The 236471-nt window shown below is 38.9% G+C and overlaps 21 protein-coding genes across 29 annotated transcripts; 11 read left to right on the top strand and 10 right to left on the bottom strand.

The window, feature by feature from the left end:
- Nucleotides 1–2253: 2253 nt before the first annotated feature.
- snrnp35 (small nuclear ribonucleoprotein 35 (U11/U12)) lies at nt 2254–3548 on the bottom strand. The gene has a single exon (XM_014992871.2). It carries the CDS (start codon nt 3378–3380, stop codon nt 2712–2714), a length of 669 nt encoding a protein of 222 aa, XP_014848357.1. The 5' UTR covers nt 3381–3548; the 3' UTR covers nt 2254–2711.
- Nucleotides 3549–4496: 948 nt separating this feature from the next.
- Nucleotides 4497–8918, bottom strand: bud13 (BUD13 homolog). The gene is made up of 10 exons (XM_014992885.2): nt 8735–8918; nt 8509–8596; nt 8200–8284; nt 7788–8120; nt 6468–6757; nt 6270–6378; nt 6034–6172; nt 5772–5953; nt 5584–5665; nt 4497–4813 (listed from the first exon to the last, which is right to left on the bottom strand). The coding sequence occupies exons 1-10, from the start codon at nt 8872–8874 to the stop codon at nt 4720–4722; spliced, it is 1542 nt and encodes a 513-aa protein (XP_014848371.2). The 5' UTR covers nt 8875–8918; the 3' UTR covers nt 4497–4719.
- A 1492-nt stretch (nt 8919–10410) lies between these two features.
- On the bottom strand, nt 10411–12531 carry LOC106921296 (thy-1 membrane glycoprotein). Its single transcript, XM_014992898.2, has 4 exons — nt 12398–12531; nt 11883–11940; nt 10870–11196; nt 10411–10792 (listed from the first exon to the last, which is right to left on the bottom strand). Exons 2-4 carry the CDS (start codon nt 11917–11919, stop codon nt 10695–10697), a joined length of 462 nt encoding a protein of 153 aa, XP_014848384.1. The 5' UTR covers nt 11920–11940; nt 12398–12531; the 3' UTR covers nt 10411–10694.
- A 1628-nt stretch (nt 12532–14159) lies between these two features.
- Nucleotides 14160–44094, top strand: nectin1a (nectin cell adhesion molecule 1a). The gene is made up of 10 exons (XM_014992909.2): nt 14160–14765; nt 37573–37685; nt 38149–38407; nt 38620–38737; nt 39018–39199; nt 39884–40001; nt 41679–41830; nt 42125–42257; nt 42360–42420; nt 43167–44094. The coding sequence occupies exons 1-10, from the start codon at nt 14714–14716 to the stop codon at nt 43482–43484; spliced, it is 1506 nt and encodes a 501-aa protein (XP_014848395.2). The 5' UTR covers nt 14160–14713; the 3' UTR covers nt 43485–44094.
- Nucleotides 44095–47483: 3389 nt separating this feature from the next.
- Nucleotides 47484–58913, top strand: LOC106921098 (V-set and immunoglobulin domain containing 10 like 2). Its single transcript, XM_088012679.1, has 18 exons — nt 47484–47730; nt 48037–48312; nt 48511–48798; nt 48875–49132; nt 49380–49655; nt 50011–50286; nt 51283–51543; nt 51619–51876; nt 52534–52812; nt 53223–53498; nt 54898–55170; nt 55254–55511; nt 55598–55888; nt 55981–56337; nt 57107–57229; nt 57961–57985; nt 58086–58180; nt 58306–58913. The coding sequence occupies exons 1-18, from the start codon at nt 47484–47486 to the stop codon at nt 58380–58382; spliced, it is 4194 nt and encodes a 1397-aa protein (XP_087868805.1). The 3' UTR covers nt 58383–58913.
- Nucleotides 58914–63114: 4201 nt separating this feature from the next.
- On the top strand, nt 63115–71349 carry vsig10l2 (V-set and immunoglobulin domain containing 10 like 2). The gene is made up of 12 exons (XM_088012681.1): nt 63115–63276; nt 63881–64264; nt 65247–65522; nt 66150–66425; nt 66911–67195; nt 67286–67543; nt 67630–67920; nt 68013–68369; nt 68951–69073; nt 69174–69198; nt 69293–69393; nt 70647–71349. The coding sequence occupies exons 1-12, from the start codon at nt 63207–63209 to the stop codon at nt 70793–70795; spliced, it is 2595 nt and encodes an 864-aa protein (XP_087868807.1). The 5' UTR covers nt 63115–63206; the 3' UTR covers nt 70796–71349.
- chek1 (checkpoint kinase 1) lies at nt 71092–76768 on the bottom strand. The gene is made up of 14 exons (XM_088012680.1): nt 76350–76768; nt 76099–76164; nt 75701–75815; nt 75527–75635; nt 75161–75225; nt 75014–75083; nt 74752–74940; nt 73884–73988; nt 73149–73232; nt 72802–72868; nt 72552–72720; nt 72328–72459; nt 72105–72206; nt 71092–71412 (listed from the first exon to the last, which is right to left on the bottom strand). The coding sequence occupies exons 2-14, from the start codon at nt 76161–76163 to the stop codon at nt 71317–71319; spliced, it is 1368 nt and encodes a 455-aa protein (XP_087868806.1). The 5' UTR covers nt 76164; nt 76350–76768; the 3' UTR covers nt 71092–71316.
- Nucleotides 76769–77499: 731 nt separating this feature from the next.
- Nucleotides 77500–87747, top strand: LOC106921330 (complement factor B-like). The gene is made up of 18 exons (XM_014992943.2): nt 77500–77588; nt 78363–78569; nt 78659–78844; nt 79211–79387; nt 80535–80621; nt 80829–80968; nt 82124–82268; nt 82364–82492; nt 83319–83429; nt 84148–84282; nt 84755–84864; nt 85053–85185; nt 85339–85477; nt 85585–85661; nt 86724–86824; nt 86898–87027; nt 87113–87162; nt 87279–87747. Exons 1-18 carry the CDS (start codon nt 77531–77533, stop codon nt 87453–87455), a joined length of 2292 nt encoding a protein of 763 aa, XP_014848429.2. The 5' UTR covers nt 77500–77530; the 3' UTR covers nt 87456–87747.
- A 5449-nt stretch (nt 87748–93196) lies between these two features.
- On the top strand, nt 93197–101319 carry layna (layilin a). Its single transcript, XM_088012678.1, has 9 exons — nt 93197–93635; nt 93743–93763; nt 93882–94179; nt 96419–96576; nt 96652–96696; nt 96790–96852; nt 96936–97032; nt 98124–98780; nt 101110–101319. The coding sequence occupies exons 1-9, from the start codon at nt 93554–93556 to the stop codon at nt 101180–101182; spliced, it is 1494 nt and encodes a 497-aa protein (XP_087868804.1). The 5' UTR covers nt 93197–93553; the 3' UTR covers nt 101183–101319.
- A 55-nt stretch (nt 101320–101374) lies between these two features.
- On the bottom strand, nt 101375–109912 carry alg9 (ALG9 alpha-1,2-mannosyltransferase). The gene is made up of 15 exons (XM_014992999.2): nt 109727–109912; nt 108183–108318; nt 107921–108055; nt 107590–107660; nt 107155–107243; nt 106017–106152; nt 105844–105931; nt 105530–105635; nt 104424–104546; nt 104020–104174; nt 103803–103932; nt 103574–103721; nt 102582–102711; nt 102371–102501; nt 101375–102230 (listed from the first exon to the last, which is right to left on the bottom strand). Exons 1-15 carry the CDS (start codon nt 109864–109866, stop codon nt 102107–102109), a joined length of 1842 nt encoding a protein of 613 aa, XP_014848485.1. The 5' UTR covers nt 109867–109912; the 3' UTR covers nt 101375–102106.
- An 899-nt stretch (nt 109913–110811) lies between these two features.
- Nucleotides 110812–114168, bottom strand: fdxacb1 (ferredoxin-fold anticodon binding domain containing 1). The gene is made up of 5 exons (XM_014993012.2): nt 113679–114168; nt 113439–113595; nt 112555–112758; nt 112290–112448; nt 110812–112215 (listed from the first exon to the last, which is right to left on the bottom strand). Exons 1-5 carry the CDS (start codon nt 113854–113856, stop codon nt 111015–111017), a joined length of 1899 nt encoding a protein of 632 aa, XP_014848498.2. The 5' UTR covers nt 113857–114168; the 3' UTR covers nt 110812–111014.
- Nucleotides 114169–114378: 210 nt separating this feature from the next.
- On the top strand, nt 114379–119090 carry LOC106921376 (mitochondrial import receptor subunit TOM40B). Its single transcript, XM_014993046.2, has 10 exons — nt 114379–114547; nt 114936–115135; nt 115687–115754; nt 115831–115923; nt 116292–116393; nt 116536–116641; nt 116795–116917; nt 117682–117758; nt 117836–117938; nt 118021–119090. Exons 2-10 carry the CDS (start codon nt 114952–114954, stop codon nt 118158–118160), a joined length of 996 nt encoding a protein of 331 aa, XP_014848532.1. The 5' UTR covers nt 114379–114547; nt 114936–114951; the 3' UTR covers nt 118161–119090.
- Nucleotides 119091–119621: 531 nt separating this feature from the next.
- Nucleotides 119622–126075, bottom strand: bicdl2 (BICD family like cargo adaptor 2). Of its 2 annotated transcripts, XM_014993024.2 has the most exons (10): nt 125970–126075; nt 125042–125461; nt 123045–123260; nt 122825–122941; nt 122098–122244; nt 121788–121934; nt 121499–121573; nt 121076–121155; nt 120856–120970; nt 119622–119967 (listed from the first exon to the last, which is right to left on the bottom strand). In XM_014993024.2, exons 2-10 carry the CDS (start codon nt 125282–125284, stop codon nt 119791–119793), a joined length of 1317 nt encoding a protein of 438 aa, XP_014848510.2. In that variant the 5' UTR covers nt 125285–125461; nt 125970–126075; the 3' UTR covers nt 119622–119790. The 2 variants fall into 2 exon arrangements, with proteins under 2 accessions (XP_014848510.2, XP_014848519.2); XM_014993033.2 differs by lacking the exon at nt 121788–121934.
- An 888-nt stretch (nt 126076–126963) lies between these two features.
- On the top strand, nt 126964–131617 carry mia (MIA SH3 domain containing). The gene is made up of 4 exons (XM_014993070.2): nt 126964–129450; nt 129767–129900; nt 130628–130738; nt 130848–131617. Exons 1-4 carry the CDS (start codon nt 129333–129335, stop codon nt 130869–130871), a joined length of 387 nt encoding a protein of 128 aa, XP_014848556.1. The 5' UTR covers nt 126964–129332; the 3' UTR covers nt 130872–131617.
- A 155-nt stretch (nt 131618–131772) lies between these two features.
- On the bottom strand, nt 131773–133467 carry LOC106921386 (alpha-crystallin B chain-like). Its single transcript, XM_014993058.2, has 3 exons — nt 133184–133467; nt 132858–132980; nt 131773–132783 (listed from the first exon to the last, which is right to left on the bottom strand). The coding sequence occupies exons 1-3, from the start codon at nt 133361–133363 to the stop codon at nt 132592–132594; spliced, it is 495 nt and encodes a 164-aa protein (XP_014848544.1). The 5' UTR covers nt 133364–133467; the 3' UTR covers nt 131773–132591.
- Nucleotides 133468–134916: 1449 nt separating this feature from the next.
- Nucleotides 134917–158151, top strand: cfap54 (cilia and flagella associated 54). Its single transcript, XM_088012677.1, has 57 exons — nt 134917–135062; nt 135258–135363; nt 135609–135758; nt 135837–136002; nt 136705–136763; nt 137057–137200; nt 137407–137517; nt 138468–138566; nt 138849–139041; nt 139195–139299; nt 139884–139996; nt 140267–140378; nt 140872–140957; nt 141082–141219; nt 141361–141508; nt 141614–141663; nt 142537–142665; nt 142779–143013; nt 143169–143302; nt 144143–144337; nt 144413–144505; nt 144594–144782; nt 144880–144998; nt 145088–145235; nt 145359–145514; nt 145597–145719; nt 146424–146546; nt 146660–146780; nt 147149–147232; nt 147485–147611; nt 147822–147924; nt 148732–148814; nt 148903–149100; nt 149260–149420; nt 149504–149652; nt 149737–149946; nt 150045–150244; nt 150442–150577; nt 150887–151016; nt 151196–151357; nt 151433–151645; nt 151801–151888; nt 152008–152178; nt 152279–152345; nt 152487–152672; nt 152754–152840; nt 153274–153393; nt 153553–153600; nt 154004–154145; nt 154313–154482; nt 154633–154787; nt 154889–154970; nt 155302–155461; nt 155713–155870; nt 156541–156687; nt 156785–156905; nt 157553–158151. Exons 1-57 carry the CDS (start codon nt 134917–134919, stop codon nt 157678–157680), a joined length of 7677 nt encoding a protein of 2558 aa, XP_087868803.1. The 3' UTR covers nt 157681–158151.
- A 416-nt stretch (nt 158152–158567) lies between these two features.
- On the top strand, nt 158568–171638 carry LOC106921413 (dixin-like). Of its 6 annotated transcripts, none has more exons than XM_014993130.2 (21): nt 158568–158809; nt 159549–159678; nt 160650–160775; nt 161166–161397; nt 162236–162337; nt 164501–164595; nt 164675–164778; nt 166022–166105; nt 166349–166402; nt 166537–166587; nt 166671–166775; nt 166936–166989; nt 167099–167173; nt 167554–167625; nt 167740–167805; nt 168272–168421; nt 169544–169607; nt 169699–169795; nt 169995–170103; nt 170366–170445; nt 170525–171638. In XM_014993130.2, exons 1-21 carry the CDS (start codon nt 158747–158749, stop codon nt 170532–170534), a joined length of 1923 nt encoding a protein of 640 aa, XP_014848616.2. In that variant the 5' UTR covers nt 158568–158746; the 3' UTR covers nt 170535–171638. The 6 variants fall into 6 exon arrangements, with proteins under 6 accessions (XP_014848616.2, XP_014848601.2, XP_014848610.2 ...); XM_014993115.2 differs by having other exon boundaries at nt 164495–164595; nt 167102–167173; XM_014993124.2 differs by having other exon boundaries at nt 164495–164595; nt 168275–168421.
- Nucleotides 171639–172832: 1194 nt separating this feature from the next.
- On the top strand, nt 172833–181982 carry dlat (dihydrolipoamide S-acetyltransferase (E2 component of pyruvate dehydrogenase complex)). The gene is made up of 14 exons (XM_014993148.2): nt 172833–173242; nt 174762–174863; nt 174962–175086; nt 175183–175339; nt 176207–176333; nt 176443–176636; nt 177448–177577; nt 177674–177741; nt 178774–178890; nt 179205–179312; nt 179417–179535; nt 180554–180716; nt 180803–180939; nt 181028–181982. The coding sequence occupies exons 1-14, from the start codon at nt 172988–172990 to the stop codon at nt 181155–181157; spliced, it is 1932 nt and encodes a 643-aa protein (XP_014848634.2). The 5' UTR covers nt 172833–172987; the 3' UTR covers nt 181158–181982.
- A 3417-nt stretch (nt 181983–185399) lies between these two features.
- LOC106921446 (immunoglobulin superfamily member 11) lies at nt 185400–188892 on the top strand. The gene is made up of 7 exons (XM_014993161.2): nt 185400–185594; nt 186284–186438; nt 186883–186949; nt 187055–187186; nt 187681–187836; nt 188355–188483; nt 188564–188892. Exons 1-7 carry the CDS (start codon nt 185531–185533, stop codon nt 188779–188781), a joined length of 921 nt encoding a protein of 306 aa, XP_014848647.2. The 5' UTR covers nt 185400–185530; the 3' UTR covers nt 188782–188892.
- Nucleotides 188893–189484: 592 nt separating this feature from the next.
- Nucleotides 189485–215522, bottom strand: LOC106921468 (pecanex 3). 3 transcript variants are annotated; one of them, XM_014993183.2, is made up of 36 exons: nt 214539–215522; nt 213290–213769; nt 211517–211725; nt 211337–211442; nt 211106–211145; nt 210909–211004; nt 208429–210168; nt 206008–206137; nt 205625–205794; nt 205113–205170; nt 204855–204996; nt 204588–204745; nt 204262–204415; nt 204034–204066; nt 203231–203402; nt 202993–203103; nt 202651–202742; nt 202462–202571; nt 201776–201881; nt 201596–201688; nt 201345–201495; nt 200414–200558; nt 200107–200284; nt 199898–200006; nt 199636–199765; nt 199476–199534; nt 198500–198715; nt 197895–198148; nt 197027–197257; nt 196823–196926; nt 196025–196172; nt 195687–195917; nt 194789–195063; nt 194533–194702; nt 193612–194000; nt 189485–193211 (listed from the first exon to the last, which is right to left on the bottom strand). In XM_014993183.2, the coding sequence occupies exons 2-36, from the start codon at nt 213440–213442 to the stop codon at nt 193056–193058; spliced, it is 6819 nt and encodes a 2272-aa protein (XP_014848669.2). In that variant the 5' UTR covers nt 213443–213769; nt 214539–215522; the 3' UTR covers nt 189485–193055. The 3 variants fall into 3 exon arrangements, with proteins under 3 accessions (XP_014848669.2, XP_014848686.2, XP_014848675.2); XM_014993200.2 differs by having other exon boundaries at nt 200107–200281; XM_014993189.2 differs by having other exon boundaries at nt 214657–215522.
- A 7799-nt stretch (nt 215523–223321) lies between these two features.
- Nucleotides 223322–230368, bottom strand: LOC148155437 (neurexin-2-beta-like). The gene is made up of 3 exons (XM_088012672.1): nt 229545–230368; nt 227627–227711; nt 223322–225804 (listed from the first exon to the last, which is right to left on the bottom strand). Exons 1-3 carry the CDS (start codon nt 229926–229928, stop codon nt 225002–225004), a joined length of 1272 nt encoding a protein of 423 aa, XP_087868798.1. The 5' UTR covers nt 229929–230368; the 3' UTR covers nt 223322–225001.
- Between the last annotated feature and the right edge of the window lie 6103 nt (nt 230369–236471).

Below are 236471 nucleotides of genomic sequence, written 5' to 3'. Positions count from 1 at the left end.
CTGTTTTATTGTTGGGTTACTAGTATGCGATGTAAAAGACTGGAACACCATGGCTACTGGAGTCAACAGGCTTAAAAGTACTTTTGACACAGCCAGCTTAGGTAGAGTCAGTAAAGACAAGACTTTTTTAAGGTAAGCTGTATACTCAAAAGTATTTTGTACAGCATTTGTTTGAATTCATGGGAAATTGTGAACTATTTTTATATTTGCTGAAAGGTAATATATAAAAGCAAAGGTTTTGAAGTGCCAGGCACAGAAGAATTAAAGCTTTTGTTGATGTCTTTCATTTGAGACCCTTGAGACCCTTCAGACAGGGGTGTCGTATGCGGGCATTTGAAAATGCCCACATACGACACTCCTGCCACTACCATGAATTATTTCTGCACAGTCCACCCTACAAAGGAGAGCCTCCAACCGTAATGGTTAAAACTTCACTCATTTGGGGCAATGCAACAGATGAAGTTAGCGCTCTTTTACAATCAGTCAGTCTGGACTTGAACAGACTGTCTTATTACATTTTTGGTAATTAAAATAATCTATTTAAAACAGGTTACCTACATTATCAGGAAAAACTATTAATACCACTTACCTTTTCTTCATAGTGGGAGCATCAAGAAAGGAAGAAACAAAGAAGACATAAACAAAAAGAAAATATACTGAAATGATGCTGGTGATTGTAACAGAAAATGTAAAGAAGTTTAAAGCACTTTTTCAACAAAGTGTTGAGTAAGATGTGCCATTTATAACTGTAACATTTTCCTAACCACACATATGATGAATAAAGCAGAAGACAACTAAAAAAAAGATTTGTATTTGCTTTTTATAATCAGGATCTTAATAAAAAAGGGTCTTACTGCTGTTTTCCCAGGCTTTTTCATGTAACCGAGCGCAGCTACCAAGATGGAGACCAAATCCAAAGGTGCTACGTATATTTTAAAATAAGCTGTGAGTTTATAGGTCTTAGCGGAGACATTTGTACTTTGTTCTTTATAGACCTCTCAGTTAGTGTGAGGGTTGTGGGTAATTGTTTGTTTATTAGGCTATTCTCTCCATGTAGTGAAATACAAACAATGCAACAAATGAACATGTCTGAAAAAGACAAAGTATTAGAAACGAAATCCACTTAATCAAATCTGAGCTCTTGAACATTTTTCAAACTTTTCAGCTGTTGCTATGCGTGTTTAGGGTCAATATCTGGCTGAACAGTGAACATCTCCTCCTGTCTGAAGTCTTGGAGCTTCTAACAGGCTTTTTTCTTTATCCAAGATTGCTCTATATTTAGGTCCATTCATCTTCCTATCAAAACTTATCAGCTTCCATGTCCCTGATAAGAAAATTATCCCCACAACACAATGCTGCCACTATGATGTTCTTTTTCAACCACATTAGCATTTTGCATGTAGTTCCATTTTAGTTTCTTCTGACCAAACCCCTATCTTCATGTTCAATGGTCTCCTGTGGCTAATGACAAACTTCTTATAGCTTTCCCCCTGCCCTCCTTCATAGAGGCCACATTTGAGGAGAGCATAGTAACTAAAGATGGATTCTATACCTGAGCTGTGGATCTCTGCAGCTCCTTCAGAGTTAATATGAAACTTTTCTTCTGTGGTTAATGCTCCAACACCTTAGTTTGTATTTGTGCCACTGATTTTGAAATGATGGACTGTTCATTTAGCACAGCTCATCTGTCTGTGTTCTGACTTTGCAGGAATGAAATTTAACACTTTGCAAAAAGAGGCATACCCAAGCTGGCTCATCATGAAGCTCAGGGAAGCTGACAAGCAGAAACTGGCTTCATCCAGACAACAAGGCCTCTGAGTTCTAACCTGCACAAGTTTAGTCATGTTGGAAATAAAATATTCTGCTATTTTAATCCTGAGGCAGGGAACAGCTACTGTAACATCTTTGACAACTATAAAACTTTTGACAAGTAGGCCAAATATTCTTACTACAGTCTTATTTGCCAGTCCTATATAACAAAAAATAGATTTCTAAAAGAGGCCTATTTGCAAAACATCTCAAAACTTTTTTCTTTTAATAATTTTGCACTTTAACCAATCATCAAGGTCGTTAGATTGTAACAATACACTCCTGTACCAGATCTAACAGTCATTTCCCCCCTTATGTTATTCACAGACCCTCTCCATAAAATCTGACAGAACTTTAACTTCTAGATCTGCAAAGCTGGTAGAGACATAATCACAAAAAGTCTGTAGCTGCGATTGCTCAGGGGGTGTTAAATACAAATAAACCTTTGTTTACTTGTTTTATTTTATTTGGATCTCTGGGGGGCTTTATACTCTTGTGTCATACAATCATGGTTTAAAACACTTTACGATCCTTGTTAGCAAAAATCAAAACATTTGTGTCAACGTTAGCAAACTGGCACATATAAGAACTGAAATAAACGGTCTTATTGAAACAGGAATGGAGAAAAACTAATTCTGACTTGCAGAATTGAAAAAGAAATTTTTACTTCTTTGCATGTGGACAACTTGGATGTAATGTACAAGGTGCTATTATACAATAAATATAATTGGACTCCTATTGAGTTTGAAGAGCCCAATAAGTATTTTTAACAACAAAAAAATGTTTTTAAAAGGGAAAATTGAAATTATTGCACATCACGTAAAGCAATCTGTTCTTTAAAGACCACCTGGCATTTTACAGTCTGGTATTTTAGTCTAAAATGCCTATAAACAGCATAATCATCATCTCCAGTCTCTGTGTCTGCGATCACTCCTGTCTCTCTCCCGGTAATCTCTTCTGTCTCTACTGCCCCAGTCGCTCTCTCCGTACCGGCGTCTGTCCCCCCTGGCTCTCGGCTCTCCTCGGTCTCTATCCCCCAGTCCACGCTCCTGCGTGGCCCCGGGACCCAGGTTTATCGGTTTGCGGAAGGGTCTGTCCCTGCCGCCGAAACGCAGCTGTCCGGACTCCTTTTTGCCGCCCAACCCGCCCCCGAGACGCCGCGGTACCCATCCTCTGAGAGTCCTCTCCTGCTCGAAGTCCACGAACACTTCGTGCTGGTCCACCACCAGCTTGTCGGCGTCCCGACGGGCCCGACTCACGGACCGCTCCTCCTTGTATTCTATGAAGGCGTATCCTTTGGAGAAACCCGTAACGATGTCCCGAACAAGCCGGAGCCGCCGTATGTCTCCATATTTTGAGAACACTGTCTGCAGCTTGTCTTCAGTTGTCTGGGGGTTCAAGCGGGCCACAAACAATGTGAGCAGCGGGTCGCCAACGACGCCCTTGTTGGGCTTATAGCGGGCAGACATGGCCCTCCATACCGCCCGGTCATGGGGCTCCACGTCTGTCCCGTCGATGCTGCCAGCTTTCAGGGGGTTATAGTCTTTCGCTATTGGACACCAGTCAGACATTTTAGCTGTGGTGGTTTTTCAGGCTTCAAATGCAACAGTAGCAGCTACTCAGACTGATATAACTTGGCAACACGGACATTTACCGTTAAAAACAGTTACTTCTGTTCGTTATAACGCTGAAGTATCGAAGCGCATCAACAAAAATAATCCGTGAGGAAACGAGGTCTTCTACGTCACATTTTATTGGTTCCTACTTGAGGACGTCTCCTCTTCTCCAGGCTTTCCAATGAGACGCGCAATAACAGGATGGATAATTATTGCACAATTAATTATCGTGAATAACAATATTTCCCCCCAAAAATAGGATGTTTTATTTACTGCACCAATAATAAACTAATTATGTTTACAAATATCCACCCAAACTGCTAGCTTCTTTGGGATCGTTACCTTTGCTGCTTGAATTGTTTTTTTAATGTTGGTTTCACGAAATTATAATTAAATCATTTAAATAGGCGGTATTACACATTTGCCAGGCACACTGTGCTAAAAAATTGCACTTTCAAGTAACTGTTACCTTCAGTTACAAAAATGTACGTCACGTATAACAAAAGACATTTGACTCATTGAAATTGGGCCTGTCTCTAAAAATTCCAACTCTAACCCCCTATCTTCAGCACGTCACCAAAACAAGGCGTTTACGTTCTGCACTTAGTTTTTTAAATATTTCCCTTATGACAATAAATGACAATTACAAATTCTTTTGAACATATTGCCTACGTCGGACCTCCCAAAATGTCCCACTTTTTGTTATGGCGTTTGCAGAATATTTTTTCCATTTTAGTAAAGTTAAACTCAGTGAGTTGTAGTTAATATATAATTAAAGAATATGATAGGGAGTTCAGTTGCTTTTTATCATAGGGACAGTGGGTCTTGAAAAGATTTATTCCCAGAATAAATGAAAACATCTAAAAACTTTGATCTTCGACTTTCTTTGATGATCTGAAATATGTGACACACAAACCAAATACCTTTTCACAGTTCTGCAAATACCTCGTCTTACTACTGCAACACTTAAAAGTGCATTCCACCGCTTTAACATGGCTTGGTTTCAGTATAATTGCATGAATAACAAAGAATTAACTTTGAATTTAGGGATGAAAACACACTACACAAAGCTTTACAAAAACATTATTTAATGAGAACAGTGAAAACTAATTTTTTTACTTTGGCTCTGTTATAACAAAAATCATCAAAATGATTCTACTTTACTACTATTTACACTGTCACGCTGCCTTTGATACATTAATGAACTGGATCAGACAGAGCAAAAACCTTTTCAGCCCATTAGAAAATACATTTCCACATTGCATTTGTTTCATCAGAACAAGGGGATTTAAATTTACATGTCCTCCACGCTCCACTTGTACGCTTCCTCCTGGAGAGCTTTTTTATCAGCTATCCGTGTGTAGCGCTTCTGTTCAAATCCATTGGATCTATAAAACGGCGCAAACAGAAACATTGTCACAACAGTCTTATAAGTTTACTAAATAAACTTTAGTTAATAAAGTAAACCATACTTTCAACACTTTTTTGACAAGAGACTTTAGGTTGAGATCTGCTTAGGGTCAATATCCTGTTTGAAGGTCTATTGATGCCCAAGCACCAGCGAACAAAAATCTCTTTATTGTTACAGTGGAAATTGAAACCTCAGTGGCTGCAGGTCTTTTTTAAGTCACTTGAGGGTTTTTGACCTCCAACCTCCTGGTGTCTCTTCTAATTATCAGGGTATTTTGTAACTTTTTGCACCTCTTCCCCTTTCCACTTTAGGTAAAGGCAATGATTTCTTCTCTCAGGTTTTTGGACTATTCCTTTCCACTATACAATGAAAAGCTTCCATCAACAGCCCAAAACCATCTGCAAATGTGAGCTTTTAGGAAGAACTCCATCCAGTTATATCCATTAGACACACAAATAGTCACTGAATGCAGGACGTATACGTCCTGCATTCAGTGACTATTTGCAAAAACTGTTTGAATTTAGATAAAAATAATTTTGATATTAGTGCTATTTAACTATTGAAGTTGTTTTTGTCTCATTTGCTCATGGCAACCAGGTGAACAACATAGAATTTTGCCAATAAATGTAATTCCTGTTGGTATTAGGGTAGGCTTTGAATACTTTTAGGTGCAACGGTGGAAGAGCTACACAATGATTTCACCATCTGTTCTTCTGTGATTTCATATGAACCATCTACAAGCCTTACCTGTCGACTCCATCCCACCGATAACCTGGTTGAATGTTAAACCGATTTGGAGGCGGCGGAGGCCCTTGGTAGCGAGGTTTCGCTGCAAATCAGATCACAAAAACAAACCTGTTGACTTGGTATCTCTTTGGAAAACAGCTAACTGCAGAGACTTTATTGAGGTAAATGAAAGTGAGAGACATTCAAACCTGGTGTTTTTGTGCTGCGCTCCTTTTTGCGCCTGAGCATCCCAGCCATAGGATCCCCTTCCCTTTCCTGCTCTCTCAACATTCGGTCAAGATCCTCGTCGTCATAGTGACGTGCCAGCGGCTTTTGGGCTTCATGCAGCGCATCTTCTAGTTTCTGCTGTTGCATCTGTCCCTGGGCCAACCTGCAAATATTTTCATTTAATGAATCATATTACACATTTTGATGTCTTCTCAGATGTTAAATAATGCTTAACAGATTTACCCTCTTCCCCACTGAGCATATTTCTCATCCTTTGCAGCTTTTTCTCCAGCTTTTTTTCTCTGTTCTTCTCTTTCTGAATCCAAATCCCTCTTTTTACCACTCTTGTCTCGGAATACCGTCTGGGCATTCCGGGATTCATCTAGTCAAGGTATGAATCATGCAATGAAACACCCTGTATATTTTACAATATTCAGTCAAACAGAAACAAAGTGAAGGAAGAAAAAGACGAAACTAACCTTCTAGCGGCTGATTATTTTTTTCCCGTCGTCGGTTTTCTTCCTGTTCTTTTTTTAAGACATCAATAGAAACCAGACCTGCTTTTCCCCCTGAAAGCATCCTTGGGCCCTGTAAAAATAGACAAGAAAATTTTAAATTTCAAAGCAAAACATGTTTTGACATCAGTCATGGATATATACATATATATTTTGGCTTACTTGTGAGGGCCCAGATCTTCGAGGTGGCGACAAGTCGCCATCTGAGTCTTTTCCACTCCGCGGCCGTCTGGGTGGAGACTGGTCAGAATCGGAGCCCTGTCTTCCTTTTGGACGTCTCCTTGGAGGAGACTGATCTGAGTCCGACGCTTCCCGCTTCACAGGCTTTTTTCGAGGAGGTGACTGGTCAGAATCTGAGTCATGCCGATTCTGAGTTCTTTTGGCGTGAGGTGATCGCCGAACGTCCGGTGATCGTCGATTTGAACTGTGCTTGCTTCTGCTAGGAGAGGAATCTAAAAATAATATTTAAATGATCAGTCAACTGTCAGTCAGGATACACAAACTGCTATTCAAATTAGCTCTTCAAAAGTTTCATCATAACATTACAAATGAAAAGTAACAGTGACTGAAATGAAAATACTTAAGACTTTCTATTGCATCTTTACAGCACCTTACTAAAGTATTCATGGCCCTTTTCACCCTTTTCTTAACATTTTATTGCAATGCAGTCACAAACTTTAATGTATTTAGTGAGATTTGATTTGTTGGAGCCCTACAAACTACTGAAGAAATAATGATAAATGGCTACCTCTTCAGAAAGAGAAATCTGAAGGTGGGGCACCTATTTAGCCCTTAAATAAAATCCAGTGCCACTTCATTACTAATTCCAGTCCACCTGTATGTACTTTTATCTCTGTATAAGTACAGCTATTCTATGAAGGGCATGGAAGGTTGTCAGCGACCCTTGGTGAACAAAAAAAAAAAAAAAAACATCACAAAGGCCAAGGAGCACAAGGTCTATGGCAGGGGTGTCAAACTCCAGTCCTCAAGGGCCACTGTCCTGCAGTTTTTAGATGTACCACAGGTACAAAACACTGGAATGGAATGGCTTAATTACCTCCTCCTTGTGTAGGTAAGTTCACCAGAGTCCTGCTAATGACATAATTATTCTATTCAGGTGTGGTGCAGCAGAGGCACATCTAAAAGTTGCAGGACACCGGCCCTCGAGGACTGGAGTTTGACACCTGTGGTCTATGGTATCTCAAGAGGAGCTACTAGTCATCTCACTTTATGGAAGTTTGATAGAATAACAAGTCAAATTTGCAGTTTGCCACATAGAAGTCAAAGCAAAAACAAACAGCACATCATGCTGAACATCCACCATGCTAGTAGTAAATCAAGGTAGTGGTTGTATCAAGCTGTGGGGATAGTTTTCTTTTGCAAGGTGCTGTATGTCAAAAAAGATGGCATAAGTTATACAATATCAGAGACGGAGTCCAGATTATGTTCGAAACAAAAAAGCAATTTACTTTCCCCACCCACCTTTACTTTGCGCCTTTCTTTGCTTTCCTGAATGCTGCCTTGGAGGTGACACATCTGGAGAGTCGTGCCGAGTTTTCCTGGGAGGGGATACATCTGGAGAATCATGGCGGACTTTTCTGGGAGGAGAAGCATCTGGAGAGTCGTGGCGAATTCTCCTGGGAGGAGAAGCATCTGGAGAGTCATGTCTCTTATTTGTGGTAGGAGAACCGTGTTTATTTCCCTTTAGTGAACGTTCTGAGGAGTTAGGCCGTATTTTGCTTGACACAACAGGGTCTGTGTGTTCACTTCCTTTGTCCTCCTCCTCCTCCTCCTCCTCCTCTCTGTCCTCATCAGCTACACAACAGGAGATTTGAAGTAAATATCAATCCAGATTCACACATGAACAAATTCTTTTTATTTGCTTCACTGTTACCTCCAACAACTTTCCATCTGTTGCTGGTCCTAAAGACTTCCAGTTGTTTCACCTCATCTGGTCGCTCATCAATGAATTCAGCAATCTAAGAAAGTACAGAATTCAAAACACAGTAGATTAGTTTTCTTGGAATATTTTTAACGACTATATATGTTTTAATTGTTTTTCTAAACAAATAAACAACATATTTGTCTTAAGAACAAATATTTATTTTAATATTTGATAAGTAAGTAAAACTTAACAGTAAAAGGAGTGAAGGAATGAATGAATTTCGGCTAGCCTGCAAGCTAACGTTAGCTCGGTGCTTACCACTGGAGCCTCCTCTTCATCTTCTTCAACCTCCGTTTGCTCCTTCACCATCTGTCTCCAGTCAATGTCGTCGTCCACTATTTTAAGTCTTCAAATGGAAGAAAGCAAAATAAGACGAATATCGCATCAGCCTACCCGCCAAAGAGTCACCGAGACTCGAAACTAGCTTACGCGCTAGTGTAAATCTAAAACGTGAGCATCGCAGTTGGATTTTTCATTCACTCACCCTCTCTCGGGAACCTTACGTCGCTTCTTTTTTATCTTCCCTTTTGATTTACTAGAATTGTCGTCTGCTGACAAATACCGTTTGAGGTACTCAGCTTTAGAAAGTTCTGCTCCCTTGCTGTTGCTAGTAGAGGCGGCCATAATTAGATGTTTTTGGAAACTACGGATGACAATGAGGATCAAGCTTAAGCTAGCGAACAGAAGACGCGGATCTGCATCATTATGTAAACGGAACGTGGAGGGTGTCCAAATTGGGCGGAGTTTTTGGTTCTTTTTACGAGATCAGAACGAATGATCAGGGCGTGGGGGTATTATTTTTTGTAAATTTTGACGGAAAAAAACACAACATATACTTTTAATGCCAGGTAACTACATATTTCAACTCGAAAAGATAAAGTGAGCGTATATGCTAAAGATGTTTTGTTTGGTGCTGCATTGGTGATTTATTATATTATACTCTGTGCTGAACATGTATCTAAATAGAATTGGAAGTTTTGCTTTTGCTTTTGGGCATGTAAATATCAATTGATTATTCTCCCTATATCTGAAAGGCGTATTACTTTCAGATAACACTCGTTTGCAGTTCGAGCCAGCTTATGCACCGGCAATACTGAGAGGAGCGGACCTCGCCATTCGGAGTCCTTAGCATGGACCGCTGTTATTTGTGAAATTGCATTTCATATCATGTGGCCTCTTTTTTACTGGTGTAGTAGTAGTAGTAGTAGTAGTAGTGGTGGTGGTGGTATTATTATTATTATTATTATTATTATTATTATTATTATTATTATTATTATTAGTAGTAGTAGTAGTAGTAGTAGTAGTAGTATTATCATCATCATCGTCATTATTAAAAACTGATTTTTTCCCAGAATTGATTTCCATTTATAATAGTCTTATTATTTTATAAGAGAAACCTGCATTTCCAGCTAGAAATAAACTCCTAGGTTCAATGCAAATAATTCTACATCTAGATCTACCAGGAGTATAAATTCATTTAAATCTAAAATGATTGTTTTTTGTTGTTGTTGTTGTTGTTTTTTGTTTTTTGCATAGGGCCCAATTGGTTTGTCTCAATTGGACCCATATGCAGCTTCTATGCACCACAAATCTGGAACAAACGTCCTGAAAACTACAATGATACTGAAACATAGTTAATGTAAATCAAAGTTAAAAACCTACCTGTTTAGAGTTTATTTTGATTCATAATAACTTGAACACCTATCAGCATATTTGGTGTATATTTGTTCATGACTTTGATGATGGCATTTGACAAAATGTAATGCTTATTGCTTGTTTCATAGTTGGTTACTGTATAATGTTCTCATGGTATAAAGAACTTTACACCATAACTTTACTTGACTTGATTTGACTCGGTCTAATCTGGGTTTCAAATGTCAAATGAGTGAATCACTTCAAAATAGTTAACGCATTTAGTATTTCATATGAGTTCCAACATTTTACCCAGAGTAATCCTGCTTCAAATCTGCAAAAAAGAAACACTAATCTGCAGACAATCCCATTTTGCTGGGACTTTGGGCAGCAAATGTAAATGTTGGCTGATTGATGGGTGATTGGACCTTTAATGAAATTCTGCTGGCGAACCTCATACTTTGAACTGACTATGCATTTTTATTCATTTCAGGGGTTTTTTATGAGCACCCAGTAACCAGAAAATCATTGTTTGACTATATATTTAGCATTCTTTTATTGAAAACCAGAGCTCCATCACTATATATTCACATATGCAAGTTTTTGCAGTGCATTACATCACAAAAGATTTGTGCAGTTCTGAAGGCAAAAGGTCTCAGAGCGTCTTGAGTCATCTTCCTCGATGAAAGCATTCTAATGCCATAACAGCGATAAAACCTAAAGCTGTTGTGTTGATGGATGTGTATGTAGACAGAAGCAGGGCTGGGTTTGTTTGTGTGTAGATAGGCACAAGCTAGGGTGTCACATTTTATTCAACAGTGTGTATGAAAGAGGAAGATCAGCAGGGGGACGATCCAGGACCACGAGCTCTTCAGAAACAGGCTGACAGCCGAGCAAGGCTGCAGTTGTTCTGCAGGAGAACGGAAAAGTGTTAGTGTTGCTTTCAAAGCACTGAACCACACATTCGTAAATAGCTAATCCACCCACCTTTCTCCACGTTGATACTCTCAACCTGCCCAGATATTTTACACATGTAGGTGGTGTTGTGTGGGAGTGTGTTTGTGAAGCCTTTCAGAGTCATCCTATAGCCGTAGGGATCAAGCTCCACCACTTCGCTTTTGTCTCTGAACTGGGCCTCTGCAGCCGAGCCGGAAACATTCGTGTTGATCAGGGCCTCCTTGGTTCTAGATGACCAGGAGAACTCGTAGCTGTTGATTTTGTTGGGCTTGGGCTCGATCCGGCAGTCAACTCTCAGGTCCTCATCCTCTTCCAAGCACACAGAGATCAGCTGAGGTTGCACTGGGATCAGCAGCACTGGGTAAAATGCAAACAACAATGTGGCGTTGGAGAAAATGGTTGAAGCAGCTAAGTCTCATTTGTAATGACCACAAACACCACAGCCATTTTGTACACATTTAGCTGTCATTAGTGGATGTCCTAGTTTGACTCTTACCGTTAGCCATAGCAACATCTCATCACGTGGTAAAACAGATAGAGCTTGTATCTGTTTTTATGACCCTGAAGTGTTATAATCGAAAGCTGTTTGTTTGAATGCGCATCAGTAAATAATCTGGACAAATGCGGAAAAGCTTTTTGAAATAATCCATGATGAGTTAATAGCGATTAATACCGAAAGTGAGGCTTTTTATTCAACAGGATAATTACATAAAATAAATGCTTGAATATACAGCAAATTCTTCCCTGTAGAAATAGTCCATATTAGAAATGTTGCTTTATTATTTTTGTTTTATTTACTCGACTAAATCAGTAAGAAATAGAAATGGTGATAACTAATAAATCACATCCTTCAAGATGATATTTCAGTAATATACCCAGTTGCTTCATTCCTTCTTTAATATGCGATAAAGCAGCTTCTCCTTTTGGGAACAATCTCCTCCCTCAGATTTTTGTTTTTTTATTAGATACTTCTGATACTTCAAAATAGTTTGACTTAGCTTCTCAGTGCCACACCTTGGAAGTCTTTAGAACTGTACTCTCACCTCCAAGTATCCCACTTAGAAACAGAGATGTGAGCATGTTGAGGAATCACCCATCCAACTGTGGGAAAAATGACAAATGGGTTAATTAGACGGAGGAAGAGATAGGACTTAAACCTTAATACTGATGCATGCAAGTTGTTTTCTTCGGCTCGCTGCCAATAACAGCTGAAAATACTAAAATAGATCCTAATTTAGGTTTTTTGTCACAACAAACAGCTCATAGAGCTTGGAAAGTTCTGGTCAGAACCAACATGGATGTGTCCCGTGTGAAGAGCCTGACCCATCTGCGGTCCAAAGAGATGACGTAGCATAAGTTAGAGCATCATTCTCAACATTAAAGCTATTTTTATATATCTCAAGTTTTTTTTTTGTTATATTAGGTTGAATAAATTGGCCTCTCACTTTTATCCATCATGTCTTTATACCTACATGTTCCTGTATATTCCATCTCATACTCAGTACTTCACATTTACTCTCTAATATACAATTAATTAAAATCCCTGAGGGACTCTTACCTCCTGTCAAAGCTGAATGATGCAGCAGTTCCTTTCTGCTCCGTTAGTAAAAGCTAAGCGGCTGCTGTCGCCTCGGTGTGCAGCACTGCAGAGCATCCCACCACTGAGAAGCAGTGGGAACAGCACAGAGAGGTGGAGGGAGGCAGTGGGAGGGAGGGACGATCCTGGACCAGAAAGAGCGCTGATTCGTCTTTTTCTTCTGCAGTGGCTGACGGAAGCAATGAGCTGGCTGTCTGTGTGTGCTGAGAGGCAAAACTCGGGCATGGTCATCGCTTTTTGCCAGCAAGGAGTTGTCTGACCTTGCCTCTTTCCCTCTTTCGAGTCCTCCCCTGTGTCTCATGTTCTGAGTCATGCTGACCTGATTTGCCTTTCATGTCTCTGTCCAGTAAACGTCTCTCAAGAAGAGGAAGTGCTTTGTGCACCGAGCAGTCTCCTTATGATTTGCAAACACAAGAAAATGATTTCTAATGAGAACATGTGCAATGATTAGCATTTTGTTATGTTGCAAACACAATCCCAATAAAACACCGTGTTTTATTGGTATAGGGATGCTTTTCTTGATAAGTACAAGAAAGCTTGTCAGAAGATCACAGTAGAGATATATATTAGAATCACTTAGCTGAAGTCTACACCTACACCTACACCTAATTACCAGATTTAAAGATTTATGGTTTTAGAAACTCTCCAACCAACCTGGTGGGTGTCTGAGGTTCACCCTCCAGCAGAGAGCGACGCTGTTAATATAGCCAGAGGTTCAGGGTGACTGAATGCATGTGCACTCCACATTTTCAGTATTCAATCTGTAAGATGTTTTAAAAGCCATCAGCTAAAGCAGGTTTTTAGCACAAGAACAGGAGTACTATATGCCTGCCAAATAAAACTAAATACAAGGTGAAATAGAACTAAACAGTTAAACTCCTGCTTTAAGCAATTCTTCAGTCTATGCAGCATATAACGCATTCTTTCCTTTTAGAATGCGTTTTTGGCTTTGTCCCTGAGATAGTCTGCCCAAATAAAAACCCACTGTCATGTTTTCACAGCATCTCTGAATTCCATGACTCATTTGTGCCCCTTCAGAAATTTCCATCACTGTGCCGCTACAAAAAGCTCACTGTCTCCATCTGGAGGTTAGTGATGGTAGGTGTACAAAATGTAAGATAAATGTAAACGTATTTGCAAAACAATTTAAATGTTAGGTTAGGTTAAAATCAGGTATAACAGAAAAATACATGTACGGAAGATTTCTGCTAAATAAATGCCTTTAATATGAAGTTATTATTTTTTAGGTAATTTTCTATTAAATTTGAAAGTAATATTTATTTTTCTCCATTCCCTCCATGACCAAAAGACACTGTTTAGTTTACACTTAAACAAGCAGGATATAATATGAGTGATTTGTTTTGTGTAGAACCCAAACAATTTTAGTGTATTTTGAGAAAACAACTGTAAATGTGAATCCTCCTCAGGTAGTGTAGACATAAGTGTTTATTTTAGAGGGTAAATGTCAAGGTGATTAATTAGCACTTGATTAACAATAGCTTAATATACTGTTAATCAGTACTCCACCAATAAAAGAGTAGAGTAAAAATGTATGGTCCATGCATTGTCTCCGCCATCCACCAGGAGGTGCTGTACCATTCTCCACACTTTTAGATCTCATTGCTTTATTTTGAATCCGCCCAGGTTAGATTAGTAGCATTGAGCATTGATTAAAAATCCAACTGTAATTGTATTTTCATTAATAGGACACAAAATTGCAAAAGTAAATACATAAACAGAAACTATGTATTATGAGATAATGTTTTATTACAGATTAATTTTTGCTAAACATCTAATTGAAGCTCAGGTAAAGGGGGCCCCTTCATTGACAGCCTTACAATCCGTAGCTCCGTCCCTGTCTGGAGTGTTAATTGCGTCCTCGGATCACAGCTCTGAATTTCTCTACACAGGCGCCCTGCGCTGCCCGGGTTGCTCGGCTCAGCCCTCATAGGCTGTTTGTCGGTCGGGGCTGGGGGAAGTCTATCTCGGAAATAATCTGCCCACGCGTGTAAGCGGCTTTATCCCCGCCGAGCCTCAGACCGCTGCAGCTCCGGCTCCACACTCAGCGCCAGAAAGAAAAAGTGACACAGGTCAGACTGACCAGTTGGAGGTTGCGCACGGCTTGTGCCACACATGAACGGACTCTGGTGCTGAAGCTGAGTCTATTTCTTCACTTTAAAAAACAAACAAACAATTATTATTCCAAGAGCCAAGAGGAGTTACAGAAGCTTACTCTAGGGATTTAAACAGAGAGAAACTGGCAACGGTGTTCAGGACATGGAACAGGCTGGACTTTGGATATTCTTTGTGACTACTTGTGTTATTTCAGGTAAGATTGATAAAAAAAAAAAAAAAGAAACAAAAAAGAAGCTCCAAATAAAATTTCTGCAAAGTATTCGCTTCTCAACTTATCCGAGGTTTCATGTATTCACACATTAAATACTTTGTGTGGTAATATTTAAATCATTTTTATTCTCTAATTCAGATTTATTGGACCCCTCTGTTTTAATTCATTCAAAATGTTAATTTTAATTCCTGTGACAACATAGTAGTGACGCCTTGTTTTTTTCTCATAGTCTCCTCTTAATATGGAAAACTCAAATAATAGGCACTATTATAAACATTTTTAAATACATATGTTCAAGTGTAAATGCAATTTAGCTATTTAATTTTATAAATGAAGCTGACGCCTAAGTGGCAACAATGTATACTACTATACTGCATACTGCAGTCCAAAATTAGGCTTCTGTTTTGTATTTTTCTTAAGGAAAAGTACAAGTAATAAAAGAGTAAAACTTAAATAAGGAGATAAAGAAATATGAGTAATTCATCCTCATTATAAAAAAAATGTAGACTTAATATTAAATAAATTGTTCTTACTTGCTACTTTTGACTATAATGATATAACACAGATCAAGCATAACATTAAAACCACTGACAAGTGAAGTGGATATCTTTCTGTCCTTTAGTGGGATAGCTTCAGGAAGCATTCGTTCTCAAAGATGATGTGTTGGAAGCAGGAAAAACTGGCCAAGTAAAAATGGTTTGACTGATGTTGAGAACTTCTGATGACTAGACCACGAGGTGGAAGCATTTTCGAAATTGCAGATGCTGTGGTTTGTTCCCAGTCTGCTGTGGTTTGTTCCCAGTCTGCAGTGGTTTGTTCCCAGTCTGCAGTGGTAAGTATCTATGAACTGGCAACATGATCATTAGCAGCCAAGGCACTGTGGTGCAGGTGTGAGGATGGTGGCTCCTTGGCATAAGGAAAGATAAATATTTGATTATTTGGACATTTCTATATGTTGTGTTAAGTCAACATTGTTTTATGTTTCTTTTAGGTTTCATTTTGTTCAGTTTATGCCAATCATTCCTTGTTTTATTCTGCAGTGTGGTTTTTTGTTGTTGTCAGTTTTCCTTCCTGCCTTTTTGTCTCACTTCTGGCTTTGTTGCCAGCACACCTGTGTGGATTTACAGTCCCGGTTTCCTCTGTGTGTATTTGTCAGATCCACATGTTATTTATCTCTGCTTCATAATGATTTCCTGGTTTCTGTTACAGTTTGCCTTTGCCTCCCTTTGTTCAGGGTTTTGTTAGTGCATTATTCACATTGAATCTGATCCTGTGTCAAACAGAGACTTCCTGTTTCTTTAATGTTGTCTTCATATGCTTATCCTTTCCCCTGTACCATGATAACATGGATCATTTGGGATTGAGCAAAAATACCACAATATTGCTCTGTTTAATACTACTATTAAATAGCTACAGTAGTGCATTTTTGTTCACTGGTAGCAAAATTAAAAAGTGTAAAAAGTGGTGAATTAACCATTTTTGAGGGAGAAAATCAGCTATAAAATACAATTGGGTTTACTCAAAACAGCCTTATTCCTTTTTTGAGATCACCAGAGGCATATGGTGATAAAGTTTATTTGTTGCAGGGGAGATTTCATCTGACTTAAATAGCAACTTACAACAACAAAAAAAAGCAAAACCAAATACAAAACTGACCTTAGGATATACCTAAAATGAGTTTGACTAATTTTAAAGAAAAGCCTGGGTAAAACATTTGAAATAAAAATCTGAAAAATTGCTAACATGACTTATTGGGTCTTTTAGACCTCCATTTCTACTGCTGCTGCTCCATATGCAGAAAACACACTCTTTTCTTGCAGGACCTTCATATTGTCCACCCGAACTTGCGTTGCAGTTAAAGAAAAGCAGAAAAACTAACGCGAGTGCTGTTTGAGATGGCATAGCTGATGTGTGTCTGGAGGTTTATGGTGTGTGTGTGTGTGTGTGTGTGCGTTGGTATATGTGGTTTAGCAGGACATTTCGTCAGAATACACGCAACACTAGCAGGACATTTTGAATTAACGGGACAGGGGCGGTGTCCTGCTAATTTTGACAAAAATCTAAAAGCGTAGAAAGGTTTCTATTGGTCCAATAACCCCAAAAATGCAAAAAAAACGAGATGTCCGTTTAATACACATAAACCAGATTTTGTGTATAATTTGTGTATCGCCACAGTGCCCCCGGTGGCAACTCTGTGTAATAGCAGGACCTTATGAATATTCACACAAGCTCTTGTTCTGATTGGTTGTCTGCCGGAAGGTCCCGCTAATTACTACAGTGTCTTTCTAATTCACGTCGCTGTTTACACACATGAATTGTGTGTAAATTGCCAACTCTTACACTGGGGATGAGTTGGAAATATGATTACTCTGTGCTATAAGACTGAATATTTTATAAAGGTTAGTTGGATGCCTAAACCCAACCTTTTGTCCAACCTTACATTGGACAAAAGGTGTATGTGGCACCTAAAAATATACAGAAATTAATATATATTTTTGATCAAATATTTTTTATTTAAAATATTATGAATAATACGTGTGTGGAATAAGTGTGTGGATTAAAATAAATATAAACCATAAGAGAGCCATTTTTTTCACCAAACTACTGCTAACAGTTTGTTGATTCTGGTCTGCTCTGCATCCTCAGAACCAGAACCAAGCATTTTGAAGCAGAACTTAGCTTCAGTGCACCATAAATCTTGAATAAACTTACAGAAAACTGCAACACAGCTGAATTCCTTTAAATCAAGGCAACACCCCCCCACCCCCACCCCCAAAAAAACAACAATTTACAGTTGTTTCTAAATCTTAATCATTGGTACATGTATCAATATAATTAATGTATATGATTTTAATTTTGATTTTACTTTGAATTTAATTTCTATGTTTTTCTTTTTTTACGGTAAATGTATGTTAATTTTATCACTTTTTAGTCCTTTGATGTAAAGCACTTTGAACTGCCTTGCAGCTGAAATGTGCTATACAAATAAAATTGACTTGACAGCAGTTTTCAGATCTTGCCAAAGATTCTCCACTGAGTTTATGTCTAGACTTTGACTTTGCCATTCTAACACAGAAATATGTTTTTATTTATACCATTCCATTGTAGATCTGGCTTTATGTTTAGGGTAATTGTCCTGCTGGAAGGTGAACCTCTGCCCCAGCCTCAAGTCTTTTGCAGACTCCAGGTTCAGGAGTGTTCAGGTTTTCTTCCAAGATTTCCCTGTATTTGGCTCAATCCATCTTACAATCAACTCTAACAATCTTCCCTGTCCCTGAAGAAAAGAAGCACCCTCAGAGCATGATGCTGCCACCACCATTTTTGTCAGTGGGGAAGGTGTGTTCAGAGTTATGTGCAGTGTTTGTTCTCCACTACAAATAGTGCTCTGCATTTTTCCCAGAAAGTTAAATTTTGGTCTTGTCTTATCGTTTTTGCTGTATCCCAATATGGCTTCTGGCAAACTGCAAATGGGACTTCTTATAGTTTTCTTTATACAATGGCTTTTCTATTGCCACTCTTCCATAAAACCACATTTTTGCAGTGCATGACTAATAGTTATACTATACTGCATTTCAGAAATATCTCTGCATTTCATCCAGAGCCACCATGAACCTCTTGGCTGTATCTCTGATCAGTGCTCTTCTTGTTCAGCCTGTAAGTTTAGGTGGATGGCCTTTTCTTGGTAGGTTCACAGCTGTGCAATTTGCTCTTTCCATTTCCAGATGATTCGTGGAACAGTACTCTGTGAGATGGCCTAAGCCTGCTTTAAGCTTCTCCACAACTTTATCCCTGACCTGTCTGGTGTGTTCCGTGGACTTCATGATGCTGTTTGTTCCCCAATATTCTCTTAGCCAACTTTTGAGGCAGTCATAGAGGAGTTGAATTTTTTTACCATTTGCAGTCATCAGGCAACTTCTGAAGGCAATTGGCTGCATTCAGGGAAAGGGGGCTGAACACTTTTGCACACCGCACTTTTTAGCTTTTATTTGTAAAAACTGTTATGAATCATGTTTAGTTTTGTTTCTACTTCACAAGTATATACCACTTTGTGTTTGTCTTTCCCATAAAATTCTGTGAAAATATATTTCCAGTTGTGACAAAACTGGAAATTCAAGTTCAAGGGCTATGGATACTTTAGAAAGCCACTGTACAAATAGTAAGGCAAGTCCAATGACAGAACCACAACCGCCACAACCAAGTACCCAGTATAGTGTGAAGAAACATCTGAAGGGAATATAACCTTGAACACACCTCGTTAAAATGGGAAATGCCACACAAAGTGGTAGAAAACGAACAAGCTAAGATCCTGTGGGCCTTCCATATACAGGAAGACAAAATGGGAAAAGCAAACCAACTGAACATGGTGATCATTGAGCAGCAGAGCAAAGCAGTTGTTATGATGTAGCTATCCTGAATGAACAGAAGGTACAGAAAAAAACTAGAGAAATACCAAAGGCTAAAAAACCCCATCATCCTCCTAGAACTTGAGTGGTTGACTTATTTTGGGCTGTCTAGTCCACAATACTAAATTTTGCTCTAGATGGGGTCTGGTGTCCACATGTTAGGCCATTATTTTATGACTTGGTGGTGGTGGAAGATTATAACACATTACAGGTTAGACTCAAGATGTTCCGTGTTTCTTTTGTTGTGTAAGTTTACAAAAGTTAGCAACTGCATATATTTACCATGGTGCTAAACATGGTGATTTAAAATGAATAAGTATTTTTCTGAGAAAAATGTTGTCCACATATCATGTAAAACAATAATTCTTTGTTTTTGGAATCATTAGGTCCCAATCAGCCCATAGATGAATTAATAATGCACTCCATGTGAGAGTTTGGGTCTTAGGAGATTACAAAAAATGTGGAAGGTGAAAGCAACAGTAGTGCTTGTGGTCACTGAAACCCTTGGGGTAATGACCCCTAAACTGGAAGACTGGCTCAAACAAATACCTGGAGATAGATCAGACCTCTTGATACAGAGAAGCACACCTTTGGGAACTGCTAATAAACTGTGAAGACCAAGGATCAATGAAGTATTTTTGAATTTGAAAGAAGGGATAACCAGTCATGGAGTAATACAGAATTAGAAATATAAAAATAAAAATCGTTTATTTAAAAAATATTTAAAGTGCCAAAAATATCATGATTATTTATGTTACTGTTAAGACAAAAATTTAAAGATTGATATTTTGTCGTTATCTCAATGTCTCTACTCTGCATACATGCAGATTGTCTAGGTAGTCTAAATTGTCTATTGGCAGGTACATCAGCCAATCTTTTTCTGCAGGTGTTGTGTCTGCCATTAGACAACAGTTTTTGTTTTTATGATATAAAGTGTTTTGAACTGCCCTGCTGCTGAAATGTGCTATACAAATAAACATGATTAATTGATTGAACAGAAATGATTAAAGGAAGTGACAACATTGCTGGTGGGAGATACCATCTAACTGTTGCCTCTTAATTAAAGAAAAATGTATGATAAACTATTTAACTTTGAAATATTGAATGAAAGTTACAAAATATTACTCAAAATTTTCTTGTTCCTGAAAAAAATCAGACCTTGTGTGCTTCAGAAACAAAATGGAATAATCCTTTTGTTGTACCCCTCCTCCTCTGTCAACGTGGTACAATCCGTCAAGTCCAGGTGCAAGCCATTAGTATTAATTGAACTTGTTTCATTTGTTTTGCGTGGAGAAAGAGGTAAGACTCATACAGAATATCTTAAGACATTTAAGTACATATAGTTTTGTAATTTTGCTGAATGTTGTAGGTTACTTGATGCTTGGATACACCAAAGCATTTGATTTGCAGCATTTTAGCTAGTAATTACCAACCATGTTAGTCAGTGTACCAGAGTTTAAAGGGAAGGTGGCTCACTCCAGAATTAGATAAAACTGTATTTGGTCATTTTCTGTATATCAGTGAGTGATATTATTTCACAGGCACAAATGATCCTAGGTAATAATCATTAGTATTAAGATAATGTTTTAATATTTGAAGATTTTGAGAATCTGTCAATAGAAAGTCAATTATGTAGTACTGTGTACTTCAGTACATTTTCACATACAATAACATCAAATCATATTGTGTACAGCAGGGGTGTCAAACTCAAGGTCTTAAGGGCTGGTGTCCAGCAACTTTTAGATGTGTTTCTGATGCCACATGGCTGGATAAAATGGGGTGGTCATCAACTTGATTGCACTGAGAAGCTAATTCAGTCATATACTTAAGGTTTTTTAGACCAGACAAACATCTAAAAGTTGCAGTACCCTGGCCCTCGAGGCCTGGAGTTTGACACCCCTGGTGTACAGTATCATGTTGTATTCTCTGATCTTTGCAGGAGATGTCAACAACAAGGTCTCAGAGAGCAAACATGATTCCAGTTATTGCTCCTTAGGTGAAGATAAAGAAGGATTTGATGTAAAATACCTCAATTCATTTAAAGGTGAGTTGTGACTATATTATGCACAGGATTCCAGAGTTTATTAAATGATCATTTTTTTTCTTTTGTTTTACTTTTTCACTTTTAAACTATTTTTATACTGCACATTATTAGCATAGATCATGATCGATGATCATTATAATCAGAACATCTTTCTTATTCCGAAGGAGACAAGCAACTGCTCAAAATACAATAGAAGCGTATGTATATAAAATTTAAAAAAAAAAATTCCCTTCTCACCCTCTCTTTCATCCTCTGAGCTTGGGTCCTCTACCAGAGGCCTGGGAGCTTGAGGGTTCTGCGCAGTATCTTGGCTGTGCCTAGAACTGCACATTTCTGGACTGAGATGTCTGATGTTGTTCCTGGGATCTGTTTTAGCCACTGCTCCAGTTTGGGGGTGACTGCCCCGAGGGCCCCGATGACCACTGGCACCACTGTGGTCTTCACCTTCCAGGTCTTTTCCAGTTCCTCTCTGAGGCCCTGGTATTTCTCCAGTTTCTCATGCTCCTTTTTCCTGATGTTGTAGTCACTTGGTATTGCTACATCCACCACAACGGCTTTCCTCTGTTCTTTATCCACCGCTACAATGTCCGGTTGGTTCGCCATTACCATCTTGTCTGTCTGGATCTGGAAGTCCCACAGGATCTTAGCTCGGTCATTCTCCACCACCTTTGGGGGTGTTCCACACTTCGATCTCGGGGCTTCCAGTCTGAACAGATGTTTCTGTACACTATGCCCGCCACTTGGTTATGTCGTTCCATGTATGCTTTCCCTGCCAGCATCTTGCACCCTGCTGTTATGTGCTGGACTGTCTCAGAGGCCTCCTTGCACAACCTACACCTTGGGTCTTGTCTGGTGTGGTAGATCTGAGCCTCTATTGCCCTGGTGTTTAGGGCCTGTTCATGGGCAGCCAGGATGAGGGCCTCTGTGCTGTCCTTGAGTCCAGCTTTTTCCAGCCATTGGTAGGATTTCCTGATATCAGCCACTTCAGTTATTTGTCGGTGATACATCCCATGTAGGGGCCTGTCCTCCCATGATGGTTCCTCCAGCACCTCGTCCTCTGTTCCCCATTGCCTGAGACATTCGCTGAGCACATCGTCCGTTGAGGCTTTTTCCCTGATGTATTTATGGATCTTGGATGTTTCATCCTGGACAGTGGTTCTCACACTCACTAGTCCTCTGCCTCCTTCCTTACGGCTTGTGTACAGTCTCAGGGTGCTGGATTTGGGGTGGAACCCTCCATGCATGGTTAGTAGCTTCCAAGTCTTAACATCTGTGGCCTTCATCTCTTCCATTGGCCAGCTAATTATTCCGGCAGGGTATCTGATTACTGGTAAGGCACATATATCCATATATATATCCATATATCCATGAAAACATGGATATATATATATATATATATATATATATATATATATATATATATATATATATATCCTTCTCATCGTCCGTGGGTGGTCTCTTTCATCCTCTGAGCTTGGGTCCTCTACCAGAGACCTGGGAGCTTGAGGGTTCTGCGCAGTATCTTGGCTGTGCCTAGAACTGGACATTTCTGGACTGAGCTGTCTGATGTTGTTCCTGGGATCTGTTTTAGCCACTGCTCCAGTTTGGGGGTGACTGCCCCGAGGGCCCCGATGACCACAGGCACCACTGTGGTCTTCACCTTCCAGGTCTTTTCCAGTTCCTCTCTGAGGCCCTGGTATTTCTCCAGTTTCTCATGCTCCTTTTTCCTGATGTTGTAGTCACTTGGTATTGCTACATCCACCACAACAACTTTCCTCTGTTCTTTATCCACCACCACAATGTCCGGTTGGTTCTCCATTACCATCTTGTCTATCTGGTTCTGGAAGTCCCGCAAGATCTTAGCTCGGTCATTCTCCACCACCTTTGGGGGTGTTCCCCACTTCGATCTTGGGGCTTCCAGTCCATATTCTGCACAGATGTTTCTGTACACTATGCTCGCCACTTGGTTATGTCGTTACATGTATGCTTTCCCTGCCAGCATCTTGCACCCTGCTGTTATGTCCTGGACTGTCTCAGGGGCCTCCTTGCACAACCTACACCTTGGGTCTTGTCTGGTGTGGTAGATCTGAGCCTCTATTGCTCTGGTGTTTAGGGCCTGTTCCTGGGCAGCCAGGATGAGGGCCTCTGTGCTGTCCTTGAGTCCAGCTTTTTCCAGCCATTGGTAGGATTTCCTGATATCAGCCACTTCAGTTATTTGTCGGTGGTACATCCCATGTAGGGGCTTGTCCTCCCATGATGGTACCTCTAGCACCTCGTCCTCTGTTCCCCATTGCCTGAGACATTCGCTGAGCACATCGTCTGTTGAGGCTTTGTCCTTGATGTATTTATGGATCTTGGATGTTTCATCCTGGACAGTGGCTCTCACACTTGCTAGTCCTCTGCATCCTTCCTTACGGCTTGTGTACAGTCTCAGGGTGCTTGATTTGGGGTGGAACCCTCCATGCATGGTTAGTAGCTTCCAAGTCTTAATATCCGTGGCCTTTATCTCTTCCATTGGCCAGCTAATTATTCCAGCAGGGTATCTGATTACTGGTAAGGCATAGGTGTTTATTGCATGGATCTTGTTCTTGCCATTGAGCTGGCTTCTCAGGACTTGCCTTATTCATTGGAGGTATTTGACTGTGGCTCCTTTCCTTGTGACCTCATCGAGGTTGCCATTTGCTTGTGGTATTCCCAGGTACTTGTAACTGTCCTCAACAAATATATGGAGGACTGAGTTTTGAAATTACAAGTACAAAATAATGAGTTGCATTCAGTTGACAAAAAATGTTTAAGTAACCACAGAAAGACATCCAATTAGATCAATTAACTGATTTTGAAAAATGTTAATTTCAATTGCTACTATTTGATATATCTGCATTGTTTAAAGTTTATCCTACTTATTATGTGTACCTACAGGTTGGGGTGTGTTCAAAAAGCAGATTTCCTTATTGAGTACAGAGAAGTCATAAGTAGAAAGGAACAAGAAAACCGACTGAAAGTTTACCATGATACACTCGAGGTTCTTATGTTTGATTTCAACTTCAATGGACAAAAGCTTTGGTATGCGACTGTTTCAAGGTTGTTGTGTTTTTATTTTACATCTAAATACAGTGATGTAAACATTTTCAGCTTCATCAGTAAAAGTAGTTTTAGTTGGTAGAGGAATATCCTTCTGACATGCAAACACCAAATATGCAAAATCCTTTCCCTTGCATGGTATAATTATTCTTATTTTCATACTTAATATTTTAGTGTTGATGTTGCCAGAGAGGATGGATGATTGGGGAGGCTGGTAAATGATCAGATGAACCCAAACAGCAAAATGAAAGTTAAAAGAGTGGATGGAAGACCTCATCTGTTTATTTGCACTCAAATATATTGGTCCAGGGGAAGAAATCACTTATAATTATGGTGATTTTGACTGGCCATGGAGAAGAAAGGTGCTTATAAGTGTGAAAATACTATCAAAAATCATTCAAGTAGCACTGAAGACATATTTGAAGGATATGTCAAGTTGTAGTACAGGGTTTCATTATAGTTGAAAACAAGAAGTGGACAAGCACATACAGTAGGTGGACTTCATTTTTCTATTGAGAAGTATGGACTCATTCAGTGTACATCCCTTCATTTCAGATTTCCAAAGATGAACTGTCAGGTTGGTGATGTGGACGCATGCGGATCCTGTTCAACCAACCCTCCAGAGGTAATTTTGGTCTCCAATGACCAACTTACTCTCTAAAATAAAGTAATTGAAATGATATTAAGTATTGTTCAAACACACATGTGTTGTGTAATATTAGATATGTTAGCTGCATAAAAAGGGAGGACTGCGTTTTGAAATTACAAGTATAGAAGAATGAAAATTACATTTAGAAGCGCACATACACACAGGTCCTGTGTAATACTCAAAATGTAAGGTGCAGGAATAAGGAGGACTGAGTTTTGAAATTACAAGTACAGAAGAATGAAAGTTACATTGAGAAGCACGCATACACACAGGTTCTGTGTAATACTCAAATTGTAAGGTGCAGGAATAGGGAGGACTGTTTTCTATATTGGGAACAAACATTTAGTGAGTGTTCTTTACATTTCAGATTTCCAAAGATGAACTGTGTCAGGCTGGTGACATGGATGCATGTGGATTCTGTTCAACCAACCCTCCTGAGGTAATTTTGGTCTCCAATGACCAACTTATTCTCTAAATTAAAGTAATTGAAATGACATTACGTAGAGTACAAACACATAGGTGTTGTGTAGTACTAGATTTGTTGGTTGCATAAAAAGGGAGGACTGAGTTTTCAAATTACAAGTATAGAAGAATGAAAATTACATTTAGAAGTGCACATTTTGGTCTCCAACGACCAACTTTTTCTCTAAAATAAAGTAATTGAAATGATATGAAGTACTGTTCAAACACACATGTGTTGTATAATCCTACATATGTTGGCTGCATAAAAGAATGAATGAAAGAATGAAAGTTACATTGAGAAGCACGCATACACACAGGTCCTGTGTAATACTCAAAATGTAAGGTGCAGGAATAGGGAGGACTGAGTTTTGAAATTACAAGTACAGCAGAATGAAAGTTACATTGAAAAGCATGCATACACACAGGTCCTGTGTAATACTCAAAATGTAAGGTGCAGGAATAGGGAGGACTGAGTTTTGAAATTACAAGTACAGCAGAATGAAAGTTACATTGAAAAGCATGCATACACACAGGTCCTGTGTAATACTCAAAATGTAATGTGCAGGAATAGGGAGGACTGAGTTTTGAAATTACAAGTACAGAAGAATGAAAGTTACATTGAGAAGCACGCATACACACAGGTCCTGTGTAATACTCAATATGTAAGCTGCAGGAATAGGGAGGACTGCTTTCTACATTGGGAACAAACTCACATTTAGTGAGTGTTCTTTACATTTCAGATTTCAACCAACCCTCCAGAGGTAATTTTGGTCTCCAACGACCAACTTATTTTCTAAGATAAAGTCTTTGAAATTATATTGAGTACCAGTGGTCCCCAACCTTTTTATCACCGCGGACCGGTCAAGACTTGGCAATTTTTCTGAGGCTCGGGTTCTTTTTTTACCCTTAATTTCCCCTTACAGCAATCTTAGAACGTTGCTCAGGATAATTGTAACTGTTCATCCTGCCATCTGTGGCATGATCGCATCCAGTCGTTGGAACATTGGGACTGCTCTGATCTAAAATCAGGCATATTCTAGCAACTTGTAGGGTTTTTACTTGATTGGGAGCTAGAACTCAACCTGTTGAACTTGACAGGTAGCCAATCAGAAAGCGCGGTGACGTAGCTCATGGAGGGGAATCCCAAAGAGCTGAGCAGACATGCACAAATGAGTCCGGTGGACATCGAAGATATGTGGAAATGGCATGAATGTTTATTCAGCATTTCGTACAAAGAATATCCATAGAAATGATGAGGAGTGGAGTTGGAGCAAAATTGCTACCACAGTTGATAAACCCGGTAACTTTTCAGCTATCCATTAAATTAACGTGACATTATTTTGTACTAAAGCCTGCTCACATGGCAAGATTTGCTCCTGTTATGTGGCTGGACACACGAACCTGTTGTACTTTTATCAGCTCTGTGGTCACAGAAGTTTGGAAAATCGTCTGAATCCTAAAATCATGCCGTGTGAACCAGACTTAAGACTTACAAGCTCTATTTCTCTCGTCTCGATAACTGCCATAATGCTCTCAGACTCTGGTCGCTCTGGCAACGTTCACACATCCCTTCAAAATAAGATTTGAATATGCCACAAAAACGAACATTTATTTTCATGAAAATTTTAACTCACAACTATAAATTAATGGGAGTCCTGAGCTTGTTTCTCTGCAATGAGATGATCCCACCTGGGAAACGATGACACCCAATGCAGAGGGTGCTTGGTGTGTAATGGCAAAGCAGTTTGAAGCTTCATTGCCTCATTAGTAAGCCAGTGCATATTATGCAGAGTGGGCTTGGAACATGGGAGTCACCTACAGGTTCAGGATAAATCCACTCTCCTGTCTGTGGTCTTTCTCCGCTTTTCCAAAGAAACTTTCCAAAGACATCGCTTTCTTACTCATTGTGGGCTCAATGTTGCCGCACAAGACGTAACCGAGAGAATCCAGTTAAAGGGTTTTCAAAATAATGGATCCTCCAGACTCAGACAATACGTAACATGTAAATATTTTTCTTGTGCGACCCAGTACCAATTGGTCCACAGACTCGTACTACTCCGCGGTCCTGTGGTTGGGGATGACTGTTAAGTACGGTTCAAACACACAGGTCTTGTGTAATACTTGATATGTAAGCCACATAAAAAGGGAGGACTGAGTTTTGAAATTACATGTACAAAAGAATGAAAGTTACATTTAGAAGCGCTCATACACACAGGTCCTGTGTAATACTCAAAATGTAAGGGGAAGGAATAAGGAGGACTACGTTTTGAAATTACAAGTACAGAAGAATGAAAGTTGCATAAAGAAGCGCTCATACACACAGGTCCTGTGTAATACTCAAAATGTAATGGGCAGGAATAGGGAGGACTGTTTTCTAAATTGGGAACAAACTCATATTCAGTAAGTGTTCTTTACATTTCAGATTTCCAAAGATGAACCGTGTCAGGTTGGTGACGTGAATTCATGCGGATCCTGTTCAACCAACCCTCATGAGGTAATTTTGGTCTCCAACGACCAACTTATTTTCTAAAATAGAGTTTTTGATATGATATTAAGTACTGTTCAAACACACAAGTCTTGTGTAACACTTGATATGTAAGCTGCATAAAAGGGGGGAACTGAGGTTTGAAATTACACATATAAAAGAATGAAAGCTACATTTAGAAGCGCACATACACACAGGTCCTGTGTAATACTCAAAATGTAAGGTGCAGGAATAAGGAGGACTGAGTTTTGAAATTACTAGTACAGAAGAATTAAAGGTACATTGAGAAGCATGCATACAAAAAGGTCTTGTGTAATGCTCATCAGGTATGTTGCAGAAATTTCAAAAACTGAGTTTTGAAATTACAGGTAGAAAAGAATGAAAATTACTTTTAGAAGCGCACATACACACAAGTCCTGTGTAATACTCAAAATGTAAGGTGCAGGAATAGGGAGGACTGAGTATTGAAATTACAAGTAAAGAAGAATGAAAGTCACATTTAGGAGGGCACATACACACAGGTCTTTTGTAATGCTCATCATGTAAGTTGCAGAAATTTGGAAAACTGAGTTTTGACATTACTAGTAGAAAAGATAGAAAATTACACTTAGAAACGCACATACACACAGGTCCTGTGTAATACTCAAAATGTAAGGTGCAGAAATAGGGAGGACTGTTTTCTACATTTTCAACAAACTCACATTTATTGAGTGTTCTTTACATTTCAAATTTCCAAAGATGAACTGTGTCAGGTTGGTGACATGGATGTATGCGGATCCTGTTCAACCAACCCTCCTGAGGTAATTTTGCTCTCCAACAACCAACTTAGATTCTTATATAAAGTCACTAAAATAATATGAAGTACTCTTCAAACACACAGGTCTTGTATAATACTTATCATGTAAGATGTAGAAATGTGGAAGACTGAGTTTTGAAATTAGAGGTAGAAAAGAATGAAAGTTAAATTTAGATGCACACAGACACATGGATCCTGTGTAATACTCAACTTGACAGGTTCATACATTAGGTAGACATTGTTTATTTTAATTTTTTTTTAGAAACAATCATTCAGTATTCATATACTGATATAAATTTGTTATCAAAGAATTACTGATTACACTTTAAAAATTAGGTATCTTCATGTTATTAAAGGTAAGTTTAAACAGTAATGATTTCTTAGTTAATGTCAAGTTGTCATAACAAAGACATTTTGAATAATGTCAACTTTGTATTAAAAGTGTCATAATTTACCGAATGACGCTTTATGACAACAGTCATAAATATTCATGAAGGCTTATTCATGTTCATGACATGTGTTGTCATGTTTATGACAGTGTCATGACAGTCTTATTCACCCCCCTTCAAATAAAGTGTTACCGAAATATTCTTGCTGAAATGCTTTCAATGTATACAAAATATGTTTTTAATCAACAGGTCTGTCCAGAACAAAGTTCAAGTGAGGTGACATCATCAGAAGAGGAGTATGTTCCTGATTCCCTAGATGATTCAGACATCTCATGGGATGACAGATGCACTGCACAGAAATATGGACCAGTTATAGTCCATATTTCCATGTTTGGACTTCTTAATGCACATAAATTGTATGTTTTTTGTATGTGTATGCTGTGGTCCTGATAAATAAAATTGGCCCTGATAATTACTGTTGGTGTCATGGGCGGAGCCAAGCACCTCATTATCTTTTGTCCTTTTAATACAGCATTGCATCAGGTTCTCATATTTTGAGTTCTGATGTGTGTATCTAAATTTTTAAGTGAGATCTATGTTGTGTAGCTCAAACAAGATTTTTGACAACTTACTACGTCTTTCTAGCATAAGTGGAAAGGGGTGTCCGTTTAATGTTGCAAAAAACTGGTTTGAAAAAATTGTCCTGCTAATACATATAAACCCGTATGTGTGTGTGTGTGTGTGTGTGTGTGTGTGTGTGTGTGTGTGTGTGTGTGTGTGTGTGTGTGTGTGTGTGTGTGTGTGTGTGTGTGTGTGAATGAATGAATGGACCAACTCATGGCCACTGTAACAGGTGCAGCAGTGTAATCACTGTTAGCCCACACATTTAACTGGCATTCGATCTGTGGCTGCGTCACACATGGAGGGAGATGTTGCAACATCAGCTCTGATTGCTTTTTCCCCTTTCCTTTCTCAGAATAATAAAAGCTTTCTGTGGAAGCTGGACAGTAGCTTGCTGCTGTGCGTACATATGTTCATACGTATCAGTAGCGTGTACCATATGATTGTCATGTTGAAGGACACAGCGTTGGATTAGAGCTGGAAGTGACAACAAGATTGTTGCCAGGGCCGCTGGCTTCTGCTGGGTTTTTCTGTGGATGTTTTGGAGCGGGTCGGTGTGATCTGGGGCCACCTGGCATCGATTAGTGATGAGTGCAATCACAATCAATTATTTTGTTATTCCTCCTGCGTTAAAACTTTGAAATCCCCAGCAGGGAGGCACGCAGAAAAGGCTGAATGAGACGAACAGACAGGCTCATGCATTTCTGCGTAATCCACTGCCCACAGCTGGAACACACAGACGCTACTCTACAGAAATAATCCTGCACAAACACGCTCCTTCTGTCCGCTCTGCCTTTTGTTTCCCTCTTTTTTGTACTCCACTCTCTCCGGAGTGTGCAGATTGAAACCATCTTTCTGCCTGAGAGCCCCCTCAGTCTGGTGATGTTTCTCCCCGGGTATTTTCTTCGTTTCTCCTCATCCCGTCTGCTTTTTGGCTTTTGAGTTCTCATGTTATGTATCAGCCACACATGCAGCAGTCACCATAATCCTGTGAGCTGCCCGCTGAACGCTGGCCAAGCGTACTCGCCACGTTCCTGCCACAGAGATTACGCACCCACATAAACTCACATACACACGCGTGAAGACACGTGTGTGCACTGACTCCAATAAAAACAAGAGCAGAACTGATTTCAGTGGCAATGCAGCACTGTGAGAAAAATGCTTTACAATACGGTTTTCTTCTGTTTTTGATCTTTTCTTTTTCTTTGTTAAAATTTTCTTTGAATCATCAAGCAAATTTTAATAACAGACCTGAGTTAATGTTTGAGTAATTATTTCATCAGGAGTGATTTTTGCCTGAATGGTAGAATCTGTAAAACTGAGAAATCACTTAATAAATAAAACGTCAAAGATTCTGGCTGTAACTTTGGTCTGGATTTGCTTCTCTACTTACATGGAGACATGGATGACTTTCTGTATTTAATGTTACCATGAATTTTACTCTACCAGAAAATCCTGATTAACTTAAGCTCAAGCACTGTCCAGGTTTAGCTTTTTCCCCCCTCAATGAATGAAATCATGATATGAAAACTGCTGTTTGTATGTATTCAGGTCATCTATATTCAGTATTAAAATTTGTTTTGTGATCTGAAACATTTAAGTCTGGCGAAGATACAAAAATAGAAATAAAACAAAAAGCATAAGGGGGGAAATACTTGTTCACAACGCCATAAATCACCAGAATATATGACAACTTTTGCCAAGGAACTGTAAGTACTATGGGCCTTTGCGGTTTTCAGATTTTTCAGCGTCCCTGATCACAAACCTCAAAACGCAGACGGGGCATGTAATCCCCGATCAATCACCGATTCTATGACAGAAAGATTAAACAGTTAATCTGCCCTCTTCTCTTTCTCTCTCTCTCTTTCTGTGAATTATTTTTATCTTTTGATCCATCACATGTCATCATTGTTTTTGTCTGTTATCCATTTGAGCAAAAGGTTAGCAAAAGTAGAACTACAGACAACATTTTAAAATGAAAACCATTTTGAAGAGGAGAGTATTTTGAGACAAAAAAAGTTTGCAGTTTTGTCAAACAAGCCAAATTTACAACTGTGAGCTATTAGATTTGTGTTTTTCTTTCTGTTTGTGACAAACAAACAAACAAACAAACAAAAACGAGTCGTAGTTTTGTTAAAACAAATATTTCTAAAATCTTGTCTCGTTCTTGTAAACCCAGAGTATCACCTGTCTTCTTATCTTAGGAACCGAGTCACAGTCGGCTTCTTGAGGATAGTTAAGTATGATACAGAACAGCTTACAGAAGTAGACATTACCTGAAAATAGTAATGTGTAAACATTACTAAAATTGCATCTCACCCCTGACCTTAAACAGAGTGTAAGGTGAGTTGTTGTCCTGTTTCAGTCCCATTTACTAACCCATCAATTTCACTCAAAGTGAAGTAATTTGCTAAAACAGGAGATGATTGGAGGACAGGATTAATACTTTTGCAACTCTGCAGCAGATTTTTATGACAGCGTGATCTATACTCTTAAGCTGCAATGTTTGTGGAAGATAGAAAAACACAGAAATATCTCTGATATCTTAATGTAAAACTGAAAGCAGATGAGGCTGAGATACAGAGGTTGCATGTTAGATACCATCTAAAAGAATAAAAGGGAGTGGGATAGTGTTTTATTTTTATTTTTATTTTTTATTTTGACATATTGTATTTTAAGCAATCCACCAAGAAAATAACAATAAAAGTTATTATGGGCTGGCGACCTTCCAGGGTGTACTCCGCCTCTTTTTGTTAGAGTGGATTTTATCCTGTCAAATCTCAATTTACAATAACCCAGCAAAACAAACCTCAGAAATTACTGTCACATCTTGTTTTATAGAAGCTGGACTATATATCAGGTGAGAGATTTTTTTTTACTGCCCAGTAAAGTGACCTTTTTGTTGTATTTTTAACAACTTTCAGCCACAAGACCTGCACTTGCCTCAGTGTTTCATTCATACACACAATGGTAAAATTAGCTTTTAAAATAACAGCAAAGAAAGATGCAGGATATCCGTGCAGGATGTTAACAAAAAGCCCCGCCGTCATGCTGTGTTGCTCTGACTGTTCCTAAATGTTGCCCATTCAGGCGGGAAACAGTATTGCTATTGTTGTGCTTCGTTCCCAAGCCCTTTTCTTGCCAGCATGCTCCTGTTTATGCGTTATTGACATGATGAGGTTATTTCCCATACTAGAAACAATAGAAGAATGCGAGCTGACACAATCGAAACGAGGAAGCTGGGAGCGATGTGGAGAAATGAGGCTTTCTGTACCTATCAGAAAGGTAGTCTTTCTTTGTGTTGGCCTCAGTTTAAGCTCCTAATCAGCTCAATTGCAGAGGTCATCAGGGCGGACTCTCCATCCGGATGTCTGAATGGAGAGTCATGAAAGTCATGAAAAGCAAAGACTATTTTGACATTTTCTTTTCCTCCAGAAAATAAAAAAAATATGTATATTGCTATATTTATATATATTCTTCACAGTTATACATTGATTATTTTTTGACAAATTTTACTTAGTAAGTAATGTTGGGATTTTAGAGACTTCTAGTTTGTTCTATAGTGGAGCGCTAATTTGTTCATCAGTGCCAAACACGACGTAGCGACCTGCAGTCTCCAGATCCACTCTAAGTTTCTAAAGTGAGTTGAGAGACGTCAGTAGAAATTTTGGTACTTTTTTAACAAAAAATAAAATAAAATAATTCACTTCAGATTGATAAGTAGATTATTTATCTAATGGCGAAATATTTTAGTCTGATTTACCAATTATAATGGAATTTAAAATGGTGTGAATTCACACTGGACTACACTGACTGCAGTTTTCTGATCAATCACCAATCTTTAAAAAAAACCAGGCCTGCCGATTCAAATCAGCAGATCATTTTTTATAACTGACACTGCTAGTCCAATCTTATTTTTATTTAAAAAATATTTAGTTTTCTTACCTTCCTTGCGAAAATACTGAATGAAAATTTGAATATTATTTATATTTCATGTATACAATTTGTTTTTCTGTCTCTAAAATATAAGAAAAGTTGGGAAAAATTAATTAATCAAACCTACTTTTTCTTGCTGTGTTTGAGAATGATCCTTAAGGCTAACAATAATTTTGCCTGTTTATATCCACCTTCCAAATACTTTACACATAATTCGTATTTTAACTCCTCTTCTAGCCATTAACAAAATGATGTCGAGCATTTACATTTTATTCAGTAAAGCTAGCGTTCTTGTGAAAAGTTAAGCTATAAACCATTAATATGTAATATATATCGATGCTGTAACCAAGTGTTTTCTCGCAGTAAATAGGTGCTACACTGCATCCGTACTGCCTTTCAGATTTTTTCCGGTCATGCTCACATAGATTTAATGCATTTCCAGAGAAGATTTTATTTACTGGCAACATTTATTTGAAGTGGATTAGGCTGTGATGGATTTTTGTCATGTTTGTTTGGTCTAAATATATAATCTTTTCAGACTGGGAAGGATGAGAAGGATGAAAATGACACTTGATGCAAACACCAGGAAATCTGTTCATTGAATTTTTTGTGTAAGATAACTCACGATGTTTCCTGCAGTCTCCAAAATATTCAAGCACCTCGTAGCACCTTTTTGTTAAAATGAAACTATTAATAAAGGTAAATGAAATAAAGATTTACAGCCTTGTGCAAACACTATTAAACTTGTTTGTCTTTCTTGTCATCTAAAACAAGAAAAAACATTATGCAAAAAAGATCAGAGTTCACAAAGCTCTAGATTTTACTTTCAGTTTGGACTCTGAGATTTTAAGATTGTATTATCTCTGTATCTGTATCACGTACAGAAGGTAAATATTTGAACATATGAGCAACTAACAAGATCATTGATACAACCTAAATAATTCACACATAAACAGAAATTATAGCAAATTATTTCACAGATGATAATATGGGTAAAAAAAATTGAACAAGAAATTCTGATAAAACGTGAAGGAAAAGAAGTATTCAAATCCAGAAAATATTCAGAAAGGATCCTGAGGATTATTAAATCAATATCAGCTGATTTAATAACTTATGGGCTGGAAAACTACCAAAGGGTTGCAGAGAGTGCCACACCTGGAAAAAACAAAGTGACTCCCATAAAAAAAAAGGCTCAGGGTCAAATTGTACTAATAGCAATGGTTTCAGCTGCATTTCTAAACTCCCTCTGCTGCTCTCTCTCTCTCTTTCTCTCTCTTTTTCCGCTATTAAGTTCATGGACTGATTTGATTTCTTTATAAATGTGTGGATCACTTGGGTTTTTGCTGAGATCTGGTGTGCATTTTTAATCCAATAGAAGAAAAACACGATGAGTCCAACACTTATTTTACCTGCTTAACATATATTATAAACCACATACCGTGTCATTTCTGAATAGGAAATGTATCGGACTATCTAAATAACAAAAAGTTGTGGTAGAGTCAGTTCATGGTTTTTAGTGATTTCAGGCTAGATTGCAAAATGAAATTGATTTTAAATGGTTTAAACACTTTAATTGCTATTTTTCTCCGATTTTAAACAATACTAGCATTGTTTAGCTAAACGTAAACATTGGTGGAGTGATGGCAGTAGTTTCCAATTAAGAAGTAGTTAACATAGCCTGCAGATAAGCTAGAAACCGTCGTTAGTTACTCTGAGCTTTAGGCCGAGTCCCGAGGTTCAGTTTCTGGACATCCATATGTCAGATGTAGAGCAGCAGATGGACTGAATTTTCTGATATGCATTTTAATTTCCTAAATCCCACTGCTCCCAGTGCTGCAGACATTTCGATCACTATTGAAATACATTACATTTCAGTACATTTCACTAAATACATTGAGCTTTGATTCCATAAATTAGAATATACTTGAAAAGTTCAGTTATATCCCATTAATTCATTCACTAAGTGAAATAAATTACACATATTAACTACAGACAGACTGATGCTTTCAAGCTTTCATTTCTGTTATGATGATTTTCACCTTACAGCTAATAAATTATATTTAAGATTATCATCTTGCATCAGAACAATTAAGAAAAATCTTTTTAATAAATGCTCGGCTCAATTAAAACTATGTTTAATACTTGCTTTCTGTCTGAAATCAATCTAAGAAATGAGCCTTACATACATTAATTTATTCAATATGACGTGTGTATTTCTGTTCGCTTGTGATTAATCATGGCAGGCTAATCTACTGACGCTCAGAATTATGATGTGTTTGTATCCCAGTTAAAGATGTGCATCAGTACTGAAATCTTTCAAAAGTAGAGAAATTAAATTAACTTACAAAAGCTTTTATCTTCCAATGTGAGCTGAATTTCAACTCGTCAGCTCAACAACAAACAAACAAAAATATGTCATTGTTTTGTGCCATATTGGGGCAACTGTGGCTCTGTGGGTGGAGTAGTCGTCTTGTAATCAGAAGGTTGCCAGTTCAATTTCAGCTTCCTCCTGCCACATGTCAATGTGCCCCTGGGCAAGGCACTTAACCCCAAATTGCCATGTCAGTGAATAAATGTGTGAGTGCAAATGGGTGAATGTGACTCTAGTGTAAAGTGCTTTCAGTGGTCAAAAATGATTGGATAAAGTGCTATATAAGTTCAGTCCATTTACCATTGTTAGAGACTTTAGTCACATTACTTGAGTTTTATTTAATAAAGCAAAGCTTAAGCGGAGCTCTAACAGATACATATATGTGAAAAATAAGTAGTAAAATAGAATATTATCCTTTATGTGTTCAAAATAAAGAGCAATTTATATCCTCCATGAATTCATACTTTTATTACAAAATATCACAGAATTTGTTTGCTGTTGTATTAATGTGACATTTATAACCATGGTGGTTGCATGTACACTTTTGACTGGCACTATGAATACAGATGAAAATATGAAATTCAACTTCATTTTATATGGGTCAAATAAATGCACTTTTTTAATGTACTTGTCAAAAGATTTTCTCAAAACTATCAAAATAAAAAAAACAAAAAACAAACCTAAAATAAAAAGTCCTGATTTGTTACATTAAGAACTAATGGGACATTTATTTGAACACACTGTAACAAGAGTTGAAATGTTTAATTTGTATCTTTATCTGTCTTATTGTGCTTCTCCAAGCTTATACAAATAATTCCCATTTGTATGTTTGTTGATTAAACTATCTAAAAGATACACACACAATGCAATAGTAATAGTAGGGAAATGCGGAGCTTGCTGTTTAGACGTGCGCAGGAAGAGCCCATTAAATGATGGTGTGGATTACATGGATTAAAATAGCTATTTACATCGCAGGTCTTGGCAGACGAGGCACTTTTTGAGGTTAGTTACCTTGCAGGGTGAGAAGAGATCTTTGGGAAACGTTGGGAAAAAAAAGTGGGTTTTATTCAGTAAAAAGTTGTAATTGTGGCCAGGAAATGTTTGTGAGTAATGTGAACATTAAGGCCTGAGAATTAGGGCAGGAATTGTTTCACTGTGTTTTGTTCAACGCTGTTCACTTTGCTGTTTAACCCACATCATAATTAGGACAAATTCCATCCACCATCACAAAAACTGAACAGCGAGCTGTTTCTACTGATTCTGACAGGCACAAGTAAACAAACGTGATGCTTGTACTGTCTCAGTACAGTGGGCGAGGCTCTGCTGTGGATTTGTTAAAGGAGATCAGTAAGTCAGTAGAAGGAGTAACTAAACAAATCCTGCTTATTTATACCTCCAGCTAATCCACAGCCTTTGGGCGCAGTTTACCTGCACCACTGCCAACATGCATCGCCTTTTACAGCTCAGCTCACATGTTAAGCATGCTGTGAATTTTATAGTAATTTATTAGCTAAATCTTCATTTTGTGTTTTGTTTGTTCGTTTGCTTGCAGAGGTAAACGGTCAGAGAGTGGAAATGGATGATGGGAAGTCTGGATATGTCGGCTCGAAGGTGGACCTTCGCTGCCGGTTCATCAACAGTAACCCACCTGTTAAAATCTCCCAGGTATACGTCAACAATGCTGGATTAATGGAGTCACAAACATGTTAAAATGAAATGCCTCAAAAACAGTGTCACGGATTTTCTCTTAAAGTAACATTTTAAATTAATGAGAACATTTAAATAATGTGTTCAGATAATGGATGGAGAACATTTAAAGTACCAGCAGGTAGTGAATTAAATAATGGGTCATCAACACAGATTATGGTAGCTTTCGCTGCTCTGCACCAATGAAATAACATTTTAGTTTTGTTTTCTTTCTAAGGGTCTGTCCAGTTAATACACTCAGCTAAACACACAAACACTGAATGAGAAGCAAACATTTAAATGATTATTCCCTTCAGGTAACAGACATTAAAACCACGAGTCCTTTTCAGAGAAAACCAATCATTTATTATTTACTTTTGTCAAAGAGTTTTTTTGAATTTCTGTTCGACTCTAGTCATTTTTTTTGTCTCAATTTCTCAAGGTAACGTGGCAGAAACTGGCGAACGGCTCCAAGCAGAATGTGGCGATCGCAAATCCATCGCTGGGTGTGTCTGTGGCCCCTCCTTACAGGGACCGCGTTACCTTCAAGAACGCGGCAGTCAGACGGCGAACTCCGACGTTGGAGGACACGACCATCGTCTTTTCTTCGCTCCGCCTTTCTGATGAGGCTACTTACATCTGTGAATACACGACGTTCCCTGCAGGGAACCGAGAGAACACCGTAAACCTCACCGTCTACGGTGAGAGCACGACTGAGTGGCCTTTCAGAGTGTAAAACGCTATTATTTTGAAGGGTATAACTTTGTATTTGGATATTTTTGGTGGATTCTCTAAGCATAAATAGTTATTATTGTATATAATCCTTGTATACTCAACAACTTTTTACTTAAAAGTCGTTGACTGACAGACATGTGTGCACCATTACTGAATATTAACATTTATATTTCTTCAGTTCGCCCAACAACCCAGATGAGTTTGTCCACGCCCACACTCGTGGCTCGTTCATCAAATCTAAAAACTCCAGTGGCCACCTGCATCTCCGCCAATGGAAAGCCACCTGGAACAATTAGGTTTGTCTGTATTTATGTTCAAATTAACCTTTCCTTTTGTAGAAATGCACAGTGTTTCACCAAAGTGTTCATACTCCTAGAACCTTTTCACATTTTCTAAAAAACAAACAAACTATGAACTCCATTTTTTGTCATTGTGATAGACCAACACAAAGTATTGTTTCGAGGTAGTGTCTTAAATATGAAGAGGAAGGGAAATGATACGTGGTTTTCTAAGCAGCTTTACTGCTATTTAAAGGGCAAGTCTTTAGAGGTTTGTCTGTCTTGTGTGCGGGAACAGGTGGGAGACAAGGGTGCCTGGAGAAGTGACCACCCGAGAGTACATCAACTCAGATGGGACGTTCACCGTTCAGAGCGACTACATTTTAGTCCCCAGCAGGGAAACCCACCGGGAGACACTGACCTGCGTCACCACTTACAATGAGGAGGTCTACACAGACAGTGTCACTCTTGATATCCAGTGTAAGTCATTCGTGACAAGCACAAAATATAACTGATATTCTGTTCTGCTCCAGTGTAATTTTCTAAATCTTCACCAAATTGAATCCCAACTAACACTGAATGACTCAAAAAGACCAAACAGAGAATCACTGATTGACGTAATCTTAACAAATTCTTCCTATGTGTATTCTCCTGGCACTTTTTAAAATAATAATAGTGATCATTTTGCATTTTTAAGGGCCATTCTATCAAGTTACTTTATTTATAAGCGTACCACAGTAAAGAATCTGTGGCACGCTTGGACTAAGCTGTAAGACCAAGACCTGGCCTTACAGCTAAGGCAAAAAAAACAAAAAAACAAACAAAAAAACCCCCCAGAAAATCTGAATTATAATGAGACTTTCTTTTCAACAATTTAGAAATAAGGCAACTGAGGCATTATGTCAAGGAGCAACACAGGTGCAATTCAAATTCCCATTTATTCTGGAAAATAGCTAAGCAGTTGGAAAATTAATGACCCACTATTAGCTATCAAATCAGATAATATTGTGGTTACTGACAAACTTCACATGGCAGATCTTCTTAATCAGTATTTCAAAAAGTCAGGGCATTTTGACGTATTTGCAAGCATTGAAACTAATGCAAACTAAGGTTGCGTTACGATAAAAATAAAAAAAACTGATATTGCTTCTTCTTCTTCTCTAGATGAGCCCAATGTGATGATTGATGGTTTTGATGGGAACTGGTATCTGAACAGAGAGAACGTCCAGTTGAGCTGCCAAGCCGACGCCAATCCAGTCGTCTCTCTGTACCAGTGGAGGCTGTAAGTGTTCACTTACACAGATTTAGCTTTTCTTTGAGCAATCAAACTTGTTTCTTTACCAGATTAATGCCAGGATATATTTACCTGACATCACAGGTATAGTGATGCGATGGAAGAAAACAATGTGGAGTATGAGATTAACTTTTCAGAATACTCATGGGTTATTATGGGGAAGTCTATTTATTTTCTCAGCTTCAGTAAAATCAAAATAACCTCAACTAATCTATCTCACAACTTAATTTGGTCATCATGTTGTTGATTAGTTGGACAGATGGAGGAATCTCTTTATTTAAAAATAACAGAATATCCAAAATTACGGCTTTGAGCCTTCCTGCATGTTTTTGCCTTTAAATAAAATTTCCATTAGCATTACCCTGGTTATAGTTTTCTTGACTAAGTCATGTTGAAGACTTCCACTGGAAAATGTAAACACCAAGTGTTGAGAAACGAGATATTTGCTTCCTGTTGCTCATTGTTACCTCGTCTCCCCTGGTCCGTTAATGTTGTGTGTAAAAGTGAAACCGCAAAGACAGCAGTCACTGTTCAACTTCACAATCATCCAGAATGTTATTCAAAACAATCAAGTGCATGAAATCACATCAACAGCTCGACATAATCATCAGAAACCAAAGCCACAAAGAAGAAATTAATTACCTTAGAAAAATACAAAAATACGAAGACGTGCCTTCGGAGACCACTGTGTGTTAAGACGGTTCCACCCCAGTGATCTGATTAGCTGTTTTAGCTCAATTACTTTTATATCCAGGCCTGTTTCTACTTTCTGGTGCGCTCTAATGTAACGTTTAGAGGTGGTCTCCAACAGCTCATAATGTTGCTGTTTGCACGTCAGAGACCATGCAGGTGTTTACCAAGGCCAAGGGATGAATTCATTGCTGCCTAAGCCATCCTCCCTCCGCATTTTCCCAAGGCAGGAACAATAGATGTGTTCATTTTCATACAGAAACATTTTACTCAAGAAAGTGGGACCAAAGTTTACCAGCTATCTGTGTTTCTCATTTCAAACTGCCTCAAACTGGTTCCAGAACCGCACAGAGCTCTCCTGACCTCTCCTCTGACCCAGGGCATCAAACAGCAGATTTTGATTATAAAAATTGGCACACGCTTCATATAATATCTTCAAACTCTTATAAAACAGACATGAGCAGCTTCAATACCAAAACATATGTTACACTCAATATTTTCTAATTAGCTTCCTAGTTCTTTGGTCATAATGAACTAAAACATTTTCAGATGAATATATGACTTATACACTCTTAAGAATGAGATCTAATATAAAAAAATACTGATTAGACTAATTTTAATGAAATTGGGATCAAGAAAAAATGTTCTACTGATTAAGTTATATAGTGATTAAACTATGAGTATAAATCTAACCTAAACTGGGGCCTACTTAATACAATCAGGATCTGTCTAATATTTCAACATGCGCTAAACTTAAAGCTAGCATTAAAACTAGCATAATTAAACTAATATTTCCAACACAAGATAAATAGAAATTTGAATTTGCAGGAGACTCTGGGTCAGATCATTTCCTTATTTATTTAAACTAACACTTTTAAATACTACTCTAAATTGAAACTAAAGGCAACATCGGCTAACTAAAGACCAGCTTTTATGCTCACCTTGCATTTTTTGATATGTTTTTTGCGACTGCAGGGTTAACAACTCCATTCCGAGCAATGTCGAAATCCGAGACAACGTCCTCCTGTTTAAAGGCCCCATCACATACGAGGTCCAAGGGACATACGTGTGTGACGCGACCAACAGCATCGGGACCAGCTCTGCCTTTGTCGAGGTCAGCGTTTTAGGTAAGGTAGCTAGAGTACGTCTCTTATTCAGTTGATTTGTTACTTTTAGGTCCTTTAAAAACTATGATATATTTAAATGTACAAATTCACTGGCAAAAAAGAAAAAAAAAGTTCTTGAAGAAGTTTCAGAGGCACACTGTTTTGGGTTTGCATGAGGCCGGGTGTAAAGATGTTACACTGACTTACTGGAAATGCGTATTTTAATATTAAGTATAAACATTTTTATTTACATTTTTGAATTTTGAATTGGACTTTTATTTTCTAACTTTACTTTTCTACCTGCTGTTCTTGCAGAAAAGCCTCTGCCCCAGATTGCAACAGGAGACGTCATCAGTGTGATCGCCTTATTACTGGCTGCTGGCGTCCTGATGGGCATTACTATCACAGTCCTGGTGCTCAAAATAAGAACTAGAAAAGACAGCTCCTCGTATGTAAACGTAATCTCAGATTATTACATTTTAGTTGTTTTTTCTCAAGGCGATTAATCCCATTCATGTTTTACTTTCTCTCCCAAATGCGTTTTGATCAGAGGTGACTCACCATCCAGAAAACTGTCTCAACCCATCAGAAAAAGACCGGATGATATTCAGGTAACACGTATGTTGTGCTTGAAATTTTCACATTTCAGGGTTTTGAATCAGTCTATGCTATATATTATAACAATACTGTAATGTTACCTTTTTGTGTTGCTCTATGAGGAGAAAAAGGTTAAAGAACACTAAACTCAAATGTTACTAAAAGTTAAATTACGGAAAGCCATTTTGGACATTAATCAAAGCTCTTTCCAGCTGCACGTATTAAACACCTCTTACTAAACTCTAACTATTGTCATGAAGTTGCCTTAAAAAGCACTAGGTAAAAGGTCATACCCTGTTCTAATGCTGCTGAACACTGAATTTTTACATCATTAATCCTAATATACACACACTATACGAAACAGTGGCGCCTCACAAGCAACACACATTGTTTACAGATGTGACAGGACATTATGTTCCATAAAATTCACATTTTTCATTCTGTTGGGAGAAGAAATAATAAGTAAATAGCTTTACCAGCTAGTATTTTTTATTTTATTTTAATGTTTATTTCAATGCTTTAGTTCACTGTGGAGTTGGTCTGTGACAAAATTTCTTGTTTCTTTCCATTAAAGTTTCTGAAGTAGTTTATAAAGTTCTGCAAAAGGATTTTGGAGTCGTGTTTGATATGTCTGGGTTAATTTTTATCTCACATGGGTTAAACTCAAGAATAGCTCTGTTTCCTACAACACCACTATCAATCAAAAGAAAAACAGCACAGATGATGGGTTTTTGACTTTTAACATTTTGTTTCTCTGCAGCATGCTGGACGCTTTTATGAGGAACTTCCAAACACAGCTGACTACGTGAGCTACAGACTCGCCTGTAACAAGGAGGATTATCCAGAACCCTACTCCCCACCGATCAACCCTCCTCTTTCATTTCTACCCCAGCAGCCCTACCACCCTTCACAAACGATGCCTGTTTTGGGCACCAGCAGTGCCAGCACCCCGTCAAAAAACACTTTTGCTCCACCGACACACACCACAGCCGTCTTTAAATACCCCTCTGTGCCGGGTTTGTCATCTCCTCCGCCTGGAGTGGGGCCATATACTTTCCCCAAAGAGCAGTACGTCTGAAGCGACATCTTTAGGAAAGGTTTGGTGAACCTTATTTGAAGCTAGATGGACTATCAGGCAGCAGATCTGCACTGTGGACATCTGAGGACATTGAACATTTTGTTGCTGGACTTCACTCTTGCTATGTCTTTCTTTGTCTTAATTTAATGTTCAAAGGGAATCTTGTGCTCCATATTCAACGTTTAGGCTAGAGAACGCCTGTTTGAAAGAACAATGTTTAAAAAAAAATTTAATCAAGATGAAAGGATTACCTTGATGTTGTTTACTCTCCTTACTTTATCCGCATCTATATGGTTTTTATAAAAAAGAAAGAAAAAGAAAAACATTTATCATCAATTTACATCAATTCCTGTGTTTTCTGGTGACACACTGTTTTCCTGTTGTACTTAGATACAATCCTTTTATGTAAGGTTTTGGCATTGTCTCATGGTCTACCGTACTTCTGTGCTTGTATTTTGTATCTTTTATGGTTTGTTCTTTGTAATGAAGAGAAAAAAAATCTTTATATTCCAAGGGAGTTTATGAAAGTGATGGTCTATTGTTAATACCTGGTGTTGTTGGATGAATGTTGAAAATTTTAGCAAATAAATAAAAATGATCACATGAACAATTTATGGCTTTGGTTTTAGGTGAAACAATCAACTCAATACAATCATCAAACATGCTGTCAACATGCTGTTCAAGCTTGAACAATGTTCTTTAATTGCTGACAGAAACTGAGTTGCGGGCCTTGAGGTCTAATAAGATTACAGGCTGGAGCGTTTCTGCGCAAAGAGAATACGGGTTCCTTTTCTGTCTGAGTGGGAAACTAGAGAGCTTAGATAAATCTCTGCTTATCTTGTAACTCAGATTATTAATAATGTTTGTGTTCAACTTTTTAAACTACCAGGAAGTTTTGCTGCATTTATCATTAACTTTTTTCCTTAGAATATTGATGCGATCATGGTCAGTTTTTTTTTTTGAACGGTTGAACGGATGTAAGGTTTAAAGACCTTGGAAGACTTTCAGAGGGTTTGTGTAAAAATGTCTCCTTTGTTGCTAATGCATAGTTTAACATTGTCACCCAAAGGTTAACCATGCTTTGCAATAATTCCTGAATACCTTGTCACCCTGCATCTGTTGTTAAGGTTTCCTTCTTGTTGGAGCAACATCTGACTTATATGATGTTGTTGGAATCGCTGGTAGAATATCTGACAGGTAACAGAGATGGTAAAAGACTGTTGCATCAAGAACACATCAGAAATGTGGGGAGTTTAATGCTGTCATTACTGTAGCAGGTCTAGAAAGGTTTGTAGTTGTGGTGAACGCTTCACTTACTGATGACGGATTCAACAATGAATTGCAAAACTCCAGTTTGAAAAAAAATTCTGACATGATTTTATAAAATAAATAAGATGTAAGTTTAAGACTGAAGAATAACTCACACAAAAAAGACTATTTATCAAGCTAGATTTTTTTTAGGACTGTCAGAGAAAAGGGTGTTGAAATGCACGTCAAATAAATAGTAACTATTACTAAAATAGTTTGTTTTGTTGAGATTGACTATAGTTTATCATGATCTATTGTATTGTTTTTTGGAAATATCTTTGTAATTTAAACTAAATTTAAGTTTCTTTGTGCATCCTTAAAGAATGTGCCTTTTCAGATGTCTAATTCATGTTTGTATGCCTTTATGAAATAGATTTTAATCCAGTTGGATTCCTAATTATTCAGGTAAAACTTTGAATGTTCGCCCCAAACCACCCTGCTTGTGTTAGGTAATGTGCAGGTATGTGCATTTATGCATGAGTATGTGTGTGTGGAAGTCTGAGCCGCTCACCCATGCAAATGTCTTGCATAATAGATGAGCTTGCAATCCCCGTGTTATTCTAACCCTGAAGGAAAAGAAAGGAGGAAAGACGGGCAGAGTAAAGGAAAACCAAGACTTGACGAGGCAAAATCAAGTTTTTAAATTTAGTCTTTGTGCCTTCAGCAATCATGAAAAATAATTTGGACTGGAGAGACAAAGAAACACAATTCTAGTGCAGAAAGGATGTACTAGAAAGTGGATTTTCTTTTTGGTGTCCGTAAGCTTCAACCTTCAATGTCTTCCCCATGTTTTGGATTAAACTTCTTGCTGGACTAAGAATCATCATGATACAATGGTGGCCCGAGTGCTAGAGGTGGAATTTATATTTCTTTCAACGAGTTTATTAGTTTTAGCAACATGCGGTAAGGGTTTTATTTATCTATATATCTGTCTCTGTCATGTAATTTCACAACTGCAAAAGATCAATTCTGTTTAAGTTCGTATGCTATTCTTTTTTAGTTTACTCATGACTAAAAAGTAATACTATGGTACACATTTGTAGTGTAGGGAACAAAACTAATGCTAAATGTCTGTAGCATATACAGAGACTCAAACCTATAAGCTTATATATATATATATATATATATATATATATATATATATATATATATATATATATATATATATATATATATATATTTATATTTATTTTTTTATTTTTATTTTTTTAAACTAAATTTTGTGTGTGTGTGTGTGTGTAATCAATCCTGGCTTCAGCTGAACATAGGCAAGGCACATGACACCTCCATCTTTGTTTCCTTCACACACATGAACACAAACGCACGCATGGTGTTATCTCTCTCCTTCAGCCCTTCAGATAAATCACACTGGAGAGGTGGTGTATCAGGATGCCAGTGTGTATGGGGTGGTGGACAAAGCTGTGGTTCTGGAATGTGGAGCAGTGTTACCTGATTTATACATATGGAGCTTCACTGAGCCAGGCACAGATGCCATCAAAGCGGTGCTCTACGATTTGGGGAAAGGGCCGAGGATCCAGAAGCTTGCTAAGATGGTCGGACCAGTGACGATCCTCCCAAACACGGCATCGATAAGCATCGAGAAACTGCCTCTGGCTGCACATGGCTTGTTCACCTGTCAGGCTTTCTATGACATTGAAGATGAGCCTATAGTTTACTACTACTACGTACATCTGACTGTCCAAGGTAAGAGTCTCACCTGTAGGTACGACTATGTTTAGAAGTATCATAGTTGAACACTGGAATAACTTCTGAGAACAGACAAAGTCTGCATCAGAGGTGACAGATGAAGACCATGTTTAGTAAAAATCACACATTTTTAACTCCCAACCTGGGAGAACTTGAACAAATTCCAGGAGCAATACTTGAGATTAACTTTTGAGATTAGCAGCTAAAATGGCAATCAGAACCCCTGACCTCAAATGTCTTTTCTGGTAAACATCAGGCCTAAAAAAAAACAAACATGTCAGCCATTTATCCCAATCACTGTCTAAGCAAAGGCAGCTGGTAGTAGAAACGCCCCTTCCAACAAGAAGAAACCAGTTTCATGTTTCCCTGCTGAGGGTATTGAAAGGTTTAAGTTGACTTCATCAAGCACAATCAAGCAATGAAGGCCCGGTTCTGGTAGCGCTCAGTGGGTCATTCCATGTGAAATCAGTTTGGGTTGTTTAGTGTAGACAGTGCCAGCATATAAACATCTTAACAAAGGGACTGAGTCATGACATGAGCCTTTTCAGCAGCATTCAAGTAGATTGTAATCAATTTGTAGTAAGAGATTTGATCAGGTGAATGATTTTGAATAAAATCATGATTAAGTTCAGCAATCCACCTGCCACGTTTTTCCAAAAAGATTTAGACAGTAAGATCTTTAGATGTGTGTGTCTGGTGTTCTCATTGGCAAAAAACAGAGTTAGCACCAAAGACACAATGTTTGAAACCAAAACGTTAAACTTAAAGCACTGACACATGAGTACTAGGCAAGGGAGAAACGTCAAGCTATAGCTCCAAATCCATTAATGATGTTTCCTACAAGTTACTTAGAAATGGACAATTCAGGTTAAAATGACTCTGTATAAAACTTACAAATTAAATTTACAGTGTTGCACTTCTAAAATCACTGCCTTCTGTGATTGTGTTTCCGATACAGTTCCTGTCAGTAAGCCGTATCTCGTGATGAGTGAAGCTTCTCCAATTGAAGGATCTTCAATATGGATGAACTGCAGTGTTGAAAATGGTTCTGAACCGCTTCAGTACAAGTGGCAACATAAAACTCTCAATGAAGACATTTCTGACTTATCGCAGAACAGCAGCATCATCACTGTGACCAGCATCAGCAGAAACTACACTGGCTGGTACCACTGTGAAGTCAGCAACGCTGTCAACAATGACACCTCTAACCGCTTATTGATAAATGTCACATGTAAGTATTTTGGATTTTCCTACTAGGTGCAGATTAGATGCAGATAAAACATAAAATTGCATCAAAATGCTTTCCTCTTGTTTGTTTTTCCACTTTAACTTTTTTCTCTACTTTGACAGTTTTTTTTTTTTTTAGAATAATTCTGAAAACCTTTTAAAATTTATTATCAAGCAAATATAACTTTTTACTCTCAAGACAGTGTAAAAAGACCTCTAAAGTCTTCTAAAGTTTGTTTCAAATTGCTCTGAGTAGACTGTCTATCTCTGACCTACATTTTGGCACTCTGCTCATATCGTTTGTCTTCAGATGGTCCGGATGAACCTCAGATAGGTGTGACTCCATTCCATATAACAAAGCATGGATACTCCGCTCTGGAGAATGAGACTGTTTCCATGTACTGTGAAGCCCAGTCCAATCCAGGCAGCCAGTACATCTGGTTTTACAATGATTCAAAAATTTCCACAAGACCACTCCTCGCTATAGACAAGCTCCTCCGAAGCCACACTGGCAACTACACCTGCGTGGCCCAGAACTCCCACCTCCACACCCAGTCCAGTAAAACCCTCAGCCTGACTGTTTACTGTGAGTGTGACCTATGACTACAACATTTCATTAATCATCACTTTCCCACATTAATCTCTGTTGTCAGTCTCAAGTTCTTCAATGTTAAAATATTTCAATTCAAACATCCTGAAAACTATAACCATACACACAAACCTCTTAATTTAAGCTCTAATTCACTGCAAATTTATTGATAACACATGTTTTTTGGTCCTGCAGACCCTCCAGATGGCTCCCCCATGTGCTCTGTGGAGTCTGCACTCAACCACACTGCTCTCAGGCTCCTCTGCTCCTGGCTCGGAGGATTTCCCTCCCTGTCCCTCAACTGGACCGGAGACCCAATACAGGCAGGCCAAAAACAAGTCGACACAGGGCAACAACAACCTCGTCTAACTACCAACGTCATGATGCTCCCGTCTGAGACGCTGAATCGTAACAGCAGCGTGTTCACGTGCGTCGGCTCCCATCCTGCTCTCCAAAAACCTACACAGTGCAGCGCGCGTAGCTGTGAGAACCAAAATAATCTCTCATAAATAACTGGACAGAAAACTTGCTCTCTTCACCTCTTTTTTCTTCTCACCAGATATCCCTCCTTCAGAGCCGCTGTGTTTCACCAACGTGACCAATGATAGGCAGTATCTGATGCTGTCCTGTGCCTGGAATGGAGGGCTACCCAAAGCACTGGTGTGGTGGGAAGGACCAGGAAACCAAAGCAAGGATGGACAAGAAGACTCAAACATCCTGCTCCTTCCATATGGGACAGCCCACAGTGGGAAACCCTACACCTGCTATGCCAAACACCCACTCCTGACTGCAGCAAAGACCTGCAGAATCACACTGGGTCAGTGCTCATCTTCGCTGTGCAGAACAATCAACTACTACTTCCAATGAATTTGGAAATGTGCAGAGAAACCTGCAAAGCATAAATTAAGTGACAGTTATCTTTTTGTAAATATTTTTTTTGAAGTTTCATTACATGCAACATGCTGGTGTTTCATACACACCATAAATAATTATAAAAACTCTTCACTCAGTGAACACTACATTGTCTTCTGTCTCCCTACATCTGCGTTTCATTTTCTTTGTAGTCTCTGTCAGTAAGCCGATCCTCCTGACGAGCAACGCATCCCCAAATTTAGGATCTTCTATCTGGATGCACTGCAACATTGGGAATGGGACTGAGCCAATACATTACATGTGGCAGCATCAACTGTATAATGAAAACTTCACAACATTTGCACAGGGCAGCACCAGCTTCATTAATATCACAGACATTGTCCGTAACCAGACTGGCTGGTACCGCTGCGCTGCAGGAAACGCCGTCAACAGAGAGAGCTCAGAAAGGTTATGGCTCAACGTCACATGTAAGTAGTAAAGGATCCACTAAATAAATTCCCTGTGCTCTGCATATTGTGTTAAATGTTCTTAAATTGCCTAATTTGCTTTGCACTCCACAACTTAAGTAATTGCTACCCTCTATATAATTTAATATTGGCATAAATGAGGCTGCTTTGTTAAAGCCTCAGAGAAATGGAGGCTTTTCTTCAGCAGGGACAGGAAAACTTGTCAGAATGAACTAAAAACAGGACAGTCATGGAAGGAAAGCTAAAAGATTTGGGACTGGGTTCACCTTCCAGAATGACAGAAACACTCCACCCATTCTGCAGTTAGATGATTGACAGCGCTGATCTTAACAATGTTCATGTTATTTCTGCTCAGTTGGTCCAGATGTTCCTCAGATAGACGTGGCTCCAACCAGTGTTGTACAGCGGGGCTACACCGCGCTAGAGAATGAGACGGTTTCACTGACATGCCGAGTCCAGTCCAATCCAGCCGGTCACTACGTCTGGTTCCACAATGACTCTGAAGTGTATTCTGGACCGCAACTCGTCATCACAAAGATCCACCGTCTGCACACTGGTGACTACACCTGTGTGGGACAAAACTCCTACCTGAACACGCAGTCCAGGAAAACCATCACCCTGACAGTTTACTGTAAGTGGGACTTTAAGATTCAGACCATTTCTCAAAACTGACAGTCTTCAAAGCAAGAAGGTACACTGGCATCTTTCTGTCATCATAAGATGATTTGAATAATAACTAAAATCCCTAATATGTTTTTTTTATCTAACCACTTCATGCAGATTCATACATTTTAGTCACAAATAGTTTTATCAAATGCTTTCTTCATTCTCAATACATTTTCAATCAGGAATATTACTGATGCCTTACCACCTCCCATCTCTGTTTCCTAGGCAAATAAGTGCCCAATGCAAACATGTCAAAAGCTTAAATAATTAATTATTAAATTGCATAGTAACTTGAATATTTTTAGCTGTTTTTAAGACGATGAAAATTCACTCTGGCCTTGGCCCAACTTGGACAAACTGTTACTTTCAGTCTTAAGGTCTACTTAATCCAGATTTACACTCAGATAATACAGTTATCTGCTGCAGACATTAACTGCCTATAAGGACTTAACAAGAAATCACTTCAATACTTAGCTTTCAACAAATCATTGAAAAGGACTCTCTTAGTTTCACAGATGAGTATGAAATCTTAAGAATGAAATGATTATATATTTTTATATATTAGTCCCCACATATTCAATAGCTTTTTCTCTCATTATGACAGATTTGATATAAATTGTGAGACAGCATATGCAACATTTTCTTAGTCACACTTATAACAACTGATTTTATTAATGACAGAATCACCTGCTACTTTATTTTCAATCATGATTCAATAAAATTGTTTTAGACGCAGAGGTATTTTTTTAAATTTCTTTCTAGTTATTGCCACATAAACTTTTAAATGCTCTTATGATGCAGTAGAGAATATGGGATCATGTAGATAGTTGCTGTTCTGACAACCAACAGCTGGAAATTATTAAATGATCTACATCAGCTATGTTAGTGAATCTGCATAAATGTTTAGTACACTTCCCTCCCCAGTAACTCACTTCTTACTGTACATATTTAATCCCTGCAGATCCACCTGACGGCTCCCCCATCTGCTCCGTGCAACCGGTTCTGAATCACACCTCACTGAAGCTGCTCTGTGTCTGGCCCGGTGGACTCCCCTCCCCGTCCCTTCACTGGACTGGAGACCTGATCCCTGCAGGACAAGTAAATCCATTGGGCGCAGACGTTTTGCTGCCCTCTGGAGGTTTAACTGCTAACAGCAGCTTGTTTACCTGTCACGGCTCTCATGCTGCTCTAAAGCAACAGATGAATTGCAGCACTGTCACATGTGAGTCCAGAAAGCTCAATAAAAATGATGAATGAGAGAAAGTCATTCAGTCCTGTGTTACTCCCTCTGCTCCAGATATCCCCTTTGCAGAGCCTGTGTGTTTCGCCAATGTGACGGATGACAAACAGTTTCTGGTGCTGTCCTGCTCCTGGGGTGGAGGGCTCCCGAAGGCGTTGCTGTGGTGGAAAGGTCCAGGTGGTCAGGGCAAAAACGGAGAAGAGAGCTCCAACGTTCTGATTGTTCGTTACAGCACCTTTCAGTTTGGGAAGGCCTACGTGTGCTCTGCTAAACACCCGCTTGTGACTCAAACGAAAACCTGTGGACTTACACTGGGTCAGTTCTCATGGTCACACACAGCAAAAATGATTTGGGAATTAGATATATTTTGCAGATGAAGTCCAATTTTTATGTATCTCTGTAATGGCAAAAACACAGAGCTTGTTATGTGAAGCGTAACGCCATAAATTCTGATTTATATACATGAATTTAGAAGAACCAATCACCTCAATTTAATCGCAAAACATTAGGAACTGCAACAGTATAAAGCATAACAAAGTCAGAGCATTTAAAGCTGCGTTGCCACCTTAAGACTGGCATTCAATGTGCTTGTAACTTCGCACATTCAAGTATTTAATGTTTGTTTAACAATGATGAAAATGGTTGCTGAATTTGAGTTGATACAACGTAAAATTGTCAGTGTGTGGATATTTTTTCACAGGGACATATAATTTCTAGTAAGACATAAAAATACAAATGATCATTTTTTTACTTATTCCACTTAAATAACATTTTATAACCTGTTTGTCATAAATATATCAGTTACAGTCAGTTTAAAAAAAACAAGTCAAAACCTTACCTATAAACAAATGTATGACCACTGTTTTACTCTGTTATGTGAATATTTTGAAATGCAACCAAGTCCACATAAAATATTCACATATATAATGCGAGCCTTTGATTGATTTGATGCTGGATTTGTTTTTTTCACAGTCCCTGTTAGTAAACCATCTGTCCTGATAAGAGACACGCTCCCAGAGGAAGGAGCGACGGTAAAGATGCATTGCAATGTGGAAAATGGGACTGAGCCCATTCAGTATGTGTGGCAGCGTGAAATTGAAAGAGGCAGCATCACAACATTTGCTCAGGGCAGCAACAGCAGCAATATCACCATGAGCAACGTCAACCGGAGCCACACTGGCCGGTACCGCTGTGTAGGCAGCAACTTCCTCAACACTGAAAACTCTGACTGGGTGTTTTTGGACATTATCTGTAAGTAATTGTAAATTATGCTTACATATTAGTAGGAGCTTATGATTTTTCCAAACATTGTTTTTTTTAACCTAAACTTTTACAAAACTTTAATTGGAAGTAAACAGTAAGTTCCATAAAAATTACAAGAAAGTACATGTACCTACCAGGTTTTGAAAAAGAAGCTCTCATAGATTTTTTTCTCATAATTGCGTAACACAGAGCGATAACCCACAGAACAAAATCAAGTTATCATGTAAATTCTGAAAATGTAAAGTTCTACAAAATGCTGCTTAGTAAATTTCATAAAGCTAGCCTCTAGATAACAGATACCAATATCTTTATTATCTTGTGCTTTTTTAGAAGCTAATTTACTATATTGAGCACAGCGTTCAGCAATTGACTGTGTTCACACTCTTTTTTTTTCTCAGTCGGCCCAGATGTTCCTCAGATTGACGTGACTTCATACAGTGTAACAGATCGAGGATTCTCAGCTCTGGAAACTGAGCCGGTTTCTTTGTCATGTCAAGCCCAGTCCAATCCAGCCAGTCAGTACATCTGGTTCTACAACAACTCCCAGGTGTTCACTGGGCCACAGTACACCATTGCCAAGGTCCTCCGTGTGCACACTGGTGACTACACCTGCTTGGCGCAAAACTCCCACCTGAACACGCGCTCCAGGAAAACCGTCGGCCTTGTTGTCTACTGTGAGTGTGACCTCTGACCTTGAACCAGCACTCACATAAATGGAAACCATGGTAACAATTCTGAACAGCCCGAAGTGACCCAATTCTGATTTGTTTGCCTTAAAGCGACCTGTATCTTTTCATGACAGTTTGAACAACACAGGTTGGATTTTTTTTGAAATGCGACCCAGGCTACCTGGATATCCGATAATGCGCGTCTGATCTTTTCAAATGTGACCTGAATCCTAACGGCCAGGTCGCGTTCATCCGACCTGAACGGCATTTATACTCGACAAACATCCCTATTCCGTACAAGCGGGAAGAAAAACAACAACCATGACGGATTACAATGAGGATTAAGTTGTTAATATGCTGACTCTGGTCGGACAACAACTTACATTTTTTAAGTTAAAAATCGTAAGCTATGCTCCACCGTTAGCATCCACGTTTACTTCCGCAAACACTACGTTTTATGGCGGTTGGCAGAACACTGAGCACGCTCTGCGTGTGTGATGTTATTGCGCCCTCTACTGCTTATGCGAGACACTTTCAAGTCGTTTGCATTTCACACTGGCGAACACATAAAGGTTGCACGTATTTGGAAGTGTGAACGAACACGCCATAAAAAAAAAAAATCCTATTGACAAAAAAATCGTAATTTGGGTCACTTCATGCTGCATTGTGAACGTAGTCAAACTGAGGCTTTGGCTGTTTTTATCTATTCCTGTTTAATGTAGCTGGCTCTTGTTTTCACTTTGTGTACTTTCTTAGAACAGTTTATTGAAAGGAAACCCTTTATTCTCGGAATTTTTAAGGATGGTAGTAGGCTGATTTAATAACACTTTCTGCTGAAACTAAAATTTAAATCTGAGACGGTACCAACACCAAAGTTAACCTCTATGAATCTACTTACTTTGGCCTTTCCCACTCGTTAGCATGTTGTACCTACTTAACTGTAAAAAACTGCGGTCATGGAGACACAGAAATATAAAGTCCAAAATTAAAATGTTATCAATATGATAATTTATTAGAAAACTTGCTATTTAACAGTGGTCTGGAAATAGAGCCTTGTGGAACTTAATATTTATAACTGGGAAATGACCCAAAGTGATTTCAGCCTACCAAATAAGATCTGAACCCAGTACTTCAAAATGATGCTGTACATGGAGATGCATCTGTCCATGAACAGTGAGAGGTAAAGTGCAAGTGTAGTGCCACAGAGTTCATCCTCCCCATTTTACCTCCCTGTCTTTTGTGCTTCTCTAATTCATTTCCACTCCCTTTATTCCTCATAAAGTGATTGTTGATCATTTTAAATACATTCATGACATAGATCTCATATAGTTGGTAAAAGAAAACCAACCATGATGTTTTTTCTGACTCACTCATTAATTTACTGATCTATACTAAATTCCCACAGACCCTCCAGCTGGCTCCCCCTCCTGCTCTATGGAAGCGGTTCAGAATCATACGTCTCTTAGTCTTCTCTGCTCATGGTCTGGGGGACTCCCTTCCCCGTCCCTTCGCTGGACTGGGGATGTAATAACAGCGGAAACAGAACTGCAAACAAATCTACAAAACAGTGCTGCCATCTTGCTGCCATCTGAAGGCAGGATTCCTAACAACAGCTTGTTCACTTGCATTGGGGCACATCCGGCCAGAAAACAGCAAGCAGAATGCAGCACGCGTACATGTAGGTTCACACATAAAAAGAAATAGTCAATACTGAAAAGTTGTTGTTAAAATTAAGACCTTACTTTTTTCCGCTCCTTACAGACATTCCCCCTGCAGAACCGGTGTGTTTTGCCTACGTCACAAACACTCAGCAATACCTGATGCTGTCCTGCTCCTGGGATGGAGGGGCCCCAAAGGCCCTAGTATGGTGGGAGGGACCAGGGGGCCAAAGCAAAGGAGGTCAAGAAAACTCCAACATCTTGGTCCTCCGTTATGGGACGGCCCGAAGTGGGACACCGTACACCTGCTACGCTAAACACCCACTTCTGGTGGAAGCAAAGAGTTGCAGACTCACACTAGGTCAGTCCTTACGATCGCTGTGCCAAACAGTAAACAGCAGAAGGGATTTTTGTTTTAAAAAAATACTTAATATCTTTCATTTTCAGAGGCCCCGGTGTTGTTGACACAGCGCAGAGTCATCTCTGTGTTCGAGGGGAGTGACGTTCAGCTCACCTGCAATCTGAGAGCCAATTACCTTCCAGCCAATGAAATCACCTGGTTCAACAATCAGGGCGTGGATGTCCGAGACACTTCGAAGTACATGCTGCTGCGTACGTCTGCCTGGGCCAACCTGACTGTAAGAGAAACCGACGAGTTGCAGGACAGCGGAGAATACAGATGCTCCACTTCAAACGCAGTGGGAGGCGCTGAGATCAACATCACTCTGGTGGTCCAGAGTAAGAATCTCTTTGGATTTTCTAAATTTGGTAACTGATATTATAAGACCAGTTTTGAGGGCACATTTATTTTTGCTTTGCCTCTGAATCAGAATACCCCATGCCGCCCAATGCCACCCTGATCAGAGCAACGTACAACAGCCGACAGCGTACCGAGGTGGAGCTGGAGTGGCAGGTCGACGGTAGGGAGGAGACTGGAGGATGGACTGGTTTCCACCTGGAGCACCAGTGGGTGTCTGAGCGACCAAACAAGAGAGGGAGCAGCAATATTTCACAGCTGCAGATGGAGGAGAGGATTGGTTCCCAAGACTGGTACCGTATCATCATCCAGGATCCAAGCAGCAGGAGTCACACAGTTCGAGGACTGACTCCGACCGTTACCTACCAGTTCCGCATAACACCCATCAACCACCGCACCATCGGACACCCGTCTGTAGCCAGGACTCCAGGTAGCAAAGAGAAAATTTAGAAAGCCTGGTGGTCTTTGAGGGCCAAACATATTTTCTCTCAGAGAAAGTATCTGAAAAAAATGATCAAGTAAATGTCTGTACATTTACTTGAGTAACTTTTTTGAAAAAATTTACTTTTCATTTTTTGTTACTTATATGAATTGTTGACATTTTGGTCCTGAAAATACCAAAATTTCTACTTAGCTTTATATTTTGGTCCATCTGATTATGTCATTTTATATATTAAATGATTGATAATTTGATCAGTTACTCAGTACTAGAGTAGACTTTTTTACCAAATATTTTTTACTCTTACTTGAATAATTTCTTTGATGGCTACGTTTTACTTGAGTAAAAATTAATGCTGCTCTTACTAGAGTAAATTTTTGGTACTCTGCCCACCTCTGGAAATGATGACATGTAATTAACATCTTTCACTTGCTTCCCCTTCACATTATTTTATTGCTTTTTTCAACACATCATTTAAGTTTTGGTTTTTTAAATAATTGCAGAATTAGTTGTTTAATGCGATGGAATAATAAGGATGAAACTATTTTATGATTGGTGTAAGAGGCAGGTCTCAGTACCAGATAATTCACATAAATTCTAATTTAATCCGGAAAAAATGAAAAGAGTTATTGGCCATAATGGGGTATAATATACTTTCAGAGTGATTAGGTGATTCTACTGAAAAGACACTGGGTGAGACATTTGTGGAGTTTTTTTTCTATTTAATCTTTAATCTTTGTGCATCTGTGATGTTTTTCAGTGGAACTGCATGACAACATGTATCCTGCTGTGGTTGGAGCAGCTGTTGGTGGGATGCTCTTTGCAGCCATTCCTACTGTGCTGCTGCTTGTTTTCATCATACGTAACCGGGATAGCAATCCTCGTAAGTCTCACTCATTAAAGGCTCTTTGAAAAAGCTATACACTGCATATATTTTGTCCTCAAAAACTCTGTTTGCATTTTAGTTTAGTACAAATCCGGATACATTTGTAGTGTTGGCTAAAGCTCATGGCTAGCGAACTTGGGACCAAGACCAAAGCAGGCTTTTACTGTCTTTAAAAACTCAAGTCCTAAAAAATTTAAAGCAATATATGCAAGCATTACTTTAGAAATTTTTTAACTATTGTCACATTATAACTGGGTGTTTATTAGCAAATAAACTAATGATTAGCTATACAGGAAGTGGACGCTAGAGGCTATCTGCCAACAGTGATTTGGATGTAAAATGCAAAAATAGTGTGTTAAGTAAAGACATTTGGTTTTATTTTTACACTGATTTACCGTTCTATCAGACATCTGTTCTGACCTAATATATTTAACATGTGCGGCTAACAGCATGTGTTGCACACAGGAAGCTCATTGCTAATATGATATCTCCAACCTCCAATTTCTATGTAAACAATTGATGGTTTCTCTGTTTATAACTACCCAATGCAAACAATATGCTCATTAAAAAAACACACAAATATCATTTGCACAAACCCCCATAACATTTTTGAGACTGGAGTTGATTTAAGGCAGTGAAAGCCTTAAAACAAAATTCTGAAATGCTGCTTTAATATAGACACCAAGATGTGTTGTGCTATATTAACAGTTTTTGCTTTCTTTCCTCAGGACTACATGCAATGCTTTTTGGCTCGTGAGTATTTAAGCATTTATCTCTACACAAATAAGGCAGCTTTAGTTAATTAACTGATTCTCTGTAAAGACATTTGATTTATTTTTTCCTGCTATTCCAGGCAGCACAGCCAATCCAGAGAAAATATTAACTTCCCAGAGGACGAGGTGGTTGCCGACTCAGATGGTGGGCTAGAGAACACTACTGGATCAGGCAAGAAAAAGTCATGGCAAACACATCAATCTAAGAGTAGAGCCTAAATGTGATCACAATATAAAAACAGGACAGTAAAGCTCAGTCTTGAACGTTCATAGGGAATTGTAGAAACATTACCCTGTTTTTTCCAGGTCCAACTTCAGCAGAACCAAAGGCATCATCTTCTCTCACCCCAGGCAAGCATCTCCCACTGCAGACGTAACGAGCCGCTAACCGCCGTTTGCACCAGCTACAAGATCATAACTGTGTGAATCTAAATCATTTGGGTATCAATAAATCCTGTGTTATTTTTATAGACTGTAGGCAGTTTGATTCGTCACACCAATGCATTTAATCAATCTATGAACAATTTATTTTAAGAAATGATTTGCTTGTTTAGGTAGTGACCGGGATTTAGTTTTTAATTTAGCTTTTAACGACTGCAGGAGATGATGGGATGTAAGAATTCAGAAAAAAGAAAGATATATGTCTGAATGTCACTTGTGCAATGTGTAATTACGTTACTATTAGTTTTTTTCTTCACCACTCAGTGTCATTTAGCCTTTACAAGCAATTGACGACATGCTGAAATAAGGGTTTATGTTTAAAACATTAAAAGTGTGTTTTTATTTTTACAACATGTAAACTTATCTCCAAAAGACTGTCTGTGTCACAAAATAATGTATGTATGCTTTTAAAAATGGTTAAGTTATGCTCAATTCAAATTAAACATGCTTGTTTATTTAAATCAAAAGTCAGTTTTACATAACATTCAGCATTTTTACACTAGATGTTCTTCCCATTAAATCTATATTAAAAGGGGTTTTCTGTACTGAATCTGTAAAATGACATTAAAATAAAGAAGACTTCTTCCCTCTCAATTTTAAGACTAATGCAAATTTCAGATTAAAGTGGTATAATTTCAGATTATGACACAATCTGAAATGTCATTTATGAAGTTGAATGTGTTACTGTCTCCTGAGGTGTGTTTCCAACCAATTTAATTACATGTGGTCTGGCAAAATCCAATACTCTTAAAATATTTTTTTCATTTGGCCTCATATTGCCAAGTTTTCAATTATTCCATCACTTAACCACAGAAGAGATCTGAAAATAATTGAAATTATGGGTTCTCTAAATTCTGGTTTTCCATAACAAATGTGTTAAAACGTGCTAAACAAAATTTTGAGTCAAAGGCCAAAACAAGGAATAAAAATAGAAACTGTGTGTAGATTATAATGACACTAAATTAAATTCTGGGATTTGAGTAGTTTTTGAATGATAATAAACACGATTCATGAAAACGTACTTGGCTTATTTATAGGTACAAAATTAAAGAAGGAAGCAGCAAAGCATTGGTAAGGAATTGGGAGTTTCTAAATCCCTCTCTGCAGTGAACTGGATCCCAACTAACACAGGCTGAATTTCCCTTCAGATGCAGGTCACCTTCATGGTCAGACATGGTGAGTTATTTTGAGCTTTTAGCTGTATTAGCTACGCTAAGACAGGATGTAGGTTCATGAATAGTTTAGTATTAAATCCCAGGACGTAAACAATGCATGTGTTCCAGCTCAAAACGACGGTTTTCAGTTTCTACTAATTCCTAAAATTCTGATTTCTAAAAGTCCCAAATAGGATTTGACTGGAAAATCCCCATTTTAAAATGAAACAGTTTCAGATTTGCATCTGGTGCATAAATGATTAATAACATTAAGAGCACATTGTGTCTTTAGAGTAGATGAAAAGAAACACTGGGTTGCAAAGTGTCAGGAACACAATGGCTGTTTTCTTTCTCATTTTATTTAATGTAACTTGTATAATTTCATATGGATATCAGCTGTAGACTGAAACCTTGCAGAGCCATTGACCTTACCTTTAGTCTCTGCTTGCCCTTGCCAGGTAACGAAAACTGATCTCTGTCCTGCATCCATTCATGAAAAACATCTCACATTACATTCTCACGGATCCACTTGACAGTCTCTCCTCCTCTTTCGCTTGTGTAAGCTTGCTCAGTCTCCTATTAAAATGAAACACATAATTCAGAAATGGTGTGTCCGTGAAGATAAATAACTACATTAGAGTTTATCTTTGAATGTGGGAATTTAAAGCCGTGGACATTGCAGAACATTGTGAGCACACAGAATTATGATCAGATGCCTGATTTTTTTAAATTTATTCAGATCCTAATCTGGTTGAAAAAGTTTGCTGTGTCTCTTTAATCCTCCCTGACCTTAGAGATTACAATGCGAAGCCTTTTATATTAACTTAATGGGGTTAGTCATGGAGATATCAGCTTGCTATAGCTTTTTGCAACTTTTATATTATTCTTTTTGTGCAGAATAGGTCAAAGGACTGTAAGATATCAATGAAACAAATAAGAAAATATGAAATTTGCATTTCATGTTTTTATACAATATAAGTATTCACACCTACTTTTAACTTTTCATAAAATACCTTTTATATCCTTCACAGGTGCTCATATCTTTTTACCAGCTTCATATATATGAACACTTTTTTTTTTTTTTTTGCAAATTTTTCTTTACATAATGACTCAAGTTCAGTCAAACTGGACAATTTCCAAGTTTTGTTACAGATTCTCAACAGAAGTCTGAATTGATTTTGATTTAATTATTCTGACACATGATCATACTTTTATCTAAAACACTTAGCTTTTTCCTGTCACTGCCCTGCTGAAGGGTCAACATCCAGCACAGCACCTGACCTTTTCAAGCCTCTAAGAGGTTTCCTCTTAACACCGCCTGTATTTAATTAATCTACCTTTCTATCAACTCTGCTCCACTTTGTTTCTGCTGACTAAAAGCATCCCCAGATTATTTCTTAATTTTCTAAAAACATTTTGCATTTTGCATTTATGCTGAGGTTTTCAATCTGATCAGAACACCTTCTTCCGTGATTGCAACGTCCCTGGCAGCGTTGTAAAGAAAAGTGGGCCAAAATTCTTCCACGGCGGTGCAGAGGCCAAACAGTAAACAATGAACACCATTGGCTCCCACTTTGTTGCAGAGTGCACTTTTGAGGTCCTGTATTGACTCTGGTAGCTCTCCATGGCCAAGCATTAGGTTACACAAGAGGACGTCTGCATCCATACTTTCCTACAGGTGCGCAAAAGGCCTTTAATAATCAGAGCCTGCTGATGATGGCCTATGCAAAGCTGGAAACAATAGAGAGACAGTACTTTTTATTCACTGTCCCCCAGACTCTGGAACTCACTTCCTTTGGAGTGGAGTCTTTCTTTGTTTATTGCATAAATCTCTCACTCAACTAATTTTTATTAAATCAAAAGAAAACTATATTAAAACCTTCGAAAAGTAAAAAAAAAATAATAATAAGTGTAAGATAGCATCTAACAGAAAGTTCAACAAAACCTAACTAAGGTAACATCAATAGCTGCAAAAATAAATATTGTGCACATGTACTAGGTTTATTTCCCCACAGTTTTCTGTCCTCATTTTGATTCATTAATGGCTTGTCTGTTCTTTTCTCAAACAGAGCTGCAAAATTTTAAACTTCATCCACATTATCAACACTTTAATGAACTGGATCTAAATCTAAGAAAGAACTATTCAGTGTCAGTGGCACTATCTTCCAGACATGTAATGTTCCTGGAGTGCAGATGCGGGTGTCAGGTGCTCAAAGGCAGGGTGAAGGTAAGAAGTACTGGGCAGGAAACACTCTGATGCATGCCAGGCCAGGCTGGACACCGTTTGCTAAAATGACTAAGAACCAGGTTTGGTTTTGGGGCATTTTCCACATTAGGAGCGTTAAATGTGACAATTTACTTGCTATTTGTAAAACATCATATTTTTTTCTTCACCGAGGTAATTCTGCATATCTAAATAATCTAAGCATTTTTTTTAAGTATTATGATAAACTTATGCCTTGGTTCATCTTTTTCAGTGGTCGAAATGATAATGTGCTGCTTATGCAGTCTCACTGTAAATGTACTACTTTGCAAAACTAAAGTAAAGTTTAGTTTGGAACTTTTTTATGTCTGTACTTTATTAAGATTTGTGGTGATAGGACAACACAAATAAGTGCTTAAATGTGAAAAGGAAGGAAAACAACACATTGTACAAATGCATTCTGCTCTGATACCACTAAATAAAGTCATCTAATTAGTAAATCATGGAACAAGAAGCAGCAAAGAAGCCTAAGGCAACTCTGGAGTAGCTGCAAAGGGCCATTGCTCAGGTGAGACAATCTGTTGACAAGGCATTAGTTTTACACTCAACAAATCTGGCCTTTATGTAACATGAAACTGTGCAGGGGACACAGCACATATGATGACACCAAAATTTAATGTTTGGGTCTACATGCAAAACTCTGTGTAGGAAAACTGACACTCACTTCACCCTGAAAAACACTGTGCCTTTGATGAAGTAAGTAAGGGGCTGTGTCATGCTGTGGGGATGCAGCAGGAACAGCGTTCATTGACAGAGAAACTTCCAGTGAAAAATCTAAAAACAACATCAAATCATGCTGACTCGGCGTTTGAATATTTTGCATCATAATCTAGAAATATAAACATTTCTTTTTGAAAATAAATTGTGGAAAATGTAATATAATTATTTACGCCGTTTTGCTCAGCATATGACTGTCCAGAAGGAAGAAATGCTCATGTTAACACCGTGGATGTCAGATTTATATAACGCAGCCTTGACTTTGTCTTATTTAACATGCATGAGTGCATGCAGAAGGGTAACCCTATGAGTCGGTCCTACATAATGCCGGGGTCCAGTGACACAGTGTCATTCTAACCCCACAGAGACGCACAGGGAACTAGAGAGAAAGGAAAAACACATCAATAATTGAATCTAAATCAGTCTCTTCCTACTCTCAGCCTAATGAAGTCAGTGCCTCCAACTGGACTCTTGAAGAAACCTGTGGATAAGAAACTGTGACTCAGACGGAGAGCCTCGGTGTCTGCAGGTTCTTTTTTGGAGTTCTTGTTTGTTTTTTTTCAGTTTGTGCTCTATAGTATTTCTCAGAGTAAAGAAGCAGCTGGACTCAGGATCATCATGGTACCATGGTGGCCAAACTGTTAGGGCTGGCTTTTCTTTATCTCACAACCGGTCCATTCACCTTCTCTGCACACGGTAAGGGTTGATGGCATTTGGATTCAATTAGAAACACCAAATTACTTTTTAAAATGACTTTTTAGCTCTTAAATATTTTATCATCCTTTTATGCGCAATGTTATTTTGACATTTAATTGCATGATTTTCCTTTAGGTAACTACAAATAAAAAGTATTTTTCTTATCACCTGTCAGTGTATGAAATAATTCTAAAAAAAGGTTAAATACAAATAAAAACAATAAATTTATCAGTCACAGATGATTGCATTGTTTCCATTCCACTTCCACTGTATTTTGACCATAAATGCCACAAATAAAAATCTTCCTATTCCAGATTCAAATCCAAAAAATGATAAATTTATTCCAACATAACTTGTACAATTAAATCATTACTTTTTCTCTGTTTTTGTGCTGTTGTTTCCTCTATATTTGCTTTATAACAGAGAAATAGTAAATTTGAAAAGGTTAAACATTTTTCCAAGTTGCATTTGAAAATAAAGTGAGATTGTTTTGTTGTTTTGGAATCCTGTGAACCTCTCCTGAAACTTGCAGTGTAATCAAACCTGCAGCAGGACACCAGCAGGGCACCTGACACCACCATCTTTCTCCATGACCCTTTTGCAGGCACGTCAGTGTACCCTGTCCCAACTTCATCTATTAACATCAATCCAAACTGGGAGGTGGTCTACCGGGACACTGATGTTTATGGGGTGGTGGGCAAAGCGGTGATCCTGGAGTGTGGCACCAGCGTGCCTGACATCTACATATGGAGCTTCACCAAGCCCGGCACTGATGGCATCAGAGCAGTGGTGTATAATCTGGGGAAAGGGCCGAGGATCCAGCAGCTTGCTGAGACACTTGGACAGTTGACCATCATCTCAAACAGTGCAGCAGTGAGCATTGAGAAGCTGCCTCTGGCTGCTCATGGCCTGTTCACCTGCCAGGCCTTCTACAATGTCGACAAGGAGCCCGTAGTCTACTATTACTACGTTCACCTCAATGTCAGAGGTAAGACTCTTAACTCAAATTACGTTTCTTCGTCAAGCAGGGTGTGCGTAACAGGTTCAGCTTTTCTTGTGTACTTTGACACTTCTTCTGGTAAGTGTTACATTTTTGATCACCAAATCAGTGACCAACAAGTCAACAGTTCTCTTTTGTTAAAAGAATAAATAAATAAAATCACGGAAGCAATATATAGGTTTTAAAAGTTAGTCTTCCATACTGCCTTGCTTTGGACGCCAAATCATAGTTTTATCTGCTTGTTTATTTGCTTGCTTTCTTACAGTAATGCGAAGCAAACTGGGCTGGAACAAAAACCATTTTTCTTTTACAGGTTTTTCTTTTTTGTCTAATATTGTAGATCAAGCATTTCAGACTGTTTTGGTGAAGGACTGTTTTGCTCCCAGTGCTCTTTTCTCATTTAATCTAACTTTCACTGTAGATGTAATTGGTCAATTCTTTCAGTTCAACATCATTAGGGGGGCTTTGAGCATGAGCTGCCTTTTGAAGATCAGTCTACAACTGTTTAATTAGATATATGTCCAGACTTTGACTAGGTCATTCCAAAACCTTGTTTTGTGTCTTAGCCACTCGCAGGTGAACTCGCCGGTGTGCTTTGAAACATTGACTAAGTTTAAAACTTTGCTATTTTGGGGATTTGTTTGTGAATTCATAAATAAAGTGCCTGGCACCAAGCTCTTTAAATCAGTTTGTGAGACCTTAAAAAGAAACACACAAATCATAGATCAGGTGTAATGGTTTTACACCAAAACAAGTCTGTCCATTTTTTATTTTTTATTTTTTTTGATAATCAACAGAATCAACAGTCATTCAGTCTACAAGTAGCCTTAACGCTGGTATAGTATGCAAACAAAAGAGTCAGATAGTTCATGGAGTGGTTCAGTCATGCACTGTGAAAACACAACATAATGAAAATTATTATTATCATACATAACACTCTTATTTCCTTCTGTCTTTTTCTTGAACACAGTCCCCGTCAGTAAGCCGTATCTATCGCTAAGCGAAGTGTCTCCGGTGGAAGGCTCCACCATGTCAATGCAATGCAACTTGGAAAACGGAACCGGGCCAATCCAGTATGTATGGCAGCATGAAACCCACAGTGGCAACATTACGGTGGTGGCCCAGGGAAGCAGCAACCGCATCAACATGACGGACGTCAACAGAAACCACACCGGCTGGTACCGCTGCATCGCCACCAATGCCGTCAACAGTGAGAGCTCTAACCGCTTATGGCTGGACACCATCTGTGAGTGTTAAGAAGTTTATTTAATCATGTTTTATAATCTTTTAAAAGAGTGTTAATATATTTGCAAATTCCCATTTATTTTCTGTTTTCAGAAATAAAATTAAAAAAAAACATGGCAATTTTTTTTATTAATCTTCCTTTTGCTCTGACAAATAATCAATGAGTACAATCCACAAGTGTATAATTTAGTATCAGTATAAGGCCAGTTTTTCTCTGAAGGTGTTTGTTCAAGAACAAAAACGTTGTGTAAAGACAAAAGACGACACTAGACACAACAAAACAATATGAAGTTCAATAATATCTCAAAAAATATCCCAACCTTTAAACATGACACAGATTATAGTTCACCTTCTAAATTCATGTGTTTATCTTATTACTTTGTCTTGTGTTTGTTATAAAACCTCAAATTTTGTTTAGTAAATTTGACTGTTTTCTTACTGAAGTGTTTTGATTTGTTGATGCTGATTGGTTGCTTTTCATCCAGTTGAATGTAGCACAGAGTAGTAAAAACTTTACTCCTTATAATACTAAGACATGTCTTCCCATCCCAAACTGATAAACGGTATCAGTGCTTGGACACATCTGGGCCTTTCATCTCTTAGATCCTTCCATGTTCTTTCTCTGCAGATGGTCCAGACATCCCCCGGATAGATGTGACTCCCTACAGTATAACGGAGCGGGGTTACTCTGCGTTGGAGAGAGAGACTGTTTCACTGATGTGTCAAGCCCCGTCCAATCCAGCCAGTCAGTACGTCTGGTTCTACAACAACTCCCAGGTCTACAGCGGGCCGCAGTACACCATCACCAAGATCCTTCGCATGCACACAGGAGACTACGCCTGCTTGGCCCAGAACACATACCTAAACACCCGCTCCAAAAAAACCATCAGCCTGACTGTTTACTGTGAGTGTGACCTCTGACCTCAGGTCCTGTTGTTTACCTCTTTTGCTCTTTTGTCCAACCTGAGTTATTCAGTTCCAGAGTGCTTTCTCTGTCTCGGTACAATAAGATGCAGAATGGGGTCTTTCCTCTTTCGCCACATTAAGCTTTCTTTCTTTATTCTTACACAATTCAGTATTTCATTTTCACTCATTCAGACGTCAGATCAAACTCACACAACAACATAAAAACACAAACAAGACAAAGAAAGTATTGCAGATCTGTTCAGGAGTTGGACCTTCGGAGAGTTCGAAGGCACTTTTTCAGGTACCCTTTGCTGCAGTCCATGTCATGCAAGTACAGGTTGATCATAGAGGTGGTTACTTTTGATTCACTCTACTCTAATCGCGTGAAAAGATTCAAACCCAGCATTTTGAAGAATCTGCCCTGATGAATTTACCTCCACTTCGAACATCACTGCGTGGCCACTCTATGATCTATCCTTGCAGACCCTCCTGACGGTTCCCCTTCCTGCTCTGTGGAGGCCGCTCTGAATCACACTGCTCTGAAGCTGCTCTGCGTTTGGACCGGGGGATTCCCCTCCCCGTCCTTGGACTGGACCGGAGATCTGGTGCAGGCAGGAAAAACCCAGGTGGACGCAGAACAACAAACTAATATACAAAGTGGCACTGCCATCATTCTGCCCTCTCAGAGCGTGACCTCGAACAGCCTGTTCAGATGTGTGGGCTCCCATCCTGCTCTGAAACAAACTACAGAGTGCAGCACACGAACATGTGAGTACACAAAGGTCACAGCAGATGATGACAAAAAGTGTTTTTTTGTTGTCATCCCATGTTTTATTTCCATACTACTCCTCCTTACAGACATTCCCCCTGCAGAACCGGTGTGTTTTGCCTACGTCACAAACACTCAGCAATACCTGATGCTGTCCTGCTCCTGGGATGGAGGGGCCCCAAAGGCCTTAGTGTGGTGGGAGGGGCCAGGGGGCCAAAGCAAAGGAGGTCAAGAAAACTCCAACATCCTGGTCCTCCGTTATGGGACGGCCCGAAGTGGGACACCGTACACCTGCTACGCTAAACACCCACTTCTGGCGGAAGCAAAGAGTTGCAGACTCACACTGGGTCAGTCCTTACGATCGCTGTGCCAAACGGTAAACAGCAGAAGGGATTTTTGTTTTTAAAAAATACTTAATATCTTTCATTTTCAGAGGCCCCGGTGTTGTTGACGCAGCGCAGAGTCATCTCTGTGTTCGAGGGGAGTGACGTTCAGCTCACCTGCAATCTGAGAGCCAATTACCTTCCAGCCAATGAAATCACCTGGTTCAACAATCAGGGCGTGGATGTCCGAGACACTTCGAAGTACATGCTGCTGCGTACGTCTGCCTGGGCCAACCTGACTGTAAGAGAAACCGACGAGTTGCAGGACAGCGGAGAATACAGATGCTCCACTTCAAACGCAGTGGGAGGCGCTGAGATCAACATCACTCTGGTGGTCCAGAGTAAGAATCTCTTTGGATTTTCTAAATTTGGTAACTGATATTATAAGACCAGTTTTGAGGGCACATTTCTTTTTGCTTTGCCTCTGCATCAGAATACCCCATGCCGCCCAATGCCACCCTGATCAGAGCGACGTACAACAGCCGACAGCGTACCGAGGTGGAGCTGGAGTGGCAGGTCGACGGTACGGAGGAGACTGGAGGATGGACTGGTTTCCACCTGGAGCACCAGTGGGTGTCTGAGCGACCAAACAAGAGAGGGAGCAGCAATATTTCACAGCTGCAGATGGAGGAGAGGATTGGTTCCCAAGACTGGTACCGTATCATCATCCAGGATCCAAACAGCAGGAGTCACACAGTTCGAGGACTGACTCCGACCGTTACCTACCAGTTCCGCATAACACCCATCAACCACCGCACCATCGGACACCCGTCTGTAGCCAGGACTCCAGGTACAGCAAGTTAACTCTTAAAAGGCAATAATACAAGCAAGACTTATAAACAGTAGGATAAAGCAGATCATGTAGGCCAATAACAAGACCAAATGATATTTTAAATCTCTTCAGCCATCAGAGTTTTTTGTGATTGCTGCTGGTCTGATTACTGTATTAAAAATCTAATTTTGTTTTTCTTTTTATCCTCTTAGGTGAAAGACACACACAACAAAAAAGCAAATGCACACATTGACACACACCTGACACTGGCACATTCATCCAACTTCTCTCTGTTTCCACTTCCTTCCTCTCAAAACTTTCTAAAACTGACCCCATTTAGATTCTTCTTATAAAACGCTTGATTTGTTAAAATAAATACATGTTGTAGAAATTTTACTGGGCTAACTAGAGGATTTATATTTGAGTAAGATACATTTTTCCCAATTTTGCAATGCTATGTTTGCAGTATAAACTGGATTAGAACCACTTCAGATTCTTACAGAACGTACTTTTCAGGATGAACTATTTCCTTGTTGTTTTTTTTTTTATTTACTTCAGAGGTGTACTATTTTGCAATCTGTAACTGTGGTCTCTTGCAGCGGAACCACGCAACAACATGTACCCTGCTGTGATTGGAGCAGCAATAGGCGGGATGCTCTTCGCAGCCATTCTCACAATCCTGCTGCTCATGTACATAATCCGCAACCGCAACAACAATCCCAGTGAGTCTTAGACAGGGGAATCACTTTTGCAAATGCAGCATGTAATAATAAAGCCACTTAAACATTTTTATGCGTTAATGTTGTATTTTTGTTCCCCCAGGACTGCATGACCTGCTGTTTGGCATGTGAGTATCTGGGTATTGATGTTCGTTTATCTGTATGAGGCTCAATTGCCAAATAAATAATCCATGCCTTTTTTTCCTGTTTGTTTATTTCTAGGCAGCACAGCCAGTCAAGAGAGAACATTAATTTTCCAGAGGATGAAATGGTCAGAGGGTCAGATGGAGGGATAGAGGACATCGGGGGATTAGCAACTGCAGGCAAGTCAACCCCAAAAACTGTTTCTTCTGTTTTTATCATTGACATAACATTTTGTTAAGAATCAACAGTTTATTTAAAAGCCTTTCCACCAAAATTGTTTCACACTATTTGAATTGACAGTCTTTGACCTTTAAACTAAATCCATTCTGGAAAAATCAGATGTTTTATTAGTCCGATTTTATTGTTTTTAGTCATGTATTGTTTTTCTAATCTACAGAAACAGCATTTTCAACAGGTCACACTGTAAAAACACAAAATCTCACCAACTGTTTTTGGTCCATTTCTAGTGAAAATATCCTAATATGCTTGAAAAAATATTGGGATACTAGAATATTTGCCATAAAGCTCATATATCCTTACAAGCTTGTTTTATGTCTATAATTCATTAATAAAAAAATAATGGTTTCATTGGCAGATTATGTGCCTTACAAAATGGGGAAAAAGTCTTATAAGTGAAATAATCTTCCAATGGAACTAGCACTTTATTTAAAATCAGTTTTAAGGAACCATTTACTTAAAACAAGCTCATATATCTTACTGACAAGTTGTAAGTTACGTTTATCTAAATTCAAATTTACTAAGATATTTGCTCTAGAACTTTGACCAAAAATACTTGGTAAGATTTTGGGTTTTTGTAGGTTAACAGTTCAGTTAATTTCCGTGTGTATGTATATATATATACATATATATATATATATACACTGCTCAAAAAATAAAGGGAACACTCAAATAACACATCCTAGATCTGAATGAATGAAATATTCTCATTGAATACTTTGTTCTGTACAAAGTTGAATGTGCCGACAACAAAATCACACAAAAATCATCAATGGAAATCAAATTTATTAACCAATGGAGGCCTGGATTTGGAGCCACACACAAAATTAAAGTGAAATGTTCCCTTTATTTTTTTTGAGCAGTATATATATATATATATATATATATATATATATATATATATATATATATATATATATATATATATATATATATATATATATGTATGTATATATACACACACACTCACACACAGACTCCACATGTTAGTTTGTTCAGATTTATTTACACTTTAATGACAATATTAAAACCCAAAGACTGATAATGTATTTTTTTAAATTTTGCTTTACATTATAACTTTTATAATGCAAAGCATTTTGAACTGTCTTTTTGCTGAAATGTGCTACACAAATAAAGCTGGTTGTACTTTGAGAGCCTGTTTCCTTCTCATTTACTGGATGTTGATCTTTTTCAGGCCCAGCCGTTTCTATACCCAGGGCATCCTCGCCCCTCACCGCGGCACCCAGGAGTGCCACTCCCACCCCCACCAGTCAAGCCCCTTCCTCTGGAGACGATAACGAGCCAGTGAGCGTCACAATCACAGTCAAGGCTGCAGAATCCTAGAATAAATAAACCAGCTGTAGTTTACGCTGGAGCCCTTGTTGTAGATAGGGTCGTGCATGTCGATTTGTCTTATTTATCTAACAAAACATTTTGATGTTGGTTTAAAAAAGTCTGGGACTGCAAAAATGAGCTAGACGGTCAATTTACTATGTATAATATGTACATGTTAAGTGTCTTTTTTTTTTTTAGCTTTTCACCTTAGCAGGCGTCCGTCTTCATTACACATTAACCTCAAATCCTTTCAGATTTCCATATAGGATAGTAATACGCATTTGTGTATCAATTGAAATATACGATTTTTTTCCATTATCACAGATCTTTATTAATTTATTCAGCTTTAAACATTAACATATCAAAAACAACCAGAACACTTCAGTCTTTATGAATGGCCGATTGTAGAAAACCATGTGATTTATAAAGTCCTGATCTTTCAAGTGTATAAAACAAACAAGTGTTAACAACAGGAACATGTAAATATATACAGTTTGTCTCTAAAGTCCATGACAGTTTTTCTCTGCTTATTATGTGATGGGAAGTAAAATCTTCTGAGTGCAGACCACATCTCCGAGCTTCTGCTTTATCTTCACAAAGAGTCGTTTGAACTCCAATCCGTCACCCTGAAAAGGCAAAGTCATTTCAGCGTTTCAGAGCAATGCAAACAAGAATTCCCAAAATGCATCTGATGTATTCTCTTAAGCGATTAAGCAATATTTGTACAAAAAGGCAATGACTGGTTGCAAAATCTGTCTGAGTAGCAGGACTAATTCGCTATGGTGCCTCTCAATAACAGTTCAAAGTCTTCCTTCCATAAGATAAATGCAATTTAAAGATAAGGAAAGTTTTCATCTTATATTTCCTTACATATTTATGTGTTTTGGAGGGTTTTGTATGTGATTTTTTGACAGAATTCAGCACATAGTTGTGAAGTGGAAGGACATTTATACATGGCTGTCAGTCTCATTCCAAATAAAAACACTGAAAAATTGATAGAAGTGAAAGAACATTTTTCTTCAACACATATAAATCTCAATAAAACAGACTGAAGTTGTGGTTCTAATGTGATCAAATGAGAAAAGGTTTAAATAATCTGATTACTTTTAAAAACTATTTTAAATATGTGCTTGCAGAGCAAAAAAAAAGGACAATCATTTTATAAATTTCTGTTGCTGCTTCTGCACTTTCCCTGTATTTTCTCTGGTTTCCAAGCCTGTTTCACTTTGCACATTCAAGGTTTTAGAAGAATTCAACCTGAATGCTCATTCACATGAAAAACCACATTCAGGCATCAACGTGAAGCGTGGCCGCTTACCTTCGACAGTCTGAAATCCAGCAACACTCGCTGATTCATCTCCAGCAAAAAGACCTTGAAGATTAGCTTGTTGTTACGTTTGTCCAGAGTGCTCACAGTAACCTGAAGAGGAGGGAGAACTTTATGAACATACAAACGCACCAGCTCCAGTCAGAGGAGGCCAGTGTGAAGGCAGTCCTTTATTACCATCCACTAAAAAAAAAAAAAAAGAGGAAGTGTTTACCTGTTGGGTGCAGGTGAGTTTGAAGACAAGTGCCATGCCGTCACAGACGTCTTTCAGGGCAGATAAGGAGGCGTCGGCGTTCACGTTGGTAAAGAAGCGAGTCATTCTTCGGACTAATCTTTGCCACAGTGACTATTTACAGAGAGAAACACGTCAACAAAGTATTAAATGTGAGTTTTTGTTCATTTTTAATACATTTGCAATATTTTCTGAATGCGCCGTACCTGACTGGCCCCTGGCGTGCCCAGCAGCTGACTGCCCAGCAACATGTGCTCAGGTTTAGTCGGCTGGGAGAAGCTGACCTGCCCTTCAGTCGGGCCGAACAACAACATGGATTCCCATCCACCTGGAGCAAAGTCAGGCTGAGAGCTGGAAAACTGCATCCTGTCATCACTACACACACGGAAAGATCATAAATAAATAATATTTCGGCTAAATCTGTTTGAAAACATCACTTTGTTCCAAGGCTTGGACCTGTTTGTCCGGGATTTAAGCTCCAACTCCGTTCGAAGAACTTTGTTGGATCCTGATCTCTGACAACCTGGAGAACAAAATTCAGAAATCAGCCCCGTGAAAATTAACCCAATAAGACACATGATTAAAATAACATCTGAAAATAACTCAAACCCTTTTTTTCTTTAAAGAGAGTAAAAAAACAAAATTAAGAAGTTAAACTTGCTCTAATGGTATAATAATTTGGCTTAATCTTTATGTCTACTAACATAAAATACAACAGAAGGAATTATTTGTTCTTTTTGAAAAAATGATGCTGATCTAATGCTACATGAAGCCTGAAAGGTAAAAGTTTGTATCAGGCTTGCCTTGAGTAAACCAGCGATCCTTCTGTATGTCTGCGATAATGATTCTTGCATCAGGACGGGGCAGCAGCAATTTGGACAGCAAACCTAAGGAAATTTATGAAAAAAAAAAAAAAGAATTAAACCTGTAGATTTTAAAACATTTTTGACATTTGATGAGTAAAATCTTTATCTTTTAAACTGACTTATACAAGCTTTACTTCAAAAACCATAAAATGCAAACTCAACTAAACCTGGAATTGATTACTGTTTTCTAAATCAATATTCTGCGAAGCAGTTTATGCTCTGGGATGGCTTTATTTTGTTTTTAAAAATCGTGTTTGTGCCTATTCACATCTGAACCAAAACCCGAGGCTGCATTTATCTACAGGTCTGAAACCAAACTGATCAATGAGTGGGGCAAAAAGTCAACTTGTGATATAATTAAACATAGAAGACATAATTTTAAAAAAAATTTAAACGTACTTTATATTCCAGAGATTTGAAATTTAACATTTTAATGTATGGAATGGGGGGGGAAGTCTACAAATTCTAATTTTTCAAAACAATATATAATTTTTTTATTTCATTAGTGAAGGAATGATGACTTTATAAATGATTTCCACCTTTACAGAATACAAATTAATAAAACTAAATACATTTTAGTAAGAAAAATATTGCAATCCATGTCAGACGCAGCGTATTTTCTTTTCCAGAATTCAGTACGACACGTAGTTGTTGGTGTAGTCCGAGTCTTACTAAGAGGCATGGGCTGGATTTTCTTCCAGGGAGGTAGGTAAGTCTTCTTCTGGATCCAGTCTGAGTATTCCTGGCAGCTCTCGGTGGGTTGGTCCCAGGGCAGTTCTGATAAAGAAAAACAAACATGTTGACCAAAGGTTTCTGCACCTCGACAGCAAGTCACGGGAAATCCTCCTGATCATTTGTGACACAGATTCACAGCAGAAAAAATAAAATAAAATAAATAAAAAATTCCAGATAATTTCAATTTCCATCTCACCTCTTTTGTTTCACAATAATAAAGGTGACAACGTTATTTGTATTTGTTTATTCATTTCAAACACATTTTAAAAAACATGAGAACAAGCAATCAAAACATGTGAATACATAACCAAGAACAAAACAATTTGTTTACTTCTTTTTTTTCAGTTTGAAAGAAGTAGGAAGAAGTGAACACTTATTTAATCCTACCCCTTATCTCAATTTAATGGAATATATTACTGACTCAATAATGATCAAAAATGTGTAATTGAAACCATGCTATATTATTATGGTGCCTTTTTAATATACTGTCCCAACAATAAATTATATTACATGGACAGGATAGCTACAAACTAATTCTCATGAGACAAGAAAATGTACGGATAATACTAACAGTAGTAATGACAAGTGTAAATAACAACCTCACATAGAGCAAAGGTTCCCTGTACAATGTGAGTAACATAGCTTTGTACTTTTTTTTTTTAATCAAACAATTGATTTAGACACCTTTCAAAGGTATCTGGTTCTGATGACTGAAGTTTGTGGGCAAAATGCAAAAATTTGAGGAATCAATAATTTCCCAAAAACTGAAAATTCCTACAGTCCAAATGCACCATTTGCGTCTCACCTCCTGCCAGCATCGCAGTCAGAACGATACCACAGGCCCAGACATCTGCAGGCTGAGCTTGGTACTCCTGCTGGCTGAGAAGCTCTGGAGCAACGTAGGGCAGCGTTCCACAGAGTCGATTCAGAGGGCGCTCCCGCCCTTTGAAACGAAACATGGTGGCCAGACCGAAATCCGTCAGCTTTAAGTTGTCTAAGAGGAAAGAAAACATCTCATGAAATATGTTAAACATGGACTCCAATTAGTACACATTTTATTTCCTCACCTTTGTCATCCAGCAAAATGTTCTCTGGCTTTATATCTCTGTGGGTGATGCCAAGGTTATGAAGGTACTCCTATGAAAACAGAGCAAAAACAAAACCTTTAAAACAAGTGTAGATTTTTCAAACTTTTACAGTCTGAATTGACTCACCACAGCGGCTATTAGCTGCTTGAAAAACTTATGAGCATCTTTCTCTGGCATCCCCACATCAGGCTCTATAACAACAAAAGGAACCACCCAAAAAACTTAGCATACACCCAAAAAACTTGTTGTGTTTCATGTGATAAAACACAATAAAGTGTATAAATATAAAGTAAAAGGTAAAGTTTGACGATATGTTGTTGCAGCACACATTTGTCCATAGAATCCATATAAAATACATTCAAGTTTGTGGATGAAATGTGAAAGAATGCGAAAATTTTCAAGAGATCTTGGCACTTTCACGAAGGGTCGTGGATGCAAATTTACACTGCGAATAAATGTCACAAAAACATTCTGCAACAACTTGTCCATTACCGATACGGTCGAACAGCTCTCCTCCGGTGCAGTACTCCAGAAAAAGATAAACAGTCGGTCCTTCCTTTCGATGACCAAAGAACCTCACGATGCTGGGGTGGGTGAGCATCTAAAAGAGAATAAGTGTTAAAATGTGTAGATTGTGAGGCTTAAAGTGCAAAATAAGCAGCCTACCTTGTGGATGCAGACCTCCTTTTTGACATTGTCTGCACACTCTTTAGCCTGAGAAGTGTCAATCACCTTCACTGCCACTGCCTCTTCAGTCTGTCTGTTCACCAATAACCTCACTCTGACACAGTCAGAAAAAATAATGATAATGGTTCAATTATGAGGCATATGACAATGTTTTAAATAAATGACAATAAGTTGTGTGGAAAAACTAAATTGTGGATAAATGTATTGCAGTTTTTACTGCTATGCATAAAAACATATTCAGAGACAATGCAAACATCTATATTTCAGAGGGTACAAAATTTAAGACAAGATTTGCATTTTCGAGTGGTCAAATATGCACAATCTACTGTTTGACGGCTATGAAAAAAGTAAAAAAATATATAACAACTCATTCTTACTCTCCATAAGCTCCTTCTCCCAGAGTCTGAACGACGTCCCAGTCCTGCACAAAAGGGATCGCCATGCTGCGATGCAGACAGAAATATGTTTTTATAATACGTCAAACAAGGACTCCGTATCTCATTAACAACGGTGCGTTTTAAACCTGTCATTCCTAAAGTCTAGACATGCTAGGAAGGACGCGAGATGTTAAATGTCACTATTCATTCAAAGAAAAAAGTAATTTAAATATCTGTATATTTCATCGTACCTGAACCGGTTCGCGAAAGACTAAAATAACTTTGTCATGTGTCAGCGGTGGAAGCTTTATAAAATCCTGGCGTAAATTTGGCGCCTTGTTGTTTTACTGGATGCAACTTCCGCTAAGCTTCGTCATTTCCGCTAGACCAACGTGGGATCTGCGCGCTGTCGCCCTCTGTCGCAATAAAATAAAATAAAATGAAATAAAATAAAATAAAATAAAAACATTTGAGAATTGATAGTTGTATCATTTTGGAAAACTGACTAAATAAGTTCATGGAGGGATGATTAACTAAATTGCACTAATTAAGCATCCTTATTAATATTTGGTTAGAATGAAAAACAAACACCAATGTAAGTAATGGTAATAGTTTTTTAAAAGCCGATTTAAACCATTACATTAGTCGGGTTACATGGGGTCTACAGACTTCTCCACAAGATGGCGCTGGAGAAAACTATACAAGTCAAAAAGAAAAGATTGAGAAAAATCTATGCATAAAAATTAAGCCTGTAACTGACAAATCTTTTTCATTAAATCCAAAATTATTTTTCCTGTAATTCCAGCATCCAGGCTTTAGACAGTTATTGGCAATGAAAATATCAACATGAAAAGATGAGCCTCCTTCTGAGAAAGTATTATAACGGTACACTGTTGTTCATATCTGTGTTGGCCTAAAACAACAAGTTAATCAACAAACATCACTCAAGTGTGCCTTCGTTTTTGGGAAATGATGAGGCAAATGTTTGTATTTTATCTCTGTTTCACAATGACTTTGTTTTTTTTGTGCAATGTGTGACCCTGTGCAAGTACACACAGTGGGAAAACCAAAATTTTAAAGAGAAAGGAAAATGTTATGGCCTATCTTAGAGTAGTTCCATAAAATTAAGGACATCCATAAGAAAGCCTGATTATTCCAAGTTAACTAAACCATCTTGTTTCGTTACGAGTTATCTTTTCTTTCTTCTTAGTATTTGGGCAGACAGTACTCTAAACTGAAACGTTTTGGGGAAACACACATATTGATCTCATTTTACTGGTCAAACAGGTAATGAGTAACAGACTAGTTTTTGTTTGTCCCTAGACCCCCCCCCCTAACCCCCTCCCACCAGGTGAACTTTATCCACTGAAATAAATCAGACGTTCCTGCCATTTTATCACATTTCCAGTTTGTTCTCTCATTAGGCTGAAACATGGGGGCTTCTGGCAACTGGAGCTGGTATGCTGCACTCTTGTGTCTCTTCAGTTTGGGTAAGGAACTTTTAATTAACATGCAATACCTGCATTTTGTTTATAACTCCAGATTTTCAAGAACATCCAGGTTGTACATTTTCTTGTACATTTTGTCCAACAAATTTTGTAAAATAACATTTTGTACAATAAAAGTTTATTTTTAAACTTAAAATAAAAGTTTATTTTACAAATTTAAAAAGACAGCTGCTGGAATTATGGAATGGTCATTATGTGCCTGGAAAATTAAAATCCTTGATTTAAGTACAAAAAAAAAGCTAGTATAAGGTTCTAATATATTTAACTAGAGAAAGGCTTATTTATTCAGTGAACATTACTGTTGAAATACTGAAGATCACAGTTTCCTGGTAAACCTATGAATGCACCAGTTCCAAATTTTTTTGGCAATCGATTATTAATGATAATATTAATAGTAAATAACATTATTATTATTACTAGCTTTTATATAAAGCGAATCTAGAAGTGCAAATGTTTAATCAATTAACTATATATATATATATATATATATATACACACATTTTAGAGAAGCTGAAAAAGTAACAAATATGTAAATATTTATTTAATATAGGAAATATTTCACTGTTTCACTTCAATGTTATAGATTTAAGTGTTTGTATTATATTATATTATATCATATTATATTATATTATATTATTCAAGCTCTCCTTGGATGAAAGCCATGCTATACAGTGAAGCTTACACCATGTAGTTGTAGTTTTTAAATACAACATAAACTCTGAACCAAAAAACAAAGATGTCTGCCTCTTTGCGTAGGTGCTGAGGTTCTTTGTGATTGCACTGACCGTGGTATACAAATCCAGGGTGGTAATTTTACACTGACCAAGGGGTTTAAGAGAGACAGCGTAATCATCTACCGCTGTAACGACGGATACTACCCGTACCCTGCTGTGATCCGGATCTGCCTGCCAAACGGCTCCTGGAAACCAGCACCCAAGAGGTTTTCACCACAGAAATGCAAACGTGAGCGCCACAACTTTCATTGATTCATAATTTACCCCAGACTTCATCGAAGTAACAACTCTGACTCCTTTTTGCTGACTTTCCTGAAGTTGTTGAATGCCCTGATCCGAACGTTCTGGAGAATGGAAACGTCTCTCCTCCTGAAGTCCAGTACTTTGTGGGTAATGAGACTTCATATGAGTGTTACTCTGGATACACATTGAGAGGATCATCCAAACGGATATGCTTACCAAATGGGAAGTGGAGTGGCTCTACTCCAATCTGCAGCCGTGACTGTAAGTCTTGAGCAACATTTCATTGCTTTTTGCTTTGCTTTGCCTACTTTTTGGGTGTATAGAGATTTTTCACATGGGACAAATCCATGTGTAAGGATTGAATTAAATGGGGTAAGAACCAGTATCTGAGAGGATTAGACCTTAAGATGAGATAACATCTGAAAACAAAGAAAAAGTCACCATCTTTATTAATGCAGCTTTAAACATGGTGCCAGCCAACAGAGGATAATTCAGGCTGAAAACATGTAAATAAATGTAATAGAGTACATTATACCAATACATTTCAATAAATAAGACCTCAACCTTTTTTTTTTTCCTTTTACAAATAACAGACGGGAACTGAGTTTCATTTCCGTTTTTCCCCAGCTGGTGCTGCCTGTCCTGATCCTGGAGTCCCACCTGGAGCCTCAAGAGCAGGAAATATGTTTGGGATCGATGACAAAGTGACATACTCCTGCAATGGTGAACTGTTTTTGGTGGGCTCTAAGGAAAGAGTGTGTCTGGAGAACGGCCAGTGGACTGGGACAGAGCCAGCATGCTACTGTAAGACTTGTTAATTTCATATTAATAGTCATTAAACAATATGTTCCTTAGGTATAGAGCCACTTTAAAATTAAATCATCTTGTTTAAATCGTCATGTGAATGTCTGCGTGAATGACTGAATACAGTGTGAAGGCTTTGGAGTCCTCTGAACTAAATAAAGCGCTTTGCACGTGACGTCACGCTCTCCAGAACTCCGCCCACTCCACCATGACGGACGTCAAAATAAACAATGCGCTCCTTTAAAACTAGTCTAAAAACAGACATCTGGTAGCCTAATATCGCTTCTATTTAGTTTATTTCACTTTAAAAATGGTCATAGGGCTCTGCGCGGTCGGCTGCACAAACAGACAAGGATGGAAACCAAACATGTTATTTTATCTTGCCGTTTAGCTGTCAATAATAATGACTGTCTGTCAGTTCTCGGTGTAATCGCGGATTTGCATCGAACACTTTTTACAAGGTAAGAAAACTAACATCCATATACTTTAATTATGATTAGAAAAATATCAATTATGGGGAAGGTACTCGTCTAATCATTAGTAACCATGGAGACAATGCCGCATCGTCTTGTAGCCTAGCATATATGAAAAAAAAAACTGGTTAGCATCTTGTCTTTTGTACGTTTTTAAGGTTGCTCCGCTGTAAGGGGAAACGCTGTTTATGACGTAGTGATATAAATAATGTGATGTCAATTCAGGCAAAGTCATTAACTTGATTAATACGAGGTATGGGTCGGTTAAGCTAGCAATTTCCAACTTTTATAAATACCGCCGTCTATGAGCCTCAACCAGGTGTGTTACGTTCACAGGCAAATTAGATTGACTAGAACAAGTAGAAGCCATGAATAAACTGGCAAAAACAATTTTGGAAAGCAATTTCAGTCGCTCTGTTCAATACTCCCGTCCCTCACTTTCGACGTCCATCATGGCGCCTGGAATGATTAGTGACGTAGTTGAAAAGGGTCAATACAGGAAGAAGCCAGTGGACTACCCAACTTTCACACACACTTCTTTTGAAAAGACCAACCAAATATTTTATTTTTTTGTCTGTACTTCTTTTGTTTTGGTCGACGAAGCTTTTTTTCTAGATATTTAAATCTGCATTACTGAATTAACTTGCGTTTTATTTTGCTGCTACTTCTTTCAGATAAGCACACATTTGATACCCCACGTGAGGTTGCAGAATCATTTGGAGGTGCAATTAAAAGCACCCTCACCACTACACAATCTCTTAGTAAGTTTCTGGACTTTATCGTATGACAATATTTGAAACTATAACTGCAATATCTTAGAAAAAAGTGTCTTACCTTTTGTTAAACATGACTAAGAGTGACATGGCATATGGCATGACAAAAATACATATTATTGCTAATTATTCCTGATTGCACATGTAAAACAACTGTATGAATGTGGCTCATTCATAAAACCTCTTATTACACAGATGATACCCAAGAAGGGAGAAAAATCAGGATTTCAAAAGATGGGACTCTCAACATCTACATAGGTGTGGACATTTCTGAAAGCATAGAAAAAGATGATTTTGAGAAAGCAAGAGACGCTGTCATAACTTTGATTAAAAAGGTAAGGAGGTCTTTAAAGGAAAAAAATATGTAAGTTATATTTTTAGGAGAGCAAACAAATGTGGCAAAAACCTGTGAGGAATACTCTTGTCTGAAATAAAAATAACTATGAGGAAGCTGATACACAAAGTGAAAACCCACACGTAAAACCTGGCAGTATTTATGACTTTAAAACATTTCTTCAGCAGCAGAATAATTTAAAAGGTATTCTTTTGCCCTGCACAGCTGTAGGCGTTCCAAATTCACTAAATATTTACTTTCCTTGCAGCGCCCCCTTTTAAAGTTGCAATGCAAAAATTGTCAGGGTGATAGAATAAACTCACAGTTCACAATAATGATCGGCATCATAAACTTTACTGTTCATTAAAAAAATTGCGCTAAAGACAGAGACATTTAGGTGTCATCAGCCGGTCATATTAAAAGTTTTATATTATTTTCTAATGGAAAGGTCAATTGCCTTAGAGCTCCCTCCGCCTTACGATGCGCTGAGTGTGCAGAGACTCAGCAGCATAGTGCTTGGACTGCAGTTATTCTATGATGGCTCTGGAGTTTAGGGGTCCGAGGATGCTCACAGGGTGAGACCACAGACTGCTGTTGATGGGTGCTGGCAATAAATTTGCTGAGCTCTTAAAGAAGGTTAGAAACGCAGCAGTTAGTCCTACTAGGTCTGGACACTTACTCAATCTATGAAATTAATCAAAAGACATGTTATAGCACAGAGTAGACAACTTTTACATATAAATGACAATCTGTCTTTCTAAAAATACTCAGTTGGGTCTGATGGTGCTTGAAGCTTTTATTCAGTGCTTCCACACACTTATAGGCTCATTTGACATACAGTTTCTTGTTCCCTTTGGCTGCCACAACATCAGCCCATTAGAGGTAAATTTAATTATGAATTACAAATCATAATCTTGACTGATGTTTCTTGGCGCGAGGCCCTTGGCCCGTTGTCAAAGTCCACTTCTGGAAAATCACCCAGCTGATAAATGGATAGCTTTCTCTACAGAATAACAACCCTAAGCAATTTAAAGTGTCAGGCGCGCTGGATTAACAAAGCATTTCACAGAAATTGTTCAAGTTAACTTGTGCTCGTAAAGATGTGTCCGGAGTTTACATAGGACCCCTCCATCTCAACTGTTACCTTTTTCCACAGATCGCCTCCTTCAGCGTGTCTCCAAACTACGAAATCGTCTTCTTCTCATCTGAAATATACAGGGTGGTCAACATTCTCGATTTTTTCAATGCCAAAGTGGAACTTAATAAAGTTATAGAAGACCTGGAAAAGTTTGAAATAGGAGGTGAGTTGACCCCGAACACATGATAATGGTTATAACTTAAATACCTACCTGGACTCTGGTTTAACATCTGTGTTTTTGTGGCGTTTGGTTTAAAGACAAAAGCACTGGAACAGATCTGAACCTGGTCTTCAAAACCTTTGAGAATCAGATGGCTTTCATAAAGAGACAAGCTGGAGATGAGGGATTTAAAGCTCATCGGCATGTCCTGATCCTTTTCACAGATGGTAACAAGCCCACATCACACATATTGCTTGCAAACACACATCAACCTTCCACAGTTTATTGATATTCCTGTTAACAAGTAAAAAAAAAAAATCATATTTCATATATTTCTATACCTTTGGCTAAAGACATAAAACTCGGCCAAGTTATTGGTTTCAGGATAGATTTAAAATGTCAATAAAATAACTTATTTAAAAATGTATTGGAATAAATTATATTATTTTAAAACTTGCAGTGTCAGACATGATCTTCGACAGAATGTTACGTTCTCTTGTCTTATTCAGACGTTTCTCATTTCAGTAACACTTTATTTGACGGGGTGTGGATAAGACTGACATGACACTGTCATAAACATGAAATAACATCTGTCATGAACATGAAGGAGTCTTTATGAATGTTGTCATGAAGTGTCATTTGGTAAATAATGACACTTTTAATGCAAAGTTGCTTTAACAGTTGCCTTGAAAGTCCATTAAAAGTGCCAGCTTTGCATTAAAGTGTCATTATTTCCAAAATAATGCAAAGTTGGGACTTTTAATGGACTTTTAAGGCAACTTTTAAAGTAACTTTGCGTTAAAAGTGTCATTATTTACCGAATGACACTTCATGACAACAGTCATAAACATTCATAAAGACTCCTTCATATTCATGACAGGTGTTATGTCAGTCTTATGCACACCCCGTCAAATAAAGTGTTACCTAATTTGGACATCTGATTTTGTTGCTGATATTTCTATGTTGCTTTTCTTGTTAATTTTGTAAATCCGCAACAACATTAAAAGAAGATATGTTTTCACACATATTTTACAAGCAACACCTTTTCCACAGGTGCGTATAACATGGGTGGTTCTCCTCAGCCCACTGTTGCCAGAATAAAGAACACAGTCTATATGAATCACACTGTGGAGAACCAAGTCGGCGCAAGAGATGACTTTCTTGGTAAGTTTAGTTTTCAGTATCTTCCAATCTACTTTAAATATTGTGACATGGGTGATCTAGACATGTTACTGTTGCTCTATGAAGTTCCAGCTAAAACTTCTGTGTATCTTATAGGGATTTTATTTGACTGATTAACCAAAAAATAGTGCTTAGTGTTCACAGGTTTTGAAATCTTTAATAAATTCAAAACTGAAAAGGGTTGCTTGCATTTGTATTCAACCCCTCTTGAGTCAATACTTTCACCTTCTAACAGGTTTTCCTCAAAGATTGGTCTGTAATATAGGCTCTATATTTTACTTCTTCCATCAATCAAGCTTCTCAGTGTCTTCTAAAAAAATACCTTTCCATGATGCTTTAAAAAATATGAAAAAAATGAAACCCATACATAATTCTCTTCAAAATTATGCACTAATGCATGTTTGTTCATCGCAGTAGTAAATATTATCGACCCAGGGAGGCTGAATTACATGTTTGAGCAATTTCTAGATATTCATTTGTAATAATAAAAAAGAAGGATTTAAAACAGTGTACCACTTTGTACAATTTCACAATCATGCACTATTTTGAATTGGTGCGTAAAATCTCATGAAAATACACTTAAATTTATTTGATGTGATCAAATAAAAAACTGCTAACGAGGTACGAATACTTTTGCAGGGCGCTTTACTTTTTGCAATGTAAAAGAAACACGAACTTACAAAGTAACACCGTTTTACAGATATCTATATTTTCGCCATTGGGAATGACATCTTTGACGACGACCTGCAGCCCCTCACTGTAGGAACAGGAGGAGATCATTACTTCAGGATGTCAAAGATCGTAGAATTAAAGGAGACCTTTGATTTAATAATTGGTGAGTTGTCTTTGAAAAGGGAAAGCTGTAAAAAGCCTTTGTTTTTTGTTTTTTTTCTTCAGCTGTGGTGTGTGCGTGTGTGTGTGTGTGTGTGTGTGTGTGTGTGTGCGTGTGTGTGTGTGTGTGTGCGTGTCTGCGTGTGTGTGTTCTGGTATAGTTCCCGTAATTCTTCATTTAGCGCTAATTTAGCTCAGGGGAGGTAAGTGATCTTAAATGGGGCTCTGAATGGTTCTCTAGTTTCCCAAAGTAGTCAGGAAGAGAGCTGTTTTCTTCTGATGGGGATGGATGTGATGAAGCACCTCAGTGGACCTGAGTGGAGCCATTTCATTTAATGCAATAGGCTCTAAACTTTTTTTTAACTTTATTTCCTTTACATTTTAAATATTTATTTTAAATTTCTTCATACTGTCCGTTTGTTTACCGTTTACTCTAACCATGTATTTGAGTTTCTTGTTTGTTCTGCTTATTGCAGATGAAAGCGAAGTTGTAGGTATGTGTGGCCTGCACAGGGACTATGATACCACGGGAGATAAAGAAAGCACAAAGAAAATGTTTCCATGGTTGGCGTTTATTATTAACAAGGTGAATAATTCTACAATTTAGTTAATTAATCATACAGCAAAATAGCATTAAAATGCCATGAAATATATTTGTTGCAGCACCATTTATTTATGGTTCTGTTAGAGTGAAGTTACATCTTTATTTCAGCAAAAAGTCATGTTGGTTTAACAGCATACGTTTTCTCCACTGTCTGTTCTGTACAACTTCAGGGACAAAAAGCAAAAACTTGCATCGGCTCACTGGTGTCGCCAGACTTTGTCCTGACCGCTGCTCATTGCTTCACCTTTGGTGATTTGCCAGAGAATATAGTAGTTGAAATTGAAGATGGACTGGGCAGCAGTGGTAAATATCGATGACTTTCCTTCTCAGTTTGACAAAACAAGCTTCCATTTTATCACCATTTAATATGCAGCTGCAGCATAAGACATTTATTATAGATTATTATAATAATCAGTCTATATAATTAATCATGGCACGTGCTTAATCTTTATGCAGAGAAAAAAGTGAAAACTTTCACGCTGCACCCACAGTATAACATCACGGCCAAAGTCAAAGAAGGCGTGGCCGAGTTTTATGACTATGACTTGGCCATTATCCGACTGAAAGACTCAGTGCAGATCTCTGACTCTGTGAGGTATTTAACATCTTTGTCTTTAAATAATGTGGCTGCAGTTGGAATTTTTTTTTTTATCGATATAGCAATTTTCACATTCCTGCTTCAAAAACCTGAATTTCTTTCAGACCAATATGCATACCCTGCACCCAGGAGACCGGCGAGGCTCTCAACCTGGTTGGCGAGTCGACATGCACTCAACAAGGTCTGCTGGTTTGGCTCTTGTGCTCTGCTATGTACACTTGAAATCAGGCCTTAACACTTTATGATTAGATGACGATGATAACTAGTTAAATGGAGATATGCCTGCAGATGCATTTCAAGGCAACACCGCACACACCCAGCTTCCTTGTGCTACACCATGAAAATCAAAAGAAGGGTCTGAGCCAATTCACAAAATAGTTTGCAAAAGGAGGGAAAACATTAAGTTGAAATATCGAACCAACATCCACCATGGGAACAAGTAGATCTTTCACACGCTCACACCCGTTTCCTGCAGCCTATGGACTGATTAAGATTTATCACTGAGGGTACCACTCCAATTTCATTATGTTCTAGAAACATAATGACAAATAAAAAAATCTTATGTCTTCATGAGGTAAGTAAAACTTATTTCACCAAGGGAGGAAGTAAGTAAAGTTTATTGGATAAGTGCTTTTCAGAGACAAAATTATCTGATCTCTTAGACATTCTTCAAAATGGGTAACACATGAGCACATAACACCCAAGCAAGTCATACAAATATGTGTTGATCTCAAGAAATCAAGAAATGACTTCTAAAAAGCTACCACAGCAAAAAGGAGCTTAGATAAATTTATTTTTTCTTATAAATTTAACAAAGTGAACAGAATTTGTCATCACTTTGCTGCAAAATAATAATAATAATAATAATAATAATAATAATAATAATAATAGAAAAACTGTTTTTTATTGTGGAGATGCACCTTTTGCTTCTTACCGGCATCCTGATTGTTTAGGCTGCATGTTGTTTCCACATCACTTTTTGATTCAAAATATCTCAACTAAAACAACAAAAGAAACTTATTTACTGACACATCATTATCATGAGCTGCAAAGCCATCATGAAAAGAAATGTGATAACTTTTAGGTGATTTTTGTCCTGGTCAGGTTGTACACTTCCAAAGTGTGGAGTCATGGAGCAAGGCGTTTTATAGATTTAGAAAATGTTTTATAGCGGAAGATTGTCAAGTTATCATTTCAGTCAAAGTGGAGGCCGCTTACAAATTATTATGTTCTGAATTAACAGAGCAGGTCCTGTTAAAGAGTTATCGTGAGCAACTCGGTTTCCTAACAAGGAAGCACCCGCTGGTAGCGGAAAAAACCGTCTTCGCCAAGCTTGGAGAAAACGTAAGTTTTATATAAATGAGACGCTTTGTTTGCCAGCGTTATGTTTCTCTGATGCTTGGATGGTATTTTGCAGAGAGATTTGTGCATCAAAAAAGCACTTGCGGCACCGGGAATCACCACACAAGACGAAAGGGTTCCTGTGACCGATAACTTCTTGTGCACCGGCGGTCGGGTTGGGTTCAGAGATCACATAGCATGCACAGGTGGGTGTGCTCTAGTCACTTTTCAACATGATTAACAATGGTGGTCCGGTTTGGTAACTCTGTCTGTGGAAAATTGTCGGTACAGGGGATTCTGGCGGTGCTGTGTTCAAGAACTTCAACCAGCGTACAATCCAGGTAAAGAGCTGTGTGCAGCAAACGTGTTAAAGTTATTTATCGTCATAAACATGGAGTAAAAAGAACAGGTTAGTCAAAGTAGTAACTGAGATGACAGATTTGTTTCTTCTTCACAGATTGGAGTGGTCAGCTGGGGAACACAGGCACTGTGCGGCTCCACGGGCGGTCTGGTTGAGTCCAATGATGAGTCCAGAGATTTCCATATCAATCTGTTTAGAATGATCCCTTTTCTTTCTAAGAACCTTGGAGATGATAATCAAGACTACACACCACTGAAATTTCTGAAAAACTGAACGTAACTGCACGCTATAACTGGATCATAACATAAAATGTTCACTTACGGCATTTTAAATTCACACATTTGCTCTCTTTTCAGACTCTGACCTTTTGGTTGTACCCCACATGACAGGCATTCAGTGTTTATGTGACGTTTGAAAGTAAATCGTCAAAATGTTCCCTCTGTTAACCATGAATGAAGGATTATGTGTGCATCAGATCAGGTTTTAATGTATGTTCTGCTGTTTCAAAGATGCAGATAAGCTGGAAAATAACTCTATCTCGGATTAAAGCTGTCATGGTATTTTACCTGTTGTCGTTTTGATTATAGAAAGTTGGGTTTTCTCATTCTTCACATCAAAAGGTGATTATTTTTTGGAGCTGAGAAAAATCACCTGCAGGATTTGCCATAACTTTCTTCAGCTGAAAAACAAAACTAAAGTGGTTATTTTTGAAGCAAATAGTGAATGCTCAAGAGTCAGCACTCAGCTTCAGCTTTTTACTTTCATTTACCAGGCTTTAAAATACTAAATGGAAACAATCATCTGTGACTTTTTCATTTGAGTGTAAACCACACAGTGTGTCACATGCCCCAAATGGCCAGAGGGAGACAGTTAATTTTTATCAGATGTTGCACAAATCATGACTTTCCAAGACAAACTAACAAATAGACATCAGTTCCCACAAATGACCAACCAAATCTGAGTCCTTGCATGACCCAACAGCAGAAGAGTCAACAATAGAAGCAGCCAAAGTAGAGCAAAGGGACATGACCCACAAACTGCCAGTGGTGACTCTGAGGATGATTCAGACAAAATTATACGGTTTTTGAGAAAATTCTTATTGACTTAAGAACATGTGTTTATGTGTTTTTATGTGGTGATCAGTCAAGGTTCATCTTTATCCATCCATCCATCCATCCATCCATCCATCCATCCATCCATCCATCCATCCATCCATCCATCCATCCATCCATCCATCCATCCATTTTCTTCCACTTATCCGGGGTCGGGTCGTGGGGGAGCAGCTTCTTAAGGGAGACCCAGACTTCCCTCTCCCCAGCCACTTCTTCCAGCCCCTCCGGGGGAACTCCAAGGCGTTCCCAGGCCAGCCAAGAGACATAGTCCCTCCAGCGTGTCCTGGGTCTTCCTCGGGGCCTCCTCCCGGTGGGACGTGCCCGGAACACCTCACCAGGGAGGTGTCCAGGAGGCATCCTGACCAGATGCCCGAGCCACCTCAACTGGCTCCTCTCGACGTGGAGGAGCAGCGGCTCTTCTCTGAGTCCCTCCCGGATGACCGAGCTTCTCACCCTATCTATAAGGGAGAGCCCAGCCACCCTGCGGAGGAAACCCATTTCGGCCGCTTGTATCCGGGATCTCGTTCTTTCGGTCATGACCCAAAGCTCATGACCATAGATGAGGGTAGGAACGTAGATCGACCGGTAAATCGAGAGCTTTGCTTTTTGACTCAGCTCTCTCTTCACCACGACAGACCGGTACAGCACCCGTTTCACGGCAGACACTGCCCCAATCCGCCTGTCGATCTCTCGCTTCCTTCTTCCCTCATTCGTGAACAAAATCCCCAGAATCGGTGACAAAGGGCAGCCTTGGCGGAGTCCAACTCTCACCGGAAACGAGCCCGACTTACTGCCAGCAATGTGGACCAGACTCTGACACGTCTTCATTAGAATCTTATTAAATTAAGCAAGACCCCGATCAATTTAAAAGTCTCATCTTGGTTTCAATAAATTGTTTGAAATAATCTGGAACATTAGTTTTAGATTTTGATTTAGAAACTGATTTTGATGCATGATGATGTAAACCTGGGATTGTTTAAATCTTGAACAATCTCACCATTAAGGCGACTTAAAATTCTAAATAAAACAAATTAAAAGAACTACAAAATGCTTTATAAACAATATAGAAAACAATGTTCATATTTTGTAACATAGTAACAACCTAATGTTTTTTTTATACTGCTTTTGTTGTAGTTTGAATTTAGATTTTTATCTTTGTCAGGGCCTTTATAAACATTTTGTTCCTACAACTTGATCACTGAACAACGGAGCTTTTACTTCTATTTTCTCAATATATTCAAGTTAACAGACAGCTTATCTTTTATCCATATAGAAAGGTATTTTCTGTTATATGGCAGAACTTTCTAACAAATAGGTTCTCCATTCCAAATGAGCAATTCTTAAATAATTCTGTCTTTTCCAAAATTGAAAATGAAAAAAAAAGGAGCACTTTGAGAAATTGCTCCAGCCCTTAAAAGGTTTCATCCAAACTCTTTTATGGCTGCTCAGCTCTTGCTGATAAAGCTCTCCAGCTCACCCCCCACCCCCTCCGGGTCAGTGAGTCAAGCCCCATTTCCAGCTCCCGGTGCAGACGTACGCAATGCGGACACTCCGTTTGGCCGCGTGCCACGGCCAGATCATTTAAATTAAATTTAGTGGAGAGTTATTCTTTTGTGTAATTAGGTTTTTCTTTTTCTCTTCATGGCCGTGAGATGAAACGATACTGAATTTGTCAGCTGTTGTATTTTTACAAACCTGACACAAACAAGGCAATTACATCAAGAATGATTTGTTGCGGTTGGAGCCATTTCATTGCTTCAAATTATTTTGTTTTGCCACATAACCACCCAGCCAGCTTTCAATAATAATTATAATAATAAAAAGTACACTTTTGCAAACCTCCGTACTAATGCATATTGGGTGCGGGCAGTATCACAGAAAATTTGGATGTTTCAATATTAATGCTGAACCCTTGCTTCTGTGTGTGTGTGTGTGTGCGTGTGTGTGTGTGTGTGTGTGGGTGTGTGTGTGTGTGTGTGCAGCAGCAGCAGAGGCATGATGTACTGCTTCCCCCTGGGAACATTTGTCTGGTTTCCCTCTAACGGCGAGAGAGGGAGGAGGTCAGTGGGATGAGAGAGGGCGGCAGAGACAGGAGAAGACAGACTGTGTGCGATGACGGACGAATGGCAGAGGCTTAATTGAATGAAAGCTTCTTCAGGTCTCGGATGCCGTAAACAGGGAGGAAATTTAAACCAGGGTCCTACGCTTATTGAATCCCTCCTGAGGGCTCGCTAACCTCTCCGTCTTCTTTTCTATCTGGATCGCAGCTGCCTCGTTCTCCGCCGTCTATTTAACCGAAGATGAACCCTCGGCTTTCTCTGAAATCAATCTACACCTAAACTGATTAGCGGTGTTTGGATAGAGCAGCGTGCATGAGGGGGCGGTAATTTCAGGCCCCGCTAAGCCCCCTCCTCTCTTCACCGTCTGTGCACTGCTAGCGCACACAGCATATTCCTGATGAAGCATCCTGCTGTTTAAACTCTGGCTGATCTGTCTCACTGAGAGCCCTAAATCAACCTTATAGGCCATTTCAGAAATTGCTGCCATTAGGAACTGCATGCATACACGTTTTCCCCTCTTTTGAGCTCTAGAAAAGAAGATTGCATGCATTGCATGCATATTTTTTGCTGATCCTGTTACTTTAAAATGAAATTGCACAGATAGACAATGAAACTTTATTTGCCTGAACTCTCATGACCTGTTTTTTTTTTATTCTTGTGGTAAATTTAAACATCAAAAAAATGCAAATTTAACAACTTCTGACTTACTAGTCACTAGTGTGTACAAAGAGCAAAAGCATTCAAACCCATTAGACTATTTTCACATTTTGTGTCACGTTCAAACCCCCAAACCTTAATATGTTTTCTTGAGAACCAACCCAAAGTAGTGTATGATTGTGAAAAATCTTTTGCACTCTTCCCTCATCACCTTTAAGTATGATTTTGTGCAACTAATAGTTTTCAGAAGTCACCAAATTAGTAAATATATTCCACCTGTGTGTAATTCAATCTGTTCTGTGACGGTCTAAAGGGATTGTTGGAGAACATTAAGGAACAATCATCATCATGAAGACCAATGAACACAGCAGACAGGTCAGCGAGAAAGTTCTGAAATACTTTAAACAGAGTTAGATCAGAAATCAGAATATATCAGACTCTAAACATCTCTCTGGAAAAAAAAAGAAAGAAAATCAACACATCGCCACCAGGACAGTGAAAAATGGCAAATGACAGTGAAACATGGTGGTTGCAGCATCATTCTGCTGGGATGCTTTTCTTCAGCATGGACATTTAAGCCAATCAGAGTTAATAGGCAGATGGATGGAAGAAACACGGAACAAAAAAAGAGACTGCAAATGACTTTAGCTGAATTTGGAGATTATCTTCCAGTGAAACAGTGACCCTAAGAAAACAACCTGACAAAATTGAATGGTTAGATCAAGGCATATTTAGACTGACACAGTAGATGAAAGTTTGTGGCACATCTTGAGAATTAATGGCCAAAGTCTTTTAATCTGCACCAGCTTGTCATTTTGTGAAGAACAGGCATATTTTTCAGCTAACATGCTGCTGACACACACATTAACTACCAAAATCTGGTAAAGCCCAATTTGTCTTCAATAATCAGTTAACCTTGCTTTAAAATATACAATTTTATCTAAAATTTGTAAAAGAAACTGAAAACGTAATCAGACATGGAATCAGAGAAACATAAAGATCTTCCCACAACTGGTGATAAAGTTTAGTGTCAGGTCCTTAAAAATTCAATTGCTATTTACTGAAGTAAAAGCCTGTTTGACTTTAGTTTGATAAGTTATACTTTTTCTAAGTACTGATTTAACCATTTAAAAAACAAGAGTTGTAAAACTGTTAGATAGATGAATTCACCAGCTGTTCCCATACAAGTAAAATTGACTAAAACCGTCATAAAAATCAAAATGATTCCTTAAGATTCAAAAGGATTACAGTGATGATTTTTAGGTTTGTCTTACAACTTGCCTACACTTTACTTTACTTAAAAGGTAAGTAAAATAACATCTGATCCAAAACATGTAACAATGTGTAACAACACATTTGTTCCCCCAAAACATAAAACATCTGGATTAGTAACTAAAACTCCTTTCTTAACTTAATAAAGGGATACATGAACCAGAAACATGCCTAACTCCAATTTATTTTACATTATTTCTAAAAAAAAATGTTCTTGACTTAAGAAAAGTTCCCAACTGATTAAATGCAGTCCAGTTGGAAGTCATAGTTTTAGTAATTTTTCAGCTTGACATCAAGCTGCTGCAGTGAAAGATGAGTTCAGTTTTACAGCAGAAGCTCCTGTAAAACTGACTGTACAGAAATGTTTCTCTTATCTTTGATTTAAATATGACAATGACTGCTTAAAAAATGTAATCTAAGTGCACCTATTAATAATAGTTACTGATAATGGTGAGCATTATTTCTGATTAAAATACAGATTGCTTCTTCTACAGTTCAAGACAGATTTTGCTTTTGTTGCATTTGCACTCCTCTTATCGATTCAAAGAAGAGAGGGCTTCATTTGAAAAGGTGAAGTCATGTCTTCCCAACTGAGGTAATGCATCTAAATCAAACCTGGACACATATATCCAAGTATGTAAAGTGCATTTCTCAGCTTTCATCCTTACTTTTCTTTATTCAATAGAGATCTTAGATGTCAAACAAAGATCTACGCTGCTTTGCAACCAGTAAGAGCGCTGCAGCCCAGAGGAACTGGGAATAACGTTTTAAATGATCCCTGATCGAGTTAAGAGGGATCGTTTTCATGTAACACTTTTGTAATGATAATATCGAAAGCTTAAGTAATAAAGGAATGAGTGAAATCTGCCTCTTGTCAGCATTTACGATGAGAACCACTTGGGCGATTGGATGTCCTGCGATCAATGTATTCTCTTCTCTTATCATTAAGACTGCTCTTAACAGATTACAGCCCCCCTCCCAAAGATGAAGTCTTTTTCTCCTCCTCTCTCTCTCTGCTCCTCCTTCTGAAACACACACACAGCCTTTTCACTAGCTACAACAGGAGACTTGTCCCTCTTGCCCCGTTTTGTAAAATAAATCACGTTTTGTCTTTTAATTTCAACCTTTTCAGAACTTTTTTTTCACACATTTGCGGAATTTAGATGGACTTCCTGGATTTGTTTGAACCGATTTAACGGCCTGACAGATGAACAGAAATGAAAAGGACGAAACTTCAGTTGAAGTTCTGGTAGAAAACTGAAGACAGTAAATGAAGATGGACCTGGTGATAATTGCCTTTTTTCTCCTGCTCTTTTGTGTTCATCCATCTGCAGCAGTGAGCGTCATTACAGGTAAGCTACTCTTAAAAACACAACACAAAGTCAAGAACATTTGAATTAATCTGAGGATCTGTTTTGTTTTGGCTTCTGGACTCTAAAATGGACTTTGATTCCTGAAGCAGACATATTTGAAGCGAGAGGTACACAGACAACATATTCAGCATGTATCTCCGTATATGTTTGCCTCATTGTTAGAAACCAGTAAAGGAAAGATCCCACATGTTTACTTGACGTCTCTTTTTTTGTGTGTCTGTTCAGGTCAAAGAGTGTGCAAGACAGGAAAAGGGAGACCTTGTTACAAACTGGCCTATTTCTCAGAGCTGCGCTGGAAGTTGAACTTTGAGGAGGCAGAGAGCGCTTGCAAACGAGACGGAGGCCAGCTGCTGAGCATCGAGTCTGCGTCCGAGCAGAAGGTCGTAGAGCAGCTCATCAGAGATCTTCGTCCCACGGATGGAGACTTCTGGATAGGTCTCCGGCGTGGACCGGGACACGAGGACAGCAGCTCGGACTGCTCATCTCAGTACTACTGGCTGGACGGGAGCAAATCCTCGTTCAGGTAGGAGTGGAGGGATCGCCAGGGGTCATTTGTGGGTTTTTTTATAAGCTCCACACAGTTACAGAATCATTTTTATCACAAACACATTTCACTTTTGTTAAGTGCAATCGTTATTCCAGCCCATCAAAGTGTTGTCTGGTCCAACAGAGCAGCCACCACAAACCTTACTTTGAAGAATCCTGAATATCCATCTGTTGTCTTCTCTTTATCTGAGATCCTGTTGCAGGAATAAACGGTCCAGAAGGGAAACCATCTCTCTATCCTGGAAATCAATGTGTTTCCAGAACATAGGCCATATATGAAATTTCTAGTGGGTTCTGGGTCTTCCCCAGATTCCCCTTCCCAACATGACCAGAAAACCTCCAAATGAAGAAGATAAGATATCCGAGCTACCTAAATTGACTCTAATGTGTAGTTGTTTTACTCGGAGTTCCCAGATGACAATCTTTCTCCCCTGATTTGTAAGACTGAGCCTGGCCACATGATTGAGGAAGCTCATTGCAGCCAATTATGTCTTGTTCCTTCAGGCATGATCTATATGCCATGACAAAGGTCAAGATGCAGACAGTTGGTAAATCGAAACCTTTGCCTTTTTGGTTTAATCTTTTTTCAAGTCAATACGCCAGGCACTGTCATGATCCGTCTTTAGTTTTGAGTTTTTCTGTGTGATTCTGTTTCCATGTGAGTCTCTGTCCTGTCCTCCCCGTTGATTGTCTCCCAGGTGTGTCTCATTCCCTTGATTACCCTGTGTGTATTTAGTCTCACCTGTTGTCTGTGTTCTCGGTCAGGTCCTTGTCAAATGTCTAAGTTTGTGGTTTGCTGCCACGCCTGTTTGTCCTACCACACTCTCCAGTGGAACTGCATTAGTCCTGGATTGTGTTAGCTCACGTATTAGTCCGTTTATCTGTTGCTACCGGTATTAGCTGTTGCTGACTCTGCCGTGCTGCCAGTTCTGGACTGTCGAGTTATCTTTATTAAAACCATTACTTCATCTACATCCTGGGTCCCAGCGTCTTCTCCTCACTTTACCACCACCCATCATGACAGGCACCTCATATTCCCACATCATCCTCCACAAAATGTCTCTATGGAAAAAGAGACATTTTTTGATTCACTAAACGCTTGTGGAAAGGACAATCAGACTTCTTGGCTATTCCACCAAGGTAAAGATCTGTATGAAATTCACAAAGGTCCTGAAGGAGCCTGAATAGTGTAAATCCTTTATAGTTGGAACAAACTCTCTTATGTTCTTTCTTTAAGGGTGTGAACAGCTCTCTGTGAAACTCTAAACGGGTCTATCAACTACGACAGCTCTGTCATTTTAAAAGCTTTTAGCATTTCGGGATGAGTTTTGTCTTGTAGGAACCCAGAAGCTTCAGATCTGAATTACCCAAACTCCTTCAAACTTTCTATAAATTTAAATGTGCATATCCTCCATCTCCATTAGGTGAAACACAGACAGCTGAGTTACACCCACTCTGTGGCCATTGAATTAGGTACACATCAAAATCTAATTGAAATACAGCAGGAGTCATTAATCAAGATAACACCAGTGATGCTGCCAACAGTGAGTTCAATTTGGCAACAAAAAGAGAAACATGCCAGAGACGGGTTATAAAACTTGTTTTACTTACTCTAATCATTCTTGACTGACTCATTCTTGACCTAGATGATCAGCAGAATTTTCAAACTCAGTGTCTTGCAAAAGTAAGGAATATGTGGATTTTATGGCCAAAACATTGTTGGTCTGGTTTATGGTTTAGGCTGAATTATACAAACTTCATCTAATATAGAATAAATTAAAATTATTCTGGAAGACTTATAGGGAATCATTCTGAGGTAGAACAGTGTACAAGATGATTGCATAATATGGGAACAGAGAAATCAGAGGAGGAAAATCAATGTCAAAACAGATTTATTCAAAACTTTTGTTTTTCCAAGCTAAAGTTTCTATCTCAACATAAACGAGTTTCTGCTGCACAACTGATGCCCATCTTTCATAGTAGATCATAAAACTATTACGATTACCAATCATTTGGGTTATGAAGACAACTGATCAAAATTGACATTTGTAGGTTCTTGGAACCCATTTATATCTTACATTTGTATTTATTTATCACAAGAAAATGTCCCCAAAACTACATGATAATCTCTGGTTTTAATGTGACCAAAGGTGTAAAGGTCCGAGCTATATCAATACTTTTAAAAGACGCTAAATATGCTCCGACTGTATGTTCAGGAACTGGCACATTGATGAGCCGTCGTGCGGCTATGAGGTGTGTGTGGTGATGTACCACCAACCGTCGGCTCCAGCCGGTCACGGTGGGCTCTACATGTTCCAGTGGAACGATGACAACTGCGAAACCAAGAACAATTTTATCTGCAAATACTCAGGAGGTACAGCTGAAAACAAATTGTCTGTTGTTTCACTTTGAATATTTCTAAATTTCTGCATTTCCATATTCTTCACAGAAAAGCCAATATCATCCACTCTGTCTCCCAACTCCAGTCAGAAAGGTAAAAGTACATGACAACACACTGATATTGGACATTTATGCTACTTTAAGCAGCACATGTATGTACAAAGCCTGAGACGTCATTATGTTGCAGATGTCTCCCTTCCATCTGCACTCCCATGGGATCCAAGTGACAACAACCAGGAAAGAAGAACAGGTCATTTAAAGTCTGCATTTACTGCCAAAAATTATACTGCTATCACAAAATATTCGTTTCTAACATCTGCTTCTGTCTTGTAGCCGTGAATTTAGTTTACGTCATCATCCCCACAATCCCACTAATCCTGCTGCTTCTGACAGTGATGGGAGTTTGCTGCTTCAAAATGCTGCTCAGACGGTGAGAGGCTAAAGCTAAATTGCATAAAAAAAGACAACAGAAAATAAAAATAAAAATCAGTTATGTATATATAGTGCTTGTAATTGTACAAGATAATAAACCTGTTTACGGGACTATTTTTATTTTGTTTCATTGAAAAGGCAACGTTTGCAGACTTTAAATTTAATGCAGATTTTGAATTTAAAACCTTTTTGTTCTTGTGCAGCTCCAAATCTTACACTTTTTTGCAGCAGTTTTCAAGCTTAAACCCAAAAAGATAATCTCACCTTTCTTAAATACAGCAAGACAATGTAGTTTTTCAATGTCATTTTCTGAAGAAAGGTTTTTACAATATGTTTGAGGGGATAAGTTTGATGGAGTTATCATTAGTTGTCAGCTAACGTACACAGCAAAAACAAGCAAAATTAATTCCAGTTGGATAAAGAGAGCCTATTGTTAGATAGAGCTTCAAAAGTTGATTTTTGCCATCCTAAAACACACCAATATCCTAAAAAATATCTTAGGAATTTATGCAAATGCCCTATTAAATAACACTGCTCAATCAGCTGCTAAAATCAGATTGGTGCATTTCCTTAGGTTGTTATTTTTCTATAAGTCCATGCTGAATTACAACCAACGCCAAACTGGACGATGGGACAGAAAAAGTTACCGTGTACAACCCACATTGAGAAATCATAATTCATATAAATCCAAAAACTGTGAAGATCAATTCGACAATGTTAACCTGAACAGCTCTGAAATAATTGGCAGAGACAAAGCCTTATTTTCACCTCAGATATTTCAGACTGTGCAGCTTTGCTTGATGTGTTGCATTACATAGACTCTTAAAAGTTAACTGTGATCTGACTGGTGTCTACTGCAAGTAAGATATTGCCAACTGCTAACTATTCTACAGAACCCTGATTCAAAAAGATATTTAACCAACATGTAAATATGCATCAACCCAAGTTGATGCATATCTTGGGTTGATGATTTTAATTTTAATTTGTACAATTAAAAGTACAAAACTGTACTTTTAATTGTTTTAAAAGTACAGTTTTGAATAGGCTTTATTACTTTGGGTGTTTTCCTTATCTCTGTGTGTGACACAGAAGGAGGAACGTACAGAAATCAGAAGTATGCCAAACAGAACCCAGTCCAACTACTACAGACGTCTACAACGTCATCCGCTCCCAGAAGGATGATGACCTGGTTTCTGCTCGCCCACAAACAAAGAACACCTCCTTTTTGTGCTCCTCTCCGGACACGCCGACAGGCGACTATGACAACCTTGGTGGACGGGACACAGAAAGCGGCTTCGTAACCCTTGCCAGCACAGAGAGCGACTTCCTGAACTTTGACCTCAACGACCTCAGCCTCGGGCGTCGGGGCACCCGTGACTTCTACGACAGCAGCTTGGGTCGCTCGGCTAAGAGGGTACTGAACGACGGTAGTCTGGGTCGCACCAAAAACAGGGAGTATTACGACAGAAGCCTGGGCCGCCGCACCACGAAGAGCGAGCATTACAGCGGCACTGTGTATGGAGATCACGGCCTATTTGACAGCAGCATCAGAGCAGGCACTGACTTGTATGACGCCAGACTTAAAGCTGGAGGTCAAACGGGAAAGGTTGACCTCTACCAGACGTACGTTACCAGCGGCAGGCACGAGGCGTTTCAAACCAGTCTGGGAACGTATGCAAACCGGAAGTCCTTCCACACAAACCTGGACTGCTACAGAAACGGCCTGAATCTCGACAGTGGAGGGAGGTACTTCAATGAACAGGAATGGATAAAAAGAGAGAGATACTGATTTTTCACTCGAGTCTGCTCACACCACTGTAAGAGCGACTGAACAGGGATAAAAGAATGGATAAAATTTGTGCATGTGCAAGACCTAATTGTTTTTTTTTGTTTGTTTGTTTTTTATCTAAGGTTGAAAATAGTAATTTTGTTTCTACTCCAACCCTTACTTTGTTAGTTGTATGGATATTGAAGTTTGGTCATTTCAGTCAGACACATTTAAATAGTTAAAGCTTCGTGTATTGCCATGTATCTTGGCATATCTGATGCATAATTTTCAGGATGATGCATACTTTAAGTCCTGTCGTTTGTGTCTGATGAGATTCACTTTTGCGTAGTGGTTTTGTAATTTGATGAAGATGTAAAATTCAACTTAAACCTGCATCAGAAGAGAGTTTATAGTCCTGGGGAAACTATTTGTCCCCTTTCAGGTTTAATCAATTTTTGTTTTAAATTAGACAAAGATAACCTGCGTAGCTAGAAAATTAAAAAAATGCCGTTTTATCATGGTGAGATAATTTATAAATAGAAAAAGCAACTCAAATGAACACAGCGTTTTATGAAAAGGTAGTAACCTCCACTTGTAACCAACTGTGATTTGCCACAGATATTGGCTGAAGTTAAAATTTCCCAACGCATGATTATTAAAGTAGATTTTAGAAGAAACTCAAGTAGAACCTGTTTGACAACATGAAGTAGGCTAAAAGATCGTCTATCAGTTTAGATCTGGAAAGGGCTACTAAGCTTTTTCTAAAGCATTGGGACTCCAGCGAATCCCAGTGAAAACCATTATCCACAAATGAAGAAAATAGTACAGTGGTGAACCAAGACTACTTCAAGATTGCCTCAATGGTTCTTCCAGGTCATAAAAGAACCCACAACAGCATTTAAAGCAGAATCCTGAGACAAAAAACCCAGCAATGCTGATCAAACAGGACACAAGGCCAGTCGTAAGTTTGTCAAACATACATGATAATTTGATCCTCAAGACTTCTGGGAAAATATGAAGTGGATTAAAGAGAAAATGTGCAACTAACGTCTAGCATAAAACTGACAGTTATTTTATCAAAATGACATTTAGTGACACCCAAACATGGTGTTGCTGTGTGATATTTTGTGGTTATTTTTGCTACTTTAGGACCGTAAGGAGCAAAATTCCTCCCCAGGAATTTAGGTCATTATTTAAAAACTGCATTTTGTATTTAATCATGTCATCTTTTTTCTGAAATTAAATTTCATTCTATTAAGAAAAACAGGTAAGAGTCAGAAATGGCTAAAAGAGAAGACATAAGAGGGGAAATAGTTTTTCACAGAACTGATTTGGGCTTTAATTTATGAAAGCCTAAATCGTCAAATAATTATCATCTGAAATGCGAAAGTAGTTGCCCAATGCAATCAGCAACCGGATGTGAGTGGATCTTCACCAGTACAGACAGCGCATCTGCATAACACAACATGAGGGTCGTTTGAGTTTTATTAGCATCAATTCTGTTAAAATCTTTTATTCTGTGCTGCCTTAGAGATGAGATTACAAGTGCTGCAGAATGGGATGCATAGAACAGCAATCCTAATATGTATAAGCTTTGTATGTTCCTTGCAACCTCAGCTGACCTCTTTTAGTTCATTGGTCATTTGGGGTTTAGAGATTAAAAAGTCTGAGTGTGGATCTCGTGAGGCTGTAATCCATCTCTTTGAGATTAGCTGCTCCTGTGCTGCATAATCTCATCTCACTAATATGAATATATGTCAGTTCTTGCTGGTAGAGAGTTTCTAAAAGAAACCAATGCATGGAAAAAGTAAAACAACTTATTTGGACCCCTTTTTAAGTCTATTTTCAGTTTGGTAATGATATGATGGAATGCTAACCTGATGAAGACTTAATCATATCTCAGGGCCTGTCTATCTGATCCATTCACATCAAGAGAGACAGCTCACCAATTAATAATACAAAAAGTGGCAAAAACAAAAAGATGCAACTTTCAGAGGCAGCTGACGCTATTTGAAGAAGAAAAAAAAAACTAGATTTGATCAAGTTCAGGATCTTTAAAAGAGAAACTTTAAAAAAAAAGATGTGCAACAGTCTGTTTGCATGAACTTGTCATGCAGACCTTGCTTTGTCACACAGATATTGATGTCATGAATAATTGTGTTCACAGTGCCTGAAAAACGATTTTTTTTTTAAACCAGACGCATTTCAGAATAAACTCTAAACTGTTTATTGTGTTTTTGGATCCTGCCTTAAATTGTACGACTTCACAAAACTGTTGTGTGATTTATCATTATCCTTTGCCTACAGAGTCAGTTCAAACGTGGATCCTGCTCTGAATTCAGACGAAGTGGCTCCAGCCTCGCCATACATAACAGCATGAAATCGAAGAGAATGAAAGAATGCGTTTTCACTATTATTATTTAGAATGTGTAATCCTTTGACAACTCTCCTGCAAGTGAGATGAGTTTGTATGATTGCTAGATGAAAACATCTTTAAATAAAATGATCAGAAATGAACCACTCAGGTCATCAAGTGTTTTTAGTGAGAAAAAGGAGAAAGCAGAGTTGCACACACAGTCAATCATGAATTTATTCACATTATTCACAAGTTAAATTAACACAGTTTTCCTACACATTTGTCGTTTCCAAATTTCATACTTCTCCAGATTCGTTTGGTGAATATTTTTGGCAGAAAGTTTTGAAATACAAAAACCAAATTTTACCATGGATTTATAGAAGAAATATTTGCAGTGATCACTCTTCAAAGATGGAACCTGCAAAACCCAAACACTGGTAGGAGAAGACTGTAGGAACCCTATCAACAACACACCCTCACTCATTTACCGTTTCCACACAGGCAGACGTTACATAACTCAGATCAAATGTTCTCTTCATTTCAGGCCACATTTTCAAGTAGAGCATAAACAGAAAACAGTTGGATTTGTTGTGCCGTGGCCTCTTAAGGTTGATTTAGTGTAATATCCTGTTTCTGCTTACGCTTTTAAGACATGAATGTACAAACACGAAAAAGTAAAAAAAAAAAAACAAGCTTCGCTGATGATTGGCAATCACATCTCCATTCAGAACATCTTCTGACAATCGCTCCAGCCCAAAGCAGACGTGACGTCTTTAAAGGGTCCGCTAATTCACACTTTTTTTTTTTTTTTTTTTTTTTTACACAAACCACACCACATGCACACTGACGCACAAACACCGGCTGCGTGGCTCGGATGCAACAGACTCCTAATTTTTTTTTTTTTTCAATAATCTTGGATGGGGTAGGGAGAAGGATCAGGTCCAAAAGTCAGCCGTGGGCCCGCTTACGAGGCTGCTTTTGTCGCCGTGCTTTCAAGATCATGTACCGTCTGTAGGTGGTGTGATGGTCTGATATGAATGGGATGTAGAAAGCTCTGAAGAGAGGAGAGGATCTGAGAAAAAAAAAACTTATTAAAACATGCATCCATCTTTTAACTTCTGTGAACATAGAAATAAAAGCATGTTTATTTTAAATATCAAGTGTAGAACAACTGGAAATTGTCAGAAAGTCTGTAGTAATCTGTCAAAGTACCTTGAAGCTTGAAGGAAAGGCTTATAAGCAACGACCGACCACTCTTCTTTACTGGTTGAGTAGCGAGGCTCGAGTGGAGTTTCCTCATCCGTCTCCAAGTCCACGAGATAGTGGCACTGTTTTATATCTACCTGCACAAAAAGGAAATTTCACGGGTCAGTGAAGTTATTACCTACACAATGCCAAACATCATTATGTCTAATGGGCTCACATATCTGGAAGGCTCCTCCAGGTTCTGGTCGTTCATATTGGCTGGAATGATCTGCGTGGCCTGAGGCCCAGAGGCGTACGGCTGGGGAAGCTGGCCCTTAAACGCAGACTGGATGAAGTGGAGCTGCCAGCTACAGAAAAAGATGAGACTCTTAGCAGAAAAGATAAGAATCATCCACTCTAATTATTAAAATGGATACAGAAATAAAAGTATTTTTTATGTAAAACCCCTTCCAAAACTGTTCTGGTAATTGGATAATAATGAGAGGAGATAATTATGATTTGGCAGCAAAAACTGCAGAAGAAGTAGCTTAGGCAATTAAATACCTACACACACACACACACACACACACACACACACACACACACACACACACACACACACACACACACACACAGAGCTTAAGGAAAAGGATAAATCAAGACAACAGTATTTTATTTGAAACTAACGTCACATCTGTCTCATCAAAATTCCAGATTTAATACACTCTTAGTACATTTTAAACCTATAAATCTAAAAGTTCACCATGGAATTACGCAGGACACTTCTGCAGAGCTTAAAGAGAGCAAAGAGAAATGGATGGGCAACTAGAGGATGGACAAACCGAAGGAAGGATGGATGACTGACAAATGGAATGGATGGAGAAACAAGTAGCAGATGGATGAATGAATGGCAGGATAGATGGATGAATGAACAAAAGTTTAAATGGATGTAGAGATGGATGAGTGGAACTTGTTGGCATTGAGTCGAGGAATAAAATATAGAAATTGCTGTATTTTTTCCATACTGTATTATTATTATAATTTTATTTATGCGTTTTTAAAGACTGTGGCATTCCTGTGACATTATCAATCTTTTGGTAAATCTCCGGCAACCACACTTGATGGTTTATTACTTATATCATGTATTTCTGTTATCAAACAGGATGTTTTAAGACTTTCTCACAATCACACCCAGAAATGCAAAAAAATCTGTTACTAATGAGTACTAACTTGTGAGGCAGAAGGAAGCTGCTTGGGAAGCGGTACCACTCTTTCCCGACACACACACTGACTGGTCGGCCGTCGGGGACGGAGTGCAGCGTGGGATCCTTGGCGATGCGGTGAAATTCTGGATACAGGTCCAGAGGAGCATGGTACCCTGTAAACACGACATAAAACTGAATCTGACTTTACTTTGAGCTGACAGGCCTGCTACCAAGACTCTTGTTTGCGCACAAACCTCTGAAGAGAGCGACAGAGCGAGACAGTGACAGCACTGTGAAGGCAACGACAGTGGTTAAAGCCAGCCAGTTAGAGGAAACGGTGTAGTGCTCCAGTCGGTATCGCTGGAACAGGAAGTGGTAGCATTTCTGTGGGAAAAGAAACTAAGATACTTTATCTGCCTCAACAGTGTCAAAAAATGAAGCCGTACACTTGGGGAAAAAAGCAAATGATACCTGTAAAGACGAGAGCGCTACTGCCCCACTGAGGCAGATGAGAGGGTAGATGGGAAAGAGGAAGCGCTCTTCCTTGTGAGGTCTAGTGAAGAAAACCAACATCCACAGATACATGGGAGAAAGAGTGAGCCAGTATGGGCGGCCCAGGTTCTGAACTGCAAAACAAAAACAAAAAAGCAACATGTTAAATCACAATTTGATCTGATTATTAGTATAAACACTTTAACCATGTGTAATGTTTAACTATACCTGAACTAAGGGGAACTAATGTGCAGAAGAGCACCAGTGGATGGGTATGTTTCTTAAGTGAGATCTTGTCGCAAAAAAGTCACAAATGGAAACCTGAGTGCTTTGATTACCGTTAAAGTAAAAATAAAACAGAAAAGAAGCGAGTCAGGCCTCACCATTGAACCTGTGCAGCAGCGTCTCCATGAGAGCGGTGAGCGGCAGGGAAAACAACGCCAAAACAAACACCAGGTTGAAGTTCAGGACTCCATTCAGAAAGTAAAAATGCCACGGCTCCGTACCTGAGAACACAGAGTGACACAAGCAGAGTCAAATTATCACGTAACTGTGAGTCACTCTAAATGTTACTCACAACTACCCATCAGATCGAAAACCTATTTCAAGGCATCTATCATGAAGATATGCAACTACATTAAATGTGGATACAACATGTAATATGTCACATACATAATCTGATAATACACTTGAACTAATGTTTGCTCTGTTCAGTATTTCATCTTTTTCTATAATTAAAAAACAGAGCAGTAGAATATTTGTTATTATTATTTGTTGTATTATATAATAATGTATTTTAATCTGAATAATTAGATGCAAAATTTGACAGTTAGCTATCTGAATTCATTAGATGTTAAAAATAATAAACATGTAAAAATTTACAATTTGTTCCTGTGCAGTAGGACGATCAAGAACATTTCTGAGGTTAAGTTGCTATGTAGTTGGGGGCACAAAGACAGTTTAGTTTATTCTGCAGCCTAAGTATTTTAAATTAGGTAATGATTCCACTTTATAGTCCAGAACAAAGTGGAAAAATACCAGGGAAAAAAAAAATATTAGATCAGATTTTACATTTGTATAAACAAAAATCTTGTCATTAATGTCCACCTCTAATTTTTAAATTGTGTCAAATAAATTAGACATGTACAAATAATTATTATTTGACTTAAATTCACTATTTTTATTTCAAATTGAAACATAATAAAAATGATTCATGCCTCATTTATTTCTTGGCAAGCTGAAGTATGAAGGTTTTTTTTTTTCTTCACTAAACTTTTCTAAAGTAGCCATTAAAAATATTCTAACATTAAATCCTGGCACTAAACAATGGGCCATGTTCCTCACAAACAAAATTCTCTGACTGTTTAAAGCATTCTATTGAAATATTAAATTATAATGTTCCCCTGAGTTGTTTATTTTTCTGACATAATTTTTAAAGGAATGTGATGAAGAAAATGAGACATGGCTGTGATGTACTTGTGCAAATTACCATAAAGATCAGGCCCGTGTTCTGTAAAGACATTGTAAAGCAGGATATTGAGTGGCGCAATCACCAGTTTGCCATAAAAGAAGGAGTCCACTGCCACCAGAGGGACCTTGAAAATGTGAGCAAGATGGAGACAAAAAATAAATAACACAGTTCTTCATTCATGAACACAGAAAACATGAAAAAGTGCATGCTGGGTAATTTTCTGTATAACTGAAAAACAAAATGTAATCTCTCTCTAGTTTGACTCAAAAACAAGATGGAGATTTTTCTAAAAGTTTACTTATTTCACAACATATTACAGTGAATAGTCTCACCAGCAGCAGAAGCAAAGCAAGAGCGCACCAGATCAGGAAACTCTTCCACTCTCTCTTTATCACCAGCAGGTCGAACGCGATCGGAAACCTGCACAGATGATAATTAACACACCGCCATTCAGATATTCTGAATTTTACTTTTAAAAAGGGAGCGTTACCATTTACCATCTTACCCAATCAAGGCAGAAAATGGCCAGCCAACGATTCCACCGGCGGCCACGCCCATAACAGCCAGTGGTATCGAGTCCTGAAACCACCCCGTCATGGCAATCAGAGTCGTGTACATGCAGAAAGAGGAAGGCAGAAAAGCTGAGGAAAAAAAATAAAAACGATGAATGGTTAGGAATGAAAAGCTGACGAAAACCTGTCAAAGATTCATACCACATTCTAAGAATACTAACTGGAGGCTTGTTCTTGTTAAAAAGAGAGTCATAGTACGCTAGCTACGGTTAATGAACCGATACAATCCACTGTCACCGCATCCTCATCCAGAAAGAGGGATTGCTGCTGCATCAGGGATTTGATGCCATCGGCTGAGTTTCCTTACACTTTGCAAATTGGTGTAATAAATTCAACTTGACTGGATGGTTCTCTAACTAGGATAAAATTGGAATGCATGTAACTGACTCTGAATCTGTCTACATGATTGTATTAGTCTGACTATAAATATCTGTATTTAAATTGGTCTTCTAAAGTGCCTCTTGTTCCATATTGACGCTGTGTAGATAAAATAATTCAAACTGAATTAATGTCATCTAAATGATGTACAAGGATGTACATCATCAAAGATGTACAAGCAAATTGAGGGAGCATGGAGCGAGCAAGTCGTCTTGAACTTGTGCAACTACAAGTCTCAAAGACAGAGTGAGTGCTCTGGAAAACCACCTTGAACCATCTTGAAATTTTCAGAATTTCAGCCAAACATATCAGGAAACATTCAGGACATGTTTCTGTATTCCCAAAAATACTTAAAAAAGTAAACAAAGCCTGAAATCTAAGGAATGCTGGCTACACAGAAGCTGTTTTCTTGGGTTGGAAATTTTTCTGTTTCAAATTGTAAGCAGACGGATATAAGGAGAAATTATGTAATTATTAATAATACCATAACTTGCATAATTGTACACTGTGACAGTCACACCTACTCCGACATGTTCAGTAAAAAACTAAATACCCACTGCCCAGTTCATTTATTAAGTCAGACAGAACATGTATTCCTTTAGCTTTTAATTTCCATAATAGGTAGTTTATTAAGCTGCTACAATTATACATAAAACAATAAAAACTGATAAGCTAGGAATTAATCTGACCAACCTGCCGAGGAGCAGAACATTCCCGTGCTCAGGACAAGAAATGCCAACATCAGCCTCCCCACATGCAAACCAAACTTCTTACAAACTGCCCTGCATCACAGCAAACAAACAAATCAAACACTTTACTTCAACTCCATACAACTTACAAAACGCATTCAAGCACTGCCTGGCCAAAAAAAGAAAACAAATCTCACGATACTGAAAGGGATCTGACTGTTCCTTCAGTTTACCAGAAATCAATCTCAGCAGAAACCTTCAGTGGGGACCTCATGCTAAAAGAAAGCATCGCTTTAGAGAATAAGACGCTTTGCAGAGGATCAGTTCAAACATGGCGACATGGTAAGTTGTTTTTGTTGTTTTTTAACCAGGCAGTGGAAAACTTAATATAATTTCAAAGTGCTGTATTACTATCTTGTATTTAGGGGAACAAACTCACTTGTAAAAATAGAGTTCACAGACACAGCAGCAGAATGCTAACACACACCGCACAAAGTAGAAGACCAACACCTGAAACACAACATAACACAAGTTTTTAAATCAAAGTGCATGTTTTGGCATCATGATTTGCAACAGTGTGTATTTTTACATAAATAATTCCTACCTTTAAAAAGACAGAGTTCTTAAAGACATTGTTCTAATAGTAAGGCTGAGGTTCATGTGAACATAGGCCATTTATTATGGAAGAAACTCTTGATGACTCTCAGCAAAACATAAAAAAAATTTAAACAGCTACATCAAAAACTGAGATCACAGCTTGTGATACCAACCTTGTTAGTCTGTAGAACATGGGCATGCAAACAAGCAGGGAGCGCATGCAGCCATAAGTAAGCGTAGGATCTGATGGCATACAGTGGGGAATATTCCCATGTTTGCATTCCTGTCCCATACAAGAGAAAGTGCATCTGTGGAAACACAACGTGACAAAAACCAACTGAAACGATGCAAAATGTGGAAGACGGGTTTCAAGGCAACTTTGCTAATTTTTTGCATTATTAACGACTTCATTTTCTATCGGAAAGTGGAACTTACAGGCTCCCAGTAGTTAAACGTCTCATCGCAGTCTGAGATGTTGCTGAGCAAAGCAGCACAAAAGCGTGCAGAGAGGAGACATTTAAATGCAGTCGACCCCTCTGGAGCCCACACCTGCCCTCCACGACTTATCGGCCTGTTGGAAAAAAAAGAGAAAACATCCTCGTATAAAACTTGTTTACAGTCAACATGCATAAGACTCAAAAGATGCACTGAAGATATTCAAAAGGTTATTAAATATTAACAACTTATTTAAAAGATATACATTTTCAAATGTAATTGCGCTCCACGTGGGCACTATGCTCATTACAGTGTTTTATTAATTAATATTAACTATGGATTTACCTTTATTTAAAAAAAAATCATCAGAACAAAATAAAAACTGTATTGTCAAAATGATTTAACTTAAAAAATAATATATAAAAACAAAGTACATCTCAGAGCCAATTACTAATGAAGAGCCTGAAAGACTGTAAATATATTACAGTGTCTCAGCAGCATACCTCTATATTTTTAATAATAAATATACATCATGCAGGTGCATCCAGGCAACAATACACTTTTTCCTCCCTCCTTTAGTTTGAGTGCTTATCCTATTTTTTTTATTGTTTTTTTTTCTTCTTTTTTTTTTCCTAAGGTATATCAATTCAGAATACCAATGATGAAAGAGTTATACTTAATTCTTCAACAGCAATAATGGTTTCATTTTGTTTTAAAAAGCAAATTACCTCACTGCTTGTGAGGTAATCCTCACAAGCAGTAGTATTTTTCTTCTAGACCACAAAGTGAAAATATGGTCCTTGACCATGCCTATTCACAGTCAGCACATACCTTAGCAAATATATGTTTTAATATAACTGGCTTACTGTGCCTACAAAGAGTAATTTTATTCGGGAATGCTGCATGTCCTGATAATATTTTCATTTGTAAAAGGCGTCTTCTAAAGACTAAACAATACCTGAGCTTTCCCAGTGTTACAGTGGGAACATTTAACATGCTCTGAGTTGGAAGGATATGATCGGTGTTGTAAGTCTTCTTTGTTTCACATCTTTCATTAGATCGGATTAGATAGACGGCTCAGATCCAGCCCAGCGCTGATCCAATGCTGCTTTGTTATTAAGACACGTCATCCCATAAACCTGTCAACATTTTATCTAGACGGCTTCAGTGAGGTAGCAAAAACAACAATCGCTGGCATGACGGTAGCGCTGGAACTGACACCGAAAAGCTGTTGTCTTTATAAAAATGTGCCGTAGCATCTGGGGAGAATGAATGAATCTGATAAGGTAAACCCCCTTTTTGAACCGCAACAGCTACAGATCTACAATGCGGAACTGCGCTACAATTAACAGTCTGTTAGGGGTTTATTACCGTGAGCAGACAGTCTTATTAATTATCCAGTGGACGTAGGCAAATATTTTTTATCGCTTTGTTATTGTCAGAACTTGCTATGAAGTAGCTAGCTGGCAAAGCTAGCTGTCAGTCACTCCATGGAGCTCACAACACCGTAGACTCAAACCTCTCTTCTTCGGGCTCGTACTCACTCTTGCCGGGTCTCTGTTATTTTGCTTTCATCGGTGGCTTTCTCTTCTTTCGTCGGCCGGGCTTCGGCTGGGACGTTCACGTTGTTTGCATCCTGTCTGCTGCCTCGTCTGGCTCGCTGCCGAAGCGCCTTGGCCGCCATGTTTCACCAGCGCTGCTCTGCCGAGTCGCGCTTCGGTCATTTTCGTCTCTGTTCGGTTATTGAGCCCAACCTCGGTTCTTCTTCTCATAGACGTCGTGTAGCGCATCAATATTAATAATTATTGTATGAAGCAAGAATACATCGTTTGCTTTCTTTACATAACTTAGAACATTAAAGTAAAATAATTATTTAAAAGTTTGATGTCTACAGAGAATCTAAAAATGGGGCTTTATGTACAATTTGTACATAAAGAGAAAGAACATATTAAAAGCAAACAAAAATGCATCTACATAATAAGGAAATATGAGCAACAAAGTTTATTTTTCTTAATAGTGAATAAAAAGCACATACTTTTGTGAGTGACAGGTGAAAAGCAGAGAAGAAAAGGTTGGACTACGTCATTGGACAGGGTGAAAAGCATAGGCTATGGTGAAAAGTGGTCATTTGTCAAATTGATTCACTGTAGACTGCAGAAACTAAGTAGTTCCAGAAGGTGGCAGTAGTGCAACAATTAGAAACTTAAGTTTGTATTTGTAAATAATTAGTTCTGTGACATATACGTGTGTTTAAGAAATGCTTTGATTTTCCGTGTTTTGTAAAGGTGAAATGCTCTTTTTCTCACAGTCCTTGATTCATCCATTCATAACTTTACTGGACTGAAAATAAACAGATGATGACAAAGTGGAGGAGGGAAATTTAATAGGATTTGCTTCTTTATATTCCTATATAAACATGTTATTGACAGATTTTTTTATTCTTATACTCATTATTAATTGGTATTTTTCCTTAATATCAGTGACAAAAATGATAACTATTCTGATTATGAAACTATTTATTTTAGGAAGGGGGTGGGGGAGTCTGTCTGTATTATTTTTAATATATAAGAAATAAAGCCTTAAAATTATCTACATTTTCTATTTTATAATAATTTTCAGTTGATCAACATTTGAGCTTCAACAGTAGGTTTATTACATGGTTATGAGACAAACATACACTGAATGATTTCAGTCACATTTCAAATGCATAACACAACAACCACATTTTCAACCATTGTAAACATCTGACTATAGAATATCTAATAAATTTTCTTCCAGCTAAAAGCACATGTGGAGAACAAAAATGTCTGAACTATTCTAATGTCTGAAGTGCTACCTGACTGTGACCTGCATACGAGACGAGAGCAAAACCTCCAGCTCTTTGTGAAATGTCAGGGCTTGTGTGTGTGACAGGGCGTGTGTGTGTGAGTGGTAGATGAGTCTGTAACAATAACTGGTCTGACTCAGGTCAGGGTGCGAGAATGTGTCGATGAGTTTAACCTGCTCCACAGTTCCGCAGCTAGCCTCTCGGACAATAGCGTGGAACATTTTCTCCTCCCACGCCGGCCCCGTCCAGAAGCTGATGTCAAAGGAGAAGGACTCTGGGTACAGGGAAAAAGGCTGAAAAGACGTCCCTGGTGGTGGACGGAGAGAAAACTGTTTTAGGAAGCGTGGGTCGTGACTCCAAAGCAGACGCCAGTCAGGCAGTGAGAACAAGAGAACAGCGAGGAGGTCTAAATTTAGAGATGCGCTCACAGTGACGTGGTTGTTGCCGTCAGCTGTGTTCCTTGCAAACACCTTACCGATCAAACCCATCGGCTGAGCCACCAGATGTAGGCTTTTCTCTTCTGTAACTATGGAGACCCCATAGGGAGAGAGGAGCGCTTCCAGCTCATGTCCTATCAATTTAACAGGCTCATTTTCCAAAGGGAAAACACCTGTGAGGAGAATCTCGTGAAAGGCAGGCAGAGCCCAAAGGCTGATGGGCACGCTCCTGAACACCACTCCACTAACACCAAACAACAAGCTAGACAACCCGTTACAGCCGTCACAGGCTTCTTCTGTCTTACTGCCCTCAACCTCAGAACTTTGATCAATTTCCTCTTGAGGCTCTGCATTACCACTAGTATCTGTGTTTATGAGGAGCTCTTCCAGCTGAGGAAGCAGTGATGGACGCAGCAGGTAAAGACCCTCTTCCACTTCCAAATTAAAATCATGGCAGCACACAGGCTGTAAACTCTCAGTTCCTTTACTCCTCACTCTGTCCGCCTTGGTAGGAGGTGAAGTGGCTTTTATGTTTGAGCAAACTGCATCGTCTTCTTGAGTCTGAGAGGTGAGTTCTTTCTGAAGCAAGTGGATCCAGTAGTACTGCAAACTGTCAAGATCGTGGCAGCATGTCTGCAGTTGCTTGGCTGATATGAGGAGGGGGAAAGGTTCTCTTTTCATGGACACTGGCCAATGTTTCCCTAAGCCTTCAAGAAGAAAGTCTTGCACCAACTTGACAGGATGGATGGAATCTGAGGAGAGGAACCCCCTAAGGAGAAAAAAGAGATAGTAAGACCTGCTTACCTATTCAAACATATCATAAAAGTCTATTAGTTCCATTACCTGGATACATAATCACTGAGCTCAGCTGGTATGTTATAGTGGACAATCTCCCCTTCAACAACCTCCTCCATCTGTACTATCTGGACAGGAGTGAATGGGGCGCTGCGCGAAAACACATGCAGCAGAGCTTTCTCCACGTGAAAGCCTTTATCCTGGCTCCTGCACAACAGCAACACGCTTGTCAAACAACGCTGGATCCCAAACACACACCGCAAATACCCAGAGGACACAATCCAACACTTCAACACTCACCTTGACTTCTTACCTGTATCCAGTGGACTTGTAGCTTGGGAGGTTGTCACTTTCAAACTGTCGCACAGCGCTGAGAATGAGGTGAGCTTCGGCTGCCATGGCACTCACCTGCCAGCTGTTGTGCCACTCGCGTTTCGGCTGGTCAGCCGGAGTCCCGCCTTGTCCGTTGCACAGGGAGACGTGAACCTCCCCGTCTCCGGCCAGAACCTCAACACAACTGGTGGAAGTTTAAAAAATAGGAATTTAAATTTGACATCTTTCAGAACTCCTGAGGACTTCATAAAAGTGGAAACATATTAGACCCTCGGGGCCTTGAGTTTAACACATTAGCTATACAGTATCAAAAGGTTTAGGTCTGAATATGCTTGGAAAAACAAAATACAGTTTTAGACTATTTTTTTATCGTCCATTACTGCTTAAATCCATCTATTCATTTATTAACTGATCCATTTGTCTGTCTATGTAGTTATCCATGTGTTTGTTCATCCATACAGTCATCTAATTATCCATCCATCCATTCATAACTCCATCAGTTTGTAATCAATCCATCCATTCACACATCCTCCTGTTCATTTATTTATCCATTTACTCCTCCATCCATACATTTGTCTATCCATCTATTCATTCAGTCATGTCTGTTTGTCCATTCATTCAACTTCATCAACCATCTGTCCATCCCACCATTAAATGAACATCCATCCAGTCTAACATCCATTTGTTTGTCCATTCATTCATCATAAGAAAAATATGTGAATAAATTCACCATGAATTTCTTTTTCAGTTAGTTTAGATTTTTAGTTCAGAGCGAGAACTGTGATGACTTCAGTCAAGAGAAGTTTGGTATGTGGACGTGAAAAATTGCATGTGAAGACAAGATGCCGTGAGATGCTGTTTTACCTGAGGAAGAAGTTTTTGAGAAGCTCTCTGTTCTTTTTCACCCCACTCTTCCTCCCACAGTGGGGGAAGTTGAACACCACTCTGTCAAACACACGGCCCTTCAGAAAGGCGCACTCCCCCAGCTTTGTGCAATCCACCTCAAACAGGACACTTCCTCCTGAATAACAAGGACGAGAAGTAATCACAAAAGTCCAGAATAAAGTCCGCTCCGGCAGCCACAGATACTGGAGCTCTTGGTACCTGAATCCTTGATGGTCTGGATGTTGGCGGCGGCTCCATCGTGCCGCAGTGCCTCCTCTTGATGCTGCAGGCAGGTGGCCGTTATGTTGCTCCCCGATTCAGAGTCCAACTTACACACGGAGGAGGAAAATGAGAAGTTCCCCTCTCCCACCAGCAGAACGGACCGTGAAGGTGACATGTCATACACACTCGAGAAGAGAGGCTTAAATTATGAATTTCCCCAACAAGTTGCTCTGACGTTGTTCTAGCTTTTGATGCTCTGAGACAGAAATAATGAGACGACGACAAGCGACAGAGACCACTTTCCGTCCTGCTTCTTAACGGTCTAATCTAAACTCACCAGCTGCATTTTTAATCAGACCTCCAGCGTTTAAGCATCTAAAACGGACACATTTTGGTGGTTCGCTATTTTCACTTTGTTTTAGAGATAAACAAATGACCTTCCTGTACTCGTCGCTGCTGCAGCGGTACTTACAACTGAAGTCACCTGTGGCAACCAACGCTGGTGTCGCACATAAATTGTCCGACGAGAAACAAATCTCCAGCGACGTTACGCAATTTTCCCTGAACTCTCACGTCCTAAAAACACCAAATCGTGGTCCTATAAATAAAAAAAATAGTCATAGCTGTGATTTCCTCATCGTTGCATAGAAATGCGCTAATCTTTAGGCCTCGTGTGTTCATCATTATGTGTATGGAGGGAAGGATTTGCAGGAGCGACTCACAGCATCTTGAACAGGGAGGAATCTACAGCATCACTTGATCTGCAGCATCAGTTCGCATATTTTAAGTTATTCATTTATTTAGGAAGTAAATACCCTTGACAGTGTTTCTGATGTGCGGTTCCCAGTTTCGCTCGGGATTTTAAGGTACTCCGATTACATTAGGATTTTTTAATGAAGCAGTATTCACCTAAACATGCCAGATTTTACTGATGCTAAGGTCATGCTAGCTAACGGAATTGCTGCCCTTAGTCATGGAACCAGTGCCTATCCATCTCATTCATAATTATATCTATAATTTCCCTATTAATCCGTTTAAATTTTCCACACAATCCTTTCTGCATTGCCTCTCTCTGGGGTCTTTGGTACAAATCTGTTTGTTATTTTGTCTGTGGCTAACTCTACTATTTCTATGCTCTACTTATCTTGTTCTCATGCAGGATCCCAGATTACAGCTGTATAAAAGTGCCTTTAAAGGTAGCAGGTATGCAAATAAATGTGTCATAAACGTGCTCTTTATCTCTATGTCCTTTAGGAAGCATTCTGCCCACATGGGCAGTGTTCTGGCTTTGTCTTCCAATCCGGGCCATCAGAACTGGCCTTTCTCCAAGAATCATCTTCCTTCTCGCTGGGACGCACATCCTGCCCACTGGGACCGTCCACCACGCTGGGAGAGGAGAGATGGGCGCCTACCCAACCCTGGCAGCTTTCATTCTCTCCACAGAAGCTGCAAAGGTAGCTTTAGGGTGATGAACCAAGATCCGTGGAGTGAACACTATGACTTCCAGTCCCCTGCACGTTTCATAACATCAAAATCTTAAAATTCAATTGTATTTTCTTTGGATTTTATGAGATATACCAACACAAAATAGTGGATAGTCATGCTTATGCCTATTTATACATATTTATGTTTTTGGCTTTTTATTCACTAACGTACTCTAATAGTTCTCCAAGACCTTTACAAAACAGCTGGATTTATACCTAATTTTGCACAGGTGAATGCCATTTAAACATTTGGTGACTTATCTTGTTGCACTGTATTTCATTTAGGGATATTAGATTAAAAGGGGGAAGAATTTCTATTTTGAAAAAAAAAAGAGAAAAAACAGAATTTTCCTTCTGTGATTATACCTTGTTTTGTGTTGGCCTATGACAAAAAAAATCTAAGATATATTGAGGTTTGAAGTTGTGACGTGGAAAAACTCAAAGGCTATTAATACTTTGTACAGTGCTGTTTACCATTCTATTCATGTTTTATTTTTGTTCTTCTTCCTTGACTCCACCAGATGTGTTTCCTCATCAGATTGAGGGTGTCAAGATGATTATCAATAAAACTTTGAGTAGCTTTTTTAAGGTGACTCTTCATTATTTACATTTATACTTTGAAACAATATTTTTATGTTTGACTAAAGTAAAGAGTCTATTTCCAGGTCAGTCATACCCTCCACCTCAGTGCTGTAAGTCCCTCCTACTATCGGTTCCACGTGGAGCATCTACAGTCTGATGACTACAGCAAGGACAAGGTTGGACCCAAATAATCGGATAGCTAAATTGTTACTGCTTTTCAGAGTTCCTGTTTAGTTTTGAAGACTTTTGAAAATTATGAATCTTAGTTTAGGATAAGTGTGGACCAAATACATTTATATTTGCACTCTTTTATTTTAAGCTTTATTAATATCTGAACTTTAAAAATAACCAGTACAATTAGTTTGTTTTTAGTACGGGTTAAATAAATGATACACATAGAAGTATTTCATCCAATTTTATTCTAGAAAAGTATAACATTTTGACTTATATCTGCAGGAACCCTCACTGTGTTAACAGAATTTTTTAGAAGCTATAGCAATAATAAAATAAATAGGTACACTTTCCTTCTCTTATCCAATTTTAGGACGCCCCAGCATTGATTGGTGAAATGGACTCTTCAGGTAGTCTGAACGCTCACGCTCTCCTTCATCTCACAGAGCGCGTTCGAGCCAGAACAGTATTCCAGGTGAGTTCCCCGGTGTCTTTTGGGGCCGTTTATATCCGTCCCATTTGCAGCATCCATACAAGTCTGATCCCTCTTTAAAAACTATTGCAGATTTTTAAAAATTTTTTTTTGCCAGAAGCTCACAGCCTGAACTGTATTTCAGACCCAGCAGTCTCAGTTCGTAACGTGGCAGTTTGAAACCGAGTACAGAGGGAGCGACTTCACGGCTGCTGTGACAGTGGCCAACCCAGACATCCTCAGAGAGTCAGGTGAGAAATGGCAACTAAAAATCTAAATATATATGCATTCAAATATTTGTTTGGTGATGTAAAATATAGTTTAAATGTGTCAATTTGCACAGTTTGTAACGTTTTTCATGATGTTTCTCTGGTAAATTTTTATTATATGCATCTTGTGTGCAGTCATTCTGGTCGCACACTTCCTGCAGAGTGTGTCATCTGGCCTGGTGTTGGGAGGAGAACTGGTGTACCACCGAGGACGAGCAGAGGAAGGAGGGATTCTGACTCTGGCTGGACAGTACTCAAGTGAGATGTTGTTTTTTCACTGTTAGATGCACTTTGTTACCCTTTAACATTTTATGAGGTTGAAGACAATAAAGAGGGCTATCTTTGATCAGTTATCTCAGAATAATCTCTCAAGATCCTTTCCAGTGTTCTCTTTCCTTGAACGTGTGCCTCAGATTTTCTGTTGGATTTTTTCCTGTTAACTTAAGAAGGCAGAGTTTGTGTCTGCTAAATCATATTTGTTTTCATAGCTTTCAGTCATGCGCCACAAAAGGCCAATGATGATCCTTTTTCAGATTTTACACAAAATGCCCTCATATTATTAAAGTATATGATGTGCACTACTAACAAGCTTCCAGTGCTGTTTGTACGGAGCTAAATCAGTCTCATAAAGATTCACAAAGTGCACAATAATATTTGCATGCATACAGGAAGATTTGCAAATGTAATTTATAATAATTCACAAATGTGTATGGCACAGTGCATAAATGCGTACCTCAAGATTCACACACGCATAAAGAGTTTGTCAAATTTACATGTTTCAAACTGCACAAGTAGTAATAAATTACGCATACAAATCTGAAAGTACATGTGCACAAATCGCCAGCTGCGGACGGATTGGTCATCATGACGCTTTCGACTTTTGAGACTTTCTTACAGCATCATCTCACTTTGGATTCGCAAGTGAAAATGATGTGTTCAAGGCTGGTGAAAAGCTGGGATGTGACGTATTTTGCCTATATTTTTCAAAAGGTTTCTCTTTATTTTACTTTGTCGCCATACAGGACCAAACTGGGTTGCAACCCTTAATGCTGGCAAAGGCGGCGCCCATGCCAGCTACTATCACAGAGCCAACAAACAGGTATGAACAATAACAGCCTGGCTGTTATTTACTCATCATTTGTGTGCAGCATGCTGAGGGAAAATTTGTTTTGCCAGATCCAAGTTGGGGTGGAGTTTGAGGCCAGCACCAGGACGCAGGAGACAACAGCCTCCTTTGGGTACCAGATGGATCTCCCGGAGGCCAACATGGTTTTTCGAGGTAGTCTAAGGTGATTTCAACTAAGCTTGCTCACTGCCAAAAATATCAGTGTATCAGGCGTTTTTTTATGGCAAATGTTCAGGTATGATCAACAGCCGGTGCATCATTGGAGGTGTGTTGGAGAAGCGTCTTACCCCGCTTCCTGCCACCCTGATTATGGGAGCCTTTGTGAACCACAGAGGTGACAAGCTGCAGGTCGGCCTGGGCGTCAACGTGGGATGACCCGCAAACACGTGCTCAAACTGGAATTATGAAAAGAATGTCAGGACATCAATCCAGAGACCTACGTTTGAGGTTGTTGTTGTTTTTTTTTAAATGCACCGACTTAAAGGGTGCATCACCTGCACTGAAACTCTTCCTGTTGGTTTAACTCCATGTATCTCACCTTGCAACCTACCTCTCAATAACAAGGTGATGTTTTCTGATTACGGGGAAAGCTCTGTGCCAGAGGAATGGATGCTACTTTAGAAGGGTGCATCACCCTCTGAACTTTGAAAGCTGAAAGTGAAATTGTACTGTATACATAGAGTATCAATTTTATAATGTCGGTAGTCATGAAGAAATGTATAAACGTATACATAAAATAACAAAAATGTACTTCCCGTTTTAGTGATTTACCTTGAAATTATGTATTGTTGATTGTTCTGCAAACTGTTTCTAAAAGAGGAATTTAAAAAAAAATGATGGTATTTTACATTTTTCACAAAGCCAGTGGTCAAGAATAAAGCTGCGGACAACAAAATCGAAAGATGGAACATTTTCTGTCTTTCGGGCGTTGTGAGTTTGCAACCACTGTCTGGCATTAAAAAGAACAAAATCACCGGCCTGAAGCTAGTTTCAGCTTTCAAATGGAATAAATACAGTTGCTTAGGTCTGTATGAATTTTTGTCAGCAGTTGATGTTAATATGATCCCCAAAGAAACACAGAGGAGCAAAGCAAATGGATCTGAGGGCGTCTATGCACAAACAGATTTGTGTCTTACATGTTTGCCCCAAAAAGGCTTGTAAAAATACAAATCTGGCATTTTCAGTCCTATTTGACAAATTCTAAACCTGTAATGTATAATCCACTTAACAGGACATTGCACTGGAGAACAAGATGACTGTACTTTTTTCTGACATGATTTAATAAAGACGTTATTTATGTCATAACTTTTAGACTTCTGCCTATTTAAAAAATCCATCTGAGTCATAGTGGAACAGACCAAAGTGTATTCATGCGTTGGTCTGACAGTAAAAGATCAAGTCAACTAAATTGGGAATCTCTGGCAACTCTTGACAATTCAGAAAAATATTCACTAAAGCAGTCAGTCCAAACCTACCGACCATTTAGAATCCAAATTGTGATTCTTGGAGAAAAGATAGAAATGCTCTCATGTTTTTTCTACTAGAGGCTAAAACATGATGGCTTCAGTCATGGTTCCATGACAATCAAAGTTCCCCCTCCCCTTCACATTTATGAACCACACATGCTTATTTTTAGCTCTTTCTCTGAGATAATGCTTTGCATGATTCACAGCAGGAAAAAATAATACCTCACCTCTTCTAATCTCATCCTGTGTTCTGACCATCAGCTCTTCCTGCTTGAAGTGCACAATTTTAAATAGAATAATGAAACATTCTGTTCCCCTATTTGCATAAAAAAAGAGGAAACTGTTTGCGGATTACAGAAGAAAAATCACATAAAATTGTAATGTTTTTATTAAAAGTTTAAAATTATTAATATGCTGTACATATTTACAAACAGAAAAGTATATTCAGATGTTGCATTTGTAAACATTTAACTTGCTGATATTGCCGATATTGATCAGTGTCCATCGTCTGCTGCTGAAAGGACAAATGACACCGAGTCTTATTTGTCCTTGAATAAAGAGGAAAAGAATCCTTTTCCTCCTTCACCCTTCACTCTCAAAGACTTGCTCCTTTGGAATCCAAAAGTGCTCTCCTTCTCCTGCTTCTTCTCCTCCTTCTTCTTCTTCTCCTCTTCCCTTTGCAGTACCTGTTGATTGATGACGAAGCGCATGTCCTCCTGCAGAAGGACAAATGGTAGATTTTAGAAATTGCTAATGTGAGGTGTTGCCAAAGGACATCATTTAAGAGTGCACATTACTGTTGCGTTAAATCATCAAACACTGAAACTGAAAGGAGATAAATCAGAACACTCCGCTGTATTCCCTGAGGAAGTCGTGGTGTTCCTCAGGGCTTGGCTTTGGGTCTTTCTTAAGGTACCACATGGAACTATACATCTGTACACATGGTCAGGAATGGACAACAATTACGGTTGTCTTGAATATTTTATGACTATGCTCTGGGTGGAGTTTATTAGTACGGAAGCACAGAGCTGCCACCTCAGGAAAAGAAAAAATAATCTTATTGCATTATCAGTTGAAAAGCTTATTAATCCAAGAATATCTTTATAACAAATACACAATAATCGATTTTGCAACACAAAAAATAAAATTGCAGTAATGTGATAACATCTTCATGTTATAGCAACAGAACTGTTGTTGTTACAACATAAATTATTTACATCGTAAATGTAGACTGTTCCATGCTCCAATAAGAAAACCTTTTATAACACAATCATTAGTATTCCAATAAGATGTTTTCAAACTTGTAACAGAAATTATCAAGATTCTATTGTAAGACCTTGCACTGAAGGTTTTGTATTTGCGTGCATGTCCGCGCGCGCGCGCGTGTGTGTGTGTGTGTGTGTGTGCGTGCGTGAGTGCGTGCGTGCGTGTAGGTGTGTGTGCCTGCGTGTGTGAAGTTCGGCATAGATATGTAAAGAGTATTAAACAAGTGTGCTTCCTGCTCCTCTTTCCTGAATATTTTAATGTTGTATAGATACGTATTTACTTTAATCTACTAGTTGAACATGTTCAAAATAAAATCTTTACACAAACAACAGACTCACCTGCCAGGCATCCAGTTCTTGAGACAGCACCACCTTGTGTTTGATTGTGTTGAGAAGCTGCTGAGTGAGCGTTTCTTTCTCCTGACGGACTTTGGCCAGTTCACTCTCCAAAGAGCTGGATAGAAAAGAAAATACTATTAGCCTTTATTTATTTATTTTTTGTTATAAATTAAAGATAATGTCTAATAAAACACTGAAGGGTTCTGTGTTGCAGTTTCACCTGTAGCTCTGATTTTCTCCACCTCTGAAGGGTTTAATTTCTTCCCTGAGAGACTCAAGTTCCTTTTGCTGAGACTGGAGCTGCAATGAGAGAAAATAATATAGTTTCAGCGTTTTATTTTAAATACATCTTGGGAGTATTTGTATAAAATACAAACTACAAAACACCAGTTGTCTAATAGAAGAATTGACATCCTGTAATAATTCCAACTTTGTATTTTAAAACATCAAAACTTATAATGCTGTCTCAAAAATTATTCTCCCATTGAACACAGTATTTAGCTCTTTTTACTGTCTTGAGGGGGATTTTTTAAATGTATTTTTTTCCTGTTTTTTCTAATTGGCCCCAAATGATTCAATTTCCTCTACTCTGGTGACCTGCTGCTTTAATGAATGTTGAATTCATGTGTAGCTCTTAACAGACCTCGTCCTTTAATGCTTGTATTTCTTCATCTTTGGCCTGCAGCGCTGAGGAGTGAGCCAAGAGAGCCTCTGTAGCCTATAAATAACAGGAAACATAAATCGCACAAAATATTTACTCAGACTTTGTCGCAATATGTTGGCATCTCTGCAAGGTTTCCAATAAAAATTAATAGCGGACACCCGTTAGTACCACACACTTTTAAGGTAAGGGATGTGAGAAGAGGTTCAGAATTAGCAGACGGTTCCCAGGTTGGACGGTAAAGTTACTGTATGTGTGTATCTGTGAGTACCTGTGTCTGCTGAATTTCACTGAGCAGAGACAAAGGTTGTGTGTGCGTACTGTCCAGGAAGCTCTCCTCTCCCAGGTTCAGATCTTTTTGTTGCAAAGAGCGATTCAAGGTGCGTAACTCAAACACAACCCCCTGCTCCTGCTCTATCTATGTTCACACACAAAATACACACACACATACACACACACACACCATAAGAAGCAAATAGGTGGACTGTGTAGGATTTTAAAGCAGATGTGTTAGTTATTTCTGTTAGTGATGAGTGGTATCATTATTATTAGGACAGTTGTGACTAACGCCTGATCTTCACCTCAGCTTCCTTCTCAGTCAGTTTGACATGAAGCTCGGACAGTCTGTCCCGCAGTCCTTCTCTCTCCACACGGAGCCTCTGGCTGTTCTCCTCTGAAGCTTTTAGCTGCGTCTCCATGTGCAACAGCCGCTCCTGCAATACTCTGTTCTGCATGGATGGAGAGGAGAATAGTCATTTTTCCATGGATTGAGTGAGAAGGTTTCCTTTAAACTTCTGAGTATATTTAGATTTGCTTTTTTCATGCATCAAATGCGGTGAACAGAAATAATATTTGAGTTTTCATTCTTAAATGTTAATTAAATCATGTTTTCGTTCTATTTAAATGAAAATCTGCATACTAACGTAAATACCCCTCTGAATGGCTTATAAAAACAGATAAGTCTGGACTTTATCTGGTTAAGATGTTGTGGCATCACTTGAAACAGCTTGTTCATATTCTGCAGTGTAGCTGAAGTCAACAGTTCAGTCTAGAAGGTTGGCATTTCTTATGGCAGAGTAATTGACAGTAATTCAAAATGCTTCATGGCAGTCGATGCTTATGTCATTAGGTTTAGGGGCAATTCTTTCTTTCTTTCTTAGTATTTACTCAAATTTTGTCTAGTCTTATAATTAAATTAGTTTGATGAGATGAGATCAAAAGAAGTAAAATCATGAGAAATCTATGAGGGAGTAAATACTTTTCCACAGCAAAGTACTTTAACAGTGTTAAGAAAGCTCTAAATAATACCTCAGCTTGCATATTTTCTAATTGTGCGGAGCTGATATTTCGACTAAAGGATGACTCCTCCATCTCTTCTCTGAGGGTGCGGAGCTCGGTCCTCAGGGAGTGCTCCAGTGTTACAGCCTAGAAAATGTGGGAGATGCAAGGCTGTGAAACCTGTTTGTCTGCATAGCAGCCAAAAAAGTTCATCAGATGTGACTCAATACACAGGTGAAAATGATCCAACCTCAGATAGTTGCTCCACTAGTCTCTGGTTGTGATTGGCCAACTGAGTCATCTGCTCGCTGTCGTCTTTCCTCCGGTCCCGCCCCTCGCTGTGGTATTTCTGCAGCTCTGCCCTCAGTGAAGCTAAGTCTGCGTTGAGCTCTGACTCCTTCTGCCCAGCCTCCAGTTCATTCATCTCCAGCTTCCTCTGCAGGACGTGCTTCTCCTGCTGTAAAGCCTGAGACAATAAACTGCACATTAATCAACTTCATTGACAAGGAGTGAATGAATATCAGCAGCAGAGCCTACAAAAGGGAGACATCAGGATTCCCCTCAAAAGTGCCTGAATTTTAATAGACTGTGCATCTAAAATTTTCTACATGTTTATTGAGAAAAAAATACCATTCAATTTGATTTCGCTGTTCCTGCTTTCAGAAATTAAGGTATTTTACAAATGTAATATTTCAATCTGAGGTTTTAAGCACCTCAGAACAATGAATATTGTATTTGAACTCGATTTGTCCATCTTGTTAAAGAATGACCAATTATCCATGATTGCTTTTCTTTTTTTCTTTTTCTTTTTTATTAATCTTATTTTAAGTTTTCAAAGCTTAGAACATACAGATAAAAAGACAAATAGGGCCCAGATGCACAGGTCAAAGCATAAAACACTGCGGTTGACATATGGTGTAGACACACAACACATATAGATCCGTGATTGCTTTTGAGCTCAAAAAAATTAAACTTGCTGGCCTCTCTCATGTTACTTAACATTTGAAATAGTGCTGGTAGAGGTGATGTTCTTAACAGGAAGAGTTGCCCCAAATACACAGTTAAGTTTGAGTTAAGTTTACTGCTAACAAACTGCTTGTTTTTTTTTTGTTTTTTTTTTGCATCCATGATTAAGTTGTTTTTTATGCATAATTTAACTTGTATTGTAATTCTTTTAATCTGACTGTTCTTACATTTTACTAGGCTTAGTAAAAAAATTAAATAAAATAAAACATCAAGCAGAGGAAAATCCAAAGCAAATAAAAAAATGACTAAACCAGATGTTGAGTAGAATGAGCGGTGTGATTAAAATATCCTGGAAGTGCCATGAATGCATGTCAGGTGTTTGCATGGTCTATGAGTTCATGGGCGTTTGGAGCCTGTCAGCGACCTGAACTGATGAGGTGACATGCAGCACTAGAAGCTAAAAACACTGCATTTTTCTGAGAAACCTGTAGCTAGGACTATATTTAGGAATACGTGGGCTGCCTGGACTAGCTAGTTTTGCAACAAGTTCTTCTTCGAATATGTAAATTACAAAACAATAATGTTTAGACACATATTTGTTTCAGAGTAGGGGGTGGGGGGTTTAGGCTGGAGCACACCAATTTAGTTTTCTTTATTCAAAAAAATTCTCATTATTTTTAAATAATTGTCTACGTTGATGTATTTAACAAATAAAGCGTGACCCATAACGTTATATAAAGGAAGAAATCGAGAGCAAATTGCAGCTAAGCTTTGATAGAAGAAAAATTATGCCTTTGCTTCTGCTTATTCAGGGTCTCTGTGTGAATGGTGTTTGGCTTTTGGACAATATTTGGATTTCAGGTAGCCTCATTAGAAACATATTTACTGAGAAAAGCATCAACATGTTGAAATCCTGTTCTACGTCATTTACCCAGACACAGCGCCCAAACCAGTGTTGAAATGATCCTTCAGTGTTTTCATAGAAGATAAGCTCAGTGGAAAAATCTTGAGAGGACACTGTCTGTGACACAATATAACACCTACTGTTGCAGAAAGCTTTCATTCCAGACTTATTTGTCAGCAATTGGTGGCTCAACATTGGGTGACCGCATTTCTATTTTTCTAGATGGAAAAACCCTAAGTAATGAATCTTATGATCAACGGAACAGCAACTTTTAACACATTTGAAGCTGACTCACATTTTGATTCATGTGGTCTTTTCCTGTTTATGCTAAACACAAGAGTCCAGTTATTTTCCCTTCAGCCCAGTTATCTCCTTACCTCCACCTCTTTCTCTCTCTGCTGCAGAGTTTCTGCCAGCTCCTCGTTCTTCTCCAGCAAGGCCCGTCCCAGTTCTGCAGCCAGTATCAGGTCAGTATCTATCGCCCCCCCGCCATCCATGCCGTCGGTGGGGGACGAGGCCGACTGCAAAGCAAAGAGAGACACCGAAGAGGAAGAGGAGAGAGGAAAGAAGGAGTCCTCCAGGCTGGGCGAGGGAAGGCTGTTTTTCCTGGGAGTGAACATGACTGAAACGTGTTGGCTTAAGGAATTAGTTTGAAACCATCACCCTCTTGGCTTTCGGATGACTTCCCCAGAGTCAGAGAGGTGAGGGACGAACTCCCATTCCTTCTCCTTTCATTTAGTTTCTCACTGCGTTCTTCAGAGGCAACCGTTCAGAAACTCTCCTGTTCAGAGACAAATCTGTAACAGCAAGAAATCAATACAGACAATCTTAGAAAGGCTTAGCATGACAAGTTGTTTTCTGGTGATATTATCTAACAACCTTCACAAGGAGGTCTTTTGTCTGACTGGTGATTTGGTTACTCTGACCGAAAATCTAGCTCCTTTATTACCATTGTTCTTGCTCCCCTCCCTAAATTCCACAGCAAATGTAAGCATTGTGTTTCAGTCTCAGGCTGTAAAGAAATTTAAGCAAAAAGTCTCTAAAACCTTGTGAACAGAACGACTGAATATTCCATGTTTTTTTCCACACACTTTAGTGACGTTGCTCTAACACAAATTTCATTCAAAACCATTTCCTTCTGAGGTCACTCTTTGACGTAACATTCTGTTTCCACCTCTTAAAGTCAATAATTCATCCACATTAAAGCACCTCAGAACTTATTTGTATGTCAAATTATTCAAACTTTGAAGTCAGACAGAAACCAAGTTATTCTGGCTCAAAGAAGAAGGATCAAGTCTGTCTTACCTGACGGGTTACCAGCCTCCAGAAACAGTCTTCCTGTTTGGTGTTGAGTGTGCGCACATTTTGTCTGTGTGCCCGGCAGTATTTGCGCAAGAGAGGCTCAGCTGGTTTCCCTGGTAGTGGAAACACACGGCATGTAAATACAATCCGAGGGCCACACCTCCTCCCGAGTCACGAAGGTGTAAAGGAAACAGAGTCAGGAACAGATGAAGCAGGTGCTGTTTGGACATCTAGTGGCTGAGCAGGGATATTAAAAGGCTGATAAGCTTCGAGGAAGTTGCTGCTTGAAAGTTCAGCAGTCTTCTTTTGCAGGGGTGTCAAACTCAATTTCACCGAGGGCCACTTCAGCATATTGGCCCCCTCAACGGCCACATTGACGGTACAAATCAGGAGAACATCCCTGCTAAAACACACCCCAGACAAAAGGTTGACTTCCCTCATTCAGTTCTGTAGAGGCTTATAATGATTCAATGGTCCAGGTGTGTTAGAGAAGGAATGCATCTAAAGCTGCAGATGGTAGCTCTGGAAAACTAGACTTGGGCAGCCCTAGCATAAATGTATAAAAATACAATGTTAAAAATAAATTAAACACCTCATATTGTTAAATAACTGATTTTATGTATTGAAGTTTTAAATATTGCATTTGAGTTTCCATGGCCTATAAAATACTGGGGGTCCACAAGTGGCCCCCGGGCCTTGAGTTTGACACATTTGCATTACGCCATTGAACTGCCAATTGGTAATTGAAGTAAAGTAGCTTCGATTTCAAAGAAGCCAACATTGAAGTCGATTGGCAAATGAACCATCACGGAAGAGGAGGCTCTTGTTGTCTCACTGCACCCCAAGAGATGCATAACCTATAAAAACCATCTCTGCCTGGTTTCAAACCAGAGACCTTTTGTGTGTAAAGCAAACGTGATAACCACTACACTACAGGAACTGAACTTCTCTGCTTTGTTTCAGTTTGAGGTTGATGATGTGAGATGCAACGCATGAAAATTTCAACTGAGGTTTGCACTCAGATGCCTGGATTCAGAGTACAGACCATGACACCACAGAACCCTTGTTGACCTTTAGTAAACACCTGTGATGAATAGAAGATACTAAATCTGTTTCTGTCTGGTTTTGAACCAGAGACCTTTTGTGTGTGAAGCAAACGTGATAACCACTACACTACAGAAACTCATGCTCTTTGCAGTGTTTCTGGTAGATGATCCAAATTTTGTTAGAGACTAATGTCAATGATGGGCATGGAACAATGTCAAATATTTATACCACAGATCCTCTCAGAGAGCACAGTAACTTGGTGAACAAACTGTCAAACTTATACTTGTGTCCAATTTCACAGTACAGTCAATAAACTAAGCCTGGGATCAAAAAATTGTATTGAAGATGTCATTAGCAGAGACAAATGGTTCTGCAGAGACTTGACTAAATGGCTATAAAATAAAACCAATACTTACAAATAAAAAATGGTTCAAAAATAAAATTAACACATTAAAATTAAAAATATCTGTGAAATACAATCAACACTTCAAAAATAAATAATGGTTCAAAAATACAATCAACACTTAAAAATACAAAATCTCTGGAAAATAAAATATCATGTGTTGTTTTGAAAAACAGAATATAAGCACTTTTATCAAATCTTCATTGTGGTAAGATCATGCAAGTTCTTCTTAAATCCATGGAAACTCAACAGTTTGTAAGGTAGGTGAGTTAGCTCAGCAGGTTAGAGCACGGTGCTGGTAATCCTGAGGTCATCGGTTCAAACCCCATATGGGGCAATTCATGTGTAAGGTCTTTCAGACAATCAAACACTTCAAAATGAATAAGGGTTCAAAAATACAATCAACACTTTACAATAAATAAGGTATCAAAAATAAAATCAACACTTCAAAATAAAAAATGGTTCAAAAATAAAATCAACACTTCAAAATAAAAAATGGTTAAATAATATCAACATTAAAAATGGTTCAAAAATAAAATCAACACTTCAAAATGGTTCTACAGAGTCATGGATTGAAAAATAAAATCAATTTTTATTTTTTAAGCGCATTACAAACCTTTGGTTGAAATGACGCGTTAAATTCAAGTCTCCATTACAGACCAGAGAAAACTAAAGAGAATGCAACGTTGTGTTAATCCATTTAAGGAGCCAGCAGTTTATCTTGAGGAAATAAATGACGATGCAAACGTTAATTAGACATACGCAGTCCGCTGCTCAACCACTGCGGACTGCGAAGACTTAAACCGCTGGGAGTAACTCATCCAGCGGGGGAAAAAAAATAAAATAAAATCCTGGTAAAAGCTCACACCGGACCGCTCAGGGTAAAACACTCACAGAGGTCAGATGATCTGTTTGGATCAGACAGATCCAACTGACTGATGAATTAGCGCAGATTTTTCTGCAGATGGGAACCAGGAGGAAGTGCGTTCAGACCCCAGCGGGTGAAGTGATGCTAATTTAAGTGAAGTCGCTTAGTTTAATTTATTAAAAGTTATTGGGTCCTCAGTCAGTGGTTTTTGTCACTACAAGAAAAATGTAGATGCATTTATCTGCTTAATCTGTGATGGGATCTGGATTCACGGTGAATATTATCTAAACCGCATAAAATGCGACTAAATAGCCGATGTTAATATGATTGTAATTTCACGGATAAAAATAGTACATGACCGATTTTTTTTTATGTTGTAGGTCAAGATAACGGATAACAAAAAAAAAAGTCTAGCGCGACCTGCGGCCCTGACACCAACTCACACACATCTTCATTCACAGTCTTACTTGCAAATCGATTTTTCTTTTCTTGGACGTTTTGAAGTTAGCTTGTCCATGTCTCAGTTTTATTCGCTGGGAAAATCAATAAGCAGCTTGAGGTGACTCTGCTGCTCTCTAGTGGCGAGAAGCCGTAATGTTTGGCTGGTAACAATCGGAATGCATTGTGGGAGATGTAGTTTGTAGTCAATTCGTGCTCAAAACCTATTTTAAGTCAATCATCGGCCTATAAAATGCTGGGCGGGCCACATAAAATGACATGGCGGGCCATATGTGGCCCGCGGGCCTTGAGTTTGACACATGTGTCTTTTGGGATGGAAAGAGATGAGGACACAAATAGGGGTCTGTTAACTTCAGCTCACACCCCCTCCTTCTCCTCCTGTCCTGTTTACCTGCTTGGAGTGTTTCAAAGGAGTGCTCTGTTCATTTACTAGGAAGGGGGCAGGGAGAGTGTCGAAGAGAGAGGGCACCTACACCCCACCTCCACTCGGGTTTCAGCAAACGGGAATAAAGGAATAAAAAGCTGAGCAGGACCCTCCTCAATCATAAAACTTTTTTTTTGTCTTAGTCTGTGTTTTCTGCATTCTGATATGGCTTTCAGACTGTTTTTATCTCTCTCTGTGATGCTTTTCCTGACAGCCTGCAAAGCTGGAAAGCAGATGCCCAAACTATCAAATAAGAAACTCTGTGCTGACTCTGAATGCAGTCGTAAGTAGCAACAGCTTCTAGTTCTTCCTTGCTTACTGGTTATATTATCTAACAACTGGAAATGCTGAGTTTCCAGTGATTCAGTAGGATCACATTTTTGCAGTAGCCCTTAATCATCAAAGTTAACAGAAATAAACACTTGAAATATAACCCAGTGTGTCAGAAATATAAATAATATAGAGATTTTACTTTTTAAATGTAATTACTGTGCTGACTAAACTTTTGATGATCTTCTGAGCTGCACAACAATTAAAAAACTGAAAATCTTACACAGTCATTCATGCCCTTACAAATGCTAAACTATGTTCTCACACAGATCCGATCCTCATAGCCCGGGCGCTTCAGGACTACTACCCTGGAGACTGCAGGTTCATCCCCATCCAACAGGGGCAAATTGTCTATGTTTATGCAATGCTGAAAGACAGAGGGAATCTCTTCTGGGCTGGCAGTGTGAGTAAAGAAGAATAATGTTAGAAAAATTTATTATGACCATAATATACAGTGCTTTGCAAAATTAATCACATTAAAACCACAAACACTGCAGAAGTTTATTGTGTGACTGATCAATATAAAATACCACATAACCTAATTTTTGCTTCAACCCTTTAAAAAATGTCACATGCAAGGTAATCAAATCTGTGTGAAGTTAGCTTGAAATAGAAAAAGGCTTCTTTATTTAGAATCTGGTAGATAAATAAAAAATACCACTGATTTTTTTTTTTTTGCTACTTTCGAATGATCCAGTCACAGCGTACAGCTGTAACAGGTTCACCTTAATCAGCCTCAGCGCAGCTAAGAACAGCAAAGCAAATACTGGCTGAAAATATCTTTCTACTCAAGCCTTGTCTTAAGTAAATACATGCAAGTTCCAGGAGGAATAAATCAACGTAGCAACTTCCATGGTAAACAAGAAAAACTTTCTGGTAATGGTATAGTGGATTATGTTGTACTCATTTTATAAGGCACATCTGCTACAAACCATGTAACTCCAAACTGTAAGTAAAAACTATAAAACAAAGTAACAATCATCAACAATAGATTTTAAGTGTGTGAACTGTCCTGTTGTTTAACTGCATTAAAATGTCTCTAAAGATGGTGTTGTTCATCCATCTTGAAATTTATTAAGTTATAATAAAAAAGATTGAGAAGCTCTAATCTAGATACTTTACTACTGCAGGTACAAAACACATATTATGGAGAACAGGAGGCTCGGATTGGTCACTTCCCCAGCAGCGTTGTGGAGGAAACACATGCTCTCATGCCAGCAACCACAGAAGTCAAAACTACCGTAAGTGAACCAACAGTTCTGTGCATATTTACAAATAAGTTGAACTATTATCAAGCTGTTTCTATTTTATTCTTGTATTTTCACTGCTTTCATTTATTTTTTTACCCAGAACTGGGATTTCTACTGCAACTGATGCTGAACGGACACACAGAGAAAACAACAATATGGAACAGCTTTCCTTAACACACAGTTATGGTCTAATCCATGTTAGCTTGTCTCTGAATACGTTTTTAAAAATCATGAAATGATTTATGGGTGTCAGAAATTGTATTTGTCAACTATATGCTTTGATTGCTGATCTTTGATTTCGAGGTAGAGTTATTTTCCTGTTCCTGTTATATATCAAACTTGGGCTCTTTTTTCTGTGTTCTTGTTATTTGGTATTTAAGTGAGATTTACTTTACACAACATGACTTAACAGAATTTGATCGGATTTTCTGTCAAAATTAAATAAATCTTATCTGTATTTAAACATGTAATCATCTTCATCTTGAATTATTTAGAAGATAGTTCTCCTACTTATGCTATCTGTGACACTTTGGCTTTTCATACTTTCAGTTTTACAGATAATAAACATTTCAACAAAAACTTTAAAAAATTGCCTTTTTTTAGGTTGAGCTTGGCAAGAGATTTCACCTGAATATTCTGCCTATTATTTATTGTAGCATGATATGATGGTGAAACATATGTCTTTTAAATAAATGTGTTTTTTTGTTTTAACTGTGTTATGCTTAGACATACAGTATATGCAGGACAGTGGGATTTAAATAATTTTTCCAAGACAAGGTCAACTTTTACTATCTGGCTGCCATTCAGGTTTTTTTTTTCTTTTTTGATTGTGTAATAATTTGTAAAACAACAAATAAAATGTTTTCCACATCTTTGAGGTTGATTTATTGATTTTTTTTAAATAGCTTTTTAATTGTCATGAATGTTTTGGGGCCTAAACAATAAAATAACTTGACTTTTCAGCTTCTGTTGTGGTGTGAAATTATACTTTCAACAGAACAAAGAAAAAAAATTTACAACACCAATTTGAGTTTCAATATTTATTCTAAATATGGTTTTCTGCATTAATATGCCAGAGGCTATAGCCGGTTTAACAGTAATAGTAGAGCGTTGGGTTTACAAGTAAAAATGTACTCACTGTCAAAAACAGTACATATAGATATCTGAAGAAAAAAAGTGCCTCTTGTGCTCATCCTTTACACTGCGACCTACACCTGTTATTCTCCATCTGTTGCTTTTTCCATTCCATACAATCTTGGCCTTAAATCCTCTGGTGGCATTTTGAATGACTAAAAAAAAGCAATCAAATGCTCCCATTGATCCTGTATCTCTTCACTTACAGAAACCAGCACCATATCCAACTGAAAAGAGAGCACAGCTGGCATTTTGTTAATAAGTCTGACAATGATAGTCTTAGACAAGAACATTTTAAGCTGTCTAGGCTATTTTCCCTCCATCCAACTTTTTAGAGTTTGGTCTCCTAAATGCAAAGCTTTCTCAGACTTTGTCTATTATTCACACACCAGGTAAAGGAAAGGAATATATTTGGTAATTTTAGATAAATGCATGGCTATAATTTGTCAAAGATAGGCCTATGATAAGAACATTTATTCTCTGGAGCTTAATATTGTGCAGACGAAACTCACATGTAATGTTAAATGTTTATGCAGGATCCAATTTTTTCCAGAGGTTACCATGTTCTAAATCCATCTGTGATTGTAAGTTGGAAGTCAGCAGGTTATGCTTGCATTTTTTTTTAATTGTCTGACCTATTATGTTAACCAAAATGCCAAACAAGTAGTGGTGGGTTAGTACTTAATCAGTATCAGGGCTGCCAGGTCACTCTACATTTTTTGCTTCTGTGAGCCATCTTCAAATGAGATGGGAATGTTGCGGTCTGGCCCAAGACATGGCCGAGGCGCCGTGATTGTTAGCACTCCATCAGATGACAGATTGGAGGTGATGTCGGCCCCTAACACGCCAGATGGAAGCCTGTACTTCCTCAGAAACTCTCTTGACACAAAGCCGTGATCATCCTGAAAGCAGAATTAGTCAGTGTTAGAAAAGTTGCAGCTTGCAGTTTCTGCAGATCCCTGCAATCTCTCCTGACCTGTCTGTCCTCGTGCTTAGCGTGCACCGTGATGAACTCGTCGCTAAGATTGACGGACAGCTCGTCGGGGGAGAAATGCTTCACATCCAGATAAATAACGAAGCGGTCCTTTTCCATCCGCATCTGTGCAGAAATTTGTTAGAAGTAGTAAGATGTTGTTGTTTTTTTTCCTCAGTGCAATTTCAATTCAGGTTAGAAAGTTAATGGTGTTTCTGATTTCAACTTAAGCACTTAGAATTCTAATTTAAACAACAAATCTCACAAATGTGACTGTGAAACACAAAGGCTTGAAGTACCATCAAAAGGTGAACCAAACAGCACTTTACCTCGCTGTGTCCATTTTCCGGCCAGTTGAACCAGCGCATAAATGAAGGTCGCATCCAGGGGAAGGACCAGGAGAAGGGCCACACCAGTGGCCAGTCAGCAAGAGGTTCTGCCAAGGAGAGGTCAGAAAACCGGCTTTGGAAGGCGCGACGGTACCAGGGGTACTGAATGGGAATATCCATAGTGGAAGTCAGAGAAGGTTTTAAGCTCAAAGCTGGTCTAACTTGGCTTAAGATGGGTGCAACTCTCCAGTCCTACACTGAATTTATAGGCCTTCCCCTCCCAGCCCATCCAAGCCTCCCTAACCTCCCATGCCATCACTGGCAGCGAAACTGTGCCAACAGGCTGATCTCTCTGGAACAATGATGTCAACTGTTTGTCCCTTCTTCCCCCTGACTGTTTCCTCTGTCTGATTGTTGTCTCACACTCTGCCCCCGACACCGTGTTTCTATCTCTCAGCCATGACGGGACACTGGCTGGGAATATTGCTGATACCTCCAAGCTTATGCCCCAGGAAATACCGCTGCCCAGTGTTCGAGAGTTTGTTTGGCGAATAGCTTACAGAGCTTTAGCCAGTGGTGCGCCATGTGCCAAAAGCTTAGATCTATGTGTGGAGTGGATGTGGTGTTGAATGGAAACTGATGAGTGTGTATGGGACAGCATTAGGTGAGACTTTATCTGCATAAAGTTTTACCATGAGCTCAGATTTAAAAAATTGCTTTCCCATTGGATGTTCCAAGTAAACGTTATTTGTCTTCTTACACATTTCTTCTATTTTAGCTTGTTTGTCTACTTAAATGTTTCTGCTCAAAAAGAGAAAATATGAAAACAGTGATCTCTATAGAAAACAAAGTTTTTAAGTCATTATTTTATTTATTAATGGAAAGAAAGCTATCCAAACATACCTGACCTTGTGTGAAAAAGTTATTGAACCAAGCTAATATTACCCCTTAACCTAATAAATATTTGTGCCGCCCCTGGCAGCAAGTCAGATTTTTTTTTTTTTTTTTTACATCGCTATTGAGTAATTTTGACACAATCATCCACATTGGAAAATTGTGTTAATGTATTGGAGATTATAAGATTGCTGATCTCTCTTTTAATCTGTATATTTTAAATTAGTAGTCTAATTTTATCAACACATTTTAATCATAATCATTTTAATCCTTTTTGGATGGACAACATAAGCTGTTGTATGGGTAAAATGATCCAGCCTCTAGTTGTCAATCAACACAGAACTAAAATATGACCCTTGACTCTGAAATCAAAACAATACACTAAGCTGGACCCAACAGTTCTAACAAGCATCTGACAGATCCAACTAATATTTAAATATAGCCTATACAAAATAAATTGATTTCGAGATCAAACAAATCTCAATTTCCAGTAAATATACGTAAAATCAGAAAGAAAAGTACAGTCTGTCTTAATATCACAAATTTATAAAAAATATACTTAAGCGCGATTTTACCAAAAACCTTCATGATCCACTTTGGGCGTAAAATGTATTTAATAAATGAATTACATTACATTTACACGTAATTAATTAACAACATATTACTTTAGGAGTTTGTTTAAAAGTAATTAATTAGTAGAAAGACAAAAAGAGGTTTCGGTTGTTCAACTTCCTGCCTACCAATGGTTGCCATAGCGACGTGCCTAACATTGGTGCAGCGAGAAGGAGTTTGTTCAAAATTTGTCCACAGCTGCTTCAAATGCTTTTCTATCTACAGAAATGGTCTTACCGGCAACATATTATGGCGAACTGGACGCAAAAAATCCTGTCCTTGCACGTTTTAGACGCGAAACGGGATCATTTTTAACGCTCATGAAACAAGTCTCTTCGACGACGAAGCGCGACCACAGCTCTTATGCTAAAGGGTAAGAAAGTGGTAAAGTATGATGACGTTACCCGCCTGATTTTCTCGTTATTTACGTTTTTTCACACACAAAAGAACTGTTAATAGCTAACATTTAGCACTTATTTTTTTCTCCAAAGCAGTACACTTGGAGGCAGAGGAGCCTCTTTTGTTTGTCAGATTCTCAAGACACATTTTAACATAGTTTTGTTTTTAGGATTAACCTACTTATGAAAATACGGAAAGAGTACATAAACCGAATACCAGAGAGGTTTTACCAGGAGCACCTGTTGGAGGTTGCAGATATCCTTTGTGAATATAAGGTACCTTAATAAATAACAGTTATTTATGCTGTATTCCTCCTGCTGTTTTGCAATGTCATTCTTGCTTCATAACGTTGTCAGTCAACATGCTGGTATTAGAATCATAAACTATTTTAGGTGTGTATATGATATTGCACACCAAACGTGTAGGTTAACAGCAACACAACGTCTCATGCAAAACTATCTGAAGCTGACAAATGTGCCTCTGACACTTCAGATTTGACCCTTATTCTCTTCATTTCTAGCTGTACCAGCTGGCTCTGTGGCAGGGCTACGGTCTCAGCCTGCTGCAGTCTAGCTCAGTGCAAATAACTGACATTACAGATGTGGACCACTTTATGGCTTGCTTTTTCCCTGAAGGTTTTGAACTGGAACAAGGCACCTTTACAATAAAGGTACACGGCCAACAGACAAGTACACAAGTATACAAGTACACAAAATATTAACAAGTGTGTATTTTTCTGTGCATCCAGACGCGTGCGATGTTTGGTTGTGCCATATGTATCTTTGAGGAAGAGAAAAAGCGCAGCATCCTCAGCCAGAAGGGACTCTCCGTACTGCTGAAAGCACTGAACTTCATTAGGATCATGATGCAGGCGTTCCAGCAACATGAACATCTCTCCTGGCTCATATACAATGGTTTGTAAAGTCAACTAGTAAGAAGAGATTAATTAACAAGTTGCCAAAAATATTTTTGTCTTTAAAAAATCAGATTATAGGTAACAACCTGTATCTAGTATTGAATATTGCATAAATATGTATACCTCTTGGGACAATACACCAACAAAAGGTAGTGTTAAAGGATCATACTTTTTTTATTTCCTATTTCCTACTTTTTACTGAAGTTAGAAATGTACGGTACATGTTTTATGGCATGTCTCTACCAGATCTGTCTATGCAGAGACGATCTTTTGGCCTATAAATTTTTCTTGCTAAATAGGCAAGCTCCTCCAGTTACCCTAGATTGATTCTGTAATTATTGCTTGGTAGAGTTTCATTTATATCAAGATCTTTCCATTTTGTATGATGGATGAAACAGTGCTTTGTGAGATATCTGTAGCTTTCATATTGTTATCTAACCTAACATCTCTGTAGCTTTTTCATTAACCTGTCTATTGTGTTCTTTGGTTTTCACTATACATACAAATGCACATCACTCTTGTCAGATTTTATTTTCATTTGTGAAATTGTTTCAAAATCATATATCATTTACCTTCTGTTTCACAATGATTCACCCCTTTGTGCTGCTCTATTACATGAAATATGCAAAACTATTTTGCAGATTGTGTTTCAGAATTATTTCCATGCTCTATAATCCGTTTACTTTCTCATCTATCCTAGGTTCGATGTCCATTTACAACATCTGCCGTTACCTGATGACTATGAATTGCAGTGAGCAGGTGCTTTAACATTCATAGACTCTGTACTATTTCTTCATATGATTCATCTGAAACAAAATGGTGTGTGATTTCAGAGATGCTCAACACAGATATGATAAAATGGATGTTGGTAGGAAATAACTTGAGAGACCATTTGTGAATTATGATAAAGCCTACAGGTATAATGTTGAAATTATAATTTAAAAGGTCTGCAAAAATAATTGAGTTGCTACCAACTTATTCTCTTCTACAGCATGGATATAAATGCGTCCCTATTTATGACACCTAACAGCATTATTTATGCTCCTATTCAGGCTCTGGAGTACCTTCTGTGGGCGAGTATCAGTTTGGAGCTGTCCATCCCTTTGATGACACCCAGATATCTGCCACTTATTGTCGCTCTCTACTGTTCAGTCTGCCAGTGTTACTATGACAACCAGTCTGAACTGCAAGCAGAGGTGAAAGACATTTGCATCCATAAAAAAAACTACTCCTTACAGTGTATCATATTCAGATTCAAAAATACTTTATTGATCCCAAGGTGAAATAAAAACAAAACCAAAAGCATAATTGTAAAATTAATTGTTGGTTAGAAATTTAGGTAGGATTGTAGAAGTGTGCCTGGAAGCATAATCCTCCCTTCTGTTATTTTTACTGGTTTCAGGATTTTGCGAAGAGAGCTCTCGAAAAAATAAATGAGATGGCTAACCTGGAAGAAGAGACTGAATGCACTAATGAATTAACTCAGAAAGCTTACAGAGCAGCTTCTGTGAAGGTAAGCAGACTACAACATATAGTGCAGTGAAGCAATGCTTGATCCCTTCCAGATTCCTTATGTTTTAGCATTTTTGGCTCACTTAAATGTTTTAAATAATCAGGCAGATACAGTTACTATCACATAAACATAACCCGATTAAGTGCAAAGTGCAGTCTTTTTCATCAACTGAGTGAAATTTTAGCCCACTTATCTCCAGAGAGTTGATTTAATTCAGCCATTTTCCACATCTTCCCCAATTGTGGATAACAAATCTCACAATATTGAAGTCCTCATCCTTAAAAAATGGCTTTGTAACCTTTGTCAAACTCAGACTAATGTTTTTGAAATTTCGAGTACGTGTTGCTCTTGAGATCTTTTATCCTACTTCATGTTGTAAATAAGTTGTTATTTAAGTGATTTTTTGATTCTTTGGATCTGGCTTTGATTAGATCATATTCAATAAACTACATTAGGTATGCTATGGTGAATATTACTGAAATGTTTCTTTTGGTAACTCAGTTCAATAATTGGAACACATCTCATAGATTGATTACACTCAGACTTTTTTAAGTCTTTGTTTCTGTTAATTATGTTTTTTTTTTTTTACATTTAACATTAGAATATTACATGAAACTAGCAAAGTTTCATGTAATACTTTGTTAGTTTTACATGAAACTAATAAAGTATTATTAGTTTATTAGTTATTAAACATGAAAATTATGTTTAATAATTGCTTAAAGTTTTTTTTTTTAAGAAAGATACTTTTCATCTGACTATTGAGCCTAATATTATAATTGAATATGATTGCGTGGAAAAAAAAGTATGTGAAAGAAATGTATAGAGTAAGTGTTGTTTTAAATATGTAGTGATGCTGTTATTGTGTTGAAATTTTACACAGAAAAGACACTTATACAAGATTGAGTCATGCGGTTTAAATTAAGACTATTTTCTTTTTTCCCCACATTTAGCTTGGTGTTTTGGTGTTCAAGCGGACAGTCTTCGAAAGCAGAAAACCTAAAACCACGCTAAGAACCAAAAACAAAAGCACCCTCAAAGAGATCCCCAATGTAATATCATGTACATGAATATTGTGACACCGACCACAATGTTAAATCTAATCTTTGAGTGAAAAGCAGCTTTCACTTATTGAGCTTTTCCTAACAGTCGTATTACTTGCAGGTCCTCTAAGGCTTTTTAATTTTATTAAATGTTTGCCATCATGTCAAACTGTTATTAAGTACTTCTTTTGTTGGATTTTAAATGCTTTAGTTGCAGAGCTCTATGCAGAAATCTTTGTAAAACTTCTACACTGGACAAAACACAGCAAGTAAAGTCTGCCTCTCCCCCAGGCTCCATGGCCTCGTACCCCAACAGAGCAGATGCTGCTTACTCAGTTTGGCTGCACTGCAGGACAATTTTTAGCCATTTCGGAGGCACTTTGGGAAAGCCACACACGTCCACTGGAAATAAAACTACCCGATGACCCAGAGCTGCTTGAGATTATCATTGAGCTCCTCTCTGCTGGCATGAGTATTTTGTCTGGTTAGTGCAACAATTACGCCAACCTACTACATTTTTAACAGTGATGTAATGAAACATAGAGGTGTTGTAAAATATATACGTGATAAACTTGTATTGTGAAAGTGTCAAGGCCTGACTGGGAAATGACTTTTTCTCATGTTAATGTTTGCTAAGGAGGCACAAGTTCAAATACCGGTGAACAAAAGTCTGACGATCACCAGAGTTTTTGTCCTAACGTACTGACAACAGAATCCACTATAGTGGATCTAGCAATAGAAGGTAAGTCAGCATCACCAAGTATATTTCTTATTCCAATGTAAGCATAAGATGATTTTATGCAAGGAATACTAAGGTTTTAAAAATGTTCATATTGAAGAAGTGAAAATGTAAGGTTCTTCTAATGACATTCCAAGGAATGTACCTGAAGGTACCCGCCAGCTGGCAGAAAAAGGCCTGATATGGATTTTAAGGGAAATTCGAGTTCAGTCAGCTTTGCATATGTTATTAAAATTTGCACCGAGTTGGATGCCTGACTTAAACTAATATAACCACCCACAATTGCTCCCAGTCTTTCACAATCACAATATTGCAGATACTGATTGCAGTCAGTGTCTACGATGTCATAGTCATTTGAAATGACAATTGTACTATATGCACTGTCATTACAAAGTCCAATATATTTTTCTGTCGTATTTTTCTTATTTATTTTTTGCATTTCTTAAATATGTAATTAAGCACTGATAGATATTTGTCCTCTCTCCAAAGGAAAATTCTCACCCAAAATTTAGCTTTACACCCATAGTTTAACTGAAGCACTAACTGTAATAGTTAGAATCAAGAGACGTGAAATTGTGTTTCTGCAGGTGAGAACAAAATACCAATTATGTCTGCAGTGAGATTCATCAAACTGTTGTTTAAGTACAAGCAGCCAGAAGCATTCTCAGAACTCACCAAGGAGATGCTGCACACTTTGTCTGTAAGTACCTCTGAAGATACCTGCTGTTATCTATATTGACACGAATGTGTCGCAAAACATTTTGAGTTTTTTCTTTTCCCCCCTTGTGTTCTGTATCCATTTTTATAGAAAGTGTTCTTCTTTGAAGTAAAAAAGAAAACTATTTCGGAAGCAAATGACACAAACCGGTGTCAATGCTTATTCCTTAAAGAAATAAAAAAGGACCTTCATTTAGATCCCGTCCTGTGTTTTGAAATGAGTTTGTGTGCATAACTTCTCTCTCTGCATCAGGGTGTGGAAGGGACGCCTTTCAGAAAGGCACAACGTGAGCTCACCTTACTCTACAGTTACAGCTGCCTGCTGTACTCTCAGAGAGAGGGTACGAGAGAGGACAAAAAAGATGGTAATAAAGCTATTATGTAGCTCATCTGCACTTTTAATGTTTATGGTTACAAATGCATTATCTTACACATGACTTTAATAATCATTAAGGAGACTTTGTTTAAAATTTATTTACGGCTAAAATATTTTGTTAAGCAGTACTTAACTATAATATTGACTAGAAACCTTGGAGTAGGCATTAGTCAGTTAGAGTTTTTAGAAACAAATATCTAAATCCTTCCCCAAACATTGCTTAGCGCCGCCGGTTAGCATAGAAAAGGAAATAAATTAAGCTTTTATAAAAAATGGAGCAGCAGTGAAGTATTGTATACTGTGTAGCAAAATCCAAAAGCTAATAAAATAAAAATGGTTAGAAAAATTAAATACATAAGATCCTGTAGATTATATAAATAATATGACAGTAGTAAAGGATATTCTCCCTGTGGTGTTACACCTATTATTGCATTAAAATATGGTTATTTTTTTTGTTTCTATTTTTCCTCAAAATTTTTCAGACAGGCAAAAATTCTTTTCGGCCGTGAGCGATGAGCTTGTTTGCTTGGTCGACACCCTGCATCTGTGTGTTTTTGGCCCTGATCCAGTAAGTTTCCATGTTGTGTGTTTAATTTATTGTTGCATTTGGATGTTTTTAGACACCAGACTGAAGAAGTACTCAGAGAATGGATTTTTAGAGTCACATGTTACAGATATCCTGTTTTCCGCAGGAACTGCAGCCTAATCCAGACCTTGTTTTTGATATTTTTATATTTCTTTGGAAAAAACTAAAAAATATCATGCAAAGTCATTACCTGGAAATCCAAGACTCTATCAATGATCAACAGAAGCTACAGTGTTATGACAAGGTTTGTTTTCTCTAGGAAATATTGTTTAAAAAGCCAGGTTTATATGTAAAAGAAGTCAATTAATAATTTCAACATTGTAGAAAACGGAGGATCCACTAGTCTGCTTTCTTGTTTTTATGTTTCTTGTGAACATGTTGGCAGTTGCTGTGGTGTTTCTCTGTGATGTGTGAGGTGGCCATTATCTGTGAGGTGGCCAATGTTGACTGCATTATGGTGGCAGAGATGATCCAAGTGTTGGGTGAACATGTTGAGAGAGTCCTTGGCCGTATTAATCAGGCAGAGCGATCAGGTGAGAAATGCCTCTGTGTCGTTCTTCATGTAGAGCCACATAAACACAGGACATGTAACGTCTTACAGACTCTGACTCAGATACTTTTTTATTTCTTTATGGCAGTTTGTGGAAGATCTGAGGACATGAAGCAAAGCCCTTTTTCTCTTCTTAAGGTGTGTGAGTGACTTAAATTACTATGCAAAAAGACAAGGATTTTATGTGATAGATTGAGACAAAATAGCTTTATCTTTTTAGAAGTGCAAATTTGAAAAGTGATTTTGTCTTTGTCAATTCAACACTTTATGGGTTATCTAATCTGTTTTTTTGTTGTTGTTTTTTTACCATTTAGATGTAGCAACCAGCTGTAATCTGAACCTAAATTTGTTAGCTTTTTGCAGTCTCAGATAGGTTTTCTTCAGGAACTGCCCCGCACTTTGCCTGGCCATTGCATTCCTGTGCTTGACTTAAATTCTGCTTACAGAACAGTCTGGGCTTTCTCCCATTCACTTGGATTCCTGGATTCATTATACAACACTGATAAAAATGTTGTTGTTGCTTCCATGTTTTTATCATCATCTTTATCAGGAGCGATGTTGTGACGATTTTTCTATAGGCGAAGTTTTTGAAGAGACAGAGACCCAATTTCAATGCATCAAATTTCTTTTAAGTCATATTTGATATTTAATTTTTATAACAACTGAAGGTGACATAGTTACTTTATTTTGCTATAAAATAGCACTATATGACTGGAAAATACATAATACTGTCCCTTTAAAATTTCTGACACACCGTGTGAATTGTACGTTGGCTAAGAGATTCAATTTTTATCCGACAGAACCAGAGCATCTTCTTTTACATGTTTGCTGTATTTATAGTAAGATCAAATTACAGACATGTGGTTTCTATTTAGTAAATAGCCAACTCTCAAACCAAGTGGTTATGATCATTTTTGAACACTCTTATTTTATTTCCTCTAAACATCATTTTCTTTGTGTTTGTACAGTACATGAAATATCAATAAATACATTAAAGTTCTACTTTTATAGGAATCAAACACAAATCTACTAAAGAAGGTGTGTGAAGTGACAAAGAAAGGACTTGATGCTTTGTCAAACAGTGTCTCTGAATTGATTCCACATGATCACTCAGCCATTACTGACACTGCCTACACGCAGGTAAGCAGGTGATCTTTCCTGTAATGCAAAGTTATATAAAGCTTTTACTTCTTAATGCATAATTTCCAATTGAATTGTGAAAATTCAATAAACAAATCCCTTTTTTCTGCTAGAAATGTAAGTCCCCTCATCCCTGTAGTCCATCCATTGCACCAGGTGAAGAGCAAAATGGAACAGATGAAAACGCTGTAAAGGTTGAAGAAGAAAAGGAGACTAAGGGAAAGTCAATAACTGAAGGCCAACAGGATAAAGAGTCCAAAAAATTGTTTGTGCTGGCCAAGGATTTACATCTAAGGCTGGATATCATCTACCACAAGGCTTCTGTCAAGCTGCTGCTGCTAAACGAAGGTTTGATTTGCTGCTATTATACAGTATGTATAGATAGTTCTGATTACCATAGAAGCTAAAATGTCCCTATCCTTTAAATGTTATTAATAATATGCAAATTCAAAAATAAAGGATTTTGCTGAAACTTTGTGTTTTCTTTTTTTTTTTCTTTTCAGTTAAAGAGTCTGATCTGCTGCATCGGATCAAGAGGAATAAGCTGTCAAAAGCTCATTTCATGATGCAGAAAGCATCAGCGGAGCACAGTAAAGGGCAGCCAGATGAAAGCAGCAAGATCAGAAGTCTCCTAGAGGTTAAACATTTATGCTTAACATGCTTTACATGCACATAATTATAAAACTCGTTTTCCATTTAAAATTTAAATCTGTTTTGTGGGAAAAACTCTGTTCCTTTTAATCTACAATCGTATAAATTGTACATTTATCTGAACATATCATAGAAATGCCTTCTGCGAATTAATTATCTTGTGTGTTGAAACGTCTTAAGTTCAGAATCATTTTGTTTTACCTTAGAACGTAAACAGATCAAATTGAACTAGTCATATTCAATAAATTATATAATACAGAAAGACTATTTCAGTGACTCAATTCAGTAAGTGAAACATTATATCAATTAACTACACACAAACTGATGTTTTCAAACCTAGATTTCCATAAATTATGATCATTTTTCATTCTATAGCTCATTAAACATGCCATTTAAAGTTGTAATATTGAGTCAGAGCATTTTTTTGCATGAAAAAAAAAACAATTTTCATTCAGAAATATGGGCTTCATTGAACATATGTTTGATTCCTGCATAAGGTTGGTATTTTCAAAAGGTGCATTTAATCTGACAACCGAGCTTCAACAGATCTCATCTAATTTACTCAACATGACCTTAATGTGTTACAAAAAAACAAACAGACATATTTTGCTCTTTGTGGCAAATATTATTAAAATATACAGCAATGTAGTTGTCCATAAAAAAGATGCAAGGAGCATTTATGTAAAATCCAGACACATTCCACGTGGTTAAAATGAATACTCTTTTCTTTTCATATTTAGCTTGATGTTTTGATGATGACAGAAACAAATATTGTTGAATAATGTATAATAGGTATTCAATGAGGGTGTTCATGTACTTTCTTTAGGAAGCTCTGGTCCTGGTAGAAAAAGCAGAGTTGGAGGAGATGCAAACATATATGGCCAGTGTTAGGAATGTCAACGGAAAAAAGCACAAAACAGAACAAGACGTAGGTGAAAAAGCTCCACCTGCACCAATGCTAATCTCACGAACTGACCACTCCATTACTTTTGCTCCTGCTGAGTATGATTTGAAAAAACGGGTGAGATTTGCTTAGATTGAGCTATTTTTTTCCACACAATCTGTTTTTCTGTCCCTTATAATCTCCTTTCTTTAGGTGAGCTGGTATCAGCTTTGTGGGCGAACAGTCCAGGGTGCCAACTCTAAAGTTCGCCTTGGTGAATGCAGTTTACCAGGAACTGGGAATATGGTACCGTTTAGTTTTGAAAGGCACACTATTTGAAATTACCAATAATTTTATCTATGCAATTCATGCAGCATTTCAATTTATGTTGTAGGTGCCAGTGGTTTCTGGTGAGTGTTTGCTCAGGGTCGAGGGTCTGCAGCCCAACCAGATGTACGTGTTTGCTGTAGCAGCCTATGACAGCAAGTGGCAGCTGGTGGGCAACTCTATAGGGGATACAACATTACCAGTGCTGGCATGCTTGCCCACCCCAGTGCTTTCCACATGGGCTCACTTGGCTCAGGTAAATTACGTACACAGACATAAACTTTACCAAGGAGACATAGAAACGTAAGGCAGAAACGTACATGTTCATGTAGCTTTGTTGCCTTCTCTCCCAGGTGGCATTTGAAACAGGACAGTACGCTGTAGCTAAAAGAGCCTGCAGGAAACTGTGGAGTCAATACATCGATCCAGACTGTTCATCCAACAGCAAACACAACAGATTTGCTTCCATTGGGTGAGGATGGAAACATACACAGTTCACTTTTTCTCAATTTATCCTTTTTTAAAACTCTAACGAAATTGTCAAAATTCCCCAATTTCAAGGCTGCATAAGGAGACCCTACAGCACTCCTCTCCTCACACTTGCAAGATGTTTCTGAATTCCATCTTCACTGAGACAGAAATCAACATTCAACAGGGGTCTCTCCATTGGGATACATGTGGTGACAGAGGACCGTTTATCTGGGAACAGGTACATATGTCCACGTCTTCTAGCACAAAGAGACCTCATGTGGAAACCATGATGTCTCTGTTCCTAGTGTGAGCTGCGGATAATAGCTCACACAAATAACTGCATTTATTTATGTGCATAAAGGAAGCCAGATTAGCAGAGACCGAGCGGATGATGTTGGCTATGGACCTGGCGATATATTTGAATGACGGTGGGGCTTCATTACGAGTTGTAGTTACCTGCTACAGGCTGCTAGCTCCTCTGATCTACCATCAGATCGCTTGCGATCCTGTGGTGCAAGTATGCAAAAAATGATTTAAAACTATATGTACATTTAAAATAATTTTAAAATTTACAACTGTGTGTCTGTTTGAATGCCCAGGTGCTATTAAAGTGTTTTGTGGTTTTGGAGGATAATTCATCTCTTATGAAGCAAAAATGGACCGGGAACTCCTCAGAGTTCCTTTTGCACATGATTTCCTGCATCACCTACTACCTGTCAACGGTTTGTTTATTTGCACTTATGTGCAGCTTGCACCTTAACATTGTGGTACATTTACTGCTACAGGATATTTGAGCACCAGTCACATTATTTCCAAGTCTAAACCAGTCCAAAATGTAGGGGATCTCCCATTTGTCTTAATACACATCATGAGTTAAGTTAAATAACTGCATGTTGTGAAAACAAAACATTTTCAAAAAGCTTTCCTTCCCGAGTTTTCTTTAGTGGTTTTGATATCCCTTCCATACTTTTATTGTCTTCTCACATCTGCTGACTGCACAATTTCTCAGATGATACATTTGATGGCAATAAAATAAATATTTTTTAACCTAAATAAACTTTACTTTTAACTATCTATACTAATAAATACTGTACTACCATGGTACTCATCTAGAGCAGTAACATGTAAGCACATTTTGTAAGTTAAAAGGGATGGAGGAAAACAACATGTTTGTGTCACAACAAGAACATAGAAATGTAGTGCATAGAATGTCCCCCTTCATATGATCTCTTCCTTATTCAGTTAGATTTGCAGCTTGAAACCAGGCAGTTTTTTTCAACACGTTTTACTGAAGATAGAACATACCACATTAACCCATTTAACAATGCACCTTATCAAAGATTACTTACTTCCTTGAGTTTACTGGTGAGTTCACCTTTATCTTCATCAACAACAAAGTTTATGTTTTACTGTCTTGCACTCACAGGCACTACAAACGTTCAGAAAATATGATACGGCTGCTGCTGTGCTTGATTGTGGGCGGACTCTGGTTCAGGAAGTCTTTGATGCACATTTTAAATTTGGCAAACTAATTGTTCAAGCTGGGAATGTAAGAAAAGACACATACTGAATCTGTTTAATCATTTATCATAATACGTAGAGTTATGCATGTATATGAAATGTGGTTTATGAACAGTTCTGCTGTTATGTATCTATGTGTAGGATAAAGCAGCTGCTATAGCTGCAGCTGAGAGCCAAAGAAAGATGAACCAGCTGATAAAAGCACTGCATGTGAAGAGCATAAGATTCATTGAATCTGAGGAGGTTCTTCACAAAGAAAATGGTAATAACAAAAATCAGCTTTTGCAGAGCATATATTCAAATTAGCTTTTGCAAATTAAATGATAAAACTTTGTGTTTAGGTTTTATTATATTTGGTAAAACCTTAGTCCAGCTAAAAAAAAAGATGGTGTCAAAAGCTGAAAGTCAAAAGTTTGTTGTTAATTTATTGATATTTATATGTGGAACTTTTTAAATATCTTTTTCGCACCTTCTCCCCGTACATGTTTGGCCATTATGTTACCCATTTCTGAAGCCCTGAGCTGAACTAAATATAGAAAATGTGAATTAATTTTTCAAACACTTGCTAGGGCATTTCAGTTCAACTCAGTCAAAAATGGTTCTTATAAACACAGCTGTCTATTTCTCCAGAGATTGCATTGGTTACCCTTGAAGATCCCAGTGTTCTTTACCGTCTGTTCCCCAGCCGGTCGCTGCAGGATAACTTTAACAATGGTGAGTAGCTTATCTTTGCAAACAATTGAAACCAGATATTTACGTATGCTGTATAAGAAGCACTTAAAAAAATTTCATAAAAATAATCTCTCTCAATATTCAGCCACTTATCAGTTTGGTTTTACTAACCAACCTAAAACAGGAAAACTACTGTCTGATTGTCTAAAAGTTAATTCATTCAATAAAATCAATTTATTGAATGATTAGTCAAGTTCACTCAAAGCCAGATTGATCTTTGTGTGTTTTAAATAGTTATAAAGCTCCAACGGAAAAAGTACTTCCTTGAGTTTGCGTCTCTGCTTCTACGGAGGACAATGGAGGAAGGCAGTCCAGATCAGGTGCTGGAATGGGGACTAGTCATTTTTCAGGCTCTCTCCAGGTTTGTTTTACTGACGTTCAAGTCTTCACAGATATCTAGGCCAGACAAGAAAACAAATTTTAACATCAACTTCAAATGTGTTCATCTTCATGCTTCAATTAATTGATGTGATCCCTTTCCAAGTTGATAAGTCAATAGTTTTGTTACAGTGAGCCTCATCATTACAGCGTACTGCACTGATCATGCTGCTGCTCTTCACTACGCTTGCAGACGTGACGAAGTTTTGGGACTAGCCACAAAATCTGCGCAGGAAGACAGCAAAAGTAAAGAAGGAGAGAGTACGACGACTCGGAAGAAAAGTGAAGTACCTCAGGTGAACATAAAGTACACACAAAATGACATATTTAGACATATACAGCATGTGTAGAGCGCATAGCAAAAGTGTCCATACATTAGGACCGTTTTCATATCTTCTTGTGTTACTACAAGTTTAAGTTTTTACTTTTGATACAACAACAAAAAGTTTTTCATTATTGTGAATGAAAGCGAAATAATACATGGATTTTAAATTGTCCAAAAACTTCTACTGTTTTATAGCTCAAGTGAGAAAATCTGTTGACAAGACAAGTATTAGTGTTAAACTGTGGCACATAAGTTGAAACAAACACATAAGTTATTTTTTTCTTCTTGCCATAAGCCATGTGGGGGATACAGGACATATGTATCCCCCACATGGCTACATATGGTAGCCATGTGGGGCTGAGATCAAAAGTGAAACTTTATGGCCTGCATTCAAAACTCTGTGTTTGGTAGAAAACTTTATCGGCACCTCAGCCTGAAAACACCACCATGCTGTGGGTAAGCAGATCATAGTTGATGGGGAGGTAGTTGGTGCTAAATACAGAGTAATCCTTGAAGAAAACCTGTAAAGTTTGCAGAAGAATGGAAGGTCGGGTGGAAGGTCGATCCTCACCCAAAACATACAGCCAATGAATGGCTTATGTTCAAGCATGTGTTCAACTAACCCAAGGAAAGTCTAGGTTGGAATTTGTTGTAATAATGCAAAACATTTTCCAACATTTCAAGGAACAATATATAGAAAATTTAAGCAATGTGTTATGCATCTGCACAGCTTTTTTTTTTTTTTTTTCAGTGAAGCCTTTTTTGTGTTTTATAGCAGGGTACAACCACAGCTGAGGAGCTAAGAAGAAAGCTTAGGAAGAAACTGCCACGGAGCTTGCTGAAGAATCTGAAAACTCTCAGGTATCGTTCGTGGATATCGATGGTCAAGGACACTCAAATTGCAGTATCGTAGTTTGGACTAACAACTTTCGTGTGTGTGTGTTTTTAGAGAGCTGCACATTGTGGAGCATTTACTGTTTTTGATGTCTTTTGTGGTGCAACGCAACAAGAAGCGGATTCATCTGAGGAACTTAGTAGCTGACGAGAGAGCAGAGAGATCTTTCCTTAATTACTGCATGGCTACGGCACATTTAGCTAAATTTTACCAGGGCGTGCAGCTGATTAACGAAGGACATCTGAACGAAAGGTTCCCAGTCAAGATCAAGTTCCTCTGAGCAGCACTGTATTTCTGTTAACATTATTCCAATATTTATTTTTATCTTTAAAAACAAGATATTATACATTTTATGATCAATAATTTTAGATTGCAGTGAAGCCTCCTTTGCTTTTTTTATACTTTGCTTAGGTACAGCCAGCTTGATATCTGCTGGTTCTCTCTCGCCCACTCTGGCGTCATAATAAGGAAGTATTCTCTGCCCTCTTCTGAAAATAAAGTGAAATTACAAAAGGCTTCTGGCCGTAAGGCTGACATGGTGACTCCAAAAGTAGAGAGGAAACGAAGGGAGGGTGAGAAAATTACTTAACAAAAGACTGTAATGAAGTATAACGTGGCACTTTCTTTATAGCTCAATGCTTCTTTTTTTTTCTAGCTGTTAGAAAGGTTATCCAGGTGCCAAAGCGGAGCACTGATGAGAAAGACGCCCTCCTTCAAAATCTGCAAAAAGATACACAGAAAAGGAGTTCTTATGTACTACTGAGTTCTGTTGAAAATGCTGCTTTACATTTTCGCAGAGCAATGGTATACAAGACACGATAAACAGGGATGTTTGGCTGCTATATTTGTACCATACTCAATTGGTGTTCCTAATTGTCATCTTGCCAGGTACTGGCCCATCGTGGCAACCACTGGACAACTCTGCAGTACATGTGTCAATCTGTGTGGGACCAAAACCACAAGCTTACTGCAATGGTACAAAATGGTGCTTTAAATAAAAGTTTCCCACCGGTCATAACTGATGAGCTGCAAGCCATCTTCACCCCTCTTCTGGTGCTAGCCACTGATTTTATGCTGGACATGCTGACTAAACTTCAGGTCAGCCTAATTCTACTTACACAGATGAACATTTTATGTAAGGTTTTTGTGATATTTTTGTGAGTTTCTGTCACGTCCTTTCATTATCTTCCCACCAGATTTGGAGTTTGTACGATCTCGACGTGACCGTTGAAGAACTTGAGTCGCGTCTCCACTTCTCGCTCCCCTATGATGACTGCTTCCTGGTGGACCTGCGCTGGGTTCGAACTTTGGTGTTATACACTCTTGAGCAGCTTCATTTCTGTGGAAAATGGGAGACCCTGGCACACTTTGCCTTACTATATAACTCATACACACGGTGAATAAATTATTATTATTTTTAAAAAGAAATGAAAAGGTTCAAGTGGTATGAATGCTTTTGCACTATGCTATGATCAATGCATGTAAAGCAAGGGTGCTTCATACAGATTTATTAGATATTTTGCAGTTTCATTCTATGACCTAGTCCTGCGACTGAAGACTTTAAATTTGAAATTAATTTATATTTGTCCCTAGGGAACGTTACGCCCTGATGATAGTTCCTCTGCTGGTTCACGCTCAAAGGAACCTGCTTGAAAGAATTTCTTCTTTTAAAGGACCTGCAGTCCCACAACCACACCATGTCAAGACAGAGAACACCACTGGGAAGAAAGTAGGGCATGCACAAAACAGAAATCACATCTTACTTTGTGTGATAATAGAAAATCAAAAAGTCACTTACAAACCAAAGCAAGTCAAGACTTTATGGTACCTATTTTGCAACAATAGGTACCATCTGAAAATTATTCCTGTGTGGTTTAACTTTATTTAAAAAAAAAATTTTTTAAACATCCTAAATTTCCAATAGTCTTTCAACATTGCGTGTTGCCGGAGACTTGGTAGTGCAATACCAAGATCAGTCTTGTGCAGTTGTGTATTGTGTACATTGAATTTTTTGTGTCCTCCTCTTTTTTCATCATAGATAACTAACAGAACTTACGCAGGCTGCCAGCTGCTCAGTGTGTGGAATCGACCCCCTGCACCACCGAAACAGACCTTAAACAAAAAGGGAGCAAAAAAGGTTCATCCTAAGGATCCATTTTCACTGAAAGGTTTGATTGGACAAAATGCTTCATTCATTAGAAAAGCGCTGAACAGAGTCATAAAGAATATTTCTTTTGAAACAAAAAAAATGTATCAGATCTTCCAAAGACAAACAATTGAAAGTAAAATTTCTTAGTGCAAAATAAATAGAAAACGTAAAACAATGCAAAAATGTTTTGTGCTGAAGTTTCAGAATTGCCCCTGGCTATGTCGCTTGTGCGCGTTCCCCTTGTCGTGGAAGAAACCCTGAGCTGTTTTCGTGAAGCCCTCAGGAAAAGATCGCCCAGTCTTCCACTCCTCAAGCATAGTCGTTCGTTAGTTGTGCAGCTTTTAGCATGCACACAGCCCTGTGAGTTTATTGCTTATTAAACAACAGGCGCAAGTGCTCCTCTGCAGTAAAACCTCTGCTGATGTCATCCTTCAGGCTTTGCACCACAGACTCCAACTTGTCAAACTAGAGGAGGTACTAGCCGTCCAGCAAGCGAGGTGACGTTCAGCCCAGCAGTTGTTACGTCTCCGGACCTCCTCCCTGATGATCTGCTTGAGGAGGACTTTAGTTCTACAAATGCTATCTACAGCCTTCCCATCAGCCTTAACAGTGTACCAACTGTTACTGCTGCTTACACAAACTCCATCCGTAAGAATTTATAATTGCTACTATTGTATATTTTTTTTAGAAAGAAGCAGAATGAAAGGACAAAGTAACCATATTTGTGTAAATTACAGTGTAGGCATATAGGTCCTTAATTAAGAAGCTCTCACTGTCCTTTCTCTTCTCTTCATTTTCCTCAGAGGAACTGCAGGCTAACGGTCATGACTCCCTTCACATTTTAGCTCTGCATGAAATTGGAAACCTGCACTTCTATGCTGGAAACATAAGGTTAGAAAACATTTAAATGGGTTTATGTGGACCAATCAACAAGAATGTGTGCATTTTTTATGTCATAATTTTTCTTTCATTCATAATTTTGGTATCTGCTTGTGTTGTGTTGCCTCTAGTGCTGCACACTCCTGCTGGAGCAAAGCCCTAGACTGCATCTTCCAGAGCTCAGGTGTCATCCAGCAATGTGACGGTGTTAACTTTGAGAGCAGCTTCTCGCAAAACATTGTAAAGCAAGCTGGTATATGGGGATGCTTGCAAGGTGCTGTGCTTGCTGCAAAGATAGCGCAGTATGTTGGACTTTTATGTTGATATGCCGTTTTGTCTGTGTTTTCAAGCAATGTCCCATTAAAAATACACTTCTGCTGAGCCGCGTGTTTTAATTTGCAGGTTTATTTCAACCTCTGATATCACGAAGCGCACAAAGCGTTGTCGGCTGTCTGCTCATTTCTTTAAGGTAATCTCTCTCAGGAATGTTATGACAGTACACTGAAATTTGTGGCTGTAATGTGACAAAATGATGAAAATTTCATGAGCATGTCACTCAATTTCCTTTCCTTGTATCATCTCTGACATGGCGTCTGCTCATCCTCTTTAGTGTGTGCTGTGTTGCTCCATGGCTCACCCTTTGAAGGATCTACAATACTCCTCACACAGCATTAGGGATGAACTGTTTCCTGGCATTGACCTTTTTTCTGAGCCCCACAGGCTTCAAGTCAACACCACAGTCGCAAGTCTTCACTTTGTTTGCCATTGGCTCTTCATCACAGGCTACTACATTACGGTATTTTTCAACATTTGTCCTCAATTTGAACTTCATTTCAGAAAACAAAATAGACTTTATTGTTAAACTCTGTTTTTTCAGCTTTTTCCCATTCTAGCCCTTTACCTCTACTTTGTGGGGCCCGTGTGTAGAGATGTACAGCGCACGGCTGAAGCCAAGATCCTCAAGGTCAGGATCGTAGTTACTGCTGTGATTTTTTTTTTTTTTTTCTTTTGTTAATCATCAGTGAGAAATGAACCCTATCATGTCAAACCAAACTGTGGTTTTGGAGATTTATTCAGGCTTGTAAGCTGGGAGGGCAAAGTTGTTCCTTGTCTCTATCTGAGGAGAGAGAAAACACTTCTGTATGCACAGATATCATAGGGGAAAAGACAACTTGATGACTCTGAACCATCCTATTGGAGCAGGAGTACAGCACAATGTTCCTGCAGTGGATACTTGTAACACTAGACAGGCACATGATCTTGCATAAGGAATAATAACAATCGCACTGTCAGACAGAACACTCTCATAGAATTAAAATACAACACTTATGATATTACCTTCTCTTTTAACAGGAAAATTTTTCTTTGCTACCTGATCTGACTGTTGTTTTCTGCAGATTCGTGCTCTCACAGAGTTGTGCATGTTTACTGAAGCCATTGCAGAAGCTATTCAATTCACTCAAGGAGCAGATATTTTTCTTCCGTATGGACTCCACATGACCACAGCAAATCTACAAGTATGTTTACCTTTTTTCTTTAATCCATTTGAAATATGTTAATATTGCTGCATTTTTCTACAGCACTGCCTTCCTATTCTCAGATGATTAGGTGTGCTCATACAACATAAATATGGTTTGTCTAACCTGATTTTAATGGCATTTATGCTTTTTAAACAGCGTGTAAGGACTTTCTGCAGCAACGCGTCTCTTCCTGACAATGTGGAGGTAAAGTACGCAATTTCTATGACTCCACTTTCAAATCAGCTAATTAAAACCATTTCGATGTATTTATAGATCTATTCATATTTATCTACACTCTTGCATAAATGAGATAAATATACTGTTGATATGGTCTTTCCTTGCTACTGGATTTTTCACCCAAAGTTAAAAAAATGCAGTGCCTATCAGACATTTGCATTATCATCTGCATTATTCTCATATTAATTTCTGGCTTGTAATGATTTATTGGAACCATCATGTTTTAAGGATGGGTTCAAATAGAAACAAAAATAAATGTAAAATTTATGCTGATTAGTGAACTTCTAACTGAAACTATAGATCCTGTAGAATTTGTCAAATATCATTGTTTTATTTTAACCTAATCTGTGACGTTTATGATTATGATTAGGCTGTGGAAGACCTTGTGAACTGTGACTTTACTTCAGAGGTCTGCACATTGTACGGTCCCACGCTGTGCTCCAAATTCAACCTCGCTCGAATTCAACTAATCTTAGCGATCACCAAGTCTGTACGTGGCAGTCCTGTGCCAGGTCTGTAAGGAAGAAGCTGTTCTTTGTTGACTTTGTTTTGTGTGATCACTGTGTTTGCAAAAGAACATTGTGTTAAGGGCTGCAATGGTACTTTGTGCTGAGTATAAGCATTCAACTGTAACTTCTGAGGAACATCAAAATTGATTTTTCTGCATATTGTCTTTCAGATCCTGAAGAAAGTTGTTCTACCCCAGAAAGTAAAGAAGTGCATGCACAGGATATGGCACAAGATGAGCAGGAGAGACATGAAACAGAGGGATCATCCCCTAAAACAGAGAGACCGAAAGTTGTCTCTTTTGCTAATGAGAAGACGGAGCTATCTCCAGAAAGGATCAAGGTAAGAGTGTATAAGTTCTATCCCAGCAGATCCTATTGAGTTTGCTTGCTGCAGGCCCATTCTCTATTTAACTGTCCCTGGCACTTTAAACACAGATTCTGAGGAAGTGGTGGCCCATGTGTGAAAATGTGTCATTTTCTCCTTTTATAGTATATTTTGTTGGAAGGAGCTTCCACTTTGTTTTCATCTGCTACGCAGCAGCTCTCCTCTCTTACCTGCAGCGAAGCTGAGAAACTGGAACTGGTGGTGGAGTTCAACCTTCTTAAAGCTAACCTCTGTCTGCAGCAAGAAAACTATGCACTGAGGTATCCACACTTCAAAGTGGATTTAGGCAACTGTTATGTCTTTACATCCTTCGTATTTGTATAAGTTTTCTATGTTGCCATGCTTGATCGCTCTCCCTTAGCTTTGAGGCTGCAGTTTCAGCTTTGGTGTTGCTGCAGACATCTCCTGTCACTGTGACACCATCCCCTCCTGGAAGTAAACAGGTAAAATGGCATATGTGTCCATCTATGGTGAAAAGAAAGCGCATAAGTTTTATTTATTTATTTATTTATTTATTTATTTATTTATTTATTTATTTATTTATTTATTTATTTATACCAATAATAAAAACCTTATTAAAGAGAAATATCTTACAAATGAAGTATATTCCTATATTTGATAACTTGTAGAACCACATTCAGGATAGCTCTCAATTTTAATATACTGCTTCTTTCTCCTTAGTTTCTGTCTTTATAAAAGTGTTTTTCTGTTGTGCTGCACTGAATCTATATCACCCAGAACTTATTTACAGTATGTGTTTTATGTTTTGTTAAGGACACCAAGGACCGCAGTGTACCAGACAACCTGCATAGAGACATGTCCAGGGCTGTTGAAGCCCGTGAGAGAACTGGAGCTTTGCTGTGGCTGCGCTGCCGGCTCACTCTGGTCCACTGCCTGACTGCTAACATCCCTGCTATTGCAACTCTTTTTCCAGGTTTTAGAAGCTTTTAGACTTTTTTTTCCTCCCTCCGAGTGTTTCATGATTCAATTTCATGTTAATTTTACAATAATATTACAGAAATGATTCGTAAGTATGAGTACAAATTAAATAGCAAAAACATAAGAAAACCGTAATTATTGATGTTATTGATCTATCTCTATCTATCTCTCCCTATGATAGCAGAAGTTCAATTATATGATTAATTTATTTTTTGTGTGTTAATGAATGGCATTTTGTCTTTCAAGGTAAGAACATTAATGAAGAAATATATCAGGTGATACAGCAGGGACTGGATGAATGTCTGCAATGGGGAGACAAAGATATTCAAGCTCTGTTTATGGTGGAAGCTGCAGAATTAGAAGCACAGAGAAACAGGATTGCTGAGTGCATGGCAATGCTGAAGGTACAAACACAAACAGGGGCAACCTTTTGTTTTCTCTATTTTTAGAAATGTAGATAATAATTAAGGGCACTTTTCACAACATATTAATACATACGATACAGACTTTTTGTTGTAATGAATAGACAGCATGCATCTTGTCAAAAGGTGTCACATTTTTGCATGTGTTAGAACAAGAGTTAACTCATGTTATAAGGAAGTCATCATTGTCATGCAATGTCAATGACCTGTAATAACAATGAATTTGTTGTCTGTAAGAAACGTGGAGGTTTTTTTTTTTTAGTAAATGTCATTTATTCGTTTTTATCTTTATTTAGCTGCTTCTAAGTTTTTAAATTAACTTCAGATCTCTTAGCAAAATGTATACTTGGGACTTCTTTTTATCATAGACTTGATCTGTCTTTTACATGTTTTTTTTTTTTTTTTTGTTATCTTGTTGCCAGTTTTAATAGTTTCATTATTACACCACACTTAATTTTAGCACCAACACGGCTAAAAGAAACAACCTAAGCAAGTCATAGCTAGGATTTAGGGTTAGGGTATATGCACCCTGAGAATATCAACCACAAATTAGTCACATTTTCTTTTTTTCTTTCACTTTATTGATTCTGTAAATTCTGTCCATCAAATAGGACTATGATAAACTAAGGTTCTCCTTATATCTGTTGTTTAGAAAACAGTGAATCTCCTGTCAGGACGGACATGTATGCCACCCAGGTCTGTTCTGACTCTTGCTCGAGCCACGTTGTTGCTCAGTGACCTGAAAAAAGAACAAAGCACAACACTTCTCAGACTGACACAGAAACTCTTGGAAAAGAAGGTACACATAAAATAAGATGAAGCTCACTACATACATTCTGTCATTGTACTGATAGGAGGGAAATACATACAGTTAACCTCTTGACCTTCTGTCTCAGCTGTGCCTGTTTGATGAAAATATAATATGGCTTGATGGAAATTTAAGTTTCTCTCCACCCGGACCCAGAAACATCTACCTCCCTTACCTCGACATGCTGAACAAAATTACAATGCGGATTGGTAAGACACGAACCCGCATACATAGGGCACAAGAAGCTAATTATTTGTGAATTTTCCAATTAAAAAGCTTAAAAGAATGACCATCTCAGAGAAACACACGAAAATAAACTCTTCACTCATTTGGTGCTTTTTGCAACCCAGTTTGTAATATCACTTTTATTGCGTGTTACATGAAAGGACGTACTTTAACAAGTATTCTAGGCTTCCTAATAAAAAACTTGTTAATGCTTTTGTCTTTATTGTTGTAATTTGTTTCGTCTTGAATTTTGAAGTATCTTGTTGAGTCCTGGATTTAAAACATTAACTTCTTTCAACAAGACTGACGTCTCTCAGAGTAGTTTAAATGAATTATGGTGCTAACTAAGCTGAAGATAAGCTGAATATATTTTTTAAATAGCTTTGCGGTGTAATTCTAAACATAGTGTAGTTATGGCATGATTTCTTTGGTATGAAATACCAAACAACACAAGGTAGGATGCGCTCCTTGGTGAGATTTTTTCAGAAATCAAAAAATTGAATCCCCCCAGTTTATGGTAAGAGCTTGTAAAGCCACCTAAAACTAGTCCACATAAATTAGCAGAGTTGAAGAATTAACCTTCAAGAACTAAGAAAATTGCTGAAAAATTGCGTTGTCTCCTTTGTTACAGATTCAGTCCTGAATGTTGGCAACATGGAAGGATCAGCATTTGTCCAGTCATCACATCAGAGTCAGCACCCATCTGATAGCACTGAGAAAGATTCTCAAGCAGTTTTCTCTCCAAGACATGAAAGCTGATGAATGGCAAAGCTTCCATTAGACTTTTTGCCATTTTAAGAGGCAGGAGTTTTTGCTTCACTTTGTATGACCTATTTCATTTCATTACAGGGTTATCTTTGTTCTGTATTACAACAACACAGTTATAAAATACAAATAAAATTTGAGCTGAGAAACAACAAGACTGCACAATCCTAATTTGAAGAATTAAAAAATTTACTTGACTTAAACCTTTAAGAAAATGATTTCTTTCTTATTTTCACTCTTAAATTTTGAACATTTACTGTGCTTTTAAAAATATTTGTGCCCTTGCATATTTATTTGTTTTTGACCATGCCATATTTTGAGGTAAGATAGAAATGAACCAACTGAATAGCAGCTTCATTGGTATTTGATAAATAAAAGTATAAAACAATTAAGCAAACTGATTTTTTGTGATTTTTAAAAAAAGTAAATTAATATCAGACCAGCTTGAGTGGTTGATGCAACAAGGGTTATTAGGAGGCAGTTACTTTTTCATGTAGGACCAGGTTGTTGTGTTTTTTAACTTCCTCAGGTTATCCTTGTAGAATAAAATATTGTTTGATGATCTGACATTTGACAAAAAATCAGAAATAGAAGAAAAATGTCAAGTGCAAGACCCTTTTCACAACTCTGTATCTTTCTTGTACAATATTTGATCGAATAAATAAACACATCCTTTTCCTTATGTCATACTTTCAATGCATAAAATACCCCAAAAATTTGCATTGGCTATCTATACTTAGGTACCAATCCTCCTCTAAAAGGGGACTCTGTATTTTGTTAAATAAACATTAATACATTCAAAATGTGAATTCAGGTGTTAAGTCGGTGAAGTGTTTTATTGTGAAACGTCACCGGAAGTGGCCGTTGTTACCATGGCTGACTTGACAGCAGGTCTGCTGTACAGAGTAACGGTAGTCTGCTCGGAGACATCAATTGTCTGGCTCAACTGACGTTTGTTTGAGTCCACCAGTGGTTAGTAACGGGGGTCCGCCCGTTGTTCAGGCTAGTGCTGTGACAGTTAGCTCGTTAGCCGTCTTTAAATGGAGTTTCGAGTTAAAAGATGATCGCTTCACTCTCAAGAGGAAGTTTGCTGGATGAGGTTCTTCATGGGGGCTACAATGAGGTAACCCAACGTTGCCGATTCTGTGTGTTTGGTAAATTTGCTGAGCCAATTAGCAAGCGGACGTTGCTTACATTTTCAAAGCTTAAAAGCGCGTGCTCGTCCCTTTAAACGAACAATTAAAATAAGGTTTTGTTTTGCTTTTTTATTATTTTTTTTAGATATGTCAGTCTTGTACATGTGAGTAACATCGCGAGTGTAAATGTTTTCTTCCAACCAAAAAAACAAAACAAAAAAACTTGATACGAGACTTAGTAATAAAGTACTAATAAAGTAATCAATGATTCTAAATGTTTAGTATGTACTTGTTAGGCTATATCCTTACTGGAGCTCTTCAATCTTACTTTAGCTAAGGAAGCTAAATAACACAGGAAGCCAAACCTGAAATTACCTCTGCTGTGTGTAAAATGTGTGCCTTGTTTGTGATGTATCCTGATGACAATGAGTTGTCATATGAAACATCAGAAAGGATCACATGTATTACAACTAATATGTTGAAGGAATATTTAAGTCAGGAGTACAACTTTAAATAAGGGATCTGCAGGAGCGAAAGCAAAAATGAAATTATTGGGACAATAGGCTGACCTTCCTCCCCAGCGCCCTCCCTCTGCTCTGTCCTAACATAAGCAACAAAGGCTCTTATTTGTCTGAGCTTCATGTGGCCCCAATCACTAAGCCCTGCATCTGTGTATGTGTCTGTCTGTGGTGTGTTGGATGTGTGCATCTGATTGACAACTTGCAGCAGCAGCTGGCAGCATATGTTTCCTGGGTGAACTCTCAGCTGAAGAGGAAGCTGGGCCTACAGCCCATTGGAGACCTCCGGCGTGATCTGCAGGATGGCGCTGTGCTTGTTCAACTCATAGAGATTGTTGGTAAATATACACAGATTCACACATATGCTGATATACAGCACCACATGTTGAAGTAACTCAATTGGGGAAAAGCTTCAGCAAAACTCATCATTATTTTTGGTTGGATCTGCCTGAAATGATTTAAATTCAGTGGCTCTATGAGATGAGCAAAACAGTTTAGAAAATTTTAAATCTAAGCATAGTGGTCCCAAAAAATGTCTGCTTTTGTCATTCTTAAATGATCAGAATCATAATCCCTAATTAAGCTCAAGCTTTTTGTTTTATATGTCTAGACAAGCATCCGCTGCAATTTGCAACCATTTTTCAAAAAGCACATGGTATTCGCTGCTCATAATAGTTCATTTATTACAGTCCAAACACATTTGTTGAGCTAATAAAATCTGAGTGCCTTTCAGGCTATACATTTTGTCTTTCTTTAAAGATTTTGAAGTTTTGTCTAACTGAAAAAATAGATTCGCTTTTGCAAGCGTCACAAGTTTTTGGACTTAAGACAATCAAATAAGATCCAGTACATGGCCCATTGCTGTGACTGCCAAAGTGGATGACATCATCTTCTGTCATCCACTTCCTGTAGCACAGTAGCACTTCAGTACTGGAGTTTGAGACCTGTAGCTTAGCATTTCACTTACTACTTCACATGAAAACATCAGCAGGAGAAACAAGGTGTTAGTTTACCAAAGACTGCAGTAGTGAGTCAGATATATTTGTAGAAGCTTTGACGAGGGTGAAGGTAGAGTGCTTCTTTTGCTGCATTTTTAAGCTGCTCTCTTTTCAAGGACACAGTTTGCATTCTTTTTTCCCCCCTTTGGTTGTCTTATGTTTTTATTGAATTGTCAGAATGCGACTCACATTTGGCAAATGCCTTTTCAGTCACTTGGATTGTGTGAGAAGGAAGTTTTAATTGGGACATCTCATCCCTCAACATAAGGTTCCTAATGTTCTTTATCTGTGCTTTTTTTTTATTATGGCAGCTGGTGAAGTACTGCAGGGAGTCTACACACCTCCTCTGAACAAAGAGGAAAGCAGAAAGAATGTGGAGGAAGTCTTAAAGTTCATTTCCTCTAGAAACATACGCATGCCACACATATCTGCAAAAGGTAAACCGCAAGCAATTATTTTTACACATTTTTTTTACACGGCTGTCGTTTTTATATCTAACCTCACTGACTGTCAGTTTCAGTCATAGACATGCCATTCTAAGGTTATCTCACCTTGTCTGTCTCCTTTCTGCTTTGGTCTGCACACACGCTTGGTGTCCTGTCTTTGGACAATAATAAAAAAGCTGTTATTGCTGTATTGTGCTGGTGGAATGTGGTGAACATAAAGTAATTTCTCTGATAAGTTACTCTCCTTGCTCTTCCCGCTGAGATTCAAACTGTATCTTTTGATCACGCTTTATAAGGAGACCATTTTAACATCTTAAAAGAAAAACAGAAACACTTTTTATGGTTGATAGACGCATCACAGGCTTTGTTTTGGGTTTTTAGACATCGTCGATGGGAACCTGAAGTCCATCATGAGGATTATTCTGGCTCTGGCAGCCCATTTCAAACCTTCAGCCAGTCAGAGGGCTGCGGCTAGAGGCGGGAGGAGCTTAACTAGAGGAAACACAACCCACAATCCTCTCTCTACTGTTGCTTTGGCTCAAGGGGCTGCTGCTGCTCTGGCATCCGCCCGCCTGGACGCCTCACTGCCAATACGTTTCGCACGCATCAACAGGTACGCCAGTGTTGTCGGCTGTAAGACAATCGCACATTGTAAAGAGAAACTTTTAGAGATGCCTTTCTGTACCTTAGCTGCTTTTGGATCACTATAACTTAAATCTTGCGAATCAGTACGTTAGTCTTAACTCGATTTGAGATCTGATGAACTTGACCTTCTGTTTTCCTCCTGTCTGTCATCAGCTGTGGACAGTCGCTTCAGGCTATAGATTACAGGCTAATCTACAATGATTATCAAATGATTATAATGTGACTATGTCCAACATAAAAAAGTCTGACACCGAAGTAACCACGGCCTGTTTTCTCTTATAACATTTTTTGTTGGTCATGTTTAGTCTTTTTGCCAGCCTTCTGTAAAGTGGCCTACATTGACTTACCTGGTGACTTTATATAAATAGCTTAAATAACTAAAGTCGTAAATGCGTCCTTTCTGAATCATTTAATAATTTCTCAATTATGATAATATAAAACAGCTTTTTTTTTTTTTTTTTTTTTTTTTTTTAGATTACCAGTAAGAGCATTTTAACTCTAACTGGAGAGCTAAAAAAAAAAACTACCCTGTAATTAGTTTGTCATAATTTGTTGTTTATCCTGGTCTGTTTGAGCCTACACTTACTTTGGTTTTACTCATCTAAACCATCCAGATGCAGATCTACTGAGTCTCAGAGCAACATCCTCAAAGGATTTGCTGACCTCTAATGGACAAACAAATAATATCAATCAATTATCCTCCATTTGAGCTGCTGAGCTGAGGCTCATCTTCTTATATAAAGGTGATGAATCAGACAGTTCTTACACATAATTGCGTTATTTTTATTTTGCGTGTCCTCTTTTAGTGGCTGGGGGTTAGATGGCGGAAGGAGCATATGTGTCCGTGCACTGGTCCAGCAGTATGAAAGAGGAGTCACAGATGAGCAGGAGGATCCTCATCTCAGCAGGTGATTTGCTTCAGCATAAAATCAAATTACTCTTTTAAGAAACAAATTTCCACTCTGTAATCATTCCCATTTCTCATTTGATTAAAACAGACATGGATGATATCAAGATAAATTTTTTACAATAAGCAATTAATTTTTCTTTACTTCATATTATGTTGAGAGAAGTAGGTAACCTAACAGTCAAGTACCATACCCAGGGAATTAAAAGCTCTTTGCAGGGGACCCAGTCTGCCTGCAATTTAAATCAGTCCAAATGACTACTTGTGCCAAAAATTGTAATTAAGCAAAGCAAAAGTTCTGGCAGCAATCAGGTAGTTGTTATACTTGCGTTATCATAAAAATGCCGTTATTTCTAACTTGTATTAGGAAAATGATTTTAGCTGTGTTGACTGAAACGACTTTCATTGTGAAAGTCCTAAATTATTTCAATAAGTATTTCAATCCCAGTCAACTACTGGGCTAAATAAGAATGACTGACCTCAAATACTATTTCTCATGTTAAGAAATGTATTGTCGTTAAAACATTGGGTTTTTTTTTACATAGGAAACATTAAAATTATCTGAAGTGCATTGAGGCAAAACAGTTCTTTAACAGAAAAATTTAAAAATAGGATTTTATTTGCTGTGTTTGACACAGAATTATTGAATGAGATTAAAATAGTTGGGAGCAAATCTTGCTGATATGAGCAACAGCAACCTAAACTCATCAAAAGAATATATTTAGTTTCTTTGTGACTTAGGAATGTGTAGAGGCTGATTTGATTGAAGTTAACAAACATGGCTCCTGTTTTAAAGAACTTTGTGCTAGAAATACATACCTTTTCTTTGTTTTTCCTTTGCTCACAGTTACTTGTTACTTTCCATACTTGTCACTTTTCAGACCCTAACCTCACATCATGTTATGTGGTTCATTATTGTCTGTGTGTGTGTCTGTGTGTGTCTGACAGGGCATATGACTTTTGTCTTTGTCCCCTAAGCTTTTATCTTGGTTAGGATTTGTGTGTGTTTGCTCAGAGACATCTGAGCTAACCACAGGACTGATTCTTGAGAAAAAGATATTATCTGTCTTTATTTTCTGCAGTCACATGCTGGTGTGAAGTTTTGCTTTGCAGCGTTTTACCCGTCGTGAAAATAACGGCTGAAAACCAGTGCATTTATTCCAGGCTTGCTGCCTTATTAGAGGCCATCTCAGACTCACCAGAGCTATAACAATCCTATATTGGATGTTTAGCTTAACTGGGAGATACTGAGCAGTGTCAGCTGTATCGGTTGCCTTAGTAACTCTTGGCTATCTGGAGGGCAGGGGGCGTGGCTTGACAGCATAAAGATACAGAAATTGTCATGAGTTTTTCAAGATCCTAAGGGCTTAAAACAGAGGAAAGGGGCGAAGTGTTTTGTGCTGGCCGGACTGTCTGCAGCCCACTATGGGGGGAACCCAGATTAAATGGTAAGCCGAGACACAGAGGCTCTTTGAGTTTCATAATTTTAAACAACTTTAACTCGGATAAGATTGAGTTTAACTAGTGCTTGTGGCATTTTCATGCTTTGCTCTTTTCTGTGTGGTTTGTCTCTTTCTGCTCTTACGTTCCCTCATTTATAAAATATATCTTTCAGCAAAAAAAATATTTATGCAAACTGACTACAATCAAGGAACACAATATAACATGCAAAATGACTACTAACTTGTTTTTTTTATATTGCATTTACAATAGTGATTGAGTCTGGTTTGTGACATGCCTTATTAATTTGAAAATCCAGCCTGTATAACACAGACTGGCGGTCTAGAATGCTTTCACAACATTCAGTTTGCCTGTGGGCATTTTTTGTTCTGGATTCATTGGTTTTTCAATCTTCTGGCTAAAAGCTAACAGAATTGCCTTTAGCAACGGTGAAAATATGCATGTCACAAACATGGTTAAAGCGGAGATCCAACAATCAGAATTTTGCAGGCAATTTCTGATCTCTAGTTTTTGTGATGCAGACTTCTCTTTAAGAATTACTATAAAGGAAGATAAAGTGTTCAAAATCCGTCGGCTGGAAGCTTTGTTGAACAAATTGAAAGCCACCACTGGGGATAGACTCAGATACTGACAATTCATTTGGCCAGTGAAACATTTACCAATAGATCGATTAATTAGTGTTTTTGTCTCTCGTGAGCCTCAGCTCCGTCACTCCACTGCCGTCACCAAGAAGTCAGCAGAGCAGCAACTCAGTCCGACAGGCACATGACAGCCTGCAGCAGGAGCAGGAGAGCAGCGGTACGTCCTGTCGAGCCTACAGTGAGCATCAAAACATACTCACTTGGCTTGTGTCACTCATTTCTGTGTGTGCTCGTAGTGGAGTCATCTAATGCTGTAGTGCAGATGGCACTGGAGGATTCTCTGAGTGAAACCTTGGAGAAGGAGGTTCAAGAGACACGGAAGATGGTGTCTGCCCTGCAGGTATGAAGACGAGCATGAGGCGATAACATTCCCTTCTTTCAACAGTATTAAAAGTTGAGGATGATTTTATTGTTAACATGATAAAGGTGTTAATTAATACTAAAGTTATGTTGATTTACTCTTTTTGCATTAGCTGAAACTAATTTGTTCCCACATTGACGGTGAGATGTTTAAGCCTGTTGAGAATAACGGTTAACAGTTGTTTATATATGACAATAGTCCATCTGTTTTGTTTTGTTTTTTTCCTCTGATTTGATAGAATTCTACACAATTCTTGATTTAATAACGCAGCTCTTATCCAATAATTTCACACTGTAATCATAGAATTGCAAGAATGTGTAACATTTCTTAAGATGAATCGATCTTTTATTGCAGTAGTTAAATCTCACACTGGAGGTCATTTATTTCATGAAGCGTTACAAAAAGCACTACTTTCAATTATTATTAAAATTATTAAATTATTCCTAAGTGATCATTATGTCTTTCACTCTTCCAAAGCATCATGAACCCATTGTTTACCATTCTGAACATTGGGCATGTTTTTTTCTTTTATACATCTTTTGTTTGAAGCCGAACCCACTTTTGCTGAAAAACTTAATTTTACTCTCATGTGACCAAAGCGCACAGTTCAAGTTACAGGTTTACATTTGTGATGGTAGAACAGAAAGTGGTTTAATTTTTCTTCTTTTACTCCCATGCAACCAGTTGTCATCCATTGTTGCTGTGGAGGATTTGGTCGCCCAAAGGTGCAGCTCGTTGCAGCAGTTTTCTAAAAGTGTGTGATGGCAAGAGAAACATAGTGCCTCGTCTTTTCTGGAGGCCAGAATCTAAGAGAAATTGACCTCTGCATCATTCCCTTTAACTAATTTGATATATGGAGTATAAAAAAATACCACCTAGATTTTTATCTAATGGTGAGATTGTGCCTCTGCATTAAAAGATGGAATTATTTAAATTTCTTCTGCACACCTTTATGAGGGGTGCCAATAAATTCGGTTGGCTTTATGAGGAGATTCAAAACATAGTAAAAGCTACTGAAAGTATAACAAAAAATGTCATGTCTGAAACCTAATTGTAAGACCTTCATCTTTGGCTGTTTTTTGTTCCATTTGCTTAGTTTTTGTATATTTTGCACAAACTTAACTTCACTTCAAATAAAGGATAGTTTGTCAGCTAATGGGTGTGTGGCTTCACCGCAAAGTACAAATTGGTGTCACATGTTAGACTGTGGGTGTTTTTCCAGGCTCTGTTGCTGCATGGCTCTCTCCCTGAGAATGAACAGGATGTGTCTTTGACATTGGAGCCAGTCAATGCTGAACAGCAGCTGGTAGGTTTCAGTTCACTTGATTTATTTATCTTTTATAACCGTTGATTCGATTTTCTGTCCGTCCGATTCTTTTCGGTCTCAGTTCTGAATCTCTTGAGTTTTTTGTGCTCGCCGCAGATCACATTACTTTTTCCTGAGCCATTTGTGTATGTGCGTGCTTGTGTATGTCAGAGAGCGACACGGATATCAGTTTCCCTTTATTCTCCCTCTGTTGTAGTTCTCACACACCTTTTTCTCTTCCAGATAGTCGCTCGCAGCCGTTTGGATCAGAGTATGGAGGAGGTCACAGAGCTGAAGGTACACAATACCTTATCTTTTTTATGCTAATATTTGATTTATTTGGTCTGTTAGGAACAAGATTATTCTTACAACTGCAGAATGCACTCTGGCATTAATGTTTAATGCATTGTGTTCTTTGCTTCTCGTGTTAGAGGGAGCTGTTGCTCTGCAAGCAGGAGATCAGAAACCTGCAGGCAGTTAAGGTGAGTTGAAGCAGCATTTTTATAATGTTTGTAATAATTCTCCGATTCAGATCTTGACTTTGTGTTTGGTTCTTATTGTGCAGGAAGCCCAGCAGCAGAGGCTGTGCACTCAGGAAGCGTCTATACTGCAGATGAAGCAGGAACTTCTCCGAGCTAGCATGACGAAAGACGAACTCAACAACCACCACGTAGGAAATACATTCAGGCTTCTCTTAAAAATTCTTCTCCCTTTTCTTATTTACGATCGTGGGAAAATCATTAAAACACTCCACCTAAAATTGTCTCCAAAGTGGTATTTATGATGATTGTTTAGAAGTAATTCTCCTTTTCTGTAATGATGTGTCGTAGGCAGAGCTGAAGTGGAAGCTGGAGGAATGCAACAGGCTGTGGGGTGAATGCAAGGTGACAGGCTTGAATAAAATTCATTTGGTTTAATTAAGCTCGTTTGTCAACATCAAATGAGTTTGAGTTGAATAGAGAATCTAATATGTCTTCTCTATGTGGCTGGAAGCAGAAGGACGTCGGCCAAAAGGACAGATTACTCCAACAGTACAAACACAAACTAGAAGAAAGCCAAAAGCTCCAGGTATGTTAATTTACTGGATTGAGGGCTGAAGTTAGCTACTTTAATAATTCAGACACTCTAACAGCCTGCTACAAAAGTTAAAAGATTCTCAGCAAGACTAATAATGAATCATGCATAACGGCTTGAGGGTCACTGGTCACTGGCTTTGAACTTATTCTCAGATGGTTAGGGTAGAGTTATGCACGAGGTACGTCATAAAGTTGGCAAAGCTTGATGTTTCTCAAAATGGATTTGATTTCTTCCTCTTTAGAACCGTGTGACAGGTTTTAGACATGTCAGCATCTGTGACACAATAAACAGGGAGACACCAGCGAGTTATTTTTGGTCAATCTTCATACATGAAATGTTCCCAACTTTTGATCATGTCACTTTCTTTATAGGCTGAAGCACAGAGAGAGTTGGAGCACAAAAACGACATGCTACAGGAGCTAATGAGTAGAAATCTGCAAGAGGTAATGCTGTTTCTGTGCTTTGCTGGGTGTTTTTTTTTTTTTTTTGCTCCCATGAAGAACACACCCATACAACCTACAGCCGTGTTTTGTTTCTTTTGTTTTTTTCTTTATCAGATTCCAGTCAGCGCAGAAAACAATGGATATTCTTACTCTGGAAACCCAACTCCTTCTGTATCGGGTGTAAGTATTATTTCTCTTTCTATCAGTTGAAGACTGAATAGATTTACTGTACATTTCATTTCTGTCATATTAAGGTTGACGTGGTCCGATTGCCCATCTCATATCAAAGTGTAAATATGTGAGCCACACATGTTTTTGCATCTTAGAATCAAATCAGAAATCTTAACATGAAATGGGGAGAGGGAGAATCTGCCTCAGGTGGTAATCACAAACTGATGAATGTTTTGGACTGGATAGCCTCAACCAGTTAGATAGAAAACTCCTAACATATACTTTATTGCTCAAATGAATGTTGCTAATTGTCACTTTTTTCTGAAATATGAATTGCATGTGACATAGAAACACTTCACAAGTGGCTCAACTTGTATGATGTGCAAAGACAAAGTGATCTGTGCGAAATGGGTCCATGGTGCATTTTCACTGCGGCTCTGTGGGCTGAAAGTGTGTTTCGGTTTTGCTCTGCCAGCAGGCGGAGGAGGTCCAGCTGCTCAGAGACGCGCTGAGGAGCCTGCGGATCAACTTCAGAGACCATGACCCGCAGCACCATACACTGGACACCCTGGAGCAGGGAATAGTGTCACTCATCGACAGACTGCATGTCGTGCATACTCACAGGGTATCACGGCTTCATACTAATGTCCTGGTTTAGGAAAATATTTTTGAAAAGTACATTTCTGGTTAAATGTGTACATATAGATGCATATTTATTTACACTCTTTTAAGCTTTTAAACATGGTCCATTTCCAGTAGGCTTGAGTTTGATACCCTTCCAGAAGCATAATATTGGCCTGCTTCTTCCATTTCTAAACCAGTTTCGATGTGCGTTCGGAATCGTCGTCCTGTCGGACCACCAAATTATACATGACTTCAATATCTAGCTGTCAAATTGAGGTGATTTTGTAAAATTTGTAAGCAAACTTCCTGTCTTGTTATTCAATCCACCTTTCACAGCTGAAATCCACTGCTGAACAAGCCCTGGACATTATGCTACCACTGCCACGTTGAACACTAGGCATATTGTTAGTAGGTTAAAGCCTCATCTTGACCAAAATTCTCTTCACCTCAAGGCATTTGGCTTATCTGTGTGGACAGTTGTAAATGTCACTCTTTTAGTCAATAGTAATGCAAACTTTAATCCACTGTTGAAAGCTATGCTAGTTTTGGAACAGTTGACTTCAGCTTCAGTTGTTAATCTGCGAGTGACTGTCTGTGTCAAATGGTTGAAATTTGGATTAAATTCAATATTCCAACAGGATGACACATAATAGCTTCATTAATGGCCTCCTAGAAAAACCAGGCATCCCGCTGAAAGTTTGTGGACTGCTTGAAATCTCACTCCATGACAGAATACAAGTGGTGTGTAGTCATGGTGCAATTCTCTAGGGAACATTTCACCAAATACTTAGATGTAAAACCGGAATACATAGTTCAGACCAAGTATGGATTAAAGCTGATCATTGGATCTTGAGTCCCCAGCCGAATTTTATGGCGTCTTATTGTCAAATTTCTTTTAAGTTATTTTTCATATGTACAGCATTTTCATAACGACTGAAGTTACGCGATTGTGCTACAAAATGGCACCTTGTCCCTGGAAAATACACAATACAGCAGTTTATAGAAAATCCACATTACAATCTAACACAATGTCATTGCTTACTGCATTATTATTCCACCTTTAAAAAAAGTAATGTTTTTTGAGGGCGATTTAATTGCGCTCTAAATATTTTTTCGTCTGTAGGGCAGAGGGAAATCACCGAGACGGAAAGGTCAGCACATAGATTTGGACTCTTGGGCCTCCTTCCGTAAGAATCTCTGCTCTGTCAAAAATTGTAATTGTGACGAAACATTTCTAACTTAAAACTTTTTTCTAACTGAAACTGCTGTTTGCTGCAGAGAGTTGTCAGTCACAGAATGGTTCTCCTTCTTCTACAAAAATCCTTTACTTTACTGGAAAATCTCCAACACCCTCCATGATCAATATTCCCAAGAGGTTTGTGTCTTTGTTCGTTTACAATGAAATATATGTTTTCTTTGACGCTATATAAGAAAACATAGCTTCTGTGTACCATTCATCAATACGACTGATCCTGACAATGCAGTACAAATAGGACATACGATAAGCAAAATGATTCAAAATGTCATTAAAAACGAAGAAAATGTAATTCTTTTTCTTGACATGCATTATGCAGGCTGGGTGAAGTAACTCTGAAGGATGTTAAGGCGGCTGTTGATCGAGAGGGAAACTACAGGTACCACTTCAAGGCTCTGGACCCAGAGTTTGGCACTGTAAAAGAGGAGGTAAGTCTAAGACGGAGAGAAAGATAAAAACAGGGCGACAGTGGGCCACCATTTACTAATGATGGTGGCTGCATGTATTGGCACCCCTCATAAAGATGTGTTAAGTTTACAAATATATATATTTTTTATAATAATCTAGACCTTTTATCACTAAAGTTTAGTTTGCTAAATGTTGTAGGGAGTTTAACCGGAAACCAGCTGAATTTAGATGAGACTGAGATTGAGCATTTCAGCAAGATGCCATGTCTTCGTTTTTCTCCAGGTGTTCCTGGATGGAGCAATTGTTCCAGGCTGGGAGGGAAAAATAGTGGCCTGGCTGGAAGAGGACCGTGGCGAAGAGAGGTAATAATCACTGTTCTGTCTCTCAGCCATTTTAATTACTCTCTCTATGACAAGAGACTCATTTTCTTTTTTGTTTTAGACCTTTGTAGATTCAAGCGGAGCAGCTACGAATTATGCACAGTGTTGGAGGCTGGACAAATTAGCACAATGCTGTAAGAACATAGCATTTTTTAGATTATTAAATATGAACTGAATATCTCTGTAGTCTGTGCAAATATCTGACAACAAGGAAATTATAAGACTCTGTGCCTTACAAAGGAAAGCTGATTTTATCATGTTCCTAATGCTGCCACACTATAACTGCTGTAGAAAAATAGTCGAGAACATTATTTGTGGACTAAGTGGAATAGAAACTACTGTACTGAGGCTTGCATGGAGAATTAGAGGAAAAAGAAATATTTTTCATAGTTATTTGTGAAACTACATTAGTTCTTGTTTAAAGAATATAAAATTATAAACTAATTAGAAACAATGTCTGCTTGGAAGATGGAATAGATAGGATGAGACAAAACAGATTTACAGGAATTTGCCTTTTTTTACTTTTGTAGGACAAAACATTTTGTCCTACAGTTGCAGTTTTGCATACCACCTAGCGGTAGTAGGAGAACAGAGAACAGTTACAGTTGTATAAAGAAAAAGCCTTAAAGTATCTGAACTCATTGTCATTGGAAAAGCACATGCATGCACCCATGTAGAAATTTAGACAAAAAGGCCTCTTCCCACACCTAACTCCATTTTTTGTAATTGTAGACTATATCTCTTAATATTTTGAATAAGATAATATTTATGTTGATGGTTTATTTGTCTAGAGATTTTTGAATAAAACAGCCTTTATTAAGTGTCAGATTTTAATGTTGGTTCAAAGCAAACTTTAGTTCTTTCATAATTAACCATTCCATTATTTATGCTGTTTATTTCTCAGTATGGAGGTTTGCATATTTGTGGAAAATTCTGACTGATCTCTCACTAACAAGCCAACTGAAACAAGTCTGTTTTGTGATCACATGTATTTAATTGCCATGACTGTATGTACAGTAAAAATTGTACAATTTTCTGGTGAGATGGTATTTTCCCATTTGTGGTGTTTGTTGAGATTCTTTTTTTTTTTTTTCAAAGTATGGATATTTGCATGTTTGGGGAGGAAAAGCCTTTGACTGTTTCACATTTTGAAATAAAATTTTTGTATGCCGCTTTTTAATGTACATTTTCATCTATGATTCTGCTACTTTCTTAATATTTTTTACCAATAGCTGTGTTGTGTTGTATGCTTACTTGCACTTAAGAAATGCTCTAATAAGAGATTTTTGGCAACTTATTGTTTCCCAATTTATGATTACACAGAGTTGTTCTTCAAATACAGCTACAGTATAAATAGGCTAGAAATATTTAATTTAATGTTTTATACTGTTATGTTTGAACTACTTTTACACTTGTTCATCTGTGTGAATGAAGTGGTGCCTTGACACCCCAATAACTGGAATCTTTTTATTTTTGTCATGTTAGAACCACACAGTTTTTTGGTATTTTGGTAATATTGTTTGCCAACACAAAATGGTTCATAACTGTAAAAGTTGTATATAGTTTTCAAATTTAAAAAGAAATTAAAATATTGAGCATAGTCTGTTTAGCCTTTAATGCTGATACCCCTAATCTAGTGCAAGTACTTAAAGCTTTGAACATCACCCTAGGCACAATACGGGGCCGCTGCAGACATACTGAAAGATGGCCGTCCACCTAAACTTATAGGCCAGACAAATGAAGCATTAAATAGAGAAAAGGCAAGAAGCTCACAGTAACTCATAGAAGCTGTAGAGAGCCACAGATAAGCTGGAAGAATCTGCCAAAAGAGAAAACAATTCATAAACATTGTAGTTCTGGAAGAGAGAAAAGAAAAAAAGCCATATGATGTCCTATTTGCATTATGCTTCAGTCAGTCCATGTGTAGGACAGAGTAAACTAAAGTTGAGCAACTAAAATTGATCAGAGAAAATACATCAGATGAATTCCTCCATGTAGTGCCATTTTAATTTATTTTACGTTACAACAACCTTTAATGTATTTTATTGGGATTTTATGTGACGGAACATCACAAAGTAGTGAATAATTAAGCAGAAAACATTTTTAGGTTGTGCTGTTTTGTTCTATGGGTATGCCATTTTTACTGCCACCATGTGCCTCCTCGTGGTATTGCAGTAAACTAACTTTACAGCTTTTCAATAGTTTATAGCGCATACCAAAGCGTGTTGTAAATATTATTTTTTCATTTACTGCGTTTTGAATTCTAGCTTCATTTCAAGCTTTGGAGATTATTCCAAGACTAAACTTTGGTGGCCAACATTTACGACACCTCCTCTAAAGACGTTGTCGCAAACTCCAGTCAACCTGAGCCGTAAAGCTTTGTGTTTTGGACTGGAGGAGGTCATTAGAAAGTGAGGAGGAAGGAGTCCGGGCACAGACTAACTCAGTGCCAGCTAGTTTCTGGTGCCGATGTGAGGCAAATACATTATTTAACAACCCCGTGTAGAATTTCAAGCGCTGCGAAATGATTCGTTTAATTCTGCGGCTCAGGCCGTCCGCCGGGCTCTCCTGTCCCCGTGCCCTCCCGGCGGGGCCTTCCACACTCGGCTCTCGGTCTGTGCCCGTCACCGGCTGTCTGAGGCGGCTTCACTGCGGAGCGAGCTCCCGAGTCGTTTCCCTAGGTTCGAGTCTCGGTCACAGAACGACTCTCCTGCGGTGTCCTCAGCTGGCTGGTGGCTTTCAGAGCAGCCGCTTCTACAGTCTCCCTCCTCACCAGAAGGTAAGGTTACCTGACCGGTTGCTATAGCACCGAGGCTCACGGTAGCAGCTAGCAGCCGAGAGCGGTCAGCTACACCAGGCAGCTGTCACACCTGTAAGAGTCGTGACGCGGCGTTTCTTTGTAATAACTGGATTTAAAACTATCAAGTTGACACAGGATTATGTCGGTACAAAATTTTAAACTTTGTAATACGTTGTGTTTGTTAAAACGATAAACTCTGACCTTAACAGTGGGGACGTACAGCGCCTTGCCAAAATATTCAAACCCCATGTTAATTTTTTTATTAACATCACATAACATCAATGTTTTTATGACGGATCAAAACAAATTCATATAATAGTGAAGAAGAAAAATGATACACAGATTTCAATTTTGGTTATAAATAATGTACAAGCTGTGACGTGGATTTACTGCAGAGCTGGCATGTTCTTGTAAAGTGACCAGCATCCCTACTGGAAAACAAAAATAAAACATCCCCACAGCATGAGGCTGCTACCACCATCTTTCATTATGGGGATGGTGTGTTCAATTTCAGAATGATGAGCTGGATTGATTTTCTGTTAAGCATAGTATGTCCTCATCCATTTCCTTTGATTGGGCCATTCCAAAAAAAAAAAAAATAATTATAATTTGCTTTGATTTCAACCATGTAGGTTTGAAACTGTTTCACATTGCTGTCCTTCTGGAGTTTGAACCTTTAGGCTTTTGTAATCTCTTACAGGTTTTTGTAACAAATATTTTTATAAACATTTTATGTATGGAAACATTCACATTATTCTGTGAGTTTCTGATGTTTTTATTCCACTATTCAGTGTCATTTGATGTCAAAAGTAACCAACTTTTTTTTTTATCGAAATGCACTGCATGAAGAATCAGTTTTTTTTTTTAATCTGCTGTTCAGAAAGAATTCAGATTAATTAGCAAGGATTTGATTTAATACCTTTTCAGAAAATGTTATTTAAGCATCAGTAGTTTGGTGAATCCATACTGACTTAGAATAAAGTCTTGATTTAGAAAAAATAAATGTTTAAAACAAACATTTTATTTTCAAAATATTTAATGTGAAAGAGCAGTCAATATCAGTCCTTTTTTTAAAATTAATATTTTACAAATATATTTTAATATTCCAGACATTTTCAAGTCTTCCTATTCTGCTTTTCACCATTCATATTTTCTATTGGATAAATCATTTATTTCCTCTCTTTAGTGTAATGTAGGTTTATTTTGGGAAACCTCCCCCTCTATCCTGTCGGCTTCACAGCTGGCAGCTCTTTCTTATCTCTGCTATCAGATGTCACTTGACCCGCTTTGCCACCGTAAAGTCTGCAGATGTGATGAAATCGGACTTGTGGGCCATTTTATTGAACAGTCAAATGAGGCGATGACGACGCTGCAACTTTGCTCACAACAGCTGACACTATTTACAAATCCTTTTTGATAAGATTACTATAACGTGATTTTTTTTTTTGGATGTGTATTCTTTTAGATGACTTCCCTGTTCTTTCTTGTTGTTAATCAGGTGGAGCTTCCTGCTCTCTCACCCACCATGCAGACGGGAACAATCGCTCGCTGGGAGAAGAAGGAAGGAGATAAAATCAGTGAGGGGGACCTTATAGCTGAGGTTAGCTGCTGTCTTATTGTATAAATGTAAAAAAAAATATTCCAGTACAATCCAAAAGTATACTACGTACTTCACTTTTTATTTAACCACCTTTGCAGGTAGAGACAGATAAAGCCACCGTAGGCTTTGAGATGCTGGAGGAATGCTACCTAGCAAAGATCCTGGTCCCTGAAGGCACCAGAGACGTCAATGTTGGATCAGTAATCTGCATCACAGTTGACAAGTCAGTGCTCTGTATTTATATCGATTCATGGCAAACTTTCTACTCGTTCCGAAAATGACCAAAGGAGGATCTAAATGTGCAAATGTTCTCCTCCAGCCCAGAGCTTATCCCAGCATTTAAGGACGTAACGTTGGAGTCTGTCAAATCTGCTGGTGCTGCTCCTTCATCTGCAGCTTCTGCTCCTCCTCCTCCTTCACCTGCCACGGCTCCTCCTCCTGCAGCACCAGGCAGCTCTTACCCCCCACACATGAAGGTAAGGGTAGTCTAACATCAAATAGCATCAGGTGTGCACTAATAAGAGGGTGAAAGTGACGTGAAACTTCTGTTTACAGTCACAGCTTGTGCCAGCTGACGAGTTATAAGGGTGGATTCTCTGTATGTGACTCACGCTTCAGTGAAAAAGTATTCATACTCCTTGAGCTATTTGTAGCATTGCAATGTCTTTATTTTTTATTGTCCTGTTGCCTTCGGACACAGATAAATACAGACATATGAGCACAGTAGACAGGACAAGAAGAAAGTTGTTGAAGTCTTAAACATTTTTCGGTTTTAAAACATCCCAAGTTTCCAATGTGTCACAACCTATTATCTGTAAATGGGGAAAAAACTGCAACTTAAAACGAGAAGCAGCCGAGAGCCCCATGAAAACTCTGGAGGAGCCTCAGGAATGCCCAGCTTAGGTGGGAGGGCGTCTCAAACTAAGTGTGTGAGTTTTTATTGATGCACTCCATAACTCTGGCTTTTATGGAAGAGTGGCAAGAAGCCATAAAAAATAAGCTTTACAGTTTGACAAGCTTTTGGGATGCTTCTCTCTCTCTTTCTTTTTTTTTTTCCAGAATTAATTCGAAGTTGGATGTCGCTGAATACAATGAAAACTGCTGCTGAAAACAAATACAGCTCAGATATTTATGTATGGAAAAAGAAAAATAAAATCGTGTATTGCTTTCTTTCAACTTTATACTTTCACTGTTTGGTGTTCGTGTAACAAATCAAATACATTGAAGTTTGTGGTTGTTATGTGGCAAAATGTGACTACTGAAGGGATAGGAAGTTTTTTTTCTGACCGATTGCAAGGCTGTGAATTTGTACTCTCTAAGCCTTTGGCTGTTGTGTACTACAGATTGCACTTCCTGCACTCTCTCCCACCATGACGATGGGAACAGTGCAGCGCTGGGAGAAGAAAGTTGGAGAAAAGTTGAGCGAAGGAGATTTACTGGCCGAGATCGAAACTGACAAGGCAACTATTGGTAGGTCCAAATGGAGTTGGAATCAAAAGAAAAAAAAAAAAACATCTTCCAGATGTTTTTTGTTTTTTTTTAAATTGCATGAAAATTAACATCTCCTGTTTCTGTGCAGGCTTCGAGGTGCAGGAGGAGGGATATCTGGCTAAAATCCTGATATCAGAGGGAACTCGGGATGTTCCTTTGGGAGCGCCGCTCTGCATCATCGTAGAGAAAGAAAGTGACATCGGTGCCTTCAAGGATTACGTAGAGACCGGGGTGGGAGACGTGTCCATGCCACCTCCTGCTCCCGCTCCCACTCCTGTAACGGTGGGACATTCATAAAGTTTCTTCTCAAGCTGTGTTTACACGTGGATAAAAATCGACAGATTTCAGTTATATAGGTTAATTAGGGGTTGGTGATGTGAGAGCAAAGCATTAAGTTAATTAAGCAGGAGAATAACATTCTGAGTTATGATTACCTGGAAACACAAGAGAATCTGCTTTGAGTCAAATAATCAACAGGTCCTATCAAAACTGGAATCTGTCCATAGCTGCTGTTTGCTCTGTGGAGCCCCATCAGTTGTTAAATAGGTAGAATATTTAACAACAAACTCTACCTTCATTATGATGTTGTTGTTTACCTTATAACAGAAATCAGGTTTCTTATTTGGCCAACCAGTATGAGACAGAGTGCACTTGAAATCAGAGTTTTGTTTTTATTGTGGTATTTTACTACATCACCCACCTTTCTGATTAATGCATTAAACAAACCCAGGTTTCTCTGTGATGCAAAGTGTTTTGGTCAAGTTGAGCCGATGTGTAATTGAAAGTAGATTGGTAAGCGTTAATAAAGTGAGGATGCTGACTTATATTTACTCTTTTTATTTCATTATTTTCAGTTTGTTTACTTTAGTCCACTTCTGCATTTTCCTTCAAAGCATTTATTGCCCCTCTTTCTCAGAGATATTTTTAGTGTAGATATTTTCATGTGATCATGTACTCTGTTTCGGGTTGGGATTTCTTACTTTTATTCACAAAAGTTTTTTGTTTTTTTTAAATACTGCATCATGAGAGGTTTTATCCAGATTGCTGCAGAAACTGGCTGATATCAGGTTTTGTTTCTGGATGTTTGTTGCAGGCTCCAGTTCCCAGTGCTGCTCCAGCAGCTGCCGCCGCCTCAGCAACACCAAGGAAAGGCCGAGTGTTTGCCAGTCCACTGGCCAAGAAGCTTGCTGCTGAGAAGGGAATTGACCTGGCACAGGTCAGCGGTAGGTAACCGAGGCTAACCGAGCTAACGGTGGGCAGCTTTGATATTTTTACAAAGAACAATGTAATCATGGTACTTTCATTTTGTTTTCATTCAGGATCTGGTCCTGATGGACGCATTACCAGGAAAGATATTGAAAGCTTTGTTCCACCAAAGGTTGCTCCTGTGAGTGAAGCCCTGCTTTGTTTGTTTAAAGAATTTTTTTCTCTGCCTTTTGCAAAGCTTTCATTTGACGAGTGTAGTTGATTCCAGTTTTTTTTTTTAAATATCTATAATATATGAGTACTATATGAAAAAACATGGCCAGTGATTAATTCATAAGGAGTCGAGATGACATCATAGAGCAGTAGGAATGGAACAAGGTTGATTATTATTTGCAGAGAAAGACAAAGTAGTATTGGTGCTTAGATTTCAAACAAACTTTAGCAACTGAAATTAGCATTAATTGTAGCTGGCTTTGATAAAACAGCAGTCTGTATATCCCCAAATTATTGATGACTAACTGAATAAATAAAAAATCAATTAATAAAAATCAAGCAGGGATCTGTAAGCTGCTGCTCTGGGGTGACACCGAAGTCCTGAAATTACTAGCGTTTTTAAATCTAAAGGCGCTGGAAGAACATAAGAACTGTGACTCTCAGTTTACTTCGATTCCTAATCCAAATAAAATGTCCCAAAGTCACTGGAACGTAGGCGTGCGAGGAAAGCACCACAACAAAGAGGAAGCTACAAAATTGACAGAAAAACATTTGGACTCATTTAGGTTTTCACCAAATAAATTTTGAGTTGAATCATGGCCTCAAAAATTGGAATCGAATTCCGTTTACTGTAATTTGTTCAGGCATGCCTTAAGCGTCACGTTTCGCTCTCTCCCACAGCCTCTACTGACTCCAAACATGTTACTGAAAATACAGTTTTTACACCTTTTCTGCTCCCTCTGTCTGTTTTACCCTCCTGGTTGTGCAGTAAAGCATTCAGTGATGGAAAGAAAGATTGAATTTTAAAGTTTCACACCAACCAGTCAGGGGTGGTCAAAATGAAAATCTGATTTCAGTCATCGTCCAATTTTGCTTTGGTCTTTCAGTTTTTCAGTCAAGTTGTTTTGGTATCTAACCTGCTTTTCTTTTTTTTTTTTTAAGCAATTAAACTGTTTGTGCCTTAATGTTTTTCTGCTGATTAAATCCTGTCCTCTGGCAGTCTGCAGCTGCTGCTCCCAGTCCTGCCGCTGCCAGAGCCACTCCTGCAGCCACCGCCGCAGCTCCAGCTGCTCCAGCTGGCACCTTCACAGACATCCCCATCAGCAACATCCGCAAGGTGAGAGCCAACACAAATCGCACAAATTAGAGCCAACGCCCGACTTCTGCTCCTTCCGCGATGACTTTCCGCTCTGCCGGCAGTCGGGCTTTAGGACGGCCTCCTTCTCCACCGGCTGCGTTCAGAGCTTTGAAGTAAACACCCTGAGGAGGTTTCACAGCGATATTCTGCTATCTGTGACCTGTGCTTCCACATTTCACCTTACAGACGGGCAACTCCATTTATCAGCCCAGACTGGATATGCACACCTCTTCCGTCTCTCTGTGATGAATTATGGATCAAAGCTGAAGTGCGTCTATCTGTCTGTCCTCCAGGTCATCGCTCAGAGACTGATGCAGTCCAAGCAAACCATCCCCCACTATTATCTCTCTGTAGATGTCAACATGGACCAAGTGCTTGAACTTCGAAAAGAACTCAATGAGGTTAGTGCAGCTTCTAAGCAGACATGCGAGGTGCCTTTTTTTTTATGCAACACATTAAATTACTGTTGAAATGAGCAAGTGAACATGCTGTCCCCGCTCTGCAGGAAGTGAAAGCCCAGAATATCAAGCTCAGTGTGAATGATTTTATCATCAAAGCCAGCGCTCTGGCCTGCCTCAAGGTTCCTGAGTGCAACTCCTCCTGGATGGACACAGTCATACGGCAGTAAGTACAAACAAGAGTTCATTTTCCTTTAGTGGTTGTCATTGTCATTACTTAAATGTAATTGAATTGAATTCCCATTTTAGCCTTCTGTTGTTTTAGTCAGCTAAATTACTAAATAGTGACGCAACAAAGCAAACCGTCTGTCACCCCCCCAAGAGCAGAAACAACTACACTGCAAAATTACCAGAAAGACAGAAGTTGTAAAAAAATATTGCTGAATATATTTGCAAAATAACTGCATGACTGAGTCAAAGGTTCTTATTTCCATTAAGGACATTAACTCTAAAATAGAACTGTTGTCTACAGTTTGTCAATAGAAAAGTGACACTTTAAAGTTAAGTATATTTCTGACAATTGAATTGTCTCTTATTCTTTTCATTAAGTACCACTTTTGAATTATTTAGATTTTTCTGAGACCCGTAATATAAAAACTTTAAAGAAAAGCATTTACAATTTTGTTTTTCTTTCTGTCCTGTTGTAAGAATTTAATTATTTATAGTTGAATAGGATTTTTCTGTCCCTACGCTAAAAGTTGAAGATTTTAAACATTCATAAACCTCTCATGCTAGAGATTAGCACAGCTAACGTTGCTGAAATAATTTCAAGAGAATGCAGAATCGATCATTCCCTCTTGAGATTTTCAAAAGTCTGCCAACATTTCCACATTCAACATTTTCTACTATGTTTAAATTGGATGGGCATTTAAATAAAGGAAATTCATGAACGATTATGACGACATTTGGAAAAGAACATTCATGAATTTCTGTGATTATTTTTAAGAGAAAATTTTTAAGGGTGGAGCACAAAACTAATGTGTTTTAACATGCATATAACAAATCCCTTAGTAACTTTGCATGCATTTCCAAATAAATGTTTTATCCACCAAACTCCTCAATCTTAATAAATCTATCAGCAAGTTAGAACTTGCAGCTTCACATTTGAGCCAGCAGAGGGCACTCTGACGCTTTTCTGGCTCAGAAACACATCGATTACATCACTATTGACTGCTTTTCTCCAGGAATCACGTGGTGGATGTGAGTGTGGCGGTGAGCACAGCCAGCGGTCTCATCACGCCCATCGTTTTCAACGCCCACATCAAAGGCCTCACCGCCATCAGCTCAGATGTGGCGGCTCTCGCAGCCAAAGCCAGGGAGGGCAAACTGCAGCCTCACGAGTTCCAGGTGCATCGCCGTATCAGCTGGAATCTCATGATGTAATCATATCCATTCATTCATTGACTAACATTTATTAATGTTCCGTCTTTCAGGGAGGAACATTCACAATCTCCAACTTGGGGATGTTCGGTGTCAAGAACTTCTCGGCGATCATCAACCCGCCTCAGGCCTGCATCCTCGCTGTGGGAGGCTCCGAGAAACGTCTGATGCCCGCTGACAACGAGAAGGGGTGGGTGTCATGGCAACAGCTGTTTTGATAAAACGAACAAAATGCTTATAATGCCAAGCTAACCCCAGGCACCCTGGCGGCTTCGCAGGTTCGATGTATCCAGCGTGATGTCGGTAACACTGAGCTGCGACCACCGGGTGGTGGACGGAGCGGTCGGAGCGCAGTGGCTAGCAGAGTTCAGGAAGCTCCTGGAGAAACCGGTCACCATGCTGTTGTGATCAGACTGAACCGCCACTGAGCGGCAGCAGTGGGCGCAGAGCTCACACCGAGGAGATCTGATTGGCCCGGAGCCTCGTGTGATTGACTGGCCTGCCATAAGGTCACTCCCACTTAGCCTGACGGGGGAAGAGGCAGAACTCACTCCGATTTCCTGTCTGTCCGTCTCACTGTCTCTCCTAGCTTTCCTTCCTGTCACTCTCTTTCACTATTTTTATTTATTTTGGCCCCATCCTATGAGAGACCGGAATTAGGCTTTTGGAATCCTGGAAAAGAGACTTTATGTCGCTAAAATACAAATAATATTTTACAAATGCAAGTGTTACATGTCCATCCTCTTAGCATATTAACCCTAAAACCAGTGGGTGTGTGTATTTCTGCAACCTGTTGTATGTCACATGATAAAATATAAAATGAATATAAATATAAAATGAAATTGACATAGAAACGGTCCAAATTTACACAGACACATCTTCATTCAGTGGCCATACACATACAGTTGAAATACTTTATGCGTTTTCTGTGGGTTAAAACTACGGTGTGTATAATGATAATCACTGTGGAAACACACAGTGTTGTATATTTATGTATATGGTGTTGAACTGTTTGGTTGAAGTAACCAAGCTCCTTAAAGACGTCACCGTAGAAATGACAAGCTCATCTAGCTCTGAGGGATTAGAGACACGGAACGGTTTCACCCATTTCTCTTCTACCCGTTTTGTTTTCTAGTGTCAAACATCTTGTTGATCTTGCGGCTAAAACGCACAAACCCGGTGCTGGGTGTTATTCATAACAGGAAAGGAATAAATTGGGAGATTACAACCTTCTGCACAGACTCTTGATTTGGCTCACAACGATGAAGTCGTCATTTCATGTGTCCGGTTACAGGTTGATTTAAAGGGTTATTGAAAAGTTAATTTATTTCAAGACAAAGTCATACAATTTTAACAATTGTTCAGTTTTAATTTTGACAATCATAGATTATGACCTATAATTATAGGCTGTAGATCATGGCAAACAAAATACAGTCTCAGAAAAAAAAAAAAAAAAAAAAATAATATATATATATATATATATATATATATATATATACTTTTGCATTCAATACTTAGTGTGTGCTGCTTTCTGTATTAGTGTTGCATGGTGTGGATGTGGGTAAGTAGGGTGCCAACTTCTTACTACCAGAGAAAAAAGAAACTTAAGTTATAGAAGACCATTTCATTTTATCTTTTTCTATCTGGTGCTTGTGTGCCTCCCCTTTCTAAAGTCACCGTAGGCAACATATAAAGAAACACCACTTAAAGGCACAGTTGGTACTTAAAACCCATTTCAGGTGACTGCCTCATGAAGCTGAGTGAAGAGAGTGCCAACAGTGTGGAAAGCTGCTACCAAACAACAGTTATTTACTACAAAGCTTCACGTGCGTATGTCTGAAGTAATATCTAACCTTCTAGTTCTAGTTTAGTAGTAGTTCATGGTAGAGATGAGCCTTGGTACTCCCTGGTTGCTCGTTTTAACCGTGCTGGTAAAACTTTGAATGCTGAAAAATCTCCACATTTTTATTTCACTGTTGCCACGTCCAGCCAACAAGACATTTCAGATGCTGTCTCAATTAGGTGACGAAGTAAATGCACTCCAATCGTTGAACACAGACTCTTTGATTTCCTTCCTGCTAAATATCCCACAGCCAGCTGTTATTGGTATTATAACAATAACAGAGTTTATGGCTGCAGACCTCCAAACTTTAGTTCCAGTGAAAGAAACTCGTGTTACTTTAAGGTACTTTGGACATCGTGCAAACACTTTGTGGATGACCCTGTTTGCTTTAACATATCTGTGTCTGAATGCACAAACCGGGTTGATAAAGATATTGAGAGATTGCCTTTGAAGAACTGGACTGGTTTTATGGAAGGGCTTCCCAGAAAGCTGTTGTATCTGTAAAAGATTCCCCCACATCACATTAAATGGACTAAGAATGGGAGGACGTCACTTAAGTGCAGGCAGCTGAGGTAATAGCTGTTAAATGTTGGCAACTTTAACCACAAGACAATAGTGTTAAAAAGCTAAACAGATGTCTTAAGGACAAACTACGACGATCTTTTTGCTTTCATAGACGCCATGAAGACAACCAGGCAGTGACTAACAAACTCCCCTTCTTTTTATCACCATGGCAACACAGTGATCTCGGAAGAGACGTCCAAACAAACCGAGAGAGAAAATATAATAGCTGCTGTCAGAGACGAGAGCGTAACTCAAAGGTCAAGTCAGAAAAGCTGAAAAGGGCACATGTTGCTCTACTGTACCTCCTGGAGTCTGACTATTCGGAGCTCGGCTTTCCTCCGCTTCCCAGTAAAGCGCAAACAGGTGTAGCCGCATGCTAATGCTCAGCATTCCTGCATGCGTGAAGCTGATTAATTAATTAATGCTGCCGTATGAGGCTTATTAATCCTGACACGCCGACTGGCTTTAACTTCCCCCCTCGTGGCATCACTGTGAGGCTCACTCGCGACGTTTTGTTGTGGGCTTAACATTTTGGATGATCACAGGGAAACTTTGCGGCGGAGAAACTTATGTGAGTCACAAACAGATTTTATGTAAATCCATCAAAAGGATCGGCTCTGACTGCGTTTTGTTTAGCCCACAGGTCAGAACCCGAGGATCTCCTTATCATCGCACGGCTCACTGGCGGTGTCGGGAACTTGTCTTTGAATATTTCTTTACGCCACTGACAGCCTCAGATCTTTCACTGCCTTGAATCCATACACGACTGCTGCACAATGAAAAGCTAAAGACACTTTTATTTTTTTCCCAGATCTAAATTTGGTTCTCAACACAGAGAAGAAATATGTATTTTTTTTTCTCCACAAAATCTGAATGTTGTAGTTAAAAACCTCAAAGTTAACAGCACTTAGTTTTAGGTAATAAGGTGGATTATGGAGTTTTTAAGTCCAATTTGTTTTCATCATGTTTGTTCCACCTGATGCTGAACCTAGTCTTTAACATTCTCACTATAACTATTTAAAATCTCTTTATTCTTAAGATTACTTGAAAAGAACTATGTTCTATTTACTCCTAGAATATTCAGTTCATCATAAATGGACAACATATTTATAAGATTTCCGCTCAAAGTTTTAGGATTCACATGAAAATAGATTCCAATTACTTTTTTTATAGAAAGCCTCCTTTATATATATATATATATATATATATATATATATATATATATATATATATATATATATATATATATATATATATATATATATATATATATATATATATATACAGTATATATACACATATATATAAAAGAGAGTCAATTTCTGTCAAAAACATTTAAATTTAACCTCAGAAATCTTCTTGAAAATGTTTGGAAATTTCTGACTTTGAAAATTTGCTACAAAAAACTGACATTTTGAACTCTTGGAAATGTTCAGTTTCCAATATCTGCTTGCTTCAAACAGCGTTGTGCAATAATACTTTAAATTTACAACTTGCAGATAATTCACTAAAATTCACTAGATTTAAATGTCAAAGATAATCTGAGAAAATACAAAAATCCAGATTTCAAAATGCTGATTTTATTTATTACTGACTGAACTCTGACTTAATTAATTTTCCATCCCACAATTAATTTGACTCCAGGAAACAAAGGTGAAGCCTTGGTTGCCAAGGACTGGAGTGCTGCACTTTTTGTAAATATGTAAAAAAAAAAGCAATATTAATAGTCTGTTATAATCCACAACAGTCTTTTTCCCCATCCAGTTTTTCCTTGATACATAAAGAACTTGCTCTTTATGTAAAATCATTTTCTTTTACCAACCACCAATTGAGCTTAACTGATAATTGAATAGTTTTAATCTCTAAAGCATCTGTTGAGAATATCCAATTGCATTCATTTGCAAAACTGCAGAAGCCTTCTTTTGTTGTTCATATCTTGCAGTCCTTGCTTGGCTCAGCATGTAAATCAATTGTCTCGTTATTGTTTATTTTGTTCGCTTTATATGTAAAAAAACATTCTGGAGCTGCTCCTGTTTCTGAGCCGCTGACGGTGGCAGACGTTCTCACTGTCGCTCTACAAAACCACTCGACCTGGAGCAGCTGAATGAATTCCTGCTGGGGTAATTCTCAAACGAGCCGCTGCGGTTCGTTGGGGTTTAAGCTGTTAATTGTGACAGTTCCTTGGTTGTTCACCTGACAGCTCAACTGCAGGTTTATTTGCAGTCAGAGAGGGGAAGAGGAGAGAGGACAAAGGGAGGAGGGGTCGGTCGCGTCGCTCAGCTGATTAATCATGCATGCTCATTTGTGGTCCTAATTTGTGCCACTAGTTTGTGGGCAGTGAGAAAGCTCTGCCTTTCTGCCTTCCCTGACCATCATGGCTTCTCCTGTACGGTGGATTCTCTGGACTTTGTTTGTGTGTTTTGCAGCTTTGCAGAACGGTGAGTCAGCCTGTTTGTTGCTTTGAAACAAATATAAGAAATTTTACTTCTGAAGGCTGTAGACGGATAGGCTGCAGTAGCTATTTATATATATATATTTTAGTCAGTTTTACCTCTTTTTTTTTAATGACATAGGATACCAAAATATCATTTTGTTATGGTCAGAACTTGATTTAATCCGTTTTTCTGGGCAGAAATTAATCAATTTGCACAGAATGTTTTGCATTTACATCCGTCTTGTTTTGATAAGGTTTCAAAACCTTAATAGAGATGGTGAGATGATAGTTCACCATCTCTATTACAGAGACTTCTCTCTAGAGCGACGTTTTTAAAGCCCAGTGATCTATTTTTCAAAAACAATGCTGAGAATCGACGTTCTGTTTTCACAGTGAAGCGGCCTGTTGTTCCACTTTGTCTGTGATTAGTTTGGCTCGCCATCAAAACTGTCAAGTGTAATTAACAGCTGATACGCACACCGAGTCGCCCTCCCTGTATCGCTCACACAAAAGGCCCGGGGACGGCAGAGGAGGTTCATTATCGCAGTAATGAAGTGAAAAGTGTGGGGGGGAGGCGACTGGTCTCAACGGGAGAACTGGAGAAGTTCAAAGCAAACTGATGAGACTGAAGCAGGATGGAAACGTGGAAATAAGTCGCCGTTTTTTCAGTTTGTGTGGTTTGTCCCGTTCCAGCTGCTCTCAGGGTAACCATGAGGGATTCCAGTCTGGAGGCGGTTCGAGGTGATTCCGTCCTCCTGCCCTGCTCCTTCTTCACCTCCTCTGACTTCTCCAGACTTAATGTGATCTGGACTCTGGCTCCGTTCTCCAGCCCAGTTAGCCCAGTGCAGGTCGGCATCTTCATTGTGTAACATAAAAACGCACACGGCCTGACAAAAGCACTCATATCCCTCGCATACTGTCAGATTTTGACACATTACAACCACAAACTTCAAGGTATGTTAAAGAGATTTTATGTAAAAGTCCATTTTCCCCATAGCATGATGCAGCCACCACCTTGCTTTACCAATGCAGTGGTGACGTTTTTTTCCCCTGCCATATAGTCCTGAATGTTTCTTTTCTGGTCCGACCTTTCAACTCATTCTCTCTGTCACCAATATTCAGTTCAATTCACTCTTTCAGAAAAGCTGGATTTATGAGAAATGGCTAAATGAGCTGTGGGTTTCTGCTAAAACCCAGAGTACTTTTGAGAGGAAATGTATAAGAAACACTGAGGAACGAGGTCAGTTGTAGTTACAATAAAGATGATGCTTTTCTGAAATCCCCCGTTTCAGGTGATCGTGTATGACCACGGTCAGGTGATTAAGAACCCCTCCCTGATTGGCCGGGTGGATTTTACAGGTACATGTGAAACCAGCTTTTGCACGCTGCCTTCTGTGCTTTTTAGCTACGAGCTACATGCTAAAGAGCGGCTAATTTTTATTCTTTCACGTAAACCAACTGCAGGTCTTCCATTCAGTGCAGACATTATGCTAAACGAAACACGAGTCTCGGACGGAGGGATTTACCGCTGCATGGTCAACAACCCGCCAGACACGGCGGACCCTGGCGTGGGAGAGCTGCTGCTCAGCGTGCTGGGTAGGTGGCTCACCTGTTGCCTGTTTTATCTGATAAAAATTTATTTATTTATTTATTTATTTATTTATTTATTTATTTATTTATTTATTGTCTTTACTGTAATTTGTATGCTCTCGTGCAGATTTGTGCTTTTTGGTCATATTTAAAGGGTTCAGAACTTCAAAGTAATTTAAATATTAAAGGAAGGTAATCTAACTAAACACAAAATACAAATTTTAAATGACTTTCATTTATTAAGGGGAAAAGCCTTTCAAAGCAGCTGTGAAATTAGAACTGCCCCCCAAAACCTAATTATTATTATGTTTATTTTTTTTAGTGAAAGATGCAACAAAAATCTTCTTAAAATAAATCCTCTTAATTGGATTTTAGCTCAGTTTTTAACTATGCCACTTCCAAACCTTCATGTTTGCATTTCTTGACGTCAGACTTGATGGAGCAATTTGAACGCATCACCCAATATAGTTACTTTGAACCCTGTGGGACGATGCTTGCAGAGCCACCTTCACTGCCTGTGTGCGAGTGGGACGGAGCGATCGACGTGGGCGGAAGCGTGAGGCTGTCCTGCTCCGTGGAAGAGGGCGTCCCCATCCCAGAAATCCGCTGGGAGAAAGTGAACCCCGAGGAAATTTCACTCCCAGTCAACATGGAGGGTCAGTATCACACTCCTGTGGTAGAAAAAAAAATCTACACCACACAAAACCAATCTTGGATACAACATGATGAAACCACTAAATAGGGGCTATATTTATAAAAGCGACATACACCAACATTGCCACGCCTTTAAAACTCAGATGATGATGTGAGCATCTGATTAATTCACAACATTTCAGTGAAATAGAGAGAAGATCTAAAACACTCTGCCTCTTTGTGTGACATCATTGAAAAGTTTCACCTCCCAATAATGTGGACCACAGTTATCTGTTATACAAGATAAACATATTTCATCGTGAAATGTGCAAATGAACCCCATGAAAGAAAAAGCAAGAGATTTTTCGAAGATCTGGTAAGAGTATCATTGCCCAATGAATCGAATGAAAAGATATGGAACACAAATGGGTGTCCAAACACAGTTACCAAAGGGCTTTCGTCAACAAACTTGGTGGTTTTAGTGGCCATCAGTTACAAAGCCCTGATCTTAATCCTATTGAAAATTCTCTCCGTCTCTCAGGTGAGCTGTCAGGCTCAGTCCAGATCGCCAACGTGTCGTCTCAGACGTCCGGCTTGTATCGCTGCTCGGCCACTAACGTCCTGGGAACAGAAAACTGCTACGTCAACTTGGTCATTTACAACAGCGAAGGTCTGTGTCACCAGCGCCGCCGCGCCTCTTTTGGTTTGCTGCTCGAGCCGTTCTGATTGGAGCCGTTTTGTGCACCGCAGCGGCTCCAGGCGGCCCCTCGGGCGTCCTGCCAGGCGTGCTGCTCACGCTGGTGATGGCTCTGGTGCTGCTGGCTCTGCTGGTCATCATCCTGTGGCTGCATCGCACGGGGCAGGATGGGAGGAGCAGGAGGAGGAGGAGGGACAGGAAGGCAGAGGAAGAGGAGTGTTACAACGAGATCCGCTACACTCCGTCCCTGATGAAGCGCTCCTTTGTCTGAAGTCTCAGCGTCAGGTATTGAAATGAAGGACTTGTTCAGCTTTGCTTCTGCTCTTCTCACGGCTGTACTGCCACATATTGTGAAATAAAAAAAAAAATCCAAGTTCTGATAGTTTATTCTTTTAGTTTGAGTTTTTTTTTCCGCATTTGCCGTCAAAGCTAAATGATTATAACCAGATATAAACCTAATTAAAAAATGTTGAGCTGCATCTCTCCTTCAGGGTTTTCCTTTTCAAGAATTTTTTAATAAAAGTTTTTTCCTTTTTTCAACTATCAAAATAAACTACACATTTTTTGTTTTTTCTTCCCACATATACCAAAAGTTCTTTTAAATTGGCATTTAATTTATGTTCAGTTTCAGGATCATCTGGTCTTTATTTCCCTCCCATTATCTGGTTGTTAAATTATTAATATTTTTCATATACAGCATTTAAATATACAACAAAGGCCACTAAAAATGGTTTAAATGAAAAGCATTAGAATATGTACATTTGAAAGCTTCTTTCCACTTCACAAATAGCTGATTCTTTGTCCATCTGATAACGAAACATACTTGATTTTGAAGAAGTTCACACGGTGCCAATACAGTTAAAAGGCACTAAATTTCCAATCCATAACAAATTTAAACTAACAAAAAGTCAAGATACCCAAGATTAAAACAGCATTTCACAAAAAAAGAACAATAAATCACTCCGACCAACAAGTTTGCAAAGACAAAAACTTTAATTTAAATAGAAGAAAAAAAAAAAATCACAAAAAAAAACTGTACAGAACATTGACTTAAAAGTTCTTAAATAAAAGGCCACCCTCCCAAAAATGTCTAAAATGAAAAACTGGGATGATGGACGATGAAATCTTGTGCAAAAGAAGTAATAAGTGATTCTTCCCAAACTGCACATTTCAGCTCTTCAGGTTGAGTTAAATCCAGAGTCTCACCCTTCAGCACATAGTGTCTTTGATGGAGAAGAAAAAACAAAAAACCCAATAATAAAATAGATTTATATTTTAAATATATATTCATATAGCAAACATGCTGTACATAGATCTAGAGATTCAGAAATCCCTTTTGGACACCCAGGTCTGCCTGTTAGCTTGTGCTTTCCCATCTCCCAACAAAGAAAAATAAAGAAGAAAAAAAGAGACAGAAAAATTCCCCATTGCTTTGGATGCAAATTATATATAAAAAAAAAAAAAAAAAAAAAAAGAAAACAGCACTGATCGACAAGTCTGTATTTCCTGAGTTGAGGGTGTTGTTAGTCCTGGGAGAGATGCTATACAAGGTTCCTCGCAGCAAATTTACAAAAATCCTCAGGGCTGCTCAAAGGATTTAAAAAAAAAAAAAAAAAAAATCTGTAAGGAGCTTAAAGTGGAGCAAAGACGGCAGCAGAGAGAGAGATTTCTCAAACGCCATGAAGAATTGTAACACCAGTGTGACCCAGTTCCCAACCCACACATTAAGTGACCTTCATTTTAAAGAGAAACTCCATTTATAATTTTAAGCATCAAATTTGCCTCCAATATCCATTTTTCAACCAGAGCCTAATTCAAGCCACCCGACTCAAATAATAATAATAAAAAAAGATCTTAAATCCCTCTTACTTTTATTTCCTCCCCCCCAAAATGTTAAATCCTGAGAATGCTCGTCTTCTTTCAAGTTTCCCGAAGAGGGGAAAAAAAAAAAAAAAAAAAATCACAGAGAAATTAATTTGTGAGCAAACCAGGATCTGGCAATTAATGCTATGGCACAACGTTACGAACACTGCAGAGAGCCGACAGCTGGGCGCTGCGGAGAACATCTCAACGGGCTGCCAGTTGCTTTGTTTTGTTTCATGTTTACCTGCAACCCATTAAAACTTGCAGATTTTCACAGCGGTAAAAAAAAAAAAAAAAAAAAAAGGAAAAGTGGAAAGGAGAAAAATTAAATTTGAGTTCTCAGGAATATTTCCAGTCATGCTACAGGCTTAAAGAGACGATTTGTTTATTTGGAAATGGTTTTGTGTGAAGCACTGATGGACAGTAGATTAAACCCTCCTCCGTAATGAGGAAGGTAACAGATGCTCAGCATGAAAACATAAGCAGGAAACTTGATTTCAGTCCTAACATGTTTCATAAACTTTGACAGAGTAACCCAAATCACTTTTTGAACAATGATCCAGTTAAAAAAAAAAAGATTTATTAATTTCTTTAGACCTTTTTCTAAATTTGGTTTCTCCATTGAAACCTCCCTGATACTTGGAGGAATGATCAGATATAACTTAAAGAGGAGGAAAACCATAAAAAAAAAAAAAAGATGACTGGAATCGGCTGATTCTCGATCATGATCAAAGCTCAGCAACTACACTCTTCAGTGTAGAGGTGGTTATTGAGTGAATACAACTAAAAATTAACAAGAAATTAGCAATTAAGTGCAGAGATGCAAGAAGCTGCGATATGTTGACGTGACAATTTATTCCCTCGGGCTGCGGGAAAGCGAGAAAGAGCAAGACTTGAAAGGATAAGAGGAAGACTTACTGCAAATTTGTCTTAAATACATATTGGGTCTGAAAATGTAAGCAGCCTTGTAGAAATATAAGTGTGAAAGATCTATGTTCTCTAAAATGTACACACAGACTGAGCTAACTGGTCTTTGCTACACGAGATGCTAAAGCCAGTTTAAAATGTTAACCCAGTAATCGTTTTGTTCCCATTTTAAATAAATAAAAATACTGTAATATTGCCTTTAATCTTGATAGAAATAATTATTGACCACTGAAGCCAGAGAGGCTAGAAAAATTATTTTATGCAGTTAAAATTAATATTAACAAGCGAGTTGAAAATTCTGATTAGTCTCAAAATAAGATACATATTGGTCAAAAGTGCTTCCAAAATCCCACTTCAAATATGCAAACTATCCCTTTAAACAACTCTTGGTACTGATGATACATTTTTAGACAAACTGATGGGAGAAAGAGAGGATGCAATCGACAGAAGGCAAATACATCAGCACACCACATAGGCAGCCCCGCCCATAAAAGATAATCAGTAAGACAACGTTAATCAAATAAATATTTCGCCTTTGCTTTTACCATTTATTCCGCGGTGTAATGTTCCAACTAAAACGCTGGATTTAACTGTGGAGGAAACAGCAGTAGTAGTGGGTACATTAGTAGTAGCAGGGGATGCAGAAGCAGTAGTACAGTAACGGGAGAGGCGGAGGAAGCGCTGCTCCCCACACTGAGCAGCATGAATCCCTGCTATCTGGAGAGCCGACAGCCGGCTGGATCTAACCGGTCAGGCTTTTATTGATCGTCTATCAAACAAAAAAGCAAACTCAGTGTGTTTTTAATCACTGAGGAACTTGGGATTCTTCAAGTAAAAAAAAAAAAACAAACAAAAAAAATAAATAAAGAAAGGACATTCAACCCACTGAAACAAAAAGGTTTGACATTTTTAACCCCCAGTTCATGGGTTTTTAAGCCCCATGTTTTCAGACAGAGGAGCCTCCGTTTGGCCCATTCCGTCTGCCACATCTCAACCTTTCAATTCAGTTCTTCTTACAGGCCCAAATAATCTGTGAACTCGCCGTTGGCGCACCGCCCGTCGGTCTGGGTGAGGGGGGATGTTTTTGTTAACTGCTGATCTGGCCATGCTCTTCATGGCCAGGACTGGGTGTTATTTCTGTTTCCACGCGGCGTGCGGTGGAGAGAGGCACCGCGGAGGCTCCTGAAGTTTGTCAATACGCTCCGTCAGATATCGACGCTAGGCTGCAGGTTCAGTCAGGATGCAGTAACAGGGGGCTGGGGGGGACTAAACAAGGCTTTTCATGGTTTCCACACGTCAGGTACAGTAACCTACTGATCTCTCTCTTTTTTTTTTTTTTTGAATCAATGAAAAAGAAACACTTGTCGCTGCATCTGTCGAGTAAAAGACAGTCAGACGCTAGATTCTTTTCTCTGGTATAGAAAAATAAGCACTCCTGAAGCAAAATATCCCTTTTAATTGCACTGGCCTTTCTGGCCTGTCACTTGTGTTACAACCCAAAGGTTGTCCGTAGAAACAAAAAAAAAAAAAGGTAGATGATCAGATCTCATGATGAAACCTGACTTGTGAAGTTGGCTAAATTCACTCCGCGGTCTGCTGCGCGCTGAGCCGCTCCGGCTGCGGCGGGACGTTTCTGCTCCCAGATTCAGGATCGATGGAATGAGTCCCGGAGCGGCTGGAATGCGTCTTGTTGGGGTGGGGCGGGTTGGGTCCCACGGTGTGCTTTCGTCGTAGAAAATGTCGCCAGTGCAAAAGTCAGCGGAGTTGATCAAGTAAAGGCAGCTCTGTGGATTCCTCTTTTGAAGCGGGAGCGTCCGCTGAAGCCAGCAGGGTCGGGTCCAGCGTCTGAGTGGCTCCGAGCGGGTCGTGTGTGAGACCAGCCTCCTGCAGTGGCGCTGAATGAGGAGGAGGCTGAGAGATAATAATAAATAATTATTAAAAACAAAGAAAAGTCAAAGAAAAATATTAACAATGAACAAGCTGCAGATGTTGAGTCATCCTCCTCTATGAGCCACGTGTTTGTCCTTCAACCAAACTTCAACCAGACAAGATTTTGCATATTTATGCCTTTTAAAACATTCTACTTTTTCTAAAATTGGAAGAAAACAACAACCCAAAAACAATCCTTTAAAAATTTTAGTGGGAAGCCTTTCAAATCATTCAGACACTTGAAGACTAATAACCTCAGTGAGAAACTCCAATCAAAGGTGGGACAGAGTTTGTAACAATTCAGTCTTTATAAAAATAACAGTTTCTGATGATAATAGGTTGGTATAGTGTCTTTAGTTTTCCAGACCAGCAGTCTGCCTACCTGTGTGCGTATCGTCTGTACTGGTCCTCCTTCGAGCTCCACGGCGGCCGGCCCGTTAAAGCCCTTCCTGCCTGAAAAGCTCCACTTGCCAAAGTGGCTGTCGTAGTGCAGGCCGCTCCTGTGGCTCAACCTGTGGCCCGAGGTGTCCAGCAGGGCTGCCGGGCAGAAGTGCTCCGGGGCGGGCAGAGGCGGAGGAACCATGGAGCTGCTGAAGGAGAGCTGGGAGCTGGAGAGCTGCTGGCCCAGGAGCCCCTGGATGGAGGATGTCCGCTGCAGAGAGGACAGCAGGCCAGCCTCCATCCTGCTCTCTGATTGGCTGAGCAGAGCCACTTGGAGAGGCTGAGGGTGGCAGGGCCATCTCTGGGTTGGGCCTGCAGGGTTGTCTGTACCTGAAAGCAAGACCAGCCTTAAAATGGCTCCTTAATAGGGACGCACCGCACCGATCCACTTTTTTCACTTGCGATACCAATACCGATATCTGAGGTTTAATATCGGCTGATCCGAAATAGAAAAACAGTGCAGAATTGACTTAAAACATCAACATCTAATGTAAAATAAATAATAATGAAACTGGAAAAAAAACACACAAAAAAAACAAAACAAAAGGTTGACCACTTTTGTCAAACATGGAAAAATAAACGGCAAGAAATCTTTCAAATGGTCCAGAAAGTGAAAATAAATATTAAAACATGACGTCACTTACAGCACAAAACATAGAATTAGACTGAATAGATCTGCCCTCATGGACTGGCCACACTGTCACCAAGACCTGATCTAGAAGTTTTTTAATATTTCAATGTTGGTGCATCTCTACTTCTTAAATATGGAAGAAAACATGACAACGCAACACCTTTGATCTCCTTTTTAATTAGTAATCAGATTCCTTTTTTAAATGATATGAAATGAACAAAAAATCTCTACCCATGGAGGGCTGGACAGTGGTGATGTGCGGCTGGGGCAGGCCGGAGGCTGGCGTGCTCTGCGTGGTGTGAATGGCTGGGTTAGTGGAGACGGAAGTGGAGCCTCCTCCGCAGTCTGAATCCTCGATGTTTCCGCCACTGTTACAGCCGGCGCCGCAGCCTTTCTGCAACCTGCAGTCACAAAAAGATCGGAGTCTACACTGAAAGCACCAACTGAAAAAAAAAACAACAAAAAAAAAAAAAACACACACACATACCGATCCCAGCTGCTGATGAGCCATGTGTAGATGTTGTGTGGGCTGACCGGGCCGCCCCACACCGACCGGAGCTGGCCGTGACCCCCGGCGTACGAGGTGGTGAGCGGGGACACGTATATCGGATAACCGATGGGCTGATCGCAGGAGGAGTTGATCATGTTCCTCAGGGCCTGTTTGGCGTTCTGAATGCTCCCTCGCTCTGGGTTACGGTTACGCAGGAAAACCAGCTCCTGCTGTTGGCCGGCCCACAGCCCACGCACACATTCTCTGTTCACCTAAGGGCACAAAGTTGGGGGGAAAAAAAGAGATCATTTTTTTATATTTTAAACATCCAGAATCTACGGTTCTTAGATATTTTTTCAAAATAAATTGCATCTGTTTCAACACTCAACCTCCCAGAGTTACCAGACCTTTACGGTCACCTCTAAAATACTGAATTCATAGAAATCCACTGCAAATATTTAATAGCAGGTTAGCTTTTACTACTTTACTGTAATGTGCAAGAACAAGAACCTGAAAAGTAGAAGGATACAAAGAGGGAAGAGAGAAACAAACGGGGAAGAAATGGAGCAGGGACACAAAGATGCCAAGACAGACAAAGAAAGAAAGAAGCAACAACCCAAAGACAGAACACAAGAAGGAAAGAAGGAACCACAGGGATAAGGAAAGAAAGTCAGAAACAAACGGAAGGAATTACAGAAGGAAAACACTTTTAGACATTGGGACATACAAAGTCTGGTAAAAAAATAATTTTTCCAAACCTAGAAATCCCCAAGTCCAATTCTATACTTTTACAGATTACAAATATATGTTTAATTAATGCTTAATTAGAAACATTACAGATTTGTTAAAAACAGAAACAAAACTGTAAATTTGGACATTTCTACACAACAAAGACCTTGATGACTCTGAAGCTGAGGAATCTCTTGTTGAGCATGATGATCTTGTACTCGTCGCTGCCGTCGTCCATGATGTGTCGCAGCGCCAGCAGCGACGGCATGTTGGCCAGGATGGCGCTGCGCCACACCGGGTCACCTTCATGGGAAATCAGCATCTTTTCTTCGTTCCCCGTGATTGCGTCATACAGAACCATCGGATCCTCGTACTCATCTGGAGACGTAAAATGATCCTACGGGGGGAAAAAAGCAACAGTTCAACACCAGTGACAAAAAAAATATCCAAACGTAATTAGTCTGGGATTTTTTTTTGTTTTGTTTTTGTTTTCAGCGACGTTACCTGATGCAGTTTGAGGGACATTCGAACTCCTGGCGCCACGACTCGATTCAGCAGGTCCATGTCTGCAAACACCCACTCATCCCTGGGCGACGTGATGCGGAAATCTCCTTTGAAGAGCGCGTGCAGGCCGTAGAGGAATGGCTCCAAACTGTCACAGTTAAAGATTTAACATTTTTCACTACATGGGGAGTAGTAACAGCATAACACTTCAATGTATTTTACAAAAGTAATAAGTCTAGACAATGTAAATGGATGCAAACCTTTTAGGATTCGTCTCTACCTGCTCAAATTCAGACTGAATGGAGAGTCTGAACTGCAGTTTTAGATTTTACATGGACTTTGACTGGGCCATTCAAATACGTTGATTTAAACCGCTTAAATTCATCTTTGTTTGATTGTTTAAGGTTGATGTCCTGCTGAAAGGTCAACCTATTAAGCTTTCTTCCAGCATTGCACCGTATTTAGCTCCAGCCATTTCTCCAACGCTTCACTGACTGCTGAAAAACAGCATCCAAACAGAACGATACCTGCAAGTGTAGTTAAGAAGGATTTGTCGTGTTTTAGCAGCGTTTGTGTTCTCTTCTAAATGGTTTGTTGCAAACTACAAATAAGACTTCTCATGGTTTTATTCTTGCAAATTTTCATTGATAAACACAAAGAAAGTCAGGCTTCTCTCAATTCTACATCATCATTATGGTAAACAGTGTGGATTCATAGAGTGCTTAAAATCCCAATAAAATACATTTCAGCATGTGGTTGAAATGAGACATAATGTGAAAGTGGTCTTGTGGTTTTTACCTTGCAGACATGCTGTGAGAGGCTGTGCCCAGAGCTCTTCTTCCCAGGATACACAGGCCAAAACACAAGTTGACGAGCGGGGAATCCCTCTCACAAGTTACCGGCTACAACACCAAAATAAAGTAAAAAAAAGAAATTAAAACATACAACATTTACTATCTCTTCTTGTTAGTTTTCTTGTCGTCATGTTGTGTCGGGTCTAACCGTTTGGCGCCTGCTGTTGCAGTACTGAATCCAGTCGAGGTAAACCATGCTGAATGAGGAGGGGGTGATGCCCGAGGCTCGGTGGTCGTAGTCCTCGTCGATGTTCAAGTTGAAGGTGGGGTCACTGTCCACGTAGTTGGGGGCAAGGCACTGCCGCAGAGCCTCCTGGATCGCCTCATTGGCCAGCCACTCCTCAAGCTTAGGGGACCGACTCACATAGTAGATGATGCTCTGGTGGTGAAGCGGTTACATTTAAAACGACGGTTGGAGAGAAATTCTGTGCATGCTTAACAGTGAGATTGAATAAATGTGCAGAAGCACTGCATGGCATTATGACTAACAGTTATTAAAAGCACAGCCACCATCAATATTTGTGAACCTTTGCATAAAGAGAAGAAATTAAGAGAAGAGATATGACTGGCCAATAACCGATTCTAGAAAAAGAGAAGCTGTTGCCATGACAACAGACTACATCAATATAGACGTTCATGCAATGAGGATACAAATTCCTAAAAATAATATCTAATGGTGAGTTATTCCTCCATTGACCATAAAAATAAATAATAAACAAAAAAAAAACAGAAAAACATCCACTGAGGGAGAGTCAAAATGTAAAGTTTTTAAAAACAGCACAGAAACAACCTGATGTGTTTATTTGGATGGATTTTACACACAATAAACTTCAATTTGTTACTATTGCATTAGTTATTCTCCAAGTACCTCTTGTTTTACATAATAAAACTTTAAACTTCAAAGTTGTTTCCTTCTGGTCTACAACACGCAACATCTCACATGAGAACCGTACATCTGGTCATCAAGTCAAGAATCCATCAGCTAGAAAACAAACCTCCACTGATCGATGTCTTACCTTCACATAATAGGTGATGAGAATCTTGCGCAGGTCGAATACTTGCAACATGGAGGCTGCGTTATTGTCGCTGATACTATAGCCCTCCAGAACATATTTGGTGGCAGCCACTTCCCAGGCCAGCCAGCGCTGTCCAAACGCAGCGTTGAAGGACAACATCTGCGGCAGATGACCTGGTTCGCAGCAGCAGCAGCCTTCGTCCTCCTCCACCCCCTCCGTGATGGCCTCTACCTCCCTCTGCTGACAGTACGTACCTGGACAGGGTGTCGGAATCAGCCTCAAAGCCAAAGATGACGTTTCTCTTTAATCAGTAAGGTTAGAATCTGTGGGACTTTGCTAAACTTCTAAAACGTTGTAACAAAATAAACAGCTTTTATACTCTGTAAGAGATAACAGTGCTAGGAATCTGTGCATAAAATGTAATTTTAAGACACGATGAAAATATTTTTAGACATAAAAGCTCTGCTACAATCCCCTTCAGCCTTCTTTTAAAATCACATTTTTGAAACATTTTCACAAAGGAAATTAAAAAGTAAACACTCTGTAGACTGAGAACTGATTGCTTTCAAAGGCTCCATTCATTTGCATCCTAAGCCACAGCTGACCTCTGAACTCCAGCCCACGCAGCTGGAAGGTGACGAGGCCGTTGCCGATCTCAATGATGTGCACCAGAGCGTTGAGGTAGTCCGACGCCAGGATGAAGCAGTCACCCGTGCTGTAGTTGCCCCAGCGACCGAGCAGCAGGTCGCCGCACAGGCTGTGCTGTAGAGAGCGCGTCAGGTGCTCGTAGAAAATCGAGTTCAAGTTGTTGTCGTCGGCGCCTTCAGGGGGAAAAGAAGAGATGCTCACCACAAGAGCAATGACACAAAACAATACGATGTCTTGCAAAAGTGTTCATACCCCTGGACTTTTTGATGTTTAGACTCTGATAACCTCTGCTAACCCTAAATACAAATGCAGTGCAACCACAACTGTCTTCAGAAGTAATTTGTGAATGGAGTCAAACAACACAATTAGTGGACAGCAGTTCCCTCTGGAGGAGCTGCAGAGTTCTGGCCTGAATCTGGTAACAGGAGAACTTAGCTGTGGTCTTCACAAATCCGGCTTTTGTGCAAGAAGTCTCATTTAAAGTCCTACAAGTCATTTAGGGGACAGCAGAGGAAAATAAGTTCATAACAAGTGATTTTGTCTATTTGAGCAAGGAAGGTAAGGAAACAACCCACAAAAGTGGCAGCTGTACCTTCAGCAAAAAAAGCTCTAGAAAGTATTGCCTTACTTTATTTAAAGTATAACCTTTAAATAAAAAGGACAATTATGTTTTGTGCACTTGTTTGTTATTTTTTAGACGTTAAAAATCTGACCAAATACATGCAAAAAGTCACTTCTCTGACTTTTTCTGAAAAATGTCAAAAACGATTTGATTTTTCTTTCACTTAATTATGTACTAATCTGTGTTGATCTATTAAGTGATGCCCCGATAAAATTTTAAAGTTAGTATCTGTGTGATAAAATGTGAAAACATCAAGGGTATACATTTTGCAAGTGCTGTAAAAACATGAGCAAAGATCACTAGCGGCATACCTGGGTTGCGGTCTAACTGAGTGGCGAGTCTGGTGTTCGAATGGTCGACCCGCTTTGTGCTGCAAAAAGGTTTCGGTGTTAAATGCGATACTTTATCCAGTATTTGGAGTATGTGAGCAGCACTTCCACACTTGCATGTGCAATATTGAGTAACACATACTTGTAGTCTCGCTCCCAGAATTTCACAGGCCTCGTGTAAGAGGTGACGAACACGGCGCTGCCCAGAACAGGGTTGAGGGGCGTGGAAAAGATGGCGGAGAAGACTGCCTGAACAAAAAGCACAGCAGAGTCTGAAGAAACACGAGTTAAGGGCACAATGTGGAAATTCAATTTGATGACTGTAAGAGAGGAACAAGAAGTAACTTGAAGAGTTCAATCTTTTCTATCAACACTGCCAACAGGTTGGACTAACAGAAGGATACGAGGAACGGCAAACGGTTGAGCAAAAGCGTGAAAGGCTGAGCCCCATGTGATCTGCCAGGGGGCAATGTAAGTCAGAACAAAGCGCAACTTGTACAGCAGATCCCACATCTGTTAAAACACAGAGGAAAAAAACACCATTACATGTAGGAATGTCTGAAATTTCTGTTTTTAACCAACTGGAGAAAATGATTTCTTTTGTTGTGCTCACCTTGCTGAAGACGATGGACATGAAGTAGTAGTCGATCAGGAAGGTCTCCGAGAAGTGTGGATAGTCACAGTGAAAGAAGAGCGTGGTAAAGCACAGCGTGACGTACTGCTGAGACGGGGTGCAGAAGGATGAGCGCAGCAGCTTCATTCCTGCGACTGAGATGAAGAGAGCTCGGCTGCTGGAGGAAAAACACAGACACGCACTGCTAAACACAACATCCGCAGCTACATTCTGTTTTTTGCACTGAGGATTTTAGATGAAAACAGTGACGGGAGCTTGCCATAAACCCAACCCTGACAAGACTTACTAGATGTCCAGATCTTTATGACTCTGGCCGACAGTTCGGGCTTCGGTTGTTAGAGAGTTCAGCACCACCGCTGGGTAGATGAAGTATTTCTCCACGCACTGAAGCCACGCGTACAGCTTCTCAAACCACATCAACTGAGCAGCATCTGGGGAAGGCAGAGAGCAAAACGACGTTACACAGACTGCTGCAGACACAAATCCATCGTTAAAAGTGCACCCTTCAAACCAAAGCTGTAAAATCTGGTAGAAAAGAACCTGGAGGGGGAAACGTTGCTGTTAATTAGACACTGAATCAGAAGGACTTTTTTTTTTTTTTTTTTCATTTTGTCACATAACAGCCACAAAACTTCAAAGCGTTATGTTTGAGATTTTGAGATGCAGCATGAAATATTTATAACTATCATTATTATTGAGAAATCAAAAATTAATAAGTGTGGTATGTGTTAGTACTCAGCATCCAGTGTTTTAAACCATTCCATTACAGATCTGACATTATATTTAGGGTACCTCCACATATTCCCTTCTGATACACTGCATATAGGAATTATGGCTTTCTACTTGCCACTCTTCCATAAAAATCGAGCTGTGTACATACACACACACATATGCACCACTTTTTATATTTGTTAAAAAAAGAACGGGAAAACTATGTTTCATTTTTGTTTCCTTTCAAAATGTATGAGATCTCAATAAAATGTGATGTTTGTGGTTACAACGTGACAAAAAAATTTGATGAGTAAATACTTTTGCACAGAAGTAAATAATGGAAAAAAGGGAAGATGCACAAAAAAATGAACTGAAACAGTAAACACAGCTCCAGTCCATTCCTGAAACCGACAGTGAACTGGCTTGTTTTCATGTATTTTTTGTGTTGTAAGAATTTTATTTTGTTAAGACGTACTTTCAGAAGATAAAATTCCTCAGAAGCTCACCTCGGACTTCAAACTGGCTGTACTCTCTGGATCGGAGCACAGGGTGTGCAAGGCAGAACCATGGCAGCTGTTTACGGAGCTGAGGCAGGAGATAGTGTGTAACGAACCCTACAACTCCAGCCAGGATGTACAGGACGAAGCTGAGAGCAGGCTAAGGGTCAAGCAGGAAAAGAAAAACATGAGCATTAAAAATCTGTTAACACCTGTCGCCAAAATCTTGAGAGAAAAGCACTGGAAGAGTGAGCGCCTGCCTGGAGAGCGATGAAAACGGTGCTGGCACTGATGGCGAAGGTAATCACAGCCATGAGCGGACACATGACGAGATCTGAATGAAGGATCTCACTCTGCAAAGAGACGGGGACGGTTTAACCACGGAGCATGGATACACCTGGAAACATGCCGCTGGAATCAGTCAGGCTGTTTTTTTTTACCACAGAGTTACGCAGCTTCTCAGGGAGAGGATCTTTGATTTCCACAGGGGGATCTTCTGGTGTTCTGTTCTCCAGTTCTGGGAATAATTTGGACCGGACCAATGACCTAAAGCAAAAAGCCAACAGCTAAATAAATCAAATAAGAACTACTATGAATTATAAGTCTTCACTGGCTGCAGCGTGGTGAAAACAGGAAAAGGTCAGCTGTGTTTGGCAGGGATTCAGTACATTTATCATTTAGACGCAAATTTCCAGATATTGTTTCCAGGATACCAGCAAAGTTGTGGCGAGTGTATTTAAGTGTATTTAAGTTGAAAACTAAAATACAGAAGACAAAAAGCAAATGAAAGCTGTGTGGTGTCTATATCCACTTTTTAGAAAGTCAAAATTTTGTGTTCAGTAAAATGGAGAACAAGAATGGTTCGAAACAACTTTTTCCATTGTCCGTAATTTTTTATGTGCATCCAAATTTCTAAAACTAAAAGCAAACTCTACAAATAAAAAAAAAAATCTTTTAAGCGACTCACTTTATAACGTACAATTTGAATATATCATGGTGAAGAAATAAGACATTTATCACCATTTCTGAGTGAGTAAAAAAAACTTCCTTCTTCTTTGAATATCAGGAGATTTACACATAATCTCTCACTGTTCAACTGCTGACAATAGGAGGAATGAACACTAACCACAGAATGGTTGGGTCACTGCTTTGGCGGCTTAGGTGGTAGGACAAGGCCAAAAGTAGACCACAAAACACGGAGAACAGCACTGGCACATGGGCATCCCCCCATGGGGCCTGTTCCAATTAATTGCATATTCACATTAAATATGAGCTAAAATCGATGACAATTAATCTAAATTTCAGAAGGACTTACATTAATGGCGCCGAGGCAAAATCCATAGAGCAGAGCTGCCACCACTATGCTGCGTATGAGGCTGAACAGAGATGAGAGCGGGCTGGTAGTAGCTGATGAAAGAGGAGACAAAGTTCAGAAACAACATATGGAAGAGTCAACAAACAATGGATTTAAAAAAAATTATAAACACAGTGTGAAACACACTGCTGTTTGAATGCTGCGTTTTGAAAAAAATAAAAAAAAGAAGTGATAACAGTTTGTAAAATAAAAAAAAAATAGCATGATCATCTGAAAATATTCCCCAGCTGTTTGCAATAAACAGGAAGAAGCTGTTTCTTGTCGGGGCAAGCGCAGTCTTACCGGTTCCACCAAAAATGTGCATGTCGATCTGCTCCAGCAGACACATCACAAATGTATTGACCTGAGGTAGCAACCCAAACAGGAAAATGACCGGAAAGCACAAGGCAAAAACTGTTGGACCAGGAAAAAAAACAAAAAAAACATCAATTACTCTTAAAGTCATTTACTTTTTAGAATAATCCCAAGACACATCATCTTGTAAAAAGTTGATTTTAAAAAGTGATTGATAAAAACTGACCAATAAGCATGTCCCTGACACACAGCAGGAAGTGTCCAGAGAAGAAAGTGACCCCATAGAGGGAGAATGGCTGCAGACTTCCAGCTCGCCCAGACAGGTCAAATATCCAGATCATCCCACAACACAAGCAGAAGTAAACAGGCCGACTGTACACAATGATCCAGTTATGGCCCTGGGAAATAAGACGAGAAAACGTTTATTTTAGTCATACTGGCATGGTTGGCTCAGGTTTGTGTTTAAACAATGCCTGATTTTCTCTTTCTTCAACCCAAGAATGACACTGACTCAAATCTACACCAATCATTAGCTTTAAATGTTCTTTATGGTAGTGTGAAAAAATCGGAGTAATGAGTGATGCTTCTTTAGTTTCATGCTGCCTGTATGAAGACACTATGAACAATATTTAAGTGTAATGGAAACCACTGAAAGGTCAGAAGCCTTCTTTCAGCCAGGTGTCCAGCACTGCAAAGCAACAGGTGGGGGAGGGGAAGTGCTGTTACTACATGCTCCATATGCCTGGAGAAAACTCCAGTCTCTCTGGGAGTTTTCCTCATTTCAATAAAAGCTTGTTAAAACCTTGCCTTAACTGAGACCGACCCATGCCTGATTAAAACTCTTCTGCTCGTCTCATCCTTTGCTAACCATTTCTGATTTCATCATTTCTTCATCTACTCAAAGATCAAGGTGGAAGGCGGTATAAATTTTGAGCAAAGTATCAGACATTTCCTTAAGACCTCATCAAATCAGCTCAACATGAAAGCATTTGCTCCCCCATCAAATGATGAGCATAAATCAATACTCACATGCATCGGGGAGGCGGCATCCGGCTGTACGCTCTGAAGTAGAAGGAGACGATTTTATATTTCACATTTATTAAATCATTAACATAAATGCTAAAGACTCTACAACTTGTAAGACAAAAAAAAACATGTAATGCTGGAGGAAAAAAAAACACTTGGATCCACATGTCAGAAAGATACATGATTAATGTATATTTAATACGTTTTTTCTAAAATATGCAGGTTACCTACCTTCAGTAGAGAGTACTGGCAGCTGGCAATGACCAAGCAGAACTGGAAGACCCAGATGTCCCTGAAAAAGCCCTGAAGCAGGAGCAGAAACCCCAGGAAGGCCACCAGGCTGGCCAACAACACCGAAAACACGTTCTCTCCCACACGGCGATTCCTGCACGCAAAGTCCAGAGGAATTATTATTTTTAACTCCATCAGGCTGCAACACCTTCATCTAACTGCCTTCAAGTTATGAAGGCTTTTTGAGATAAACTGACTTATATGCCATAAAAAGAAAAAAGCCATGAATCATAATTTCTTGTCATTATGCCAACATTTCTTCCCACCTGTCCAACAGAGCCAGAAGAGCCAGTCGATCGTATCGAACCCTCAACCACTTTCCAGGCAGCACCCAAAACCGGTAGTACTGCTTAGGCTTGGCTTTCTCCTCAATCATCAGAGTGTTCTCATGGGATTCTTGGAGAGATTCGTGATCAAGATCAAACTAGAAAGAAAAAAAAAAAAGGTAAAAACTGGTACTTAATTAAAAGAAGGACTAACCAACATATTCGACCAGGAATAATCTGCTGTACAAGTACTTAAGGTCGGCTAACCTCCGGCATTTCGAGCGGCACCCTGCGGACCTGCATGCCCTGCAGAACCACGGGTCTGGGCTGGAGGATGGACAGGACTGGAGCTCCATCCTGAACCTCAGTGGAGGTGAAGCTTGATGACTGGGACTGCCTCTCTCTTTCTCTGCAAGATTCACATTTTAACAACTTTTTGTACTGTATGCTTTTCAAAAACTGATTCACTCAGTGGCATAAACATTTTTAAAAAAATAATGCATTCTGTGTAGTCTTTTTACGTACTGAACTGGGTCCTCATAACCACCTCCAGCAGGCCCAAAAGTGTATGATCTCTTCACTCCTGAGACAGAGCACCCAAAATAAAAGTAATTATGAAGCATGTAGTCATTTTCCATGTATTCCTCCTTTGCATCAAGTCTAAACTTTCTTCATCCATATTTTTTCAACTTATTATAAAAGTATTTATTAAGAACAATCAATATTTGCTTTATTATTTTTTCCCAGCTGAATGTAATTAAAAAGCCCCGTCTGGGACAAAAAGATCGACTGCAGTAAAGATTAAACGCATCTAATGCATCAACATGAAAAATTCCAGTGACAGAGTAGGTATACTACTCTGTGATGAAGTGATGTTTTACTGAACTTTAAAACCGTCACATTTTCAAGCACTTACAAGTTGCTAATTTTATTAATTTGATTGAAGTATTAGACCGGGGCTGAAATCAAATATACATCCAAATGACCCGACAGCTCCTCTTCCCCACTGAGTTAATCCTTCAAACTCACTGACTCACCGCTTTCATCGTAGAAATAGTGTACCGCTCCCTCTGATGTGTCGTCGAAGTTGGAGGCCTCGTGGATGCCGCTGCGGGGGAGTAGGAGCGAAGACGCAAACTGTAAGGCTGACGGCAGCGTGCGGGTGCGTGAATGAGACGAGGTCCGAACACGCTGAAGGTCTTGGAGGCTAAAAGAAACAACAACAAAAAAAATAGCATGTCTGTAGCTCTCCTTATAAACTAGTTTAAATAAATCAGATTTTTTTTTTTACAAATTAGTATCGATTTAAACACATCATAGATTTTTTTTTTTTTTTTTTTTTTTTTAACAGATTTATTAAAGATCAGAGTGATCAAAGAAAAGGCTGATGCAACCTTGTACTCCCGTCTACCACACTAACCTGGGAGGAGATCCCATTGTTGAAGGTGGGGGTGTGGGGTTGCTCCCGGCGTTGTGCCTCCGGCGAATCGCCTGGGTCCTCTTCACGCTCGTCAAGCATTCATGTTTGCTTCCGTCTTCTGGACCTAAAGCTGGAAAAGAGTTAATGGGTTCATCAGTGCAATGGCTTCAATTACACCATTAATTACGTGAGTAACAGCAAGAAAAGGCTGCATCAAAACTGGTTATACATTCATGTCTGTTAGCTGTTGAAAACAGGCAACATCCGCTTACTGGTTCTTGTGGATAACACTACGTTAAAGGGAAAGGCAATTGTATTTATGATAGACAAACAGTGAGGTGCCTGTGGTCACAACAGACTCATAACTCTGACAGAAACCTGACACTTTGGCCTAAACCTGTATTATTCAGCTTTGAGGATGAAAAGCACACCATGCTCCCAGCTTCGAGTAGAATAAATCATCCTTCCTACGTTATATCAACCCTTTATATCACAAAGCATTAGCTTCATCTCAGAAGTGGGAGTGTACATTCTTTTCATCTTACTGTTTTACATATCAATAGCAGGTTTTCATCAAGGCAAACTAACAATTCTTAAGCAATAATGTCTGGAACATTTCACAACCAAGTTAGAACTTTTGACTTGAAGTTTGATATTTGATTTTTGTTTCTTTAAGTTTCAAACTTTGTCAATGAATTCGCTGATGGCAAGAAGTACTAGTAAAACCTTACATTTATCAGCTTTAAGATTAGCTACACAAACTAATTTACCTAACCGATACAGGACGATGTGTTTTAGCCTTGTTATGATGATGTACACTAAAGTCTGTTAAATACCCGTTGCTCTTAAAAGGTGTGAACTGAAATGGGGTTTTTTTTCAGAAGTTTTGTGCAAAGATCTCTGTGGAAAAGCCAAATTGTTAAATTTAGAAATGTAATTCATAAATTCATAAGTTATATATAATGTAACCCAAGTCCCTCTTTCGACATACACTTCCCTTCGATTTATGTATGGCCAAACTCTTTGTGTTTATTAAAATCTTCTTTTGAAAGGAAACTCATGTTTTCTTTAATTAAATGCAAAACTTAAAGTAGCGCCATCTTGGAATTTCCTCCCTCCTAATCAGTGACAAAGCACCAGCAAATCTAGTTGCTCTACATCGCTCATCAGGAATGCAATGCCTACAAGCTGATTAAAATCAGCAGAGGCGTCATGGTTTTAACAGCTTTCTTAAGAAAGTAAAACAAAGAAACATTGCCTCTAAGCTGCTGCTGCTGCTATTAATAAAACACACTGCTTGCCATTTGAGCCCTGTGTTGTCTGGTATCAGAACCACATTTTCAGGATTTAATCTACACCACATCTGGATGCCCTCATGCTACAGGAAATGTCTTCCTCCTTGGCGACTCGTTAAGGTTTACAATGTGGGGAATAGCCATAATTAGATTTTAGCACTGCTCTGGGGATGATTTACAGTTTTGATGAGCAAAAAAAATGACTCCTACACATTTATCTTTCAATTACTCACTCCCAGTAAAGGACGTGTTTTTTACTAATTCCAAGGTAAATTCTAGGTCAACATAATTTGACCTATTATGTTGGTCATATTATGTTATTTGACCAATAATAACATAATATAGACCAACATAAGTTGGTCAATATTATTTCTAGCAATAGATAACATTGCTAGAAATAATATTGACTGATAAATAGGCATTGCTGCACCATATTACAAAATTATTTAAACTGCAATATTGTTGCTGAAAATTGAAATGGTAACACCTATTATAATTAAACAAAATTTCCCAGACACATTTTGAGTCTTTCAAATTATACAATGACCTCAGCACTTTCCAATAGCTTTAGCATCCTAAATATAAGCGTCAGGTTCTGGGATTAATGGCCGCTGTAGCCTATTAAATGGTCTTAAAATGTTTGCCTTTGAAATTGCAATACAACAATGATATTGTGATAATGACTGTAATTTAATATATTGTGCAGCTCTATGATTATTACTCCCATTTTCCTCAGTACTGTTTCTTTTCCCTTCGACACAATGCACCCATAACTCTCAGTGAGCTCTAGAACCTGAGTTTCTCAGATCAATACCAACTGAGGAAAGTCAACATCTATTCAAATGGCCAAATGCATCATCATAAAGCAGAACCCTACTGCACTGCACTTGAAATGGCACGCCTGACTTAATATTGCACCCAAGGAAGGATCTGATATTAAGATTTGATACATTGTGCAGCTCCATTTTCAAGTGCTTCTAAATCTAAACCATAAAACTTGGCATAAAAATCAGAGTCTTAATACTTAACTGGATAGTCAAAAACATTTTTAAAACCGAGTTACTTCTCAGAAAAGGGGTGAGTCTGCAACACTTGCTTTAAACTAATGATTTTCAGGTGAACTAACCTCCACCCACGGCTCCCTCTTCAACCAGCTCTCCTGCCCTCCAACCCATCTGGTTGCCGGTCCAAGACCCTCCGAGAGAATCCAGCCGATGATGACGATGGCATACAGGGAAGCCGTCTGTGTGTATAGTCCGGGCTTCCAGATCAGACTTAGACATGGTAAGGGTGCGGGGAGCCGGGGTGGACGTGGAGGGCATTGGAAGAAGAGCGGAGGGCGTGGTCGCTGCGTTGCTCTGGCCCCCACCAGCCCCATCCATACTTAGTACCCTCGCATGAGTCTTAGCGCTCGCTGTGCTAGAGGAGCGTTGAGCAGCACGAGAGTGAGAGGGGCCCGAGGTTTCGGGTAAATCGTCCTCCCTTGGAGCAGGAAGTTGAGCAGCAGTGGAGAGAAGAGATGTAATGTTGATGTTGGCGAGGTCTGAGGAGTAGCAAGAGGTAGAGGAACTCGAGTCGTCGTCATTGTCGTTGTCCTCGTCTGAGCTGTATCTGCGCTGGGAGCCCAGGCTGGACCCGGCGCTAATGTCACTGCCGTCGTCCTCGTCACTGGAGTCCTCAAACAAACTTTCGCTGTAAGCTTTAGCCCCCAGCCGGCTGCGCACTGGGATGTAATCTCTGTGTTGCCTGTGATTGTGGTGACGCCTGTAAGAGCCGCAGTCGAAACTACTGCTGCCCGCTCCTGTTCGCCGTCTGGGAGCTTTCCTTCGGCCCGGCCTGTGGCCCATGTTTCCGCCGCTGGCCCGCAGCAGCTTTAAGTCTTTAGGACGAACGACCTGCTGGGCTTGGAGCGCAGGCGGGTCAGACAGTAACAACGGGGTGGAGGATATGGGCAGAGCAGGCTCAGAACATACTAGACCCAGGGCCAGCCCTGAAGGCACTGAATTGGCCTGCCGAGGTGGGGGGAGAGGAGGACCATGAGATTTTCTGTCCAAGTCACACACCTCTGAGTGGCCACTACTTGAAGGGGAAGAGTTCTGGAGAGGAGGGGGCTGTGCAATATCAGAGTGTGGAGGGGGTAAGTCCTCCTCAACAAGTGTCCGGTCTAAGCCCTGGCTGATGGACAACTCTTTGGAAGGGGAGCGCAGGAGCACACTGTCCGACAGGTTGTCAGTGTCACTACCACCCTGTCCGCCTGCATCCTCTGTGTTTTTCAGAGCAATAGAACCTGACACCGGTGCTGCAGCAGGCGTCTGTCCATCCGCAGGCCGAGACTGGCTCAACGATGGACTTTCTAACTGAGTGGAGTCCGTTTTCTCAGAGCGGTAGCTGCTCACGGTGCTCAGTGTCTCACGGTCTGTGGTAGCTCCACCTGCACTGAAGCAGCTGTCTGTGGACCCCGCGGCCAAAGCCACCCCGCTGCGGCTGCCTGGGTGCTCAGTTCCCGGAGCAAAAGCTCCGGGGTCCAGACCCAAACCCATGAGGTTTTCGCTTAGCTCCTCGCTTAAGCTGCTCTTTATAAGAGGGCTGAGGGGTGTATCGCCTAAGCTTTCAGATTCGGCAGAGGGCCCAAGTGGACAATATGTTCCCAACCCATTGTCCTTGGGACTCTGATGAGACGATTGTTTTGGAAAGTCCTTCGGCTGCTCCTTCTCGCCTCCATCTCCTTGACTTAAAGGTGAAGGCGGGATAGACAGGCATCCTCCAGGATCTTCAGGTCCAGATGACACTCCAGGAACTCCAATGAGACCTGGGAATTCGCCTCCTGGAGAGTCAGAGATGCAGGACTGGACCATACTGGATGGCCCTGAAACACCCCCCAAAAATGATACAATCAGACTGAAATGCATCAACTACTTAGCATTCTACAAATATTACATGTAAAAAAATTTTTTTTTTTTTCAAAGTCCTGTATTTTTTATGCAAAATTTAAATGTAAAATACAAGTGTTCTTCATAAATTTATTGGAGAAACATCCACAATGCTGAGAGTTTAGATTGAAGTAAGCTCAAAATTGAGAGGAAACCACACCCAAGGACATAAGAAAGGATACAAAGACAAAGGGAGAAAGGCATGACGAGAGGAAGGAAGAAAGATTGGCAAAAAGTAGCAAGGACACAAAGAAGACTGAAAGGAACTGATAAAAAGGAGGAAGGACCAGCAAAGACATATTGAAGGAAGGGAGTAAGAAAAACAAGGAGAGAAGATAAGGATATTACGGAACACAGAAGCTATGACGTGTACAAGGACACAAGATAGAAGCAATAAGATTTTGAATAAAGTCAGAAACTGATCGAGGTCTTGGAAGATACTTCAATGAAAGTCGATACTTTTCCAATATTTTCCAGACTGTGTAGGAATCCTGGAATGCAAGTTGGGCTTAACAGGACCAAATAGTTTCAAAATGTACTTTTTATTCTTGAAAGGATTTATAAGAATGTGCAGATATGCTTTGAGGGAGAGTTATTTTTATACAGGCAAGGATTAGACACCACTCAGCATGCAATAAAGTTCACTGCAGATCACAGAAAAGAACAGCAGCCTTACTTTGTGCGTCCTGGGAGCTCTGACGTAAAATCGCACGATGGGCCGAAGTCACAATTACATTATTGCTTCCCTGTGCCTGTGTTAATTCTTTGAGATCTAAAGCAAAACAAAAGATATTGTAAAAAAATGTGAAGCAAAGAAAAGTTTGCAAAAATCAAGAAAATAACAAAAAAGGAGAAGACAGTTTAAATGCTTACCAGTAGTTCCTCCTACATCCTCAAGCTGGGGCAAAAACTCCTAACAAATCAAAAGTATATGGCATATTAAAATTCATGAGTCTTATCAATAGTTATTAACCCTGCAATGACAGCGTTGTTAGATGACTGAAAAAGGTTTGAAAACTAAAGATGAAAGATTTGTCAATTCACAAGGATTACAGGGCAAATGAGTGAGGCCAACATGTAACTAGTGAGCCAAGCAATCCTCACCGACACTTGGTTCAATCCGAAAAGAGAATGCTGGGAGCTGCAGCGAACCGGGGGAGTCGAGTTAACCTTCCGAAAAACGGTCATCTCGACACCAACATGACTATCCCTGGAGAAAAAAATAAGTACTGGTTAGTATAAAAATGCCATTCTCCAACATCCCTTTCAATTATATCTCCACACCTGTGCTGATTTCCATCATGAGCTCCTGACCCATCATCCCCTTCTTCTGTCCTCGGGGCATCAGCTGCGAGAGAAGCCTGCTTCTTCTCGACAATCTCACCGAGGTCGAACATGGCGTGAAGTCGGTAGTTGACCACCTTAATGGCAGTAAAGAAGATCGCTACCACAGCAGAGTACACGCCTGCCACCACCAAGCTTGGAGGAAGAGCCTGAGAGCGAGTGGAAAAGAAACCGGGCGGAATTAGAAACCCAGGAAATGTTTCGTCTAAATGGACAGCTGAAGATTTAAGTCAAGCTAGAATGGGTTGATTTTGGAGCAGCTGTTATTTCTTGGTCTGCACCCTTTTATCTCATGATTAAGCTAAACTCACTTCACTGGAGTGGTGAGTAATATTGGTGTTTCTGTAGTTTTCAGCTTGTGATCGTCTTGAGACTCGGTGGGTCTTGGACTGTTGTTGAACATCCCAAGTAATTTAATTTTATCTGAGGATAATAGTCGAGCTCAGATGGTTCAAACTTGGATAATGAACCCCAAAACACATCTAAACTGGTTTTGCAGTGGATAAAGCAGGAGAACATTAAGCTTCTGGAAAAAAGCCAGACCTCCACCCTAATAACTTATTATACAATTGATGAACTCTGATTAAAAGTGGGTTCAATTTCTGTGCTAAGAAACTGACCAATTTAACTTGGCTATACAATTTGTGACAATAAGACTGTTCAAACATCCAGCCAGAATTATGTCAGGGCTTTATTAATTAAGTTTCTCTGCATTTTGTTTAGGAACATTTATCTCAATCTTTGAAAAGTCTAGATTTGCCCAACCCCAAATAAGGTATAAAAAGAACATTTGTATTTAAACTACATAAATATAAATAGGCAAAAGAAATAAAGAATGATAGAAATCCACCATTCAACTAAGGGGAAATTAAGGATGAATTTTAAGGTCTCCCCTCCCGCGGTGTCCGCACAGCCTGAACTGTTCTAACTGTTCGAGACAGAGAGTCACTCTGTAATTATACCTGGGTTATCACAAAGTTTCTCACAGGGAGTTTGGGAACCAACATTTCTGGCTCGGCATTAAGACATTAACAAAGACCTTCAAAACCTGTGAAACACTGAAAATGGAGGAGTGTTTCATTCTTATCTAAACCCTCCCAGGTCCCAGTTGGATAAAAACACAATGAGCCTCACAGGAATCTGGCCACAGCTGGAAGAATCAAAGTAAACACCTTTTTGGGTTTATACACAAAGTAGCAGAAGCTATTTTCTAAAATTCCACTAACAAATTTAAATAAGACATAACATATTGTACTGACAGAAAACAACATTTATGAGGAATTTTATTAAGTGGGTTACTCAATAAAACTTGTCTTTATATAGAGCCTTAAAATGTGTTAAGTGTGTTGTAGGAGAAAATTGATCTTAAGCAATCCTTCCTTGGTGCCAGAGATATACATTTGTCATGTGTGAAAATTTCAATCCACATGAAAGATATTGAAAACACACAATAAATTCAAATTTCTTACACCCAACATTTTTTAAACCCTTGAATATGTATAACTATTCCTCCCTGAGGCAAAGAACAATTCAAACATATCTAAAATTACTTTGACATCATTGCCATGTTGAGTGTATGAAAAGTTCTGACTGACAATTTTTGTATTGATTTCATGCGAGGTTGCCACATCAGCTAAATAAAAACTTCAGGTCAACAACACATTATTTGAAGAATGATTCTGTAAACTTAGCTGCCGTTAACTGTGGTCTTACCATGTACAGAAGAAAAGGGAAGGTCAGGAGAAAGATCCACAGGTACAGGTGGATGCAGTTGGAGAATGTGCTCTGATGGGGGTCCACATACCAGCCTCCTGTGAGTGAAGCCCACACACCCTGACGCAAAATCTGTAGAGCTTGGGAGCCCATCTCCACAGTTTTGGGTTAGACAAAAGCTGGAAAGCTTCCTCCAAGGCTGGAGCTCAAAGAAACCGTGCAGCAGATTGAGGCACGGTATCTTCTCTCTACGATGGCACTTCCAACGTAGACAGCATGGTGACCAAGGCTGGTTTGTTGAGGACAACAGTTCTGTATCGTGGATATTTATAGATCTCAGTGGAGGTTGAAAGTCCTTGCATATTCTTGTGCCCTTTTTATACCAATGCTGCTTTTCTCTACCCTAACCCCAGCTGGGTGTTCAGCTGTATGATCTTTTGGCACTTTGACATCCCACTGAAAGTGTGAAATGGCATTCATCTGAAAGACAAATCAAATATAGTCACTTGACAGTTGATCTGTTTCTGTGATTGATATTGTTTTAGCAATGCATTTAATGGAAAGCCAAAATCCACCGTACTCTGATTGTTATAGTACTTTGTTATTCACGTGTTTTGACTATGAATGTGTCTTTCGTTCGTTTAATTTTACACACATAATTAAGTATTTATTATTTAAACAGTAGCCAAGCTGAAGCAAGATAATTACTTTAAGCACCCATTGACCACAATATTCCTAAATACACCCATTTACGCCATTATGGGAGGGTACGTGACATGACCAAAACATATTTCCAATTTCAAAAGACGGAGCTTAAAACTTCAAAATGTTAGAGCTAGGCCAGGGCTATGCAAGCGAGATTAAGTTTTAGATTTGCATTAGCAGGCTAGCAGACACTTTAGCCTAGCTTTATGGAATCGCTTTGCTTTTCTAAATGATATACGTAGACTTATTGAGCCACCAGCGTGGATTAGCCTCTGCAAAGACTTAAGATACAAATAATAAAATTGCTACAGGTCTGAAAAATCGATGGCCAGCGTTTAACATCCGAATTCTTAACGTTAGGTACCGGCTAATGCTAGGCCGCATACCATATGAAAGGTGAATGTAACGTTTTTTAACAAACAAAACAGACCTACGCTATCCGCTGGTGGATGCTTTTAGCTATGTAAACTCAGGTTAGGAGGACAGCTTTAAATAACTGCTCGCAGTAAACAGCTTTCCAAGTCTGGACCCAAACATAGCTTACAGTTAGCATTAGCTGTTGAGCTTGCCTCATATCCTTCCGCATCCAGTCCTTGTAAAATCTCAGAGCTTTCCTCCTCAAGATGCAGCTAGCAGAAGACGGCAGTCCAACTGTAGATTACCTGGAGCTTCGCTGTTCTATTGGGGCTGGTTAATTTATCTTGGTTTTCCTCATAGTCCGTCATCCTCTTTGGTGTTAAACATTGACAGACATAAAACATGAACAGTGAACCCCTCTCTACACGAACGACAGCTGTTTCCTGGCATAAACGAAGTCTGTGTGGGACTGTTACAGGTCTGGCACACCGAGCTCCTGTTAGCCGCAGCTAACAGCTAGCTGACACACGCACGCACGTACGTAAGTACGCACGCGCAGACGGAGACGTTCCCATGGTCCCGATTGGCTAAGTGAATGTCAACTTCACGAAGTGAAATCTGTCTGCTTATAAGTCTGTCTTCTCTCATGCAGGTATATACAGGGGTGAAAGTAGGGGATACGGTAAGGTACTGCGTACCCCTAAAATATTTAGCGGGTGTACGCAGTACCTGCAAGAGAGGAGAGCGGCTGTCTCCTGTAAAAAAAAAAAAAAAATCAATGGGTTCACTGTGCAGCAGTGAGTGCACCCACTAATCAGCCGTGACTGATTAGTTTTTCAAGAACAATCTAAAACACGACTTAATCAGTTAATAAATAACTTTTTTCCCCATTTCATATTGTTTCTGAACTCTTCCTGCTTTGCTAGAGAGCCGGGGTGCAATACATCGATCGAGGAAGGTTTTGAGTCGATCTCGGCATCAGGTGACAAACTGAACGCCGCCAGGACGATGAGACCTGCACATCCTGCTCTGACTGGCTTAAAACGTTCCTAACATTATCAAAGAACAACAACAAAAAATCAACAAAACGTGTTCAAATTAATGACCCAACAACAATAATAATCTCAGTGATTATTGTTTCAACAAGGTGTTGCGCAATTCTGTGCGTTTCGGTTCCATTATCAAAATAACTAGCAGGAGTTTAAAATTAACTAATCAGCCACCGCTGTTTTCACGGGAGCGCTTATTAATAATCGCAAAATAAATACCAAGCCTGAAAACCTGATATCGTAACGGACTGAATGTTATGTTTTTAAGGAAATCTCTGGTCGGCTTGTGGAGCGCAGGAGGTTGCCATGGCAACGGGTGTGCTTAAATGACAGAAAGAGATGAAGACTAAAAAGGCGCGAGTGGTTTAGAGTTGATCACCTGTTCGGGCTGTTTTACCTTTGTTTACCTTTGTCTTGGCGCATCACAGCCGCTGTAGTTTCTGAACATTCCATAAACGACAAACTTGGACTAATTATCTAATTCTTTGTGAGTATACGTCATTTACAACAAACATCACGGTAAATATGTTTCATTAAGTATTTAACAAATGGCTTCTGCCGCGATAATTATGTGAAATTAATTTTCACATAATTTAATTAATATTCTAATATTAATTAAAATAATTAATATTATTAATTATTTAATAAAGAATATGTCTAATATTCTTTAGACATATTGTCTAAAGAATATTGTCTATTCTTTAGACAATATGTCTAACATATTGTCTAAAAAATATGTTAGACAATATTTTTTTTATTGTCTAACATAAAAAGAATAGTTTGGTGCTGTCTGGCTCAGAGTCTGAGAGGCTTTTCCTTTATCAAGCTTTTTTTTTTGTTTGCCTCTTATTTAGTGGAAATATTGATGTTGATGAGACTTTCTCCAAAATGATAACCTTTTTCAACCTTTATAGCTCCACTGTTGAAAATGAGGCTCTAACATTCACAAATGACAGTGAAATAAAATCCAGTCCAACATCTGGTTTGAGGTGATTCCTCTGGAACCTGTTGGAGGAAAAATATCCCAACTTCAGAAAATGTGCTTTTAACTTAACAGAGCTCTGTGGTTCCTCCTATCAGTATGAGAGTCAGGGTGAGGAGGCGCCATGTTAGGAAGACGAAGTGGAAGCTGCAGGATCTTCAGAACAAACAGGTCATGATGCTGGGCTACTGATTATCCCTCTGTCTGGACACAGGATCAATATAACCAGTTTTAAAGCAAAAAATGAATGGTTATATGCCAGACATGGAAAAGTGGGATGCACTCCATGCCATTGTAACTCTTCTTGTCTAGTTGTCGGTCACCTAGTACAATACAGAATAAAAAACTCTTCACAATGTGGCTTTGACTGCAGGCAAGTGGTCCGACAGGCTGAAAAATAAAAGACATGGTTAGCGTCGTGACTGAGTGGTCAGCCACGAACACCAACCGGCGCAGTTCCCACTCATAGGGTCACATTTTTCCAGCCCAACCATGAGAAAAACTTTACAAATTATATTTGTAGATGTTAAATATTCTTGCAGTACTTCGTTAATTGTTGAACTATATATATATATATATATATATATATATATAAAAAATTCCCTTCTCACCCTCCGCGGGTGGTCTCTTTCATCCTCTGAGCTCGGGTCCTCTACCAGAGGCCTGGGAGCTTGAGGGTTCTGCGCAGTATCTTGGCTGTGCCTAGAACTGCACATTTCTGGACTGAGATGTCTGATGTTGTTCCTGGGATCTGTTTGAGCCACTGCTCCAGTTTGGGGGTGACTGCCCCGAGGGCCCCTATGACCACAGGCACCACTGTGGTCTTCACCTTCCAGGCCTTCTCCAGTTCCTCTCTGAGGCCCTGGTATTTCTCCAGTTTCTCATGCTCCTTTTTCCTGATGTTGTGGTCACTTGGTATTGCTACATCCACCACAACGGCTTTCCTCTGTTCTTTATCCACCACCACAATGTCCGGTTGGTTCGCCATTACCATCTTGTCTGTTTGGATCTGGAAGTCCCACAGGATCTTAGCTCGGTCATTCTCCACCACCTTTGGGGGTGTTCCCCACTTTGACCTCGGGGCTTCCAGTCCATATTCGGCACAGATGTTCCTGTACACTATGCCCGCCACTTGGTTATGTCGTTCCATGTATGCTTTCCCTGCCAGCATCTTGCACCCTGCTGTTATGTGCTGGACTGTCTCAGAGGCCTCCTTGCACAACCTACACCTTGGGTCTTGTCTGGTGTGGTAGATCTGAGCCTCTATTGCTCTGGTGTTTAGTGCCTGTTCCTGGGCGGCCAGGATGAGGGCCTCTGTGCTGTCCTTGAGTCCAGCTTTCTCCAGCCATTGGTAGGATTTTCTGATATCAGCCACTTCAGTTATTTGTCGGTGGTACATCCCATGTAGGGGCTTGTCTTCCCATGATGGTTCCTCCAGCACCTCGTCCTCTGTTCCCCATTGTCTGAGACATTCGCTGAGCACATCGTCCATTGAGGCTTTGTCCTTGATGTATTTATGGATCTTGGATGTTTCATCCTGGACAGTGGCTCTCACACTCACTAGTCCTCTGCCTCCTTCCTTACGGCTTGTGTACAGTCTCAGGGTGCTGGATTTGGGGTGGAACCCTCCATGCATGGTTAGTAGCTTCCGAGTCTTAACGTCCGTGGCCTTTATCTCTTCCATTGGCCAGCTAATTATTCCGGCAGGGTATCTGATTACTGGCAAGGCATAGCTGTTTATTGCACGGATCTTGTTCTTGCCATTGAGCTGGCTTCTCAGGACTTGCCTTATTCGTTGGAGGTATTTGGCTGTGGCTCCTTTCCTTGTGACCTCATCGAGGTTGCCATTTGCTTGTGGTATTCCCAGGTACTTGTAGCTGTGCTCTATGTCTGCTATTGTTCCCTCTGGGAGTGAGACCCCTTCTGTGTGGATGACCTTCCCTCTCTTTGTAACCATCCGGCCACACTTCTCTAGTCCGAATGACATCCCAATGTCAGTGCTGTAGATCCTGGTGGTGTGGATCAGTGAGTCGATGTCTCGCTCGTTCTTGGCGTACAGCTTGATGTCATCCATGTAGAGGAGGTGACTGATTGTGGCCCCATTCTTAAGTCGGTATCCGTAGCCAGTCTTGTTGATGATTTGGCTAAGGGGGTTCAGGCCTATGCAGAACAGCAGTGGGGACAGAGCATCTCCTTGGTATATGCCACATTTGATGGACACTTGTGCAAGTGGTTTGCAGTTGGCTTCAAGGGTGGTTTTCCACAGCCCCATCGAGTTTGCAATGAAGGCTCTTAGAGTCCTATTGATGTTGTACATCTCTAAGCATTCAATGATCCAAGTGTGTGGCATTGAGTCATAGGCTTTCTTGTAATCAATCCAAGCGGTGCACAGGTTGGTGTGTCTGGTTTTGCAGTCTCGGGTGACTGTGTGGTCTACAAGGAGTTGGTGTTTGGCTCCTCTGCTATTTATGCCGATGCCCTTCTGTGCCGTGTTCATGTATTTATCCATGTGCCCGCTTATCTTAGCTGCTATGATGCCTGACATGAGCTTCCATGTTGTAGAGAGACAGGTTATCGGCCGATAGTTGGATGGGACTGAACCCTTTGAGGGATCCTTCTGGATCAGGATTGTGCGCCCTTCAGTTAGCCATTCAGGGTGAGTCCCATTCTGTAGCAGCTGGTTCAGTTGAACTGCCAGTCGCTCATGGAGGGCAGTGAGTTTCTTTAGCCAGTAGGCATGGATCATGTCAGGCCCTGGTGCTGTCCAGTTTTTCATACCCGAGACTCTTTCTTGGACATCTGCCACAGTGATGGTTACTGGGGCTTGTTCAGCTGGGGCTTGTATATATATATATATATATATATATATATATATATATATATATATATATATATATATATATATATATATATATATATAGAAAGGTTTAAGGAGTTTGAATATTTTTGCAATGCATTGCACATGCATTTGCAACACGCATATTTACTTATATCTTGGAAAATATAGGAAAAATAATCCTAAATCACTTAAAAAAAAAAACTATCTTGCAGGACCAGTGTTTGGTTAGACAGCTGTAATCTGCTTTTGCTGCTGGAGCCGTTTTGTCGAATTAACCTCATGACATCTCTGCAATTCTCAGGAGTGGCTTATTGTGTCCTTTAGCTACCCCAGTTTGATACCTTCTGTCACCATGGATCAGTCCTCACCTGCACCAGACCTGCAGTGACACCACACCTCTGCAGCCTGAAGGACTATTCCTTTCCGTCTCAGTGCAAAGGGACTGACGGGACAAGTGACCCCCGCTGGCTTGGAAAACAGCCGTTCTAAATTCTTGTCTTTAGTGATAAACCTTTGGAAAATTGATGGCTGCTTTAAAGCAGGCAGCTATTGCCTCAGTCCTAGAAAGAAATGTGTGCACAGTGGACAGTTCCTCTTCATCTCAGCAGGGGGGGTCCAACTACACAAGTATGGAGCACACAACAGAATGCAGTTCTTCCTCAGACATGGAGAGGCCATGCTATTTTCATCAAAAGTATTACGTATGAGGACATATTTTACTTTTGTCATGGCTTTATTTATGACTCACTTAGTATGCAAGCTTCTTATTCCTACTGTAAAGATCATATGCGGCCAGAGGCATTTAGAAATCTCAATTTGTCTCCTTAGCTATTTAATATCATACAATTTAATGAAGCAACCAATAAACCAGCATCTCTCCTGACTGGAAAGTAATTCTTTCCTATGGATTCATCCATTACTATAATTCATTTTTTTCATTTATTCCACTTGCAACTAAATTATTGTGAACTGCAGTGCAGTGCAGTCCAGTGGTTATCTGGAAGAGCCTGCCAGCACGGTAGACTCTAATTAAGCCAAAAATGGCTTGTTAATTTAAAAAACTAAACAAAACATTTGAACCTAATTTAGCTCCATATGCCAGACTTGTAAAAAAAAAATAATCCAATGTTTGAAATGTAAGTAAAAAAAACAAAAACAAAACTGTATTCTTATTATGTTGGGTAGATTTATAATTAGACTGTTAGTGGGTACTTTTAATCTCTAACTATTAATGAAAATGTATTTACTGTCATGCAGTGATGTCCTGACATCCTCTGACATCTAAGTTGTTTTCATTAGTTTACTAAAGTTCACAATTACATTATAACATAAAGCTGCTGGCCAAATTTTATGCTAAATCAAGTAAGCCAATTTTAGATTTAATTTGTCACCTAATTAGCAACATGCCAGTGTCAGTTTTATTCTATTTGTCTTATTATTATTAGAAATCATTATTTAATCAGGGAACAATCTATTCATGATTTCATTAGAGCAGTTCTCTGGGGATTTCACAGAAGGTAAATGACCACAGTTTTTTTTTTGATCTTGTTCATTTTATAAATTGTTGTTTTCCTCTTTACTTGGATGCTCTTTACAGATCTTCCTCTATACTTAGTAGCCTGAAATTATGAAATGACTATGTGCTGGTATGGCAGATGGTTGTGTTGGCTGCTCTAATATAAGGTCCCAAGGTAACAAAAATGGCTTTTCCTGAGGTCCAAGGAAATAACATTGATCCAATTATGATTCAAATCACTCCCCAGAGTAGAACCAAGCACATTGGATGAAGGTGCTTGAACAAGAAACAGACTTATGGAGCTCTACAAGCTCAAATGTAGTTAAATCCATGGGGTGCCATTCGTGCTGCCCAAACCTGAACAAATCTAGCAGCTATTCATGAACTGGCTCAGTTAAACGGAGTATAATGTGTTGCGCTTCTCCTCTATCACCCTGAAAGAATTGGCCATCTGGGTCGTCTTCATAGTTGTGGAAACATGATTGAGTCCTGATTCTATCACATTGTGCAGTGATTCATCATCCCAGACAAAGGAGTCAGCTGGCTTAAGGCTTTGTCATATTTAGACTTAATAGGGTTAAATTAGACAAATCAAGATAAAGACATTCTGTTTCAACAAAAAAAAAAATCTTTTGTTCCATGATGAATGTTTGATATGCGGGCGTTACTGTCCCTACAGAATTATGCTGCCTCCAAAGAAGAGAGACCGGGAAAGAGCAAAGATGATGATGAAACTTAAGTGTAATGCACACTTTTCTTGAACTGTGATTTGTATAAAAAGCTGCTTCTTCATGTTAACGTGCTAACTTTTCTTGTTTGCATAGTGTGACCCTTGCAGATTAAATCTGTATGTATTTAATCTGCAGTAGCATTAAATAGTATATACAAAACAAAACAGTTACGTTAAATACAAAGGATATTAATTTCCTAATGTAAGATCACTTGCATTGGTTCTTACATAAATGTTGCCCATGACACTACCCCCATTGTTCACCTTATAAATGTAATTGCAGCCTACTATACTTGATACATCTTATTAGTGCAAGGTTTGTGCCGCCATTTGGTTTCAGAGTTGCTTGAATTCTTTGTGACAAGTATTTAACAAGGTGTAGGAAACATTTCTGAGATTTTGGTGTGATGCTGGCTAAAGAAGAAGTGATCTAAAGAAGTCACTCTCATTGTGTTGGGGTAACAGCCTCGAGTTACAACTTCAGTGCTTTCTTTTTGAGACCTTGGTATTTCTTAAGCTTCTCATGTTCCATGTATCCACGTTCCATGTATCCATGTTCTTGATGTTTCTGTCTCTGCATCTTCTGAGAAGCTGAAATATTGCTGCAATGTGTTGTTGAACATAGACGACAATTTTCCTGATGCCAAAAAGGCATCAGGAAAATACTGATGGAAGGGAGGGGGGACTTATGCAGCTTCCAGGAACATAATGCCATTTTGTACCACAATCACATAAATATGTTACCTTCAGTTGTGATAACATTGCTACATAAATAAAAAAAAAAACTTTAGAGAAATTTAACTTTGCATCATGGCAATATCTTATGCCAAAACAAGTCACCAGGTATGTTTTTGATGAGGGAATATTATAACATGATATGATGCTCAAAAAAAGTTGATTTTGCATAACACTTTCCTTTTGAACTAGACAGCTGTATTATACATTTTGATCCGTTTTCAGATTTCATGAAAGAAGCAGATATTGCCTTCTTGTTTAGCCCCAAACAAAAAAATCTTGATTCAAGACTCCAGACTCTTGACCCATTTGAAATAAACAGGGGAGTGCCTATTCCTAATTGACATGACATGAAAATAAGATGTTGGGGAACAATTGGCAAGTCATTTTTTTTCATCCAAAGTTGGACCCTGGGCTATGAATTTCAACTCACATTTCCAAACCTGATTCTCATCTTCATTTACTAATACCTGGAATCTTTTCTGCAGTTGGTCTTACCTTGTATTTTACCAATGTGATAACTTTGCCAGTTTCTTTGTGAATGTTTGCAACACACAGGTGCATGTTAGTAAGTTAGAATACCATCATAAGGTTAGATCAAACCAGTAATTAAATACAAAGAGCAAATATTTCATGTTATAGATTCATTAAACCCTGATTGATGTATTTTTAAGTGTGTATTTCTAAAATTTTTATTATCTTAGTTTGCAGCTAATGAAGAACCCAAATTCAATGTGAAATCTGAATGTTAGGTCAGATCAATGTAAACATTTTCTTAATACAAAAATGCTCCCAGCTGACAAAGGAGAGTAACATACAAAAAGTAATTGCTGTAGAAGTTGGCTGTATGCAGGTATAATAGGAGGTATATTATAACTAGAAGCTAAAGTGGAAAAATAAAGTACAAAAAAAATTTGGAGAAAACTGACAATAAATATGATACAGCACATTGGAGTACTGTCAACTGGACTAACATTTCCCTAACATTTTTGAAAAAGTGAATTTTGGGTTTAAGCTAACTGGTAGTAATCATAATGTGAATTTCATTTTATGAACTGAATCAGCTGCAATGTCAGCAAACAGTTTTAAGTCACAGAGAAGCATCACATGACACAGGTGTGTACAAAGTATATAATCAAGTGTATTTTCATCTTTATCCACGTTCTGTACACATATTAAGATCCATTTCACATGAACACTATACAATAGCAATGAGTGAGGAATGGTATATTTTCTGAGCGCCGAGCAGCTCACATTAAATGGCACTTTCATAAAAAAAAGAGAAATCACACAGCATGAGCAGATAACTGAAAACAAAAAGTTAAAATCAGATTCACTGAGATTCAGCACATATAAAAAGCACAACAAAATAAAACATTGATTGGTTCCATCCTTCTGTTTCCTCTGCATAACCTGAATGGCAAACAATGGGAAAGAAACAATGAGATATTTGCAGCTATCAGAGGAGAGAGTGTGCTTCTTTTATTATTTTTTTGTCCGGATTAAAGTAGAAAGCAATCTAAAATGTGGTGTGTTAAGAAGAGTGGTAACAAGATACATCGAGATATCAGAGAAATATTACAGTTCACAAATTTAATAATTCATCCCACAGAATAGTCTTTTGGATAACTGATAGAAAAAAATCAATACTTTTGGCTGCTTTACAAGGATCATCTTATGTCTCAGAGCTATGCTTCCATTTTCAGTGTGCTTTTTAAATTCCCAATGACAGCATAGAGGAAATAAAAGGTTGTTAGTGAGCCGGCCTTTCTCCAAAACGCACTTCAAATGTGGGATTCTGCGCTTCTCAAAGCTCCATCGAACTGCAACAGTTTGGATGTGGTGATGAAATCGATGGTGGGTGCTGGACCAACAATCCTGGATGTGTTCACCTTGATCACATCTTGGCCAGGCTGCTAACCTCTATATGTACAGTACACACAAGCAGCGCTTGTAGAGGAATACCTTCACATATTCACAATTATCCCTTCATTATATCACACAATTCCTCAGATTCATCTGACTGAAACATTCGAGGACTGTTGTGTAGAGGTATGGATAGTGATTTCATGACCACTTCTAGACGGAGCTAGATGTCCTGGCTCATTTACAGTACAATTATCCATCAGTGAAAATAATCCCATCTCATGAGGACGGACGTACGCAGAGCGATCGGGGTAGTTAAAAAAAGAAAAAAAAAGAAACACGTAACATAACACGAAGGCTGCCGATGTGATGTCTTCTCCAAGTGAAAAGGGCTTTCTCTTTGAGTGCGCTCGGGATGACTGCCGGGGCGCTTGCTGCTCATATACCATAAAAATTCAATAACTGGCCTGTTCTGCCTCATGTATCATAATGGGGACATTGAGACTCAGGATAGAGAATTATAAAGAAGTCCAAAGAAACTGGATGTTCTCAGCACTTTCTTCACAGTACCATATCCATGCTATGTACAAAGCCTAAGTGGATGCTCTCTTTTCTAGCTAAGTTAAAAACATGAAATAAAAATCGTACACCAACAAAGAGATGGTGAATACAGTGTCCATTTTGAGACAGATGATGCGTTAGATCTTGTGTCATTGACGGGGAATATAGCACTGCTGGGGAACTGGGCATCCTTGACTGTAGGGAAACCAATATCTATTCGCTTCGAGTGAATGTTTCCTTGCGGTCTGGGAAGTTTTTCAGATACCTGATGGATTCAGGTTGCAAAAAACAAAACCAAAAAAACCAAAAAGGAAAACAGCATCCTCTCTCATCCTCCAGTCTCAGTCCACGGTTGCCTATTCTCCTTCTCTTTCAGACATAGTATTCCTTGTCTTTGTTCTTTTTGCCCTTTGTGATGGCCTTTGCCACAGAGGCGGTGGCTGTGCTTTTGTCTTTAACCACTGCTCCGTTGCCCTCCACGGTGGAATTGTTGGCAAAAGTGTGACCCTGGTCTGCTGGGTAGGAGCCTTCATCCCGGTTGCGGTACTTGTACATGGCATAGAGGAGGATGAGGATGCAGAGAGCAGCAGCGGCCACGATGCCGACCACCATCCCTGTGGTGCTACTGGACTCCCTGATGACTTCTACGGCGCCTGGTTGGTTCTTTTCATCAGAGGCTGTGGGACTGGCTGTGGGCACATGGGGAAAATTGGGGGGGTACGTTAGTCCTGGTGTGTTACGGGAGGATGGAGGAGCAGGGGGCAGGAGCACCTGGTCGCGGGTGTTCATTTTGCCTGCGGGAATGTGGAGCTGGTCAGGATTGGTTGTGGGAACAAAAGGAGGTAAGGGGCGGGATTTCTTAACTCCACCCTCACCGACAGCGGGAGGTGGAGGAAGGACTGTCCTGTCAGTGACCATGGGGGAGTTATTATTGTAAAAGTCCTCATCATCGGATTCCGTCATCTCCCCCGAGCCGAAGGCCGAGACTTCCACAGGGTCACCGCAGTCCTCCTGGTCCGGGGGGCAGGAGGGATGAGGGGGGAGGATCAGGGACTCTTTGGTGGTTTCAAGAGGGGAGAGGAGGGTTGGGGGAGGAGGGATTACAGGGTAACGAGTGGCGATAGATGGGGGCTCAAGGGAATCCACTGTTATAATAGGCAACACTAATTCACCTCCTAGAAAGGAAAGAGAAAAAGTAAGGTATCCCAAGTTAGAACTTGTCTGACTAAACAGTTCAACAGAATATTTTCTGGCATATATGCTAATGTCAGTGATATTATTATATTGCATTGCCTTGAAAAAGTATTGATGCTTCTTGAATAACTACAAAGTTCATTGTGTTTTATTGGGAATTTACGACAGACCAAAACAAAGTGGCTCATACTTGTGATCGGGGAGGATAAATATTTAAGTTTTTCTGTAGAGTTTGGTGTGCATTTATACACACCCTCCCCCATTTTACTCTAATCCTTCAAAATAAAATCTAGTTGAAACAATTGCTTTCAGCACAAAAACAGATTAAGGCCACTGAAAATAAAAAACAACAACAATAAAAACAAAATGGCATCTTCCAGGACCCATTCAACCTAGAGGAACCAGACATGTTCCTCCACAAAATTAGTTCTCCTCCTGCACAGCTCACATCTTTGTCATTGAATCTGATTGCTTCCAGTTGACCATTTATATTCAAGTCAAAATCCTGTAAAAAAAAAAGTCACAAATCAAACTTTTTTCACAGAATTCTGATGGAAAAAAACCAACAAGATTTCAGTGGCCCTAATCATCATCTGTACTTTAAAAATCACCTGTTTGGCAAGTTGTAATGTATTCTCAGAGAGAAATCCTTAATGACACACAGCGGCTGCATTTCTCAGAGTAAATACAGCCGCTCTTTGAGCTGTTTACGCTTACTGAAGTTGAGCCCTTTTAGAGAAAGAACGGGCAAAATCTTCAGTGTCTAGACCTGCAAAGCTAATAGAGACACACCCCAAAATATTTGCAGTGAAGGAACGTTCCACAAAGACATCTCTAGGATTTTTATACTAAAGATGTTAAAAATGCTTTTGCAAGACATTGCATATAACACTCTTAGAGGTGTGATTCGTAAATGCCTGGGAATGCAAAAGAGAAATCCTCAATAACACACAGACATACGGTAACCAAAACGCAACAAAAGCTTAATAGGGACACATGCAAACACAAACACGCAAGGACCCCTAAGAGGGTGAAAGCTCAATGAAAGGCACGTGACAAATGGATGAAAGTGCAAAAAATTAAATGGCCGTGCTGCTGTGTGCACATCGGTGGGCAGAAATTCAGGGATGACAAGAGAGGAAACATATTGTTATTTGAACGAAGCACAAACATATCTCAGACGTTGAATATCTATCTATCTATCTATCTATCTATCTATCTATCTATCTATCTATCTATCTATCTATCTATCTATCTATCTATCTATCTATCTATCTATCTATCTATCTATCTATCTATCGTTTCTATTTACAGAGTTGTACGGATATTTACGGTGACTCCATTCCCTTTCATCATTATCATTTAAGTCACATGTTGCAGAGCCAGCCAGCAACAAACAATTCTGATAAGGTCATATTAATAATGGAGGCACCCATAATAAGGTCAGACTCGTTCTTGAGTTTCAAAGCTTGTAGCTGTCACAAACCTGATCTACTGTCATCCTATCTTAATTACTCTGGCATGCTCTTAATTTTCCACACTCATTTTCATTAATTCAGTCCGACTGAGTGATTTGCAGATGGGTATATGATGGGTAAAAATTAGATGAGGCTTTAGTGACAATCGAAATGAGGACAGCTGTTCGAGCAAGTGGTGGAAAGAGGAGCGGAAACACGAAGAAAGAATTCAACTGTTGTGGAAAACAACAATGAAACCAGAACACTTTGTGCGTTAACAATCCTGCGCAGGAGTCGAGGAGCAGCCCAACACGATGTTTTTCTGGTTTTCCCATAAGCTACCCACCTGTTCCAGGCTCACACTCTTCCAGATCCTCATCGTCACTCGGACACTCAGCCGATGCCACCAGAATATCGTCAGAGCTCTGAGGCTGAAAAAAAAAAAAAAAACCAACAGAGTGAATGAACAATTAACACATTTCTAGCTAGATTTTTTTTTCCAGCTGCTTTTTTTCTTGCCGACTGTTCTATTTAAGGAATATCTGCTCCGCACAGAGCTATACCACAGAAGTGTTTTTATTGCTCTTTTGCTTGGAGCAACTCCGGTAAGAGCGCATGTTCAAAACGAGCACATATGCAGCTGCTCTTTATCCTTTAACCCCTGTGGCGGTTTTCATGCACTGTGTGCAAACAAAGAATAAACATCACTGATAGATTACCTGTAGGCTAAATGCCTTTTAATACTTTCTATTTTATTGTGAACAGGTTTGTTTTGTAAGCAATTAATCTTGCATGAATTTCCACAAAAACATGCTGGTTCAAGTTAAGAAGCAGGAGGACTGTCCTTTTGGTACACTGACTGTACTTACAAGACATTTTTTTTTATTTGCCCCATCTGATTAACTCCATCCATAGACATCAATGGATGTTTTTATGTAGAAATCTTTTAACTTTTCACCTCTAACCACATCTTCCCATTGATTAGAAGCAAGGCAGTGTCATTTCCATTTCTGTTCAACAAAGTTCTTTTGCTCAGGGGTTTGGTCATGGAAGCAGTGGCAGTTTCTGATATGTGTGATATGGCTCGCCACCCAGGGTGCCATCCAATCAGGGGTGGCAAAAGGGCTCTGAAAAAATACACTAAATCATGCAGACTGATCGTGAAACAAGTTTTCTACTACTTGCGTGCATATTGGGTAGTGGGTGTCTCAGTTTTGATACATCATAATTACTGTAAGAAAATGTGACCGCATACGCTGGATGCTAAAAATAATCAATGGTTATTTTGCTCTTTTTAAAAAAATAAAATCTGGACTATTTTTGGTCTAGTTCATAATATTAAATAAGTCAGTTAAAAAGACAGTTTAAAATAGTTTTAGGTTTAATTTGTACAACCACATAATAAGCATGTGGAATATTTTCTGGCATCGCATATATATATTTTTTGGTATTAATAATTGATAAGTACATCTTCAATATGTTTGCAGGGAAAAATCGAACAAAAGCACAAATGTTTTTTGGTCTCACCAAGGACGTTTTCAAATGTAAGAAGCCAAGGTTCACTGTTCTAAAATGTCATGGCCTTTCCAAGTGTAGGAACCAAGGAGCCTAATCTATCATCTGATTTCCCGTTGCTCGTGTGATCGTGCGCTTTTATTGGAGCTGGAGAGATCCTGAAACCTGATGGCTACTTTTAAAGGTTTTTACTTAGTGTTGACTTTTTGAACACGAGGCTCGTTCTCAGACTTGAATTTATAACTTTTGATCTTCTCTGTGCACCGTTCTTTATTTTACATTTCAATGCATGTGGATCAATAATGCATGAAAAAGGCCCCTCCGACTAAGAGCACAATGTGATGCGACAAGTAATTGGAAAGGATGTAGATCTTTATATTACTATTGAGAAGCCCTGCTTTTGGTCGGCTGTGGAAATAGCTATAACATTTAACAACCGTACACACAACGATTTATTGTTTGTCTTTTGTTTTTAAAAATGTGTCAACAAAACATGATGCGTTGGTTAGCAGGGAAGTGTGTTCAAACTGGACTTGGGTTAAGGTAAAAAAAAAAAATACAAATACAAATTCAAAGTAAAAAGCAACTAGCAACTGTAAAAGTAAATCAAATCGATACAGACAACAATATTAAATTAGGTGAGCCTTTTTTTTTAAACAAGTTTAACCATAAATATCTAATTCAGAGGCCGATTAAGTTCCTTTTCTCAAAAATCAGTCTTCAGCTTGTTTTCACTTAAGCTGCCCAACCTTTGAGATGCTCTCCCTCAAGCTGGGAGACCGCTGCCGGCGGGTGGTGGTGGTAGCCATGGTGGTTGTGGTTTCCATAATTGTGGTGGACATGTCGGACACGGCCAGCGGTGTCACAGAGGTGGTGTCCGTAGTCAACGCGGAGAGCGAGTCTCCGACCAGGCGCAGGTTCCCTTCCACCTGAACGCTCGGGTCGTTTTCTGCAGCCAGTTTGAGCACCTGGAGGCCGTTGTAGTACAGCCCCGAAACCTGACCCTGGAAGGGCCGACCCTTGTCGTAGCCGCCAATTTTAATGGCCGCCTGGCTGTTAAAGATGGTCAGCTGTCTCCCTGATGTCAGACAGAAACATGGACAAAGAAAAGGCAGGAAAAAGAAAGCAGACATGACAAAGTCAGAGAACTTTCTCTTTTTTTTTTTTTTTTTACTGGTAAAGCATTTGAACCAGGTGAGCTTTAAGGATTATAGAGATTAATACAGTTTTAAAAAGGTTTATTTAGATGTTAACTTTAGAAGGAAAAGCTTAAAACTTTGACTTCACAGTTGGTGCAAGAGGATTAAAACTTGTTTAGGTGTCATTTTGGACGTGTTTAAACATTTTAACTGAACTCTGTGGGAAAAACGACTAATGCTATTATTAATCTCTTAGCTTTAGAATAAATTTTGTTTGCAGCTCCGTAAAAAGTATTTCCCCCTTAGATATTTCGTTTTCCTCTTCATAATTATTTTGTATGTTTCAGAACATCAAACAAATCGTAATATCAGACAAAGAAAATCATACGGTTTCCAATTAAGGTGTTTCTATTTATAGGAAAACCCCCTCTAACCTAATGACTTCTTGTGAATTTCTGGCAAACGCTCCCATCAAGGGATAGCTGTTAATGTTTTTTTTTCCCATCATTATAGAGAAATTTTATCCCACTATTTGTGGATTGAGAATTGCTTCAATTCAGCAACACTGCAGGGTTTTTAAACATGAACGGCTTCGTTAAAGTCACGCCACAGAAACTCAACCTCATTAAGTCTGGCATGAGCTGGACATTGTCCTTCAGGATTTCAGGATTTTCTACAAAAGGAGAATTAATGAATTAATTAATTATAGCAAGACGCCGAAGTCCTGTCTTGGAAATAAAGCAGGCCCAGACCGTCACTCTACCACCACCATGTTTGACTGCATTATTCTCTTTTTTCTCTTTTATTTAATTTATTCTAAATTATTCTCCTTTTCTGAAAATTTAACAGAAGACACTCCTTCCTGCTTTTTTCTTGTTGGCCCAGAGAACATTTTCATAAAGGTTGTGAGGATCAGTAGGGTGTTTATGACAAATGTGAGACAGCCTTTGTCTTGGTCCTTCTTGGTCAGCAGTGGCTTTGACCTTGGAGCTCTTTTTTTTTTTTTACCAAGTCTCTATTATTGAGCACTGACCTTAGCTGAGCTAAAAGAGGCCTGCAGTGGTCTGTAAGCTCTATGCTTAATCTGAGACCCTCTGATTAAGTCATCAATGAGCTCTTGAAGTAATCTTGTTAGGAGGTTTTCCACTGTTCCATCTTTTTTCCATTTTTTTTGGATAATAATAGTATTGGGTGGTTTGCTAGAGTCCAAAGCCCTTGAAATGTCTGTGTAACTCTTTCCAGACTAATAGATGTCCATTACTTTGTTCGTCTGTTTTTGAAGTACTTTAGATTAGGGTAAAATTTATAATTTATTATGACAGTGTAGCCTGCTTCATGATATTAGGCAGGCACCATTTAACTAATTTCTTCATTCTGTACGACATTATGCTTGAATGTGAACGTGGTGCAGCTTATTTTTTCACACGATGCCTGGTTGGATTGGATAGCTTTTTAAAAGTGTTTTTTTTTTTTTTTTAATGCTCTTTGTTATCTTTGTGTGATGTTAAAATTAGTTTGGTAATCTGAAACACTTCAGTGTGACAAAATGAGTAAGCAAAACAGAAAATTGTAAGGGGCAAGTACTTTTTCACAACACTGTACGCCGTGTCCATTTTTTTATTCATTTTTTAAAGAATTTAAATCTCCCGACTGTTAAGCTTCTTACTATGTGAAGCTGACTTCTCCTCCCACCGACCCCTTCAGCCATTAGGTCTTTAAAACATGCTTTGCTAGGGATTTCAACACATCCAGCTGTGTCCACCCCCTGAGAGGGGCAATGATAGCCCACTGCAACATTGTCAGCAGACTCACTGATAAGCAGTTACATCACAGGACTGCAGTAATGGGCCTAACTCAGGAGAATACTTATTAGCAAAGCTAATGGCTGCAAACAGTGAACTGCTGTATTTAAACAGCCTGTCAGGTCTGCTGTGCTGTGGTAAAATATACTTAGCGTGGGAGTTTAGTGTGACTGCAGAACAATATGAGGAAATAAAAGGTCACAGGGAAAAAGTAAAGGGAGAGCAAATTCATCTGTGTGATCACATCCAGAAGTTAGGGTTTAAAATATTTAGGTGTTATGAAAGACATTTATATCACAGGTTAGTTTCACTTGGGGTTACCGAAAAGGTTATACAACATTTTAATGATGTTTTATGTTTAATAATTAGACACAGCATCTATTTATACACACTGGTTAACAGGGATGAATGGAGGTTAGACAAGGGTTATGAGCTTTGATTAATTTATTTTAAAATGTTTAAAGGTGCAGCATCTCCACAAGGTGTAAGGATACAAAATAAATAACAAAACTGATATAGTGTTACGCTTCAAAATTTATTTTAGGGAAATGGAGGCCATCCAAATTCACTGCCAATAGAAGTTCAAATTCAAGTGGAAATTTGAATGAGGCTAACTAGATCCCTCTCATCCTTGTGTCCTGGCGCTGCACCTCTTATGGGGGAAGGTTATTTAGTGGTTATTTCTAGGGTTAATTCATCTAATAATTTTTACCTTTATCGTTTATCCACTCGTCAACTACCCGACCAAGTCTGTACGGGATTCTTTGTCTAGCAATAGCCAGTCGTTCATTATCATAGTGTCCTTCAAAGAATTTGGAGAGACAGGTTAAAGGTTAAAGTCTGCAAGCTGAAAGATCACAAGGTTAGCAACAACGTCCTAAGGTCTAACAGGGTTAACAAGTTGGCAGTTTTCCATCCAGCTGTGAGTTAAAACAAAGGAATGCTTTACTTAGAGCCATCTAGTTATTGTGAGTTACATTCTTAAAATGCTAATTAGAGAAATGTTTAGGCTATTTATAATTCACTACACTAGTTAGTGTGATTTATCTATTTATTTAAGCAAAGCATAATCTTACATCAGAGATCAATTACAGCAAGAACATTTTATGCAAATACAGGTTAATTTAGGCAGACACAAGAAATACATAACAGCTTAATGATTCAAACAAAGCCAGTCAGAAAACCCCATGCAATTAGGCATTAGACTGCAGAACCAAGATTGAAACCCCAGTTAGTATAGAGAGATAAAGTCTCAGGCATCTTCTGTTACACAATATATGTACATTGCATGCACCGTTATCAGGAACTGTCAGTATTTTTTTTATTACTTAATTATAGGAACACTTAGAGTCAATTTAAAACGTTATTGAATTCAAATTTGCACGTTATACAAGGATGTTTCATCTTTCTCCAAGGCAAGTGGTAAAAGTTAGTAGATCAATTTTAGTTTCAGGTTTATTCAAGTACCAAAGGGCAATTAATGCTACAGCAAGTTTAACAGAGGAAAAAAAAGGAAGGAAGAAAAAAAAAAAACTAATTAAAAAAAAATAACAACAAGCAACATTATTAGTTCCCAACTGACTCAGTTGTTCTCAAAATTAATGTAAGTAGTAGGGATGCTCTTGAGCTGGGCACCCCTGCTGTTCAAAGAGCTGCCAAGTTTGATATGACTCTCTCATCTGGATCCATATAAGATGAGGGAAGTAAACAGGTAGAGCTCATTCTTCATCATGCTTTAAGGCCTTTGTTGATTTGAAGGACGACAGTGATGCAATGATTAAACAGACTTCTTCCTTAGCCACTACAAAACAAATCATCTTCCAGGAGTTATCATTATGTTTGGAAATGTTATCTCCAGTCCATCATCAACCTGAAACACCTGTCCTCCACCTGTGTCGGCTCTGACTTAACTAATGACCCAGAAGCAGGTTTCATCATGAATTGCTCTGACTTCATCAGCCAATAAAAACCTAAGAAGAATCAGTCTGAGGTTACCTCAACACATCTGGTGGCTAATCACACGCTACAGCGTTGCTTCAGTCTTATCATCAAACATTTTGACTTTACCTACAAGATATTAGCTTTATTTTTAATTGTATGAGTACTTTGTCATTAACATGCAACATTTTCTTTTACTGGATCTCATTACTTTGACTTTTCAGCATCATTTAAACACATTTTTAGCCAATTCAAATTAAATTCAGTCTGCTTTTAACTGTAGCTGCTTTGGGCTACAAAGATATGAAATGTAATGAATTAAATCACAAATTTTCAATTGGATAACTGAGGATAAACAGTGGATGATGAAGTGAGTGATTTACTGGGCAGACTTAAGAGGTCCTGTTAGCACTTTAATATATGAAACTTCTAATTAAATTCTGAATTACCAATGAAACATGAAGAAATAATACATCACCATTGTATGTTTTTTTACTTTACAGTATTTGGATAGTGATGAGCCGCCAAATACATTTTAGCTTTAAAAAAATCAATAAGCAGAAGAGGAAGATGACTTTAGCTCTCTATGTAACACATGCAAGCACAAAACATAACATCTACAACAAAAATTATGGTGTAATCGATTAATTACTCTGAAAAACACAAGAGCAAGGTTAGCATCTGAATACGAGACAGTGTGAATGTGTTTGCTTCATTACGATTCAACAGAGAGTCGGTAGTAAATTAAATAAAGCTGAACATGTTTTAAACCTTTGGTGCGTCTTAAGACACACCTGCATTTTTGATGCTTTATTTTATCACTACTTCATGATGTTCAATTTAAAGCCAGAAATGCTTTACAGTGTTCATAATTGTCACCTGCAGCACACATGTTGCACACTCTTTTTACAGAAACAAAGCCCTCCTTTATGATTGCTCCGGTGAACTTCAATCATTTACTTTTGCAAATGTTTAAAAACCCACTGATTACTGAGTGGGAGCTGAATAAAAAAAGTGAACACATGGTCGTCCATATTATACAATTCTGATTTCGGCACAACTGTGGCAAAAGTGCGTGCGTGCGTGTGTGTGTAGGTGCGTGTGTGTGTGTGAATGTGCATGCGTGTGTGTGTGCGCGCGCGCTTTGAGCACCAGCTGGAGGCAGAGAGGGGACTTGCTTTCCTCTCGCTCTGCCAGCTTGTGCACCTGTGCTGAATGATGTTAATTACTTGATTGCTTCAGAGCAGATTAAAGCACAGGCAGCAATGATCACATAATCTATGGGTTTTTATGCCATTCGTGGCTCTATGTGTAGTTTACATTTATGGAGGTTAGTGATTTTTCTTATTGTGTGTTATGTTCCTCCTCTCTGGTTGCATCAGTACTTTTACATTCTGATGAACATTTCACTGACAGTAACAAAGTAGAATAGCCCTGATAGTTTATGTTGCTATTATGATTAGTTTTGCACAGTGCATAATATCTTATTTGTTCTGAAGTTTAAATGTTGGTAAATAAATGCTTACAAATGTTCTTGAAAATTACTTGAACTGACTTCTCCTTGAGTGGTTGTACGTTTTTAAAAAAACATCAACTAAACTTCTTTTATTCATTTTCCGACCCTGGAATTTTATGAGTTGAGCTTTTATATGTGTGTGTGTGTGTGTACAAATTTAATATTTTGCAGAAGTAGTTGCATTAATAAAATTGGCCAACAAACAAAATTACTTTCAGTGGACACTTGCAAATGCCCTGAAGCCTACAGAGAGAGAAAAAAAAAATCCATGCTGCTCCTCATGTTAATCACAGTTTACTCAACATGCCGTCTCGCTACCCTTACCTGGCGGGTACCGCTCAATGACTGGATGGTTGTCCACCTGGAGAGTGGCATTGCCACCACTGCGTGTGAAGCGCACAACATGGTACTTGCCATCATTTACAATGGCGGCAGGCTCGTCAATGGTGATGTCATCTGTTCCCACATTAAAGATGACACCCACTTTCCCTTGATCCTGCCAGAAAAAGACAGTGAAGGATTAAGGCAAATGACTAAAACAAGGGGTACGGTTAGTTACCATGAGAGAGAACAAAGACAGTGACAATCACTTGCAAAATCAGCATCATTGTTCATACCTACTAATAGTGTCACTTTGTCTGTAAAGGTCCACTGGCATTTCACTTGATTACTTCCTAATGACATGGTTTTTAATTGATTTTTTATTGGCCTGTGATGTACTGGTGAGCTGTCCAGGGTGTACTGGTTTGGAGTTGGATGCTAAGTGGTTGTCTTTGAGGGATGATTTGAAAATCCAAGGCTTGTGGAAGATGGCCAAAGAGACTCTGGAAAAACTTCATCAGTTTCTAAGCATTGTGAGAATACCTTGACTCGTTAACTGTTAGCCACTGAAATTAGCATGAGGATTGTTAATCCCTGGAAATCTAGACTTTATTTCATTAGTTCTAGTTCAAAATCGAATAAACATGTATTGATCCAATCTGAACCATTAAATTCTAAACTAAACATGGATGATCAAAGATTAGATTTATCATAACCTTACAAAAACAGTTCAATCCAGGTCAGTTTAGTCTGAACCAAATGTAAAATTTACATGTGGCTTTGTAAAATCCAGATTGGATTATTTAAATTAAAATTATTTTATAGGCAGTTTATAATTTTTGACAAGTCTTTGTAAAAAGGAAAAAAATAATATTGCTTATCCCAAATACACTACTGTTGTCTTGTTATAATTAATTAAGCACTGTGTACCATCTAGTCTTGTCATAAGAAGTTTTACCC

Source organism: Poecilia mexicana, unplaced genomic scaffold (genome assembly GCF_051168715.1).
Source record: "Poecilia mexicana isolate PSO_F unplaced genomic scaffold, ASM5116871v1 scaffold_14, whole genome shotgun sequence".
NCBI classification, from domain to species: domain Eukaryota; kingdom Metazoa; phylum Chordata; class Actinopteri; order Cyprinodontiformes; family Poeciliidae; genus Poecilia; species Poecilia mexicana.
The sequence above is the reverse complement of the archived record's forward strand: the minus strand, read 5'-3'. Positions and strand labels throughout refer to the sequence as shown.

Excerpts from the sequence above, each read along its gene's own strand:
- snrnp35 (XM_014992871.2), bottom strand. The coding sequence starts at position 3,380 with ATGTCTGACTGGTGTCCAATAGCGAAAGACTATAACCCCCTGAAAGCT.
- bud13 (XM_014992885.2), bottom strand. The coding sequence starts at position 8,874 with ATGGCCGCCTCTACTAGCAACAGCAAGGGAGCAGAACTTTCTAAAGCT. Across the intron at positions 6,379-6,467 it reads GAAGATCTGGGCCCTCACAA|GGCCCAAGGATGCTTTCAGG; the intron begins GTAAGCCAAAAT and ends CTATTTTTACAG. Across the intron at positions 6,173-6,269 it reads AAATAATCAGCCGCTAGAAG|ATGAATCCCGGAATGCCCAG; the intron begins GTTAGTTTCGTC and ends TACCTTGACTAG.
- LOC106921296 (XM_014992898.2), bottom strand. The coding sequence starts at position 11,919 with ATGCTCACATCTCTGTTTCTAAGTGGGATACTTGGAG. Across the intron at positions 11,197-11,882 it reads TCTAAGTGGGATACTTGGAG|TGCTGCTGATCCCAGTGCAA; the intron begins GTGAGAGTACAG and ends CATTTTACCCAG. Across the intron at positions 10,793-10,869 it reads GAGTATCAACGTGGAGAAAG|AACAACTGCAGCCTTGCTCG; the intron begins GTGGGTGGATTA and ends GTTCTCCTGCAG.
- nectin1a (XM_014992909.2), top strand. The coding sequence starts at position 14,714 with ATGGAACAGGCTGGACTTTGGATATTCTTTGTGACTACTTGTGTTATT. Across the intron at positions 38,738-39,017 it reads AAGCCACCTGGAACAATTAG|GTGGGAGACAAGGGTGCCTG; the intron begins GTTTGTCTGTAT and ends GTGCGGGAACAG. Across the intron at positions 39,200-39,883 it reads TGTCACTCTTGATATCCAGT|ATGAGCCCAATGTGATGATT; the intron begins GTAAGTCATTCG and ends CTTCTTCTCTAG.
- LOC106921098 (XM_088012679.1), top strand. The coding sequence starts at position 47,484 with ATGAGTGAAGCTTCTCCAATTGAAGGATCTTCAATATGGATGAACTGC. Across the intron at positions 49,656-50,010 it reads GTTATGGCTCAACGTCACAT|TTGGTCCAGATGTTCCTCAG; the intron begins GTAAGTAGTAAA and ends ATTTCTGCTCAG. Across the intron at positions 58,181-58,305 it reads GAACACTACTGGATCAGGCA|TTCCAGGTCCAACTTCAGCA; the intron begins AGAAAAAGTCAT and ends TTACCCTGTTTT.
- vsig10l2 (XM_088012681.1), top strand. The coding sequence starts at position 63,207 with ATGGTGGCCAAACTGTTAGGGCTGGCTTTTCTTTATCTCACAACCGGT. Across the intron at positions 63,277-63,880 it reads ATTCACCTTCTCTGCACACG|GCACGTCAGTGTACCCTGTC; the intron begins GTAAGGGTTGAT and ends ACCCTTTTGCAG. Across the intron at positions 67,921-68,012 it reads CATCACTCTGGTGGTCCAGA|AATACCCCATGCCGCCCAAT; the intron begins GTAAGAATCTCT and ends CCTCTGCATCAG.
- chek1 (XM_088012680.1), bottom strand. The coding sequence starts at position 76,163 with ATGGCGATCCCTTTTGTGCAGGACTGGGACGTCGTTCAGACTCTGGGA. Across the intron at positions 75,636-75,700 it reads AGGAGGTCTGCATCCACAAG|ATGCTCACCCACCCCAGCAT; the intron begins GTAGGCTGCTTA and ends ATTCTCTTTTAG. Across the intron at positions 72,869-73,148 it reads GGATCGCTGGTTTACTCAAG|GTTGTCAGAGATCAGGATCC; the intron begins GCAAGCCTGATA and ends TTTGTTCTCCAG.
- LOC106921330 (XM_014992943.2), top strand. The coding sequence starts at position 77,531 with ATGGGGGCTTCTGGCAACTGGAGCTGGTATGCTGCACTCTTGTGTCTC. Across the intron at positions 77,589-78,362 it reads CTTGTGTCTCTTCAGTTTGG|GTGCTGAGGTTCTTTGTGAT; the intron begins GTAAGGAACTTT and ends CTCTTTGCGTAG. Across the intron at positions 80,969-82,123 it reads TCATAACTTTGATTAAAAAG|ATCGCCTCCTTCAGCGTGTC; the intron begins GTAAGGAGGTCT and ends CTTTTTCCACAG.
- layna (XM_088012678.1), top strand. The coding sequence starts at position 93,554 with ATGAAGATGGACCTGGTGATAATTGCCTTTTTTCTCCTGCTCTTTTGT. Across the intron at positions 93,636-93,742 it reads AGCAGTGAGCGTCATTACAG|CAGACATATTTGAAGCGAGA; the intron begins GTAAGCTACTCT and ends TGATTCCTGAAG. Across the intron at positions 96,577-96,651 it reads TATCTGCAAATACTCAGGAG|AAAAGCCAATATCATCCACT; the intron begins GTACAGCTGAAA and ends TATTCTTCACAG.
- alg9 (XM_014992999.2), bottom strand. The coding sequence starts at position 109,866 with ATGGCGGCCAAGGCGCTTCGGCAGCGAGCCAGACGAGGCAGCAGACAG. Across the intron at positions 103,933-104,019 it reads TAGCGCTCTCGTCTTTACAG|AAATGCTACCACTTCCTGTT; the intron begins GTATCATTTGCT and ends CTTTTCCCACAG. Across the intron at positions 102,712-103,573 it reads AGCTTCCTTCTGCCTCACAA|CTGGCAGCTCCACTTCATCC; the intron begins GTTAGTACTCAT and ends CTTTTTCTGTAG.
- fdxacb1 (XM_014993012.2), bottom strand. The coding sequence starts at position 113,856 with ATGTCACCTTCACGGTCCGTTCTGCTGGTGGGAGAGGGGAACTTCTCA. Across the intron at positions 113,596-113,678 it reads CCAGACCATCAAGGATTCAG|GAGGAAGTGTCCTGTTTGAG; the intron begins GTACCAAGAGCT and ends CTTGTTATTCAG. Across the intron at positions 112,759-113,438 it reads CTCAAAAACTTCTTCCTCAG|TTGTGTTGAGGTTCTGGCCG; the intron begins GTAAAACAGCAT and ends AACTTCCACCAG.
- LOC106921376 (XM_014993046.2), top strand. The coding sequence starts at position 114,952 with ATGGGCAGTGTTCTGGCTTTGTCTTCCAATCCGGGCCATCAGAACTGG. Across the intron at positions 115,755-115,830 it reads CTTTGAGTAGCTTTTTTAAG|GTCAGTCATACCCTCCACCT; the intron begins GTGACTCTTCAT and ends GTCTATTTCCAG. Across the intron at positions 116,394-116,535 it reads GAGCCAGAACAGTATTCCAG|ACCCAGCAGTCTCAGTTCGT; the intron begins GTGAGTTCCCCG and ends ACTGTATTTCAG.
- bicdl2 (XM_014993024.2), bottom strand. The coding sequence starts at position 125,284 with ATGTTCACTCCCAGGAAAAACAGCCTTCCCTCGCCCAGCCTGGAGGAC. Across the intron at positions 123,261-125,041 it reads AGAGAGAGAAAGAGGTGGAG|GCTTTACAGCAGGAGAAGCA; the intron begins GTAAGGAGATAA and ends TTATTGTCTCAG. Across the intron at positions 121,574-121,787 it reads GTGAAATTCAGCAGACACAG|GCTACAGAGGCTCTCTTGGC; the intron begins GTACTCACAGAT and ends TGTTATTTATAG.
- mia (XM_014993070.2), top strand. The coding sequence starts at position 129,333 with ATGGCTTTCAGACTGTTTTTATCTCTCTCTGTGATGCTTTTCCTGACA. Across the intron at positions 129,901-130,627 it reads ATCTCTTCTGGGCTGGCAGT|GTACAAAACACATATTATGG; the intron begins GTGAGTAAAGAA and ends TTACTACTGCAG. Across the intron at positions 130,739-130,847 it reads CCACAGAAGTCAAAACTACC|AACTGGGATTTCTACTGCAA; the intron begins GTAAGTGAACCA and ends TTTTTTACCCAG.
- LOC106921386 (XM_014993058.2), bottom strand. The coding sequence starts at position 133,363 with ATGGATATTCCCATTCAGTACCCCTGGTACCGTCGCGCCTTCCAAAGC. Across the intron at positions 132,981-133,183 it reads CGGAAAATGGACACAGCGAG|ATGCGGATGGAAAAGGACCG; the intron begins GTAAAGTGCTGT and ends ATTTCTGCACAG. Across the intron at positions 132,784-132,857 it reads CTAAGCACGAGGACAGACAG|GATGATCACGGCTTTGTGTC; the intron begins GTCAGGAGAGAT and ends TTCTGCTTTCAG.
- cfap54 (XM_088012677.1), top strand. The coding sequence starts at position 134,917 with ATGGTCTTACCGGCAACATATTATGGCGAACTGGACGCAAAAAATCCT. Across the intron at positions 145,236-145,358 it reads GACCGTTTATCTGGGAACAG|GAAGCCAGATTAGCAGAGAC; the intron begins GTACATATGTCC and ends ATGTGCATAAAG. Across the intron at positions 155,462-155,712 it reads TATTGCAACTCTTTTTCCAG|GTAAGAACATTAATGAAGAA; the intron begins GTTTTAGAAGCT and ends TTGTCTTTCAAG.
- LOC106921413 (XM_014993104.2), top strand. The coding sequence starts at position 158,747 with ATGATCGCTTCACTCTCAAGAGGAAGTTTGCTGGATGAGGTTCTTCAT. Across the intron at positions 166,106-166,348 it reads TCAATGCTGAACAGCAGCTG|ATAGTCGCTCGCAGCCGTTT; the intron begins GTAGGTTTCAGT and ends TTTCTCTTCCAG. Across the intron at positions 167,806-168,271 it reads CAACTCCTTCTGTATCGGGT|CAGGCGGAGGAGGTCCAGCT; the intron begins GTAAGTATTATT and ends TTGCTCTGCCAG.
- dlat (XM_014993148.2), top strand. The coding sequence starts at position 172,988 with ATGATTCGTTTAATTCTGCGGCTCAGGCCGTCCGCCGGGCTCTCCTGT. Across the intron at positions 178,891-179,204 it reads CCATCAGCAACATCCGCAAG|GTCATCGCTCAGAGACTGAT; the intron begins GTGAGAGCCAAC and ends TCTGTCCTCCAG. Across the intron at positions 180,940-181,027 it reads CCCGCTGACAACGAGAAGGG|GTTCGATGTATCCAGCGTGA; the intron begins GTGGGTGTCATG and ends GCGGCTTCGCAG.
- LOC106921446 (XM_014993161.2), top strand. The coding sequence starts at position 185,531 with ATGGCTTCTCCTGTACGGTGGATTCTCTGGACTTTGTTTGTGTGTTTT. Across the intron at positions 187,187-187,680 it reads GCTGCTGCTCAGCGTGCTGG|AGCCACCTTCACTGCCTGTG; the intron begins GTAGGTGGCTCA and ends CGATGCTTGCAG. Across the intron at positions 187,837-188,354 it reads ACTCCCAGTCAACATGGAGG|GTGAGCTGTCAGGCTCAGTC; the intron begins GTCAGTATCACA and ends TCCGTCTCTCAG.
- LOC106921468 (XM_014993183.2), bottom strand. The coding sequence starts at position 213,442 with ATGGGCTCCCAAGCTCTACAGATTTTGCGTCAGGGTGTGTGGGCTTCA. Across the intron at positions 211,443-211,516 it reads CATGATGGAAATCAGCACAG|GGATAGTCATGTTGGTGTCG; the intron begins GTGTGGAGATAT and ends TTTTTTCTCCAG. Across the intron at positions 197,258-197,894 it reads TCATCACCTATTATGTGAAG|AGCATCATCTACTATGTGAG; the intron begins GTAAGACATCGA and ends CTTCACCACCAG.
- LOC148155437 (XM_088012672.1), bottom strand. The coding sequence starts at position 229,928 with ATGTCTGCTTTCTTTTTCCTGCCTTTTCTTTGTCCATGTTTCTGTCTG. Across the intron at positions 227,712-229,544 it reads TGAGGGAGAGCATCTCAAAG|CCTCAGAGCTCTGACGATAT; the intron begins GTTGGGCAGCTT and ends TTTTTTTTTCAG. Across the intron at positions 225,805-227,626 it reads AGAGTGTGAGCCTGGAACAG|GAGGTGAATTAGTGTTGCCT; the intron begins GTGGGTAGCTTA and ends TTTCCTTTCTAG.